The 251477-nt window shown below is 43.8% G+C and overlaps 1 protein-coding gene across 1 annotated transcript; it reads right to left on the bottom strand.

Annotated features, from left to right (window-relative positions):
• Positions 1–10084: 10084 nt before the first annotated feature.
• LOC115462277 (WD repeat-containing protein 41-like) lies at positions 10085–191801 on the bottom strand. Its single transcript, XM_030192289.1, has 13 exons — positions 191601–191801; positions 187935–188050; positions 122887–122935; positions 115886–116017; positions 90957–91019; positions 80374–80485; positions 77817–77879; positions 75688–75798; positions 63272–63453; positions 51647–51768; positions 35790–35878; positions 16931–17064; positions 10085–10339 (listed from the first exon to the last, which is right to left on the bottom strand). Exons 1-13 carry the CDS (start codon positions 191646–191648, stop codon positions 10187–10189), a joined length of 1374 nt encoding a protein of 457 aa, XP_030048149.1. The 5' UTR covers positions 191649–191801; the 3' UTR covers positions 10085–10186.
• Positions 191802–251477: the final 59676 nt, after the last annotated feature.

Below are 251477 nucleotides of genomic sequence, written 5' to 3'. Positions count from 1 at the left end.
GAATCAGTAAGGGAAGGCATGCATCAAGCAATAGGAATGCAAATGAGCTGCTCGTTGTAGCTCACTTGCATTCTGTATTCCATCGATAAACAGTCGGTCCGTGGAGCATGCGCAGAGCACCCAAGCGTTATGCTGGCTGCTCTGCGTATGCCAAGAACGTCCTTTATGGACGTGCTTCACTTTAAAAAACAAAACAAAAAAAACACGAGCGCGTTTAGCTCAGCTCAGCCTCCCCCCCCCCCCCCCCCCCCAGCCACAGCAAGAGAGGGCTCAGCAGTTCCCCTTTCACAGGATTCCTCCCTCCCTCCCTCCATGTGATTGGGATCCAAGAAGAAGGCACAGCTCCCTCCTCCGGATCTATCTCAGCCAATCACAGCACATTAGCTCGGCTAAACGCGTTGTGATTGGCTCAGGGACTTCCAGGTCTCAGCTGAGTGAAGTACTGCCAAAGAAGACGTTTTTATTATTGCAGGGGGGAATGATGGCCAAAATGGACTGTTTTTTTTTTTTGGATGGGCACCCATTTTGGTCGTCATCCCCCCCCCCCCCCCCCCCCCCTCGCAATAACAAATCGTCTTTTTGGCACTGCTTCACTCAGCTGAGACCTGGAAGTCCTTGAGCCAATCACTACATGTTGTAGCCGATAATGTGCGCTGTGATTGGCTGAGATAGACCTGGAGGAGTGGGGCTGTGCCTTCTTCTTGGATCCTGATCACACACAGAGGGAGGGAGGGAGTGTGTGAAAGGGGAACTGCTGAGTCCTCTCTTGCCGTGGCTGTGCAGCTTTTCAGTCCGATTCTCGAGAAACGTGATTTTTCTTTCTGCTCTGCCTCCTCTCACTGCTCCGTTTTATGCTTGTCTTTCTCTTTTAAAGCATTTTTATTTGTCTGGCTTACACGCATACTTAACGAGTATCCTTCTCCACCACCGCCAACTCCAGGCTCCGCCCTTTCTGCCTCGCCTCACTCTATACTTGGAATAAACTCCCTGAGCCCATATGCCAAGCCCCCTCCCTGCCCATCTTCAAATCCTTGCTCAAAGCCCACCTCTTCAATGTCCCTTTCGGCACTAACCATTATTCATCTATTCAGGAAATCTAGAGTGCCCCAGTTTGATTGACTGCACTTTTTGTCCTTTAGATTGTAAGCTCCTTCGAGCAGGGACTGTCCTCTGTGTTAAATTGTACAGCGCTGCGTAACCCTGGTAGCGCTTTATAAATGTTAAGTAGTAGTAGTAGTTACAGACCTCTCGTTAGATTTTCCAGCGTTAAGGCAATCGGAAAAGGTTAGTGAACAATCTAACCAGCTTCTGCAAAGCTCTGAAAACTCACCTCTTTAACAAAGCTTACAAAAGTCACCCTCAATGATACAAATCATCCCAAACCACCCAAACACTCCTAAAACACTTCTCACACAACCGATCCAACATCCGCCCGTCTAAATTCCTCTTTCACCTCAGCTTATGATCAACTGTATTTAAATCATGTACTGTCTTTATCATAACCTTACTCTGTAAGCCACATTGAGCCTGCAAAAAGGTGGGATAATGTGGGGTACAAATGCAATAAATAATAATAATCTCATTACAATAGGGTTTCTACACAATTTGCTTATCTGCGTTCTGTTTTCATTAGCGGCTACCGTCGTCGGAAAAAAGTCTTTAGTGCATGCCAGGGTTTACTACTTGCTTGTTAATGGTTCGTTAAGTTTAGTGCATCTGGCCCCTCATTGCCCTTCAATTTCACTTATTGGGGTGGTACATATTACTCTTCTGTATGGGCCACCCTTGGCATCACTGCACTCTGGTTTAGCATATTCCTTTCCTATTCTTATTGAATGTTTTATATACCACCTACATTCCTATAAGGATTTGTAGAACCTTTTCAGTTAAGGGATATATACTTAAAGAATATACATTTAACAAATCAATTCCAAATTATTATTCAAATAAAAATATTTTCAAAGCTTTTCTAAAAGATAAATAAGATGGCAAACATTTTTCAAGGAAGCACATTCCAGGTTCTTGCCCCTTGAAATGCTCATAGAAATACTTTAAATGTACATCTTTAAGAGTAGGATAACCTATTCATAAAGTACGAAAAAAACAGGTGGTACGTCCAGAAGACAGAATTGTAAGTAATTCCACAAGGCCCTCTGAATTCTGACCGTAGAGTGAAGATTAACAGGCTGTTTTAAATCTAATACACTGTTGGACCGGCAACTAGTGAAAATCTTCATAAATGGAGTTATAGTATCAAATCGTCCTCTACTGAAAATCAATTTTTCAGCTGTATTTTGTAGTAGTTGTTTTCTGCAATTTAGTTGAAATATTGCAGTACAATGAATTGCAGTAATCCAATTGTGGGAGAAGAATTGCATGTATCAGAATCCTGAAATTTCATAAATGTAGTGAAGATCTAATTGCTCGAAGTTGCCTGTGCTTAAAGAAAATGTAGAAGAGGCAATCCAAAGCACACTCCTATTCTTGAAAGCTCCTTGTGCTTTTTGGCATGCTTGCGATCTTAAAGGAAATGTTTTACTTAAAAGTGTTAATTTATTTATCAAAAGTCAAATTCGAATCTAGAATATTCCCCAGTACTTTGAGTGATCATCTATCTTTATTCTTTCTCCTGAAGTCAGCACCAGCTCTTTACATAGCACACTATCAAAATCTCCAAATGATTTTGGTTTTTTTTTTTTTTGCTTATTTAATTTTAAAAATGTTCAGGATGCCCATTTATCTATAGATGAAATATAGTATTTTATAGATATTAAGGTATCTTCATACTTTTCTAAAACTGGGCATAAGAAAAATGTCATCTGTGTAAGATACGACAGTAATTTCTGCATCTAAAAGAAAAGTAACAAGTAACATATATATTAAACAAAAGTGAGGAAAGTGGTGAACCCTGCAGTACCCCACAGCTAGGATTCCAGCACGATGACTATGAGGGGCATAATCGAAAGGGACGCCCAAGTGTTCCTGGGACGGCCTCCAGCAAGGGACGGGGAAACCTGTATTATCGAACAAGATGGGCGTCCATCTTTCGTTTCGATAATACGGTCCATGGACGCCCAAATCAGCAAATTTAGGTCGACCTTTAGAGATGGTCGTCCCCAGGACCTTGGTCGTTTCTGATTTTCAGCGATAAAGGAAAGCGAGGACGCCATCTCAGAAACGACCAAATCAAGCCATTTGGTTGTGGAAGGAGCCAGCTTTCGTAGTGCACTGGTCCCCCTGTCATGCTAGGACACCAACTGGGCACCCTAGGGGGCACTGCAGTGGACTTCACAATTGCTCCCAGGTGCATAGCTCCCTTACCTTCAGCCAGATGCACTAACTGAACGGAAAAAGCCCTTCCCTTACCAATCCTTTAGCGATTCGGAAAGGAACGGGCATGCATGAAGGAAATTGCATGCAAATGAGCTGCTCACTGTTAGCTCATTTGCACACGATTTCCTTCCTAAGGAGGGGGAAGCCAGTGCAGAGCAGCCAAGCATTATGTGTGGCTGCTCTGCGCATGCCAAAGACGGCTTCATACATGCAGACAAGCTGTATGTATAATAGCCATCTACAACCTTAGAAAAACACAAGTCCAGGTGAAAACGTCCAAGTGCTCGTCAGGGACGTCTTCTTTTTTTTTTTTAAGAGTATGGGTGAAGGATGTCCTTCGCTATGGCCTCCATTCTGCGACAACAGTTGAGGACGTCCAAAATATGATGTTTCTGTGAGGACGTCCGTGCCTTTGCTATGCCTCCATCCCCTTTATTTATTTGGATTTTGGATCACAAGCAGCAGCAGTGGGATTTGAACCGGCCACCTCTGGATTGCAAGACCAGTGCTCTAACCACTAGGCCACTCCACTCCCTTGAAATTTGGCCATCCCTGTGGGGGGGGGGGGGGCAGTTCAGGACGTCAGGCCTTCGCTATGCGTCCGCTGACACACACATACCTCCCCCCCCCCCCCAGGGACCTGCATACTGGTGCGATGGACCTGAGTATGACATTTCAGGCTGGCAAAGTTTTTAACGTTGTTTTTTTTTCAGGGTGGGAGGGGGTTAGTGACCACTGGGGGAGTCAGGGGAGCTCATCCGCGATTCCCTCCGGTGGTCATCTGGTCAGTTCGGGCACCTTTTTGAAGCTAGGTCATAAGAAAAAATGGACCAAGTAAAGTTGCCCAAGTGCTCATCAGGGACGCCCTTCTTTTTTCCACTATCGCTCGAGGACGCCCATCCTGTTAGGTACGCCCCAGTCCCGCCTTCGCTACGCCTCCGACACACCCCCGGGAACTTTGGTCATCCCCGCAAGGGGAAGCAGTTGGGGACGCCCAAAATCGGCTTTTGATTATGCCGATTTGGGCGACCCTGAGAGAAGGATGCTCATCTCCCGATTTGTGTTAAAAGATGGGAGCCCTTCTCTTTCGAAAATAAGCCTGTATGTATGCCTTCCCCTTACACAATATGTCCTATTTCTCAAAAAATTTTCAAACCAACATAACACTGTCTCGGTTATTCCTAATTCACTTAATTTGAGCAGGAGCAAAGAATGGTTTATTGCATCAAACACTGCAGATATATCGAATTGTAGAAGACAACCTGTTGTCCCTTATTCAAAAAGTATTTGACCTTAGACTTAAGAATTAAAAGCAATGTTTTGGTACTGTCTAGGTCTAAAACCATGTTGGTTATGTAGTAAAACATTATAGGATCCTTTTACTAAGCCTCACTAAAAAGTGGCCAGCGCTGCGATTAGCACATGGGTTTCCCATGCACTCCAGCCACTATTAGTATGGCAGTAAAATGGCCTTTTTTTGTTATTTTTGTAATGGCCATGAGCTAATTTCCTCATAATGAATGTCCATTACCACCAGGAGCTCTTGCTGCCACCTATTTTGGAGGCTATAAGGGCTCTCAAGCTAATCAGGTAGTGCGTGGGAATGTGCCCGCCCTACCCATTTAGCATGGGCACGCCTACACTCTGCCTCCAGACATACCCTCTGGCGCCAAAAAATATGTTTTTTTTTGCGGGATTAGAATGCACTAAACCCATAACTCGCATGGGACACCTCAGGTGTGATTTCAAAAAAACTTGTAACTGTTCATTTACCAAAAAATCTAGCAGCTTAGTCATCTAGGTAATGCTATCGACCGAGCAATAATTTTCCCTGTACTACACCCATGTCCATCAGTTTTCTTACCCCCTCCACCCCCATGCCTTCCAACTACACTGTGTAGCCAAGGAACTCTCAGACAGCTGGAGCAACCTTAGGTTCACGAAGAACCTTTTGACCTTGTAGTTCCCAATCTCATAAGCCAATAAAATCAACAAGCTCTCTGAATGGAGGAGTGGCCTAATGGTTTGTATAGGTTGGTGTAAGGGGTGAAGACTTGAGTAGTCTGAAACTAAAAGGGGCTTGCCTTGAGAAAGCTTTAAGCGAAACACGTCAGCATATTCTCCCCCCCCCCCCCCCCCCGAGACTTACTTTTAAGTCCCCTGAAACCACTAATTCAGATAAGTACAAATATGTGTATAAAAAAATGGACTGACGAGAAAAGGTAGAGATTTTCATTAAACAACTAACTGAGCTGGGAAGTACCATCTCTGATGGTCTGAAGTTACCTTCTTGTGTGAATTGCTTTTGAATTATTATAACAGCAGTTGTTTCTGATGCTCTTTATTAATCTCTATCTGCTGTATTTAATCTTTAATATTTTTTGGCCTTTTTGATCATTTGTTTACATTAGTGCAAGGCCATTAATACAAAAATAGAAAGGAGGCCATTTTACAGCTGCAGTAAAAAATTGCTTTAGTGTGCAGAAAATATCCTCAGGTCAGTTTTTGCTAGTTTTAATATTTAAGGACCCTTAAATATTCTATTCTATTTTGAAAACTGTTTTTTAGAAACTGTGCTGGTGTATGCTACATTTTAGGAAACTGTTTTCTTCTCTCTCGTAGCATTTGCACATCTGCCTAATCTGATGCAACATTTGGCAGATAACTACAAGTACTGGAAAGCATTAGACGAAATGAAGTGCAAGAGTCTCAGGCTCCCATCCAAGATTACCTAAAAGGAAGAGAAAAAAAATCACCTCTCAACTTACCAAACACACTGTGAATGACTTACCAAGCAGATACTGTATAAGGGGGATCAGCGATTTTCTCCCCCCTGGAAAATAGATCAAACACAAGCATATGGCAAGAAGGAGATGTCTAGTTTCTCTCTTCCAGTAGCCCGTGCTCTAAAATGCTTGTGGTTTTCTTTCACTGCAGTATATAATCAGGATGAATATATGCTTCTCAAAGCAAATTATTCTGTAGCAGAGAAAGAGCTTTTAAGACATACTTAAAATATTTATTTTACATTTACTTGTCAGACCTCATGACCAATGTGCTTTAGTTACTGACTACATCCACCTTGAAAAGACTGAAAATAGCTTTTACACAAGTGTGTAATTTGTTCATCACTAACAACAAAATGAATTAATTACCTTAGAATAATTTCCCCAAGGATATTAAACATTAATTTTATATTTGGTAATTCTTTCCCTCATATTTTGATATGTAAATCTCCATTATATTAAAACCTTTGTAAACAAAAGATGATGGAAAATCCTTAAAAAGAAAAGATGAAAGCTTCAGGAAGAGTCGTGGAAAATTACAGAGAGAAGACTTACTGCCCATTGAATATCAAATCTTGAACATTTTAAAAGAGGCATAGCTGGGGGGGGGGGGGGGGTATAAGGGGAGCAGTCATGTCCCCAAATGGGTTTTGAATGAAATAGCACCTATGTGGATTAACCCTTCAGCCTCGCACCAGTGCCTATTGTAAAAAAAGGTCTGCTCCTCCTGACAACAAAACCTGGCTACACTTCTTTAACATGTAGCATTCTACAGTAATTAAAGGGACCCCTCTACTAAAGCTTACCATGCACTAAATGCTATGCATCCTGTTTTATACCTATGGGCCATGTAGCACTTATCGCATGCAACTGTCTGTTAGCTCATTCTAATCTTTAGTAAAAGGGATCCAAAGAGTCTAAATAAAATGTTAGACTGCTACATTATGAAGAACAAATATAATGTAGTTCTGTCCCTAAATAAATGTACGATATGGAGTAATATATTCAGGTGTGGAGTGTAGAGAAAAATATTTAAGTTCTGTAATCCAGTTACAACTTTCCGAGGTACTACATAAAGCCATCAGGACCAGGATGTTTATTCTGCAAACATTTAAATAAACTATATGATAAATCAAGTTTTTATTAAAGCTAATTTGATTTTTCTATTAAAAAATATAAGGAATTTCCTATTAACCCATGCATTGTTTTCTTAGAAAAGGTCACAAGTTTAAAATGCGTTTTGTTCACTTGCTGTGTATAAAAAAGTTCCATGCAGAGAAATGTACGCAAGCTCCATGTATGTGTGTGTATATATATGTATGGATGTGTATGTATATATATATATATATATATATATATATATATATATATATACACACACACAGTGCCAGTTCCTTTTGATTAAATAATATAAAAAGTTATTGTATAATTTGTAAATATGTTAGAAAGTTACTACAATTGGAATTCTTTCATTACAGTTTTAAAATATGTATGCTAATGAGCCTTCAAAGCACAAATGCATATTTTTGTACATCTCATTTTACCACAGCTTTGTGTATAAAAAATGAAACTTGAAATGTAAGAAATTTCTGTCTATTGTGAGGACCATCCAACTATTTCTGTTCATTTGAACCAGTGCCCCCCCCCCCCCCCCCCAACACTGTTTCCTCAGACTACATTTCAAGCATAATAGAATGTGCTTTGGTACAAATAAAGGACTTTAAACACCTACCACTCCCTTTTGTGCTGGCTCATTAGCCAGGTTAATAAAGGACTTTACTGATGATGTCAGTTTATAGCAAGTATCTACATGTGCCAACCATTTTTCTACATTTTGTACCAAGTAACAAACTAGAACCTTCCTCATACATACAACAGATGTTTTCTGAGGTGTCTGTATACAGCACTGCTGTTGTGTGTAAAAAAAGAAAAACTAAAATCTATTCTTTTTTATATTAGCTGCTGCCATTTTTGTTTTTTTTCTTCATTCGATTAAATATAATTCATTGTATTGGATTTCATGTGTTTTGGCTAGCTGGATCTTGAATGTTGATGATGAATCTAGCACTAAAGACTGTGCCCAAACATATAAACTACATTGCAAGAATTAATGCTTTCATGATGTTACAAAACCTCTATTTTGCCCATCTGCCAAAGAGGAAATAATTGTAATAGTGCTATGTATAACTTTTCATGTATAGAGTGTTTCACTTAACTATGTTATATGTATATATGGTTTATTTTCAACCAATATATTTTAATACTGATTGAACTACTTCTTAAACTAGGATCTTTGTATTAAGGCTTACAATTAGTTATGTTCTTTATTTATTAAAATTTTATGTTTACAAAAAACATGCCTTAGTACAATATTTCATACATAAAAGAAAGTGTATCAATTTTTTCTTGCAAGGAGAAAAATGCTTTAACTGGTAAAGAAGAAATACAGCCTGTTTGAAGACTAAAATTAATACTGAAAGAGCAAACCTGTCTCGAGTAAAACACAAAGGGGCCCTTTTACTAAAGTGTGTTAAGTTTTGGGATTAATGCGCTATAACGCAAGATTTTAATGCATATCAAGGCCAAAAATAGTGCTGCATCATTAAGGGGTGTTCTCAATGTTTTCATATTTTCACCATGCGTTAATATTGCTGTTAACGTGTGGGACCAATGTGCTGTTATCATGTCTTGAATAGGAGATGCTAAGTGGTCCTAAATTAACTGTGCATTTGCCAGTTAGCACATAGTAAGTGTAACATTAACTGGCTAATGCTTCCATGCTAATGCTCTCAGCCTGTCATACCCCCAACCACAAATTTCAGTAGCATATGGTTTAACTAGTAAAAAAAGGCCCGTTTCTGTTTGAAAGGAAACGGGCGCTAGCAAGTTGTTCCTCTGAGTGTGTATGTTTGAGAGAGGAACTGTGAGAGTAACTGTGTGAGAGAGGCTTCTGTTCCTGTTGCTGTGCATTCCCAGTGTTGTGCTGATTCGCTGCTCCCTGTATCGTGGCTCCACCCCTCTCCCTTCTACTGGCCAATCTGGTGTGGGTTGTGTGACGTCACTATTATCTACTACATGAGGGGCACCACCTCCAGCGGAAACAATGGTTTCAGGCAGCCTCAGAATGTTGGAGGTGAGAATTATTATATAGGATGTGCAGAAAGTAGCAAATTGCCACAAAACCCATTAATACTGTTGTATGGTAGCCTGTTTCTTCATGTTAACTACATTAAGAGCTAGATTCTGTATATGGCGACTGAAAATTCCACACATTAAAAAATTATGCCTAGGCATATTCTCTAGAGTACACCTAAATTATATAGAATAGGCTTAAATTTCTATGCGATACATAGAATACACCATTATTAGTATTAAATTACCCTGGAGGAGATTGTTTTCAATGTCTGTTCCCTTTTCAGGGCTCAGTCACAGGGTGAGCACAGCTTTTTTGAGTAAGGCTTTTATAGTAGTGAAGAAATATGTCTTAAACCACTGGGTGCTGGATATGCCACCTACATTATCATATTGCAGAAATAAGCTGCGTGCTTTGATGTTGTGGCAATCTTACGATGCAAACACCATCTGAAGAGTCAAAAATATTTTCTAGCCAAATAGGAACCATATTTGTACTCTATTTCATATAAAGCAAAGTGTTAAACCCCTTACGGGTGGGCTGGGAGACAGCTCAAAGAGAGAAAAGAGGGGAGGGGTTTTTTTCTCCTTATTTTGGGCACGTTCAGGTTTCTCAGAGTACAGATCTTAAACGCTTTGGTCATTTTTGCAGTGTTAGTTTTGTATATTGGGGGGAGGGCTGTTTTGGACTCTTTGTACTGACTGCATGGTTATGTTCTTGTGGTTTCTGAATTTTTAAACTTTCTAATAAACAGATTCTTTAATAATAAAAAAGTTAACAGGAAAAGCACAAAAAAGCCCAACATTTGAAAGCATATTTTATTTACTGTCAATTATATTTTGTAAAATTTAAAACAATGCTCAAAGTTTTCCCAAGGAACATATTTCACAAATACATATATACAAAGAATAAAAATCTTTCTTCAGGAACTAAGTTAGAATCTTGGCAGCAGGTAACCATTTTCCTCTAATTTTTCAAATAGGTTTAAACTGCGTAGCCTGGATTCTCTCTCTCCATCTTTCCACAAAATAATGAGATGGTCTGCAGAGCAGGTTACTAGCCCATGCCCTGGAAAATAAAGGAACATCTGAAAAATAAAAAAGCAGAAATACATCAGCTGTCAGAAAAAATTGTTCTTAAAACATATTTTAACTTCTGTCCAGTACTTCTAATCCAAAACTCATTGGCGATAAAAGCATCTCTACAGATATATCTAGAAGAACCCTGTGTAGTATTATTAACAAAATGGGGGCTGCAAGATTTAGGGGGCTTTTACTAAGGATGCACTAGCATTTTTAGCTTGCACTAAACACTGAGACACCTATAATGGGCGTCTCAGCGTTTGTCAGCTCATTTTTAGCAAGAGATAAAAACACTAGCAAGCCTTAATAAAAGACCCCTTTAGTGAAATTAAAATGCATTAAATTTAAAGGATAATAATATGAATAATGGTCTCACTGCTCTTCATATTGCTTACCCCTTCTCAATCTTCTTCCCCACCACAAATCTTTACAACCATCAAATTTACTATCTACACTTTCCAGCTCACCAACCATTGTCTTCTATCCTATGTACTGCTCCTGTACTCCCAAAATATTCTCTCATCCATCACTTGCCTGTCCCTCTGAGAGCCTACCATGCTCATCACCATCATTAAATTTCCTCATACTCATTTCATAAGAATAGCCATACTGGGTTAGACCGATGGTTCATCTAGCTCAATATCTTGCTTCCAACAGTGACCAATTCAGGTCACAAGTACCTGCCAGAAACCTAATTAGTAGCAACATTCCATGTTACCAATCCCAGGGCAAGCTGTGGTTTCCCCCCTTCCCCCCAATAATACACTATGAATTTGTCCAAACCTTTTTTAGACACAGATATGCTAACTGCTGTTACCACATCCTCCGGCAAAGAGTTCCAGAACTTAACTATTTGTTGAGTGAAAAAATATTTCCTCCTATATGCTATTTCCATGTAATTTCTTTGAGTGTCCCCTGGCCTTTGTACTTTTTGAAAGAGTGAAAAATCGATTCACTTTTACCCATTCTATACCACTCAGGATTTTGTAGAACTCAATCATATCCCCCCTGAGCCATCTCTTTTTCAAGTTGAAGAGCCCTACCCTCTTTCATATGGGAGGAGTTCTATCCTCTTATCATTTTGGTCACTCTTCTTTGTTTGAACCTTTTCTAATTCTGCTATATATATTTTTTGAGATACGGTGACCAGAATTGAATGCAATATTCAAGGTGAGGTCATACCATGGAGTCTTGGTCTTATTTTGCACCCTCTTTCTTGACTGAAAGAACCTTCCACTTCTCCTATGCCTACCCATTCCATCAGCCCCTTCTTCAAATTTTTCCGTATTTTACCAAAATCAGCATGTCTGAAATCCAGTACTTTGAGTTTTGTGCGCCTGTACTCCGCTTTTGCTCTTATATCAAACCATATCGTGTGATGATCACTATTGCCTAGGTGGGCACCCACTCAGATGTTGGAAACACTTCCTCCATTTGTGAGTACTAGATCTAGTGTCAACCCTTTCCTCGTGGGTTCCTTAACCATTTGTCTGAGAAAAGCAGTTTGGCAGGCATCAACAATCTCTCTGCTTCTTTTCGACTCTGCTGATGGGACATTCCAATCCACATCAGGCAAATTTGAAGTCTCCCAGCAACAGTACCTCTCCTTTCATTCCAAGCTTATAGATATCTTCGATCAGATCCTTGTCCAGCTTCTCCATTTGTGCCAGATGTCTGTAGATAACACGCATGTGGATACAGGTTCCATCTTCTCTTTCCAGGACGATCCACATAGCTTCTTCATTTCCCCAAGCTCCCTGCGTTTTACCCGCTCTATTTTTCACATACAGTGCCACTCCTCCACCTCTTCGGCCCTCCCTATGCTTCCTAAAAAGATTATAGCTCGGTATGGTCACATCCCCATTCACAGGAATCACTGAACCTTGTCTCTGTAATAGGAAATGCTAAGTAGTAGTAGTAGTAGCAACAACAATATCCAAGTCTTCCTCAAACATCAGGGCTTGAAATCTTGAACCTTTTGACTTAGACTATGAGCATTTGTGCTCATTGCTTTCCATGTGTTAAGTTAATTTAGATGTTTTCTATATTAACATTACCATGTTTTTCCTGGGGGTGACTTTCTGAATTCCTTTCAATTCAATTCATGCTTCCTTTTGTCACTCCCACCCTCTAGTTTTAATGTCTAGAAATGTACTGTCTGAATTTCTCCCTAAGGATCCTTTTTCCTGTCACAGAAAGATGAAAGGGAATGGGACTTGATATACCAACTTTCTGTGGAGTTTTTTTTTTTAATTGCATTCAAAGCGGTTTACATAGTATATACAGGTACTTATTTGTACCTGGGGCAATGGAGGGTTAAGTGACTTGCCCACAGTCACAAGGAGCTGCAGAGGAAATCGAACCAGTTCCCCAGGATCAAAGTTTGCTGCACTAACCACTAGGCTACTCCTCCACGTGTAGCTCATCATTACAGTACAACCTCTTATTTTTCCATGTACTGTCCCCATCCTCCTATGTACCTAAAACCTTCTTTACACCACGTCTCAAATCACTTATTGAACTCCTCTGTTTTACTTTATCTTTCCTCACCATTCCCATATATAGAAATAACTTCACAAAAAGCTGCAGTTTGAACCAAAGACTTGAGTCCCTCCCCAAGCTTCTGGAACGCTTTCTGTGTTTCAAACTTGTTATTGTTGCCCAGGTCATTTCTGAGTCAGGACTGCATTCCACATATACAAAAAGGTGGTGTTTGCTCCCCATTCAGACATGAAGCCATTCCAACTGAGAGAGAGAAAACTGGGAACGGCATCCTGAGATGGAATCAAACGAGACTAGGACCAGTGAAGCACACATGGAACACACTAGATATGGCAATATGACTACCAGTGTAGTTAGAACTGTGCTTCACAGCCAAATACCAAGCAGAGCAACACGTGTAAAGGAGAAACTGTGCTGTACAGACAGTGATAGAGCCGCACTCCACATGTACCAATGGAAGAAGCTCAACAAACATGAAAGAGCCGAATTTTGCCGATACCATAGAACCACGAGCTGGCCATGCAGCTGTAACCATGCATTGAGATGAGACTGTCACTATGAAGCAAAGGTGATAAGTCATAGGAATTGCTGCAGTTCAACACAGATGAAGCTGCTAACAGTAGAAGCAAAAAGACATAACCACGTCACCTGCCCAGCAGAGACAGGGCACGCATGACAGCAAGAACATAACAGTATGCAGTGGATAGTGAGGCCAGGCAGTCTGTGCAGCCCCCAACAGGAGGGCCCCGGAACAGCAAACACGAAGAGGCCAGTGATGAGGCCACAAACTGTCTTCCGATGATCAACAGCAAAAAAACAGAAGGCTGCAACCTTTCAGGCACCCAGAGAGCATTCCATCCAGCACCTACTCCAAGCTGCAAGGCTACAGCAGCCCGAAGGCCAACAGTGAAAGTGCTAAATAATCTGAACAACAATCACCCATGCCAGAATGGCCCCAAGGTAGCTAAAGGTGCAGAGAGCTGCGGAGTGGAAATGCTGCCATATGCTGAAGTCAAAATCTATGAATGCGGGAGATGAAGGCTGACAACCAGGAGTCTAAGGCTCCCTGGGAACACCGCCTTAGGGAGGCCATGCCAGGATGACAGACATGCACTGAAGGTGGCTGTCTGCAGCAGCGCACCACTAGATGTTCATACAGACACAGGTTGCCAACTGCTCCTGCATCAGAGATGAGAAAAATGGCCATGCCTCAGGAAAGAGAAAAAAAAACAAAAAGTCAAAGCAGCATAGAGCAGCAGCTACCAAAACAATGAACACCACAATCCAGTACCTGGAGTAAACGCAGCAAAGGGCAGCAAACACCCCTGCAAGTGCAGGCACAAGCTGAAGGCTGCCTATGCAGACGGGAAACAGCAGGCCAGGCAACCGTGAAGAGACGTTGCCCTATAGCTCGAGGCAATAAAGCGAAGATACTTACCTCTAGCAGGTATTCTCCGAGGGCAGCAGGCTGATTGTTCTCACATGTGGGTCGACATCCGCATCAGCCCAAGAAACGGCAAATTTTCACCAGCAAAATTAAAAAGTTTTGCTAGAGTCTTCTGGCGTGCGTGCAGCGTGCACCGCACATGACTTCCTGCCTGTCGTGTGAGCGTGCCTCCTCAGTTTAATCAAAAAGCATATAAACAAACAAACAACAACTCCAAAAGAGAGGTGGGCGGGTTTGTGAGAACAAGCAGCAAGCTGTCCTCGGAGAATACCTGCTACAGGTAAGTATCTTTGCTTTCTCCAAGGACAAGCAGGCTGCTTGTTCTCACATGTGGGGTATCCCTAGCACCCAGGCTCACATAAAACAATGAACATTGGTCAATTTGGCCTTGCAACGGCGAGGACATAACATAGATTGACCTGAAACCATAAACAACTAACTTAGAGTGCAGCCTGGAACAGAACAGAAAAATGGGTCTAGGGGGGTGGAGTTGGATTCTAAACCCCAAACAGATTCTGCAGGACCGACTGCCCAAATCGACTGTCCCGTCGGATATTCTGCTGAAGGCAGTAGTGAGATGTGAATGTGTGGACTGATGACCACGTTGCAGCCTTGCAAATCTCTTCAATGGAGGCTGACTTTAAGAGAGCCACTGACGCAGCCATGGCTCTCTTACATTATGAACCATGACATGGCCCTCTAAAGTCAACCCAGCCTGGGCATAAGTGAAGGAAATGCAATCTGCTAGCCAATTGGAGATTGTACGTTTTCCGATGGCGACTCCCCTCCTGTTGGGGTCAAAAGAAACAAACAACTGGGCGGACTGTCTGAAGGGCTTTGTCAGCTCCATGTAAAAAGCCAATGCTCTCTTGCAGTCCAAGGTATGCAAACTGCTTTCGCCAGGGCGGGTATGAGGATGGGGAAAAATATTGGCAAGACAATTGACTGGTTCAGATGGAACTCCGACACCACCTTTGGCTGGAACTTAGGGTGAGTGCGGAGGACTATTCTGTTGTGATGAAACTTAATATAAAGGTGCATGCAATACTAAGGCCTAAAGCTCACTGACCTTACGAGCTGAAGTAACAGCCACCAAGAAAATGACCTTCCAGGTCAAGTACTTCAGATGGCAAGAATTCAGTGGGTCAAAAGGAGCTTTCATCAGCTGGGTGAGAACGACGTTGAGATCCTATGACACTGGTGGAGGTTTAACTGGGGGCTTTGACAAAAAGCAAACCTCTCATGAAGCGAGCTACTAAAGGCTGTCCAGAGATAGGCTTACCCTCTACACGGCGATGATAAGCACTAATCACATTAAGGTGAACTCTTACGGAGTTGGTCTTAAGACCAGACTCTGATAAGTGTAGAAGGTATTCAAGCAGGGACCTTGTAGGACAAGAAAAAGGATCCAGGGCCTTGCTGTCACACCAGACGGCAAACCTCCTCCATTTGAAAGAATAACTCGTGGAATCTTTCCTGGAAGCACTCAAGACTCGGGAGACACCCTCTGAAAGATCTAAAGAGGCAATTTTTAAGCTCTCAACATCCAGGCCGTGAAAGCCAGAGATTGGAGGTTGGGATGTAGAAGCAATCCCTCGTTCTGGGTGATGAGGGTCGGAAAACACTCCAATCTCCACAGTTTCTTGGAGGACAACTCCAGAAGAAGAGGAAACCAAATCTGACGGGGCCAAGAGGGCACAATCAGAATCATGGTTCCGCGGTCTTGCTTGAGTTTCAGCAAAGTCTTCCCTACTAGAGGTATGGGAGGATATGCATACAGAAGGCCTGTTCCCCAATGTAGGAGAAAGGCATCTGACGCTACTCTGTCGTGGGCCTGAAACCTGGAACAGAACTGAAGGACCTTGTGATTGATCTGAGTGGCAAAAAGATCCACCGAGGGGGGTGCCCCACGTTCGGAAGATCTTGCGGATTACTCCCATGTTCAGTGACCACTCATTAGGTTGCATTATCCTGCTCAGTCTGTCGGCCAGACTGTTATTTACGCTTGCCAGATAAGTGGCTTGTAGAAACATGCCATGACGGCGCACCCAAAGCCACATCTCAACGGCTTCCTGACACAGAAGGCGAGATCCAGTGCTCCCCTGCTTGTTGGTGTAATACATAGCAACCTGATTGTCTGAATTAAAATGGTTTGGTTTGACAGCCGATCTCTGAAAGCCTTTAGAGCGTTGCAAATTGCTCGCAGTTCCAGGAGGTTGATCTGAAGATCATTTCCCTAAAAGGACCAAGCCCCTTGAGTATGAAGCCCATCTACATGAGCTCCCCACCCCAGGAGGGATGCATCCGTTGTCAGCACTTTTGTGACTGAAGAATTTGGAAAAAAGCGCCTGCATCAGGGGTTTTCAATGTAAGTCCTTTTTTCCTTCAAAGATCAGTAAGTCTTTCCAATATAAACAACAGCTAAAAAAACTTGGCAGCTTTTTTTTTTTTTAAAGCTGTACAGATTAGCCAAAACTAGCAACAGACCATTCATCTATCCTACTGAGCAATATATTGGCTTGAGCAATATATCATGATAATGATCGCCACCATGGGTGTTATTTCAAGAATGAAATCTACTGAAAAAATCATCATAACTAATGAAAATAAAACAGATGAATGTTTACATCTCCTGTAATAATTTTACCTGTACAGCTGATGAGTGTCCGATCAAATCACCAATAAGCTCTACAGAACTTTGAACAACATTGTCTTGCATCTTTTTAACCGTTTGACTCGGTTGCTTGCTTGCTTTTCCAAATCCCCACATACTGAAGATACCTAACCAAGTAAAAGATAACAAGATCTCACTTAGGTTTCATCCTTTAAGAAAACACGATTAACATACACAGTAGATGATAGCTGAGAAGGATCATCAAGTTCATTCTGTGTCCCTTGCTATTCTGTTCATACCAAAGAAATAGCATAGCTGTGAGCCATGAAGAGCAAACACCAGCTAAGATTTCTTTTATTCTGCACAGTCTGTCTTGTCTTCTTCCCTTCTATTCTATCATGGCTAAATGAGTATACAAGATCCCCACACTTAGTTCCTAGCAGCACCAACACCTCCCATGCTTAACCAAAAGATGTGTAATAATACAAATAGACAGCAATACTAGTTTGGCTATTGTCCAACATAGAGCCTTATAGGCCCCCTGCATAAAATTCAGTAGGTAATACTATTTGGTTCTTTCAACTTAGGATTTGTTCATTTTTTCAGTGCAGTGTTTCTATGTTTTCTTTATAAGAGAGTTTTAAATAAAAAAAAAGAAGTAGACTGATGACAAATTTTGGTTTACATGCATGCTTTGAAGATCAGAAACTCAAGCTAATTATTCTGAATGACAATCATACTTAAGATAGCCCATACAAAAGAGTACTGAGAGTACTGGGGAAGGTGGCAGGAGAACTCCTATTCCAATTAAAATCAAGACTGCAGTATTTACAAGAAAGAATTTTCTCTTACAGAATCCTTCACATTGCTTATAGTTATAGTTTGTCCATTAAAATCACTTGAGAAAATAAAATTGCTTACCTGTAAACATATGTTCTCCGAAGATACTGTAGCAGTTCATCTCACCTGTCATACAAGTGGGCCAATATTCTTCTAGGTCTTTGTGGCAAGGTATAAAGGCCTTTAACTGCTGATTTGCATCAGTCCCAGGGCTGTAGCAGCATGGAGCTTCCTTCAGTTCCATAAAACAGTTCTGTTTGCATGAGGGGGAGGGGGAAAAGAGAGGTGGGGAAGCAACTCCAAAGAGGAATCTGGAGAGAGTTAAATGGGCAACTGATTCTGCCATGGATCTAATCCTATGAGGTTAGACATGTCCCTCTAAGGTCAGATCTGCCCAGACAAAACGTAATTATGCACTTTGTCAACACATTCCCAGCCCTACTGAGGTTAAAATAAAGAGCTAGATGAAATTTTTACAGGTTTAAGTTCATGTTAGGCATAACAGTTCTTTTTTATTCCACAGAATTAAGGTGTTTTAGAACATAACATTAGCCATACTGGGTCAGATCAATGGTCCATCTAGCCCAGTATCCTGTTTTCCAAACAGTGGCCAAGCCAGGTCACAAACACCTGGCAGAAACCCAATTAGCAGCAACATTCCATGCTACCAATCCCGGGGCAAGCAGTTGCTTCTCCATGTTTGTCTCAATAGCAGACTATGGACTTTTCCTCCAGAAATTTGTCCAAACCTTTTTTAAACACAGATACGCTAACCGCTGTTACCACATCCTCTGGCAAAGAGTTCCACAGCTTAATTATTCGTTGAGTGAAAAAATATTTCCTCCTATTAGTTTTTAAAGTATTTCCATGTAACTTCCTCGAGTGTCCCCTAGTCTTTGTACCTTTGGAAGAAGTAAAACATCGATTTACTTCTACTCTTTCTACACCACTCAAGATTTTGTAGACCTCAATCATATCTCCCCTCATCTGTCTCTTTTCCAAGCTGAGGAGCCATAACCTCTCTTTCCTCATATGAGAGGAGTTCCAACTCCTTTATCATTTTGGTCGCTCTTCTTTGAACCTTTTCTAATTCTGCTATATCTTTTTTGAGATATGGCGACCAGACTCACGGTGTGGTTGCACCATGGAGCGAACCAAAGGCATTATAGTATTTTCGGTCTTATTCACCATCCTTTTCCTAATAATTCCAAGCATCCTGTTTGGTTTTTTGGCAGCCACAACACACTGAGCAGAAGATTTCAGCGTATAATCTACAATGACACCTAGATCTTTTTCTTGATTGCTGACCCTCAAGGTGGACCTAGAATCAGGTAACTATGATTCGGATTATTCTTTCCGATGTGCATCACCTTGCATTTTTCCCACATTAAATTTCATCTGCCATTTGGATGCCCAGTCTTCCAATTCCTAAGGTCTTCTTGCAGTATTTCACAGTTTGCATGTGTTTTAACAACCTTGAATAGTTTTGTGTCAGCTGCAAATTTAATCACCTCACTCGTCATTCCGATTTCCATCATTTATAAATATGTTAAGTAGCACCGGTCCCAATACAGATCCCTGCAGCACTCCACTGTTCACCCTCCTCCTTTGAGAGAAATGACCACTTAACCCTACCCTCTGTTTTCTCTCCAATAACCAATTCCTAATCCAGACCACAGCCTTGCCTCCTATCCCATGACGCTTTAATTTTCTCAGGAGTCTCTCAAGAGAAACTTTAACGAAAGCTTTCTGAAAATCTAGATACACTACATTAACCGACTCACCTTTATCCACGCCTTCAAAGAAATGAAGCAAATTGGTGAGGCAAGACTTCCCTTGGCTGAACCCATGCTGACTCTGTCCCATTAAACCATGTTTGTCTATGTGTTCTTTAATTTTATTCTTTATAATAGTTTCCACTATTTTGCCCAGCACTGACATCAGGCTTACTAGTCTGTAATTTCGCAGATCACCCCTAGAACCTTTTTTAAAATCGGCATCACACTGGCCACCCTCCAATCTTCAGGTACTATGGACGATTTTCACGACAGGTTACATATTACTAACAGCAGATCAGCACTTGAGTTCTTTGAGTACCCTTGGATATCTGCCATCCGATCCAAGTGATTTGCTACTCTTTAATTTGTCAATTTGGCTCAGTACATCTTCCAGGTTCACCGAGATTTCTTTCAGTTCCTCCACATCACCACCCTTGAAAACCATTTCCGGTACAGGCAGGTCACATCTTCTTCCGTAAAGACTGAAGCAAAGAATTCATTCAGTTTCTCTGCTATGACCTTGTCCTTCTTTGAGCGCCCCTTTTCCTCCTTCATGATCTAACGGTCCCACGGATTCCCTCGCAGTTTTTCTGCTTCTGATGTACCTAAAAAGTTGTTACTGTGAGTTTTAGCCTCTGTGGCAAGTTTCTCTTCGAGTCTTCTTTATTAATGCTTTGCATCTGAGTTGTCAGTGCCTATATTGCTTCTTATTGTCTTCATTTGGATCCGTCTTTATGGAGACGTGGCCTAAGAAGCAGAACACCACCCTAGTATGACATATCTGGTTTAAGAAACCTCTACAAATTATATAATAGTGGTCTATGAGGGTAATAATACAAAATTTGTCAACTACAACATAAATCCTCCCAAATAAGTATATTGATATGTATCCCAAAAATTTTTAATACATTTTTTATACATTAAACTTCTTACAAAAAGGAAGGAAAAAGCCTCATCTGACTCCTTTATCAGGCAGAATGCCTTAGATTTCCTGGAGTACAAATTATCATCATTGGCTAAAAAACCTTCCCACCTAATGCTGTGTAAATTTCAAATCTTTAAGCAAACAAAATAACGAGCAACGAGCTTTTAATTGTTAGCTTTTAGCTTGTGTCACTTTGCCGGATCTCATTCCCATAATGCTATTCCACTGCTGACAGTGGCCAAGGTTTCGTGACCTTCTTCAGGGCTCGTGGAGCAAACTGTCAAGGCAAAGTAAAAATCTTATTCAAACTGCAAATACATTCCAAAATTTTATACAAAACCTACAATATACTTCTTCTGCTTCTCACAGTTTATCGTGGTAACTGGATCCTTACATTACTAGCACAATATGGTGCCCTTCCTTTTAAAACCTGACGTCAGATGCCAGCTGGAGCTATCCACCAGTCTGCTCATACTAAGGTGATTTTCAAAAAAAGTGACACCATTCTATTATCGCATTTAAGCCTGCTGGCTCCATTATTCTTTTAAGCGAAAAATCCATCTCTGTTCTGCTTGAAGTAAAGTCAATTGTCTATCTCCTCCTCCTTGTATTTTCTCGATCTTTTGTAGCAAAGAGTCAAACTCGTGATTTTCACAATTGCAGTGTAGATCTAATGGGGACGTGGTCTTCTTGGTGTTTATATTACTTTTGTGTTCAGTTAAACATATTGCTAACTTCCTAGATGTTAGTTCAACATAAAGCTTTTGGCAAGGGCATTGAATACAGTATACAACAAAATCTGATTGACAAAGAGGTATTATTATATTGAAATATTATAACTTTGCCTGTTTGTGGATCAATAAAAGTAGGTGTAACCATCATAATCTTGCACATTTGGCATTTGCCACATGTCAAATGTCCCCGTCTTTCTACTGGAGGACCTTGTAAATTCAATGTCCTTAAAGTTGAGTGGCTCAATATTTCTTTAAGGTTTCTTCCCCTGCTAAAGGCACAGCGGAGAAGTTGAAAATGCTGGCATAGTTTGGATAATATCCAAATGTTTTTTAATTCCTGTTGCCATTTTTGAAGCTACAGTCGTGAATCAAAATACACGTTACTAAATTTTTCTCATCAGTTTCTTTAATCTTTGTCATGATTGTGGCCATGCCCTTATGTCCAGACCTACTGTTTCTATGTATCTAGCTCTGCGGCCTCTCCAGTCTGCCTTTTTCCTGCTGTTGTTCTTTCTGTTAGTCAAGCCTTGCTTTGGTGTCTCTGAAGCCCCTGCTTCTGCTTCATTTCCTACTTGTGACATCATCAACCTACTCCTTTATAAGGACCCGGGGAACCTTCCTGCGTTGCCTTTGTAACAGGTTTATTTCCCTTTTCTTGTTGATGTTTGATTCTGAGGGAACTGGTTTTCTTGTTAGTTGTGCCTCTGGGCACAGCCCTGAGCCCTGTGTGTGGTTTTGGTTTGAACCTGTATGGATTACTTGCCTGTTATCTTTGCTTCCAAGCAGTGGCGTTCCTAGCCTCAACGACACCTGGGGCGGATCGCCGATGCGTTCCCCCCCCCGGGTGCAGCACCCTCCCCCCTGGCGAAATGACAATCCCCCGGTGCACACCGCTGGGGGGGGGGGGGGGGTGCCGCAGCGCGCGCCTGTCGGCTGCGAGTTCGCTATGCTAAATTCCCTCGTTCGCTGCAGCTCCCTCCCTCTGCCCCGGAACAGGAAGTAACCTGTTCTGGGGCAGAGGGAGGGAGCTGCAGCGAACGAGAGAATTTAGTGTAGCGAACTCGCAGCCGACAGGCACGCCACGGCACCCCCCAGCGGCGTGCACCCGGGGTGGACCGCCCCCCCCCCCCCCCTTGGTACGCCACTGCTTCCAAGGAAAGCCCTGTTCTGTTTCCCTGTGTGTGTGGTTCTGGTTTGAACCTGAATGGATTACTTTCCTGTTAACTAGGCTCTCCAGCATAGTCTGTTTTGTTTCCCTGTGTGGTTTCCCTTGTTACCTTTCACTGTTCGGACAGCCGGTTGTTGCCAGCTTCTTTCCTTGATTACTTTACTTCCGTGCATCTGTGTCTGCTCTCTCTCCAACTGCCTTCCCTTTTCCTACCCAGCTGTGTGTGCTGGCTGAGTTCTGGTAAGAACATTCTTTATTTGTTTTTCCTTTTGTTTGCTTTAACCCTTTGTCTGCAGTGTTTGTTAGTGTACTCTTGTGAGCCCTGCTTCTTTCTGACTTGTGTATTAGAAGCAGCCCCTCCCTTTAGCCTGTTTAACTCTTTGTCTGTTGTGTTTGTCTTCTGAGCATTGCTCCTTATCTGATTTGTGTATGTAAAGGCAGCTTTCCCTGTTTGCTTTCTTTTCCCTTTGTCTCTAGTGTCTGTTATTCGACTCTGTGGAACTGCCTTGTGTATTCCTATGAGTGGTTTCCCTTTATCCTTGAGTGCCGTGTGGCACAGCCTTGTGTATTCCTATGAGTGGCTTCCCTTTATCCTTGAGAGCCATGTGCCACAGCCTTGTATATTCTTATGAGTGGCTTCCCTTTATCCTTGAGTGCTGTGTGGCACAGCCTTGTGTTTTCTTATGAGGGGCTTCCCTTTACCCTTGAGTGCCATGTGGCACGGCCTTGTGTATTCCTATGAGTGGCTTCCCTTTATCCTTGAGAGCTGTGTGGCACAGCTTTGTGTATTCTTATGAGTGGCTTCCCTTTATCCTTGAGATCCGTGTGGCACAGCCTTGTGTATTCTTTTGAGTGGTTTCACTTTATCCTTGAGTGCTGTGTGACACAGCCTTGTGTATTCTTATGAGGGGCTTCCCTTTTCCCTGAGTGCTGTATGGCACAACCTAAAGTGTTCATATGAGTGGCTTCCCCTTATCCTTGAGTGCTGTGTGGCACAGCCATGAGCGTTCCTTTGTGTGGCCTTGTTCTGAGTTTTCCCTGTGTGCATTTGTTTGAGTCCTCTCTGTGAGGTTTCTGTTTGAATTTGAGTGGGTTGCTCTAGTGCAGCACTGAGTTGTCTCTCTGTGTAGCATGAGTGGGCTGTTCTTTCATTTAGCTGTGTCTACTAGCACAACCCTGAGCTTCCTCTCTGACTGGTTCTGTTTGTGTTTGAGTGAGTTGCTCTACTGTTTAGAAGTGACTACTAGTGCAGCCCTGAGCGGTCTCTCTGTGTGCCACGAATGGGCTGTTCTTTTGTTTAGCTATGTCTACTAGCACAGCCCTAAGCATCCTCTCTGTTTGGTTTCTGTTTGAGTGGGTGGTTCTTCTGTTTAGCTGTGACTGCTAGCTCAACCTTGAGCTGACTCTCTACGTGGCACAAGTAGGCAGCTCTTCCATTTAGCTGGGACTACTAGCTCAGCCCTGAGCTACCTCTCTGTGTGATTTCTGTTTGACTTGACTTCTGTTTATAGCTGTGGTTCTAAGCACAACCCTGAGCTACCTCCCTGTGTGGTTTTCCCTGTTACCTTTCTTGTTGTTTCTACCATGTGAGTCTGAGTGGGGTTGTCCTTTCCCCTTCAGTTTCTTTGTACCTGTGTGTAGGGTCTTTTGACCCCTTGTTTGTGGCTCTGATTAGTGCAGTGTGTGCACTGCTTGAGTAGTACTTGTTCAAGAGATTCCATTCTGTTTCTTTTCCCATCCCTCTGGTATGAGTGGGTTCCAGTTCGGCCTTGTGGCCCGTATGCTTGGACTCTGTTATGGGTGGGTTCCAATTCGGCCTTGCAGCCCATATGAGTCATTCCTTTGTTCTTGGTTTTCGCTTTAGCTAGGCTCTTGTTTCACCTTGTTTTGAGCGTGCTCTATTTGCCATGTCTGGTATCCTGTCTGGATTCAGTGTCTGGTTCACCTCTGCTCTGCGCCTCCCCAGAGGTCTTGTCGAGAGACGAGGCGGCAGACAAGATCGAACCAATTTGACAATTAGACTGAACCGTCCATACACTCGATCACAACAATGAAGGACTCAGTTCTAATCAACCTGTCCAAATACTCACTCACTACTAATGAATATAGAGTACTGTTAAAGGGACTTTCTTTTGTCCTACCATCCTTTATGATGCTTTCCAGTTAAGGATTGATTTGAAAAAAAAAATGTATGTCTTTTGCAGATTAAATCTTTTTTTCATGATAAAGAATTACAGAATACAGACATATCTAGAGTCATGCTGAAATTGAAATGGATTCCACCTTGTCCCCCTGACCCCGCAATTCTAATTTTTAAACAATTGGTGCTGAAGGAAATTGAAACTGTGGAGATATCAAATAAAAAAAATATATGTTAACTGCACCAGAGAAGAAAACATTTGTGATTAAAGCCTTGCAGAAAAACAATGAGATTAGAACGGATAAAGGGGGCTCTATTGTACTTCAAGACAGGTCAGCACATGAGATGGAGATTGATCGACAGTTATAGAATCTCTTGGAATATGAAGAGCTTATCTTCATATTCCAATATGAGATCTGACAGACTCATTGAAAGAACAGATCTATAGAATCACAGGTGAAGGTTTCTCGAAAGGATTTCTGACACAAAAGGCATTTGCTTTCTTGAACACAAAGAATCCTCAGATCCCAGTGTTTTATACACTACCTAAGGTCTATAAAACTTTGGACCATCCACCTGGACGCCCTATCGTATCCAGTAGAGGCTCGATATTAGAACCACTTTCGAAATATGTGGACACCTTTTTGAGACCATTAGTGGAAGTTACGAGATCTTATACAAAAGATTCTACAGATTTTTTGAATCATTTAAATAATAGAATACAGTATCAAGATATCGAGTGGCTAGTTACCTTAGATGTTACAAGCCCACACACAGTGATACCACAAAAATGAGGCTTTAATGGTTATGGCCGATATACTGGGTACTAGACATGATTTAAAAGTCCCAACTCAATTTATCATTTCATTAATATCTCTGGCCATGAAGGAAAACTACTTTCAGTTTAATGGGAAGTTATTCCAACAAAAATCTGGAGTAGAAATGGGTATGACCATGGCTCCCTCTATAGCCAATTTGAAAAAGTTCATGTGTATACTTCCCCATTTCTTGGAAATGTAGATATCTGGGTGAGATTTATTGATGATACTTTTTTTCTTATAGAGGGGTTGTAAGGAAGACTTACTGAAGTTTATATCAGCTCTTAATGAATACAATCCAGCTTTACGGTTCACAGCAACTATGATAGAAAAGTTATATCTAGATATTAGAATCAAAAAGGAAGAATATGGATTCGAGACCACTATTTTCAGGAAAGAAATAGATCGAAATACCTTTACTATAAAAGCTGCCATCCGAAAAAACTAAGGGATAGTTTACCGTTTTCACAGTTCCTAAGATATCGCCGTATCTCCTCAGGTGACGATGATTTCAGCGAAAAATCTAAAGATTTACAAAAACGTTTATTGGAAAGAGAATATCCGAGACAAGTGATAAGAACTGCTTATAGAAGGACGAAATATAACAACCGGGAACATTTACTGCAACAGAAGACTAAAGAAACTGAGGAGAAAGATTTAATAACATGTGTACTGCAAATATTGAGCCACTCAGCTTTAAGGACGTTGAATTTACGAGGTCCTCCAGTAGAAAGACGGGGATATTTGACATGTGGCAAATGCCAAATGTGCAAGATTATGATGGTTACATCTACTTTTACTGATCCACAAACAGGCAAAGTTATAATATTTCGATATAATTATACCTCTTTGTCAATCAGATTTTGTTGCATACTGTATTAAATGCCCTTGCCAAAAGCTTTATATTGAACAAACATCTAGGAAGTTAGCAATACGTTTAACTGAACACAAAACTAATATAAACACCAAAAAAACCACGTCCTCATTTGCTGAACACTGCAATTGTGAAAATCACAAATTTGACTCTTTGCGTTATGTAGTTCTACAAAACATCGAGACAGTACAAAGAGGAGGAGAAAGGCAATTGACTTTACTTCGAGCGGAACAGAGATGGATTTTTCGCTTAAGAACAATGGAGCCGGCAGGCTTAAATGCGAGAATAGAATGGTGTTATTTTTTTTTTTGAAAATCACCTTAGTATAAGCAGATTGGCGGATAGCTCCAGCTGGCATCTGATGTCAGGTTTTAAAAGGAAGGGTGCCATATTGTGCTAGAAATGTAGGGATCCAGTTACCACGATAAACTGTGAGAAGCAGAAGTATATTGTAGGTTTTGTATAAAAGTTTGGACTGTATTTGCAGTTTGAATAAGATTTTTACTTTGCCTTGACAGTTTGCTCCTCAAGCCCTGAAGAAGGTCACGAAACCTTGGCCACTGTCGACAGTGGAATAGCATTATGGAAATGAGATCTGGCAAAGTGACACGAGCTAAAAGCTAACAATTAAAAGCTAAGTAGTTATTTTGTTTGCTTAAAGATTTGAAATAAACACACTATTAAGGAAGGTGGGAAGGTTTTTTAGCCAATGATGATAATTTGTACTCCAGGAAATCTAAGGCGTTCTGCCTGATAAAGGAGTCAGATGAGGCCATTACGCGGCTACATGTCCTCATCCGCCACAACACAAATTTAGAAAACAATGTCGCCAAATCCCTAATCCAAACTGATTTTCGAGACCCCACGATTTTGTTGCTCACAGTCACTCACGCTATTGAGTTCCTCATTTAGTATCCAGAAACCATTTCTATGTATGTGTGTTGGCGTGATGTTTCTGTTTCTATTACATGTGACATAGGTCTGTTAATAACCCTGTTCTTTATTCTATACTTTTAAAGGTTAAAATTGCAAGTGTATATTGATGGTACCATACAAATAGCCTAACTAAGTCAGCAGGTTATTTATTTGCCTTTATACATAGCCTCCCTGGGGATTTCTTATCAGCTGCAGGGATGGGCAATCCCCGGAGGGTGCTCCTTTTATGTTTTTTTATTTCTACACCTTAACCGACTTATGTATGTCATTTAAGTCCATACGGGATCCCTTTTAAATGAAGCTGTATATTGCTTATTTTTGATGTGTTCATATGCTATAATGAACTTCTGTGTTGACTTTGTTTGCATCTGCGGAACTGCTTGAATATAAAGCCTTTTGAAATCTGTTTATGGTGTGTAAGATCTGAAAGTTTCGCCAATTCCTCATTTACAGGAATCAGAAGTACTTAAAAACTATTAGCATGTGTAATGCTCTCCTGGACTGGCCATTCAGGGGAGACCTTTGCACTGCTCACAGATCCACCTTTGTTCTATCATTTTATTCTATTCTTACAAAGAGAGTTGGTGCAGCTTTCAGATAGGGAAAAATTTATGAGCTCTTCTTCCTGATTCCTTTCTATTTAATACAGGAAGTCACAACTGTTGCAATTTCATTCTCTCTCCTCTCCAGGAGAGTGAAATCTAGAAACGCTGGTGCCTGATTTTTCTAAACTGTTTGTATGACTTGCAGCTGTCCTGGAATTTATGCTGCGCGTCTTTGGTTTTCTCCTTGATTCAACTAGCTCTTGTCACGTTGTGGTTGTGTCTTGGAGCAATGTGCTTTTTCCTATTTCTTTGACTGGTTGCAAAGGGTTACTTAAACTCTATGTGAAGGTAAATCAAGGGTGTCTGCACTTTTAAATGTTTTTATCCCTTCCATTTTTCTTTTTCAAGGTACCTTTTTCTTGCATTGCAATCTGAATATGCCCTGCTGCAATTCAGGTGTATAATATTTTTATACATTTAATGATTCAAATCCATTTTGACCTTTCTTATATTTCTTCTCTTAGAGAGACATTGATTTGGAACTTTTGGTTATACATTAGTTTTCCCAGTACATTCTTTTATTTTTAAGCCTATTTTTATCTTAAACACTTCAGGGTGGTTTTCTAAATTTTTATTTTTGTTCTCAATGCTTTGTTCCTTACCCTGCCCCTTACCCTGGCCCCTCTGCTGACACACCCCCATTTATACCCACGGCCCGCCTCCTAACCCTCCCTTGTCTGAATTCTCCCCCTGTACTGCTCATTTTCTGATTCTTGTATTTACGCACTTGTTCTCCATGACTCTCGCAAGACGTTATGACTTCTTTCAATAAATTAACCACATAAGTTGCACTGCTGGTCTGTTTAAGTTTTGCCTTTGCCCAGATGGATACGGGAATCACCTTGACGTCCCTCACTGAGGGGACAGCTGTCAGCGGAGAAGAGCTACCACAAAATGCAGCAGAACTGAGGGCAACGTTCCTGAAACGAATCGCCAGGTTAAAGGACAAATACGCAGATCCCAACTTTACCCGGTGTGAGATGCACGATCTTATGGTGCGAGAGTTTCGACACATGCATCAACTGGTCCATGAGGAAAAGACACCAGCACTCCATGTACTGGAGTTGCAAGAATCTTTTTCCTCTGTCCATATGTCTGAATCATCTAACTCGTAAGTCCTGCAGGCCTCCTGCAGCTAAGGGCCCAACCCTTGGTGAATGGTAGTCATCGCAGGTGAAGATTCCATACCTACTGGCGATAGATTGCAACGCAATGCCTGCGCTTTTTGACTATTTTTGTGCACCATGTATTCCTGACCCTCCATACATCAATCACTTGAACTATCAATATCATCTCCAAATTTTTATTTTTATTGTTGTTTTTTGTACCCTTCCCTTTTGTTCCATATACTTAGCCTCTACTGTTATTTCACCATATATTATTAGCTATCACCAATCTGTTTGCACATTATGCAAGCCAGAAGTGGGGATACATTCTGGAAATCCCAGTTTCCTGAGAATAACAGACTTTGCCTGTTTCAGCCTATTTATGACTCTTGAATCTCCAGATTTCTTTATACTTCAGGACATCCACTTTGAACTTTCAGACCTGCTTGAAAATTGGCACCTTTTCCTTCCCCGACAAGACTAACCAACAGCGACCAGATCTAGTGAACTTGCTGTTGCTGACCTCTACGCCCGTGCAAACATCAAAGATCTATCACCCATGAGGATATTGTCGTGCAACTCCTTGATACCTGTTGAAAACATCTCAGAACTAGAACCTCCGGCAAATACTGTCAAGCAAGATCAGGAGAGAATTAATTTGAGATCTACAGTTGCTATTTATGGACATTACAGACTCATAATTTGTTTTATTTTCAGTTTAGCAATAATCCTGATTGAAAGGTTCAATTTTATTTTGTTTTCTTATTATTCCCTTTCTAGCTAATGACACACTCTCTATTATGAATGGACAGTCAGAATTGGACTCTAATTGTCTTTATTTTCTTTTTGCATTGGTTTTGAACATTTCATGAACCTCTTTTCTGCCATTTCTGTTTATGTAATTTAAATTTAAGTTGATACTGCTCACACAAGGGTAACATCAAACCCTAATACTGGCCAAGATATCACAATGTAGGTGTAAACCCTGTTAGTATCAGCCAGTTATGCCATTATTTAACTGTGGTACAGGCTCACTTAGTTGCATGTCTCTCTGTAGGTTTGACCAAGCTCCAAGTGGGGTTATGTTAAGGGATATATAAAACTCTGGGGTGGGTTCGTACTTATATAAAAGGGAACTTCATGCTCCCCAGTCATTATGCCTATGTCAACGCCTATGTATGGTCCTTCTTAGTATTATTACTGCTATTTTCTTCCCATATGACACAACTTCTTTGTTGTAATTTCCCTGTCTTCTTTCCTGCAGTATTACTTTGATTTATAAATCATCCTCTATAAAAAAAAAAATGTTTTGGGTGTTGTGCAATAAAATAAAAGAAAAAGAAAAAATTATAGCTATAATTCAAGACATTTCTCTAGAAAAATAAAATACAGCATGGAATATTATCTCTATATATAAAAGGCACCACCAACGTTCTAAATGAAGCCTCCAGCCTTAAGTGTGAAGGGGGAGAGATATCCGGTTTCCCCATGAGTGTCTGCCCCGCCCTCGCTCTCTCTGTAACACAAACAGTGAAGGAAAACACAGCAAAGCACAAAATCAAATCGCTCTCTCTGTAACAGTGAAGGACTCAGAGGGGGGGAGGAGAGAGAGGGCAGAAGCCCTCACTATCTCTGTAACATAAACACAGCACAGCAGGAAACTTAACACTGAAGGACTCGACTCTGAGGGGGGAGGGGACAGAGAGGACAGACAGCACAGGGGAAGGGAGAGAGGGCAGAGGGCAGGGACACACACACTCCCACATGCACACAGAAGAAAACCTTGCTAGCTCCCGTTTCATTTGCATCAGAAACGAGGCTTTTTTACTAGTACAAAATAACATCTTAAAAATGAAAGACAATATTTTAAGATGAATCCTGGCAATTACTGGCAGCCAATTCAATTGGCACATAGCATATTATGCAATTTTAGGCCAAGTATAAAATGGGCTGCAGTATTTTAAATATACTAAAGACCATTCATTTGTAATTTTAACAAGTCCATGAAAGGACTCACACTAATTAACACATCCTATCACCAGGACTTGAAATTACTTTGAGCCAGGTAAGGTGCTGGCTCAGGACACAAAATCTCAATGGAATCAAAAGCCTGCCTCAACACTTATCTTTCACAGTGACAAGTGTGTTCTCTCTTCTCTGCATGGCCACTGGCAATGCTACAGGTTTAAATGCAAGAACAGGTATTTCCTGTTTAAGAGTTTAAACCTGTGGCAGTACTGGCTGTTATGCAGGGACATGAGCACACAAAAGCAAGAAAAAACAAGCTCTTACTACTGTTTAAAGGGCTGATGCAGAAGGGCAGCAAAAGCTGGCTCAAAGCACCACAACAAAAAGGACAGTAGCAAGGCTCAAGTTTTGTTCTACAAGGCAGTTATTTTCTGTTCTTTGGCTGCTGGAGAGGTAGCACTGCTACTGACCTGAATTAGGTGTTAATTAAGGAGTAAGGAAGCAGAATATTTGCAAAGGTTATTAAGGACAATCTTATTACTGAGTTAGCTTGAACTTACTGCCACAGCCTACATTAACAGATAACCTCTAAAAGGCACAGCAGGACCTAGTTTAGTCTTCAATTCCACCCACCCCTAGCACAATTCTTCATTTATAGTCAGTTATTCTAATTCGGATAACAAGGGAGAAGTGGTCTTACAGAGTTTTAATTACAGTTCATTACTTTCTAAGAAGAAAACACTAAATAAATAACACAATATACCATATAAGCTAAAGACTTTTTTTTATATATATTAGACTAATATCCTTAATACCTTAGCAAGTTTTAAATTAATGAAAAACTCAAAAATACTAAGATGGAGACAGAAGTCTAGCAGTGAGAGGGGTGCTATCCAATCTTTTGCACTGAATGTCACATGTATGATCATCACCCAGTTGGTGAGCAGCAGGGCCGCCGAGAGACTGGGCCGGGCCCGGGACAAGGCTGCCCCTGGGCGGGCCCCCCCCCCCCCCACTACTGCCGGGCCCTTGCACTATATGTAGATCCTTCAAGAGGTAGTGTGTCATGATTTAGGCTCTACACCTTTTCTGATGTTTTGGTGCCACCTCAGTAAAGCCAAAACACAATCTCTCCACTGCAAAACACTATACACAAACTTGTGCAAAAACCCACTCATAACCTTACCAAACCATAACAGCATAACAGCACTAATTCCAAGGACAGGACGAACTACAACCTTATGCGTGGAAAGGCAGCACTATAATTACACCGGGCTCTAAAACACCAGTACACAACCTAATAAAAAACAAAACAAAAAGGGCTGCAAATACTACACACTAGCAGAATACTGTACCTTGATCACACATGAAAAACACATGGCAACAGATATGACATAAGGAACTAGAAATAAAAAAATATGAAGGCAAAATACTGAACTAGAAAGTTACCTCAAGAAGTCAGACTCAGCATGCAGCAATACTAGAAAAATTGAAACTTGCATGAAAAATATCACAGATACACATTTCCAAAAGCTGACATATTCCAATTAATAAATTCTGAATAAAATACTTTTTTCTACCTTTGTTGTCTGATCATAGTTTTTCTATTCGCTTTGGTCCCATCTTCTGTTTTATGCAGTGTCTTCTTTCCATTTGATATTTTTTCTCTCACCATCCTCCTGTGTCCTTATACGTCCTGTCTACCATCTATAGCCCTGTCCCTATCCTTCCTCAAGTTTCGGCATCTGTCCTGAAAGTGTTCCGATCCAGCCCTTAAATTGAGCATTTCTCCTCACTCTCCTCCCCTCCATCCATGTGCATGTATTTCCTGTCTTCCCTCCCCTCCATCCATATCCAGCATTTCTCCTCTCTTCCTTTTCCCCCCATCTGTGTGCATCTCCTTCCTTTGTCTTTCCTTCCCTTCATCCTTGTCCATCAATTCTTCTCTCTTCCCTGCCCTCCACTCCATCCATCCACGTTCAGCTTTTCTTCTCTCTTCCCTTCCCTCCATCCATGTGCATCTCCTTCCTGACTTCCCTCCCCTCCATCTATCCATGTCCAGCAACTCCTCATTCTCTCCTGGCCTCTCCTCCATCCAACCATATCCAGTAAATTTCCTCTCTCCCCTGCCCCCTCCAATCATCCATCCATGTTCAGCAGTTCTCCTCTCCCCTCTGCCCTGCCCAGCAATCTCTTCTCTCTCCCCCCTGCCCTCTTGTCCAGCGATCTCTTCTCTCTCCCCCCTGCCCTCTTGTCCAGCAATCTCTTCTCTCTCCCCAATGCCCTCTTGTCCAGCAATCTCTTCTCTCTCCCCAATGCCCTCTTGTCCAGCAATCTCTTCTCTCTCCCCCTGCCCTCTTGTCCAGCAATCTCTTCTCTCTTCTCTCTCCCCCCTGCCCTCTTGTCCAGCAATCTCTTCTTTCTCCCCCCCTCTGAGATCCAAGGCCTGCCCCCCCTCCAAGATCCAAGGCCTCCCCCCTCCCTCCAAGATCCAAGGCCCTTCTACTACTGCTTATCATTTCTATAGCGCTACTAAACTCCCTCCCTCCCAGATCCAAGGCCCCCCTCTCCTTCCGTCCATCCGACTGAATTCCAAGGCTCCCCTCCGTCCCTCCCTCCGAATTGCAAAAGCGATCTTGTTCTTACTTCGTTGGGGGTTGGCGAGAGCAGCATGCAGAAGAGAACGCAGGGAAAAGCGTGCAGGCTCCCGCTTCAGCCTTCCCTCGTTGTCTGTGGTCCCGCCCTCAAAGGCGGGACCAGAGCTGAGAGACAGACAATGAAGGAAGGCTGAAGCGGGAGCCTGCACGCTTTTCACTGCGTCTGCGTGCTGCTCTCGCCGTAACCCCCGACGAAGTAAGAACAAGATCGCTTTTGCAATTCGGAGGGAGGGACGGAGGGCGGGCCCCTGGGAGTCAGAGGGAGGGAGGGACCTAGGAGTCGGACGGAGGGGCGAGCACCCACGGACTCGGCGCCGGGCCCCCCTGGAGGCCCGGGCCCGGGGACTTTTGTCCCCCCTGTCCCCCCCTCTCGGCGGCCCTGGTGAGCAGTAATATGTGTGTGCTCGATGCAAAGAGCTCCTAGCTCTCAGAGAATGGCACAGGAACACAGTTTGTCCTCGTCCATATGGGTTCTGTCTCAGTCCCCACTCCATCCCCGCAGGTTTAGTCTCTGTCCCCGCACTGTCCATACGGGCCCTGTCTCTGTCCCCATCCCACCACCGCCCCATCCACATGGGCTTTATCCTTATCTGAAGAAGCCTCGAACACTTACGATTTTATATTTAAATCTTTTTATTATAGTATAAAAAGGAACAATAACTCAGGGTGAGATTTCAGCTTTACTTCTACAGTGGGGAGATCAGACTTGTATTGCTTGTTGACAAAGGCTGGCTTGGATTCAGGGACGTGGTCTATTTAGCGATTGGTTCTCAGGTATATTTCTCAGCACTCACAGAGATATATAAGTAGATACCTATTTTGTGTAATTCTCTGTGTGATATATATATATATATATATATATATATATATATATATATATATCTTTTGTATTATTCTATAGAAATCTATTGTGTAGTAGTACCCATTGTCCCTAGACAAAGCCAAGCTTAGTACCATTCTTGGTGAACACTGCCGGTGGCAGAGTTTTACAAAAAAGCAAACAGGATGCAGGGAATTATTAGGAAAGGGATGGTGAATAAGACCGAAAACACTATCATGCCTTTGTATCACTCCATGGTGCATCTACACCGAGTATTGTGTTCAGTGCTGGTCGCCATATCTCAAAAAATATATAGCGGAATTAGAAAAGGTTCAAAGAAGAGCGACCAAAATGATAAAGGGGATGGAACTCCTCTCGTATGAGGAAAGGCTAAAGAGGTTTGGGCTCTTCAGCTTGGAAAAGAGATGGATGAGGGGAACTATGATTGAGATCTACAAACTTCTGAGTGGTGTAGAAAGAGTAGAAGTAAATCGACTTTTTACTCGTTCCAAAAGTACAAGGACTAGGGGACACTCGAGGAAGTTACATGGAAATATTTTTAAAACAAATAGAAGGAAATATTTTTTCACTCAACGAATAATTACGCCCTGGAACCCTTTGCCGGAGGACGTGGTAACAGTGGTTAGCGTATCTGTGTTTAAAAAAGGTTTGGACAAATTCCTGGAAGAAAAGTCCATAGTCTGCTATTGAGACAGACATGGGGAAGCAACTACTTGCCCTAAGATTTATAGTATGGAATGTTGCCACGATTTGGGTTTCTGCCAGGTACTTGTGACTTGGCTTGGCCACTTTTTGGAAAACAGGATTACTGGGCTACATGGACCATTGGTCTGACCGAGTATGGCTATTCTTATGTTCTTAATGGTGATTAGCTGCTCCGCAAATTCATACTACAGTGACAACCTGTGTAAAAAAGCAACTAAAATTGTTGCCACTCATAAGTGAAGGCTATATATTCTTCCTACTCTTGAAAAATAAACATTTTCTGCTCCTTCAATCATTACAAAGTTACAACTTGATCTTCTTTAACACAAATGAACTTGCAATTCCGAGCCCCATATCTCCAGTACTTTCAGTATTCTCTATCTGTTATGATGGTATATAGGGCAACAAATTAATTTTGAAACTACTGTTCTTTTAACATAACTATAAACAGATACATTGTTATTATTTTTATAAGACCACTATTGATGACATTTCACTGTAAAATCCAAACTATGAAGGAGTGAAGTGTATACACAAATCATAAAATATCCTTCACTCAAGAGTCGTTGGTGAACCGCAGAGCACTTTGCAGAAAAATCCATTTCCCCCTGAGGCTGCAGTTATATGCTGCAAAACGGTGGCCAGGGTAGGTGATAAAATCTGAGGCTTTTCCTTCCTATATTAATTTTTGACATTGCAAGTACTGTTGTCCTGAGAACTGTTTAAATACTGAACACATAGTGAAGAATATTTTGTGATTTGTGATTTTCCTGTTCAATTTGGAAATGATAACAGACCTGTAGGAACAGCTTCAGCTGAGGGGTGCTTCCTTTCTTTTATCTCCCAAATGCGGACACTACCATCTTCTGAACACGAAATTATCTGTCTGTTTGAATATGGACAGAAAACATTCAGAAAAACAAAAGAAAAATAGTTTAACACTTGTTGTATTGGTGATGCAGTGCACACTCATTCTCATATCCCTGTGTGACAGTCTTTTTCATGTTTGCCTTTCTTTTCATTAGTCTTACAAGCAACACAATGGAAGGCTAATGCCAAGTTCTATGTGCATAGAAATTATTTCTCATCACTTGGCACTAATATGTTGTGACAACAAATTCATAAGTACATAAGTACATAAGTAGTGCCATACTGGGAAAGACCAAAGGTCCATCTAGCCCAGCATCCTGTCACCGACAGTGGCCAATCCAGGTCAAGGGCACCTGGCACGCTCCCCAAACGTAAAAACATTCCAGACAAGTTATACCTAAAAATGAGGAATTTTTCCAGTCCATTTAATAGCGGTCTATGGACTTGTCCTTTAGGAATCTATCTAACCCCTTTTTAAACTCCGTCAAGCTAACCGCCCGTACCACGTTCTCCGGCAATGAATTCCAGAGTCTAATTACACGTTGGGTGAAGAAAAATTTTCTCCGATTCGTTTTAAATTTACCACACTGTAGCTTCAACTCATGCCCTCTAGTCCTAGTATTTTTGGATAGCGTGAACAGTCGCTTCACATCCACCCGATCCATTCCACTCATTATTTTATACACATCTATCATATCTCCCCTCAGCCGTCTCTTCTCCAAGCTGAAAAGCCCTAGCCTTCTCAGCCTCTCTTCATAGGAAAGTCGTCCCATCCCCACTATCATTTTCGTCGCCCTTCGCTGTACCTTTTCCAATTCTACTATATCTTTTTTGAGATACGGAGACCAGTACTGAACACAATACTCCAGGTGCGGTCGCACCATGGAGCGATACAACGGCATTATAACATCCGCACACCTGGACTCCATACCCTTCTTAATAACACCCAACATTCTATTCGCTTTCCTAGCCGCAGCAGCACACTGAGCAGAAGGTTTCAGCGTATCATCGACGACGACACCCAGATCCCTTTCTTGATCCGTAACTCCTAACGCGGAACCTTGCAAGACGTAGCTATAATTCGGGTTCCTCTTACCCACATGCATCACTTTGCACTTGTCAACATTGAACTTCATCTGCCACTTGCACGCCCATTCTCCCAGTCTCGCAAGGTCCTCCTGTAATCGTTCACATTCCTCCTGCGACTTGACGACCCTGAATAATTTTGTGTCATCGGCGAATTTAATTACCTCACTAGTTATTCCCATCTCTAGGTCATTTATAAATACATTAAAAAGCAACGGGCCCAGCACAGACCCCTGCGGGACCCCACTAACTACCCTCCTCCACTGAGAATACTGGCCACGCAATCCTACTCTCTGCTTCCTATCTTTCAACCAGTTCTTAATCCATAATAATACCCTACCTCCGATTCCATGACTCTGCAATTTCTTCAGGAGTCTTTCGTGCGGCACTTTGTCAAACGCCTTCTGAAAATCCAGATATACAATATCAACCGGCTCCCCATTGTCCACATGTTTGCTTACCCCCTCAAAAAAAATGCATTAGATTGGTGAGGCAAGACTTCCCTTCACTAAATCCGTGCTGACTTTGTCTCATCAGTCCATGTTTTTGTATATGCTCTGCAATTTTATTCTTAATAATAGCCTCCACCATCTTGCCCGGCACCGACGTCAGACTCACCGGTCTATAATTTCCCGGATCTCCTCTGGAACCTTTCTTAAAAATCGGAGTAACATTGGCTACCCTCCAGTCTTCCGGTATTACACTCGATTTTAGGGACAGATTGCATATTTCTAACAGTAGCTCCGCAAGTTCATTTTTTAGTTCTATTAATACTCTGGGATGAATACCATCAGGTCCCGGTGATTTACTACTCTTCAGCTTGCTGAACTGACCCATTACATCCTCCAAGGTTACAGAGAATTTGTTTAGTTTCTCCGACTCCCCCGCTTCAAATATTCTTTCCGGCACCGGTGTCCCCCCCAAATCCTCCTCGGTGAAGACCGAAGCAAAGAATTCATTTAATTTCTCCGCTACGGCTTTGTCCTCCTTGATCGCCCCTTTAACACCATTTTCGTCCAGCGGCCCAACCGACTCTTTGGCCGGTTTCCTGCTTTTAATGTATCTAAAAAAGTTTTTACTATGTATTTTTGCTTCCAACGCTAATTTCTTCTCAAAGTCCTTTTTTGCCCTCCTTATCTCCGCTTTGCATTTGGCTTGGCATTCCTTATGATCTATCCTGTTACTTTCAGTTGGTTCTCTTCTCCACTTTCTGAAGGATTGTTTTTTGGCTCTAATGATTTCCTTTATCTTACTGTTTAGCCACGCCGGCTGACGTTTAGTCTTTTTTCCCTTTTTTCTAATACGTGGAATATATTTGTCCTGAACCTCCAGGATGGTGTTTTTAAACAGCATCCACGCCTGATGCAAGTTTTTTACTCTGCGAGCTGCTCCTTTCAGTCTTTTTTTCACCATTTTTCTCATTTTGTCGTAATCACCTTTTCTATAGTTAAACGCTAGCGTACTTGATTTCCTAGTTTCACTTCCTTCAATGCCAATATCAAAACCGATCATATTATGATCACTGTTATCAAGCGGCCCTCGTATCGTTACCCCCTGCACTAGATCATGAGCACCACTAAGGACTAAGTCTAGTATTTTTCCTTCTCTTGTCGGCTCCTGAACTAGCTGTTCCATGAAGCTGTCCTTGATTTCATCAAGAAATCTTATGTCCCTTGCGTGTACAGATGTTACATTACCCCAGTCTATATGCGGGTAATTGAAATCCCCCATTATTATTGTGTTGCCCAGTTTGTTTGCGTCCCTGATTTCCTTTAACATTTCCGCATCCGTCTGTTCGTCCTGGCCAGGCGGACGGTAGTACACTCCTATCACTATCCTTTTCCCCTTTGCACATGGAATTTCAATCCACAGTGATTCCAAGGAGTGTTTTGCTTCCTGCAGAATTTTCAATCTATTTGATTCAAGGCTCTCGTTAATATACAATGCTACCCCTCCACCAATCCGATTCACCCTATCACTACGATATAATTTGTACCCCGGTATGACAGTGTCCCACTGGTTATCCTCCTTCCACCAGGTCTCAGAGATGCCTATTATATCTAATTTTTCATTTAGTGCAATATATTCTAACTCTCCCATCTTATTTCTTAGGCTCCTGGCATTCGCATATAGACATTTCAAACTATGTTTGTTGTTCCTAAGTACATCATGCTTAGTAATTCATTCAACATAAACAAGAAGGATTTATTATATACAGGGCTCCATAAAAATACTTTGCAATTGTTTAAACATTTAGTCTAACCTTTGAAAATACATTAGTGTAATGGGGTTTTTTTTATATACATTCACAAAGTCTTTAATGCCACTGAGCTGTTGGTTCAATAAATTCTGGGGTTTCATTAATAGCATAATTGTTTTGTGAACTCGATGCGCTGGAACTCCATCCTGTTGAAAAATAAAGTACTCAGAAATGTCTTGAATTTCAGGAAGACATTTCTGCTGCAGTAGGACATTTTGGGTTAATTGGAAAAATGTTGGTGGTCCCTTTATTTTTCCCTGGACACCGTGTCCTCCTCTCTTATCATTAACTTAATAAATAATACAACAAAGTAGCTGGTGGCACTTTACAGGCTAAAAAAGGTATTGGTGCTAGAGCTAACTTCTCAATATCTTCAATTCTGTAGGAATGAAAAAGCCTCAGTTTTGAACAATTAAATATTGAACTGTTTTAGAGAATATATATTTTTTGGATGGAGGCAGGTTTTTTTTTAGCAAGTGATGAAAGTCTTAGACAAATATATAATTTGCCTGTGCTATAACTGAGGCATTTTCCTTCCTACCAAATGAATGTATACTCAGAAGTAAGATTTACACCACATAGAATTGGTGAAGTTTTCTATTATAGTTGGTGATTTACTTCACTCCTAAGTTATATCTGAAGCTGGAACTTCCAGGATATGTCCACTGCTGTTACACACTATCATTTTTATCCTAGAGAACAGGCTTGTCCAACTTTTTTCTATCAGGGGCCACATTTTATAAGCTATAACATTTGAAGGACCAGCACACTGTTACGTTTTCCACCACATGCTTTGTCAAATAGTAGTACAATACATCAATGCATTGTCCTATTCCCAGCCTTCAACCGGTTTCTCTCTCTCTCCCTTATGTATCCCCCCCCCCCCCCCCCCCCCCCAGCCTTCACCCAGTCTTTCTCTCTCTCTCATCTCTCTCTCTCATGTACTCTCCTTAGCCTTCATCCAATCTCTCTCTCTCAGTCTCTCTCATGTACCCCCCCCCCCCCAGCCTTCACCCAGTCTCTCTCTCTCTTTCATGTACCCCACCTCCTTCCCCAGTCTCTTTACCCTCACCTAGTTTACCGCAGTAAACATCACAAGAATTGCTAAGTTTCCGAAGGCCAGAAAAAAGCACTTGGTGGGCCAGATTCTGGCCCGTGGCCCATAGGTTGGACAAGCCTGCTCTAGAAGTTTTAACAACTAATAGAGAAGTTTATAAACAATTTTTACTTCTGTATTAAGATACTTGGTTGGTCATACTGTCAGTCTATCTTTGTACTATGCAGAGACACTTCTTCCTCATTTTGCACCATCTCTGAGCAATCTAGCACATCTCTTTTTAACACTGTTATTAATAACAGATTATGGCTTAATCAGGATCTTCATTTTCTCCCTCAAGTCTTTATTACACTTATCTGAGATGACTTATAAATGGTAAAATTATGCCTTACCTGCTGATAATTTTCTTTCCTTTAGTAGCAGCAGAAGAATCCAAGAACTGGTGGGTTGTGTCCATCTACCAGCAGGTAGAGATAGAGATTACAAAGCTGAAGGCAGTGATACCAGATGGCTAGCTCCTCCTTCACCTCAGTACATGTCTCATCACCAAGCAGAATCAGACAAGAAACCAGGAAGCCTTCCTCACCAACCATACAAAACAGAAACTTGTCAGTCTGCCTTAAGAGAAATCACAACTGCGATGGCGTCCTCTTCAGTGGCTTCTGTTCTCTTTCATCTTCTCCTTTTTTTTTTTTTGGAAACTAAAGACCAGGACAAGAACAGATAGGCAAAACAAGCACGGCTGACAAAGGGCCGGATCCTGAATTCATCTGCTGCTACTAAAGGAAAGAAAATTATCAGCAGGTAAGGCATAATTTTACCTTCCTTAGCGTATGCAGCAGATGAATCCAAGAACTGGTGGGATGTACCAAAGCAATCCCTAAGAAGGGTGGGAAGTCGCCGCTCCCTGATGGCCACAGTCTGACTCCAAGGCCCACTCTGTCAAGGAAGCAGCCACCGCCTCAGCTTCTCCGATGGCACAAGCACCGCCTAGCCCACAATGTGTCCTGAAGTGCTAGAAGACGAACAGCACCAAAAGAAAGTCCAGACGAGGGAGACGGCACAAGCACCACCTGGCCTGCAATGTGTCCTGAAAGGCTAGAAGACGAACAGCACCAAAAGCAGATCCAGGTGGGAGACCGGTTACACCGTCCCCTGTCCCATCCACCACCCCGGAGACAGAAGGAGGAGGCAAAGGGCTCTCCAGTCCGGGAGACTCGCATCCATGACCACTGTGGAGGCGCCAAGTCATCCCTTCCACAGGAAGGAATTGCAAAACCACCAGTTCATGCACAGGCGTACCAAGAACAGACAACAGAAGACACTGCTGCTGATACTCCTGGAACACAGAAGACGACCCGTCAAGAAGCAACAGCTGTAGATGCCATCTATAAGCACCACCCACAACACTACCTCCAAAGTGTCTGCCACAGAGCCCAAAATATGAATGCATAGCCAGGCCTGAGGACTCAGTGCCCTGAGCAGACTGCACACCCAAGTCTGAACCTAGATCTTCCAGTTCTTGGTCAAGAAAAAAAATCATACCACAGCTGTCTGGAATGGGATGAGGTGGCTCATTTGAAGGGTGACCACCCAGCTCAAGGATTCCGAGAAGACCCGGAAAGATAAACTCTCGAACCTCGTTTAGAACGAGGTGCACTCTGATGCTGTCCTTGCGGAGAATAACGCAAAACTCCCAAACCTAGGAAAAGGTGAATGGAGCCATAGCCATACCGACAGGCAAAGCTTGGAACTGAACATGAGGACTCAGAACGGCCAAAAAGAGAAAATGCAGATGAAGGGAACAAAGAGGAAAAAGGAAATGCTTCCTAAGGGAGAAGTGCAGGGAAAATTGAAGTGCAGGCTAAATTAAAGTAGCTCTGAATATAGCCAGCTGTCTACATTGAACTTTCTTTATATTGAAGAAAAAGTGCAAAAATGCAATAAAAGCCTTAGAGACACTGCAACAAATAGCTAGCTAGAGATGCCACAGATACAGTGGAAGCTGGAACTGGAATGCAATAGTTTGATCAGTGTCAGAGAGCAAAACTAGAAGAGCAGAGCTGCTGTGGGAAACAAACACAGCTAACCTTTGGCACTGTAGCATAGTATAACTACTACTACTACTACTAATACTAAACATTTCTAAAGCGCTACTAGGGTTACGCAGCGCTGTACAATTTAACATAGAGGGACGGTCCCTGCTCAAGGAGCTTACAATCTAAGAGACAAGTGAACGGACAGTCCGATAGGGGCGGTCAAATTGGGGCAGTCTGGATTTACTGAACGGTAAGAGTTAGGTGCCGAATGCAGCATTGAAGAGGTGGGTTTTAAGCAAAGACTTGAAGATGGGCAGGGAGGGGGCTTGGCGTAAGGGCTCAGGAAGGTTGTTCCAAGCATAGGGTGAGGTGAGGCAGAATGAGCGGAGCCTGGAGTTGGCGGTGTTGGAGAAAGGTACAGAGAGGAGGGATTTGTCCTGTGAACGGAGGTTACGGGCGGTAACATAAGGGGAGATGAGGGTAGAGAGGTAGTGAGGGGCAGCAGACTGAATGCATTTGTAGGTAAGAAGGAGAAGCTTGAATTGAATGCGGTATCTGATTGGAAGCCAGTGAAGTGACCTGAGGAGAGGGGTGATATGAGTATATCGGTTCTGGCGGAATATGAGATGTGCAGCAGAGTTCTGAACAGATTGAAGGGGTGATAGATGGCTAAGTGGGAGGCCGGTGAGGAGTAAGTTGCAGTAGTCAAGGCGAGAGGTAATGAGAGCATGGACGAAAGTTTGGGTGGTGTGTTCAGAGAGGAAAGGGCGAATTTTGCTGATGTTAAAGAGGAAGAAGCGGCAGGTCTTGGCAATCTGCTGGATATGCGCAGAGGAGAGGGAGGAGTCAAAGGTGACTCCGAGGTTGCGGGCAGATGAGACGGGGAGGATGAGGGTGTTATCAACTGAGATAGAAAATGGGGGAAGAGGAGACGTGGGTTTTGGTGCTTATCAAGAACTGCTTATCAAGGCAAGCAATATGAGAGAGGGAAGTAAAATATGCCTCATAGAAAGGAGCTGAGGGCCACAATTTCTAATATGATGCACAAACCAGCCTTAAACCTGTGACCTAAAAAACAACAAGGCAAACCATCTGCAAAATCCAATATGGAAAAAGAAGCCAGCAGATCAATATAACATCAGAAAGATTTTATTGAAGATACCGCATGTAAACAAATTATCATTTTATACCTTATACATTATCTATTTGTTCATGAATATATGAGAAACTACGGTGGATGTTGTTTTTATATTTTAAGTATGTTGTTTTTATATTTTAAATTTGATGTTTTATTTATTATAATTCAATCTGTTTGTTTATTGTAGCCCCTGACGCAGCCCTTGGTGGGCGAAACACGGCCTGTGTCGGGCAATTTGTTTACATGCGGTATCTTCAATAAAATCTTTCTGATGTTATATTAAACCTGTGACCTTCAGGCTGAAAGTCAACCATCTTCCAGAAAAATAAAACTATTTTGCTGAAGGTACTGCACCATGACAGCACTGAGGTTCCATGGTTACCATGGAGACCAGAGCACTAGCCCCAGAAAATAACAATATGTAACATTTCCCACAGAAAGGTGGAGCCAAGCCTAGAAACTCCCACTTGTAAAGAAGCAAAAGGTGCAGAAGAAAACCCCAAAAATAAAACCTACTGCACCTGGTATTCCCAGGCAGTCTCCTATCCAAGTACAAACCAGCCAGGCCCAACCCTGTGCTGAGCTTCCAAGACCAGAGATGAGGCACAGTGATGCCCAGATGGTCAAAAGCCCCGCGCTGTTCCAAACAGCGCTCTAAAATAGCGCTGGAACAGCGCAGGGCGCTATTGGACCTATGATCAGAGATAATGCATGCAAATTTAAGCAGCGCAATTATCTCTGATCATGGGGTAGAAGTGTGGGAGAATTGCGCCTGAGCATGCGCTCAGCACAATCCTCCTGCACTTGTTTGACAGGTCTGGGCTGTCAAAAGCCCAAACCTGTCAAACACAGGGGCTGGAGGTCCATGGGACCAGCAGGCCCTGACTACCCCTGCCCCGAGCAATGGGGGCTGGAGGTCTGCGGATCTCCCCGCCAGGTTCAGGGAGGGCTGGAGATCCGGTGGGTCTCCAGCCCCCCCCGGATCTCCAGCCCCCCCAACCCCTCAGCAAATGGTCCCTGGTGGTCCAGTGGGCGCTGACCAAGCCCCCCCCCCCCCCCCCCGCGACAGGGGGGCTGGAGGTCCGCTGGACTGCCGGTCCCCCCTCCCCAAACCAACCCCCAGCATTGACAAGGGTCCCTGTGTGATGGACCTGTCACTTCATCTGCCGCCCGCCCCCGTACCTTGGTAGGAGGAGGGACGCAGCCGGCCTCCCTCCTCTTCCATCGACGCTGCAAAATGGCGGTGCCCAGCCCTGCCCAGTGCAGATCACATAGGGACCCTTGTCAATGCTGGGGGATGGGTTGGGAGGGGGGGACCGGTGGTCCAGCGGACCGCCAGCCCCCCTGTCGCTGGGGGGGGGGGGGGGCTTGGTCGGCGCCCACTGGATCATCAGGGACCATTTGCTGAGGGGTTGGGGGGGCTGGAGACCCACTGGATCTCCAGCCCTCCCTGGACCTGGGGGGGGGGGGTTGGGGGCCTGCCAGCATGCAAATGCATGCTGGACAGGGCTCACCATTCCTCCCCAATAATCTCAAACCCTAACGCCAGCTCGGAGCTGGTGTAGGGTTTGTCGCTGCTAGCGACACAATCTTTGGCGCGCTGGTCGCTGATCATTGGGGATGAATGCGTTAAGCGCTGATTAGAATGCATTTGCATGCTACTTGCGCTAAGTGCCCTCGAGCGCGTTGTTTCAAACGCTCGAGGGCCCTGATCATGGGTCGGTAGCAAACGCTGGCGCTAGTATGGCGCTAACAGCCTCTAGCGCCGGCATTTGCTTTTGATCATCTGCCTGTCAAGGTGGTGTGCTCATAGGCAATGCCTGTACTGCCAGTATAAAAAGAGTTCCACAAAGGAAGAAGGGAAACTTCCAAGCTGTTCAAGCAACTGCCCTCAGAGAAAAACTGAGGGGACAGAAAAGTCTGTAAATAAAAACATTAAATAGGCTCTTTCAGAGGCCCAACATACAAGGAGCCCTGCTCTGATGCTGTTCACTGTTTCCCACACCAGGAACAGACTTTAGCCAACGCAGGAACTATGAGAAAATTTTAACTCACCACAGTCAGGCCTACTCGAGCCTGCTGCCATCATGCATCCACTTAGGCAAACATGGCTTTCCAGCTCAGGTGATTCTTGCTGCCTTTGTACAGAAAGGGTCTGCCCTGAAAAGACTCCCTCTGAATAGAGGAAGACAGGGGAGAAATGGACCCTACTGCTGAGCTGGTGAGAAAACATCCCCTCTTCGAGGCAGCGTCCATCCAAAGAGACTGAGACAGGGAACAAGCCAGAAAACTCCAAAGGATGAACTAAAAAGGAACTGTTAGCTCCTCTACCAGGCTTCTGCAACATATAGGCATACAGAGCAGCAAAGTGAGCTGAGGGGGGGGGGGGGGGGGGGGGCGCGGGAGGTCAGAAATCCCCTGCCCGAGAGAAGCCCCCAGTGGCTGACGTGCATCCTGAAAAAAAAAAAAACAAGGCACATCGCAGGACCATCAGATTCCTTCTGGAAATCTTAGCCCTCTAGAACCCATCTGCCCGAGATGGGCATAAAAACTCCCCCAATCACGAAAAGGGCAACTGAGGTCAAGCTGTCTAAAGAAGAAAGATTGAAATTAAGGGTCCCAGAGCAGAGGAGATCCTGCTCAGATGATATAGAAACAGCTTAAAGTAGTTTTATTCTTCCCTTGCATAGTGGGGGCAGTTTGAGAAGAATTTGTGCCACTGCCCCGGCTACATGCAAAGTTTCTGACTCAACAGTGATTTTGGTAAAGGAAACCAAAGGCTGGAGAAAATAAAGGAGAATCCCCTGTACCAGCAGTCTGTAATGGAACACAAGGTCCTTTAGGAGAAGCCGCCCCTCTCCCCTGCCCACATCAAGGCCAAAGGGCAGGAAAGGATCAGAGCTATCAGGAGAAAAGAGAGGGCCGCACCAGCAAAAGGGAGCGTGTTTGTGCCATTTTAGTGTGGGAAAAGGCTGCTTGGGGAAGGGGAACAAGCACTTCCCTCACCAGCGTTCAAACACGCCACCACACAGAGTCCCGCTGCGTATCATCTGCTACCGCAGCGGGAACAGCTTTCAAATGCCAGCGTCGCCTAAATTAAAGCACGGTACCCCTGTGCCGAAAAGAGAAAGGCAGGGACTCACCGAACAGCAGCTGTCTCCAGAGGAGAAGCAGAGTCCCACAGATGCAGCAGCCTGCTGCCTAACCAGCAAACTGACTGAAAGCACAGCACTAAGACAGGGAAACCCTGTACTACCCGATCCTGTCAGAAATCTTCTGTTTCTTCTGTTTTTGCTTTTTTAAACACCAAATGAAGGCAAAGGAGCTCTCTTGGGTTGTTTTTTGTTTTACTGGTAAGGAAGGCTAGAGCTCTAAAGACCAGGAGGCAAGGGGGGAAAGGGTGAAGCAGGGACCCAGAAGACTGAGTATGCCCCCAAAGTTGGCACCACCAGCCACATGCTCCTAAACTCAACTGGCCCACAGGACCCAGGAGTATCCCCAACAGACAAATCCAGGAGCTGCTGAAGTGCCATCCACCACCTGCTGGAGATAGAGATGTACTGAGGTGAAGGAGGAGCTAGCCATCTGGTATCACTGCCTTCAGCTTTATAATCTCTATCTCCACCTGCTGGTAGATGGACACAACCCACCAGTTCTTGGATTCATCTGCTGCATACGCTAAGGAAATGGAAGGCTATAATGTTAGCAGAGAGGCTATACACAATGAGAATAACAGCAACAGGTGACAATCTGTTAAACTGACAGCAACACAGAAAAAAAAAGAATGTAATTATAAATCTGTTTCTGACATGAAGTCTTCTCAATCAGTTTTACTTCAAGATAAAATCCTGATGTTAAGGAAAATTGAAAATATACAAACTGTAGAAGCCTAAATCTAAGAGTACTAATGTTCCACACCATGGATTTACTTCAGCAAGAGATTTTTAATATATTTTTGCAAACTGTACTGAAATATCCAGAGTCAGTTTATCCACCTCTTCAAAACATTTATTATATGTACTGAAAAGAAAATAGCAGAGCCATCACTAGCTTAAAATATTTCTGCTATTTTGGAATCTTCGGAGACAGAAGTTTCTGTGAGATCTACTTTATTAGTGTCCTTTGTATTACATCAGGATAATCAATATTAAGACTGTTGATATAATGTTCTTGTGAGGCAAAGTACAAGTATTTCCAGATGTCTCTAAATGGACGCAGACTAAGAGAAAGAAGTTTTTGGATTGCACTCAGCAGTTGTTTCTTTAGGAGTCTCCTTCCAACTTAGGTTTCTTGTAAATGTTTTGTAGCATTTCAAAATATTCATTATATAATTTTATAAACATATTCAATTGCGGTCCATTTTGGAAGGAAAAGGTGTTACTCTTAACTTACAACTCAGCACCTATTAGTCAAGGGCCCTTTAACTAAGAGGCGGTAAGCCCACCATGGGCTTATCACACGCCAATCTGGAGCTACCACTGTCCCAACACAGGTGCTGGCAGTAGTTCCACCCCCAGTGTACAGCATTTCCAGCGCTAACGGAAATATTAAAAAAATATTTCTGCAAGGGGCTACCCAGCAGTAATCGGGCAGCGCCATACAGTGGTGGAAATAAGTATTTGATCCCTTGCTGATTTTGTAAGTTTGCCCACTGACAAAGACATGAGCAGCCCATAATTGAAGGGTAGGTTATTAGTAACAGTGAGAGATAGCACATCACAAATTAAATCCGGAAAATCACATTGTGGAAAGTATATGAATTTATTTGCATTCTGCAGAGGGAAATAAGTATTTAATCCCTCTGGCAAACAAGACCTAATACTTGGTGGCAAAACCCTTGTTGGCAAGCACAGCGGTCAGACGTCCTCTGTAGTTGATGATGAGGTTTGCACACATGTCAGGAGGAATTTTGGTCCACTCCTCTTTGCAGATCATCTCTAAATCATTAAGAGTTCTGGGCTGTCGCTTGGCAACTCGCAGCTTCAGCTCCCTCCATAAGTTTTCAATGGGATTAAGGTCTGGTGACTGGCTAGGCCACTCCATGACCCTAATGTGCTTCTTCCTGAGCCACTCCTTTGTTGCCTTGGCTGTATGTTTTGGGTCATTGTCGTGCTGGAAGACCCAGCCACGACCCATTTTTAAGGCCCTGGCGGAGGGAAGGAGGTTGTCACTCAGAATTGTACGGTACATGGCCCCATCCATTCTCCCATTGATGCGGTGAAGTAGTCCTGTGCCCTTAGCAGAGAAACACCCCCAAAACATAACATTTCCACCTCCATGCTTGACAGTGGGGACGGTGTTCTTTGGGTCATAGGCAGCATTTCTCTTCCTCCAAACACGGCGAGTTGAGTTCATGCCAAAGAGCTCAATTTTTGTCTCATCTGACCACAGCACCTTCTCCCAATCACTCTCGGCATCATCCAGGTGTTCACTGGCAAACTTCAGACGGGCCGTCACATGTGCCTTCCGGAGCAGGGGGACCTTGCGGGCACTGCAGGATTGCAATCCGTTATGTCGTAATGTGTTACCAATGGTTTTCGTGGTGACAGTGGTCCCAGCTGCCTTGAGATCATTGACAAGTTCCCCCCTTGTAGTTGTAGGCTGATTTCTAACCTTCCTCATGATCAAGGATACCCCACGAGGTGAGATTTTGCGTGGAGCCCCAGATCTTTGTCGATTGACAGTCATTTTGTACTTCTTCCATTTTCTTACTATGGCACCAACAGTTGTCTCCTTCTCGCCCAGCGTCTTACTGATGGTTTTGTAGCCCATTCCAGCCTTGTGCAGGTGTATGATCTTGTCCCTGACATCCTTAGACAGCTCCTTGCTCTTGGCCATTTTGTAGAGGTTAGAGTCTGACTGATTCACTGAGTCTGTGGACAGGTGTCTTTCATACAGGTGACCATTGCCGACAGCTGTCTGTCATGCAGGTAACGAGTTGATTTGGAGCATCTACCTGGTCTGTAGGGGCCAGATCTCTTACTGGTTGGTGGGGGATCAAATACTTATTTCCCTCTGCAGAATGCAAATAAATTCATATACTTTCCACAATGTGATTTTCCGGATTTAATTTGTGATGTGCTATCTCTCACTGTTACCAATAACCTACCCTTCAATTATGGGCTGCTCATGTCTTTGTCAGTGGGCAAACTTACAAAATCAGCAAGGGATCAAATACTTATTTCCACCACTGTATGCTACAGAACGGCATCGCTTACCACCATCTCAATGGGTGGTGGTATGTGTTCCCCCCACATGGCCATGCGGTAAGAGCAATCATACTGCATGGCCATGTCTTTTTTTGGCCTTTTTACCCACTGTGGTAAAAAGGGCCTCAGCGCGTGGCAAAAACAGTTCCCACCACTAACGCAGGGCCCTTTTTACTGCAGCTTAGTAAAAAGGCCCCTTAGGTCCGTGAATTTATTTTTCTTTGGGGGGGTTATTTACTTATTTTTTTCTTCTTTTATATAATGCTGTTGATATCCCTTATCTCATCCCATGGTTTCCAATATCATCTTTATGCTGACGACACCCAGCTTTATCTCTCCACACCTGACATCACTGCAGAAACCCAGGCCAAAGTATCGGCCTGCTTATCCGACATTGCTGCCTGGATATCCAACCGCCACCTGAAACTGAACATGGCCAAGACCGAGCTTCTTGTCTTCCCACCCAAACCCACTTCTCCTCTCCCGCCACTCTCTCAGTTGACAACACCGTCATCCTTCCCGTCTCATCTGCCCACAACCTCGGTGTCATCTTCGACTCCTCCCTCTCCTTCTCTGCGCACATCCAGCAGATAGCCAAGACCTGACGCTTCTTCCTCTATAACATCAGCAAAATTCGCCCTTTCCTCTCTGAGCATACCACCCGAACTCTCATCCACTCTCTCATTACCTCTCGCCTTGATTACTGCAACCTGCTCCTCACTGGCCTCCCACTTAACCATCTATCCCCTCTTCAGTCCGTTCAGAACTCTGCTGCACGTCTTATCTTCCGCCTGGACCGATATACTCATATCACCCCTCTCCTCAAGTCACTTCACTGGCTTCCGGTCAGGTACCGCATACAGTTCAAGCTTCTCCTGCTCACCTACAAATGCACCCAATGTGCAGCCCCCCCCCCCCCTTATCTCCCCTTACGTTCCTACCCGTAACCTCCGCTCTCAAGACAAATCACTCCTTTCAGTACCCTTCTCCACCACTGCCAAATCCAGGCTCCGCCCTTTCTGCCTCGCCTCACCCCATGCTTGGAATAAACTCCCTGAGCTCATACGCCAGGCCCCCTCCCTGCCCATCTTCAAATCCTTGCTCAAAGCCCACCTCTTCAATGTCGCCTTCGGCACCTAACCACTATACCTCTATTCAGGAAACCTAGACTGCCCCAACTTGACATTTCGACCTTTAGATTGTAAGCTCCACTGAGCAGGGACTGTCCTTTTTTGTTAATTTGTACAGCGCTGCGTAACCCTAGTAGCGCTCTAGAAATGTTAAGTAGTAGTAGTATATCCATCTTCCTATAGATTTTATTTCCATTAGTTCTCTCCCTTCTCTACGTTGTGGGCTAAGATTTATATAATGCTGCCTAATTTTTGTTTCTGTATGTTATAATTTCCTACTATATCTTTTTTGAGATGTGGTGACCAGAACTGCACACAATACTCGAGGTGCAGTTGTACCACAGAGAAAAACAATGGTATTATAACATTCTCAGTTTTGTTCTCCATTCTTTTCCCGATAATTTCTAACATTCTATTTGCTTCTTAACCATGGCTGCACACTGAGCAGAGGGTTTCAATGTATCATCAATGATGACACCTAGATCCTTTTCCTTATGTTGAACCTTGCATTCTTAGTAACTCCCCTACTAATCAACCTATCATTCATTTCTCCTCACACATCTTTTCCCTTTAAAGGGCAGAGAAGCACAGAGGTCCAAAACAAAATTATTTCTGTACAATTGACAGCACCTATATAAAATTAGTGAAACTGACTCAGAACCAATGACTAACACAGGATATGCACCTCTGCCCCAGGTTCTTAACATTTTACAAATTCTGTTCTGTAATACACATGCTGCTGGTTTCACACCCTAAAAATACAATATTATGCTGTAAATCTTTTCTGGTTTTTTGAGAGCACAAGTCTAACATAAAACATACTTCTTGTTAGTAGTTCAATACAAAAAGAAATAGGCTTTAGTACCTGTTTGGAAATTTAGCAATATGCAGCACATTTGAGTCATGAGCAGTCCTCTGGTAAGCAATCACACGTTTCATTTGAAGATTATATACATATATTCCTCTTCCTATAGCTGCAAACACACACTGAGAGAAAAATAATCAATGGGATATCATTCAGAGAAAAAAGGAAGAGGAGGGAGACAAAGTCCTCACAGAACACTGAGCATCAAACAAAAAAGTGAGGTGAATACCAAGAGGATATCCAAAATGCAAGGACCTTTATTGTAGCAATCACATAAAAGGAAGAAGAAGTCTGGACATAGATAGTGACTTACATAGAATTAAACAATATTGCACAAATATCGGTATGGTTAAGAAAATGCGGATTTAAAACAACCCTAATGTATACAATGCTAATGTAAAAAATATATTTCAAATGTCTCCCAAAAGGTGTGCATGCATACGGATTGGGATGTCAATGAAATAGAATGGTGACATAATGATAATACACCAGTGTCAATTTAGCTCTATTTAATTTAGGGGTCCTTTTACTAACCCGCATAAGTGCCTACGCACGCCTAACGTGCGCCAAATTGGAGTTACTGCCCGGTTACCGTGTGGCCCTTGCGGTAATTTCAATTTTGGCACACGTCCGCTACGCACGTCTGAAAAATATTTTTTATTTTCTGGCGCGCACCAGCTACGCGTGTCAAGTGGCATTTGACGCACGTAACCCATTACCACCGTGTTACTGCATGAGACCTTACCACTAGGTCGATGGCTTGCAGTAAGGTGTCAGACCCAAAATGGAGGAGCGGAAATTTTCATTTTGCCGCACGGCCGTTTTCAGCAAAAAAGAAAAAAAAAACATTTTTTGTAGGTGCGCTAAAACATAATTCTGTGCACACCCAAAACACGCATCTACACTACCGCAGGCCATTTTTCAGCGCACCTTAGTAAAAGGGCCCTTTAGAAAAGCTTGCTGCACATTCTAACTGAAAAGTCTTAAAACAGCGGCAGTATCAGAATAGTGATAAAGTGGATTTCCAAGAAGCACTGAAGTTGTTTTCATGACTTTACTTTACTGAGGAAGAGCCAGACTTTTTAGTAGACTGGTCCCCCAGACATCCCAGGAAAGCAATGGGGCACCCTAGAGGGGAGTTCTGTGCATTGGCATTGTATACATTAGTGTTGCTTTAATACCGCGTTTTCTTAACCACACCAATATTTGTGAAGTATTGTTTAATTCTATGTAAGTCTCTATCGACGTTCAGACTGCTTCATAGTGTGCTTTTTCAATTTAGAAGGCACAGTGATTTGCACAGCAAAGGACACTAAAACCTTCGGATTCAAGCTTCCTTTTCACTAACATTAGCCTGACAGGTATTTTGATTCATTGTTACTCTGGGCACTATCTTGTTTAGAAGAACCTCATATCCATCCATATTTTTAAATGATGACACATTTTAGTAGATATTATATGTTATATATGTCATTAAATCATGACACATTTTGATGGAGATCGTTTAATACATTTGTGGAGACTACCTTGAAACAGCGTTTTTTAATGCGAAACATGGATCTGTGTCGGTTGACATCTGGTCTCCAATTTTGCATATACAAAGAAAATTAAAGCTGTAGCTGAAGTTAAAAGCTAAGTATTTGGATATAATAAGAAATTGTTATGTATAATAACTGGGAAAGCTTTATATAACTACTAAAACGCTATTAAGCTTAAAAATATTTCAAAAAAGAAAGATATAAGAAATGGCTGAAGGAAGTACTCTTAAGGATTGATGAGGATTGCAATACACCCCTTTATTGACATATGCTAGGCTCATTTAGCCTTACTAGGGGAGGGTACGCTGATCTGACTGATCCTAAAAAAATATTATGACTTCCTGATTCAGGGGATCCTAGAGAGATATATGGTACACTGGTGAAAAGAAATAGATTGAAGTAGAGCATATATGTAAGAGTTTGATTGTGAGCTCCCTTCTATATAAATAAAATCTGGTGCTTATTAATATCATAACATTTTAATGGATAGCACATGTTATGTTATTATTATCTTTTAGGCACTACTGGCATGAGAATATTTGTTAATACTCTCGTGCTGTGCATGCACTGCCATTTTATGGCTTTGTGGATGAATAAGTTTTCATTATTTTCATATTTTTGATGTATAACACTCTTACATTTTATCATTTTACTTATATTTAATGTAAGCAATCATGTAAGTATATTTTTGTATTTATACTATTCTATTTCATCTTTACTAGGCTTGTTGACCCCTGAGGTAGGCCCATGTGCTGAAACACGGCCTTTTCGGGTCCCTTTATGTGATCGCTACAACAAAGGTCCTTGAATATTGAATATCCTTTGTACTATTGATTGCTTATTAATTATTGTACGCCACATTGAGCCTGCCCATGAGCGGGAATATTGTGGGATATAAATGTCATAAATAAATAAATATCCTCTTGGTATTCACCTCACTTTTTTGTTTGATACATCATTCAGAGAGACACACAAAACCATTATTTAAGGTAATGAATTTCCAGTACTACTGTGGTACTATAAAGCTATGGTCAGCTTCCCTGTGCTTATCCTTTGAACCTATAAAATTCAACTCATCTGTCTTTGAAGATCAAGCATAGCAAATCATCCAAGAAAAGATGACATTTAGGAGACACAATAAAGTACAAGTTTGCAAATAAATAGCTGGTGTTACTAATGTATTCCTCAATAAAATAAATTTTTTTAAACAACCCCGCAGTACTGTATGGCAGCCTGTAAATCACTATACTAAACATCTGGTAAGATATATCAAAGGTAAGTATTTTTATGGAATATTTTGACAACAAAAAAGTAAAATTGAATTTTTGTGGTTTCAGAACAGAACAAACTGCCACAGAACTAAAAACAATGTGCTCTTCTGCACAGCTTTTCTTACATTCAACAAGGCCATCCACATAGGGCAGTCTCTTCCTTTTTGAGAAACTGAGGGGCCCTTTTACTAAGCTGTGTAGGCACCTACGCGCTCCCAATGCGTGTCAATTTGGAGTTACTGCCTGGCTACTGTGTGGCCCGGGTGGTAAATTTTGGTTTTTTACACGCATCCTCTATGCGTGCAAGAAAATAATTTTTATTTTCCGGCGAGTGGTGGAAACCGGGCGGTAATCGTCATTCTACAGGCGTAGACCATTACCACCCGGTTAACAGGCGAGACCTTACTGCAAAGTCAATGGGTGGTGGTAAGGGCTCAGATCCAAAATGGATTCGCACCAATTTTTATTTTGCCACATGTCCATTTTCGGCCCCCCTCCCCCATAAAAAAAGGCCTTTTTTGCAGGTACGCTGAAAAATGTACCTGCATCTATCCAATACATGCGTCTACACCAGCACAGTCCATTTTTCAGCGCACCTTAGTAAAAGGATCCCTGAGGAAGCAAGGGGATACCATTTCATTCCTCTTCTTAAAGTTCTAACTGGAATGTCCAAGAGAATACTTAACCTACAAAGGGCCAGATTCTATATAAGGTGTGACACATAGAACGCATTAAATTGTGCGTGCAGCCAATTTATGTGTGCTATTCAACTGAGTAACGCGCCAGTTAGTCATGATAATTGGCTGATAACAACCAATTATCACTAACTGGCAATAATTGGAGTTCACGCATGCTTGTTTTTAGGCGTATTCTAAGAGGTGGTGTGCATAAATTCCAATGCGTGTAGCTGAAAAGGCGGCACAGCCATGGGATGAGTGTAGGCATGTCAGGTGTGTCAATCAAATTTACACACTTTGATAGAGAATTTGGGGAATGTGTGTACGTTTAGGCTTGGGCATTTCCACAAGGTTTTCAGTGGCGTAAATGGTTGTACCTAAATGCACATACATTCCCTTGGCCTATGTGTTATTCTATAAACTGCGTCTTACTGTAGACAAGGTTTATAGACTAGCGCTACACGAATTATTACAAAGCGCCTACATTTTAGACGCCATGTATAGAATCCAGTCCAAAATGTCTTAAGCAAAAAAGTGACATATTTCCTTCAAGTAAATAAAATACCGTGTCACCTAACTGTAGAGTATTGTAACAAATAAGATGACAGGTTTTCAGCTGTGGTACTGCAGCTAGTAAATAAGCCCCATGACTTTGTTTTTTGGCCTGTCAGTTTTCCTTCTGCTCATCGGACTTCTTTCTCAGTGTAAGCTGATCTCTGTTGAGCTATGCCACCAGTACTCATATAGACTTTAAATTCTTTGGGACATGGTCTCCTCCTCTACCCTGGTGACAGGCTCCATGGAGTCATGGCAGCTCTTTGACTACCTCTGGTCCTTTGGGGAGAGGGTGGAATTAAACCTGCACTGACTTGTCTCCCTCCAGCCTACAGGATAGAAAAATCACTAAATCTTTGTGGACTGAAATCATGGCAACATTGTTGACCTTGCTAATGCTGATACTAATGCCATTTTCACAGCTGTAGGTATAACAACTGTGGCACAGTTAATTAATTCATTTACATTAATTATTAGAGTGCACATAAGATTTGAAAAACAAGGGGGTCAATAATCAAAGTAATTTAAACAGCAAGAAATGGTTCCTTGCCCTTTAAATCATTTGTCCAGGTATAACTGGGCATATTCAGTGGCCCTTACTGGATAGAAAATGCCCAATTAGTGCCCAAGCCGAAACTGGTACTTTGCAAGTGTTCCAAAGGTAGAATTGGCACTTAGCCAGTTTTGCCAATATTTCGCACTTAACCGACTAGGATAACTGCATAAATAGGACTGCATAAAACACCGTTGTATTTTTAGGTGGTGCCCCAAAGACAGTTGTGTTGAATATTGCATTTAACAGACTATGCTTTAGCCGCCTCCGAAAAACCGGAAATTCAATGCTAAACCGGACATGTCTTGGCATTGAATTTTCGGGCATAACACTGGTGGCAATCAGCAAAACACTGAGTACCCATGGATAACTATTGACTCCCACATTTTTTACACTATTTTCAGATCTGATATTTTATAATGCATCCTGAAAACAAGCATCTGCCATGAGTTCCATGGCAATGAAGAATACTATTTGCCGAGAAAGCTGATCAGAAGCTAATCATACAATTGTGTAAAGCATTAACCCCTGGATTCTATATAGGCTGCCTAAATTTGGGAGCGAACAAATTAATTATCTAATTTGGCAATAATCAATTACTGACATTAACACGCACTTAATTGGCAGTAATTAGGGGTTTAAGTGCAGATCTGCCCTAAGCTATAAAATGTGCACCTAAATTTTATATTACATAATTTCAAAGGAAGAACGGCCATGGGAAGGGTGTGGGTGAGTCAGAGGCGTTCACAGAAATTAGGCGCGATATTATAGGATGTCTGCATTTGTCTGGCGTAAATGCTCCTGTCCAAAGTTATCTCCAAACAGTGCGCTATGCTAGAAGTCTGTTAAGGTCATTCTGTATAGAGCACCCTTTACACAATACTAGCATAGTGAGGATCATCCCCGTGCCTAACTTTGGGTGTCATTTATTGAATTTCCCCCTATCTGACCTGCGCAAAATTAAGAACCACCTCATGTATTCTGCTGGTAGATAGGATGATAGTTTCTGGGGAACAAACTTTTAAGGGGTACATTTCATTATTAGTACTCAGCACACAGATAGAACTGGTGTTGAGAATGTATACTACCTCAAATCTCTTACATAAGTAAAATACTCAAATAGAATTCTCTTGTTGGAGACTATGTGGCGAGTGAGGGGATTTTGGACATATGTGGTGGTGGCCACACCATAAGATTCAAGATTTCTGGATGGGAATTAGAGATACTATTTTAAATACCACTGGGGTGAACCTTCCCAACTTCATAGAGGTCCTTCTATTAGGGTTTGGGACCAGGGAAGAGGCATGATCTACATCAAAAGATTAATTTACTCTTTACTATTGGCTGCTAGGTCTGTGGTAGCCAAATACAAACAATGGTCCTAAGTCATGCAGATTACTGCAACGGAATCTATGCGGGATGCAAAGAACAACTCACAAAAAAACTTCAGACCGCCCAAAATACAGCAGCTAGGCTGATATTCAGCAAAACACGCTTCGAAAGTGCCAAACCCCTTCGAGAAAAGCTGCATTGGCTCCCAATAAAAGAACGGATCATCTTCAAAATCTGCACTTTTGTCCACAAAATTATATATGCCGTAGTCCCAGGATACATGATAGACCTTATAGATCTACCAACAAGAAACAGAGTCGAATCATCAAGATCATACCTAAACCTGCACTAGCCAAATTGCAAAGGATTGAAATACAAACCAACTTACACATCCGGCTTCTCCTACATAAGCACACAACTATGGAATGGCCTCCCAAAAGCTGTGAAAACAATCCATGACCACCTGAACTTCAGGAAAACACTAAAAACCAACCTCTTCAAAAAGGCCTACCCCAACGACCCTAAGTAAACCTCTTCAACCAGAAACACAGCATGACTAATGATCGCACTGGACAATACACAATCTTCATCCCTCTGACCCTCCACATTTACCTCATGCGATTACTATACAACCTTGTATTTGTTATCAACCGACTGAGCCTGCAAATAGGTGGGAAAATGTGGAGTACAAATGCAACAAATAAAATAAAAAATAAATGTTTGGAAAAGAAATACCCCACCCTCCAAAGCATAATGTCTGGTAAAAGTATGAGATTTTTCAATTCAATAAACATGGGATGTTTACTGAATAGAGTTGAGGAAAGATATTTAAAGCTTCTGGAATGGGATGTGTCCAATGAGTGAGCTTACTGCCTGCAGCTTTCTGACTGCAAACAAGTTGGATTTTTTTTGTGTGTTCTTTTTTTGAGCCAATGAGAAAAGGGAGAAAGATGGGATTGGGTTTGTATATTTGTTTTACTAATACACTGTGTTCTATATAAGTGGTACCGAGTGGACTTACAAACTTACGACTGTGCTTTAGTTTACCTTTGATTACAGGAAGATGCCGTATCAAGGGGCACATGACCTTTATTCTGTATTGTGATTATGCTTGTTTCTTTTTCTCTTTCCGTGTATTCAATTTAAATAAATTCTTGTATACTGCTAATATTCCCTTTCCAGGGTTCAGTGCAGTTTACATTCTAGGTGAGACAAAGAAAATAGTGCTAGTGTGAAGTTTGAGAAACATTAGGGACCACTGGATAAATGCATGACACTAAAAACATTAGGGAAAGGATAATGGATGATACTAGGGGGTAGAAGTCACGATGGATTGTTATGAAGCAGTTTTTGGGAAGAGAAAGGTTTTTAGCCTCTTCCTGAAGTTGAGGTAGCCGTTTTCTGTTCTGATGGGAATAGTTAGCAAGCTCTATATTTTGACTCCAAGATCGGGGGGAACAGAGAGCTGAAAATCATCAGATTTCAAATTGTTTTTGGAACGGTGATGCTAGCATCAGTTGTTGTTTCAGTCTGTTAGACTGGAACAAACATAGTAAAGTGGTTTTAGTCAGCAGTTCAGAGATAAAGCCCTGTAGGATTTGAAAAACTAAACAAGCAGCTTTGAACCTGAGTCTTTCTGCTATGGGAAGCCAGTGCAGTTTGTTTAGATGAGTTGAAACACTAGTAAATCTATTCAATCTGTATATTAGTCTAGCACCTGTGTTCTGTATGATCTGCATTTTTTTCTGATATTGACACTTAATACCAAGAAATAGAACATTAAAATAATCCAAGTGAGGTTGGACTAACATTTGGACTAGTAGTGCGAAGGCTTTTTGGTCGAAAAATGATCTGACTAGACGTATCTGTCTCATTTTGAATAGTGTTTTCTTCCATAGCTGGTTAATATGGGAAGCAAAGGTGAGTGATGAAGAGTCAAGCAAGACCCCTAGTTCTCTGGTTTCAGATTAGACTGTAAAGATTTGACCACTGGTCAAAGATATTGATGATGGGATCTCGACTCCCTGATTTCGGAACCACAGGACCTTGGTTTTTTTCAACATTCAATTTCAGTTTATTGGTCAGGGCCCAGGTGCTGACAGCAGTCATACCATTTGCTACAGACTGAGTTGGATCTATGTTTGATGCTGTCACTGGTAAGAGAAGCATGAAGTCATCTGCATAGGATAATAGTAGTTCATTAAGTCCCAGGTGTATTGAGGCAAGGGATGACATAAAGAGATTGAACAGGATAGGTGAGGGGGGGGGGATCCCTGCAAGACCCCGCAGTTAGGAGACCAGAAGTTGGAAAGTTGGTTGTTTTGTTTGACAGAATAACTTTGATCTGAAAGGAATTCGCTGAACCATTTGAACACAGTCCCTGTTATGCCTATCTGATCCAGGCGTTTGAGCAGCAACATGTGGTCAACCGCATCAAATGCCGCCAATATATCGAACTGGAGAATTACTTGGTCGCCTTTGCACAGATGACGTTTGACATATGTAGTTAGAACTAGCAACAATGTTTCCCTACTATGTGATGATCTGAAGACAAATTGTGACCAGTGTAAAATAGAAACTTTTCCAGATATAAAGAGAGATGTTTATTAATGTAGGTTTCTAATACTTTAGTAAAAAGGGTTATGCTCGCCACTGGACGGTAGTTTGCAGGTGATGTTACATCTAGCCCAGATCCCTTCAGTAGTGGAGTGAGAACAATTTTGCCCACGCCGGGAAGAAGAGAGTCAGTTTTTAATAGCTCACTGAGATTATTGAATAGCCAGTTTACTGCTTCCAAACAGATGGATTCGAGTAGGTGTTTTGGGCATTGATCCAGGGAGCTGTTAGCACTGGAGCATTTCAACAGCATTGATCTTACATCCTCAGCTGTTAGTGGTTGAAAAGAGTCCCAGTTTTGGTCAGTTTTGAGTGCTTGGTTTGTAGGATCTCCAGCAATTAAGGTTGAGCTACAGGATGGACTATTTTCCTCTGTTGGTATAGCTTTAGATAGTTGGGACCTAATTTGGAGAATCTTATTGGCGAAATGATCAGCTAGGTCTTGGGTGGTGGGACATGTTTTCTGTGAATGTTCATCCTTATTAGTGGAAGCTACTGTTTTAACTAAGAAGAAAAGTTTTTGTTGTAAGGATCATCTTGACCTATTAGGCTGCTATAGTATTGGCGTTTGGAGTCAGCTACCTTCTTTTTCTAGCAATGGAAGGCTGACTTCCATTTGGATTTATCAGTAGTATCTTTATTCTTTCTCCATTGCTTTCAAGGCATCGACATTCCTTTTTTAGGATGGATAGTTCCTCTGTAAACCATGGCAAATTTCTGGATGTCTTGACCTTTTTAGTGGTAAATGAAGCAATTTTGTCTAGTATGGCTTTTACCTTGGAGTCCCAGCATGATTTGATCGAACCATGTGTAGGAGATGCAGTAGTGAGGGACTCTGTTAGCTCAGACCAGAAAATGGCCTCGTTAATTTTACCTCTGGTGGAGATGAGTTTGGATGACTTGTGTCTGGTTAAGCTGAACTGAGTCTGTGCCTGCCTCGGCTCAGTGGAACCATGCCCACGTTCCAGAGCATCGAGGTACAGCCCTACCCTCAGACTCTGGGGAAGCTTCCTCCCCCGACGTCAAGTACAGTACTGTATGTGTTGATGTTGACGTCGACACCCTTTGAAGCACTGGTGCCAAGGATCTCTCCACAGTCATGGATGGAGCCTCAGGAAGAATCTGAGGCTGATCCGCAATTGGTGCAAGTGTCCTCTATACCTGAGCATACTGCAACTGCAGCATCTACGCCAGCTCCTTCCCGAGCATGGCTCAGTACAGCTCATTGAAGGAAGGCATCGGCAAAGGCAGGGCAACTGGGAATGAGACAGGCTGAGAAGGCATCAGTGCCGAACCATAAGCGGGAAGCTGGCTGCTCGGGGACTTGCACAACGGCACCTCTACCAAAGAGGGGGAGCACTCCTCCCAGTGCCAGCATTTCTTGGGTACCGGCAATGCCGATGCCCCAGAGCTCCCGGCACTGTGTGTCAATGAGGACTGATGCTTATGCTTCTTGGGCTTCCCCTGATGCTCAGCACTGCGGTCCTTCAGCGCTGACATGGATGTTGAACCTGTGCACATCCTCAGTGTCAGGTCCGATGCTGACCGGTCCTCATACCTACTTTCAACCTCTGATGTCGAGAGATGGAGACTTCCTCATTGATGGTGCACTCCCACTGGCAGTCAAAGTCTTAGGCAGCTATCAAGGTCAATGCTTCTGGTGCTATTGTCGATGGATCAGCCTTTGAGGAGCCAACAAGTCTCTCCTGCTGGACCTGCTGCCCTCTGTATCCTCATTTGCAAACAGAGAGAACAAGAGTTAGGCTCATGGTCAGGCCCAAACAACCCGATACACCAAGAGTTTGGGGTCATCACAGAAATCCCCCAATTATACTGGGCGCACATTTTGAAGCCACTGAAGTTCTTCTTGTACACCGAGAAAAGAATTGTGGCCAAATTAAACTCCTTAAGTGTGAACTGTAAAAAGAGGCAGCATTCAAACTGAGGTTGGTGCTCCGACCTAAACAGGCTTAGCAACCCGTGAAAAATAAAGAAAACTTGAAGAGCTGAAAACACTACAAAAATTAAAGGGAAACAGAATAAAATAACCAGAAAGGAAAAATAATCATGAAGGGACAAAAAAATACCCATACAGGAAGGCACCAAGAGGAAAATACAATAATGCATCCTCCCTGCTCCATGGAAAAATAAAGACTGAGGGACCCTTTCTCGCAGCACATGCGCAGTGAGATGCTGCTAGAAAATACTGTATTAATCTCTCTAATCAGCATTTGTACCAGGCTCCACTGAATGACATCACCCAGCTGTGAGAATACAACTGCTTGCCCTTGGAGAAATGCGGTTATCCTAGCCGGCTAAGTGCCAACTCCGCCCCTGGAACACCCACACGTGGGCGCTAACTGGACATTTTCAGCAGCTCTATCCAGTGAAAGGCTGCTGAATAATGCCCATTTAGCCCTGGAAAAGTGATTTAAAGAGACCAGGAGCCATTTCTGGCCATTTAAATTTCTTTGAATATTGACCCCCAATGTTGTTCAAATTTCATACACACTCTAATAATTAATATGAGTGAATTTTGGCTGTGCCACAGTTGTTATACCAGCAGTTGTGAAAATGGCATTAGCATCAGCATTAGCAAGGTCAACAATGTTGCCATGACTTCAATCCACAAGGATTCATGGATTCTGATCCCGTAGACTAGAAGGAGAAAAGTCAGTGCAGATTTAATTCCACCCCCTCCCCAAGAGACCAGAGGTATTCAAAGAGCTACCATAACTCCAGGGAACCTGACCCATGCCCCCATGAATTTAAATTCTATACGAGTACGGTGGCATAGCTCAACAGAGATCAGTTCACACTGAGAAAGAAACCCATGAGCAGAAGAAAAACTGACAGGCCAAAAAAAAAGTCATGGGGCTTATTTACTAGCTGCAGTAACACAGCTGAAAACCAGTCATCTTATTTGTTACAATATCCTACAGGTATAAATTTTAAAGTATACACACAACACATCCCCAAATTCTACTTATTTCTTATTTTCAGTGGCCATAATGTGAAGAAAAAGTAAACCTAGACTAATAGGTTTATAAAACTAACATAAATTGACACTTGGCTGGTCTTACTTCTCCATCTGTTGTAAAATGCTGAACTGAAATTTCCTTTTGCTTCTGTAGTTTTATTTCTTGCATTGCCTCGTGAGGTGAAGAGGTATCCCAGAAACTGCGCTCATAAGCTAGCACTGTCCAGTCCAATGCATCCCAGACTATCAGCTCACCCACAAGGGAGCCACTGACAAAGGTCAGCTCTGTACAAATACAAAAATAGAGACATAAAGCAATCTGCTACAACAGAGATATAGGTGAAGAAAATAAATAAATAAAACAAAGAAAAGAAAATAAGAATGCATTTTTATTAGATTAACTTAATACAGTTTTTGACTAGCTTTCACAAGGCAATACCTTCTTCCTCAGTCCAGAAATGAGTAAATGTTGACAAATATCAGAATATATGGTTTATGATTTATTAGGACCTGCTATACCGCTCTAGCTGCCAACTGCCATGGCACAGCAGAGCGTCGTACAATCTAAAAAATTCCAGAAGAGAAAGGAACGCAATTGAAAATAGGAAAGGCACACATTCAAACTAAAAATATAAGAGGTTAGAAGTGAAAAACATTAGAGCAGAGGCAAATTTAGCAGTCCCAGCTATCACATACCAGGGAATCTGATGGGAGTCGCCACTATGAGAGAGCAGTAGTGTGTTCCAAGTGTGAGGACAAAGTGAAACATAAAAGCATTTCAATGACAGTGTCATGGGAAGAATTAGGGGTGGGGGGAGAGGGGGTTGGGTGAAAAACGGAGAGATGGATGGTTTCTCAGAGGGTCACAAAGCAGTATAATTTTATGGTTTCTAATTTAACAGCACCCAAAACAGGAAAAATCAACCTTACATGCGATTGTCCTGCGCTGATTTGTTCAGATGCTATTGCATATTTTGTGTGATACATCTAAAAGTTTTCCAATCATTTAACCTTTTGGGTGCTTGTTTATACAACACTCTGTTGCAGAAGCATTTGTTGATTTTTCATGTGCACCTCGCTGCTTCAACTCTCAGTGGCCATTTTGAATTGGCGCCAGGACCGTCAGCACTCAGCATTGCAAGGGGGACAGGATGCAGGGCAGCGCTCTGGGCAGGAAAGAGGGAGCTCTTAACTGCCCCGAAGAGGTCACTAGACCACCAGGGCAGTAGAGTAAGTAAGGGGAGGGGAGGCTAGGATAGGACACCATTAGGCCAAAAAGAGGACATGTCCGGGTAAAACCGGACATATGGTAACCCTATGTTCCAGTCTAACAGACTGAAACAACAACTGAAGCTAGCATCACCGTTCCAAACGACAATTCGAAATCAGAAGATTTTTCAGCTCTCTATTCCCTGTTCTTGGAGTTAAAATATGGAACTCTCTACCTATTCCCATCAGCAGGGCCGGCCCTAGGGTTTCTAACGCCCTCCTGCAGTCTATTAGTCGGCGCCCCTACCCATCCAGGGATCACTATGGCTCCGCCCCCACAGTAGACACACCCCTTTTACCAGCCATGGCATCATCATTGAAAATATTACACCAGTATAGAAGAAAAATAACTTAGCACACAGACCAGGAATTAGGAGAACAGACAGTCTTGCCAACTCTGAAAAACAATGTGTTATCAAAATTTCAGAATCTAACAAACAAATCCCTATTCAGACACTTGGCCTTGCAGTCACACATGTAGAACAGAGATAGCCCCTCTTCAAATTCTTCAAAAATTAACCTGAAATCCTAAGAAGTTAGACTTTGCATGCAGCACAATAGTCTTCCCATCCAGCACAGCTTAGGATCTAGCTAGGGCAGACTTAATCAGCATAAACTAACATATTCTACAGTCTGATTGGACAGACTAACAGGAGTTACTGAAGTGGGAATGAGAGATAGGAGATTGGTGATGGTTAGGAATTGAAAGCAGCCATCTAGCCCTCCTGTCCTGTGAGTTGCTGTGTTGGGGTGGGGGTGGAAAAGGGTGGGTCAGGTGCAGCACTACACAGCGGTCTCTGACAAAACAAGGGTCCAGGCTGTGCTGTGCTGTCTCTGAGCCCTCTCTAGGCTGGATTCCAGCTCCTGGTTTCACTCTCAATCCCAGTGTGTTTGGAGCAGTGAGGTCCTCTGACAAACACAACAGGAGGATATTTCTCTGCTTGGGAGGGGGGAGGGGACTGGACAGAGAGCTGACAGCTCCTGCTTTGGAGCCAGACTGAGATGAGCAGGAGAGATTAGATAAACAAAAGCCTCAGCAGGCGCCCTTGAAGGCAAACACCCTCCTGCAATGCATAGCCTGCTTACCGGGTTTGACCGGCCCTGCCCATCAGAACAGAAAACAAATACCTCAACTTCAGGATGAGGCTAAAAATCTTTCTCTTCCCAAAGACTGCTTCATAACAATCTATCATGACTTCTACCCTCTAGTATCATCCATTATCCTTTCCTTAAAGTTTTTAGTGTCATGCATTACACCAATGGCCTCTAATGTTTCTCACACCTCACACTAACACTGTTTGCTTTCATTTCATGTAGAATGTAAACCGCACTGAACCCTGGAAAGGGGATATTAGCGGTATACAAGAATTGAATTGAAGCACCGACGGAAAAAAACTTGACACAGAGCTGTGTTTCAGCGTAGAGATGCCTGCTTCAGGAGTCATATAATCTTATTACTTCCTTCTTCGGCTGCTAAAGCAGGAGGGGGCCAGAGCCTGAGGTTGGGGGGGGGGGGGGAGCAATTTTGGTCTACCACCTCCCCCACCGCGCTTTCCTGCCCCGAAGAGGTCACCAGACCACCAGGGTAGTAAAGTAAGGTAAGGGGAAGAAGACACCCTTAGGGGGGGTGTGATGGGGGGGGTGAAAGGGGTGGGTGTGTGAAAGGGGGTGGGGTGTGGTGGGGCAGGGCAGGGCAGGGTGTGGTGGGGCGGGGCATGTGTCCTCTTTTTTGGGGGGGACCAAATATGGTAATTCTACTGGAACAGACATAGCAAAGTGGTCTTAGCATTTCAAAGGTGAAGCCCTATAGGACTTGAAAGACAAAACAAGCAGCTTTGAACCTGAGTCTGTCTGCTACGGGAATCCAGTGCAGTTTGTTTAGATGAGTTGAAACAGTAGTATATCTATTCTATCTGTATAAAAGTCTAGCAGCTGTGTTCTGTATGATTTGCAATTTTTTTCTGATATTGACACATAATACCAAGAAACAAAACATTACAGTAACCCAAGTGAGGTAGAACTAACGTTTGGACTAGTAGTGTGAAGGTTTTTTTTAGTCTAAGAATGATCTGACTAGTAGAAGTAGCTGTCTCATTTTGAATAGTGTTTTCTTCCACAGCTGGTTAATATATATATATTTTTTGTTACATTTGTACCCCGCGCTTTTCCCACTCATGGCAGGCTCAGTGCGGCTTACATGGGGCAATGGAGGGTTAAGTGACTTGCCCAGAGTCACAAGGAGCTGCCTGTGCCTGAAGTGGGAATCGAACTCAGTTCCTCAGTTCCCCAGGACCAAAGTCCACCACCCTAACCACTAGGCCACTCCTCCACTATGGGAAGCGAAAGTGAGTGAAGAATCAAGCAAGACCCCTAGTACTCTGGTTTCAGATTCGACTGTAAAGATTTGACCACTGGTTAAAAATACTGATGATGGGACATCAACTCCCTGATTTTGGAACCAAAGGACATTGGTTTTTTGCACATTTAATTTCAGTTTATTGGTCAGGGCCCAGGTGTTAACAAATAATATTTGTTTCATTTCTTAGATTTTGTTGGAAGGCTATTTGTCCAACCCTACTTTGTCTGTACTTTATAGGAAAAACAGATCTTTGTTTAGTCCTGTCTGGCGAGTGTCAAAATATTTTAGCATTTTGACTTCAAAAGGTCTTCATTCCTGGATTGTTTTAAAATTTCTTTTTAGTATTTTCACCATAAAGTAATTGATGCAGTGCTCTGGCTTTGTAAGGTGCTGTCCCACAGAAGTGGCATCCTGGTTGGCACTGTAGTGTTTAATGTGATATCTGTGTAAGTTGAGTCTTGTTTTTATTATCTGGTTTGTCTTTCCAATACAGTATCCCGCTTCACTCCTTTTGCATTGAATGATATATACCACATTTGAAGATAAGCATGTGTAGAATCCCCTTATGCTGAATTCTTTTCCCATGAGTGACTGTGGGGTCCTGCAATTTCTGCTGGCACAATTTGCAGCTTAGTATATAGCAGGAACACGTGCCATTCTCTTCTTTTTTTTTAGCTTTTGCTGGGAGCTTGCTTTTCACTAATTTTTGCTTCAGATTAGAGTGGTTGTCGAAAGGACAGCTTGGAACTGCGTTTATAGAATTTGCACTTAGCGCACATCATTTTGGCACCATTTACAGAATATATCCCTATATGTAACTGCAAAGAAACTATGGGGTCCTTTTACTAAGTTGTGGTAAAAGAGGCTCTGCGCTAGAAGTGGTGGCCATTTTTGCCACACGCTGTGGTAAAAAGGCCGAAAAAAGAAATGGCCATGTGGTAAGACTGCACTTATCGCGTGGCCACATGGGGGGAGGGGGAGCACTTATCGCCATCTATTAAGATGGCCGTAAGTGCTCCTGCACCAACACGGTGCTGCCTGATTACTGCTGGGTAACTCCTGTGATTAAAAAATAGGACCTATTTTCCCTAACACCGGAAATGCCATGTACTGGGGGTGGAAGTACCACTGGCGTCCGTGTTGGGCCGGCGGCAGTTCCAGATTGCTGCACGATGGGCTTACCACTGCTTAGTAAAAGGGCCGCTATATGAATTTATGTACATGCTTCTACCGTGTCCTAATATTTGTGTTACCATATTGTTATTTCTGTAATGTCAAGATTTTCTTCTCAATAAAATGTTTGGAAATTCATTAATAAAGAAAATTCAGTGGAAGGGTCTGAAGACAGAACTGAAGTATTCAAAAGTATAGTGGGATAATTTTGTGGCAAACATCAAATTAAAATGTTCCTAAGAGTCACTGACTAGAATAAAGAAGGCAAAAGCAGATTTTCATATTCTAAAGTAGTGGTTCTCAGCCAGTGTGTTGGGACACACTGATGTGTCACCAAAAATTTGATAGACAGCACCCTTGTGCTTTTCTTAACATGTGTGTGTGGGCTGGGGAGAGATGAGAACCAGGAGGTTGAATAATTGATCTACATAACTAGTCCGTTCTCCTGTCATCAGCACCAACTGGAAATGTTGCAGGCCTATGGTGCACCCCTCTCCTCCACCCCCGCTGTCACCACCATTGAATCTGTATTACTCTTGCATCATTGTCAGCAGCAGTGAAATGATATATAGGGTTTTTTCTTTGTTCAGCTGTGAATTGTAGTGTATCATGCACGTGAATATTATCTGTTAGCTGTATCAAAACAGAAAAAAGGTTGAGAACCACTGTAAAGGCATACAGGTTCCCTCTTGTGGTCAAAATGTTTTGTTTTCATTGAAGAGAAACTATACATCAAATGGTGTAAGCTGTAGATTACAGCAAGAAAGGCTGAAACTTACATGCTATCTTCCTTAAGTTTATGAAGTTAGAAGCTGTGGATTTTAATATCCGAGGAAATCTTGAGAAGGGGAGTGAGGCAGACTTCAAAAAGATTATTTCTTTCCCTATGGTTAACCAGGTCATAGACTGGAGTTTAGTCTTCAAACTAATGAATGACAGATTAGGCTGGATAATGTGCTTGTGGATGAAGTATCTTGGTCAGATATCTCTTGGTGCAATTTAAGCTGTTGAAATCAAGCATAAGAATACCCCCTCAAAGGACGGAAGTAATTAAGGCTAGAGATGGTAATAATGAGATAATGTGACAAAAGAAATTAAATTTTAGCAAACAGAGCAATTTATGAGGGAGAGAGGTCTGTCTGGAATGGTTATATGGAGAAAAACTCTGAACCAACTGGTCCTAGAAAGACAGGTGGTCTGAAAAAAGCAGAACATCAGCCCCATGGTATCAACAGGACTTATCTCTTCTTAAGTATCAGGTTCGCTATCAACAACACATGATTGAAGGACTGTTCAGCTCTAAATTTCCTGGCACACCAGGCTGTAGTCAAACAATATAAGGAGGCCATACGGAAGGCTAACACAGAATATTTTGCTGCTTGTTTGGAGGGGATGGAAAGTAAGCAGAGGAAACTTTGAGGCAGATGCAGCAACCAAACGTAAAAAAATCTAAATCGTTAAAGTCCCTAACGATTTTAAAATAACGAAAAATGCACCAAAAAAAAAAGTCACACATGCTGGAATCGGTATTGAAACGTACAATGTATCAAAGAATCACAATACACATCGTTAATCGGCCCCCAAATCATGCGCAGAGCAGCCAAGCGTTATGTTAGCTGCTCTGCGCATGCCACAAACAGTCAAATCACAAGCACATGGCAAATTGAATTGACACATAAAAAAATAAAACTAAAAAAAGGATCGGGAGGGGGCAAGGGCGCTCATCAGGAGCGTCCTGTACGGACGGCCTTGCCCCCCCCCCCCCCGCCGCTGCTCCCCCCTTTCCGCCTCTCCCCCCACCCCGAAAAAGCAAAATTGTAGCAGCCCCTGCCCCCCTCCCTTCCTCACTACTCTCAGCTCCGCCTCCCGACATCCTCCGTCTGTGCCCCGCCCCCTTTGGGGGTCGTCGCCGCCATTCCCCTTCTCCATCGGGCCCCCCTCCCTCTTACCGGGCCCGTGCAGCGCCTCTCTCCTCTGTCCGAAGGCGCTGCACGGGCAAGAAGAACGCTGAATCAGCTGATGCCTGCCTTCGCGATGGCGCGTCTTTCTCCTGCTGCGCCCGCCCCTGTCTGACGTCAGTGTTACTGACGTCAGACAGGGGCGGGCCCAGGAGGAGAAAGACGCTCTATCGCGAAGGCAGTCATCAGCTGATTCAGCGTTCTTCTTGCCCGTGCAGCGCCTTCGGACAGAGGAGAGAGGCGCTGCACGGGCCCGGTAAGAGGGAGGGGGGCCCGATGGAGAAGGGGAATGGCGGCGACGACCCCCAAAGGGGGCGGGGCACAGACGGAGGATGTCGGGAGGCGGAGCTGAGAGTAGTGAGGAAGGGAGGGGGGCAGGGGCTGCTACAATTTTGCTTTTTCGGGGTGGGGGGAGCGGCGGAAAGTGGGGAGCAGCGGCGGGGGGGGGGGGGGGGGGGGCAAGGCCGTCCGTACAGGACGCTCCTGATGAGCGCCCTTGCCCCCTCCCGATCCTTTTTTTAGTTTTATTTTTTTATGTGTTTTCTGAGGTCCTTTGGACCAATCACAGCGCTTTTAGCTCTGCTAATGCGCTGGGATTGGCTCAAAGTTTGTTTATTTTTTCACTTAACACTTTTTCCTGGCACAGAGCTGTCCTAACGAGAGGTCCAGACCTCTCGTTAGTTTTCCTGCCTTTTTCCTGCGTAAAGGCAATCGGAAAAGGTTAGTGCATGTCGTTTCAATGGGGTTTTCACACTAATTGCTCATCTCCATTCTGTTTTCGTTAGCTGCTACTGTCGTCGGAAAATAGGCTAAGTGCATGGAAAGGATCGGAAATTCTTCCCCGAGGGCTCATTTAACGATGAAAAACGTTTAGTGCATCTGCCTCTTTGTCTTTTTTTTTTGTTTGTTTTTTTGACAGTCTATCTGTGTATTTGGCTGCATGAGGTTCCCCCTCCCTGAAAAAAAAGGTGAATGATATATTAAGGAGGTTCTAAGAAAGATATGGAGGAAAACATTTGTCTTTATTCAGACATATAGTGGGTGAAGACGATGACTTTTTCTGGACTTGCATAATGGGACATGTATTTGTTTATATGATTTTATGCTTTTACGTTTGTAATTTATAATCCACTTAGATGTTAGATGGAATAGAAATATTAAAGAAGATAGCTGGGGAGGTACAGTCACTGGAGGTTTAATTTCAAATCACTGCTACTTTTGGAGTGAGAGATTTAACTTCTATGTTACATATTGGCCTAACTGATAAGAGATGCAGGGGAATGGATAGTGCTTTGCACAGCAACCTTTGCTATTTCTATTTTTGAGGCCAGCTATGTGCCATTTATACTGAAGGAAGTAGTAGTGAAACTAATCCTGAAGAACCTTTACGTTAGATCCACTGGTATTAAAGAATTATTGATCTACCTCAAACCTACCATTTCTTCCTAAGTTAGGGCATGTGGTAATATATCAGTATTTACTGTCATTTTTAGAAGATACAGGGTTGTTTAATTTTTTTTGAGGGGGGGAAGGTTTGCCAGATAAGTCTGGATTTTAGAATGACCACTTGCAAAGATATAGTTCTGGTTGCTTTATCAGATATAATGTGGAGGTATACAGATAAGGGGGAAAGACTCTTACATGGTCCTCCTGGATCTGTCTTCAACTTTTCACATGGTTTGCCATGGATTACTGACGAATTGTCTCAGTTAGATAGAACTTGAATGGAGAGTTTAGAAGGCTAGTAGAAGAGGGTACTTTGAAGTAAAAAAACAATCAGCGTTAATGTGTTTGTTGTGGGGTCCCTCAAGGTTCAGTGTTATCCCCATAACTTATGCAACATTTATCTAGACCTGCTGTGGGATATTGTAAGGAACTTTGCCATTGACTGTTTACATATGCTGACAATATGCAGTTGTACGTACCAGTTGGGGGTTGGAGACGGACAGTGAGTGACTGGTGAAAATGAATGCTTAGGGGCAGTAGCAGAATGTTTAGCATATGCCAAGCTGAAACTGAACCCCTAGTAAATCAAAGCTTTATGGGTAAGCTGGAGGGAAACGCGCTGCTGTGCTTTCCCATCACTGGAGAGATTTTGGTTCTAAAAGAGGAGGTGGTGAAAGGGATATGTTTGGATGCCTCACTTTCCCTAGATACCCATATTATATTGGTGATTTGCGTCACCTTTCGGAGTCTGCATTTAATTAATCAAGAAACTACTTTGTGGTAGGTAAAGATTAGCCATAGCTATTCATTCTCTGGTTAGTAGTTGAACAGAGTATTGTAATGTGATATATCAAGGCAACTGCAAGCTGCTCCTTTTCTGCTTGTAGTTGATGCAATACACAGTGCCAAAGCTTTTGATTGATAAGAAGTCCAGGGACCATGTGTTTCCATCTTGGAGGCGCTCCTTCAGTGTAAAGTTTTGGCACAATGTCTTCACAACAGACCCTCTTGGCAATTCTTTAGTTTACCTGCAATTTAACTACAAGTAATGTAACAAAAGGTGTTTAGCTAATAGAGGCAGAGCAGCATAGCTATTTGCTGGAAGAGTAGATTCTCAAATATGCTGAATTGACTGTGTTGGGCGATTTCAATATTCATAGGAAGTAACATTTGTAGGTCATTTGTAATCCCAGATCATTCACTCTCCAACACAGAAATTAGGAAAACAAGTTGGATCCAGCTATTAATAGATATAATACCAGTATCTTGCTCAGCCCAGTTTTTAAATACATTGTAAGAAGACTGTGCATGCTAATTTAGTTAGGAGTCATAAAATAATACAGACAGTAACTAGACTGAAAAGTATTTCAATCTCTAAGTATTGTCTAATGTATGACAAATTAGTCAGATTTTGAGGAATTTATAAGCTATGGAACCAACTGTTTAGAGGGCCAGCACAGAAACTGTGTAGGAAAAGAATCTGGTTCATTTCAATCAAGACTGTTGTTTATTCCTACAACAGCTGAAGCAACTTGAGAAGGAAATGGTAGAAGAGCAAGCAGGATGAGGATAAAGAGAAATGTAGGAGAAATACCAATGTGATAAAGTCTAAGATGCATTTTATTAGGAAGAGCTTAAAGGAAATTGAGAATCATCACCAACAGTTGTCAGATTGACTAACAAGCAAAGATAAAGAGAAGTTCTTCAACATTTCAAAGCACTTATCCTTACAAAGTTCCATACATTACTGTGGAACTTTGTAAAGGCTAAGTGCTTTGAAAACGAGCCCCATAGCATTCCTTTTTCTATGGATGATTTTACAGTTTATTAATAAAAACAGAATTAAAAAAAAAAAACTTTATTAACTAGTCTCCCTACCCTTTTACCTATAGTTTTTAAAACTTGAACCATAGCATACAGCATTAACACATAGCCTCTAGAAGGCACAGCAGGGCCTAGTTCAGTTTTCATTCAAAAAAGAAGCAAGCTTTATTAACTAATTTACATAGTGTGCAACTCTTTTCCCCATAATTTTAACAAACTTTCTTCTAGAGGCAGAAACTTAACTGTAACAGCCAAGAGCATTAAAAAGAATAGTAGCAGGGAATAAACTTTGTCTTAAAAAAAAAGTTACTTTCTGTTCTTTGCTTGGAAGAGAGGTAGCAGTGCTCCTGACCTGAATCAGATGTTAATTAAGGTGTGAGGAAGGTAGACTAGCTGCAAAGGTTACTAGGTCAACCTGATTCCTGTGTTAGCTTCAAAGGGTCTGTTTGAAGCATCCCCCTTAGAATCAAACTATTAGAGAGGAAAGGTGACAGGTCCCAGGAAACTTTCTTTCTGAGATGCTCTGAGAGAAGAGGACATTTCTCTGGGTAAATGAACATTTTTTGTACTCTGTCCTTTGGTGATTTAAAGATTGGGGTTTATTGATAGGCAGTTAGAATTTTAAAAAAGCAAACTTTATTAACTAGTCTCCCTATCCTTTTCCCATAGTTTTTAAAACTTGAACCACAGTATACATTAACAGATAGCCTCTAGATGGCACATCAGGGCCTAGTTCAGTCTTCAACAGGCTTCTGCTGGGAAAAAGATCCTTTAATATGTCCAGTTATCCTGGGCTGTCTCTAAAGTTGATGGACTCTCCTACTAGAGACGGGGTTAAGACTGACGGGGTTAGAACTGACTATGTAGTGACATATTTATTTTAATGTTTTAAGATTAATTTGTAAAATTTGTCCATATTTGGAGAAACAGGGTTTTCTCACCACTACTCATTCATTGATGAATGGTTAAGTGAGATTACTGTAATTCATTACAATAGGGACTTTAGCAGGGGTGAAAAGGCAGCAACTGGTGCAGAGACACGAAATGGAACAATAATTACATCTCTCCTGTCTTGTGTAAACTGCTCTGACTGTTGCTGTGCTCTAGAATAAAATTCTGTAGAACTAGAGGATATGAAATGAGGTTGAAGGGGGGCAGACTCAAGAAAAATGTCAGGAAGTATTTTTTTCATGGAGAGAGTGGTGGATACTTGGAATGCCCTCCCGCGAGAGGTGGTGGAGATGAAAACGGTAACGGAATTCAAAAATGCGTGGGATAAACATAACGGAATTCTCTTCAGAAGGCATTGATCCTCAGAAGCTTTGCGGAGATTGGGTGGCAACACTGGTGGTTGGGAGGCGGGGCTAGTACTGGGCAGACTTCTACAGTCTGTGCCCTGAAAATGGTAGATACAAATCAAGGTCAGGTATACATATAAAGTAGCACATATGAATTTATCTTGTTGGGCAGACTGGATGGACCGTACAGGTCTTTTTCTGCCGTTACCTACTATGTGGAGGAGTGGCCTAGTGGTTAGAACACTGGTCTTGACATCCAGAGGTGGCCGGTTCAAATCCCACTGCTGCTCCTTGTGATCTTGGGCAACTCACTTAACCCTCCATTGCCTCAGATTGTGAGACCTCCTGGGACAGAGAAATATCCAATGTACCTGAATGTAACTCACCTTGAGCTACTACTGAAAAAGGTGTGAGCAAAATCCAAATAAATAAATATGTTACTATCTTTGGTTTACAGAGGACAACCTCTTTACTTAGATAAATTTATCAAACATAATCCAATCAGAAGACTATATTCTTTGCAACAGGACTTCTTGAAGTCACCCCCACTGTTAGCTATGTATTGGACATCCACAAAGGAAAAATCTTGTTCCTACATAGGGCTATGGCTTTAGAATAAGTTCTCAAACAAGCCAAAAGGAGAATGTCAACAGTGTATAGTTTAGGGAAAAAAATCAAAAGTTTGTTTTTTGTGCTAGCCTTCGGAAGCAAGTGCTGATAGAGGGGAGGTAGGAAGACAGGAGAGTATTCTGCTACATAAATTGTGTATTTTAAGATGTATTTTGTCATGATATGTTTTGTGATTATCAATATATCACTGGGATCTACCGTAATACTATTGGTGATTTGGAGGAATATTATTTTGATGTATTTACCCCCCATCTTTTCAGTAGGCCAAATGAGAATAAATCAAATCAAGTTATCTTATAAGCATACTTGCTCAAGTTTGTAAATGTACAGAGACTCTACTTTCACAGAGCCAGCAAAACTCTACTAATTCCACAGTGACATAAATCTAGTAGCATTTTATACATTTTTCATTCTAAATTCCACCTTGAAAGTTTAATAACTTAAAAAGAATATTTCCCGTCACTTGTGTACGTGTACTTAAGATAAATTCTGTCTAAAACATAGTTTTGTGTAATGGCTAATATGTTCTCTGTAGATCTATTTACACACTACACACTCTTACCATTGACATTTACCAACGAGCGAATATTATCTTGGTGGGCAGAGAGACATTTCACCTCATGGATATCCCAACTGTCAGAATTATCTGTAGGTATCAGCAGCTTGAAAATGACTAAGAAGAAAGAGAAGTTAAATTAAACTTTGCATAACAGCAGAGTACACAGTATTTCCCTGTTGAAAGCAATTCTTACCTAATAGAGAAGTACAGATAGACCCTCTGGCCAAGTAAAGGGAAGGGAATCCATTAGAATATCTGCAACATCTGCACATCTTTTTTGTGCTCCAAGCACAATCTTTACACTGTAGTTATTTGTATTAAATGTTCTAAAGGACAATAACTCAGTTGGATTAAGATGTGCAAATCAACTTTTTAATTCATCTGTGCTGCAGCTGCATATGAGATTCATAAACCAAAAAATGGTGCCAACTGCTTTTTTTTTAAATATGCTTTTGGAGAGTAGAAGTTTTGCACTATCAGTACCAGTAGGCTGACATGTGTGCCTCAAGTACTACTAATCTCATCTCTTATAGCCAATTAGTCATTACAAACATGCTCACAACAAATAGACAGCAGTAAGAAAAAGAAGCTGTACTTCACAGAAGCATTTTCTACCTCTACCTCTCCATGGTCCAACTGTACCAAACTACACAATGAAAGAAAAGGTAGGGTGAGAGCAAAATAAAGAACAAGCAGCAAAGAAAAGGAGAAAGCAAATGAGTAAGGGAAATGAAAAATGAGGCAGAAGAGAGAAAGAATAAAGGGGTAAGGGGGAAGATAAAGACCACCAATCAACCTCAAAGTCAAGATTAATTGATGAAGGCCCATCAGTAGTCAAAAATGAGGGTAGGTGGGGATGAAAATCTGAGCTAAGCACAGAGGAAGGAGGGAGGTAATGCTACAGAATCAGTCCTGCAGAAAGTATGAGAAGTTGTGCAAGGGAAGGAGGAGGAGAAGGGGAGGAAGGATGGTTAAGAGGGCAGTGGCAAGGGAAAGCAGTGAGACAGGAGAAGACATTTAGGAATGAAAAAAAAAGTATGAACGTAACATAAATTACCTTAAGTATACATAGTGCTACCAGTTTCTTTTCCTTTCCTTTGATGGTCACAAGAATCTGTATATTGGTGTGTACATGGTAATTTGTGGCACTATCAAATGTACCAGAAAATAATTGACAGGAATTCTTACCTACTTCCCAGCTATTCATACAGTGATCAAGTCTGACAACTGTAAATTCTTTTATGAAAATGCAGTCAGATCAGAAATTTCATGCCTACATCTATCAATAGGATGAGAAATACTAAAGAAATGGCAGGGCTAATTTGTTAGACTACTTCTGGTGATCCAGTATATTTGTGTATCGGGTTGACTCAACACATTTAGTGGATGTAAAGTAGAGAGCTCAGACCATTGATGTACCCAAAATGATTACAAACCAGAAGTTACAATTAGGGTTACCAACTACTATGAATGATATAAATGCATAGGAATCCCACATTCTGAAACAAAATGCTTCACAAACAAGAACTTATTAGTCAAGGTGTCTGCTTACCCTAGTAACCTGAGATTTCACTGTGCAAAATAAATAAACTGTGTTTAGAGTTTTTATGAACAATTTATGGCTCATATTACATATAACCTCTGGGTCAAATCTTTCCAGTTCATTGCTACCTGTTGAGTTAGGAACCAAAGCAAATTTTAAGCCTCAGTTCTTCCAACATGGCCAACTACTAAGCAATTCACTCTCCATTCAGTTAGTACTAGTTAAATCATAGACTCATGAGCAATCTGTATGTGTGTGTAGTGTAAAAGCTGGTGGACAATGAGGCTATGAACTTCTGCTGTAATGAACAATGCTGATTTTTATAGTTTACATGGCACCATGAATAACAAACTACCTTTCAGCGTCCCACAGATTTAAAAAAAAAAATGTGTTAATGCTTTTTATTTTAGTAAAATACTATATATGAAAGACACATTTTTCCTTCATTATATAAAATTCCTAATGTATAAAGCTGGAAATATATAACCATTAGTACATAACCACAGTTTGCGTCCTAATCACACAATTTATAGCCAAAGTGGCAGGTTAAATATCAGGACTGCAGCATGGTAAGAGTGAAAATACTCACTTAGATCTTTGCCTATGGCTGCTGCTATGCAGTTTTTAGGTAATTCAATCAAATTGCTGATACCTTCAAAACAAAAATGATAAAAATGAAAACCTAAATCTGTTTTCTTTAGAAAAAAATAATAGAGTTGAATAAGCCACTAAGAACATAATATATACAGAAAGAGAGAACATGATGCCAAATTATAACTACAATGACCATTTTGGCTGCTATTCGTCTTCTTATTGCTATACTGCAGACCTTACTGGGATTCTGAATTTAGCCCTTGCATCTCTATCACCAAGAATCCTCTAAGCTTAACACACGCTTTCTTGTGTTACTGCCCCATATCTCTGCAACTAGGACACTAAGGAAGTAATACTATAAATTGGTGCCTAGACGTAAGTGCCACTTATATACAAATGCTTCTTATCGTTTCCTCCTAGGAATATCACTCCGTTCACTGTGTAAATCTCTCTTACCTGCAACCTTCTCCTCCACTGCCAACTCCAGGCTCCGTTCCTTTTATCTTGCTGCACCATATGCCTGGAATAGACTTCCTGAGCCGGTACGTCAAGCTCCATCTCTGGCTGTCTTCAAATCCAAGCTAAAAGCCCACCTTTTTAATGTTGCTTTTAACTCCTAACCCTTATTCACTTGTTCAGAACCCTTATTTTATCATCCTCACTTTAATACTCCTTATACCTGACTGCTCAATCTACTATATCAATTAAGATCTTTACTGTAATACCACTGTATCTCTCATTCCGGAAGTGGCGATTGTCATGACGGAACAATGTAAGCCACATTGAGCTTGCAAATGGGTGGGAAAATGCGGGATACAAATGCAAGCAATAAATAAATAAATAAATCCCCCTAGAACTACAAAAGCTGTCAAAATTCCAGGTATTATATTTGAAATACCTTCTGATTTCTACTGCTTTAGCGTATCTATCTGCCAGTACCTCTCCATATGGATACACTAAAGCAGTAGCAAATCAGAAGGTGTTTAAAATATGACTGTTTTTGTAGTTCTAGGGGGTTGATGATAATCCTAAGAGGAAATGATAAGAAACGAGAAAGAAAAGGATAACTTTGAAAATGATGTGTAAAAACTGATTATAGCCTTATAAAATCAATCACCTAGAAGCCACTATTGTAAGAAAGACACCAATGTGATTGTAACCAGTGAATCATAATTCAGTGATAATCACTGGGAGCTGAATATACTTATACTCTTTTCAGAATGGACAAGATAAAAAGGGGGAATGATGAGTTTTATAGGGTAGGGACAAAATAAAAGCCACTGAGATTCAATGTGAGCAAGTGGTATGGGTTGCCTTGAACATACCTAAGAGATCTACTATCATTTTGCATCTTTCCTGACTCCATGTACGAATTCTGAATATTTTTACTGCAGTAATTCTTGATTGCCTATGTCCAGGTTACCCTTGCTGTACACTGCCTTGGATGAATTTCTTCAAAAAGGCAGTAAATAAATCCCAATAAATAATAATATAATGTAGGTGTGAAGGGGCATCTTCAATATGTCTAAATCCGATTTTGGACATTTTGTTGAAAACATCCAAAAATCAAGTCCTGAACATGGCCATTTTCAAATCAGAAAAATGTCTTATCTTTTTGTTTCAAAAATGGTCATTTCCTAGAAAATATGTATATTTTTTGTGCTCAGTATGTTTTACTTTTGTGACCATTAAAAAAAATGTCCAAGGGAAAAACGCACAAAAACAAGCCATTGAGACGTCTGGTGTGGATCAACATTTTTAGTAGATTGGCACCACAGACATCCCAGCAGAGCAGTGGGGCACCCTAGGGGGCACTGTGGTGGACCTCACATAAAAGCAATGTACGGCTAACCAGTCTATATGTTCGCTATGGGATGCAAGAAGGGTCCCAGCAATGAAGCTGACTTGTGTATATTAAAATTGATGGTAAGGAGGCTTTTTAGTAAGCCATAGGGTAAAGCTGTAAGCTGATGTGTACCACACCAGTATAACATTAAAAGGTCTGAGGCAGCATAAGGGACCCATGACTGACTGCCTGGTAATTTTCTGCATCAGTCCCCTATCCCCAACTTGACTTGATCTGATTGCCAACCCACCCCAACCCCAACATAACCAGACCCAAAGGTAGCCAAGCTGATAACTCCCTCCCCCTAGACAAAGAGTTAACCACCTCAACCACCCCTCACCTCAACAATACCTGGTGGCCTAGCAGCCATGAAACACTCCACCATGACCCTGACATTAAAAACAAAAAAAGTATCACTGGTAGTCTGGCGTACCCTCCTATCTTCTCAGATATCTCCTCAGACAGGTAGGAGTGATGCCCACTCACTCCTACCTCAGGCGTCAACATGATTCAAAATGGCGGCACCTGATTCCTGTCTATGTGTTGCAATGCACCACTATGGGTCACTCTATCACATAAGGCACTCTTTAATTAAACAAAGAATCACAGGTTTAAAATATTTAAGTAGATATTGTAATATTAATTCTAAAGATCATTTCTAAGAACTAGGATCGTAACTGAGACAGTCAATTACATTTACACTTACCTGAATCTGTAAAGTGACTGGTTTCAGAGACAAGTTCTAACTTCCTGTTCCACATACGCAGCTCACTCCCACCAGACAACCATAAGTCCAGTCTTTGAAGAACAGTCAAACACTAGAGAGAAAGAAATGCAAAACTAAAAATGTACTGTTTGGTCCAGATTTCAGAGATTCTTCTTTAGATAAATTAGTTCAGCTATGGAATAGCTGTTTTACTGAAACACTGGAAGTTATTGCTAGGGTTACCATATGTCCGGATTTACCCGGACATGTCCTCTTTTTGAGGACATGTCCGGGCGTCCGGACGGGTTTTGCCAGTCCGCCCGTTTGTCCGGATTTCTGGACAAACGGGCAGGCGGGCCTATCCTAGCCTTCCCTTACTTACTATCTACTGCCCTGGTGATCTAGTGACCTCTTCGGGGCAGGAAAGAGCCCCCTCTTTCCTGCCCGGAGCGCTGCCCTTGACCTGCATCCTGTTGCTGTGACGGTCTCGAGATTCAAAATGGCCGCCGAGAGTTGAAGCAGCCTCGTGAGACTTCAACTGTCAGCGGCCATTTTGAATCCCGAGACTGTCACAGCAACAGGATGCAGGGCAAGGACAGAGCTCCTGGCAGGAAAGAGGGGGCTCTTTCCTGCCCCGAAGAGGTCACTAGACCACCAGGGCAGTAGATAGTAAGTAAGGGGAGGGGAGGGGGAGGGCAGGGGACTTTGTAACAGGGGGCGGGGTGAGGATGTGAAAGGGGTGGGGTGTGGGCGGGGCAGGGGGCGGGACATGTCCTCTTTTTGAGAGGACAAAATATGGTAACCCTAGTTATTGCACCAGTTAAGAAATTAAGGAGCCCTTTTACTAATCTGTGGCAAAAAATGGCCTTAGCGTGTCCTCATGTGGGTTCTTTCCTGCGAACTAAGGCCATTTTTAGCATAGAGGTACAATGGCTGATTTTCAGAATATTCCATTAATGGCTACAGGCTAATTTTCCCATTAGTGTGTGTGCCCCTACTGCTACCTATTTTGTAGGCAGTAGGGACTCATGTGCTAAACCTACGCTAATCAGTTACTGTGCAGCAATGCCGATGTGCTAACCAATTTGCATAGACACACCTACTCCCCGCCCCAAAACACACCCCATGCCCAATTTGCATAGACACACCCACTCCCCGCCCACAACACACACCCTGCGCCCAAAAATAATTATTTTTTAGCACATGGGTAGCACGTGCATATGGCAAAATTACCTTAAGATGCCATTTTCTGCTGCAGTAAGCATGTGTTAGTGCTTACTGCAGGTAAGTAAAAGGGTCCCTAAAAGTTATGGATAGATTTTAATAACCCCTGGTTTCATCCAGGATTGAATTTATTAAAACAGAAACATCAACTAGACTAATGAGAAAGCTGCAATCTAAGGAAGACAGAGAGTGATGCAAGGATCATATCAAGACTTACAAGACGTTATCGTGGAGACTAACTGTATATTCCAAATCAGCTTGATACCTCCCTAACTAGGCCCAATGAATTAATCCAGCAATTAAGATATGCTACTGGGTTCACAACAGGTTCAGGTGGGCATAAACCTTACTCCATAATTATTCAGTGATCTTTTTACTTTGATACTGTTTATGCTTCTTTTCATGAAGGTTTGTGGGGAAGCTCCAGGGGATCCTAAATCTGAATCTATAATCCTGTGGTCAAGTGAGGATTTTACAACCCACAACCAGGAGGAATGGAGGACTGGTACTCACTCTCAGAGATAATAAAAACTCCGAAAACAAATCTGTAGCAGTGTTTACTTTACTTTACCAAGGAAATATATTCCGCTCACACCTCGAAAGCATCGAAGCAGATTACATTACAAAGAGAATCAGTGACACTAGGATAACAATTACATAGTATGGTAAAAAAACGTTACATAGGGCACTGATAGTGCACTGGAACAACAACATTGTAAGGAAAAACATAGTGTAGTAAAAACATTGTTATGTAGTACAATGGTGGTACACTGAGGTAGTGGGTGGTTGCACAGTAAGGTCATACATCGTTTACTGAATAGAGACATTTTAAGCAATAGCAGTAGTGTGGCATAGGAATGTAGGGTCCAGTTCTTTTAATTAGGGTCCAGTTCTTTTAAATAGCTTATTTAACTAGTTGTATTTGGGGGTCAATTTATAGGACTGTGAAGATACATGTGTTTTAAACAGCACAGATTTTAAGGCTTTACAAAACCAAGAATAGCAGTTAATGATGAGTATGGGTTAACTTCTCATGAGATCAGCTGAAAATTTTGTGAGAGGAAAAAAGCCTCAGAATGTTCGTAAGCACCCCACTTTTTTCTGATATCGTCACATTCAATCATTGGTATAAAAAACTTCCTATTCAATTTTTGATAAATGAACCTGAGGGGGAACCGACAACAGCAGTTAATGAACCTGCTAGATAGCAAGTTTATAAATTATCTAACTTTCCATTTGTAAATCACTTATTTGGCAGACTGACCTCATGCGATTCATCCTAGAAGCGGATGGAGTCAGAATTCACCATTTTCCAAGATGGTGGTGCTGAGACAGGAGCTACTGGGCCTTGCTACTGGCTTTTGAAGGTATGCCGGGGGGTGGGGGGGGGGGGGGTCTGGAGGGTGCCGCTAGACACCCAAGAAATGGTTTTATACCTGGCAAGGCGAGGAGAGGCAGATCAGGGGGAGGGTTATTCAAAGTTGTCAAATCAGAAGAGGATTGTGAAAAATTACAAGAGGACCTTACAGACTGGGCGTCCAAATGGCAGATGACCGTTTTATGTGCGGAAGTGCAAAGTGATGCATGTGCAGGTCTTTTTCTGCCGTCATCTACTATGTTTACTATGTTTACATGTGGAAAGAGGAACTTGAACTATAGTTATGTGATGTAAGGTCCCATATTAGGAGTCACTGACCAGGAAAGGGATCTAGGTATCATCGTCGATGATACGTTGAAATCTCAGCTTAGTGTGCAGCAGCAGCAGCGGCTAAGAAAGCAAATAGAATGTTAGGTATTATTAGGAAAGGAATGGAAAGCGAATGCTACATACCTGTAGAAGGTATTCTCCGAGGACATCAGGCTGATTGTTCTCACTGATGGGTGACGTCCACGGCAGCCCCTCCAATCGGAATCTTCACTAGCAAAGTCCTTTGCTAGCCCTCGCGCGCCCGCGCGCACCGCGCATGCGCGGCCGTCTTCCCGCCCGAAACCGGCTCGAGCCGGCCAGTCTCATATGTAGCAAAAGAGATACAAGGGAAGACACAACTCCAAGGGGAGGCGGGCGGGTTTGTGAGAACAATCAGCCTGCTGTCCTCGGAGAATACCTCTACAGGTATGTAGCATTCGCTTTCTCCGAGGACAAGCAGGCTGCTTGTTCTCACTGATGGGGTATCCCTAGCCCCCAGGCTCACTCAAAACAACAACCACGGTCAATTGGGCCTCGCAACGGCGAGGACATAACTGAGATTGACCTAAAAAATTACCAACTAACTGAGAGTGTAGCCTGGAACAGAACAAACAGGGCCCTCGGGGGGTGGAGTTGGATCCTAAAGCCCAAACAGGTTCTGAAGAACTGACTGCCCGAACCGACTGTCGCGTCGGGAATCCTGCTGCAGGCAGTAATGAGATGTGAATGTGTGGACAGATGACCACATCGCAGCTTTGCAAATTTCTTCAATGGAGGCTGACTTCAAGTGGGCTACCGACGCAGCCATGGCTCTAACATTATGAGCCGTGACATGACCCTCAAGAGCCAGCCCCGCCTGGGCATAAGTGAAGGAAATGCAATCTGCTAGCCAATTGGATATGGTGCGTTTCCCCACAGCCACTCCCCTCCTATTGGGATCAAAAGAAACAAACAATTGGGCGGACTGTCTGTTGGGCTGTGTCCGCTCCAGATAGAAGGCCAATGCTCTCTTGCAGTCCAATGTGTGCAGCTGACGTTCAGCAGGGCAGAGATGAGGATGGGGAAAGAATGTTGGCAAGACAATTGACTGGTTCAGATGGAACTCCGACACAACCTTTGGCAAGAACTTAGGGTGAGTGCGGAGGACTACTCTGTTATGATGAAATTTTGTGTAAGGGGCCTGGGCTACCAGGGCCTGAAGCTCACTGACTCTACGAGCTGAAGTAACTGCCACCAAAGAAATGACCTTCCAGGTCAAGTACTTCAGATGGCAGGAATTCAGTGGCTCAAAGGGAGGTTTCATCAGCTGGGTGAGAACGACATTGAGATCCCATGACACTGTAGGAGGCTTGACAGGGGGCTTTGACAAAAGCAAACCTCTCAAGAAGCGAACAACTAAAGGCTGTCCTGAGATCGGCTTACCTTCCACACGGTAATGGTATGCACTGATTGCGCTAAGGTGAACCCTTACAGAGTTGGTCTTGAGACCAGACTCAGACAAGTGCAGAAGGTATTCAAGCAGGGTCTGTGTAGGACAAGAGCGAGGATCTAGGGCCTTGCTGTCACACCATACGGCAAACCTCCTCCATAAAAAGAAGTAACTCCTCTTAGTGGACTCTTTCCTGGAAGCAAGCAAGATGCGGGAGACACCCTCTGACAGACCCAAAGAGGCAAAGTCTACGCTCTCAACATCCAGGCCGTGAGAGCCAGGGACCGGAGGCTGGGATGCAGAAGAGCCCCTTCGTCCTGCGTGATGAGGGTCGGAAAACACTCCAATCTCCACGGTTCTTCGGAGGATAACTCCAGAAGAAGAGGGAACCAGATCTGACGCGCCAAAAAGGAGCAATCAGAATCATGGTGCCTCGGTCTTGCTTGAGTTCAACAAAGTCTTCCCCACCAGAGGAATGGGAGGATAAGCATACAGCAGGCCCTCCCCCCAATCCAGGAGGAAGGCATCCGATGCCAGTCTGCCGTGGGCTTGAAGCCTGGAACAGAACTGAGGGACTTTGTGGTTTGCTCGAGATGCGAAGAGATCCACCAAGGGGGTGCCCCACGCTTGGAAGATCTGGCGCACCACTCGGGAGTTGAGCGACCACTCGTGAGGTTGCATAATCCTGCTCAGTCTGTCGGTCAGACTGTTGTTTACGCCTGCCAGATATGTGGCTTGGAGCACCATGCCGTGACGGCGAGCCCAGAGCCACATGCTGACGGCTTCCTGACACAGGGGGCGAGATCCGGGTGCCCCCCTGCTTGTTGACGTAGTACATGGCAACCTGGTTGTCTGTCTGAATTGGATAATTTGGTGGGACAGCCGATCATCTGAAAGCCTTCAGAGCGTTCCAGATCGCTCGCAACTCCAGGAGATTGATCTGTAGATCGCGTTCCTGGAGGGACCAGCTTCCTTGGTGTGAAGCCCATCGACATGAGCTCCCAGCCCAGGAGAGACGCATCCGTGGTCAGCACTTTTTGTGGCTGAGGAATTTGGAAAGGACGTCCCAGAGTCAAATTGGACCAAATCGTCCACCAATACAGGGATTTGAGAAAACTCGTGGACAGGTGGATCACGTCTTCTAGATCCCCAGCAGCCTGAAACCACTGGGAAGCTAGGGTCCATTGAGCAGATCTCATGTGAAGGCGGGCCATGGGAGTCACATGAACTGTGAAGGCCATATGGCCCAGCAATCTCAACATCTGCCGAGCTGTGATCTGCTGGGACGCTCGTACCCGCGAGACGAGGGACAACAAGTTGTTGGCCCTCGCCTCTGGGAGATAGGTGCGAGCCGTCCGAGAATCCAGCAGAGCTCCTATGAATTCGAGTCTCTGCACTGGGAGCAGATGGGACTTTGGATAATTTATCACAAACCCCAGTAGCTCCAGGAGGCGAATAGTCATCTGCATGGACTGCAGGGCTCCTGCCTCGGATGTGTTCTTCACCAGCCAATCGTCGAGATATGGGGAACACGTGCACCCCCAGCCTGCGAAGTGCCGCTGCTACTACAGCCAAGCACTTTGTGAACACCCTGGGCGCAGAGGCGAGCCCAAAGGTAGCACACAGTACTGGAAGTGACGTGTGCCCAGCTGAAATCGCAGATACTGTCTGTGAGCTGGCAGTATCGGGATGTGTGTGTAGGCATCCTTCAAGTCAGAGAGCATAGCCAATCGTTTTCCTGAATCATGGGAAGTAGGGTGCCCAGGGAAAGCATCCTGAACTTTTTCTTTGACCAGATATTTGTTCAGGGCCCTTAGGTCTAGGATGGGACGCATCCCCCCTGTTTTCTTTTCCACAAGGAAGTACCTGGAATAGAATCCCAGCCCTTCTTGCCCGGATGGCACGGGCTCGACCGCATTGGCGCTGAGAAGGGCGGAGAGTTCCTCTGCAAGTACCTGCTTGTGCTGGAAGCTGTAAGACTGAGCTCCCGGTGGACAATTTGGAGGTTTTGAGGCCAAATTGAGGGTGTATCCTGCCGGACTATTTGGAGAACCCACTGATCGGAGGTTATGAGAGGCCACCTTTGGTGAAAAACTTTCAATCTCCCCCCGACCGGCAGGTCCGCCCGGCACTGACACTTGGATGTCGGCTATGCTCTGCTGGAGCCAGTCAAAAGCCCGTCCCTTGCTTTTGCTGGGGAGCCGAGGGGCCTTGCTGAGTCGCACGCTGCTGACGAGAGCGAGCGCGCTGGGGCTTAGCCTGGGCCACAGGCTGTCGAGAAGGAGGATTGTACCTACGCTTGCCAGAAAAGTAGGGACCAGTCTTCCTTCCCCCGAAAAATCTTCTACCTGTGGAGGTAGATGCTGAAGCTGCCGGCGGGAGAACTTGTCGAATGCGGTATCCCGCTGGTGGAGATGCTCTACCACCTGCTCGACCTTCTCTCCAAAAATATTGTCCGCACGGCAAGGCGAGTCCGCAATCCCGCTTGGAGTCTATTCTCCAGGTCGGAGGCACGCAGCCATGAGAGCCTGCGCATCACCACACCTTGAGCAGCGGCCCTGGACGCAACATCAAAGGTGTCATACACCCCTCTGGCCAGGAATTTTCTGCACGCCTTCAGCTGCCTGACCACCTCCTGAAAAGGCTTGGCTTGCTCAGGGGGGAGCGCATCAACCAAGCCCCGCCAACTGCTACACCATGTTCCGCATGGTATGCTCGTGTAGAGCTTGGTAAGACTGGATTTTGGCCACGAGCATAGAAGAATGGTAGGCCTTCCTCCCAAAGGAGTCTAAGGTTCTAGAGTCCTTTGCCCGGGGGGCGCCGAAGCATGCTCCCTAGAACTCTTAGCCTTCTTTAGGGCCAGATCCACAACTCCAGAGTCATGAGGCAACTGGGTGCGTATCAGCTCTGGGTCCCCATGGATCCGGTACTGGGACTCGATCTTCTTGGGAATGTGGGGATTACTTAGTGGCTTGGTCCAGTTCGCAAGCAATGTCTTTTTTTTTAGGACATGGTGCAAGGGAACAGTGGACGCTTCCTTAGGTGGAGAAGGATAGTCCAGGAGCTCAAACATTTCAGCCCTGGGCTCGTCCTCCACAACCACCGGGAAGGGGATGGCCGTAGACATCTCCCGGACAAAGGAAGCGAAAGACAGACTCTCAGGAGGAGAAAGCTGTCTTTCAGGAGAGGGAGTGGGATTCGGAAGGAAGACCCTCAGACCTCCTCGTCAGAGAAATATCTGGGGTCTTCTTCCTCTTCCCACGAGGCCTCACCCTCGGTGTCAGACACAAGTTCACAGACCTGTGTCTGCAACCGTCCCGACTCGACCCGTGGAGCCACGTCCACGATGGGGGCGTCGAGAGGTAGACTCCCTCGCCCGCATCGGCGAAGCTCCCTCCGCCGACGTAGTCGGGGGAGCCCTCCTGGGAGGTGGCCGCAGTCGGCACCGCACAGCACGCGGTACCGACGTCGGGGACCTCACCCCCGGGCGATGGGCCAGCCGGCGCCCGCGCTCGACGGTACCCGGGAGGCGCAAGCAACCGCCGGTACCGGAGGGGGTAGGGCGCAACAGCTCTCCCAGGATCTCTGGGAGAACGGCCCGAGGCTCTCGTTCAGAGGCGGCTGCAGAGAAAGGCAGAGAGGTCGATGCAGGCGTCGACGTCAGAACCTGTTCCGGGCGTGGAGGCGTTCCGGGCTGTCCAGAGTGGAGCGCATCGACACCTCCTGAACAGAGGGTGAGCGGTCCTCTCGGTGCCGATGCCTCTGGGTGCCGACTCCCTCGGCGACCCAGAGCTCTCGGTGCCGACGCGGGAGGAGACCGGTGTTGATGCTTCCTCGGGGCCGAGGCCGAAGGAGGTCGATCTCGGGGGGGCTGTACCGCAAGGAGCCCTCAGGGTAGGGGGAGACCCACCCGAAGGCTCACCGCCACCAGCAGGGGAATGGACAGCCCTCACCTGCACTCCAGACGATGCACCACCGTCCGACGACATCAGCAGACGAGGTCCCGGTACCACCGACGTCGATGCAGTCGCCCGATGCCTCAGCGCCGATGCAGAGACTCGATGCCTCGATGCACCCGATACACTAGCAGCCGAGGAAGAAGGTCTGGACGCTGACGACGTCGATGCACTCGATGCCCCCCGGTGCCGATGCCGACGAAGAGCCCGAGAACAAAACGTTCCACTGGGCCAATCTCGCTACCTGAGTCCGCCTTTGTAACAGGGAACACAGACTACAGTTCTGAGGACGGTGCTCGGCCCCCAGACACTGAAGACACGACGAGTGCCTATCAGTGAGCGAGATTACCCGGGCGCACTGGGTGCACTTCTTGAAGCCGCTGGAAGGCTTCGATGTCATGGGCGGAAAAATCACGCCGGCGAAATCAAAATCCGAATGACGAAAGTGGAGCACTAAAACTTTAAGGGAGAAAAATCTCGACCGAGGCCGAAAAGAGGCCTACCACCGACGACGAAAGAAAACTTACCGGGGCAAAATCTGAAAATACGGGAAGGGGCAAACGAAACCCGAGAGGGCTTCCGGAGCACTTCCCAAACAGTTTTTAAAGATTTTCCGAAGAAAAAACACGTCAAAAAAGGACGCGCGAGGTCGACTTTCCGGGGCTCGACACGGCGAAAACACTACCGTACCGAGTGCGGACGAAAGAAGACTGGCCGGCTCGAGCCGGTTTCGGGCGGGGAAGACGGCCGCGCATGCGCGGTGCGCGCGGGCGCGCGAGGGCTAGCAAAGGACTTTGCTAGTGAAGATTCCGATTGGAGGGGCTGCCGTGGACGTCACCCATCAGTGAGAACAAGCAGCCTGCTTGTCCTCGGAGAAAAACAAAAATGAGGATGTTATAATGCCTTTGTGTTGCTCCATGGTGCAACTGCATCTCAAATACTGTGTGCAATTCTGGTCCCCACACCTCAAAAAAAGATATAGAGGCATATTTTCAAAGCACTTAGCCTTCCAAAGTTCCATAGAAACCTATGGAACTTTGGAAGGCTAAGTGCTTTGAAAATATGGATAATAGTGACATTAGAAAAGGTACAGAGAAGGGCGACGAAAATGATAAAGGGGATGGGACGACATCCCTATGAGGAAAGGTTAAAGTGGCTATTGCTCTTCAGCTTGGAGAAAAGATGGCTAAGGGGAGATACGATATAGGTCTATAAAATAATGAGTGGAGTGGAATGGGTAGATGTGAATCACTTGTTTACTCTTTCCGAAAATATAAGGACAAGGGCATGCAATGAAGCTACAAAATAGTAAATTTAAAACGAATCAGAGAAAATATTTCTTCACTCAACATGTGAATAAACTCTGGAATTCTTTGCCAAAGAATGTAGTAAAAGCAGTTAGCTTAGTGGAGTTTAAAAAAAGGTTTGGATAGCTTCCTAAAAGAAAAGTCCATAAGCCATTATTAAGATGGACTTGGGGAAAACCTACTGCTTATGATAAGCAGCATAAAATGTATTGTAATGATTTGGGATCTAGCCAGGTACTTGTAACCTGGATTGGCCACTGTTTGAAACAGGATACCTGGCTTGATGGACCTTTGGTTCTGTCCCAGTATGGCAACACTTATGTTCTTATGAGGGGCCAGAAGACTACCAGTTCATTTTCTTTTTATGTCAGGTGTGTTGACGTTTTTTTTGTTTGTTTGTTTTGCGGGGGGTGGGGTCGGATTGGTTTGGTTTGGGGGTAAGAGGAGGATCCAATAGACTACCAGTGAAAAGGGGCCTTGACCTTGTGACTTCAATTTTCCTACACATTGATTGCTTTACCTTGGCAATAATTTTTGCAGAAAGCTCATGTTAGAAGCCATGTGGAAAGTTCTGCATTGACCCTTTAGTTAGCACTTAATGAGAAGTCTGACATTTATAAGGTATGCAAGCTTTTGATCTACATAGGTCAACAGCTGGCACCCTTACCTATAATGGGTAGCACCAGTACCTATAATCTTATACATTAAAGCTTTCAAAGGAAAATACTAGGTCCACAAAGATTTTACTCTACACCCATCACCTCAAACCTCCCCTTTTAAAGACAATAAAAGGAAAGTGACAATAACTCCAATGTAGTAGAACAGCTGCGATATGGCAGAATCAGAGAATGAAAGACAGGAAAACAGGGACAAAACACAAATGAAATATTTTGAAACATGAAACTGTTATTTTAAAATCCACTGAATAATTTTGTTACCAATGTAGAGCCACACACCAGATACTGCTCTCATATGAATACCTTTACTGTAGAATGGAAGTCTGATATCTTCTTAACTTGCCTTCCACTATCACAGTTCCAAATCTGAATGAACTGATTAAGGATCATTATATTTCAATTCTCTATGTCCTATATAGCCCTAATAAAAGAATTTTGATACAAGGTACAAACAAGCTGTAAGCGATACATTTTTACCAAACTACTTAAATTGGAAGCTACTTACCTGTAGCAGGTGTTCTCTGAGGACAGCAAACGAAGTATTCTCACATGTGGGTGATGTCATCTGACGGAACCCAGTGCGGATGCAGCCTAGCGCATATAGCTTATGAAAGTTCTGATAGTGCCTCATTGCGCATGCTCAGGTGCATTCTCACCTGATGTGCAAGTGCACGTGCCCCAGTAAAATGACATATCTGAAGGAATACACTCCTTGGGGAGATGGGAGGGTGTGTAAGCCTCAGAGAACATCTGCTACAGGTAAGTGACATTGCTTTCTCCGAGGACAAGCAGGCCAAAAGTATTCTCACATGTGGGACTCCTTAGCTACCAGGCTCACTGAAAACAACTCTAGGATAATAGGGACTCGACATACCGAGGACTGAAAGTCAATTAACTAGACTATACACAAATTGGTTAGGAAGGTGCAGCCTGGGATAAATAAAAATTGAGCCTAAGAGGGTGGAGTTGGATTCTAGATTCCAAACAATCCTGTAGTACTGTCTGACCAAATGGCTGTCACATCAGGTATCTTGCTTAAGGCAGTAGTGAGATGGGAATTTGTGGACTGAAGACCACGTTAAAGCTTTGCAAATCTCCTTGATGGAGGCTGATCGCAAATGACTACCAAAGTAGCCATGCTCTGATATTATGTTCCGTGACATAACCTCCAAGAGTCAGCCCAGCCTGGACATAAGCAGGAAATGCAACCTGCTAGCTAATTGGATATTGTGCCTCTAATGATGGCTACCCTAATCTTGTTCGGAGCAAAAGAGACAAAAAGCTAAATGGACCATTTGTGGGTCTTAGTCTGCTCCAGATTGAAGGCCAAGGCCTGCTTGCAGTCTAAGGTATGCAATGCACTTTCACCAGGATGGGCATGAGGCCTTGTAAAAAAATTTTTTTTAAATGTTGGTAGGACAACTGACTGGTTAAGATGGAAGTCTGACATCACCTTAGGAAGGAACTTGGGATGCATACAAAGACTACTCTGTTGTGATGAAACTTTGTATACAGTGGATTAACTGCTAGGGCCTGAAGCTGGTTGACTCTGCGTGCTAAAGAGACCACCACCAAAAATACAGGTCATATACTTCAGATGAAAGGGAAACTAACAGCTCAAAGACTGATGGGATGATGATCCCATGACGCAGTAGGATGTTTGATTGGGGGGGGGGGGGGGGGGGGGGGGGCCTTTGTCAACATTTAACCTCACATGAATCAAATAACTAGAGGCTGTTCCGAGATGGACTTACCTCCTACATAGAGAGGTAAGCACCAATTGCACCAGTGCCTCCTGGGCTGACAATGTCCCCTGGATGAGAAGTCTATCCACACGAGCTCCCCATCCGAGGTTGGATGCATTCGTTGTCAACAACTTCTGAGGCAATGGAACTTGAAAAGTTAGTGCTTTGGGCAAGTTCGGCCAAATTGTTCACCTCAGCCAGACTGAAACAACTCTGGTGTGATATGGATGACATTCGCCAGGCTCCCTGTGGCCTGGGAGCACTGGGAAGCTAGAGTCCATTGAGTGCCTCTCAAATGGAGACAAATCATGGGAATGACATGTACCATGGAGGCCACGTGGCTTAACAATCTTAATATCTGTTGAGCTATGACCTGCTTGCAAATTTGTGATGCAAATGCTACTAAGGCATCTGCTCTTGCCTGGGGCAGAAAAGCCAGAGCTTGCTCCATATTGAGCCGGGTTTCTATGAGAAGATAGGGTAGCTGATGAGAAACCCAAGTAGCTCCAGTGCTCAAATGTTCTTAGCATGGTCTCTTGCTTCCCCCTCCTGCGATGTGCTTGTGACTAATGAAGTATCCCGGTAGGGGAAAATGTACACTCCAAGCCTGCACAGCAATACTGCAACCACCGCTAGACACTTGGGGAAGTGAGGCCAAAAGGAAGAACGCAATACTGGTAGGAATGCTTCCTTACTCAAAACTTGAGAGACGTGGAGGGGCATAATCGAACGGAAACGCCTATCTCCATGGGATTTATCTCCGAGAACGGGTCCGTGAAGGGGCAGGCCGAACCGTATTTTCGAAAAAATAGACGTTTTTGAGCTAGGCGTTTGTTTTTTTTAGCGATAATGGAAACTAAAAACGCCCAGCTCAAAAATGTCCTAATCCGAGCCATTTGGTTGTGGGAGGGGCCACAATTCGTAGTACACTGCCCCCCTGATATGCCAGGACACCAACTGGGCACTCTAGGTCAGTGCGGTGGACTTTAGAAAAAGCTCTCACATGCATAGCTCCCTTACCACGGGTGCTGAGCTACCAACCCCCTCCCCCAAAACCCACTACCCACAAATGTACAACACTACCATAGCTCATAGGGGTGAAGGGGGCACCTACATGTGGGTACAGTGGGTTTTGGAGGTCTCCCATTTACCAGCACAAGTGTTGCAGGTGGGGGGGGGGATGGGCCTGGCTAAAGTGCACTGCGGTACCCACTAAAAGTGCTCCAGGGACCTGCATACACGCAGGCCTCTAGGACTTGTTGCTGCTGTATAACATTGGCACACCAGTTGACACCTGAAGACTAATCTCTCCAAAAAAGTCCTTTATTGGAATAACCGCGTTTACTCACAGTTAATTGCAGATCAGAGGTTGTGCCCCACTGGCAACGAGTCTCCCTGGTACTGAGATTAGCAGTAGGTTAGAGCTGGCAGAATGCTGTACAATGCCCTCTTTCAGCCACATTCAAGGTAAGAACTAAGTTCTCTAACGTGGCTAACACAGGAAAGGGAACTAAAACTGGCTTACAAAAATGGCCACTACCGCAAGGACTACAACAGGAAACACAACAGGGCACACTCTGACCCAGTAGGCAGGGGGAAAAGCACCATGGGAGAAGAGCCTACCAACTACCAACATCGTGAGACTGTAACACAAGCTAATGAAATCACGGAGCCCAATACCCTACACCCACCACAATACAATGCTGATGTGACCCTGTACTGCACCCGAGAGCCACATCTGACCCAGGGAAAGGCTGTGACAGGATCAAACACATTCTGCTGTCATGGAGGTGGGTACGGCATTTGAGGCTGGCATACAGGCTGGAAAAAAAGTTTTTAAAGTGGGGGTTTTTTTTGGTGGGAGGGGGTTAGTGACCACTGGGGGAGTCCGGGGAGGTCATCCCCGATTCCCTCCAGTGGTCATCTGGGCAGTTCGGGCACTTTTTTGGGACTTGTTCGTGAGAAAAAAGGGTCCAAAAAAAGTGACCCAAAATCGCGGTCAAAACGCCTTTTTTTTTCGATTATCAGCTAAAGATGCCCATCTACTACTACTACTAAATATTTCTAAAGCGCTACTAGGGTTACGCAGCGCTGTACAATTTAACATAAAAGGACAGTCCCTGCTCAAAGAGCTTACAATCTAAAAGACAAGTGAACAGTCAGTCCAATAGGGGCAGTCTGGATTTCCTGAAAGGTAAGAGTTAGGTGCCGAAAGCAGCATTGAAGAGGTGGGCTTTAAGCAAAGACTTGAAGATGGGCAGGGAGGGGGCTTGGCGTAAGGGCTCAGGAAGGTTGTTCCAGGCATACGGTGAGGCGAGGCAGAATGAGCGGAGCCTGGAGTTGGCGGTGGTGGAGAAGGATACTGAGAGGAGGGATTTGTCCTGTGAACGGAGGTTTCGGGCGGGAACGTAAGGGGAGATGAGGGTAGAGAGGTAGTGAGGGGCAGCAGACTGAGTGCATTTGTAGGTAAGAAGGAGAAGCTTGAACTGAATGCGGTATCTGATTGGAAGCCAGCTGATAACCACGCCCTAGTCCCGCCTCCACCACGCCTCCGACACGCCCCCATCAACTTTATTCGTTACCGCGACGGAGTGCAGTTGGAAACGCCCAAAATCGGCTTTCGATTATACCGATTTGGGCGCCTTTGCGAGAAAAACGCCCATCTCCCGATTTGGGTCGAAATATAGGCGTTTTTCTTTTTCGATTATAAGCAGGATACCGTCCTATGTGGATACAGACATCCTTCAAAGCTAGAGAACACAGCCAATCTTTCTCTTGAATCAGGGGAAAGGAGGGTGTCCAGGGAAACCATCTTGAACTTTCCCCTGACCGGGAATTTTTTCAAGGCCCTTAGGGCTAGGATGGGATGGAAACCACCGATGAATGGTCCAAGTGAGACTCTCCAGAGAACTCTGGCTGGCATAGGGAATCTGCACCTTTGTGTGTACAGAAGAACTGCATCCATTCTCTGAAGGATGTCGATGAACGGTTCTATAAGCAAATTACGAGGAAACCTCACCCGATGACCAAGCTTGCTCCACATGGGTCGATGTTGACATCAATGCTCAGTAAGTCGCTGGAATCAAAGAGCACTCTACTACTACTACTTAACATTTCTAGAGCGCTACTAGGGTTACGCAGCGCTGTACAATTTAACAAAGAGAGACAGTCCCTGCTCAAAGAGCTTACAATCTAATAGACAAGTGAACGGTCGGTCCGATAGGGGCAGTCAAATTGGGGCAGTCTGGATTCACTGAACAGTAAGGGTTCTTTAGATTGTAAGCTCTCTTGAGCAGGGACTGTCCTTCCCCATGTTTTAACTTGTACAGCGCTGCGTAACCCTAATAGCGCTATAGAAATGCTAAGTAGTAGTAGTAGTAGGTGCCGAACGCAGCATTGAAGAGGTGGGCTTTAAGCAAAGACTTGAAGACGGGCAGGGAGGGGGTTTGGCGTAAGGGCTCAGGAAGGTTGTATACTTAAAAGAAAGACCCGACACGGGCCGTGTTTCGACACACGAGTCTACTTCAGGGGTCATACAGTGAGATCCAAAACAACGTACAGGACAGCAACCCTGCTCTTCTCTGGGGTTTTAGGCCTTACCCAAGTTGTTTGTGTAGTCAAAGCAAACAGACAAGCTTCTTGCAACGACTTTTGCGATTTTTTGCTACTACAGTCGTTGCCATAATAAAGGTAGAGGTACAGGTAGAGCACAGGTCTAAGGATGTTAAGAACATAAAAATAGACATGATGAGTCAGACAAATGGTCCATCTAGCCCAGTATCCAGTTTCCAACAGTGGCCAAGCCACGTCACAAGTACCTGGCAGAAACCCAAATAGTGGCAACATTCCATGCTACTAATCCTAGGACAAGCAGTATCTTCTCCATGTCTCCCTAACTGGGATAATATTTAACCATCTCTCTGACCTCATATGCACCGTTCTTTATTATGCCGTACTTTAAGGGGCTCATTTTCAAAGCACTTAGCCTTACAAAGTTCCATAGTAACCTATGGAACTTTGTAAGGCTAAGTGCTTTGAAAATACTATGTAATACATAGTATTTTCAAAGCACTTAGCCTTACATTTGAATATCTAGCATGTTCATTTGAATATTTTTTACTACTGTAATTGTCTATTGCTCATGTTTGATTTATTCTTACTGTACACCGCCTTGAGTGAATTCCTTCATAAAGGTGGTAAATAAATCCTAATAAATAAATAATACTATGAGGCTTATTTTCAAAGCACTTAGCCTCCCAAAGTTCCATAGAAACCTATGGAACTTAGCCTCCCAAAGTGCTTTGAAAATATGCCTCAATGTCTGTCTGCAGACTATAGAATTTTCCTCAAGGAACTTGTCCAAACTTTTTTTAAACCCAGATACACTAACCACTATTACTACGTCATATGGCAAAGACTTCCAGAGCTTAACTATTTATTGAGTGAAAAAAAAAGATTTCCTCTTATTTGTTTTAAAAGTATTGCCATGTAACTTCCTTGAGTGTCCCCTAGTCTTTGTACTTTTTGGGTCCATCAAGCCCAGCATCCTATTTCCAACAGTGGCCAATTCAGGTCCAAGCACCAGGCAAGATCCCAAAACAGTACAATATATCCTTTGCTGCCCATTCTAGAAATGAGCAGCAGATCTTCTCCAAGTCCATCCTAATAATGGCCTATGGACCTTTCCTTTAGGAAGCCATCCAAACCCTTTTTAAACCTTACTAAGATAACTGCATTACCACATTCTCTGGAAACGAATTCCAGAGTTTAATATTTTCTCTGGTTTGTTTTAAATTCACTACTTTGTAGCTTCATTGCGTGCCTCCTAGTCCTAGTATTTCTGGAAAGAGTAAACAAGTCATTCATGTCAAGTACTAAGCATGATGTAAATAGGAGCAACAAACACAGTTCGAAATGTCTATATGCGAATGCCAGGAGCCTAAGAAATAAGATGGGAGAGTTAGAACATATTGCACTAAATGAAAAATTAGATATAATAGGCATCTCTGAGACCTGGTGGAAGGAGGCTAACCAGTGGGACACTGTCATACCGGGGGACAAATTATATCATAGTGATAGGGTGGATCGAATTGGTGGAGGGGTAGACTGTATATTAATGACAGCCTTGAATCAAATAGATTGAAAATCCTGCAGGAAACAAAACACTTCTTGGAATCACTGTGGATTGAAATTCCATGTGTAAAGGGGAAAAGGATAATGATAGCAGTGTACTACCGCCCTCCTGGCCAGGATGAATAGACGGATGCAGAAATGTTAAAGGAAATTAGGGACGCAAACAAACTGGGCAACACAATAATAATGGGTGATTTCAATTACCCTGATATTGACTGGGTAAATGTAACATCGGGACACGCTAGGGAGGTAAAATTCCTTGATGAAATCAAGGACAGCTTTACGGAGCAGCTGGTACAGGAACCAACGAGAGAAGGAAAAATTCTAGACCTAGTCCTTAGTGGAGCGCATGATCTGGTGCGGGAGGTAATGGTGCTGGGGCCGCTTGATAACAGTGATCATAATATGATCGGATTTGATATTAGCTTTGAAGTAAGTATACATAGGAAATCAAATACGTTAGTGTTTAACTTTAAAAAAGGAGACTATGATAAAATGAGAAGAATGGTGAAAAGAAAACTTAGAGGAGCAACTGCGAGGGTGAAAAATTTACATCAGGCATGGATGCTGTTCAAAAACACCATCCTGGAAGCCCAGGCCAAATATATTCCACGTGTTAAAAAAGGAGGACAGAAGACCAAATGACAGCTGGTGTGGTTAAATAGTGGGGTGAAGAAAGCTATTAGAGCTAAAAGAAAATCCTTCAGAAAATGGAAGAAGGAACCGACTGAAAATAATAATAAACGGCATAAGGAATGTCAAGTCAAATGCAAAGCACTGATAAGGAAAGTTAAGAGGGACTTCGAAAAAAAAAAAGATTGCATTGGAGGCAAAAACACATAGTAAAAATTTTTTTAGGTATATTAAAAGCAGGAAGCCGGCAAAAGAATCGGTTGGACTGCTAGATGACCAAGGAGTAAAAGGGGCGATCAGGGAAGACAAAGCCATAGCGGAGAGATTAAATGAATTCTTTGCTTCGGTCTTCACCGAGGAAAATTTGGGTGGGATACCGATGCCGGAAATGGTATTCGAAGCTGACGAGTCGGAGAAACTTAATGAATTCTCTGTAAACCTGGAGGATGCAATGGGGCAGTTCTACAAACTGAAGAGTAGCAAATCTCCTGGACTGGATGGTATTCATCCCAGAGTACTGATAGAACTGAAAAATGAGCTTGCACAGCTAATGTTAGAAATATGTAATTTATCCTTAAAATCGAGCATGGTACCGGAAGATTGGAGGGTGGCCAATGTAACGCCGATTTTTTAAAAAGGTTCCAGAAGAGATCCTGGAAATTATAGACCGGTGAGTCTGACGTCGGTGCCGGGCAAAATGGTAGAGGCTATTATTAAGAACAAAGTTACAGAGCATATTCAAAAGCATGGATTAATGAGACAAAGTCAACATGGATTTAGTGAAGGGAAATCTTGCCTCACCAATCTACTACATTTCTTTGAAGGGGTGAACATGTGGATAAAGGGGAGCCGATTGATATTGTGTATCTGAATTTTCAGAAGGCGTTTGACAAAGTACCTCATGAAAGACTCCAGAGGAAATTGGAGAGTCATGGGATAGGAGGTAGTGTTCTATTGTGGATTAAAAACTGGTTAAAAGATAGAAAACAAAAAGTAGGGTTAAATGGTCAGTATTCTCAATGGAGAAGGGTAGTTAGTGGGGTTCCCCAGGGCTCTGTGCTGGGACTGCTGCTTTTTAACATATTTATAAATGACCTAGAGATGGGAGTAACTAGTGAGGCAATTAAATTTGCTGATGACTCAAAGTTATTCAAAGTAGTTAAATCGCGGGAGGATTGTGAAGAATTACAAGCGGACCTTATGAGACTGGGAGACCAAATGGCAGATGATGTTTAATGTGAGCAAGTGCAAAGTGATGCATGTGAGAAAGAGAAACCTGAATTATAGCTATGTCATGCAACGTTCCACGTTAGGAGTTACGGACCAAGAAAGGGATCTAGGTGTCGTCGTTGATGATACGTTGAAACCTTCTGCTCAGTGTGCTGCTGCGGCTAAGAAAGCAAATAGAAGGTTAGGTATTATTAGGAAAGGAATGGAAAACAAAAATAAGGATGTTATAATGCCTTTGTATCGCTCCATGGTGCAACCACACCTCGAATATTGTGTTCAATTCTGGTCGCCGCATCTCAAAAAAGATATAGTGGAATTAGAAAAGGTGCAGAGAAGGGTGACGAAAATGATAAAGGGGATGGGATGACTTCCCTATGAGGAAAGGCTAAAGCAGCTAGGGCTCTTCAGCTTGCAGAAAAGGTGGCTGAGGGGAGATATGATAGAGGTCTATAAAATAATGAGTGAAGTTGAATGGGTAGATGTGAAGCATCTGTTCACGCTTTCCAAAAATACTAGGACTAGGGGGCATGCGATGAAGCTACAATGTAGTAAATTTAAAACGAATTGGAGAAAATCTTTCTTCACTCAACGTGTAATTAAACTCTGGAATTCGTTGCCAGAGAATGTGGTAAAGGCGGTTAGCTTAGCAGAGTTTAAAAAAGGTTTGGCTTCCTAAAGGAAAAGTCCATAGACCATTATTAAATGGACTTGGGGGAAATCCACTATTTCTGGGATAAGCGGTATAAAATGTTTTGTATATTTTTGGGATCTTGCCGGGTATAGAAATGATAAGTAGTAGTAGTAGTAGTACTAGTAGTAGTAGTAGTAGTATTTGTGACCTGGATTGGCCACTGTTGGAAACAGGATGCTGGGCTCGATGGACCTTTGGTCTTTCCCAGTATGGCAATACTTATTGTACTTATGATCGGATTTCACCTGGGCGGTTAGAGCCGACATTCAGCAGAACTGCCCAGGTTAAGTGCTACTGAATATTTATTGATAGACAGTTCAGTGGGGTTTAACAGGCAGGAAACCCCAGGAAAGACTATGAGGTAACCCATACAATACAATGTGAGGTGGAATTGAACATGAGGAAGAGTACAGGACATATAAAAAACTACGTGCAGGGAGATATATAAATAATTATGAAAGAACATCGTGGACTTTGTAAAAGGATATTCTATAAAGGTAATGAATGAAATGAATAAAAATTATGAATTAAAAAAATGTATCTATCCAAAAGATAAAAATGTGATGTCCTAATGAATGTGGTCAACAAAATAAATTTGTAAACTGGTTATGAAATAATGTAAACAGTTTATTATAAAGGCTAGACAAAGGAATAGTTTAAAAAAATAATAAAAATAGAATGAAATGGTCTATGTTATAACCTCAGATATATATGGAGAGACTGCTGCATGAAGAGTAAATGTATAATGGAGGACTGTAAAGTATATGTGTTAGGGAAAAGTAACTATTAATTATACATGAAACATTTGATTGGCTATTAATTATACATGGGACATTTGGTTGATGACTAATCTGGAAGCAACATACATTATATTTATTATAGCATAAATAATGTCTAAGGTAATGGTAAGTAAAAATAAAACAATAGCCAAAATGGTTAATGATAAATAAAAAGTTAGAAATAAAAAAATAAAAAATAATGCTACAACTGGTAACCATAAACATGTATCAAAAAATGAGCAATGCATCCCATATAAAATAACAGAAATAAATAATGACATATAATGAGTAGAAATAATGTTGCAAATGGTACATAAAAAAAATCATGATAGGTAATGAATAAATAAATAATGTGCGAGTAGTAACTGAAGACGTATCAAATCTTAAAGAACACTATAAAAATGGAATACAATGTTATATATATATATATATATAAAACATTATAAAATACAATTTATCAAAAACAAGGAATTAATCAAAAAATAATAATGAAAATAAATATAACACACATAAATACACACATTTTGTATATACATTTTAAGAATAATTTACACAATCTATATGTACTATGATTTAATTTGGTTGATGTATAATTTTTAATTGTATTTTGTATGTGTAATTTATAATTTTCTATTTATACACATATATTGGTTGATTTAGTCTTACTTTATAACGTTTAAAAAAAATCTTTTTATAATGAAATGCTGGATATATTTTAACATGGTTTTATATAGGGTATGAATGATACACCATAATGCAATCTATATAATTTATGTGTATTATATTTATTTTCATTATTATTATTTTTTGATTAATTCCTTGTTTTTGATAAATTGTATTTTATCATGTTTTATATATATATATATATATATATATATATATATATATATATACACACACACACACACATATACATATATGTGTGGAACATTGTATTCCATTTTTATAGTATCATTTTATTATCTTTTTATTATCATGTTTATTATCATGGTGTGTTATTGTGCCATCAGCCGAGTCTTTGATGATCATTATTTGTTTTTTATTTTATATTGATTTTATTATTGTTTAATATTGTTTAATTTTATTTATCTGTAGCCCCTGATGCAGCCCTGTTGGGCGAAACATGGCCTGTGTCGGGCATTTTTTAGATGATATTCTATTAATAAAGTTTGTTCTTGCCACTGATTTGCTTTGTTGGTTTCCATCTTCTTTGTCATACTGTTCATTTTTTCTGGCCAATACATTATACTATATATATTTTCTGTCGTTCCATCTGCATTGTCTATTTTTTATTTATCATTTTTTCCTGAAAATTTATTATTTAATTATTCATTGATCTACTTGTATTTCCCCCACTGTTTTTGAATTTTCCATATTTTTCTATACTTAAATTTATATACACACACCAGCCTATTATGATGCTTTGAGCATTTGTGTTCTTATTTCTCTAGACCACCATAATCCATCATCGCTACTTCTGGACTCTCATTTTTTGTTTAAGCATACAGGTTAGTCCCTTTTCAATTATACTTTCCCGTAACAAATACACAGTTTTTTTATTTTTCTCACCATGATATCCCGTTTCATTAAGGTCAGATTTTATATATATATATATATATATATATATATATATATACATATATATATATATATATATACTGAATGATACATACCTGTAGCAGGTGTTCTCCGAGGACAGCAGGCTGATTGTTCTCACGACTGGGTGACGTCCGCGGCAGCCCCCACCAACCGGAAGAAGCTTCGCGGGCGGTCCGCACGCAGGGCACGCCCACCGCGCATGCGCGGCCGTCTTCCCGCCCGTGCGTGACCGTTCCCGCCAGTTGAATGACAAGCAAAAACTATGAAACGCAACTCCAAAGGGGAGGAGGGAGGGTAGGTGAGAACAATCAGCCTGCTGTCCTCGGAGAACACCTGCTACAGGTATGTATCATTCACTTTCTCCGAGGACAAGCAGGCTGCTTGTTCTCACGACTGGGGTATCCCTAGCTCTCAGGCTCACTCAAAACAAGAACCCAGGTCAATTGAACCTCGCAACGGCGAGGATACAACAGAAAATTGACCTACGAAGAACAACTAACTGAGAGTGCAGCCTGACCAGAATAAATGCGGGTCCTGGAGGGTGGAGTTGGATTTACACCCCAAACAGATTCTGCAGCACCGACTGCCCGAACCGACTGTCGCGTCGGGTATCCTGCTGGAGGCAGTAATGTGATGTGAATGTGTGGACAGATGACCACGTCGCAGCCTTGCAAATCTCTTCAATAGTGGCTGACTTCAAGTGGGCCACTGACGCTGCCATGGCTCTAACACTATGAGCCGTGACATGACCCTCAAGAGCCAGCCCAGCCTGGGCGTAAGTGAAGGAAATGCAATCTGCTAGCCAATTGGAGATGGTGCATTTCCCGACAGCGACCCCTAGCCTGTTAGGGTCGAAAGAAACAAACAATTGGGCGGACTGTCTGTGGGGCTGTGTCCGCTCCAAGTAGAAGGCCAATGCTCTCTTGCAGTCCAATGTGTGCAACTGACGTTCAGCAGGGCGGGTATGCGGCCTGGGGAAGAATGTTGGCAAGACAATTGACTGGTTAAGATGGAACTCCGACACCACCTTCGGCAGGAACTTTGGGTGGGTGCGGAGCACTACTCTGTTGTGATGAAATTTGGTATATGGAGCATGAGCTACCAGGGCTTGAAGCTCACTGACCCTACGAGCTGAAGTAACTGCCACCAAGAAAATGACCTTCCAGGTCAAGTACTTCAGATGGCAGGTATTCAGTGGCTCAAAAGGAGGTTTCATCAGCTGGGTGAGGACGACGTTGAGATCCCATGACATTGCAGGAGGCTTGATAGGGGGCTTTGACAGAAGCAAGCCTCTCATGAATCGAACGACTAAAGGCTCTCCAGAGATGGCTTTACCTTCCACACGATAATGGTAAGCACTAATCGCGCTAAGGTGATTCCTTACTGAGTTGGTCATGAGGCCAGACTCTGATAAGTGCAGAAGGTATTCAAGCAGGTTCTGTGCAGGGCAAGAACGAGGTTCTAGGGCCCTGATGGCGAACCTATGACACGCGTGTCAGTACTGACACGCGTAGCCATTTTCAGTGACACGCGGCCGCATGTGGCCGCATACAGAGAAGCAGCGGAGTTCCTTGCTGACACCCGGGGCGGATCGCCGATGCGCCCCCCCTCCCCCCCGGTGCAGCGCGACCTCCCCCCCCCCGGCGAAATCACCCGGTGCATGTTTACCCGCTGGGGGTGTGCCGTGTGCGCTCCTATTGGCTCCCTCCCTGCTGCTCCCTCTGCCCCGGCTCCTCACTTCCGGCCGGCGGAGCAGAGAGCAGCGGAATGCCGTGGGGGACGCATCTCTGAGGGCCCTGTGATCACCATTACCAGCAACCATCATCCAATCTACTGTTCTGGGGTGTCGTGGATTTGTAATTGACCACCATTACTGAGATAGGTGAGGGGGAGGCTGGGAGAGGCGAGGGCATGTGCTATGGGTGCCGTTTCCCGCCATTAGAAATAGCGGCAGCCATCTTAATTTACATAAGGTGGTCAGTTAGGCTAGTTAGGGCTAACAGGCTATCTATAATTCTATCTTCTGTCTCTGCCCCCCTGATGGAGAACTCAAAAAATAAAAAACCAAGGTTAAGTAAAGGAAGTGGTAGTAGCAGTAGCCGACCCTTTCAAGAGACATGGACCGAGATGTATGGCATTATAGAAAAAAATGGCAAATCATTTTGCGTTCTATGTACTGAAACTGTAGTAAGCAGAACGTGGAATATAAATAGACATTTTGAAACTAATCATTCCCAGCTCTTGAAAAAAAGTGAGGATGAACGGAAGGAATACATTTCCAGGCAGCTACACTTTTATAAGAGCCAATCTAAGTCCATCCTTAAATTTGTAAAAGGTTCTACAAATTTAACATCTGCAAGTTTGAGCATTGCTCACTCCATAGCTCAGCATGGAAAAGCACTCAGTGAGGGAGAATTTATTAAAGAAACTCTCCTAAGATGTGCACCAGTTCTATTTCACGATATGCAGAATAAAGATGCAATTATTAAGAGAATATCTGAGTTACCAGGAAATTTGGAGTGCCTGGATCCGATTACCAGACACTTTTAGCACCCTGAAAAATATAGCAATGGCTTTACTCACAATTTTTCCCTCTACGTACTTTTGTGAAACCTTATTCTCAGCGTTAAATAATATCAAAACCAACAAAAGAAACAGATTGACAGATGAAGTTAGTAGCGCTTGCTTGGGCTTGAAGTGTACAAAATACCAACCTTCAATTGAAGATTTAGCCAATGAAATTCAGCAACAAAAAAGTCACTAATAGGCAGATTAGTTAAAGAATTCCCCCTCCCCCTCACTTATCTTAGTTCATGGCACCCCACACAAGTTAAATAATATCAAGACCAACAAAAGAAACCGACTGACAGATGAACAAAGAAGTCACTAAGTAGGTAAGTTAAATAATTAGTTTTTGGTTTATTAAATACAGTTTTATATTACAATTATACATTTTTGTTATTTAAACTATAAATATCGTGAAATTATGGTTTTTTTCTCGAAGTGACACACCACCCGAGTTATGCTCGGTTTTTTGGCGAATTTTGACACACCAAGCTCAAAAGGTTGCCCATCACTGTTCTAGGGCCTTGCTCTCACACCAAACGACAAACCTCCTCCACTTGAAAAAGTAACTCTTTTTAGTGGAATCATTCCTAGAGGCAAGCAAGACGCGGGAGACACCCTCCGACAGACCCAACGCAGCGAAGTCTACGCCCTCAACATCCAGGCCGTGAGAGCCAGAGACTGAAGGTTGGGGTGCAGCAACGCTCCGTCGTTCTGCGAAATGAGAGTCGGAAAACACTCCAATCTCCACGGTTCTTCTGAGGACAACTCCAGAAGAAGAGGGAACCAGATCTGATGGGGCCAAAAGGGCGCTATCAGAATCATGGTGCCGCGGTCTTGCTTGAGCTTCAGTAAGGTCTTCCCCACCAAAGGTATGGGAGGATAAGCATACAGGAGGCCGGTCCCCCAATGAAAGAGAAAGGCATCCGACGCTAGCCTGCCGTGTGCCTGAAGTCTGGAACAGAACAGAGGCAGCTTGTGGTTGGTCTGAGAGGCGAAAAGGTCCACCGAGGGGGTGCCCCACTCTCGGAAGATCTTGCGTACCACTCTGGAATGAAGCGACCACTCGTGCGGTTGCATGACTCTGCTCAGTCTGTCGGCCAGACTGTTGTTTACACCTGCCAGGTATGTGGCTTGGAGGAGCATGCCGAACTGGCAAGCCCAACGCCACATCCCGACGGCTTCCTGACACAAGGGGCGAGATCCGGTGCCCACCTGCTTGTTGGTGTAATACATTGCAACCTGATTGTCTGTCCGAATTTGGATAATTTGGCAGGACAGCCGATCTCTGAAAGCCTTCAGTGCGTTCCAGATCGCTCGGAGCTCCAGGAAGTTGATCTGCAGATCCTTTTCCTGGAGGGACCACAGACCCTGGGTGTGAAGCCCATCGACATGAGCTCCCCACCCCAGGCGAGATGCATCCGTCGTCAGCACTTTCGTGGGCTGAGGAATTTGGAATGGACGTCCCAGGGTCAAATTGGTCCGAATGGTCCACCAGAGCAGTGAAGTGCGGCAACTGGTGGAGAGGCGGATGACATCTTCTAGATTCCCGGTGGCTTGGAACCACTGGGAAGCTAGGGTCCATTGAGCAGATCTCATGTGAAGACGAGCCATGGGAGTCACATGGACTGTGGAGGCCATATAACCAGAAGTCTCAACATCTGCCGAGCTGTGACCTGCTGAGACGCTCTGGTCTGCGAAGCCAGGGACAGGAGGTTGTTGGCCCTCGCTTCGGGAAGGAAGGCCTGAGCCGTCTGGGTATTCAGCAGAGCTCCTATAAATTCCAGAGACTGGGTTGGCTGGAGATGGGACTTTGGGTAATTTATCACAAACCCCAGCAGCTCCAGGAGTTGGATAGTGCACTGCATGGACCGGAGGGCTCCTGCCTCCGAGGTGTTCTTGACCAGCCAATCGTCGAGATATGGGAACACGTGCACTCCCAGCTTGCATAGATACGCCGCTACCACCACGAGGCACTTTGTAAACACCCGTGGGGCAGAGGCGAGCCCAAAGGGCAGCACACAATACTGAAAATGCCGTGCGCCCAGGCGGAATCTGAGATACTGTCTGTGAGCTGGCAGTATCGGGATGTGAGTGTATGCGTCGTTTAAATCCAGGGAACATAGCCAATCGTTTTTCTGAATCATTGGCAGAAGGGTGCCCAAGGAAAGCATCCTGAACTTTTCTTTGACCAGGAATTTGTTCAGGCCTCTCAGGTCTAGGATGGGACGCATCCCCCCTGTTTTCTTTTCCACAAGGAAGTACCTGGAATAGAATCCCTGCCCTTCCTACCCGGGTGGTACGGGCTCGACCGCATTGGCGCTGAGAAGGGCGGAGAGTTCCTCTGCAAGTACCTGCTTGTGATGGGAGCTGAAGGATTGAGCTCCCGGAGGACAATTTGGTGGCAGGGAGGCCAAATTCAGGGCGTATCCGCACCGCACTATTTGGAGAACCCACTGGTCGGAGGTTATGAGAGGCCACCTTTGGTGAAAAAATTTTAACCTCCCTCCGACCGGCAGATCGTCCGGTACGGACACTTTGAGGGCGGCTATGTTCCCATGGATCCAGTCAAAAGCCCATCCCCGGCTTTTGCTGTGGAGGCGCAGGGGGCTGCTTAGGCGCACGCTGACGAGAACAGCGTGCTGGGGCTGTCCCTGTGCCTGACGAGGCCTTCGGGCCGGCTGGGTGTACCTACGCTTGGTAAAAGCATAGGGTGCAGCCTGCCGGGCCCGGGAAAAACGTCCACCTGCTGAGGTGGATGCTGAAGGCGCCCGGTGGGAGAGCTTGTCGAGGGCGGTTTCCCGCTGATGCAGTTGGTCCACCAGCTGCTCGACCTTCTCACCAAAAATATTATCCCCCCGGCAAGGGACGTCAGCCAGTCTCTGCTGGGTGCGGTTGTCCAGGTCAGAGGCACGCAGCCATGAGAGCCTGCGCATCACTATACCTTGGGCCGCAGCACGAGATGCTACGTCACAGGTGTCATATATACCCCTGGACAGGAACTTTCTGCACGCCTTCAGCTGCCTGACCACCTGCTGAAAAGGCCTGGACTGCTCCGGCGGGAGCTTTTCAACCAGGTCCGCCAGTTGCTTCACATTGTTCCGCATGTGGATGCTCGTGTAGAGCTGGTAAGACTGGATGCGGGTCACGAGCATGGAAGATTGGTAGGCCTTCCTCCCAAACGAGTCCAGAGTGCGAGACTCCCGCCCCGGGGGCGCCGAGGCGGTATCCCTCGAACTCCGTGCCCTCTTGAGAGCAGAATCCACGACCGCCGAGTCATGAGGCAATTGGGGCCGCATTAACTCTGGGTCCGAGTGGATTCTGTACTGGGACTCTGCTTTCTTGGGGATGATGGGATTAGATAATGGTCTCATCCAGTTCCGAAGCAGTGTCTCTTTGAGGACATTGTGCAACGGTACCGTGGAGGACTCTCTAGGTGGTGATGGATAATCGAGGACCTCGAGCATCTCAGCCCTCGGCTCATCCACAGAGACCACGGGGAAGGGAATGCATATAGACATATCCCTGACAAAGGAGAGGCTCTCAGGAGGCGAGGGCTTTCTCTCTGGTGAAGGCGTGGGGTCGGAGGGAAGGCCCACAGACTCCTCTGAGGAGAAATATCTGGGGTCCTCTTCCTCCCCCCACGAGGCCTCTTCCTCGGTGTCGGACATAAGCTCATGCAGCTGAGTCCTCAACCGGGCCCGGCTCGACGTCGAGGCATCGAGGCCTCGGTGTCGTCGAGCGGTGGACTCCCGCGCCGGCGGGGACGAAGCTCCCTCCATCGACTTCGACGGGGACTCCACCTGCGTGGCGGTCGAGACCGGCGCCACAAGCGGCGTCGGAGTCGAAGGCCTCGGCACCGGGCTAGAGCTCGCCGAGGGCGCAAGCACCCCTGACGCCGGCACAGTCTGGCGCATCAGCCCTTCCAGGATCCCCGGAAGGATGGCTCGGAGGCACTCGTCCAGGCCCGCTGCCGGGAAAGATGGGGGGGGGCCGGTAGAGGCGTCGGTGCCGGAAGCTGCTCGGGTCCAGGAGACTGCACCGAAGTGCTGGGACCCTGACGCGTCGGTACCTCCACTACCGAGGGGGACCTCTCCTCTCGACGCTGACGCTTACTCGGCGTCGACTCCTCTCCGGCGGCCGGATGTATCGATGGCGACCGATGATGGTGCTTCTTTGTTTTCTTGCGATGCCCGTCATCGGCGCTAGGCGGCATGGAGGAGGAGGAGGTCGATCCCCCTCGGTCTCGAGGGACCGGGTCAGACAGGGTTCGGTCCCGAGGGCCATGGGCAGAGGGAGTGACCGGGGCCGATTGCCCACGCGGCCTCTCACCCCTACTGTCACCGGAGGACCGGCGGGCCGACGGGACCTGTGCTCCTGGGGTCGATGCCATTGGTGCCGATTTCGCAGACATCGATACCGGTACCGAAGAACAGGCTGTCGATACCGATGCCGTCGAGGTCGACGTCGAGGGGCCGGCGCAAGTTCCAAGTTTCCCTACTCCTCCCCTTTCCCTACTCCTCCCCTTCCAACGAATCGCAGTCGCCGAGGACGTGCAAATCACCCCGCCCCTTTCGCGCCATCGCCCCGCCCCTTTGACGCTAACACCCTGCCCCCGGTCACCCCCTCTTCCCGCCCCATCACCTTCCCTCCCCCCTGTCACCACCCCTCCCCTTACGCTACTATCCCTGGTGGTCTAGAGGTACCTGTTCGCTCGGGGCAGGAAAGAAAGAGCTCCCGCTTTCCTGCCCGGAGCGCTGCTGCTAGCTGCCCTGATGCATCCTCTATGAGTCGGGCTCTCGTCGTTTCAAAATGGCCGCTGAGAGTTGAAGCAGCCTCGCGAGACTTCAACTCTCGGCGGCCATTTTGAAATGCCGAGAGCCAGACTCGCACAGGATGCAGCAGGGCAGCTAGCAGCAGCGCTACGGCCAGGAAAGAAGGGGCTCTTTCTTTCCTGCCCCGAGCGAACAGGTACCTCTACACCACCAGGGATACTAGCGTAATGGGAGGGGAATGGAGTCCCGTGCCCGCTAGCGCCTGTTTCATCACAGGCAGAAGAGGGCCTTTTTTACTAATATATATATATATATATATACTAGTAAAAAAGGCCCGTTTCTGACACAAATGAAACGGGCGCTAGCAAGGTTTTCCTCGGAGTGTGTGTGTTTGGGAGAGTGTATGTGAGAGTGAGTGTTTGAGAGTCAGAGTGAAAGTGTGAGTCCAATCCATGCTCCTCTGTCACCTGGCCCCTCCATTTTTCCCTATCCAGCATTTCCCCTCTCTGCCTGAGGCCTGCCCTGCAATCCATATCCATCCATGGCCATCTGTCCCCTCCATTCATCCCTATCCAGCAATTCCCCTCTCCCTGAGTCCTGCCCTTCCAATCCATGCTCCTCTTTCACCTGGCCCCTCCATTCATCCCTATCCAGCAATTCCCCTCTCTGCCTGAGGCCTGCCCTGCAATCCATATGCATCCATGCCCATCTGTGCCCTCCATTCATCCCTATCCAGCAATTCCCCTCTCCCTGAGTCCTGCCCTTCCAATCCATGCCCATCCATGCTCATCTGTCACCTGGCCCCTCCATTTTTCCCTATCCAGCATTTCCCCTCTCTGCCTGAGGCCTGCCCTGCAATCCATATGCATCCATGCCCATCTGTCCCCTCCATTCATCCCTATTCAGCAATTCCCGTCTCCCTGAGTCCTGCCCTTCCAATCCATGCCCATCCATGCTCATCTGTCACCTGGCCCCTCCATTTTTCCCTATCCAGCAATTGCCCTGTCTCCCTGAGGCCTGCCCTGCAATCCATATCCATCCATGCCCATCTGTCCCCTCTATTCATCCCTATCCAGCAATTCCCGTCTCCCTGAGTCCTGCCCTCCCAATCCATATGCATCCATGCCCATCTGTCCCCTCCATTCATCCCTATTCAGCAATTCCCGTCTCCCTGAGTCCTGCCCTTCCAATCCATGCCCATCCATGCTCATCTGTCACCTGGCCCCTCCATTTTTCCCTATCCAGCAATTGCCCTGTCTCCCTGAGGCCTGCCCTGCAATCCATATCCATCCATGCCCATCTGTCCCCTCTATTCATCCCTATCCAGCAATTTCCCTCTCTCCCTGAGTCCTGCCCTCCCAATCCATGCCCATCCATGCTCCTCTGTCCCCTGCCCCCTCCATTCATCCCTTTCCAGCAATTGCCCTCTCTCCCTGAGCCCTGCCCTCCCAATCCATGCCCATCCATGCTCCTCTGTCCCCTGCCGCCTCCATTCATCCTTTTCCAGCAAGTCCCCTGTCTCCCTTCCATGACCCCCCCTTGCATCCATGCTCCTCTCTCTCCCATGTCCCACTCCCAGCCTGGGCCGCCCTCTTCTCCCCCACCCCCCCTTCGCATCCATGGTGTCGTTTCTCCCCTGCCCTCCCGCTCCCATTGTTTTTCTTTTGTGGCCACCCTCTTCGCTCCCCCCAAACATGGTTTTTTTTTTTTCTTGTTTTTAAATGTACCTCCGTGGCGGATCCGGCAGCGAAGCATCAGGGAAGGAGGCGGTGCTCCCGACGTCTAGGTTTCCCTTCGCTGTGTTCCGCCTTCTTTTGACGTCATCCTTGACGTCAGAAGAAGGCGGAACACAGCGAAGGGAAGGCTAGACGTTGAGAGCGCCGCCTCCTTCCCTGACGCTTCGCTGCCGAGCGTTGCGATTGGTTGAGTGTCACTGCTTCGCCCTCGACGTCATCACGTTTGACGCGTGGGCGGGGCAGACACAATGCGATCTCACCCCCTTCACTTTTGGCTAACAGAGGCTTCATTCGAACGTTGGAGGTGCGTTTTATATATATATATATATATATATATATATATATATATATATATTATATATCTTTTTAAGTATTTTTCATTTTTGTCCACCAGTCACAAATACACACATACATACGTATGTTTCCCTTGCACACCATTACTATTCATTATCATATTCATTTTTTTCTGTTGATATAATTGCTCAAGTAAAATCTATATCTCTGTGACATATCTATATTTTATCATTTTATAGCAAGTTTGTTCGATAGTTTACCGTATTTGACTCTAGGTTGTCCAATACGGATAACATATGTGTTATGATTTTGTGTTGCATGTATGTTATACATATAAACGAATATAATCATACCTTTTATTATTATTCAAACCCATATGTATTATTATTTTTTGGTTTACATTTTGTTTTTGTCTGAATTTTATTTTTACATATTGTTTTTAATTCATAGACTCCTGATGTAGGCCTTCTGGCCGAAACACAACGTTGTGTCGAGTCAGTTTGTTTTTCCAATAAACTTCATTATATTGAACTACTTCAGTGGTCCTGTCTCTGGAAAGTCTGGTTGTTACTCCCACTCTTCTCTCTTTGTTGTGTTTTACCGTGAGATTGCTTAAGTTCTCCACGTACGTGGATTCTCAGTGCACCTTTTGCTTTGAAAGGGCTTAGAAAGCAACTTCAGTGGCTGGAACATGAGGACAGTGCTGGACAGACTTTTACGGTCTGTGTCCCACAAATGAGAAAACTAATAGACTGGAGTGGGCTTCGACGGCAACTCCAGCAGTTGGAACATAAGGATAGGGCCAGATAGACTTCTATGTCTATGTCCCAGAAACATCAAAGAAACATCATAATCAAGTATATAATATCACACTCGCTGAATTGATAATGAGTGTGACTAACGGACAGACTGGATGGACCGATCAGGTCTTTATTTGCCGTCACTTACTATGTTTGATCTATTCTCACTGTACACTGTCTTCAGTGAAATCCTTCAAAAAGGCGGTAAATAAATCCTAATAAATAAATATGTTACTATTAATCCTTTTTGCTTCCGGGCTGATGTACAGGCATCAACTCTGACACAGCATCAGATGTCACCTGACCTACTGGTGTGTGCATGCGGCTTGCTCTCAACACACAGTGCCAGTGAATCAGAGACAAATCTTACATGTGCGCACCAGAGTGTTCCAAGTTCCAACTTCCGTTCCTTCCTTGCCTGCAGTGCTGTGGCTCAAATCCAGAGAGAGACTGAGAGAGCTGACCAGAATTTTCTTTTATGTACCATTAAATTCTTGCGGGGATGGGTGGGGACGGGTTAAATTCTTGAAGGGACGGGTGGGGATGAGTTACATAAGTATTGCCATACTGGGACAGACCAAAGGTCCATCAAGCCCAGCATCCTGTTACAACTTTGGCCAATCCAGGTCACAAATACCTGGCAAGATCCCAAAAAAGTACAAAACATTTTATATTGCTTATCCCAGAAATAGTGGATTTTCCCCAAGTACATTAAATTCTCATGGGAATGGGTGGGGATGGGTAAGATTTCAGTGGGGACAGAAACATTTCTGTCCCCGTGCAACTCTCTATTATGATACTCTAGATAGAAACTGGATGGTAGGGTGAAGCTACAAACCTTAGTACTAAGAGGTCAGGCTTATATCAGACAAAAGTGAGGATAGCAGTAATAATTTTTTTAAAATAATGAGTGACAGAACATGAGAAGAAAAAGAAAACTGAGGGCTCCTTTTACTAAACGGCAGTAAGCCCAATGTGGGCTTACCACTCGAAGTACCGCTGAGCTACCGCAGCAGCCCAGCAGTACTTCCCGCACCTAGCGCTCCGTCATTTCCTGCGCTACAAAAATATATTTGTTTTGTAGCGTTGGAGCGTACCCGGCAGTAATCACTGCCCGGTTACTGCCGGGTTAACATGGGAGCCCTTACCGCTTTACTTGCCGCATAGCCATTTCCTGCAAGATGAGACTTCCCTTTTACCAGCTGCGGTAAAAGGGGGCCTCAGCGCACACACACACCGACACCAGCACCAGCCCCCTTTTGCCACAGCTTGGTAAAAGGGGCCCTTATATATAGCATAAATTTAGATAAGAAACACCATCTTGAGGTGAGCTGTGATGACATGCATCCCACCAGCACTGTGGAAAGATGAAGACTGAGGTGGTCCTGCACGATAGCAGTATGCAGAAGTGGCACGCATGGGTGATGGAGTAGCTCAAAAACTTCTGGGACTGGACCAGTACAGAGACAAGATGGCGCCGTGAAGAGAACATGGACAAGCAGCTCTCTCTCTCTCCTACCTCCATCTGTTTTTGAAAGCGTGTTTCCTGCCTTAATGCCTAAGAGGAGGGGTAAGCAGCGTGTGGGCCCCGCAACACCTGCAGCACCGAAGGTCAGACCAATGGACCGCTTTACCGCCCTTGGACACTCCTCGGGGCAAGAATCCTCGCTGCTGGAAGCAGCGGTGGGAGGTGACCCGCTCCTCCAACCTGAGACTGACATCTCGTTTAGCCCCAATTCTCGGAGCCCTCCGCTCATGCCGGCGTTAGACCTGCGATGTGTCTTGGAGGCCCCGTGCGTTGACGCTCAGGGAGTGCTTCCTGCTGTGGGGTCAGGTCATGGTGTAGGAGCGCCGGTTTGTTCCACCCAGGAAGCTGAGGTACGGGCAGGAGTCAGCGTTTTGCTGGACTCCAAAGCTGCAAGGGAGAGACAGTCCTCAGAAGGAATAGAAACAGAATTTGCTTCTCTCAGAATGTCTTAATTGCCTGAGAAACCACAAAAGATCACCCTAGATGTCATTTGGGAAGCTCTTTTGGGACTGGAAACCTCTTTTTCACAAAAACTGCTTTCTGTGAGCCAATACTCTAAGGCTCCCTTAGAAAAAATCTCTAAGTTAGAAACAAAAATAATAACAAATGAAAAAATATTGAAACTAACATTAGTAATATAAGTAATCTTCAACAAGTTCATGCGAGCCTTATTAAAGAAAATAAATTGTTGCAATATAAAATTGAAAATTTGGAAAACCAAAAGAGAGCTAACACTTTACGTTTGATAAATTTTCTCAAAATATCTTCTATTCCTCCTCATTACCTTCAAAAAATATCTATTGGAGATATTGAAGATTCCTGAACAAGCATATCAACCAGTCTCTAAGATATATTATTTGCCACCATATAAAAAGAAAGATACAAATCAACTTACTGTGGAAGGAACCAATGTTTCCTTTGATGTTCTAAATCTTACACAATTGATTGAAGAGGACGAGCTGGGTTCTCAACCAGCAAAATTAATAGTAACATTTGTGTTACAACCTGACCGAGACTGGATATTAAAGCAATTTTTCCAACATAGGGAAGAACTTTTTATGAATCAGATGTTGCTAGAACAACCCAAAAGCGGCGTCAACTTTTTCTTAAACTTCGCCCTAGGATTTTACCAATGGGTGGTTTGTTCTGGCTGAATTTTCCTTGCAAATGTGTACTGAAAGTAAACTCTGTAAAATATGCATTTTATGATCCAGTGCATTTAACCTCTTTCTTAGATTCGAAGGCTGTGGTGACTCCAGTTGCACAATCAGTAATAATATCTTTGTCTACTCCGTAGATAAAAATGTATAGTCTGAGTTTCTCTTCTATTTCCTTTACTTACTAAGTGAAAATTATATTTCCTAAAATTGTACCTTGTTCTCCTTCTTAATTGTGGACTAGAGATCGGAAAGATTATATATTCCTTGTATAACTGAGTAAGATGATGTTAATATTTTCAATCTTCTCGGCGTCTTTTCTTTATCAAGAGTATTCTTGATTAATTTGTGAAAGTATAAAAATAAATTAAAAAAAAACTTCTGGTACTTACTAAGCTGTAAAACCTTTCCCACATGGGCTCAATCAGTGACATAACCCATGCTTTGAGGGCTTACTATCCTGCTTATCCTGGGAAAAAATATCCACTGAAACAAGACAATACTGATATGTTAATTATTACCAAATCACCTGGAAATCTGTTTAGATATTCGAAGACTTAAGGATACAATAACAGTTCTATCAGAAGAAGCTGTCAAGATCAAAGAAGTTGGTTCTCCAGAAGTATCAGATGAAGGAAACACAGTGATTGCTGTAATTTGCTGCGTGTGTCCAAGAAACTCAAACAGTCTTTCCCCTGTCTGGAAAAAAAAAAAAAAAAAGGAGTATAATAACAGAATAGATGGCAGAAAAAGACCAAAAAATTTGACAAGTTATTCCTGCTCGTGCATTAAATAAGCTTAAATTATCGTGTATGAAACATATAGGCACTCATTTTCAAAGCACATACACTTACAAAGTTACGTGGCAGGGCATTTTCGATATAACGTCCAAGTCCAACTTTGGATGTTTTGCAAAAAACGTCCAAAGTCTTTATAGGAAAGAAGTTCATTTTCAAAAAAAGGTAGGGGGAGGTATGGACATGGGTCCACCTGTCTGCAGTGCACTGCACCCACCACTAGACTACTCCAGAGACCTGCATGCTGTTCTAAGGGACCTGAATATAATATCTGAGGCTGGCATACAGGCTGGCAAGTAATGTTTTAAATCACATTTTTTTGGGGGGTGGGAGGGGGTTAGTGACCACAAGGAGAATAAGGAGAGTTCATCCGCTCATTCTCTCCTGTGGTCATTTAAGGCACCTTTTTGCGCCTTATTCGTTATAAAAGGTCTAACTCAAAATATCTTAGTTTTAGTCCTAGATGGTTTTGTTTTGTTCCATTATGGCTGAAAACTTCTAAGTGTTAGGAACACCCAGATTCAGCCCTTAACACGCCCCTGACACGCTCCCTTGTGATTTGAATGCATTTCTGACGGACTTCATAGAAAAACGTCTACTGGTTGTGTGAGAAAAACGTCCAAATGCAGATTTATTACACATTTCGGACTCTTTTCTCTTTTGAAAATTTGCTCCATAGTAACCTATATAACTCTGTAAGTCTATGTGTTTTAAAAATGAGTCTCATAGTGATATTAAAAACAACATAATCTAATGTGTCAAGTGCCATTGGTGTGGTGGATCATGATCTTTTGTTAAATTTACTACACCAATTTGGGATGTAGCGTCCTGGGCTTCCTGAAGTCTAGGTATTACAGAGTAAAAATGCTGGGCGCATTATCATCACCTTGGTCTCCAAATTGTAGTGTGCTGCAAGGCTCACTCCAATCTACAATATTATTTAATGTCATGATGGCTCCACTAGGGGTAAGTCAATGGTATTCCATCCTTTTATCTACGTGGATGATACTATTTACATCCCTTTTCGAGGTGACATCCTGAGAATTCTACATAGGATTAAAACTGGCTTTGATTTAATGGAATCCTGGGCCACTGAATTCAGGCTAAAATTAAATCGGGAGAAGACTAAATTTTTGGTAATAACTAATCTGTTTGACCACGATCCCTGCAGCAAGCATATCGACCGATATCCCTCATACATACAGATGTAAAGATACTAGCTAAGATCATGGCAGACCGTCTCAGCAGGGTGCTTCCCCAGTTGATTCATGTTGATCAGTCCGGCTTCGTCCCTTGGCGACAGGTGGCTGATAATATCAAATGCACGTTGAATATTATTTGGGAGGCGCAAAGACAGGGGGTCCCTTTCGCTTTGCTAACCACAGATGCTGAAAAAGCTTTTGATAGGGTGGACTGGTCTTACTTATGGGAAGTATTGCATTACATGGGTTTTGGCTCTGAATTTCTACAATGGCTGCAGTGTCTTTATAAGGCACCAGTGGCTCGTATTAAGGTGAATGGGGGCTTTTCCCCCTTGTTCTCTATTCAGCGTGGCACTCGACAGGGCTGCCCGCTCTCCCCTCTTTTATTTGCCTTGTCCATTGAACCCATAGCTCAGAGAATTTGTTCCTTAAAAGATGTTAAAGGGATTCGAGTGGGGGAGACTGAGCATAAAATAGCGCTCTTCATGCATGATGTGTTATTTTATGTGAGAGTCCCCAGGACAACATTGCCTATCATTATTCGGGAGCTTAATCATTTTGGACAGTTATCGGGTTTTAAAGTTAATTAAGTCTGAATTCATGGGAATCACTATTACTGATAGGGAGGTAGATCAGTTGTTAGAGTCTTTTGCTTTTCAAAGGGCTCGGGCAAGCTTCCGGTATTTAGGTATTTGGATACCTCGGGACTTGTTGCAACTTTATACACTGAACTATTTTGCTTCAGGAGTTGCGGAAAGATTTAATTAAGTGGAAGGCTGGATGGCTTTCATGGTGGGGCCAAATACTGGCGGTTAAAATGAATTTGCTATCCAGGCTGTTGTTTGTGTAGAGATATACTGAAGTGGTAAGGGGCTGGACGTCCAAGGTCACTGCTTAGTCTTCAGTGTTCTCTATCTCCACCTGCTGGTAGGTGGATACAACCCACCAGTTCCAGAATTCATCTGCTGCTGAGGCTAAGGAAATTTCAAATTTTGTGTGTGTGTGTGTGTGTGTGTGTGGGGGGGGGGGGGGTAGACCAGCGCGGATATCTAGGAAAGTGATGTGGAGTTCTGTAGAGCAGGGGGGGCAGGGGGATACCCAATCTAGCTTGGTACTACTGGGCTGCCCAATTGATCTCAGAGTGGAATAAGGGAGAGTGATCACCTATAACTGTGCTGGAACAATCATTTGTGAAGGGATATTCCCTAGACGGGCCCTGTGGGCCTCTGTCTCTATTACAGTCTATAAGAAGATGACTCGAAATCCATTTATATTACACTGTCACTATGATGTACACTTAAGCACAGGCTACGGGGGACCCACATCCCTTCTTCCTTTGCCCGGCTTACTCAGGAGCCTGGTTTCCCCTCGGATTCGCGAGGGGCAGCTTTTGCAGCATGGGCCCAACGAGGACTAGTTCGGTTTCAAGATTTCTTAGATGTGGGGGAGTTGAGGTCTTTCGAGGGATTGAGGGAGTCTCATGGGCTACCAGCCTCAGATTTGTATGTGTATTAAACACCAGATAGGATAAAGACAATGTTTCCTGGGTCCATGGACCAATGTTGGAGATGTGGAACTGACAAGGGGACCTTTTTCCATGTTTGGTGGACTTGCTCACTGATACAGAACTTTTGGAAAGAAGTGGTTAAAAATCTATCTAACACTTTGGAGGTTTTGTTCCCTTGTGACCCAAAGTGGTGTCTTTTGGGATGGGGCAATTGCAGAGGATTAAAATGGCAGTATCGCATTAAATGGCTCTGTCTAGCTGCCGCAAAGACAAGTATTGCATCATGCTGGAAGCAGAACAGAGGACCCACAATACATAGCTGGTTGGTAAAATTAAAACTAGTAGCTGAATTGGAGAAGTTGACAGATCGCAGAATTGGACACTATGATCCCACTGCGGAAGAATGGACGCATTTGGACCAGTTATTAAGAATTCTTTAAATGGGGGGGGGGGGGGGGGGGGGGGTTATACGAAATAGGGTGGAGGGAGGTAAGAGGGTGGGAGGGAGTTGGGGGAATATGGGAGGGTTATAAAATTGTACATGTGGAATGGTGTGAGTAGAGGAAAGTTTACCTTGAATTTGGGAGATAGTTATTGTTTTGACAGTGTGAAGTCATGTGTTGATCTGTCTCCCTCTTGATAATTCTTGATACGTTTTGTTGTAATTTCCAAAACTGTTCTCAATAAAAATTTAAAATAAAAAAAAAATCCTTTACTGTGCATAAAACTGGCTTTATCAGCTATATGACCGGTCAAGATTACTATCACAATCATTTCTGCCAACCCTCACCCTTCTCCTTTACTGAACTGTAAAAACATATGCATACAATATGCAGACACTGGGCTAGATTTATTAAGTTTCAACTTTCCTCTTTATTTGATATACCTCCCATCAGAATCAATATCAATACACAACTAAACTGTGTTATTATGTTAGTGTGCACCAGTGCTATTAATGCATGTTATTAGTACATAGCATTCAGTAAAATAGTAGTGCATTTTAATAAGTTTAGCCCAATGTACTATATAAACTCAGAGTAAATGTGCTGTTTCTTCATTATTGAAAGCTAGGTCCAGATGTATCAAGCTAGTCAATAACAAGGTGTTGCCCACAAATTCATTCCCAAAGATCCAAGTTTTCAGGCCATTTCTAAGATATCATAGTCAGACTCCATTATCAGTGCATGAGGGAGCTGGAATTGATTTATTTAGGAAAAGAAAAGGTAATTATCTGACCAAGGGAACCAGGGTCTTTTTATTGGTTAAAAATATGAAAATTCAGACCACTAAGTTATTGGCATGTCGGTTTTAAAAACTGCAGGGGGAGGAGAACTTCTTATTAACCCTGATCCTGTTCGAGAGAATTTTGCTAGCCATTAGCAACAATTTTATTCTTTGGAGTTTATAGGGAATTCTGGTGAGGCAGTTAAGTACTTAGAAGAGATTAATTCAGCCTTTCAGAGCAAAAGTGGGCCATATCCACTTTTTGTATTTCTAAGCAGAACGTTACCTTCGTCTTTAGAAAAATCGCAAGATATTTTAAGCACTCATCTTAAGACAAAATTTCAGAAAAAGGAACAAGAAATGCCTGAATTGGTTTTAATATATGTCAGCAATCTAAACACACGTGGATTTCAATTCCACAAGACTTACAACACAAGGACATGGCCCATTCTTGTTCCAAAGACTATGAAGACAGTAACAAGTGCATAAAGTCACTTACCAGATGGCAGAACTGGTTTGGTATGGACTTGGCTTGATTTTTCTTCTAAGTCTTTAAGCCATACAGGTTATTAATCAGTGCACAACCGAAACAATATAAAAAGTGGACATGGCCTGCTTTTATTCTGAAGGACTCAATTTGCCTTTGCTATCATTAGAGGAAAGGGAGAGATTTGATCAGGAAATAGTAAATGAGGAAGTTTTGGGGACAACTGGATGGGATGGGGACAAACTGGGATGGCACCTGGCATGAGCTACTGGGGGAAATGTTACAAACTTTTGCCCCAGTGTTAACAGAAACATTAACAATCCTATTTAATTCAATCCTGAAGGAAGAGGCTCTGGGAGAACCTATAATTATTGCTGGTATCTCGATGCTCCCTAAGGAGGGTCAGGACCTGCTGATGTGCGAGTCTTATCATCCCATATCCTTGCTTAACCTGGATGTGAAGTTGATGGCAAAAATGTTGTCCACACGTTTAAATAAGATTCTGTCACTTGAGGACAGGTGACAGAAACAATGTGAGCAAACTGATTAAAGCAGAAAAGAACCCTGCTAGTGTTAAAGGTAGTGTATGCCAAGAAAGCCTTCAGTAGGGTGGAATGGATCTTTATGACAGGCAGCCTACAAAGGATAGGTTTTGGACCTGCCTGTCATAAAGTGTCAAATTCTATTCATGAAGTATGTGTGGGGGGGAGGAAATGGGAGTGCTGGACTTAGCCAGGTATTATCAAGTTGCTCAAGTAATGGCAATTATAGAATGGAGACCCAGAAACAGTGGGTACAGCAAGTCATGCTAACTCATTACCCGATAGAGGCTCTTTATTTGGCTACATGAACAGCATTTATGGAACATGGAGCCAGGCTCCCTTTGCACAGAAGAAACAAAATAGGTATAGGCTTCAATTTGAAAAAGGGTATTGGGCAAGAAAAGGGTGCCTAGCGCCTAAATATGCTATGGTCCTCACTATACTACCTCCACTTTTAGATGGGGGAAATTCAGGAGATGGGGCTATTTACAGTAGACCAAATGCTTGAGGGAGGTGTATTCCAAACATTCAAAGAACTTCAGGACATTTACCACTTACCAAAACGCGATTTTTGGATTTACCTGTAATTGCGCCATGTACTCACTGGATATCTTTATAGAGGGGAGATTATTGAGAAAGTCTCTCCTTAGAGGGGGAGGCAGGGCAATATCCAAGTTGTATAGAGCTCTGGAGGGTGTGAAGGCTCAAAAACTCAAGCATCTAATACAGTGGGAACTTTTGGGGGAGGAGTTGATGTTAAACCAATGGGATTGCATTTTCTATTCTGCTCATAAAAAAATGATTTCTACAAGTCTGGTAGAGAATGGTTTGAAAATGTTATACAGTTGGCATCCTACTTCCAGCAATTCTCCAAAATGTTTACCTCTATATTGGACCACAGCTGGAGAGGATGTGTACAATAGAGAATCATTAAACATGTCTGGTGAGCTTGTCCACTGGCTTAGAAGTAGTGGAGACTGTATACTAATTTGTTATCTGAAATAATTGGGGTGAGTCTTTCTATAAATCTATAGGTGTTCCTGCTCCAAGCACATCTGGAAGACCTCACCCAATGCCAGCAGCACTTCCCGCAGCCAGTAAAGGCACTGCGAGCTAGCTCAGAGATGGAGAATACCTAACATGCTGGGCTGGAGTGCTCTCTTTAAGAGACTTGGAATGCTCTCTTAGGCTTCCGCGGATGGCATCATGATTGTTGCAGTTGTCTGGGTCTTGCCACATGTAAGTGGAACCGATGATTCAGCCATCATGTTGTGGCTTTCTTTAAGGTATACCCTTACTTACTCAGAAGCAGCAAGACCCAGACAATTGCAGCAATCAAAACTGTGGAAAGTTTATTTTCTTAGTAAATTTATGGAGGTGAAACATGGCAAATTATAGAACTTCAAGAGTTGGGCTCTCTTTGAGAGATGACTCCAGACAAACTCGCCTAATTCGACGCCTTGATTAGTTGTATTTTCCCTTCCCTTTTCTTGCCATTGTTTCCTGTTGGGATTTGTTTTGCTAACGTGCACTTATTGCTAGGGTATAGGTTGTTTACAATTTGGGGGGGGGGGATGAGTGGAGGGACTGGGAGTTAAGATTTTTGAAGGTTATTTGAGTTACTGTTTTGCTGTTATAAGAAAATAATAAAAATAAAGTGAAAACTTTAAAAATGAAGGTCTAGGTAGTGCTGCCATTTTCCAAGCAAGATGTTAATTACTGTCTTGTTTTGGGGTTTTTTTTACCACTTCAGGAAAGATACAGATCTCATAGCTCTTTTAGAAGACAATGGGACATCATTTGTAGTACCTGAACATCCCACAAATACACAATGCCATCATCTCCAGCTGATGCAAACCTAGGGAAAAAAAGAAAAGGAATTTTAAATACATAATTTAAATTTACTGGCCATATCTGGGTACCAACAGTTTTTTCAACCAATCACTATGTAAAAGTATTTGTACTCAATAATTCACAGATAAATTAAATCCATCGTTGTGATCTCAGTATTATACCTGCATTTCTAGAAATCACTGAAGTGCTTCTTTTTCTACTGTAAAAATTAAAATAGGAATTCAAGTAGCACTGGTCAGCCAGCGGCAGTCAGCATTTATGTAAACACTGACGGATGTCAGCTATATTAGACCCAGATATTCAGTGTCAGGCCTTATGCAAGCACCAACACTGAAAATATGGGTTTTTAGCAAAATTCGAAAGCTAACCAGGTACAGCCAATATTCAGTGTTGTACCAGCATAGCTAGCCAAGTGCAGTCAGGATTGCTGTTTATACGGACCAGCAAGTCCAGTTAGTTATGCAGGCACTGGTACTGAATATTGCCAATGAAGGCATCACCTCTGCCCCTGAACCACCCTGGCACTAAATGAAGGCTGCCGAATAAATCAGAGCAGATATTCAGCAGAACTGACTGGTTAAGTGCCAATGAATATCTACTCCTGGGCTGGCCAGTGTGATCTAACTGGAAGAAGCTTCTCCTGCTCAGTTAAATTGCTTTGAAATATCAAAACACACTGCTACCTATAGGTCTCACATCTGCGATCAATCTTGTTTGTATGAAGTGCAAATGAGTCAGTTTCAAAAATGGATTTGCAAGATGCCAATTATCTGTAATCTTAGTTTCAGAGACATCCCTTATTTGACCTGTCTGTCCTGATTAGATTGTAAGCTCTGTCGAGCAGGGGCTGTCACTTTATGTTCAAGTGTACAGCACTGTGTACATCTAGTAGTGCTATAGAAATAAGTAGTTGTAGTAAAATTTACTTTTACTCTCTTGAAAGATTCCTCTCTCTTTTCTCTCAAATATCCTTCAAGCTAAACAAAGGGATTAAATATCTAACCCTCCTGTTTACTAAGCCGCACTAGCGGCTGCCACACGGCAATGCTGCCACAGCTCAAAGTGAATGGGCTGTGTCGGCATTAGTGCGCGGCTTAGTAAACGGGGGGTAAGTTAACTTACAAGCTGCCAGTAAATCTCATTGCAGGTTGCTTGCAGATTTACAATTTGTCCACGTCTGATGGAAAACTCCTCCTCCTGCCTATAGTGCACAGCTATTCCAGCGTTGAATCTACTCCTTCACCCTCTCCTCTTTATCGTCCCACTCAGGTCACTACAGGACTAGCCTGTTAATCGATCTCCCTTTCCCTGCTCTGCCACAGCTTCCCCTAACTTGATCCTGGCTGTTAACTCCTTACTTCCCCCCAGGACGCCACAGGCTCAGCCTATCTGTAAATCCACTATCCTACTCTACCTCAGCTTTATTTAACTTACAGCCCTGTTACAATCATGCTCTCCACTACTTCATTACAGATCTTCTACTTATCCACTCTCATACACTTTACTTTGTCTGCTCAAGAGCAGAATTTTAATTACATTCCAATAATCCACAGGAACGCACAAATTCCTGATGGTCGCCTAACTCGCCACCTCTCCCATTCTGCTCCCATACCACGCCGACACTCTTCTGAGCCTTGTCCTACTAAGCCTAGATACCGTACCCTAATCCCGCTTGTCAAGGACCTTGCTGCCCAGTCCCACCACATCAGAATTGGATACATCAATGCAAGATTAGTAATGAACAAACCAGAAATTATACACGACTGGATTATTTCTGAGAAACTTGACATGCTATTCATCACTGAAACATGGATCAGAGTATCCAAAGTTCCTATTTTTGTTGACCTCTGCCCAGTAGACTACAAAATTGTTCATTGGGAAAGGACCCTTAAAAGAGGTGGTGGTCTAGCCATTATTCACCGCTCAACACTTCAAGTAATTCATTGCTCAGAACTTATATCCGCGTCACTTGAAATTGCTTCAGTTAGCGTTTACCACACATCTCCTCGGCTGAATCTGAACTGTGTTCTGTTTTATAGGCCACCAGCTAATTGGATTACTAGCCAGGTTGACCTTTTGGATTTTATCTCCAACATCTGTATGACCAACTCGAACATCCTCATACTGGGAGACCTTAACCTCCACCTGGACAATCTACACTCGCCAGATACAATCCAATTCCTTGATTTCCTCTGTCAATGGGGCCTAATCTGCCCTTCCGTTGGCCCAACCCACACAAACCCACACATTAGATCTCTTCTCATTTAAATTCCAAGATGACTCCACTTTTCACTTGTCCAACCTCCGATGGCTTGAAATGCCCTGGTCTGACCATTTCAAACTACAATTCTCGCTGACCTGGCCAAATGCAAGACCCCTCCAGTCTGGTAAAATCACCACATATTTCTCGAGAGGCACAATCGACTTGGAACTATTCTGGAAATGAATGTATAACACAAACTGGGCCGAACAAATAGACTCTCCCCTCTTTCTCAAGACCTGGGATGACAAATGCAAGAAAGTGCTTGACCTCATTGCGCCAATGTGTTTCAAAACTTCTTACAATCTCAGCTCCACTCCCTGGTTCTCTACTGAACTGAAAACCTTAAAGACGAAGACAAGGAAGCTAGAGAGAACCTGGCATAAACGGAAAACTGTTGCGGTGCACGAAGCCTGGAAAAACAGCAATCAAGCAAGCTAAACGTACATACTTCTCCAAGAAATTGGAGTCTGTGGGAAAAGACCCCAGGAAACTGAACCAACTCCTCGCATCCTTCCTAGACACTAGAAAGCAGGAAACCTGCAGTGGAGATCACCCTCAAGCCGACCAATTAGCAACTTACTTCGAAGATAAAATTTTAACTCTACGGTCTACTTCAGCAAGCTGTCTATCTGCCGTGGATGACTTCCTTAGCTCATTAGTTCCATCTGATGACCATTGCCCAGCCGACCGCATCTGGACCACCTTTAGTGGAGTCCCGGTTGATACGGTATCCAAAACCCTGCGTAAGTTCTCTAGCAAATACTGTGGCCTGGATGCTTGTCCCAATCACTTGTTGAAAAGTGTACCACACTGCTTTGTAGTTAACTTGATGACCCACATCAATAATCTACTATCAAAGGGCTTGTTCCCACCGGACCATAGATGCATATTTCTCACGCCCATACGCAAAAACACTAAGGTCAAAGCTGATGTAATCGCTAATTACCGCCCAGTGGCTTCAATACCTCTGTTGGTCAAGGTAATGGAAAGTATAGTCAACACTCAACTAAATGAATATCTGACGAAGTATGATATCCTTCACCATTCGCAGGCAGGATTCCGCGCCCAATACAGTACTGAAACAGTACTGGTTACTCTCCTGTCATGCTTTAAACGTGAGATGTCGGTTGGGAAAAAAATTCTTTTACTGCAGTTTGACCTGTCCAGTGCCTTTGATATGGTGGATCACGAACTCCTTTTACACCTCCTTGATACGTTTGGCGTGAGCGGCTTTGTTTTGCACTGAATCAAGGGCTTCCTGTCGTCCAGATCTTACCAGGTCAAAGTGAAATCTGCAATTCCCGCACCCTGGAGAGCCTCCTGTGGGGTGCCTCAGGGCTCACCCCTATCACTTACACTGTTCAATATCATGCTGATCCCACTTGCAACGGCCCTATGTAACCCTTGGCCTAAATCCGTACATTTATGCTGACGATGTCACCATTTCCATCCCTTTCTGTGACACACTAGCCGAAATCTCAGACCTGATTGCTGTATGCTTATCTACAATGGAACAATGGGCGAGGGTGTTTCGGTTCAAGTTAAATAAGGATAAAACTCAGTGCCTTATTCTCCACTCCCCATACTACTCAGTCCCAACAGATATCCTCATTATAAATGACTACGTCCTCCCTCTTTCAAGTAGTCTAAAGCTCCTTGGGGTGACCTTGGATAAGTATTTACATCTGGATGATCAGGTACAAGCTGTCACCAAGAGAATGTTTATTGCAATGTGGAGGCTTCGGCAGGTTAGATATTGCCTAACCAGAGAACTGTTTCGCACCCTTGTTCATTGGTTGGTGCTATCACACCTACATTACTGCAGCGGGATTTACGCTGGCTGCCATGAATATCTTTTGAAAAAATTACAGACTGCACAAAACACAGCGGCGAGACTAATCCTGGGCAAATCACGTTTTGAGCATGCTCAACCTCTGCATTACCTTCTCCACTGGTTGCCCGTGAGGGAACGTATCTCTTTCAAGATTTGCTCACTAACTCATAAAATCATTTACAGACAAGCTTGGGAATATATGCTTCACCTTATCGACCTCCCACCCAGAAATGCAGTAGCCACCTCGAGGTTGTATCTCATCCTGCACTTCCCAAATTGCAGAGGCATCAAATACAAGAAGATCTTTACTTCGTCTTTCCAATACTCCTGTGCCAAGAATTGGAATATCCTGCCGAAATACTTAAAACTGCAAATGGATCACCAACTGTTCAAGAGACTGCTGAAAACCCACCTATTTGGAATGGTCTACTCCCCTCACACTCTTACAGATCAATAGCCCCACTTACTTATCCCTAAAACTGTTATGCCCCCTTCCCCTTCCTTGCCTAATTTTTGTCTCTTACCATTTCTCCTATTGTATTGTCATTTTTACTTATCCTATGTTAGCCACATTGTGCCTGCAAGCGTGGGAAAATGTGGGGTAGAAATGTACTATAAATTAATAAATAGTAAATAAATAAATAAATACCTACTGTACCTGAATGTAACTCGCCTTGAACTACTGAAATAGATGTGACCTAAATCCAAAATCCCTAGTATGGGAGCAATATGAAACCACATACACATTCGCAAAATAATTATGAACCATAACTTGGTCAACTTTCCTTGAAGCTAAATGCATACATAACCATTATCAGGATGTGGCTGATGGAGTTATAATGCCAAGACCTACTCTGTGGGAAAATCTCTGGCCAGTATACAAATCACCAAAAGCCTCAGTCTCATCATTCTCTGAGCTCACTTGTATAGTATAAACCAAATTACTTATCTGTAGTGGCAGTTTTCTGAAAAGTATGACGGAAGTCCTCAGAAATGGAAGACACTGTTCTACAGCGCTCACACAAAGAACCTCTCCTTTAGCTTTTTTTTAACTGCAAAGTCTAAAGCCTTCCTGTATGTGTGTCACAGTTTCTGCACTGTGACATTTTGCAGGGTCACCTCAGTTTCTTTTATATCAAAGAAATGAAACTAGAGGTAGAGATGAGAAGTTAGGTGATGACTTCTAATCTGCTGTTCACAGAGAACATCCATGGCAGATAAGTAATTTGGTTTTCTCCAACGACAGGTGGGGGGTCACAAATGGGACGCCCTAGCTACAGGTTGCTTTTGACAGAGAAAAAGAAACCACCAACCAGCATACAAAGACGTGAGCTAAAACCAAAAACAAATAAATGGATTTTGCTGGCAATAGGCTTTTTTTTTTTGCTTATATAATTATTTTTAAATGGGGAGAAGGTGAAAATTAAAAAATTGTGCCTAGGCAGATGGCATTAGATTCTAAACCTCAAAGATATCTCATAGAACAGATTCACTAAACCCACTGTCTCATTAGTAATCCCTTTCCAAACAATGAGATGTGACAAGTTCATGTCACAGCCCTGCAAATCCCTTCCACAGAGGAAGACAAATTATGCCTACCAACATAGCCATGGCTGATATTGTGAACCTTAGCAAGACTAAGTTCAGGCGTACTCCAGCATAAGTAGAAGGAGATGCAGTCTGCTAGCCAATTAGACTGTGTTTGCTTGGCTACTGCAGACACAGACTTACTGGGGGCAAATGGAAAAACATTAGGTAGACTTTGGCTTTAGTCCACTCAATGCAGAGGCCAAGGCTCTTCTACAATTCAAAATGTGCAAGACACATTCACTATCGTGGGCATGTGGCTTACCAAAAAAACCCTAAGCAGGACAATTGACTGATTAAAAGTTGAAACTCAACACCACCCTATCTAGTAACTTTGGCTGGGTGTGCAAAACCAGCCTGTTGATATAGGAAGGATCAGTCACTAAGCAGATCAGTAATTCTCTATGTCAAAGGGCCTGCCGCCAACAATAAGATTTTTCAGGTCTGGTACTAAAGTTAACAAGAGTATAATAGCTCAAAGGAAGCTAAAGTATTGAAGGCTATACAGAAATATATTTACCTTTTATAAGGTGGTGATATACACTGATTACACTGAAGTGAACCCTTACTTAGTTTTCAAGCCTGACTCAAAAAGATGAAGATATTCACACTTTGGCTATGGGGAAAATGGATCCAAGTCCTTTACATCACAGAAAACAGCAAAACTCCTCCACTTGAAATTTTAACACTTTGCTTCTAAGAAAGCCTTAGACAATCAGAGATATGATTGATAGAATGTCCACCTTATCAACTCCATTCTTAACCTATGCTATTCCTCCAACGTTTGCACAAATGATACTGCCAGGTAGTCCCCAAAAGTATCAAAAAATAACTCTCTGGCAATAGGAGAAAGGGCAAACAGTTGCAAAAGTGGTTTTCTTCAATCCTCCCATTCAAGATAAAGGCTGAAGCAGAGCAGCTTGCATTTTGGAGATGAATGCATGGCTATGTCAACAGCATCAATGAGAGGGGTTTTCATTTCCTGGACCATCAAATGATTTTCCAAAACAAAACACAATGAAAATTTACAACAACAAAATGAAATAAAATGAAAAAGCCTGCAAGGACACTGAACAAAACAAAGACATTTTGCCTGCACAACCCTAATGCTTTTCCCATGATGCTCCCTTCCATGCTTCCACACCCCTATACCTCCTGGGCTGGCTGGTTCTAAGTAATTCAGACATGTATTTCATTTTTGTAAATTCTACTATGAAACCTAGTCAACAAACTTCATGGCTTTCTTAATGGTTGCAATGTATGGTGGCACCTATTGAGAGAGCCATGTAGTTCACTGCTGGTTGTCTTCTAGTGATGGAGAACAGCAATATTTGTCCTTGGAGATTGGCAGCTTGTAGTTAAACTGTAAAATTTATTCTTTACTAGTAAAAAAGGCCCGTTTCTGACAAAAATGAAACGGGCACTAACAAGGTTTTCCTCGGAGTGTGTATGTTTGAGAGAGTGTGTGTGAGAGTGACTGTGTGAGAGTGAGAGAGAGAAAGTGAATGTGCAAGTGTGTGTGTGTGTGACAGAGAGAAAGTGAGACTGGGTGCGAGTGTGTCTGTGTGAGAGAGAGAGAGTGTGTGTGTGTGAGAATGAGAGTGTGTGCCAGGGGCCCCCCCTCCCTTCCCCCCTCCCTTCCCTTCCCCCCTCCCTTCCTCCGACTTTCAGGGTTGTCCACTTCCTCCCTCCCTCCGACTTTCAGAGTCGTCCCCTCCCTCCCTCTCTGCCTCTGACTTTCAGGGTTCCCCCTCCCCCCTCCCTCCGACTTTCAGGGTCCCTCCCTCTGAGTGTCAGCGTCCCCCCTCCCTCCGAGTTTCAGGGTCCCTCCCCCTCCCTCCCTCCGACTTTCAGGGTCCCTCCCTCCCTCTGAGTGTCAGGGTCCCTCTCCCTCCGACTTTCAGGGTCCCTCCCTCCGACTTTCAAGCTCCCTCCCTCCCGAGGAGTCATTGCGGCTGCTCACACACCCTCCCATGGGGCCCTGAGGGGCAGCCGCGGCCTGCTTTCCTCCTCTTTTGCACCGCTCTGACTCCTGAGGTCCCCTCCCCTCCCGCACTCGCGCGCAGGCTCGGCACAGCAGCACGCTCTCCATGGTTCTGCCACCCTCCGCTGATGACCAAGAAGGACTCCAACCTTTCTTTCCCTGCCATTGGTCGGGACGCTGTCGGCTATTCTGCCCCTCAACGTTTCTGTTTCTTTCAAGCTACGCCTCCACCCATCCCCTGCCCCTTTCGCCCCCCCTCCTCCTCCTCCTCCTCCTCCTCCTCCTCCTCCGACTCTGGCATTCTACGTGACATCAGCCTGATCTACGGAGCCTAGCAGACCAACTGCGAAGAAAGTCACGGACACAGGCAGCAAGACAGAACGCTGGAGGTGAGAATTATTATATAGGATAACCTACTGACAGAGATATCTAATGGTTAAGTATATTATCATTAATGGTTTCATTTTACTGTTCTTTCCAAAACAGCAAAACATTTGGGAATTGTTCCAGTCAAACTGCCCTTTTTCTCTTCCATCCAGGTACAGATGCAACACAGACACAACATGTACACACACACAGATGGTAAGGGACAGGAAATAATTCCATTAGCCATGTTCTGAATACTTCCCCACTTAATGGGTTACAGGATCTGGTCTTGAATCTGATCAATTTCTTTGACTAGGTGATAAGTAAGAACTAGATCAGAGGAGAGCACTCAATATGGTATACTTGTGTCTGAGCAAAGCTTTTGACACAGATGCACACAGGTGACTTGTAAGTAAACTGAGTGCCCTTGGTATAGGTCTTAAAGGGACTGGGGGTGGTAGGAGACAGAAATGATTATTATTATTATTTGTTACAGTTGTATCCCACATTTTCCCACTTATTTGCAGGCTCAATGTGGCTTACATAGTACCATATCGGCATTTGCCAATTCCGGTAAGGTGATATTGTGGTAGAATAATAATTGAAGCCACCTATTTAGAATATTTTGGATGGTAGGCAGCTAGCTACTTTTCTTTCTTCTTTGGAGATGTTTTGTCTCATTATTTTCCTTAATTTTTTTCTTTTCTTGGCCTCCTCTTAATAGTGGGCTGGAAAGATGCTTCTGGGAATGCATTTACTATATATTAGTTGTTTCCTTGTATGAATAATTTTCAAAGCATGTTACTGTACAAATGTATTTTGTTTGGTATTATACTTGAAATTCATAAGAATATTAAAAAAAAAAAGATGATATTAATCAGAAAATAAGTGAATCATAAAAAGCATCCCAATAGTTTGGAAAGCAAATGTGGGAGGTAAGGAGTAGAATGACGGGTGGCAGGCAGTAGAATTTTATGACTTGTAATGAGTTAAAAAGCCCAGATATTTTTTTAAGTCCTTTCTTGTCAGTGTCAATGTATCTAACCATTTCTTTTGGCGTTTTCTTTTTTTTTATTTTTTTATTTTACCATTAGATCCACACGTGACCATTTTCCCCCTCATATAAGTTATCCCACATGATGTATAAATTCACTTCCAAGTTATACTGTGGTCAAGATAATTTCACATGGCTTTTTCTACCATATCCTAAATTTTTCACCTTAATAAAAAAAAAAAAAAAAAAAAAAAAATATATATATATATATATATATATATATATATATATAAAAGATCCAGGTTTTCATTTTATTTCTATTTGGTAAATAACCACCCAACAGAACACGTGAAGGAGCCTTATTTGACCATGTGATAAGATTTAGAGAGAAGTGGGTGATGTGGGGCAAATATTCACAGTGACCAAGAAGTAACCTATTTGGGATAACAGTTATATATATATATATATATATATATATATATATATATATATAAACCTGGGAATAAAAGGTGCAATCCCTTTTATCCAGGATGTGCATAAAGGAAAATCCAAAGAGCAGTTCCAGTGTTTCAGGGTGATCAGCACCATTCTCCAATGTTCCTAGCAGAAGACTGCAATCAATAACTAGGAAGATAAAAACGAGTGGGTAGAACTCAAAATCATTCATGCAGTCAACAGTGCTTCTCTTTAAAGAATTACTAGCTGTTATTCAGATAGGTTTGGACATGGAAGGTGATATAGGGTGATTCTATAAAGTGGGCACTAACATTTACATGCGATTACAAGTGTAAATGTTCATAATAATCAACATAAACCAATCCAACGCCTAACTCTAGCTTATAAAGGTTTAATTATTTGTAAAACAAGCAGGCTCATATAGTTTTGTAGAAGATCTCAATGGCAACTCGTGTCAACAAGGGCAACTCTACCCTTGACTTGCCTGCTTCCTCATCAGTCTGCAATATTATTTAAAGTTTTAAGTGATGTATTTATTTGTGTCAAAACTTGTAATCATTTTTTCAAATGTATAACTATATCTCAGAAAACTTTAAATAATATTGAAAACTAATGAGGAGGCAGGGTAGAGTTGCCCAAGTAAAATGAGTCACCACTGAGGTCTTCTATAAAATCTATATGAGCCTGCTTGTTTTACAAATACATAAATCCTTATAAGCTAGAGTTAGGCGTTGGGTTGGTTTATGTTAATTGAATGACTGCCCCCACTTTGAAGAAAAGTTTGGTCAACTAATAACGATTTAATGTTCAGAATAATGGCATTTACTCTCATAAATGCCAAAATTCCACCTAAGCGCTATTCTTAAATAGCGCATATCTTACATAGCTTGTATTTTACAGGTAGGCTTAAATATAGGCAATGTCTGGGTAGGGCTCACATAAGCATAATTTATAGTTACTATAATTGACATGTATATTGCAGATATTTAGGCACAAACACTTATACCATCTTTGTTGCTGAAACCTCAGGTCAATACTTTGGTTAAGGATGTATTTTTAAAACTACATCAACTTTGGGGTATTTGTGTTTTGTTGACAGAGGAACATTACTCCATTTTGGTTCAATTATTCATTCTTCCTTAGATTACTATAATGGTATATACTGTTTGTTATCAGCTTAACTAATTTTAAGATTGCAGGTCTTACAAAATACTACCGCAAGATGGTGTTCAGGACGAAAAGATTTGATCATGCCACCCCATGTCTGGTTAAGTTACATTTGAGCTCATTTTCAAAAGAGAAAAAACATCCAAAACGTAGCATTAATCAGCATTTGGACGCTTTTCTCACAAAAACGTCCAAATAGGTATTTTCAAAACCAATTTCTAGATGTTTTTCTATGAAGTTCGTCAGAAGTGCATTAAAATCACAAGGGTGTGTGTCAGGGATGTGTTAAGGGCGGGATCTAGGTGTTTCTAACACCTGGACGTTTTTCAGCCATAATGGAACAAAACAAAACCATCCAGGACTAAAACTAAGACATTTTGCGCTAGACCTGTTTTTATAATTAATAAGGCACAAAAAGGTGCCCTAAATGACCAGGGATGACCTCTCCTTACTCCCCCAGTGGTCACTAACCGGCCCCACCCCCCAAAAATGTGATTTATAACATTACTTGTCAGCTCTAAGCCAGCCTCAGATGTTATACTCAGGTCCGTTAGAACAGCTTGCAGGTCCCTGGAGTAGTCTAGTAGTGGTGCATTGACCTGCAGATAGGTGGACCCAGGCTTCTACCGCCCCTACCTGTTACACTTGTGGAAGAAACTGTGAGCCCTCCAAAACTCACCAGAAACTCACTGTACCCACATAGAGGTGCCCCCTTCACCTGTAAGAGCTATGGTTGTGGTGTACAGATGGGTGTAGTGGGTTTTGGGGATTCAGCAGACAAGGTAAGGGAAAAATGGTGAGATGTGTACCTGGATGCATTTTATGAAGTCCACTGCAGTGCTCCCTAGGGTGCCCTATTGCTTTCCTGGGATGTCAAGGGGACCAGTCTACTAAAAATGCTGGCTCCTCCTACATCCTAATGGCTTGATTTTGTGCATTTTGCACTTGGAAATTTTATTTTTTTTTAAATGACCAAAAAACAAAACGTCCAAAGAACAAGGAAAAATTAATTCTTACCTGATAATTTTCTTTCCATTAGTCCAAACAGATCAATCCAGAGACTTGTGGGTTGTGTCCCTCTACCAGCAGGTGGAGATAGAACCTCCGAGGTTTGCTGTAAGTGGACCTGTGCAGCCAAGTAAACCTCAGTATGAACGATACCAAAGCAATGGAATGGAAACAATAGAAAACTCTCCTGACATTGTCAGACCAAATGCCCAACATACTTCTACCACTTCCAAATTTATTTGTTTTTATTATTTAATCAAACGAAGGAACATTCAGAACAACGAAACCCGAAAAAACTAACCAACTGAAACAAAACCGCAGACAGTAAATCCTGGGGGGGGGGGGGGGGGGTGGGGGGGGGGGGGGCGGCCTCTGGGTTGATCTGCTGGGACTAATGGAAAGAAAATTATCAGGTAAGAATTAATTTTCTTTCCATAGCGTCCCACAGATCAATCCAGAGACTTGTGGGATGTACCCAAGCAGTCCTCAAGTAAGGCGGGACATTCCCAAACCGGCAGAAATCACCGACGAGCCAAACACCACATCCTGCCGAGCTGCCACATCCACCCGATAATGACGAGTGAACGTATGGACCGAAGCCCATGTAGCGGCTTTGCAGATATCTTCCAGAGAAACCAAACGGGACTCTGCATAGGAGGAAGACTGAGCTCGTGTAGAATGAGCACGAATTTGTGCAGGGGCTTGCTTTCCCAATGTCACGTGGGCCGAAGTGAAGGCCTCCCACACCCAACAGGCTATGGTGGCATTGGAAACCATATGACCCTTCTTACTGCCTCCAAAAAGGACGAAGAGATGGTCAGAAAGACGAAATTCATTCGTCACCTCCAAATACCTGAGAAGACCCCCGTCTCATGTCGAGGCAGCAAAGAGCCCGGAACTGCTTGGGGTAATCTTCCCAGCGAAAAGTCGGCAAATGCAGAGACTGCCCCAAATGGAAACGAGAAACCACCTTGGGCAAAAACGAAGGAACTGCCCTAATCGATACTCCCGCCTCCGCAAAATGCAACTGAGAAAGTCCGCTTGCACATTCTGTGACCCTGCTATATGAGCCGCCGTCAAGAGAGAGAAATGAGTCTCTGCCCAACGGCAGATCAGGGCCGCCTTGCGCACTAGTGGTGCACTCCTGGTGCCCCCTGACAGTTCACGTAGGCGACCACCGTCGCACTGTCCGAGAGAACTCAAACTGGGCAACCACGGAGAAGAAAAGAAACTCAAGAAGGGCCAGACGAATAGCCCGCAACTCCAAGTGGTTGATGGACCAAGACGCCTCCGTCGAGGTCCAAATGCCCTGGGCCGTCTGTTGGAGGCAATGAGCCCCCCCAACCAGACAGCGACGCATCCGTGGTCACGATCTTCCATTCTGGGGTTGCCAAAGGAATGCCCGACACCAGATTCTTTTGAATGAACCACCAGTGCATGATTGTGTGCAGACAGGTCGAACATGGCACCCGAACCTCGTAATCCTCCGAGAGAGGAGACCAACGGCTCAGAAGGTGCCACTGCAGGGGGCGCATGTGAGCTCTGGCCCACTTTACGACGTCCAAGGTGGAGGCCATGGAACCTAGAACTTGTACATAGTCCCAAGCCCGCAGGCTCGGAGTTTGGAACAGAGCTCACAACTGACCCTGCAACCGCTGTGCTCGAGCTGAAGGAAGAGAAACTACCCCTGTTCGGGTATCGAAGCACACTCCCAAGTATTCCAGCGTCTGGGAGGGCGTAAGGCTGCGCTTTGGGAAGCTGATCACCCAATCAAGCGATTGAAGCAACCCAACCACTCCGTCAGTTGCCCGTCGACTCTCCTCAAAAGAAGACACCCGCACAAGCCAGTCATCTAGATAAGGATGAACTTGAATCCCTTTTTTTCTGAGATAGGCTGCCACTACGACAAGGACCTTGGAAAAAGTCCAAGGTGCTGTGGCTAGGCCGAAGGGCATCGATTTGAATTGAAAATGACGACTGAGCACTGCAAAGCGAACAAAAAGTCTATAGGGAGGCCAAATTGGAATGTGTAAATAGGCCTCTTTGAGATCGAGAGACGTCAAAAACTCCCCTGGCTGTACCGCTGCAATCACCAAGCGGAGGGTTTCCATGCGGCAATGCCAAACCCGTAAGGACCTGTTGACACATGAGATCTAGGACGGGTCGCCAAGAACCGCCTTTTTTTGGCACCATAAAATAAATGGAGTAACGACCGCACCCTCTTTCTGCTGGAGGTACAGGCTGGACAGCTCCCAGTCATTGTAAGTTGAGGAGGGAGTGACGAACTGTCTCTGATAACCTCCAAGACCCATCCGTCGGATGTTACCCTGGTCCACTCCACCAGGAATAGGGACAGCTTGCCCCCAATAACCGGCTAGAGATGGACCAGGGCCCCATCATTGGGCGGACCTGGCTGCGGGCTGGTTTCTGTTACCGGAAAGGAAGGCTTGCCTGTCACCTCGAAAGGGCTGAGGTCTCTAAGAAGACCTTGCTCTCTGAAAAGAGGCCCTGCAACCTGGACGGTAACGATGTGTATCCCTAAGCTTAGGTCTAGGTCCCGCCGGTCGCACAAATTTGGACCTGTCCTCCGGGGGGCGCTGGCCCTTAAGAGTCACCGAGGTCCTTCACATTCTGTTCTAGGTCTGTCCCAAAGAAAAGCTTTCCCCTAAAAGGAAGCCTTGCCAGCCATGACTTAGAGGCCACGTCTGTAGCCCAATGTTGCAACCACAGCCAGCGACGCGGGGTGACCGCTAGGGAAACCTCCTTCACCGAAGCCCTCAAAAGATCATAAAGAAGATCCGCAAGAAAGGCTAAACTGGACTCTAAGGCCTTCAAAAACAGCCACGAGGTCCTCCGAAGAGGAGGCTTTCTTTACCCATAAGCATGCCTGCGCTGCATAGGAGCCACAAACTGAAGTTTGCAGGGAAAGGGCCGCTACTTCAAAGGACAGCTTCAAGCAAGTCTCCAGCTTATGATCCTGAGGGTCCTTGAGCGCCGTGCCACCCTCCACAGGGAGAGTGGTTTCCTTAGTGACCGCTGTGATTAATGAATCCACCGTAGGAACTTTCAGCAAGTCTAGTCAGCAGCAGGCAGCGCGTAAAGACACGGCATAGCTCTAGCAACCTTAAGCCCACTGTCCGGTGTATCCCACTGCGCCGAAATACGGATTTTCATGGCTTCATGCACACGAAAGGAATGAGGTGGGAATTTGGTGCCAGGCATAATAGAGGGCACCGGACCTGTTCCCCCGATGATTCAGGGGGTGAAATGGCCAAAACCTCAAAAGCCCTAATAATCAGGAAAGGAAGCTCTTCCCTGCGAAAAAGGCGGCCAGCCATCAGGTCATCCCCCTCCTCAGAAGGCAGGGTGACCTCATCTGCCAAATCCAATGATTCTGAGGGAGAACCCGGAGACAAAACCGGGCCATCTGTGTCAGATAGCTCTTCGGGATCCAAAATCTCCACCCGGGGACGTTTTGGCAGGAAAAACTGAGAGACTGCAGCAACCAAAGTTTGCTGAGGAAGAGACGGGGCTGCCTGAAAAGAAGCTCCTGACTTCTTCAGAAGAAAGGCATTGTGCATTAATAAAACAAAATCCAGGGGAAAAATACTGAAAGGGACTCCCCTGCTCTCTCTACATTGCTTTCCTCCATCGGAGCCTGTGCCACAGAAGTACGCTGTGCCTCCTGTCAACTGCCACGTGCGGAGCTGGTCGCACCTGAGAGGAAAAAATGGTGCCTGCCGACGCGGGCTGCACTAACTGCTCTGAGGAAACTGCCGAGACTATCTCCTCCGCCTCCAACTCACTGGACGCCTAAGGGGAACCCCCGTCACGCTGAACACCCGCTGTGGGCTGACGGCAGCACGACTCACACTCCCCCAACGATGCTCTCCGGCCCCCACACCGGGAGCAGCGCTTAGCCGCCTCAGAAGGCACTGACATGCTCCACAAACGCCTGCCCCTCAAACATACTCGGCAGCCCATCTAGCTCCTCCGTATGATTAAACAAAAACAAAGTCTCTTAGAGAGACGCTTACCTTTTTCTTTTTTTTTTTTTTTTTTTTTACTCAGGAGAGAAAGGCAACACCCGATCAGGCCCACAGCACCGGGCGACGGAGGAAAGGCAGGGGGAGACCAGGAAGGACCTGGCACCACCAGGTGTACACCAGAAGCAATAAACAGCCACTCAAACCCTGACTGTGCTAAACTAGGCCCAAAGGACACCAGTAGCCAGATCAAACCAGAGCTGCACAGAGATGTCCCTCCACCTGCTAGATAGAGAGAATACTGAGGTTTACTTGGCTGCACAGGTCCACATATAGCAAACCTCAGAGGTTCTCTCTATCTCCACCTGCTGGTAGAAGAACACAACCCACAAGTCTCTGGATTGATCTGTGGGACACTATGGAAAACCTTGTTAGAAATAGCATTTTCAAAAACAAAAGACAGACTTTTTCTTTTTTGAAAATGAACTTCTTTCCTGTTCAGAGTTTGGACATTTTTTGCAAAACGTCTAAAGTTGGACTTAGACGTCATATCGAAAATGCCCCTCATTGGATCTCTATGGATGCTAAAATTTTATTTAATTGAGCCCGCTGGGTTTACAAGATGTTTGATGGCCTGTGTCTGGATTATCTGATACCATCATCAGATAATTCAGTGATCATCATCCTCTTTATTTTCCATCATTTGTTGAAGTAAAATATAAAGATCTTTACAACAAACTTTTCCTTATCAAGTTGTTCATTTCTGGTGTTCTTTACCTATTACGTTAAGAACAGTAACTGCATATTCTTCTTTTCAAAATCTTTTGAAGACATTTATTTCTAAAATCTTATTTGTAATGCCCAGTTAATTTTTGCATTTGTATTTGGAATCTGCTTTGAACCTAATTGACAGGAGCTAGCAGAACAGAAATGCTATATCATATCATATATCATGCTATGCTATTATTTTATGAAGGAAAATAGACACCTCCTTTCTTTACAGAACAGGCGCCACAAAAGTGTACTCTGGGTGCTTTGTTACAGAATTAACCTACACATGGCTAAACTTTATCCAAACAAAGATGTAATTTGGGGTGGGATCAAAAATTATCCTGATAGCAGCGATAGTCAGCCACTATTCGTATAACTTATGCAGTGAATGCTGAATACAGAAATGGCAGGAATAACTTTATACAGGCAAGTTATCTATATAAAAATTAAGTCAGCATTTTTACAGTTGAACATATATGGGCTCATTTTCGAAAAAAGAAGAATGCCCATCTTTCGACATAAATCGGGAGATGGACGTCCTTCTCACAGGGTCGTCCAAATCAGTACAATTGAAAGCTGATTTTGGACGTCCCCAACTGCTTTCCGTCGCAGGGACGACCAAAGTTCAAGGCGGCGTGTCGGAGGCGTAACGAAGGCAGGACTTGGGCGTGCCTAACACTCGGTCGTCCTTGACCCATAATCGACAGAAACAAGGATGTCCCTACGAACACTTGGAAGACTTTACCTGGTCGTGTTTTTCTTACAACCAAGGCACAAAAAGATGCCCGAACTGACCAGATGACCACCGGAGAGGATCGGGGATGACCTCCCCTTACTCCCCCTGTGGTCACTAACCACCTCCCTCAAACAACATCTTTAAAAATATTTCGTGCCAGCCTCTGTGCCACCCTCAGATGTCATACTCAGGTCCGTCACAGCAGTATGCAGGTCTCTGGAGCAATTTTAGTGGGTGCAGTGCACTTCAGGCAGGCGGACCCAAGCCCATCCCCCCCTCACCTGTTAAGTTTGTGGAGGAAACAGCGAGCCCTCCAAAACCCACTGTACCCACATCTAGGTGCCCCCCTTCACCCATAAGCTCTATTGTAGTGGTGTACAGTTGGGGGTAGTGGGTTTTGGGAGGGGGTTGGGGGGCTCAGCACACAAAGTAAGGGAGAAATTTAGGAAGTCCACTGCAGTGCCCCCTAGGGTGCCCGGTTGGTGTCCTGGCATATCAGGGTGACCAGTGCACTACAAATGCTGGCTCCTCCCACGAACAAATGGCTTGCATTTGGTCGTTTCTGAGATTGACGTCCTTGGTTTCCATTATCGCCGAAAATCAGAAACGACCAAGTCTAGGGACGACCATCTCTAAGGACGACCAAATTTCAGGATTTCGGCGTCCCTGACCGTATTATTGAAATGAAAGATGGATGTCCATCTTGTTTCGAAAATACGGGTTTCCCCGCCCCTGGATCGGGACATTTTGCGAGGACGTCCTCATCAAAACTTGGACGTCCCTTTCGATTATGCCCCTCATAGACTGGCTCAGTGGTTCCCAAACCTGTCCAGTCAGGTTTTCAGGATATCTACAATGAATATTCATAAGAAATTTGCATGCAGTGGATATCCTGAAAACCTGACTGGACAGGTTTGGGAACCACTAGCTTGGCTGAAATTATGCTTAAAATTCTAAGATAAATGATCTGTATAACTACAATTTAGCATCTGGCTATTTACCCTGATTATTTCTAAGAATAATTACTGCAACTGTTTGATAAATGTAATACAGAGTGACTCAGTTTGGAAACTACTGCTCTGACAATGAACAATCCACTCACAACGTGCCTTTAAATCTGATATGCTACATATACTTTGGCAGGTACCTAAATACAAATGTCGGAAGGTTTTAAATTGGCCTGCTAAGAAGGCATGTCAACTATTGTTTATCTTAACCTGTCTGCATATAAAAGAGTCAATTATGAAATAACTTGATGAAATAAATTCTGTATATGGTGTCTTTCATACAAGCACATTTTAAATCATAGTGAGAGAAAGCAAACAAACCACCTTTCAGCTATGGCATATACAGGAATTACTTTTGCATCGGTGGGACACGTTACAAGAGATGAGGACAGAATGATGAAAACAACAAATGATCTTAAAACAAATATCTGGTTTCTTTAGATAACCTACAGAACAGAAAAACTGGAAACAATCATTTTAAACCCTGTTTCAAACTGCACTTACACCCTTCAGCTGATCGGGCCACTGTCTCCTCCATTTGTTGTCTCTATTACATGATCTCAGCAAACAGGATTATGGTAACAAAGAATTTTGTAAAAAATCCTATGGTGGGGGGAGACCACGTGATGCACTGAGAGAGTGAGATGCAGATTTCATGCTCTCTGAGGCCCCGGCGCTCCAAAACATTACAAAACAGAGCAAAATCAACGAACCGCCTTCAGAAAATACTTGTCGGATGGACAAATATATAGAAGTCAAACCTGGCACGATGGTAGGCAAAGGAACAAAGAAAGAGAAGGAGAAAGATAAAACGTGCGCTGCTGAGAACGGGACAAGAGAAAAGATGGCGCTGAGTGGGCCATCCTTCTCGAATGAACACGTAACTCAGCTAACAATGGCGATTGAAAAAGCACTGGAACCCAAATTCACGCGTTTTATAGACCAAATTTCGCAATTTGAAACATTGCAAGAGGAGGTGACAAGGAGAACAGGAGAATTAGAGCAGCAGGTCTCGGTGCTGGAAGACACATCTCCTTCGACATCAGAGGCCCTGGACAAAATGCAGGCAAATGTGAAGGAATTGTCTGCCAAAGTAGATGACCTAGAGAATCGTTCCAGACGGGCCAATTTGAGGATAGTGGACCTACCAGAGACGCTGGGAGATGGCTGGGTGAAGAATATGCGCTATCAGACTGGGCGGGTCCCCTGTGCCTGGAATGAGCACAAGAGGGCTGCCAGACTTCTCGAATGGTCATAATAAAAATGCACAACTACACGCACAAAGAGGAGATCTTAAGAGGATTCCGACTGAAAAGAGATATCACACAGTTTGAGGGGCACAACATAAAAATTTTTCAAGACTACTCGCCGTCTCTGCAAGAGCGAAGAAGGCTATTCACCCCACTTTATAAACAACTGCATGAGAAAAATATTAAATTCCTTTTCCTCTACCCTGCGGTTCTCAAGGTGCACCATAATGGCTGCTGGAAAGCTTTCAACTCTGTGGAGCAAACCACAGGACTTTATAGTGGGACTTGCCCCAGAGTCACGGAGCAGCCCTTCAGGAGACCGAGATAAGTAAACAGAGTAACCGCTAACAATCACTGCAAAAATGAAAATAGTGAGTTATGTTGGGGTGATAATTTACTGTGTTGATTTTGCATGGTAACTGGAATAGTTGGGGGCGCGGGGCCTCAAGCAGTAAACGTGGTTTCGATCTCCATGTCAGGAATGGGATGGAGCTGTACAAGGGAATGTAAGGGGGGGAATATAAAGGGGGGTAGGAATAACAAGGGTGGGAAACAGAGATACTGTGCAGTTCACTACAGGGAGAGCTATCAAAGGTGCAAGGGTGACTGCATGAACAACAGCATTTACAGTTTTCAGAATCAACATAACTGCTGGTGCGCGCTGTGGGTGGAGATATCCCTGGGGGCAAGAAAATAAGAGTGTCATTATTTTGGTACCCATGTTTTGTTAGGAGCGGTGGCTAAGCCAACGGGACATCATAGTCGAATAGTTTCCTAGAACGTATGCAGGATTACCTCGCCTATTAAAAGGGCTAAAATCCTGTCGGCCCTGAAAAGGCACGGGGCTGATATAGCCTGCCTCCAAGAAACTAGACTTTCTGCAGAAGAGCACATGAAACTAAAACGCCAGTGGGTGGGTGAGATTTATAGTTCAGAGGCAACGGGACGCAGAGGTGGGGTTGCAATTTTATTACATAAATCCTTAGCGTGTCAAGCTAAACTGCTATTCAAAGACAATTTTATTACATAAATCCTTAGCGTGTCAAGCTAAACTTCTATTCAAAGACAGTGCAGGGCGATATGTAGGACTAAAACTTAATCTACAAGGGCGGAATCTCCTATTAGCAGTATACTCCCCAGACCTTTTTTCTGCAATTGCTCGCTAGCTGTCAACAGTATCCTAGTCTGCAGGTAGTCTTGGCAGGAGATATGAATTTGGTATTTGATCAGAGTGTTGGCCACTCCGGCCCTGTACAGGCCCATGGCCCGGCAGGACCTTCGGTGTTGGAGTCGTTTAGCCAGGAGTTGGGTCTGGTAGATATCTGGAGGTTGGTTAAACCCAGGGGTAAAGGATTTCACACATACTTCGAGAGTACATCAGACACAATCTTGTCTTGAGTACATATTGCTGTTCCAGGGCTTGGTCCCGAAAATTCGATCGACCAACATAGGGCCGGACCAACATAGGGCCGGAGGGTGTTGGTGCAAGGCCTACCAGTTTGGGTAGACCTTGCACCAACACCCTATTTTCAACAGACCTGTGGGTGGCGCTTCCCAACCTACCTGTATTCGTCCCCAGAATTTGTAAACTATTTACAAGGGAAGTGGGAAGAATTTGCTACTTCAAATAGCCAGCACATAGATAACCCAACACTTTTTTTGTCCACTGCGAAGGCGGTACTGCGAGGCGATACTATTGCCTATGTGAGCAAACAAAATCATAGAATCATACAGGGTATAGTAGACCTTGAATGCAAACTAAGGGCGCTTAACAGACCTTACAGTAGGAATCCTACACTACCATTACATGACACCCTCACAGCCACAAAGGTGACCTTAAATACTTTGTTGCATGACAGAACGATAAAGTCCCTCACTTACCATAAATGTCGCTTCTGTAAATATGGGGATACAGCAGGGAGATTATTGGCACGTATAGTAAAAAATCATAGAAAATCATACTTTATATCCGCGATAAGCAATAAGAAAGGAAATATTACTACAAAACCGGAAGAGATAGCAAAAATTTTCAGACAGCATTTTGCCGGCCTATATGCAGAGGATAAGACAGGGGGGAATACAGAAGAGGCCATCACATACAATACCTCCGGGCGTCGGGAATGAGTAAGCTCCCAGAAGAGGCAACAGAGACCCTTAATCAACCAGTGAGGGTGCGAGAACTGCAGTTGGCCATTAAGGCGCTAAAACTCTACTCTGTGCCGGGAATAGATGGGTTCACAGGAGAGTTTTATAAGATACTTCGAGACCAGATAATGGGGCCCTTGTTAGACCTTTACACCACAGTAGTGGAGGATGGGGTAATTCCTCAACATGCTAACACGGCATTAATAAGCTTAATCCCCAAGCCCAGAAGAGAGCCAACAGAACTAGATTCGTATAGACACATCTCACTGATTAATGTAGACATACAATTGTTGTCAAGGATCTTGGCAGATCGATTGGCACCTATTCTCCCACAGGTGACAGCAGAGGACCAGGTAGGATTTGTGCATGGGGACAATCAGTGGTTAATGTCCGTAAACTCCTCCTGGCAATGTTACAAGGGAGGGAAACAGGAAATGACTATATGGCAGTCAGTTTAGATGCAGAACGGGCCTTTGATCGGGTCCTGTGGCCTTTTCTGTTTTCCACCTTACGATGGGTGGGGATGAAAGGATGGTTTTTAAGAGCAATAGGAACTTTATACGCCTTTCCCCGGGCAGCTCTTACTAGTAAACGGAATAAGGACGTAGGAATTCAGAATCGGGAAGGGAACTAGGCAAGGGTGCCCCCTATCCCCTTTGTTGTTTCTCCTCACGTTAGAACCGCTCCTAGAGATGATACGGAATCATGGAGGAATTCATGGAGTACAAGTTATTAGAGATTGTACATTTAAAGTACTGGCATATGCTAATGACCTACTATTGATCATGGCAGAACCACAACGTTCTCTTTCATGTCTTCTTCAAGTGCTTGGAGACTATGGGAAGCTTTCTGGTTTCAAGCTGAATGTCACAAAATCAATGGCACTCCCCTTGAATGTAGAGATTAAAAACAATTGGGAAGGGCAATTTCCTCTGCAGTGGGCCTCTGAAAATATAAAATATCTAGGGGTTACAATCCCGAATGAGCTAACTAAATTGTATGATAAGAATGTTTACCCACTGCTGGTAGAAACCCGGCGGAAGCTGCAACTCTGGGGGGCACGCCCGTTTTCGCTTTTAGGACGTATTGCACTGTTCAACATGATGTTGGCTCCCTGCTGGCTCTATATATTTCAAATGCTCCCTCTCTACTTGAGGAGATGGGAGGAGCGGCTGTTGAACAGGGAGATACAACGCTTTCTCTGGAGGGGGAAGCGCCCCAGACTCCTGGTGACGGTTTTGCAGAAGCTGAGAGCACATGGAGGTTGGGCTTTCTTAATGTGAGGTTTCTGACCACATCTAGCTCCATGAGACACATACGAGATTGGCGTCCTTCTTGGCAACACGGGCAGAGGTCTCACTCTCTCCCACAGCGCACATCAGTTGGCTTCTGCATACCATGCCAGGGAAAACTGATATGGCATTACATCGTAATCCTCTGCTCTTGTCAGCGAGGGCAACCTGGAGGTGGTTATGCAGACGTCATCACTTTTCAGCAGCAGTTACACCTTTTCTAGCGTTGTTTTATAACCCCGATTTCCCAGCAGGAACGAGTTCCCCAGTGTTTGCCAGATTGAGGAGACAAGGAATAAGTTATCTAAGCCAGCTTCTTACAGACGAGGGCAAGTTGAAACCCTGGGGGGAACTGCAGCGAGAATTTCAGTTACAGCGGACAGATCATTTTGCATACATGCAATTACATCATTACGCTATGTCTCTGGGATGAAGTAATTTAAGTGAAGATGTACAGGACATTCTGAACACAGCACTGACCTTGGGATCCCAGAACAGGGTACATCATCATCAGTATTTGCGAGATTTCACAGAGGATTTGGATTACAAGAGGCTAGCACAAAACTGGATCAATGACTTCAACGTGCAGATAACAGCAAATTTGGTTCAAAAATATGTGCTGAGCATACAACAGGACTCATTTTTTACAAGCTACTGGGAACTACAATATAAATTCGCGCTGAGACTTCACATATCCCCAAGTCATGCCTATCGGGCAACAATCAGCTCTTCAGGGATGTGCCCAAAATGTAATACGGCACAAGCATCACTGGGCCATATGTTTTGGACCTGCTTGTTTTTTGTCTCATTTACTGAAAGTGATTCATGACTTATGGGGATGTCGAGTTATGTTGAATCCTCTGATCCTGTTCAACAAGTACCAATACTCCTCACGGGCCCTATCGCAGTTCAGTTGCTTTCTTAAGAAAGTGATCCTAATAGGGAAAAAAGTTATCTTGTTGTGCTGGATCGAACCGAGCCCCAAAAAGCTTCTCTCGTTGGGCTTCTCGAGACGCTTGGGTCCGTTTCTTCATGCGAAGACACAGACTGCAAGCGGCTGGGCTACGGTCGGGCCCAAGGCACTGGCTACACCAAGCATGGGTATCGGTACCCGAGATGGTCCGGTTGCACCAAGTACAACGTTTGAAGCCGCTGAGTGTCTTCGATGACATGGAAGAAAAAACGGCGAAATTAAACGACGCGATCATGCCAAAAAAGTAAAGGGCACAAAAGAGGAAAAGGCCGGCTGTGTCGAAAAGAAAGAAACTTAGAAAGTACCAAAAACTAAGAAAAAAATGGGGTGTTTTTAAAAGAAGAACAAATAACGATAGAAATAAAACAAGAAATATAAAAAGAATTGTCAAGACTCTTTCCTGGGCCAGCGAAGCGAACAGGGAAAAACCTCTTCACCTCACCGCGGACAAGAAAAAACTGAGCAGGAACGCTCACGCAACGGGTGGAAAATCGTACGCACATGCGTGCCAGAAGGCTCTGGCAAAACCTTTTTCATTTTGCTGTGGAAAAATTTGCCATTTCCTGGGCCGCCATGGACGCCGACCCACATGTGAGAAGCAGCCTGCTTGTCCTCGGAGAATCTTTGTATTAAAAAAGGAAGACGGAAGACCAAACAACAGCCAGCATGGTTAAAAAGTGAGGTGAAGGAAGCTATTAGAGCTAAAAGAAAATCCTTCAGTAAATGGAAGAAGGAACCAACTGAAAATAATAAGAAACAACATAAGGAATGTCAAGTCAAATGCAAAGTGCTGATAAGGAAGGCAAAGAAGGACTTTGAAAAAAAGATTGCGTTGGAGACAAAAACATATAGTAAATTGTTTTTTAGGTATATATTAAAAGCAGGAAGCCGGTAAAGAATTAGTTGGACCGCTAGATGACCGAGGGGGTAAAAGGGGCAATCAGGGAACACAAAGCCATTTGCTTCGGTCTTCACAGAGAAAGATTTGGAAGAGATACCGGTGCCAGAAATGGTATTCAAAGCTGATGAGTTGGAGAAACTGAATGAAATCCCTATAAACCTAGATGTAATGGGGCAATTTGACAAATTGAAGAGCAGCAAATTTCCAGGACTGGATGGTATTCATCCCAGGGTACTGATAGAATTGAAAAATGAACTAGCGGAACTATTGTTAGTAATATGTAATTTATCTTTAAAAGCAAGCGTGGTACCGGAAGATTGGAGGCTGGCCAATGTAACGCCGATTTTTTTAAAAAGTTCCAGAGGAGATCCGGGAAATTATAGACCGGTGACTTGACATCGGTGCCGGGCAAAATGGTATAGACTATTATAAAGAACAAAATTACAGAACATATTCAAAAGCATGGATTGATGAGACAAAGCCAACATAGATTTAGTGATGGGAAATTTTGCCTCACCAATCTATTACATTTCTTTGAAGGAGTGAACAAACATGTGGATAAAGGTGAGTTGGTTGACACTGTGTGTCTGGATTTTCAAAAGGCGTTTGACAAAGTACCTCATGAAAGACTCCAGAGGAAATTGGAGAGTCATGGAATAGGAGGTAGTGTCTTACTGTGGATTAAAAACTGGTCAAAAGATAGAAAACAGAGAGTAGGGTTAAATGGTCAGTATTCTCAATGGAGAAGGGTAGTTAGTGGGGTTCCCCAGGGGTCTGTGATGAGACCGCTGCTTTTTAACATATTTATAAATGACCTAGAGATGGGAGTGAAGTAATTAAATTTGCTGACGACACAACATTATTCAAAGTTGTTAAATCGCAAGAGGATTGTGAAAAATTACAAGAGGACCTTACGAGACTGAAATACTGGGTGTCTAAATGGCAGATGACGTTTAATGTGAGCAAGTGCAAAGTGATGCAAGTGGGAACATAGTAACATAGTAGATGATGGCAGAAAAAGACCTGCACGGTCCATCCAGTCTGCCCAACAAGACAACTCATGTGTGCTACTTTTTGTGTATACCCTACTTTGATTTGTACCTATGCTCTTCAGGGAACAGACCTTATAAGTCTGCCCAGCACTACCCCCGCCTCCCAACCACCAGCCCCGCCTCCCAACCACCGGCTCTGGCACAGACCGTATAAGTCTGCCCAGCACTATCCCTGCCTCCCAACCTCCAGTCCCGCCTCCCACCATAGACCGTATAAGTCTGCCCCGCACTATCCCCACCTCCCAACCTCCAGCCCCGCCTCCCACTACCGGCTCTGCTATCCAATCTCGATTAAGCTCCTGAGGATCCATTCCTTCTGAACAGGATTCCTTTATGTTTATCCCACGCATGTTTGAATTCCGTTATCATTTTCATCTCCACCACCTCCCGCGGGAGGGCATTCCAAGCATCCACGACCCAAAGTATAGCTACGTAATGCAAGGTTCCACGTTAGGAGTTACCAACCAAGAAAGGGATCTAGGTGTCATCGTTGAAGATACCTTGAAACCTTATGCTCAGTGTGCTGCGGCGGCTAAGAAGCAAATAAAATGTTAGGTATTATTAGAAAAGGACTGAAAAACAAAAATGAGGACGTTATAATGCATTTATATCGCTCTATGGTGCGACCGCACCTCAAATATTGTGTTCAATTCTGGTCACCGCATCTCAAAAAAGATATAGTAGAATTACAAAAGGTGCAGAGAAGGGTGACGAAAATAATAAAGGGAGTGGGATGACTTCCCTATAAGGAAAGGCTAAAGTGGCTAGGGCACTTCAGCTTGGAGAAAAGACGGCTGAGGGGAGATATGATAGAGGTCTATAAAATAATGAGTGGAGTGGAACGGGTAGACGTGACGCGTCTGTTTACTCTTTCCAAAAATACTTTGACTAGGGGGCATGCGATGAAGCTGCAAAGTAGTAAATTTAATATGAATCTGAGAAAATTTTTCTTCACTCAATGTGTAATTAAACTCTGGAATTCATTGCCAGAGAATGTTGTAAAGGCGGTTAGCTTAGCAGGGTTTAAAAAAGGTTTGGATGGCTTCCTAAAAGAAAAGTCCATAGACCATTAATAAAATGGACTGGGGGAAAATCCACTATTTCTGGGATAAGCAGCTTAAAAGGTTTTGTACTTTTTTGGGATCTTGCCAGGTATTTGTGACCTGAATTGGCCACTGTTGGAAACAGAATGGTGGGCTTGATGGACCTATAGAGGTGTATTTTCAAAGTACTTAAGACTTACAAAGTTTCTTAGTAATCTATGGAACTTTGTAAGTCTTAAGTGCTTTGAAAATGAGCCCCTTGGTCTGTCCCAGTATGACAATACTTATGTACTTAAGTAAACATGAGGGTGAACGTTTGGGAAATAAAGCTAAGAAACTTAGTTTAGATCAAACTTTTAAACATTTGCAAAGTGTTCAATCTGCTTTTGTGACAGACCTATTTGCAATCCATTTTAAAATGGCAAAAATTTCAGAAGCTCTAATTCAAGAGCTTAAAATGTTCTGAAAATATTGAAGTCTTTTACTAAGTATATGGTGGAAGTTTTACAAATCTCTATAAAAGATTTGCCGATGGTAATACATTTATTTATTTATTTATAGCATTTGTATTACACATTTTCCCAACAATTTGCAGGCTCAATGTGGCTTACATTTGCCGTAATTTTTCCGGATAACAGAATTACAAATGGTAATGTGTTAAGTTGCATACGTACATGGCAACATACATCTAACATAACATACGTGAACAGATCATGGTATAGATACAGTGGTGGAAATAAGTATTTGATCCCTTGCTGATTTTGTAAGTTTGCCCACTGACAAAGACATGAGCAGCCCATAATTGAAGGGTAGGTTATTGGTAACAGTGAGAGATAGCACATCACAAATTAAATCCGGAAAATCACATTGTGGAAAGTATATGAATTTATTTGCATTCTGCAGAGGGAAATAAGTATTTGATCCCCCACCAACCAGTAAGAGATCTGGCCCCTACAGACCAGGTAGATGCTCCAAATCAACTCGTTACCTGCATGACAGACAGCTGTCGGCAATGGTCTCCTGTATGAAAGACACCTGTCCACAGACTCAGTGAATCAGTCAGACTCTAACCTCTACAAAATGGCCAAGAGCAAGGAGCTGTCTAAGGATGTCAGGGACAAGATCATACACCTGCACAAGGCTGGAATGGGCTACAAAACCATCAGTAAGACGCTGGGCGAGAAGGAGACAACTGTTGGTGCCATAGTAAGAAAATGGAAGAAGTACAAAATGACTGTCAATCGACAAAGATCTGGGGCTCCACGCAAAATCTCACCTCGTGGGGTATCCTTGATCATGAGGAAGGTTAGAAATCAGCCTACAACTACAAGGGGGGAACTTGTCAATGATCTCAAGGCAGCTGGGACCACTGTCACCACGAAAACCATTGGTAACACATTACGACATAACGGATTGCAATCCTGCAGTGCCCGCAAGGTCCCCCTGCTCCGGAAGGCACATGTGACGGCCCGTCTGAAGTTTGCCAGTGAACAACTGGATGATGCCGAGAGTGATTGGGAGAAGGTGCTGTGGTCAGATGAGACAAAAATTGAGCTCTTTGGCATGAACTCAACTCGCCGTGTTTGGAGGAAGAGAAATGCTGCCTATGACCCAAAGAACACCGTCCCCACTGTCAAGCATGGAGGTGGAAATGTTATGTTTTGGGGGTGTTTCTCTGCTAAGGGCACAGGACTACTTCACCGCATCAATGGGAGAATGGATGGGGCCATGTACCGTACAATTCTGAGTGACAACCTCCTTCCCTCCGCCAGGGCCTTAAAAATGGGTCGTGGCTGGGTCTTCCAGCACGACAATGACCCAAAACATACAGCCAAGGCAACAAAGGAGTGGCTCAGGAAGAAGCACATTAGGGTCATGGAGTGGCCTAGCCAGTCACCAGACCTTAATCCCATTGAAAACTTATGGAGGGAGCTGAAGCTGCAAGTTGCCAAGCGACAGCCCAGAACTCTTAATGATTTAGAGATGATCTGCAAAGAGGAGTGGACCAAAATTCCTCCTGACATGTGTGCAAACCTCATCATCAACTACAGAAGACGTCTGACCGCTGTGCTTGCCAACAAGGGTTTTGCCACCAAGTATTAGGTCTTGTTTGCCAGAGGGATTAAATACTTATTTCCCTCTGCAGAATGCAAATAAATTCATATACTTTCCACAATGTGATTTTCCGGATTTAATTTGTGATGTGCTATCTCTCACTGTTACCAATAACCTACCCTTCAATTATGGGCTGCTCATGTCTTTGTCAGTGGGCAAACTTACAAAATCAGCAAGGGATCAAATACTTATTTCCACCACTGTATATATCATGTGCATATATATGTTAACCCTAGAACGCATATTGGGGGCCTTTTAGGCCCCCATGCTTACATTTTTGCTATTATCTGCAAAATTACTTTAGTTAGAATTTTGAAACTCAAGGTATTACTCAAGTATGTCATTGTTGATAATATCCAGTTGTTCATATAATTTTTTTTCATAGGCATTATGGTGTAACAATGCTTGTTTGGTGAAAACTACATCTGTACGAATTGGGGGCCTTTTAGGCCCCCGCTGTTTTTATCATGTTCTCAGAAGTGTTTGTGTCTCAAGTTACTTTATTTGTACTCAGTAATGCTGGTGGAGGGGCCAGGGTGTGGATAATAACATGTGAGGATGTCATGTGATTTTTGGAGGGAGTGATAAGGCCATGACATCACCTCAGGTCCTCTGAACACTGAGGACAGTATACACTGTGAGCTAATTGCTGAAGGACCTGTGATAAGATAAGCTGTTGAGAGGAAATCTGTTTCATTTTCTAACATCTAGTCAGCAATGGCACAGTCTTCCTCCAAGTGTCTGACTGACCAAGAGATTGAAGCGATTATGTTTCAAAACGATGATAAAAGTGAACTATCTTTGTCTGATGAAGAATATCTGCCACCAGCTAATCAAACATCCTCATCCAGTGATTCTTCTGATGATGAAGAAGTGAATCTAGTGGATCCTCAAGAAGTGATAAGTAGAACATCCAAAACGAATGTTTTTTGGGACAGTAATCCTACATTTGTCGGACGTACTCCAATACACAATATTGTGAGACAGGCTCAAGGAGCTGTGGGAAGTCCCAGTTACTTTACCCCTAAAGATGTATTCTGTACTTATTTTTCTGACAATATTGCAGAAGAGGTCCTATTATGTTCAAACCTAGAAGGAAGACGTATCGCTTCAGCAAAAAATAAGTCCTGGAAAAATATCTCAAAAGAGGAACTTTATGCATATATTGGACTTTTCCTGCTGGCAGGGAGTCAAAAATCGTATGATGTCCCAATACGAGAATTATTTCTGGACCCACTTTCTGATCCACACTATAAGGCGACAATGTCAGTGGGCAGATATGAGGAAATTAGAAGGATCATTCGCTTTGATGATAAGCGAACTCGTGCAGCGAGGTTTGAAACAGACAAATTAGCCCCTATCAGTTATATCTGGAACATATTTATCAAAATTGCACAAAACTTTACAATCCTAGTACTAATGTTACTGTAGATGAGCAACTTGTACCGTTCAGAGGACGCTTCAAATTCATACAATACATGCCCAGCAAGCCAGCCAAGTACGGTATAAAAATCTTCTGGATGTGTGATTCTGCAAATTATTATGGCATAAATGGCGTAATCTACTGTGGCAAAGAGGTTGGTGCACCAGTACAGAAAGATCTGGGGTCTGAAATAGTCAAAACTCTTGCTGTTCCAATATTCAATTCAGGTAGAAACATCACCATGGACAATTATTTCACCAATGTTGAACTAGGCAATTTTCTGCTTGCAAAAGCTATTACACTTGTTGGTACTATAAAGCAAAACAGACGAGAAATTCCAGCAGCACTCAAACACAATCGTCAGCGAGCACTTTATGAGAGTGTCTTTGGATTCAATAACAAAGCGACTTTGGTATCTTACAAGGCAAAGAAGGAGAAATCTGTAATTTTACTCAGTACCATGCATCACGATTGCAGTGTTGACAGCAATAACCAAAAATTGAAACCAGAAATCATCCTGCATTACAATGCAACAAAAGGAGGTGTAGATAAAATGGATGAGATGGTGGGAGAATATTCGTGTAAGAGGCAAACAAAACGATGGCCTGTAGTACTATTTTCAAATATGCTTGATGTAGCAGCCCTAAATTCATTCATTATTTATACAGAAACTCATCCTGAATTTCATGCACAGAGGAAGGACAGGAGATGCTTATTCTTGAAGGACCTTTGTCATGAACTTGTAATACCTCACATGATAGAGCGAAGCGACTTGAAATGCTTGCCAAAGAAAACTAAAGAAGCAATGAAACGGTGTGGCGTACAGTTTCAGATTACTCCAGAGCCAGGAGAAAGAAAACGAAAGCGTTGTTTCATGTGTCCAAGAAACATAGAGAGGAAAACTGAGCGATATTGTTCCACTTGTAAGGAAACTGTTTGCAAAGAACACTCTTCTGAAAAAATAACATGTCAGAATTGTTTGGAAGACTAATATAATAGAAAAGAAAGTTAGAATAAAAATGTAGCTGCAGCTAGTTTGCTATAGATTTCTATGCATTTTTGTGTGTTTTCATGTCTTTGCGTGAAATTTGGGAAAAAAAAGATTTTTTTGGTGTTTTCTGTGAAAAATTATAATTAAAATGTTGTCCACTATTCATATTTTATTGAGCAATTTTGAAATAAACTTGTGAAAGTTATTTAAGTGTGTTTTTCTACATTATGTGCATGGGGGCCTAAAAGGCCCCCATGACGTTAATATGTATATTTTTAACGTCATGCGTTCTAGGAAGAATAAATTATGGTAATACATGAAAGTTCTTGAGTAAGAAATTGGAAGAATAAATTATAGTAATACATGAACGTTCCTGACTACGAAACTGGGTTGCTTATTATCTTACAAAAAGAATTGTTTCTGCTGGAAAAGGTGGAATCAGTGGATTCATTAGTCTACCCAGGTTGATGCTGCAGGTTCGACTGAACTCTCTCAGACAACATTGTTGGTCTCTTTTTTGGATTCTGCTAATAAAATAAAGATAAGCTCCTTAAGCTGTAGTTTAGGAACAGAGATAAATATTTTATGAATGGAAAAATTACAGTTTTTCCTGCTATTTCTCTGAGAAACTCAAACACTAGAAGCAATTTTTGTTACTTCATCCGGGAATCTTACAATTGGAAACTACCTTCTTTCTGAAATTTCCTTGTAAATGTACTGTAGTTTCAATATTCTAAAAATGTGGGGGTTTTTATACATAGAAACATAATGAAGGCAGGTCTGCCCATTCATGCCATCTACTCTCCATGTCACTCCTTTAGAGATCCTATGTACTTGTCCCAAGCTCTCCTGAATTCATATACCTTTTTTTTTTTTTTCTCTACCACTTCAACTGGAAGGACATTCCACAAATTCACCATCCTTTCCGCGAAGAAGTATTTCCTCAGGTTACTTCTGAGCAGTGGTGTGCTGGAGTGGGCTCTCACGGGCTCGTGAGAGCCGTTTGTTAAGTTTTTAAGAATTTTGGGAGCCGGTTGTTAAAGTAGGCCTCCCCATGGCTACTTTAACAACTAACTCCCAAAATGTGGGCTTGGGCCCCCTCCTGAATTCTCTTTTACTTTGCTGGCAGTGATGCTGGCCCCACCAGCCAAGTAAATAGACTGCTGCTGCTCCCTGCTCCTTGTTTCTGACTCTGAGCATCAGGCTGGGACTTTTCATGCAAGCGCAAGAAGGTTCCATCATGCTGCTCAGAGCCAGAAACAAGCAACAGAGAATGGTGGCAGTCCATTTATTGGCTGTTGGGGCTCGGCAAAGGTATGCCTAGCGTGCCCACATAAGGGAGGAGAGAGAGAGGCATGTATTCCCCCCCCCCCCCAAATTTCAGGGCCAGCTATGCCCAGAGAGAGAGCCCGTTGTTAAAAATTTACCAGCACACCCCTGCTTCTGAGTCTATCCCCTTTCACTTTTATCCTATGCCCCCTTGTTCCAGAGCTTCCTTTCAAATGAAAGAGACTCACCTCCTGTGCATTTAACTCCCATAGGTATTTATCTCTATCATATCTCCCCCTCCCGCCTTTCTTCCAAAGTATACATATTGAGATCTTTAAGACTGTCCCCATACGTTTATGACAAAGATCACTGACCATTTTAGTAGCCACCCTCTGGTCTGACTCTATCCTGTTTATATCTTTTTGAAGGTGTGGTCTCCAGAACTGTACTAAATGAAGTCTCACCACAGTCTTATACAGGGCTATTATCACCTCCTTTTTCCTACTAGCCATTCCTCTCCCTATGCATCCAAACATCATTCTATCTTTTGCCACTGCCTGTTCTCCTTGTTTGGCCACCTTAAGATCATCACATACGATCACACCCAAGTCCCGCTCTTCTTTTATGTTCTTCACTCCCTCAGGTTTTTGCAGCCCAAATATATGACCCTGCATTTTTCAGCATTAACCTTATCTGCTTTCTTTGTTGCCAGGTGGGGAAGGGTTGTGGTCTCTTCAGGGGAATCCTAGGTAGCGGTTTGAGATAGTATATGCCTTTCTTAATAGACATCTTAATTTTATTTCTTTGTTTTATTCTTTTGTTTTTCTCTTTTACGATTTGGATTGACCACTTTATGGTCTAATTTGTTCTTACCTGCTAATTTCCTTTGCTTGAGTCCTGCTGGGCCAGTCAAGATGAGTGGATTAAGTCCCTGTACCAGCAGATGGAGGCAGTGAACACTGACATTTCATTGACATCACCACCAGTATAAAGAGTGGTGCAACCCTGCAACCTCCCAGTACTATATACTAATCTGAAACATTGGAATAACATTAGAGATAAACCTTATAGAACAACATAATATATAAATAATGTAGTTCAATAGAACTGAACAAGATTACTGAATACTACGGAGCAACATAGCATTACAGACTAGCATAATAAATACACATTATAAACTAATCTCCTTGACCAATACTGCAGCCCAATATTATGGATGTACTTTATGAACCAATCCTATGGAAAACATCATGGATCAACTCCTTGGAATAGCATAACACATATGGATCAACCTTAAGATACAGAATATAAAGTAACATTGTGGATCCAACCTCAAGACCTCCCTGGGTTGGAATTCCATCACCAGAATCACCAAAAAGACAGCCTGCAAGAACTCTTCAAGCGGCAGACAACATCATGAGGGGGGGGGGGGGGGGGACCCAGCAGCAGTCTTCTAGGCTGGTCCTGGACTGGTTTAGCAGGACTCCTACAAAGGAAGTTCACCTTCCTTATCCTTCTAGATGAGTCCATACAAGTAAGATGTACCAAAGCTCTAAGGACTCTGGGTGGGAGAAAAGAAGGCTACAATACAAACTATTTTTGAGCAACATAATACTCATGGGAGCTGAGACAGCTAAGAGAACATATTGCCCAGATTCTCATTCACCACCACTCTGCAAATTCCTAAAAGTGGCCTAGAACAGCTGAGTCCCAAGACTGAGCTGCAGCCAAGACAGCCAGCCTCAAAGCTCACATAACTGATATTTATTTATTTATTTAACACATTTATATCCCACATTATCCCACTTAGTTGCAGGCTCAATGTGGCTTACAGAATATCGTAGTGGTAGACACCGGCTCAATGATACAGGTACATAATACAATATAAGCCTGTAACAGATATCAGTATAAAACAACAAGGAAATAAAGAGGGGGTGGTGATAAAGGTCTAGTACGGTCCATAGTTTGCTGTGTCGCAAAAAGTAGGAAGTTAATTTGGATTGGGGGGGGGGGGGGGGGGGTAGGCCTTCATAAACAAGCTGGTTTTCAATAGCTTCCTGAAGTTAGGATGGTTTTGGGTGGATCTCAGGGTTATGGGTAAAGCGTTCCAAAGTTGTGAACTTCTGTAAGGAAAGCTGGATGCATAAACTGATTTATATCTAAGTCCACTGCAGTTTGGATAATGCAGATTTAAATAAGTTCAGGATCGGCTGATACTATTTCTAGATGGTAGTTTTATAAGGTCCGACATGTATCCAGGAACTTCACCATAAATAATCCTATGGTCACGAGTGCAGACTTTGAAGGCAATACATTCCTTAGTGGGAAGCCAATGCAGTTTTTCACGAAGTGGCTTGGCACTCTCAAATTTTGGTTTTCCGAAAATCAGTCTGGCTGCTGTGTTCTGTGCTGTCTGAAGTTTCTTTGTTAGCTGTTCTTTGCAACCTGCATAGATTCCATTGCAGTAATCCAAATGGCTTAGTACCATAAATTGTACCAGGTTGCGAAATACATCTCGTGGGAAGAAATGTTTTATGCTTTTAAGTTTCCACATTGAATAAAACATTTTCTTTGTATTGGAATTTACTTGACTTTCAAGTGTTAGATTGGAGTCAATTATCACACCAAGCAGTTTTAGGCTATCCGAGATTGGAAGACAGTAGTTTGGGATGTTTAAGGTTGAAGGTTTATACTTATTGTGTTTAGATGAAAAGATAAGAAATGAGTCTTTTCAGAATTTAATTTCAAGTGGAATGAATTTGCCCATGCATTCATTGTATTCAAACCAATCTTAATTATATTGGTAATTCCTATAATCAATAATTATATTGATATGGAGAACCCAATAGGCACAGCCCCACCAAAGGGGCAAACGTGAACTAACCAAGGGAGAAAAACAAGAGAGGAAGGATCTGAATGATTCCTACACAATCGGATCTAGAACAGCCAGTCCCCCATGCTTGTCCTCTTCTCATCTCTAAGAATACCAATATTGCTGAGCTCTGAGAGGCTGGTGGACTGATGCTTATCTCTTTCTCTTTGAACAGTCTCTTCAGCACATCCCCCCACCGATGAGTTTTTCTTCCAACTGTGAATTCACAGATCTATCCTTATCCCTCTGCTCCTGCAGTGTTTCTCTTCTTAAAATCTCTTTTTTGTTCTCTTCTTTCCACTTATTCATGTTCCTCAACTTCTTCAATAACTTCTCCACTGTCTCAGGAGATTGCAGGAACGTATAGACTCTACTAAACAAAACCATTATTCTCACCTGGGTACCAGTATTACTGCTTGAACTACAGCATCTCTGTACCTTATCAGGGTGCTCCTCTTTCTAGTGGTCTCTGCACTTAAGTCCAGGAAGATAGATATTTTACAATACTCATATGTTGTTATTCCACCTTTCATGGCCTCTCTGATGTGGTGCTCTCTTTCCTGGTAACTCAGCAGACATTTTAATTATCAATCTTGGCCATTTGCCTTGCCCCTGCTGTAGTCTAATCTCTCTGTGTGTCTGCTTCACTTCATAGCTAGGAACTGTCAATTTTGAGGGAAAGCATGAATTAAGAAGAGTCCGCACAAACTGATACATCAAACAATTCAGCTCCATCTGGTTCTCCAAAAACCCTCATGTTGGATCTCTGACCTCTGCTTTCCTAATCTTTAACTTCCTCTAGCAACTATCAGACCCCCCCTTTGCAAGCATTTCTTCTCCTCCTTTTCATCTCCTTTTGCATCTTCCAGCACACCACTCTATCCTCAGTTTCTTCTAGTTGGGTGGACATGCAAGTTAACCACTCTAAATACAAATCCACTCCAATTAGCTTCTGATAACCACTATGTAGGGGTTACTCTTCTTTCAAATTCATTCAACTCTCTTCAACCGAGTCATCCACTGGGAGATGAGGGTCTCAGATAAAAACTGCCACCACCCCTTGGACAGGACTTTTAAACGTCCACTATCACTGTACAGTCCTGTCATTCACCCCCGCTGCTGATATCAGAGTCTTATTTCAAGGAGAACAGTGTTCCTGCCAAACTGTGGTCAAATCAAAGTTCCTTATCTTTCCCATTATTCTGGACTTCAGGTAAGTACCTTGTCTTTCTTTAGGAATACTTTCCTTTGGTGTCCAGTCATCAGTTGCTTGGTATCCTTCATTCTTCTTGGAGGCTCCTTCCCTTTCTCCTTCTGCTCTCATCTTGGGGAAAGGTGTTTTAAAAGGGCTGTTTCCTACCAACCCCACCCTTCATGGGCTCCTCCTATATTCTGGAAAAGGTACAGAACCTTATCCAATAAGCTTACCTTCTGAAGGAACTATTCCTACCTTCTGCCACTGGCCCTCCTCCCTTTCCACGTACGTAACACAACGGTAACCTCTGCTCCTCCCCCTCCCCAGCTATCTGTGTCTGGGCTATCGTTGAGGTAGGGCTCCCCTTAGTAGCCTCTACAAAATAACAGAAGGGCCTCCACCATTAGAATGTCCTCTAGTGGTCGCTACCCATCTAAGCAGGCTTCTTGTACTCCTGAGCGCTTTCTAGTGGCTCACTTCAGGTCGTCACAGCAGTCTTCCACCATAAGAGCTCTCTCTGATAGCTAGGTTTTGTCGAGGCATCCTATATAATAATTCTCACCTGGAACATTCTGAAGCTCACTCTGTGGGAGGGAAACACTGAAGGCTAGGCTGTCAGCAACACTCACTCTCACTCATGCACCACTCACTGTCACTCAGGACCCGCCCTCAGCCACGCCCCTTCCGGACATAATTCTCAACCCCAACGTTCTAATTGAAGCCTCAAAACCCCCTCAAAACCGGAACTGTGAGGCACCAGAGATATCCTGTTTGCCCATGCCTGGAAACCGGAAGTCAGAACTGTGACATCTCCCCTGCCCCTAAACCTTGCACTTTTGCCTGTAGTCGTAATCGAACAAGAGGCAGAGAACAGCAGCACAAGAATTTCTAGAGGAAAAAAAACCCGTTTTGTTTGCCTACTACAAAGAGAAGGTTTCAGCTCTTCGTTTGCCAACACACAGCACAGGAAAAGAGTCTCAGCAATCCGCTCACACACACACAAAAAAAAACCCAACAGCTGAGCAGACTGATGTCCTCTCCAGCACACAGCACTAAAAACTTTCTCTTCTTTGCAACACATTGACAATTTTGCCTGCAGTCATATAAGAGGCAGAGAAGAGGAGCACAAGAATTTCTACAGAAAAAAAAAAAAAAGGTTTTGTTTGCCTACTACAAAGGGAACGTTTCAGCTCTTCGTTTGCCAACACACAGCAGAGGAAAAGAGTCTCAGCAATCAGCTCACAGACACAAGAAAACTTTGACACCGTCAACACTTGGACAACGTAAAAAGCAAAACGGCAAAGGGACCTTTTCTTTCACATTCATACATTTGCTTTTCCTGTATGTGCCACATTGCAGCTGCACGACATCGGCATACATTCACATCTGGGGCTGGGGGGGGCAACGACCCTGGAAGGGAGGGAGGGGGCCTGACCCTGGAACTTGGAGGGGGGGCGTGCACACGGACCCTGCAACTGGGAGGGAGAGGTAGAGGGCAGACCCTAGAACTGGCAGGGAGGGGGCCGGGCCACTCTCTTTCTCACACTAACACTCTCGCACCCAGTCTCACTTTCTCTGTCACACACACACACATTCACTCTCTCTCTCTATCACACACTCACTCTCACACACACTCTGTTAAACACACACACTCCGAGGAAATCCTTGCTAGCGCCCGTTTCATTTCTGTCAGAAACGGCCTTTTTCACTAGTGTCCTATATTTATCACACTATATTATATCTTATCTATCTATCTATCTATCTATCTATCTAGATATATCTATATCTATCTATATAGATATAGATATATCTATCTTGTATCTATATATATATATATCTATATCTCTATATCTATATCTATCTATATATATATATATATATATATCTTTGTCCTGGATCTAAAGTTATATTTACCAGTATTTTAGTTCCAGAGCAAAAAATATAAAGCCTAATATCAGTAGAAGTTGAAGTCGGACAGTAGAAAAATAGAGGAGTTGGAGCAAACAGTTCGGTGTACCGATGCCACTGTCCTGGACAGCGGCACAGGACAGGGCATTAGGAAGGCAAGCAGCTCAGGGATAGGTGAGTGAACTGGCAACCTGCTCAGGAAAAGTCATGTTTTCCCATCATTTTGTGGTAGGCCCTTTCAGCTAGTTACAGATAGTAGGCTTTCAGGCAGCATTTTCTTCTGAAATATTTCAATCATAAAAACATTAAAAAAAAATAACATTCTAGCAATTTATCTGATCAAAATGGAAGCCAAGCAACATTATTTCCTATCATTCCCTATAGCACATCATTATCCCACTAATGACCACTTCTAGTTAAACATTGTCTCATTAAGACAGCATTGTGTATGTCTTTTAAACAATTAATGTTCTCCGTTTCCTCTGCTCATTAACTGAAACAGATTAATTTAGCAAGCTGTTTTCAACAAAGCTACAAACACTTAAGCGGTCTTGAGATTTCAAAAAGTCCTAAAGGGAATTATTTGTAGAAATGCGTTTCATTGGGATTTCTATGAAACCAAACAGGTTTTTCTCTGTTTCAGTAAAACCTTATGAAGATAAATTTATAAGAATCATTTAACAGGAATACTAATTATATCTGGCAGGTATATGGACAGAAAAAAATTATGCTTGCAGTTTGAAAGGAGATTTGAAACTCTGCAAACTAAAAACAAAGAAATCTGCCACAGATGACAAACATAATGCTTGCCATTTGATTTACGAAAAATATAAAATCACACACAATCATGCAGATAAGGAAACCAACACCACAGCACGCAAAAACCATCTAGGCTGTCCATTTTTCCTACCAAGCACAACACAATCCCCATGTAGTCTTCATATCTACTCTTGCATTCTCATTGTTTTGAACTAATATCTCTTTTCTCTCAGCTTGAAATGTAGTACAGTGCAGTCTCAATGAGCCGATCATCACATCTGTTATATGTTTATTTGGTTACTTAATATACCATCACTTCTAAATCAAAGGTCGCTGCTGTTCACAAAATCCATAATGCAATAAAATTATATAAAATATAAAAGGAATGCCAAAATCAAAAGGAAAGACTCAATCATCCAAGGGCACCTTGCAGCAGTAAAACTGAAACTGTCTCTGCACAGGAAGACCAAACATCAGCTGTTAACTTGCCGGAGGCGTGAAACCAAAAGCTAAAGTGAGAAAGTGGGTTTTTAAAAGAGTTTTGAAGCCTGGAAATGAGAGTTCTGAGCAAAGCACTGGAGGGAGATGTTCCACAATTTAGGGGTCAAGAAGTAAAAAAGCTAAGTGATGGTTAGTGTCTTAATGTGCCTGTTTAGGGGAAGGAAGGACAAGACAATGGGAATCAAGAGAATGGAGAACGCAATTGGGGGGGGGGGGGGGGGATCTAGGGAATGATAACAGAGGAGAGAGAAGATGGAGAACCGGAATGAAGGACTTTTCCCCAGATTCTATATTTAGGTGTTGAAATCAGCATAGATTCTATAACACTGCTCGTAACTTAATTGGCTTAACAAGCTAATCAGTTCTAATAATAGCATTTAACAATAGTGAGCACTAATTGGCACTGATTAGAATTTAGGCGCACAACTTGCTAAGCATATTCTGTAACGAAGTGCGCCGAACTTCTAACATGTGGAGGCAAAAATGAGCGTGGTTATGGGTGTTTCAAGGGTGTTCCAAAATTTAGGCACCTACTTATAGAATATGGTCCAGTGCACTTAAATCTACGTGCTGAAATTTACACCAGGTTTTCAATGGCATAAATGGATGCGCGCAGATATCAGTGCTGAAATATCAACTAAGCATATTCACTGGCTCCCACTTAAAGAACGCATTGCGTTCAAGATCTGCACGATTGTACACAAAATCATTCACGCAGACTCCCCAATCTACATGCTAAACCTCGTGGACCTACCTCCCAGAAACGCCACAAAGTCATCCCGCAAATTTCTCAATCTGCACTTCCCCAGCTGTAAAGGACTAAAATACAAGCTGATGCACGCCACTACCTTCTCTTACATGAGCACTCAGTTATGGAATGCACTACCAACAGACTTGAAAACAATCAACGAAATAACCAACTTTAGCAAATCTCTGAAGACATATTTCTTCAACAAAGCTTACAAAGAGAACCTACAGTCCTACTAATCCACTTCACTAACCCACCCAACTATGAAAGTCCACCTCTACACTTACCCGCTTAATACTTTCCTTCTTTCTTCCCTTACTTAATCTTTGCACATTATTAATTGTATCTGACACCCTGGAATAACAATGTCATAACAAAACTACGTAAGCCACATTCAGCCTGCAAATAGGTGGGAAAATGTGGGATACAAATGCAAATAAATAAATAAATAATTAGTGCCTAAATCTAGGCGATTATAGAATATGCTTAGTCAGCAATGATTTCAGCGCTTTTTAGGCGCCATATACAGACTCTCCGCCTCCCTTAAGTCATAGGATTTTACACCATGGATGAAAGTTTACAGGTAACCAATGAAGAGAGAATAGACGACCTTACAGAGGAAATGAACAGCTGAGTTCTGGAGAGTCTGCAAACGATAAAGTTGGGAGACGGGAAGACCAGCATAAACAAACTGCAATAGTCTAAATGCAATATGACAAATGTATGAATTAAGGTATGTAACAGAGAAATCCAGAAATTTAGAAACAGACCGGACACACTGAAGAACCAAGAAAACCTGAGAATAGAAGGAAAGAGCAGAATCCAAGACAACCCCAAGATAATGAAATGAATCGCTGCAGGAATTCAGCAGTCAAAAAAAAAAAGGAAATAAGAGAAGGTTTAGAAAAAGGACCCATGACCCAACAAGTGATCATCTTACCTGCATTCAAAACAAGAGGGTGATCAGCCAGCCACCAAGCAACAGCAGCGAGACACGAGTGAACACAACTGAGATTAGGCTAGGATAGTGAAGTGAGAAAGATCAGTAGAATGTAATCTACATAAACAAAAAAAATTCTATTGAAACTTTGAATTAGAGTTGCAAGATGACTAAGGAAAATGTTGAATAAAAGAGGAGAAAGGATAGAACCTTGGGGAATGCCACAAGACAGTGGGAAATCAACTGAAGAAGAAGGGGTGACAACTGCAAAAGAACAGACAGACAGATATGAAATAAACCGAGAAAGGACAGTACCAGAAAATCCAATGGATGCCAAACACGAAAGAAGAAAAGAATGATCCACTAAATCAAAGGCAGCAGAAAGATCTAAAGAGTCAAGAAAGGAAATGAAACCTGTATCTAGGGAAAATTGAAGCTCAATGAGAAGAGCTGCAATTGTGGTCTCTGTACTGTGAGACGACCGGAACCCTGTTTGGCAGGGGTGTAGGATTGAAAGATCTGTTGACTTGAGAAAGCAGTTGAAAAACTACACACTCAGTGATCTTTGAAAGAAGAGTGTGCAGGTTCTCTTCCTGTTTTCAGGCTTTACATGTAAGAAAATATATTTCTATTTTGATTCTATTCTCCACCAATTACCTATAAGGTAATAAGACAAGGATATGTAAGAATACAAATGCAACAAATAAATAAACAGGGGGAATTAAATATATTTGTGAAATTACATTAACCTGCACTGCAAGGCTTAAGGACATGTGCTCTGAACATAAAGACCATATATTTTACTTTAACATAGTAACATAGTAGATGATGGCAGAAAAAGACCTGCACGGTCCATCCAGTCTGCCCAACAAGACAAACTCATACGTGCTAGTTTTTGTGTATATCTTACTTTGATTTGTAACTGTCATTTTCAGGGCACAGACCGTACAAGTCTGCCCAGCACTATCCCCACGTTTATTTACACTACAGGTAATATAATAATGTTACAAGAGAGAGGTAGTTTTTAAGAATCTTATCACAAGCGGAAATGTGCTTCAAGATATCAAGTCTGAATTATAAATTATGCTGGATATAGTAACTCACTTTGATAGCGGTGTCTGGTTGAAGTGATGCAGGGGAAATCCTCTCTGCTATAGAAGTCTTTGCTGCAAAGTTGGTTGCTGGAGCCTGGAGAGAAGTCTTGTCAGGATGTGGGTAATGTCCAGCAGAGAGGCAGGTCCAAAGATAGCGAGACCAGTCGGGAATCCATGAGCCCAGTGTCCAGAGGAAGAGAGCGAGCTAGCCCCAGCAGCAGTTTCAGCTACTTTTCTAGTACCTGGTTCCCATCTATTTTTAGTTCCTCTATTTTTAATAACTGGCTTTTTATATAGGCTGAGGTCAGGTGGGGTGTGCTTGATCCAATGGAAACTCAGGGATAGCTGAAACCTGGTTTCATCTAGTCTTGCGATGGAGCATGGTACAGGTCACATGTTTAATGACATCATAAGACTTTCTGCCTGGACATCTGCTGGTCCATTGTCTGAGGGTGATTGAGCTTAGATGGGATTAGTCTTTGTCTGAAAATAGGTGAGGTGTAGTCTTTTGTTACTGTAGTCTCTGGGATTGCTGTCTTTGGAAAGGAACAACTGCTGGTCCATTGTCTGAAGGTGATTGAGCTTAGATGGGCTTAGTCTTTGTCTGAGAATAGGTGGAGGTATAGTCTTTTGTTAGGTGCAGTCTCTGTGATTGCTGTCTTTGGAAAGGTGTTGATGGCCTTAGGTATCCACCCAGCTAGTTCATGTTCTCAGTAGTTTTCCAGAGGGAAGGGGGGGGGGGGGGGGGGGAGTAAAGTCTTTGCACCTGCATATTTTATATATATATTTGTATCTGATCCAGCAAAATCAATAATTCTGACAATTAACTCGTATCATGCTACATACACACTGCTGGTTAATGTTAATAAACAATACTGTATTTTAAATATAGATACCCGATGCCTGTTCTTCATGCATAAAGTATGTTTTCCATGCATTTTTTAAGAGGTTACCATTGTTTTCCGTATTATCCAACTTTTCACTTATCCAACGTAAACAGGACTGACCCGCTGTTGAATAATCAAGACTATACTATAATACAAACTCTGACCGCACAGATAGGGGGCAATTCTATAACTGGGTACCACAATTTATAATTCTAGATGCCATGTGCTGAGTGCTAATTCTATAAGGAATCTGGGCACCAAGATTCTGTCATAGACTACTAGCATAAACTGGCATCAACGTGCCTACATTTAGGCATGCCAAGTTACATCATGGGCCTTATTCTATAAAGTTTATGCTCCTAAATTTATGAGCATATATTTTTTTTTTTATTTGTACTCCGCACTTTCCCACTCATGGCAGGCTCAATGCAGCTTACATGGGGCAATGGAGGTTTAAGTGACTTGCCCAGAGTCACAAGGAGCTGCCTGTGCCTGCAGTGGGAATCGAACCCAGTTCTCCAGGACCAAAGTCCACCACTCTAACCACTAGGGCACTCCTCCACTCCACTCCATAATTTATGCTCCTAAATTATGAGCCTAATCTATGCTCCAAAACAGATCACACTCATAATTTAGCAACATAAATTATGCTCATACATTTAGGAGCATAAATTTGAGAAGCATAAATTTTAGGAGCATAACCTTTATAGAATAAGAGAATAGCAGGCTTAAGTGGTAAGTGGGCGTGCACAAACAAACACTTTAGAACAGTACTACCTGCTTTTTTTGTAAGGCTAAGCGTCAAAATCATATTACTCACCTCCTCCGTTCCCTTCATTTGTTGTTTGTATGGTTCGTATCTAGTTTAACATTTTGGTCCTAACGTTTAAAGCCTATCGTGAAGGAACTCCACACTATCTAGTTAAATTAATTATACCTTATGTTCCAGCTTGTATCCTATGCTCCCTCAATAACTTGACTGATCCTCCCACACCCTAAAAAAGCTCACTGGGAAACCATAAGTTGTGCCTTTTTCTTTCTGGCCTTGAGTCTGTGGACCAATCTACCCCTGGCCTTGCATTCAGAAAACTTTAATTTAAATCAGATTTGAAAACTCACTTATTCTCTATGGCATTTGAAAATGGTCAATTCTGTGGGATAGACAACAGTAGATAGATGTAAAGGCTTTGAATTTCCTTATGTGTAAATTTTATGTTCTGTGTGAAATGCATTTCTTCCCTATTTGATTATGGAATTCCTTTTCGGACTATATTTAATATACTTATTTAACTTTTGTAACTCACCTAGACTTGGTTTCCACCAAACTGTGCAATAAATCAAATTTAAGAATAAACATAAAAGATAAATATGGCAATTTACCCACAGATTCTATACATCTTGCCCAAATTTCCATGCCCAACTTTGTATGTGCAGAGATGTGCATGCAAATAAACTGACTAATGAGCTTGGAAACATCAATAATTAGGTGTTTGAATGCTAACAACCAATTATTGATGTTAATTGGCAATCTTAAAAATCTGCATGCGCATCAGAAGTCACCCGAAATGCGCCTAAGTTGGGTACTAGCATTTACACCTGCTTTTAGCGGGTGTAAGTACGGCACCCAAAAGTTAGGTGCAAGATCTGCACCAAATGCCATTCTATAAAGGACATGCTCCCTCTACAGAATAGCACTTAGCACTCAAGTTTTTTAGTTCCATTTACTAAAATTCTCTCCTTAGTGTTCTGTAAGTTAGACGATTGTAAATGTTGGTCCTGCCTAGATCCCACATTTAAGCACGTTGCCTGCATCATTTATAAAATAGCACTGAGTTCTTAGATATCCACCAGGATTTACCGGCAATCCCACCCAGTGCCCAACCAGTGCACAAACTCGCCCCCTCATAACAGAGACAGATGGAACACTTTCAACCTAATGACAGAGGACAGCCTTGACAAAATCCTAAGAGACATTCGACCAACTACCTGCTCCCTCGATCCCTGCCCATCAAAGATAGTGCAGCAGGCAAGTATGGGCCTTATAGAAGGCGCCACAAAAATTGTGAACACCTCTCTTTCTAATGGGCAATTACCAACAGCATTAAAAAGGGCAGTGGTTCACCCTCTGCTGAAGAAAAACAACATTGAACAACCTTGACCAGGACAAATTTGAAAGTTACAGGCCAGTATCCAACATCCAGTTTCTAGGGAAACTCACAAACAGTCTGTGTTCAACTTAATGAATTTTTAGAAAACAGTAACTGGCTAGATCCATGTCAATCTGGATTCAGACCTGGTTATGGAACAGAAACAGTCCTCGTATCCTTGCTAGATGATCTTAACAGAAATCGAGACAAGGGATTTGCCTCTATGTTAGTACTGCTAGATTTCTCAGCAGCTTTTGACACTGTGGATCATGATATCTTGCTAGCACGACTGACAGAAACAGGTATCAATGGAACAGTACTTGCCTGGTTCAGATCCTATCTATCAGACAGGCAACAATCCATAATGATTGGCAGCAACTCATCACCACCATGGACACTGACCTGCGGGGTACCACAAGGATCAATACTGTCACCTATTCTGTTCAATATCTACCTCAAGCCGCTAGCTGAGCTGATTCGGTCAATGGACACTCAGTTCTACATCTATGCGGATGATGTGCAGCTACTCATACCCATTGAACCTGACTTACTTACAGCCTTGAATAAACTGATCACTTGTCTAACATCAATTCAAGAAGGGGCTAAACACAACAAACTTTGCCTGAACCCAAGTAAAACTGAGCTTCTCTGGGTCCCTAACACAAGTGGATACATACCTGACATCAAAATCCCTTTTTGGAAGTATGAACTCCCCCTCAAATCACACGTCAGGAACCTTGAAATACAGTTAGATTCAACACTTACTCTGATTCCCCAAATCCAAGCAACCTTCAAGAGCTGCTTCTACTATTTGCAACAGCTACGCTGCCTCTCTCCTTACATCGAGAAGGTAAATCTTATCCCAGTTGTGCATGCCATGATAACATCAAGACTGGATTACTGTAATGCACTGTACAAAGGTCTGACTACAAAGGGCCTGCACCAGCTCCAGTTGATTCAGAATACAGCAGCAAGACTCATAGAAGGTTGCAAGCGAAGTGACCACATCACACCATTTTTGCAAAAACTTCATTGGCTACCAGTACAATACAGGGCTAAATTTAAAACTCTATGTATGATCTTCAAGGCCCTGAGAGGAAATGGCCCCGAGTACACTGGCACTTCAGCAGTACAAGCTTGGTCTGCTCCACAGTGTGCCCTCTGGCCTGTCTCGCCCTTGAGGTAACAGGAAGTTGAAACAGAAGGCGCACTCTGGAGCAAGCCTCAGGCAATGTACTGCTGCAGTACTAATGCTGTGTGCAAGAGAGTTGAGATTAAAGGAACACAGGAGCAGCAGACAGGACATGCTGGATCTGTGTGGTGGGGTGTGAGTGATGCAGAAAGAAGAAGATGCTGGCTGGGAAGGGATGTGTGTGTGTGCGTGCGTGCGTGTACAGGTATGTGCATACACAAATGTGCATGGGTGTGCGCACATAGATGTGTGCTTGTGTATGCGCATGCACAGACACATACATGCGCATGCACAGACACACGCATGCACACATACAGAGATGCGAGTGTCCGTACACATGCACACAGATGTGTGCACATCTGGGTGTGTGTACATGTGCACAAGTGCACACACACCCACATATACCCGTGCATGCACACACAGATACATGCATGTGTCTGTGTGTGCGCACACGCTATTCTGTAAATATGGGCACCGCAATTGGATCATGTGCGACTCAAAAGGGGGCATGGCCATGGAAGGGGCACAGGCAAGTCAGGGGCATTCACAAAAAATGAACACACTGTTGCAGAATAGCAAGGATCCGTGAACAATTTGCATGCCAAGTTTTACACTTGGTTTCAGCTGGCTCAAGTCCTCGAACCGAAAGGTAAAATTATGTATCATACCTGATAATTTTCTTTCCATTAATCATAGCTGATCAATCCATAGACTGGTGGGTTGTGTCCATCTACCAGCAGGTGGAGATAGAGAGCAAACTTTTGCCTCCCTATATGTGGTCATGTGCTGCCGGAAACTCCTCAGTATGTCGATATCAAAGCTCCATCCGCAGGACTCAGCACTTAGAGAATTACACCCACGAAGGGACACTCTGCCCAGCTCACCACCGCCGAAACGGGGGAGGGGAATTAACCCAGCTCATCCCCACACAAGTGGGGGAGGGGAATCCGTCCAGCTCATCCCCGCGGAGCGGGGGAGGGACACCACCCCGCCGATGCGGGGGGATCTGGCTTATCCTGCAACCGCAACCGCAGGAGGAGCTGACTGACCCTAACACCGCCGAAGCGGGAGGGGTACAAAGCTGCCCTACAGCCGCACGAAGCGGGAGGGAGTGCCGGCAGAATTTTAAGTCTCAATCCAGCCCCGTAAAACGGAGGGGAGAGGAATGCAGCAGCTCACTGTAACACAAACTCGTCTCAACTCTTGAAGAATCCAAGTGAAAAAACTGAACACGAAGTCTTACTGAAGTAACTGAAGACTAAACTTGAACCTGAAATGCAACCAGAATAAAAACAGTACAGATATCTGGGAGGGGCTATGGATTGATCAGCTATGATTAATGGAAAGAAAATTATCAGGTATGATACATAATTTTACCTTCCATATCATCAAGCTGATCAATCCATAGACTGGTGGGATGTACCGAAGCAGTACTCACCCAGGGCGGGACATTGAAATCCCTGACCTCAACACTGAAGCTCCAAACCGGGCCTCCGCCCGTGCAGCCACAGTCAAGCGGTAATGTTTGGAGAATGTATGAGCCGAAGCCCAAGTTGCCGCCTTGCATATCTCTTCCAAGGAGACGGATCCGGCCTCTGCCATCGAGGCCGCCTGAGCTCTAGTGGAGTGAGCCTTCAGCTGGATAGGCGGCACCTTCCCCGTGGCCACATAAGCCCCCGCAATGGCTTCCTTGACCCATCTTGCCACTGTAGGCTTAGCAGCCTGCAGACCCCTACGAGGACCTGCAAACAGGACAAACAGATGATCCGATTTCCGGAAATCATTGGTCACTTCCAAGTATCTGATGATAACTCGTCTCACATCCAGATATTTAAGAGCAGAGTACTCCTCTGGGTAGTCCTTCCTACGAAAGGAAGGGAGACAGAGCTGCTGATTCACATGGAAGCGAGAAACAATCTTGGGCAGGAAGGAAGGCACTGTGCGAATAGTCACTCCTGCCTCAGTGAACTGCAGAAAGGGCTCTCGACATGAGAGCGCCTGGAGCTCGGAAACTCTTCTGGCTGAAGTGATAGCCACCAAAAAGACTGCTTTCAACGTCAGGTCTTTCAGAGATGCCCTCGACAAGGGTTCAAAAGGCGGCTTCTGCAATGCTCTTAGCACCAGGTTGAGATTCCACGCAGGCACCACTGAGTGCAGAGGAGGGCGCAGGTGATTAACTCCCTTGAGAAAGCGCACCACATCTGGCTGCAAAGCCAGGGAAGCACCCTTCAGGCGGCCCCTGAAGCAAGCCAGAGCCGCTACCTGGACTTTAAGGAAACTGAGCGACAGGCCTTTTTCCAGACCTTCTTGCAGGAACGCCAACACTGAAGAAATTGGAGCAGTGAAGGGAGAAAGTGAGCCTGCTTCACACCACGCTGCAAAGATACGCCAAACCCTGGCGTAAGCAGTAGAAGTAGAGCGCTTCCTCGCTCTCAGCATAGTGGCGATGACCTTGTCTGAGAAACCCTTCTTTCTCAGACGCTGCCGCTCAATAGCCAGGCCGTAAGACCAAAGGGGGAGGGATCCTCCATCACCACGGGACCCTGATGTAACAGGCCCTGCTCCACTGGCATCCGCAGAGGATCGTCGACTGAGAGCCTGATCAAGTCCGCATACCAGGGACGTCTGGGCCAATCCGGACCCACCAGGATTACCCTGCGGGATGCTTTGCCACCCGGTCTAGCACCCTGCCCAACATGGGCCAGGGCGGGAACACATAGAGAAGCTCTTGTGTCGGCCACTGTTGGAGAAGAGCATCTACTCCCAGGGATCGAGGGTCCCGTCCTCTGCTGAAAAAGCGCGGCACTTGGCAATTGGCCGATGACGCCATCAGATCTAGGCTCGGCTGGCCCCAGCGCTTCGTGATGTCCAAGAACGCCTGAGCAGATAGCTGCCACTCTCCGGGCTCCAAGGTATGGCGACTGAGAAAGTCCGCCTTGACATTCATGACTCCGGCAATGTGGGCCGCTGACAGCTGCTCCAGGTTCGCTTTTGCCCACTGGCAGAGATTCATAGCCTCCTTGGCTAGAGGGGCGCTCTTGGTACCTCCCTGGCGGTTGACATAGGCCACAGCCGTAGCATTGTCCGACAGGACCCGTACAGGCTTCAACACCAGTACCGGGATGAACTCCAAAAGCGCCAACCGAATGGCTCTGAGTTCCAGGAGGTTGATAGACCACTTTGCCTCTGCAGGAGACCAGAGCCCCTGCGCTGTCCTTCCCAAGCAGTGGGCTCCCCAGCCCGACAAAGAGGCGTCCGTCGTGACGACAATCCACTCCGGGGTCACCAGAGGCATTCCCGCAGACAACTTGTCTGTCTGCATCCACCAGCTCAGCGCCTTGCGCACTGCTGGGTCCAAGGGAAGGCGCACAGCATAATCCTCCGACATCGGAGTCCAGCGCTGCAGCAAAGAGTGTTGAAGTGGTCTCATATGAGCCCTGGCCCAGGGCACTACATCCATCGTGGCCGTCATAGAGCCCAACAGCTGCACATAGTCCCAAGCCCGAAGAGGAGAGGCTACTAGGAACTGGTCCACCTGAGCCTGAAGTTTGACAATCCGATTGTCTGGCAGGAACACTCTGCCCACTTGGGTGTCGAATCGAACTCCCAGGTACTCCAGGGACTGAGTCGGGCGCAGCTGGCTCTTCTCCAAGTTGATGATCCATCCCAGGGAGCTCAAAAGAGCAACTACCCGGTCCACAGCTTTGCCGCACTCTGCATAAGAGGGGGCTCGGATCAACCAGTCGTCCAGATAAGGATGGACTTGTACCCCTTCCTTTCGTAGGAAGGCCGCGATGACCACCATTACTTTGGAAAAGGTCCGCGGAGCAGTAGCCAACCCGAACGGGAGGGCTCTGAACTGGAAGTGTCGTCCCAGGACTGCAAAACGCAGAAAGCGTTGATGAGGAGGCCAGATGGGAATATGCAGGTACGCTTCCTTGATGTCCAAGGAAGCCAAGAACTCTCCTGCCTTCACTGCCGCTATAACAGAGCGGAGAGTCTCCATGCGAAAGTGCCGCACTTTCAAGGCCCGATTGACCCCTTTGAGGTCGAGGATAGGCCGGACAGAACCTCCTTTCTTTGGTACCACAAAGTAAATGGAGTAACGCCCCTTGCCAAGCTGACTTTCTGGCACCGGAACGACCGCCCCCAGGCGGATCAGATTGTCCAAGGTCTGCTGCACTGCCACAGCTTTGACCGGAGACTTGCAGGGAGAGAGTACAAACCCGTCTCTTAAGGGTCGGCAGAACTCTAGCTTGTAGCCGTCTCTGATGACTTCCAGCACCCAAGCGTCTGAAGTTATTGTGGTCCACTCGCCCAGAAACGAGGACAGCCGTCCTCCAATCTGCACTGGGGCGTGGACCAAGGCCCCGTCATTGGGTACGAGACCCTGGGGGAGGACCGGAGGGAGCACCTCCGGGACGGCGGTCTCTGCGAAAGGAATGCTGCTTGGGGGAGAAATTCCTCTTAAAGGAAGAGGGGGCAGAGGAACCCGACCTGCCCGGGCGGTACCGACGGGCTTCCTGAAACCGTCCTCTGGAGGTACCAGGACGAGACTAGCCCGAACCCTGACCTCTGGTAACTTCTTGCCCTTAGACGTGCCGAGATCGGTCACGATTTTGTCCAGCTCGACCCCAAAGAGCAGCTTGCCTTTAAAAGGCAATCTAGCCAGGCGGGATTTAGAGGCGTGGTCAGCAGACCAATGTTTCAGCCAAAGCCACCGCCGCGCAGAGATTGTCTGAGCCATGCCTTTCGCTGAGGCCCTCAAGACATCATACAGCAAGTCTGCCAAACAGGCTAAGCCCGATTCCAGGGCCGGCCAATCAGCCCTCAAGGAATGATCCGAGGGGGAAGCCCGCTGCACCATAGTCCGGCACGCCCTGGCCACATAGGAGCCGCAAACTGAGGCCTGCAAACTTAAAGCAGCTGCCTCAAAGGACGACCTTAAGGCCGCCTCCAATCTTCTGTCTTGGGCGTCCTTTAGGGCCGTGCCACCTTCCACCGGCAACGCCGTTTTCTTAGTCACCGCAGTGATTAAAGAATCCACGGTAGGCCACAGATAGGCCTCACGTTCACTTTCAGTCAAAGGATAGAGGCGGGACATAGCCCTAGCCACTTTAAGGCTCGCTTCCGGGACATCCCATTGAGCCGAAATTAAGCTGTGCATGGCATCATGCACGTGGAAGGTTCTAGGCGGGCGCTTCGTCCCCAGCATAATGGCAGAGCCAACAGGGGCTGAGGGAGAGACGTCCTCCGGAGAGGAAATCTTCAAAGTGTCCATGGCCTGTACCAACAGGTTGGGCAAATCCTCTGAGCTAAAAAGCCGCGCTGCAGAGGGGTCATCCGCTCCATCCGAGCGGGGATCCGTCTCCTCCAAGGAATCCGCAAAGGACCGTTGGGAGACCTCAGATACGCTGCCCTCATCTACATCGGAGGAGACAAAGTCCTCCAAGGCCTGGGAATCAACCCGAGGGCGTTTACCTCTGGGAACCTCAACCTCTTTACCAGACGAGGGAGCAGGGGCAGCGTTTTGCATAAGGAAGGCCTGATGCAGCAGCAAAACAAACTCGGGGGAGAAACCCCCCAGACTGTGCACTTCTGCAGCCTGGGCAACAGCCCTAGACGCACCCTCAACCGGCACTCGCAAGAGTGGGGGAGAGACATGCTGCGCATCCAAAATGGCGTCCAGCGCGACACTCCGCGAAGGAGCCGCGCGGGAAGAACGGCGCTTAACTTTAGCCGCTTTTGTGCCGTCGCCCAAATTAAGGGCGTTCATGGCATTAATGTCTCCAACCTCAAGGGCGGCCCAAGAAGAAGCCGTCCGAGCCACGTGGCCGGCCAAGATGGCGGAGGCGAGGAGCGGGGGATGGGCGTTTATGGCGGGAAAAACCGCCACGCCGGAGGAAGGACCGGGACATTCATCGGTCATGAAACTGTCACCCAACAAGGGCGAATCAGGCTTTAAGACCCCCGCATCCCCTCTAGAAGCGCTCAAGCGATTCGGGGAGCGACTCTTTAAGCCCTCGCCCTCCGACGCCATATGCCACGAGGAGAAGAATCGGGGAACCCCCTGCCCGCTATAAAAAAGGTAAAAATTACCTGCTTGCCGCTCCGAGCTGCAACGACCTGGTGTCCCAGTGAGTAGCTGCAATAAACGTTTAAATAAACGTCGAAATAAACGCCTTTAAGGACGTTCAAAAAAATTTTTTTTTCTTTTAACGGAGCCAGCGGGAGGGGGGAGAAAAGGAGGGACCTGGCGCCACCAGGTTTGCACTTGCTCAAGAAGAGCCCTCAACCCCAGGCACTCAACAAAACCTAAGAATTAGGCTTGGAGGCCTAGCCAGAGCTGCTGCTGTGTGTGACCACCACCTGCTGAGATAGAGAACATACTGAGGAGTTTCCGGCAGCACATGACCACATATAGGGAGGCAAAAGTTTGCTCTCTATCTCCACCTGCTGGTAGATGGACACAACCCACCAGTCTATGGATTGATCAGCTTGATGATATGGAACTTGAGTGCTGAATTTGGCACTCAAAATTGAGAGTCAAATTCAGTCATCAACGCTGTTTTATAAGGAGTGTTCATCCCAAAGCACCTTTTATAGAACAACATGGAACACCGAATTTTATCAGCCACGTATGTTCAGCACCATTTATAGAATCTGTCCCACTATAACTGTATGTGTGTGCACAAAAATACATGTCCGACAGATAGCTAGGCTCCCCCTTTCAGCACATCAGGCCTAAGATGCAAGCCTATGACCCAGGAGCTAACTCAGGGCTTCTTTTACAATTCCCACGCGACAAACAGAGGAAGCCCATAGGAACTGAACGGGCTTCTGCTCATTTGTCGCACCGAGAATCAGTAGCGTGGCTTTGTAAAAGAGGCCCTAAGAGATGAGCAAGAAATGTGAATAGACATCTCCTTTATCTAATCGGCTGAATAGGCTGGTTAATTCAACATAGAATGCGAAGTGAAAAAAAAAAAGCTTTTTAGAAGATTCAAGCCTAAGATAAGTGATAAGTTCATTCCATCGTTTTAGAGCTGCTACTGTGAAGCATGTTTGTCTAGTAGAATCAGATCTTATGCACAAAGATAGGATACTGTACAAGGAATTTAAATACTGGCTACGAAGGCAGAATACCAGAATAGTAAATTCTACGAACAAGAATCAGAATTTTTAATGCAGTTCTAAAAGTGATTGGTAACTGATGTTCTCCGACCAACAGAGTTGTTACATGGTCAAAATGTGTTGTCCCAGTGATCAGTTTTACTCTCCTCCTGATTTCAGCTGAGCTACTGAAAAAACAAAATCCTGTACTGAAATATCAGCTTTACAACAAAGAACAGAATCAAAACTTAGGGGGTGTCTTACAGCAGCCTCTTCACTGATGGAAATTCAGACTTTAATATACTGTACATTTAGAATACTGACACAAACAAAACAATTATTTGTATTTTGTACATGAGGGTAATGAAATTATTTTTATCTTATCCCCTTTTTAACAAAGTAAAAGAACAAACTGTGTTAACAGTTTCTAAGAAATAGGCTCTGTGCAGCTCGTCAGCAATAATGCTCACGCTTTTGGTTACTAAACAAGCAAATCTATCCACAACTTGCATTATGTTAGAAAGTGCCTCAAGTACTCATGCTTCAGGATTCTCATATTTAATATTTTAAAATTGCTTCCATCATCCAAAAACACTGAAAACAGAAGGAAGTGATGTCTAGTATGCTGACTATTGGGACTATGAGACAAGAGAATGCCTAGGAAATGAACTACAGTCTCCACCCAACAGTGGCTCATGACTCTAGGCTTCTGTCTTAGCTTTCCAAATTATGCATTATTATTTCTTATCAGTCCTTTTCTGCATTCGCCACAAGGCCTGTTATGAAATTAAAGCACAAGAATGTACTACCAAGGTATCTGTTCTAATGGCGGTCATCTGTAGACATACGGAGTATTAAAATTCTAAACTATGGTATTATTCTATTTGGAAAAGAGATAATATATAAAACACTTTAAATCAACATCTGAACAAAATGATAGATACGCAGAACCGACAAGACTGTGAATAAAGTTTCATGAGCAGTGTAAATCATATCTATGGCTAGAGTTATGAAGTGGAATCCATCATCCTACAGATGTATTTTGCTCTCCACCTTCATCTTTCATGGGTCACTTGATTTTATATCAGTCCTCTCATCCTCCTCCATAACCTTATCTACTGCTTCCTGAAGTAGGAAGCAACGGTCAAATGAGCAACAGAGAAAGCTAGTCGAAAAGTGCATTATCAATTCGGTTTTAGTTTAATGTGTCAGATGTTAGAGCATTACTAGCAATTTTAAGACAGATTTCTCTTCAGTCTTGCTGAGGCTTAGCTTCGTTTATGGTCTTCCAGTCAGAATTACCCTCACTTTATGTTCAAAAACTTCAAAAGAAAAGAGTTAAAGGGGTGCTGCTGTCTGTTAGTAAATAAATCCTGTATCAGTCTATTTTCAAAACCAATCTAAGAAAATGTTCCACTTGCTGATTTTAGCTGAGCTACTGAGAGAACAAGAAAATCCTTCTGTAAAGCTCTCAATAAGATGCTATCCAGAACACTGAAGTGTAAAACCTAGACTGCAGAAACAAAATCACACAAAGGCCTACAGAAACTTAATAAAGACAGCAAAGGAAGTTTAAAATGTTAAGGGGGTTATATGCTAAGGGGGTTATTTACTAAGGGGGGAGTTCTCAAAGCTTACCATGCTTGCAACATTTGATTTAGACTGGTTGTAGCCGGTCTATTCAGCGTCTAATGCACAAAGGGATTCTGCGTGGCTTTTACTGTTCGCGATAGCAGCTATTGATAATCCTATGCAAATGTATCACAACAAGCTCATTCAAATGAGCATTCTGTGCAATTCAGAGATGTTTTCATGCTATGCACAGAAAGAAGCATCTACCTTTGACATTCAAAATGTTCTGGCAGGTCTGGAGCTGTCATTCCATGAGGGTGACTTATCGGTAAAGCAGTCTGCTTGTATTTTTTTTAATAGTATCTGCACATGTGTGTGAAATGTGCCATGAGCGTGTATTGTGTGTGTGTGTGGGGGGGGGGGGGGGGGGGGCACTGTTAAAAAGTTGTAGTGGAACCACAACCATGCTTTTTTTCCCTGGGCATAAGTACATAAGTATTGCCATACTGGGAAAGACCAAAGATCCATCAAATCCAGCATCCTGTTTCCAACAGTGGCCAATCCAGGTCACAAATACCTGGCAAGATCCCAAAAAAGTACAGAACATTTTATACTGCTTATCCCAGAAATAGTGGATTTTCCCCAAGTCCATTTAATAATAGACTATATAACATCGATGTTTACCGTGAAACTGTTCTACAGTAGGTGCTTTCCCTACTCAGCCACTTGCAGAATTTCTGCACATCTCATTTGCACACAATTTCCTTTAAGCATTGATCGCTGTTTCAAAATCAGTAAGTTCAGCTGTAGATATAGACACATTCGGTAGTTAACAGTGACTTTTGAGCATCTGGCCAGAAGAGTTCACAGAAGGCTCTTTTTATGCAATAGGCCTTGCAGAACATAATGTACATTTACAGTGCTAACACATGTTGTTAGTAACTCCTAAGAAGTCACTGGTCAATATTCAGCCAGGGCAGTCAGTGTGTTTTTAAATGTGAACAGCCGCGGGCGGAAATCAGGCCAAGATATTTAATGTGGGCTGTTGGAGCACTGGCATTGAATATCTGGGCATATCCAGGCTTATCCAAGTTCCAGCCGATATTCAGCAGGACCTGATAAAGACATTTATCCAGCCCAACTATTAGACGGGACTAAGAGAAAGGGGTCTGACACATGAGTTGCCTTAAAGCAGCTCATGTGACAAGTCCTTCAACCCCCCCCAATAGAACTCTCCCTCCCCCAATCTCCCCATACAAAGACCCCCTTTGCAAAGATCCCTCTCTCCCTTCCCCCAACCCTCTGATCCAACATAAAGACTCTTCCCCCCACTACAGAACCCTCCCTCACCAGATGCCCTGCAATCACTTTTCCCCTTAATTCTATAACAAGATGCCTAAACTTAATCACCATTTGCATGCTTAAATTTATAGAATACTAACACTTCTGTAGATGAATGTTAAGTACTAGCAGTGCACTCAAAGGTATTCTATAATGTATGTGCACAAATGCCTTTAACATGCAAGTGTAAGGGGCGGGGGGGGGGGGGGCAACATTTACACACAACTTCAAATATTCTGTACATTATGCATGCCTATTTATGCCAGCCATAGGTCTGGTGTAAGCTGTTGCACCTAAAAGTAGGCTCACTGATGCCATTTCACACTAATATTCTAAAAGAACACATATATTCTATAATATTCTATAAGAACACTTGTGTTCTTACACAATAGGTTCACTACTCATGTTAGTTGGGCACCTAAATTGTGGTGCAGTTAAAGAATTGCCCCCTCGTCCTCTAGATTACAGTCCTGTTTAAAATCAAGACATCAATAATGTGACTTACAGGTGAATTTTCGAAAGAGAAGGGCGCCTATCTTCCGACACAAATCGGGAGATGGGCGTCCTTCTCGCAAGGTTGCCCAAATCGGCATAATCAAAAGCCGATTTTGGGTGCCCTCAACTGCTTTCCGTCGCGAGGACGACCAAAGTTCATGGGGGCGTGTCGGCAGTGTAGCGAAGGCGGGACTGGGGCGTGCTTAGGAGATGGGCGTCCTCGGCCGATAATGGAAAAAAGAAGGGCGTCCCTGACGAACATTTGGATGGCTTTACTTGGTCCATTTTTTTCATGACCAAGCATCAAAAAGGTGCCCAAACTGAACAGATGACCACCGGAGGGAATCGGGGATCACCTCCCCTTACTCCCCCAGTGGTCACTAACCCCCTCCCACCATAAAAAAAAAAGTTTAAAAATACTTTTTTGCCAGCCTCTATGCCAGCCTCATATGCCATACTCAGGTCCATCGCAGCAGTATGCAGGTACCTGGAGCAGTTGTAGTGGGTGCAGTGTACTTCAGGCAGGCGGGCCCAGGCCCATTTCCCCCCCCCCCCCCCCCCACCTATTACACATGGTGGTAAATGTGAACCCTCCAAAACCCACTGTACCCACATGTAGGTGCCCCCCTTCATCCTTAAGGGCTATGGTAGTGGCGTACAGTTGTGGGTTTCGGGTTTGCGGGGGATTGGGGGGCTCAGCACCCAAGGTAAGGGAGCTATGCACATGGAACCTTTTTCTGAAGTCCACTGCAGTGCCCCATTGGGTGCCCGGTTGGTGTCCTGGCATGTGAGGGGGACCAGTGCACTATGAATGCTGGCTTCTCCCATGACCAAATGGCCTGGATTTGGTCGCGTTTTGAAGATGGGCGTCCTCGGTTTCCATTATCACCGAAAACCGGGGACGACCATCTCAAAAACGACCTAAGGACGACCATCTCTAAGGTCAACCTAAATTTCATGATTTGGGCGTCCCCGATCGCATTATCGAAACAAAAGATGGACGCCCATCTTGTTTCGATAATACGGGTTGCCCCGCCCCTGTATGGGGCCAACCTGCAAGGACACCCTCATGAAAACTTGGGCGTCCCATTCGATTATGCCCTTCCACGTGAACTGTTTCTAAATCTCTCTAGAAAACCTATGAAGCCTAAACTATCAAGCAACACATATTGTTTGCAACCTTCTCATTTTGTTACCCTTCTTCTTCTAGATGGTACATAGTAAATCTGATCAAAGAGCAACAAATCTTTCAGCCACTAAAAGCCGCAGGTAGGTAACACAACAGGTGATTGGGGAAATTAAGCAGCCATAGAATCAGACTTGTTACAGTTTTCTAGTTTCTCTGTTTTTAATACATAAAGTTACCTACATTAAAGCAGTCCTGACACACTGAAGGTCTCTTTTTTTTTTAAATTTAACAGTCACTAATTTCTCAGATTACCAAGAGATTCTTGTTGCCCCTGAACCTGCACTTGCCATTCAGATGAGTTCTTGCCTTGAACCAATAAGCTTTTATTAATAAACTAGCCATTAAGCCCATAAAAACGGGCGAGTATTGCAGCCCTCCTCTCTCCCCTTGTCCACCGATCCTCCCCCCACCCCCATATCCAGCAACCCTCTCTTTTCCTTGGCCTCCCCCCTTCCCCAGCAACCCTCCTCTCTGCCCTGCTCTCACCCCATGTCCAGCAACCATGCCCTCTCCCCCCTGCCCTCCCCCCATGTCCAGCTACCCTCCTCGCCGCCACTCCCTCGCCCCTCCGTGCCGGGGCCCCTGCACTGACCTGACAGCGCCTCTCACCTCCGTGTGAAAGCTCTGCTGCTGCCTGCAGCACTTCCATACGGAGGTGAGAGGTGCTATCAGGTCAGTGAAGGGGGCCCGATACGGAGGGGGGCGGGAGCGGCGGCGGGGATGGGGGGGGAAGGGTGGAGGTTGTTTCGCGCGATGTTCCTTTCCAGGGGCCAGCGGTGGCGTCCGACAATTCAATTCCGTTTCCCTCTCTGTTCCGCCCTCTGACGTCATGACGTCTTGACGCGAGGGAGGGACAGAGAAGGAAGTCTCTACTGCACATTTGCAAGTGAGTACGGTCACTTGCCATTTATATGTTTGATTCCGCCCTCTGACGTCATGACGTCTTGACGCGAGGGAGGGACAGAGAAGGAAGTCTCTACTGCACATTTGCAAGTGAGTACGGTCACTTGCCGTTTATATGTTTGATGCCTGGTCCTGTCAGAAATCTTCTGTTTTGTTTTTTCACACCGAATTAAAGCAAAGGAGCTCTCTTGGTTTTTTTTTTAATTTACTGGTGAGGCAGGCTAGAGCTCTAAAGACCGGGCGGCAAGGGGGGAAAGGGTGAAGCAGGGACCCAGAAGACTGAGTATGCCCCCAAAGTCGGCACCACCAGCCAGACACCCCTAAACTCAACTGGCCCACAGGACCCAGGAGTATCCCCAACAAACAAATCCAGGAGCTGCTGAAGCACCGTCCACCATCTGCTGAAGATAGAGATGTACTGAGGTGAAGGAGGAGCTGGCCGTCTGGTATCACTGCCTTCAGCTTTGTAATCTCTATCTCCACCTGCTGGTAGATGGACACAACCCACCAGTTCTTGGATTCATCTGCTGCATACGCTAAGGAAAATTGTTTTGGCTACCTCTCTTCATCTTTGACCTTTGACCTTGTTAATCATTCTCTGCTTCTCTCCCATCTTTCATCACTAGGTATCACAGGAGACATCTACAACTGGTTTAAATCATTTCTCTCACAACATTCTTTCCAAGTTCAAACAACATCTTCTATCTCGGAGACTAAGGAGCTTCATTGTGGTGTCCCTCAAGGTTCAATCTTTTCCACCTTCTATTTAATTTATTTTTAAGTCCTCTTGCTACCCTCATCCAGTCATTTGGGATTTCAGCTTATTAAGCAGATGACATTCTTCTCATCTATCCTACCTATCCAAGTTAGTCTTCCCCCCTGTGATTCTTCCCTTTCAGATGTGCCTAGACGCAGTCACTAATTGGTTAAAGGACCACCATTTAGTCCTCAACCCAGATAAAACAGTAGCCTGTTGGTTTACTGGTTTTTCCACACTTCCACCTATGCCTCTCACTCTATTTGGACAAATCACTCCTGTCACTAGCTTCAAATATTTGAGAATTATCTGGGACACTGCCCTCTCCTTCAAGCCTCTAATAGCACAAATATCTAAGATTATCTTTCTTTCTTTTTCGACAGCTTCGAGCTTTTCATCACTATTTCAATCTTAATGACTATCATGCACTACCGTTTTCTTTTTTCAGAGGTGGCCAGTTCAAATCCTGCTGCTGCTCTTTGTGATCTTGGGCAAGTCACTTAACCCTCCATTGCCTCAGGTACAAAGTTAGAGCAAAATCTAAATAAATACATAAATAAAATAAATAAATCCAAGTCACAAACACCTAACAGGATGCCAAAAACCAGATACATTCTCATTTTTCTCACTTTTAGTGATAAGTAGTGGCTTTCCCATATCTACTTGGGCTAATAATGGTTCATAAACTCTTCCTCCAAGAACTCACTCTAAGACTAGCTCACTGCAAGTTGAGGTAATTTATCTAACCTTTTTTTTTTTTTACATCAAATGCTCTGCCTGAAATAATAAATTACCCCCCCCCCCCTTTAAATATATTATATTGCTGAGTTAGATGTTGGGCTATTATTGTAGAAGAGGATTATTTTAAAAGAGTTTATACTTTGCTCTTGGGCTTTTTAGTTCTCTAGATCAAAGAGGATAGCTAAAAATATGGTTTTCAAGCCACAACACTTCTGAGGCGTTTCAGTCAAATAAGCTGTGAAATTTGCTGTTAGAGGATGTGATAAAGGCATAGCTGGATCTGAGAAGTGGGGAAAGCATGCAGAGCATGGCTCAAGGAAATCTTTCCAACCCCTCTGTATGCACACATGTGTCTGTGTGTGTATTAAGAACTTGTTAAAAGATGCAGCAATGTGAAAAATGTTTTCCCCCCTCCTGATTCCCCCTGTTATCGCATATATATGTCACACTGAATGGTTTCTGATCTTTTAAACAAAATGTAATACATAAGACAAAGAGAACCTGAATAAACACATAAAAGTGGTTTCTATTAAAGAAATGACTAGACTACCACTGGCCTCCTTAAATGCACCAAAGAGAACTGGAAGCAGTCAGAAAACAAATACAGGCCTCTGGGGAAAAAATCAACTTATTTTAAATGATATTTCACTGATAAATTAAAATAGAAAGCATAATGAACAGCTGTAGGAATCCAGAATTTCATACCCCCTAATATACCCTGTAATATGCCAAACACAACTTTCTATTTTATGGATTAAAACCAGCACTAACGTTTTTGTACCCTAGAGCATATGTCTCAAATAGATGTACTGCCAAACTGGTCCTGTTTTCAGAAGTCCTTCCCAAAATCTCCAAAAAGCTTATTAAGTCTTATTATTGAAAATGATCTAAATTCTAACTCATAATTGGGTTTAGCAGAGATCTAACAATCATACCAATAAGACCCTATAAAAGCATTATAAATTATGTTTCATGGTTCATTAGCCAGCTTTTGAATAAAAAAAAAGTCCCACATCATGAAGAACTTGTCAATTTCTATACCCTTTCCCAGAGTTGTTGAGATTTCTTTGCCATTTCTATATAATCTGTCATCCACACAGGGCTCTGGGGCCAGCCATCTGGCATGCATACATTTTCTGGCAAGGAGGCTGACTGCTATGAATTGGCTCGAAAACTTAGAAGCATTAATCAATCAGACTATCTCCCAAATCCACCATTACCTTAATTCTGGAAAGGTAGTCTTTGATGAAGAATAAACCTTATCACTTGATCCTAGAATCTATTTATACCTTTACAACAATGGCAAAAAGTATTATAACCAAACTAAAAAAATGTCAGTGAAGACTGTACAAAAATGGACAGAAAAATTCTTCATACAGACTCAAAGATCTGAATAGGTAGTATATATGCTGGGTAGAAGGATGAAAACCATTAAGATTCAGCATTTTGTATTATCAAAGCAGCGATGTAATAAAAATCCATGCATTAATTTAATGCATGAACAAATCTGCGGTAAAAGACCTATCTGCAATGTTCTTTAAGATGCAGAGGAGAAAGATTGTGGCTAAGATAGGAAGGCCCCTTACAGACACATCCGAAGAAACCATAACAGAAATATCAATATACTCTCTAAATTACAATTATCAGTAGACAATATTAAAGAGTGATTTGAGACAAACACAGCAAGGGTGACAGACAATGAAAATAGAAACTCAATTCAAAATTACAATGAGGCAATGTAGAGAAACTGAGTACCAAGAAAAACAGATCATCAAACTAGAAAAAAAGAACTGAAGATCATAATCTGTCCCTCAGAGTCCATAGAAGACAATAACTGGCCTTCTGAAATATGGAGCTGAGTCCTACCTCTGATATCATTTTCATCTGGGTCAACTGCTGAACGTTCTTCACTCCCCCCCCCCCCCCAATTTTCTCTGGTCCCTCCACTTCTGTCTAGCTCTTTCCTACAGTTACACTCCCATCTCCATCCAGCTACAGAGGTGTAGCTAGGTGAGGTGCAAGGGGAGCAGTCGCTCCTCCAAACAGATTTTGAATGAAATAGTGCCTCTGCAGATTGACCCTTCAATCTTGAACCAGCGCCTATTGAACCAGTGGAGGAGTGGCCTAGTGGTTAGGGTGGTGGACTCTGGTCCTGGGGAACTAAGGAACTGAGTTCGATTCCCACTTCAGGCACAGCTCCTTGTGACTCTGGGCAAGTCACTTAACCCTCCATTGCCCCAGGTACAAATAAGTACCTGTATATGTAAGCTGCATTGAGCCTGCCATGAGTGGGAAAGCGCAGGGTACAAATGTAACTAAATAATAAATAAAAATTTTATAAAAGGCCTGCTCCCCCTGACATCAAAACCTGGCCATAACTCTGCCCAGCTGCCCTTTTCTCCCTGTTTTGGTGCTTAAATTTGCATACTCTTCACACTCTTCACTTGCCTCTCTTACATCTGGCACACTCCTCTTGTGCCCATTGGTCCATGCTCTCCCGTGCAGCACCTAAGTATTCCTCTCTACCGTGCCCTGAAACAATGAAAACAGAAACCCTATACAATTTCACACAAGCTTAGGCTATTTTATTTACATTCTGCAATATCTGAACATTCTAAGTGGAGAATACACATACAAAATAAAAAATGACCAACAATATTTTAAATAAAAAAATATAAAATATCCAGCAACATAAATGCACACAAAGGCACCACTCAATTTTCTTTTCCATCTCCAAATGTACAACAAATAATCAGTCTACGTCCATACTTTTTTCAGCAAACTACAGTACAGTCTCAATTATCCAACCTAAACAGGACTACAGAAAGGGCTCAGTTTATAAATAAGTCACTAATGCAGAACTGTGTCAAAGGCTTTGCTGAAATCTAAGTATACTACATCTAGCACTCTCACTCAATTTGCTCCTCTGCTCACCCAACCAACAAAATTAATCAGATTCATCTGCCAAGACCTATCTCTAGTAAAGCCAGCAGTCCAATGGATACCAGAAACCTCACTCTGCTCTGTTCTAGGTAGTTTCACTGATATGTACACACACAACATATTCTTCACTTTCAGTGTAAAAGAACTACAGAAATATCCAAAATTTAAGCACAAATAAAAAGTTGATTGCATAAGTCTTCCTACCCTTTGTCACAGCAAACCCAAATCAGCTCAGTTTCCGAAACTGTCTTACCAACTTAAATAGAGACCACTCATGTCCAGTCATAGTATCTGAGTTAATATGAAACCTCCTGGATGGGTAATCAAACTGTTTCTGTGGTATGAAGAAAATCAGAAGCAAAGGTACATACTAGACACTGAGCTACTGAAAAATGTTTAGGATAAAGTTATTCAAATGTACAGATTCGGGAAATTTATAAGAAAATGTCAATGTGTTTGAATATTCCTTGGAATAGGACGTTAGGTAATCAATCCAAACAAGACTCCAGAGGTTAATGAAGAAAGACGTGTTTATTGGCACAAAAAGATTCAATGGACTCGACACAGTCCCGTGTTTCGGCAGTAATATGACTGCCTCAGGAGTCAAAGTGTGTCCTGCAGTAAGTACTCCATTTATGCTAAGTTAAGCATATGGTAGCACCTAATGCAGCTTAGTAAAAGGAACCCTAAGTGAACCAGGTATTAAAATAGTCCACAAGCCATCTGTAAAAACAAAATACAGTAAATTTTCAGTAATTATAAGGGCACAAACTCATGAATGTACAAAACATTTGGGGCCCTGTTTACAAAGGCGTGCTAGCCTTTTTAGCGCATGTAAACATTGTAGATGCCCACAGGAATATTATGGGCATCTACACGGTTAGTGTGCAAAAAAAAACGCTAGCACACCTTTGTAAACAGGGCCCTTGGTTGGTGTATTAAACTCAGTTATAAACACAACTGAAGATAAAAAATCAAAACCTGATATTCAATGTGTTTCACTCTGGTTATCATACATCTATCCTTTCATTCTAAAATTTGACATATCTGAACCTCTTAAACCGCAGAATTCAAATTTAGAAAAAAAATGTACCTGTAATCATCTATTTGTACCAGAAATCGCACAATGTCATGATGTGCTTTTAGTACTTGAAGCTCCGTATAAGGATTGTGTGTTTGTTCTTCACCTATGGTTAGTACAGGGGATTTCTAAAAGACATAAAACAGAAAACACATCTTTACATTGTTTAGCTTAATTAAATACAAATAATTTTCAAGTATTAGATGTCATATTTACTTTCATGATATGTAACACGCCTCATATAAAAAGAAAAATGACGTACTGTTCAATCTAGCATAAATTTCCAACAGAATAACATCCCTTATTCTTTTTCACTATGGGGTCCTTTTACACTTGTTTGCTTATTGCAGCATAAAAGGGTTTACTGTGGGGCACATTCAGGCATCCTGTGATACTTTTTGGGTTAGCATATGCATACCACAAGCTAAAAAATTATTTTATTTTTTACCACGGGAGAGGGCAAGTCTGGGGATAAAGCGTGGGCATGTCTGAGGTAATCAGTGCAACTACATTGGCTCGTACTAACTGATTAGTATGCAAGCCTTTATCATCTACAAAACAGGTGGTGGTAAGGGCTCACACGATAATCTTTTTTAATAGCTATGCGCTAATGGCAACATTAGCACATAGTCATTAATAAAACATTTAAAAAATCGGCCATTTTACTACTGCACAGGGAAGCCCTGTGTAAGGACAAGCTACGGACACTTTTTAGTGCTGCTTTGTAAAAGGACTCCCATGTAAGGTGACTTTTACTGCAGCAATGATATACTATAGACAAGCAATCAAAATGTTAGCAACAGAACACTTTAGGCCTAAATTGTTAATATCTTGTCAAAACAAGGAAAAATCTTTCTGAAAAGAGAACCCTGTCAGGGTTGCCAGCAAAAAATCTCCCTGCTCAATCTGAACTCGAAAGGAGTACAAAATAGCTCAAGCTATCTGAAGAGTGTGTGTGTTTGTGGGGGGGGTGCCCCCCTTGGTGGTCACTGCCTGCCCAACAAGCTGTCTGAGGAGAGGGGGAAGGGGTCCCCCGTGGTCACTGCCGCGACAAGCTATGCTGCTGTGTGACATGCTTGATCCTACTCCTCCAATCCCACGTGCTCACTGCTTGCTGGACTGATAACCTCATCACCTACCTCACCCTCCTATTGGTCAAATTTGGAGTCAGAATGAGGCTTGAGATGTACCAACAGCCCAAAAAGTATCAACCCACAACTGTTCAAAAGTGCCTGCAATCAACTTATTAAAGCCGTCCAATTCCATGGGAAAACTGTGGAGTTGTCAACCCTGAACCCTGTATGCATACATTTTCCTATGAGTTACACATGCTAGAAAACCAAACTGCTCCAATGTGTGGGATTACATAGGACTTCGTACAGTCTATTTCAAGGGACATCATACAAAATTAAAATATGACCACTCAGTGTTTGTTTCACATGCATGTATTTTAGCTGTTAACGATAAGCAGCGGCTTGTATTACTGAAGGAATTTTTCCCCATAAAAGTGGCAAGAAGACTTTTTCCTGTCGACATTCATAATGATACAATTTGTTTTGTTATTTGTTTAGTTTTATCTTAACAAAAATGTGTCCTGAATATCACAAAAAAGGTCTAATGTGCTAAAGGGTGTTTTTTTTAATCATAAATTCAAAATTGGAAAAGCCCTTCCCTACATCTGACTCAAGAATTTAAATAGTTGCAAAAAAGTAACTATGACAGTATGATTATGGACTAGATTCTATATATGGTGCCTGAAAATCCGGCACCAAAAATATTGCCACTTAAGTGTATTCTTTAAACCACACCTACATTTAGGCGCAGTTTATAGAATATGCCTAGCCGCCTTATAGAATACACTTAGCGGCCATGCCTGCGCCTAACTCTAGGCGCATCCATTTACACCAAGAAAAACTTGGTGGAAATACCGGCACCTAAATTAGGCGCGAAGCAGGTGTAATCTATAAACATGCATGTAGGTTTCTGGAACGCCCATGGCCTGCCCGTGGCAATGCCCCCTTTCTGACAGCACACATTAGAATTTACGCACACCACTTTACAGAATACGCCTAGCAAGCTGTGTGCTTAAATTCTAATTAATGCCAGTTAGTATCAATAATTGCTTAAGTGGCAATTATCAGTGCTGATTGGCTTAATTAAATTGCACACGCAAATCCAGAATACAACCAGATTTATGCACACAATTTTTGTCACATTATATTGAATCCGGGGGTACATGTCTCACCCACCAATCCTAAGTACTCTTGGGTCACTATTTGGGATGGAGAGGGAGTAGTTACCACCTTCTGCTGTTTTACTACCTTTCTACATATATGTTGTCTAAGTCATAAAAGGGACATTCAAGGTCAAGAAGTCCACAATTTAAAGCCCAATTTTACAAAAAGGTTTACTTAAAGTGGAGCCTTCTATAAAATATATATAATGTGGTAAAGTTGTATATTATGGAAGCATGTACAGCTGGAACAGCTGCATAGATGTCGTTACCCAATTCCAGGCTCCAGACTTTTTGGCCAGTCCTGGTTTTGAGTGGACATCCCAAAGCAGTGTGGGATTTGTAGTGCCAGATCCTGTCCATTGAAACCAGTGCTACAAGTTCCATAATACAACAGGATGGGGTTGACAGAAGTCCAGGACTGTCTCAACATCGCCACCCTGGAACTGGGTAACTTGGTATTCCTGTATTTTATGCATTTAAAAAAAATGTCAAAGAGCAGAATCACTCAAGGTTTTGTACATGTCAGCATCTACACACACAAGTATCTTAATTAGCAATGCTGGACATCCAAGGACAGCCAATTAATATAACAAAGATATTTTTATTAAAGCAAACAAAATAAATCTGATTTGTATCAGGTATGTTTAACTTTTTTGGAACAGTATCAACAGGTTGAAGTGTAGTTAATATGCCTCCCTTTCCCTTCCCTCCTCCACTGTACTTACTAGGCCATTATGGTCATCCTAAAGATGCCCCCTCTTGTTCAGGAACATGAAACCCTCCACTCATTCTTCCTGGTGAAACAAATAATAGTCATGCTGCCAGCAAAATATCCACCAGCACATCACAGAAATGCAAGTCTCACACACTAGCACACGCTCTGTGAGAGCCTTCTCTCACTCATTTAGACCCTCAATCATTTTGATCACCATTTTCATGACATGCAAGCTTAAAGAGAAAAAAAAGCTAAGTGGCCCAACCAGAAAGGGAAAATATGAATACAACTTCCTCAATAATTTGCCTCCTGCCCCATCCTTTCAACTGTACCTACATGTGTATGCGCTATGAAACCTATGCACATATTTTAGCCACTGGACAAACTTCTTTGAAAACTGGCTTATATTGTACATGCATCATTTTGAAGAAACAAATACCACTTTACACTGCCTTGTTTTCATTTGCAAAAGACTATCACCTTAAATCTTGATGCACTATCTGAAGAACCTCACTCTTTAGGATGGTTTATCTATGGCATCTATGAAACCACAGAGTATTTAACAGGGGCTTAAAGTCCTATACCAGAAACCTTTAGTACGTAGGACCCTTCATGTTCTATTTTTCACTTCTGTGAGAAAATAACCAAGTCACACAGCCATGAACATGATTTCATGAACCTGTAGTGCTGCAGAAGAAAAGGAAGCGGCCACCTGGTACCTACACACCTCCTGCTGTCCCTGCTGTTCCCGGCTCCCAAGCAGCCATCGTAGCATGAGGGCAACGAACAGCAGCAGCTTCCGCCGCTCGAAGGATAGGCACACAGTGACAGGGTATCCCAGGCAAGCTTCAGACCCAGTTGCCGGCACCCACTACGCACACCACTTCCCAGTTCTCGCTCACTCGAACTCGCTGTATACCAATCACCAAGCAGCTTTCGCGACTGCGCAAGGTCAACAGAACGTCATGCAATAGCTCGCCCTCTAGCGGACGGCGGCCCTAGATGGACAAACGTAGTGTGACGTCACGTAACCTTACCTTTTATGTTTGATTGCAGTCGTCGACTGTGGGTGTTCTGGTTACAGGGAGTTGAGATTATTTGGTGTTCCCCTCAAAAAATAGTGGATTTCCCTTTCTCCTTTTTAGAAACTGAAAACGCGTACCATAATAGATTTTATAATGGACTCTGCTTTTCCAACAATATGTGCTGGACAGTAAAAATTGACTTTATTAGATCAGGGTAGTTCTAATACCGTCAATTTTTGCCGCCCTGCTGGAAATTACCAGGGGTTACAATAACTAAAGTAATAATACAATCATAATACTAATGCAGTATGTACCCTGATGCTGCATTAGTATTATGATTATATTATTACTTTAGTTATTTGTAACTCCTAGACTACTGCAATCTGCTTCTTGCTGGCCTCCCACTTAGTCACCCAGACGGATGCGGGAGAAGGCAGATGTGTTGGCTACGGTGCTGGAAGAACGAATGAGGTCTAGACCAAAGGGGAGGGGCAGGAGAACAAGAGGAACGCGGTCCCCCATAGGGCGTAACCAGTGTGCAAAATTGCCGACAAGAAGGACACTGGTGGGCTGATTGTCCAGAGGAGATACGGGACAACCCGAGAGAAGAGGAATCATGGGACCGGCAGAGAGAGGAGGAGACCGGCGACCGTACGGGGGCCCCTAGGCGAGGCCGTGGGAGGGGCCGAAGAGAGAGAGGACGGGATGACCGGAGGGAATGGCAGATGGCTGTGGACGCTACCCGAGACGGCTCAGCATGAAGAAAACCGGAGGGCAGAGTCCCCACTGACCCTCTGGTGGAAATTCGAGTGGGGACAGAATCTATGAAGGCCTTACTAGACACAGGGGCCCAGCGATCTGTTATCACCACCTGCCATAGCCCCAGCCACGAAAAGAAACTATACCAATTGTGGGAGCCTCCGGGAAATCCCTTGCGGCCCCCCTCCTCAAAGAGCGCCAAGTCCAGATCGGAGGGACGATGGTGTCCCATCAGTTCATACACATCCCTGGATGCCCGGTCCCCTTGATTGGTCGAGACCTACTCTGTAAGCTCCAGGCCACCTTGAAGTTCAAGACTACGGGTGAAGTGGAAGCTCGCTTTGAAGATCGGCCAGTAACACTTATCTGTCCAGTAAGAGAAGAATGGAGACTACATGTTCCCCCATACTGCGGGACCCGGCGACTGCCGGTTACGACCAGAACACCCCTTTCGCCCAGCAGAGGCGGCCATAATGGATGAAGTGCCTGATGTATGGGCAGAATTGAACCCCGGCGGACTGGCCGTAAACGCTATCCCCATCTGGATTGAGCTCAAACCGAATGCTCAAGTTGTTAACCAGGACAATACCACATCCCCTATGCAGCCCGGCATAGTATGCACATACATCTACAGAAACTCCTTCAACAGGGAGTCCTTAAGCCAATCAGATCCGCATGGAACACCCCATTGTTGCCCGTTAAGAAGCCAGGAACATCCGAGTACAGACCCGTCCAGGACCTGAGGAAAGTCAACAACCAGGTAGCCGACATCGTTGCCCTCGTACCGAACCCATACTCCATCCTGGCCCAAGTGCCATCTCAGACCAAGTGGTACAGTGTCATTGATTTGAAGGACGCCTTCTTCTCCATCCCTCTTGCTGTTGACAGCCAAAAGTTGTTTGCCTTCACGTGGGAAGACTTACAGACGGGAACCAAGCAGCAATATACATGGACCCGGCTTCCCAGGGGTTCAAGAACTCCCCCACCCTCTTTGGTGACCAGCTTGCCCAGGACCTGAAACGTACCAAGACGAGTACGGGCCGGTCGTCCAATACGTGGATGACCTGTTGGTGGCCCGTGAGACGTACACGGACTGTGCAGAAGCCACCCTTTACCTCTTGAAAACCCTGGAAGCCCAGGGGTACCGGGCCAGTCGCAAGAAGGCGCAGATATGCGAGATCGAAGTCGAGTATCTGGGGTTTCGCCTCCGAGAAGGAACCCGACGGCTCGGTATCCCCCGAACCCAAGCCATCCGCAACCAACCCACTCCTGCAAATAAGAAGGAACTACGGGCACTCCTCGGAGCCGCTGGATATTGCCGCATTTGGATTATCAATTTTGCCATCCTGACCCACAGGTTGTACGCCAAACTGAAAGGACCTGAACTCGAGGGCCAAAATCTCCAGTGGGAGAAACACGAACTGAAAGCCCTTCAGGACCTTAAGGATGCCCTTGCGGCCCCACCAGCGCTCGGACTGCCAGATGTGACTAAGCCGTTCCACTTGTTCATCGACGAAAAGAAGGGATTGGCACTTGGAGTCCTCACCCAACTGGTCGGCACCTGGCAACGCCCTGTAGCATACCTCTCCAAGAGCATGGACAACGTGGCACGAGGATGGCCGGGCTGTCTCCGAAGCATTGCAGCGGCCTGTCTCCTGATACACGAGGCCAATAAACTCACATTCGGCCAAACACTTTTTGTGACCACACCCCACACCATCCGCGGCCTACTCGAGAGCCACGGACCCAGATGGATGACCAACTCCCGATTGGTCAAATACCAAGCCCTCCTGTGCGAGAATCCGGAGGTGCGGATCCTGGACACGACCAACCTCAATCCTGCCACCCTCCTTCCGGCCCCTGAACCACCACTCCACGACTGTGAAGAGGTAATGGCCACTGTGCACTCGAGCAGACCTGACCTGAAGGATCAACCCTGGCAAGGGGCATCACCCTTTTTAACCGATGGAAGCAGCAGGTGATAGAGGGAATTCGAAGAGCTGGCTATGCGGTGGTATCGGAGGACCATGTGATCGAGGCTATGGCTCTGACAACCCCGGAACATCAGCCCAGAAAGCGGAGCTAATCGCCCTCACCAGAGCCCTCCTGTGGGCTGAAGGGAAAGTTGTCAACATTTACACCGACTCCAAATACGCTTTCCTCACCCTCCAGGTGCACGGAGCCTTGTACAAAGAGAGGGGATTTCTGACAGCTGAAGGGAAAGGACTTGCAAATGCCGCTGAAATCTGCCAATTACTCGAGTCGGTATGGAAGCCGAAGAAGGTGGCTGTGATGCACTGCAGGGCCCACACTGGAAGAACGGACCCTATCGCCCGGGGAAATCAGCGGGCGGACGACGCTGCAAAAGGGCAAGTCAGCTCCCCTACTCCTCTCACCCTCCTGACCCCGTACTCGTCGTCCAGCTCCCTACGGAGACCCCTATTTACACCCCCCAAGAAACGGAATGGGCCCAACAAGAGGGTCTACAGTCACGCAATGGCTGGTGGATACTACAGGATGGGCGTATATGGATACCCGAAGCCTTGGCCTGGACGGTGGCCAAGGAGGCTCACGACCGCACCCACCTGGGAAGGGACGCCCTGGGGCGCTTACTTGAGAAGACCTACTACATCAACAAACTATCCCTGTGGACCAAAACGCTTCCAGCCGATGCGCGACTTGTGCCCGGAACAACCCTCGAACGGGGCCCGGCCCTATGCCAGGACATGTTCTCCGAGGCACCAGCCCTTTCCACGTGTGCCAGATTGACTTCACACACATGCCCCCGGCGCGCGGTTACAAAGCTATCATCGTCGCCGTGTGTACCTACACCGGATGGATTGAAGCCCAGCCCACTAGAACGGAAATGGCTAAAGAAGTTACCTCCCTACTGCTTCATCAAATCCTACCCAGATACGGCCTCCCCAAGCAAATAAATTCTGACAACGGCCCCGCCTTCGCCAGTGAAGTAACACAACAGCTCAGTACCAGACTGGGCCTCGATTGGAAGTTGCATTGTGCCTGGAGACCCCAAAGCAGTGGAGTAGTAGAGAGGGCTAACCGATCCCTGAAGAACCAGCTTGCCAAGCTATGCCAAGAAGCAAAAGCCAAGTGGCCCGACCTGCTCCCCCTGGCCTGCTGCATCTTAGGTGTACCCCCAAGGCTACAGGCCTTACTCCTTACGAGATGATGTACGCTAGGCCACCACCACTGCCCTCCTTCCCGACTCCTTGCAGATACAGGGTGAGAGTTCCTTAGTAAAACAGATGAGAGCCTTACACCAGGTAGTGCAAGACATCCAGCAGTACACTGAAAGAGTAGCTCCCTTGGTCCTCACCAATCCGACGCACAGGTTCAGGGTGGGAGACGAGGTATGGGTAAAAGAGTGGGATGAATCTGACTGCCTAAAGCCAAAATGGAAGGGGCCCTCCCTTGTTCTCCTAACGACCTCCACCGCTGTTAAAATTGCAGGAAGCCCAGTGTGGATACATGGACCCGATTGAAGCCTGCTGCTCCCACTAGCAGCTCCCTGAAGCGTTGGACTGCGCACCAACATCCTGACGCTCCATTACGGCTGACTCTAAGAAAGACGTGAACCACCAGATTCATGCCTGCCCAGCAACAGGAACTCAGTTTCTGGACCCACTGCGTTTTTGGCTCTCTCTTTATCGCAGCCATAATCGTGGGCCTTATCATCTTCTTGCTGCAAAGGCTCGGATACCTTCCACCGCATATATGATGCTGAGCCTACTACTCCTCCTCTGCTCAGTCCCGAGCTATTACCCCTTGAGCCAGAACTGTACTGAATGTTTGCGCCTCGTGCGCCACCGTATAGAGGGAGGATATCACCTAGTCACTACCCTCATTCACCAGACGCAGCCCCCGGAAGGCGGTTGCCAGTTTCTCCCGACTTGTGCCCTCATCACTCCGAATGGCCTCCAACAGTTCCACAGATGCCTCCAAGGAAATCTCACTATCTGTCACAGCCCTACCAAACCAAGATACTACAATGTCACCCTCAGCGTAGGACTCCCTGCGTATGTGGCCGGACCTCCGGGAGTCGAGGGAGATGGCATTCTGTATTACATTAATTCCACTCGTATCCTTGTCGGTGGCATCCAAACTGTAGCAACCCTCACCTTCGACGTCTGTGCCGCCATGGACAGCACCCTTGGTCTCGCAAGTGTGGTAGCCAGAGTTGGCGAGAGGCATACGTTAAGGACCACAAGTATGTCTGCCCCTTCAGTCCAGACATGAGATGCTGCTCCCCGTGGGTGTGGCTCCCATGCGCCGGCGACACTCGAGCCTCGGGCTGGGACCGAGTATGTGCTTATACGGGAGGAGGATACACCGGCTGCGCCGGCCCTGGGTGAATTTCGTCGAGGTTCTGGTAACTATGTGTCCCTCGACTGGCCCATCCGAGGACACGACATGCCCTGGAGAGGAACGTGGGGCCTCGGCATTGACGGCGGAGGAATGGATCCGTTGACATATATTACCATATATCAGAGTCTCGAAACGAAGCCTCCTACGCACTACCAGACTACTGTTGTCGGCTACCAAGACGTATTCGATGAAATTGCTCGTGCCGAGCAGACCGAGACTAAATTCCCCATTTCCCCAGAAGCCCGAAATATGTTCCTCAATTTGGCTGAAAACATCGCCCTCTCCCTCGGAATTGCCAACTGTTTCGTCTGTGGAGGCACCGACATGGGTGAACAATGGCCCTGGGAAGCGAGAGAGATCCGACAACACACATGGGATGCACTCAACACCACTAACATTACCTTTCCCCAACGGCCGAAGCCGTACGAATGGGCCCTGAGAACAAACATCATAGGTACCCTCTGCGCTAGTCGAGCGCCATCGAAGCGTTACTCTGTACCAGTGGGAGACTCTGCTTGTACGGGGGTTCTTCACTACAATGGCAGCCGGACGACCTGGTGGCAAACGGACAACCTGCCCGCCCCGGAGCCTATCTGGACAGAACCCACCTTGAACATGACATGGACCTACGGAGGGAACGCTTCCCTCAAGTGGGTAGCCCCGGCGGGCTACTACTATATCTGCGGACGCAGGGCCTATGAACAGCTCCCGACCCGCTGGTACGGTACCTGCCTCTTGGGCACGGTCCGACCTAGTTTTTTCCTTCTGCCCATACAAGTTGGCGAAACTTTGGGTATCCCCCCTTTACGTGGAAAAGGGGCCTGATAATCCTACCCGACGACGACGGTCTTTCCCACCCGTCAAGCCCAAGGTCCAAATTGGAGACTGGAAAGACAATGAGTGGCCGCCTGAACGCATCATTCATTACTATGGACCGGCCACGTGGGCTGAAGATGGTACATGGGGGTACCGCACCCCTATCTACATGCTAAATCGCATTATTCGCCTACAGGCCGTACTCGAAATCCTCACTAACGATTCTGCCCTGGCCCTCAATATCCTAGCTCGACAGAACACTAAGCTCATTACCGCCGTCTATCAAAATCGCTTGGCTCTTGACTACCTCTTAGCCCAGGAGGGCGGGGTGTGTGGCAAGTTTAACCTCAGTAATTGCTGCTTACAGATTGATGACCAGAGCCATGTCATCAGGGAGATAACTGACCGGATGGTCAAACTAGCCCACGTCCCCGTCCAGACCTGGAACAGTGCGTGGGATTGGACTTCCTCCCTCACCAGCTGGCTCCCAACCTCCGGGAGCCTGCAAGGCCTCCTCGTCATGGGTGGCCTGTTCTTGCTGTCTTGCCTAATAATACCTTTGTCTCTCCCCTTAGTTTTCAGGTGTCTCCGCTCCACCATGGAAAGCATCGCTGACCGCCGTGCTGCTGCTCAACTTATGGCTCTCCAGATGTACTCCCCCATTCCCCAGTCTGATGAAGCGGACGATGAAGCACCTTGTGGCTGATGTGCACTTTGAACCCCCTGAGTCACTCAATGGGCCATCACCCTTGTGCCAGCAAAAGACCGGCTACAAAGGGGGGGGGATTCCACTAGGGGCCCTCCGTCTCAACCCCGGCGAAGCAACCAACGGCTGCGCAAGGGCTTAGGGCTCGCTTGTTGCCTCCCTCGCTAACTATCCTTGTCCTTTCTTTCCTTTTCAGGGTTCATGGAGGTGATACTCTCCACCAGAATGGATGTTCAAGTATCAAAAGGGGGGAATGAAGGAGTGGAACGCCGGTACTACCTGAATACTACTGAGCAACAGGACAACCTCATGTTTTGTGCCTACTGATGGACTTTTACTTATGCACTCTACCTCTGCTTTTGGCTGTTTGGCCACACCTTATTACTGCACTGGACATTTGTGCCTTATCCAGTTTTACTGTTTACTAACAAGACAAGTTTGCTGTTTACTAATGTACAGACAGAATGCAGGGCTATTAGATATATAGCTTGTAACAGTAGTTTGCAAGGCCTATACAAGACCAGCTTGCACGTAGCAACGCCATCTGAATAGGCGGCCTTGGAGGGTGCTGACACCCCCCTGCATTCCTGAGCCGCACCTTATCTCCTGTGCTAGAAAGGAGCATTGTGTGTGTACAGAATAAGCTGCTAAGTTTCGTTTTTCTTGCCAGTATCATTTCAGTGTTATGACGTGTGTACGTACTGGGACTACAATTTTGTACTGTAAGAACTACAAATGTTTACTGCGCATGACAGGTATGACGTGTAAGGGGCCAAATGCGCAGGCCCAGTAGGGAAGTATAAATGTAAGCGTCAGATGATTTATGACACACAGTGTCCCGAGGCTACTCGGTGCTGTTCACTTGCTAGCAATAAAGTTGCCTTGTTTGGAACCAAAAATTTGCCTTTCGTCTCCTGATTTCCCACCTGTTTCAACCTCTCCCCTCTCCAGTCGGTTCAAAACTCTGCTGCCCGTCTCGTCTTCCGCCAGGGTCGCTTTACTCATACTACACCTCTCCTCAAGACCCTTCACTGGCTCCCTATCCGTTTTCGCATCCTGTTCAAACTTCTACTAACCTATAAATGTACTCACTCTGCTGCTCCCCAGTATCTCTCCACACTCGTCCTTCCCTACACCCCTTCCCGTGCTCTCTGCTCCATGGATAAATCCTTCTTATCTGTTCCCTTCTCCACTACTGCCAACTCCAGACTTCGCGCCTTCTGTCTCGCTGCACCCTACGCCTGGAATAAACTTCCTGAGCCCATATGTCTTGCCCCATCCTTGGCCACCTTTAAATCTAGACTGAAAGCCCACCTCTTTAACATTGCTTTTGACTCGTAACCACTTGCCTCCACCTACCCTCCTCTCCTCCTTCCTGTACACTATAATTGATTTGATTTGCTTACTTTATTTTTTGTCTATTAGATTGTAAGCTGTTTGAGCAGGGACTGTCTTTCTTCTATGTTTGTGCAGCGCTGCGTACGCCTTGTAGCGCTATAGAAATGCTAAATAGTAGTAGTAGTAATTTCCAGCTTCTCAGGATTGTACTCCGCTATGCTCTAGCCACGCTGTTCAGGGGAATGGGGTGATTCTGGGTCTGGGAAAACATTGCAAAACACCTTGCATTACTGTGCACTAGAGAAAATGATCACTAATGCGTATGCGCAGTCGATGATTGGTATCCTGAGCGTTTATGACTCGGTTCACTTTCTGCTGAGATAAGAAAACATTCACACTGGTTAATTGTCAAAGCTACTGATGAATAAAACAGAGATGCCTACTGTCCGCCCATGGGCACGCCTATAATAACAAATATTTTCTAGTGCGGAATTAGCGCATGCTGAGCAGAAACTACCGTGGGATGCCTCAGTGTGTCCTGTGGTAGTGTTCTCTTAGCGCACTGTAGGCCCGCCTTAGGCCTACCGCACCTTAGTAAAGGGACCCCTAAGTGTCATATTGTTTTGCAAATGAACACAGCAGAATAAAATGATAGTTGCTTTTCTTGGGTTCCTTTAAAGGGATGTAAACTGAAAGGAGGCAATTAGGATACAATTATAAAAGGAATTTGCCCAGGTAACTAAGCACTTAGGAGGTAATTCTCAATAGGTATTGGATGATGTGCACTGAGGACAAGTTCTATAACAGCAATTCCACGCAGAACTGCTGTCATAGAATACAAGAGAATGCATTTTCGCACCTAACTTTAGGTGCAAGCATTTACTTCTGCACAAAGGCTGATGTAAATGCTAGCGCTTAAGTACTGGCAATTAGGTGTGTAAATGACAGTATTCTTTAACATCATATGTAATTGCTTGGCATGCCACTGACCCGCCCTTTGGAGTTGTGCATCATAAAAATTAGGTGCTTAGTTTGTAGTCAGGAGTGTAAGTCAGTAACACCTGTAATTACAAATTATTGCCAACTAGTGCTTAAGGTCAATTATTGATATCACCAATTAAGTAAGAATTTGGTACTAATCAGCCAATTAGGTTATGAGCATAACTGACCCTATCCCTAAACCATGTACCCAATTATGTACCTAACTTTGGGCACCATTTATAAAATTTGAGGGTTACTGTGTACATTTTCCAGACAGTAAAGTGCACTCCACTCACCCCTGGATTCTATATATGGCGCCTTAATTTCCACATGGAAATCAAAGCGAATTCTATAACAATGCGCATAACAATTTGTTAACTAACTAATCAGCGCTGTTAATTGGATGTTGTGCAATTATCAGCACTAATTGATGTTAATTAAGATTAACGTGCAGAATTCGTTAAGCATATGCTGTAATGTGGTGCGCATAAGCTCCAAGTCACACAGTTGAAAAGGCATGGTTACGAGTGTGGAATGGGTGGGTAGTGGGCATTTCGAAAATCTATGCACATTATTATAGAATACACCCTCTCTGCACCTAGTTTAGGCGTTGGGATTTATGCCAAGTAATACATGGCCTAAATGGATGTGACCAAGTTTGATCACGTGGAGAGGTACACGGTGTTATTCAATATTTTATATTTGTTACATTTGTACCCTGTGGTTTCCTACTCATGGCAGGCTCAATGCAGCTTACATATTGTATACAGGTACTTATTTGTACCTGGGGCAATGGAGGGTTAAGTGACTTGCCCAGAGTCACAAGGAGCTGCCTGTGTCTACAGTGGGAATCGAACTCAGTTCCCCAGGACCAAAGTCCACCACCCTAACCACCAGACCACTCCTCCACACAGAACTTTAAGTGTATTCAATAACATATAAGTGTACTTTAGAGAATACGCCTACCGCATGGATTTTTCAGGTGTCATATATAGAATCTGGCCCTCGGTGGCTAAAAGTAAGTGCACAGATTTTATAGCTCATACACTTGTAAATACAAAGAAAAAGGATATGCAGGAAGGGCCACTTGACTTTTCTTTTCTTAGACTTGCCTTTTATAAAAGTATTGATCAGTGCATTGTCACTGAGGATCTAATATAGTAACATAGTAGATTATTTATTTATTATATTTCTCCAAATTCATTTTGAATGAGATGAAATATCTTGGAGAGATATTTGATGAAATCACTGTTTAAAAGAGTAGTCTAGCAAGTGTATGTAAACCCCCTGGTGGAGAGGGTAATTCAAACAAATAAATGAATAGATGAATATAGATAGGAATGTCATGGTTTCAATTAGAGACTTGCAAGGGAATGGGGTTTGCGGGAATTCCATGGAACCCACGGGATTCCCGCAGGGACGGAAGCAGTCCTGCGGGGATCCCATGGGGACAGAAGCAGTTCCTGTGGGGTTCCTGTGGGGTTCCCGTGGGGACGGAAGCAGTTCCTGTGGGGTTCCCGTGGAAGTATATGCTGCACTTGTGCCAGCCTCTCATCTACCGAGTACAAAGTTCTTTGAGTGCTGTCTCCTCCTCCTCCTCCTCATCCTCCTCCTCATTGCATTAACAGCACAGATGTGGAAAACCTCCATTAAGGAGGTGGTAGAGATACAAATGGAGACGAAATTCAAAAAGGCATGGGATGAACACAGAGGATTTCTATTTAGAAAATGGAAGTTATAAAAAACCTAAACTTAAATGGCTTCATGTGTGTGGATGTGTCGCATGACACTTACATAGTGACTCTGGCTGTGATGAACTAGGGTCGATACTGGGAGACATGTACAGTCTGTGTCTCATATATGGCAATCTGGTTTTGGATGGGCTGGAAAGGGTTTAGACAGCAACTTTAGTGGCTGCAACATGAGGACAGTTCTGGACAGACTTTTACGGTCTGTGTCCCACAAATGAGAAGATGAATAGGCTGGAGTGGGCTTTGAGGGCAACTCCAGCAGTTGGAACATAAGGATAGGGCCAGGCGGACCTCTATGGTCTATGTCCCAGAAACGCCACAGAAAGACCATAATCAAGTATATAATATCACATTCATTGTTGATTTAATCATGAATTGATAATGATTGTGACTATTGGGCAGACTGGATGGACCGATCCGGTTTTTATCTGCTGTCATTTACTATTACTATTAATCCTCTCTGCTGATGCACAGACCTCAGCTCTGACATAAGCATGAGCATCAGATGTCACCTGACCTACTGGCGCATGCATGTGGTGATCTCTTAGCATACAGTGCCAGTGAATCAGAGAAGTCTTATATGTGCGCACCAGAGTGTTCCAACTTCCGTTCCTTCCTTGCCTGCAGTGCTGGAGGAGTGGCCTAGTGGTTAGTGTGGTGGACTTTGGTCCTGGGGAACTGGGTTCAATTCCCACTGCAGGCACAGGCAGCTCCTTGTGACTCTGGACAAGTCACTTAACCCTCCATTGCCCCAGGTACAAATAAGTGCCTGTATATAATATGTAAGCTGCATTGAACCTGCTATGAGTAAGAAAGCACGGGGTGCAAATGTTAACTAAAATAAACTGAGAGAGCTTACAGGAAATTTTTTAATGTACCATTAAATTCTTGTGGGTGAGGACAGGCGGGAATGGGTAAGATTCTTCATGGGGATGGGCTGGTTTGCATGTAAATCTGGGGTGGCAAAGCCATTTGTGCCACCCCACAGTGAGTGACACTTATGGCTGGGTCCCCCTTGGAGGCCGGGCCTAGGGGAATCTTGCCCCCCTCTCTCAGTGACCCTGGCCCTCGGAGGAAAGAAGCTACCCTGTTGTGTAAGGGTTCCCCTGCTGATGTGCAGTGATCGTGACCTAGCTGAGGTAAGCCATTTGTGCTATTTGATTGAGGCTTAAAAGTGGTTTGAGGTCTGGCTGGAGCCAGATCTGGAGAACTAAGAACTTATGGGCTGTATTTGGGGCGTGGCAGCCCCACCAACCACAGACTGTTTGAACTGTCGGCCAGAGACTGTGTTTATTGAATGAAGAAAGATTTTCCAATTTGTGTTCCTGGCCCTGTGAAATAACAGGACTCAGACAAATAAATACTTATTTTTCTTATATCCTATTGTCCGGCTGAGTTCTAACACCGGCCCACCCTCAACTCTTACTCAGGGTACTACAGAGTGCAACTTCTAGGCTGATCTTTAGATGTTCTCAGTTTAAACACATTACACCATTTTTTATGCAGTTGCATTGGATGCCTATATTTTGGAGGATATGTTTTAAAATATTGACTCTAATTTTCATTGCTCCTTTATAAAATCCCTTCTTGTCTTGCTGCCATCTTGAAGGCTTACATTCTTACCCACTATTTGAGATCTAGCAATCGGTATCTTCTTGAGGACCCTTCATATAAGCAATTCAGACTGGAAGATTAAGAACTCTCTGTTTATAGTTGCTCATCCATCATAGTGGAACACCTTGCCATTGGATTTACATTTATGCATCCTCTTGCTTCCATTTCAAAAACATTTAAAATCTATTTTATTTCAACAAGCCTATTCATAAAGCCTTGATTTTGCAGTTGATTATCTACTTTTATATGATGTCTTTTTAAGTTTTAAATAACGTCTGTCAAATACTTTTATGTGTGTGATTTTGTAAGCCGTTCAGATTTTAAGATGAGTGGGATAGAAGACATTTTTTAAATAAATAATGAGTGAAAGAAGGGATTCAAAAAAGGTGAGAGTGAGACAGTGTTGAAATGAGTACAAGAGTCTCTGGCACCCCCCCTGCAACCTATAAATCAACATTATGCTTCCTCTTTCTCTCTTGTTCCCCTTGGTTCAACATCTACATCTCTTTCTCTGCCCCTATTCAGTATCTATCTTGTCTCTTCTCTTCCCTATTCCCCCCCAGTACATTATCTCCCTTTTCTCTCCCCCTCCCATACAGCATCTCCCTTTTCTTTTCCCTCCCTTCCCCCTTCCCCTCGTCCACTATAACCCCTTCTCTCTTCTCTCTCTTTCCACCCACCCATCCGGATTCCTGAAATGCTTAATCTTACCTTTTAATATTCCCTTGAAATTGAGCACAGACAAAGAACACCATCTCACCCTGTTGTCAGCTCACCATATTCTTGTCCAGTCGTATTAAAGTTGCTGTGATATCAACAAGTGCTACAGATCCACAGTATGATTAAAAGTAAGAGCTCTATCTTGTTTGAGAGAAGGAAAGTTTTTTTGGTCTCGGACCTAGCCAAATCTACAGCGTTGAAGCAGAAAAAAATTCTAGCCATGAGATCCCATGTAAATATTTTGTGAAATTTTCTGTAATAATGATCTTTTCTTTGAGCCTTCCCAATTGAATGATTTACTCAATATTAAGGATTAGGGTAGAGTTAGAACTCCTGCTTTGCATCGCTTAGTAGTAGTTGGGGTGTCTATTAATCTAGGTAAGTGTATTTCACATGCTTTCCTTTTTGTAGTATTTCTTTGTATACATTTATGTTTTGGGACTCTTGGCTCCTCAGTTTCATGGACTATGTTAATCACAATTTAGGAGTCCTTTTACTAAGTCGCTTAAGCGTCTATGCGTGCCAAAATGGAATTACTGCCCACCTACCACGTGGCTCTTGTTGTAATTTCATTTTTGGCACATGTCTGATACGCATGTCTGAAAAATCATTTTTATTTTTAGACGCTCGTATTGGGCGCATGCCAAGTAGCATTTGATGCGCATAGGTCATTACTGCCTGGTCACCGCATGAGACTTTACCACTAGGTCAATGGCTGGCAGTAAGGTCTCAGAACCAAAATGGATGTGCGGCATTTTTCATTTTGCCGCACATCCATTTTTGGCAAAAATTTTAAAAAGGCATTTTTTGCAGGTGTGCTGAAAAATGATTCTGTGCACACCCAAAACACACGTCTACACTACTGCAGGCCATTTTTCAGCGCACCTTAGTAAAAGGACTCCTTAATTTCTTCATTGTATAATATTTCATTACTAGTAAAACATGCCCGTTTCTGGAGCAAATGAAACGGGTGCTAGCAAGGTTTTCCTCCCGAACTCCCCCCCTCCCTACCCACCCCTTCGGCGTTGTGAAGCCACCGACCGCCATTGTTCCGGACCTCGTCAACGCACGCCACCTTCATCTCCCAAGTCCTTGTTGGTTGTAAAGCCACTGACACCATTGCTCCGCCCTCGACGTCATCACGTTTGACACGAGGGCGGGGCCCAGACACAGCGATTTCGGTGGCTTCACCACCACGAACCCTTCGAACCGGAAGGAAGTGCCCGCAGGAACTGACAGTGATGTCAGTGTCCTCAGAACGTTGAGGATGAGTTTTATTATATAGGATATGTCCTTGTGTTGGTACCAGGATGTTCTTGATGTTGTATTTCTGCACATTTATTAAATAAATAAAACCCAAATCAGAGAAAATAGGTGAAAAACTTAAAAGTGAATTGAAAATGTATCCTGTTTACAGTCCCAGTTGTGATATATTTATTACTTCTTCTTGTTATATATAGTGGTGGCCCTATATACACCATTTTATAAGATAAATGATATTGTTATAGTGTTGTTTGCTCCAAATATCTTATTGTCTCTGAGATTAATTTGCTAATATACATTAACCAGTTAATGTGTGTTAATGCGATTTAATGCACATTAAATAGTGCAAACCCCATTATTCTCAGTGGGGCCTGTTTACTAACTATGCACTTAACTTGAATTAACCCGCATTAATTAGTTAATGCATATTAGTTAATGAAGCTCTGTGTTTGAATATAGGAGTTAATGGCTTGCTGAAGGTCCCTAGGAAGCAGATACACACCTAGTTCTGCACAATAAGCCGTATCCCCACCTTTCTTAATGACCAAATTACTCCATTTTGAAATTCAAAGATGGTCACAGTTATTTTCCTGATCCTTTCTATTTTCACATGATAGAATAAAGTGGAAAACTTGTCTGTTTCCTGTACCATTATTCATTACCTTGTTGCAGGATTTCAGTTACAAACATGGGCTGATATACCCAGCAGCAGCTCTCAAGCCAAGTCAGATTTGCAGCCCAGACTCTATTCAACAACCATAGTATAGTTTCCCAGACAGGGCTCACTGGGACCAGGGCTGCTGCTTGATTTCGAAGTCAAGTGTCATCCAACTTCATGGTCCAGTCTTTCCATGACTGGAATCGGGGGGGGGGGGGGGGGGGGGGGAGAGAGTAAAGCCTTCCAGACAGAATGAGCTGGCAAGAATTTCATACCGGTGAGGGTATTCTACTGGCATATTTAGCTCTGGCAGAAGCAGCTGCTAGTTTGGCCATCCATATGGCATCAGGAGCAGAACAGGAATCCATCATAGCAGTTTGGGGAAGGTTTCTGCTAGTGTTGATTCATTAATGTCCTGTACCCCGATCACCAGTCAGAATGGCGGCTAATCTAACTATGTGGCAGTCTGTGAGATATTGACTCAGAAAAAATCTACAATACTCTATGTGTAAAGTTATTTTATATCTCTTTCACTGATGGATTTGTTTAAGGGGGAGGAAAAGACTTCAGAAGCTCAGATATTCCTACAAACAATTGCAGATCTGAGCACAACCACCACAAGACATAAAAACCTCCCTTAATCACATACGCTATTTTTATAAAGTTCCACAACATGTCCAATATTACAAATCTGCAAAATTCTCAAAATTTATCAGTGCTTGTTACTCGCTCCATTTTTCGTATATTGACAGCTTGATTTAGTGTTGAAACAGCAACTTAACTGAACTGGCGCTTGCTTGCTCAACAGGACCACTCTGTTTCACTTCACAGCTTCCTCAGGAGCTGCCGATCTGTTGTTGCTAGCTGCCTAATGAGCTGTTATCGCTTAGTGCATAACCTCGTTTATCTTCCAGCCAGCTCAGAAAAAAATCTGCTACTGATACTTTGAAGGAGTCCTTGGCCAATTTTTCACCATAGGTACCCTTGTCTGTGACTTCAGCAGGAGCAGAAGGATAATGTTTCTCCAGTTCAAATTCCACTGCTTGGCCAATTTACTTAACTCTCCATTGCCGTACATATCAACATGAAATGCAATTCTACTAGCTGGCACCTAAAGTTAGGCTCCAGTAGTGTGCCCAGTTTATTGAATAGTAGTGCTTATGCATGTGATTAGCACTAATAATTGGCAGTTACATGCATAAGTGCTAGGTGCTATTCTATAAATGGTGCATCTAAATTGCTTAGGAGGGAATCCTATAGATAGCTCTCAAAAACAAGTGCCAAAAAATTCAGTTCTAAGGGGTGAATTAAGGTGGTGATAAGGGCTCTCGTGCTAACCTAGAGGCGCGCGGCGATGCCTGATTACTGCCAGGTTATCGCTGCGCAAGCCACGTTTTCCTTTTTTCCTCGGAAATGGCACGCATTCAGGGCAGGACTACCACTGGGGGCTGCTTTGGGCTGGTGGTAGCCCCGGAAGACCAAGCGGTAAACCCATGTTGGGCTTACTGCCACTCTGTAAAGGGCCCCTTAGCATGCAGCAATGTAGCTGTGCTAACCAATTAGCGCAGAACATGCCTACTCTCTACCCCCAGACCTGCCCCCAGTGCTAAAAAATAAAAATGATTTTTAGTGCATGGGTAGCGTGCGCACTTGCAAGATCTACTATGGGATGCTAGAGTGCACCCCACGGTAGTGATTTTTAACCTGCAGTAAGCACGCGTTAATGCTTACCGCTGCTTAGTAAAAGGGTCCCTTAGTTCTCTTCCATTTGGAAACAGCTTCTCTGCCGCCTCCCCCACCACCACACATACTCTATTGACGACTTACAAGCAAAGGAAAAATACATTCTAGATAACGTATTAGGGCATCATTTACTAAGGCACGCTCACGTTTTTAGCGCACGCTAAAATTATGGGTGCGCTAAACGTTGGAGATGCCCATAGGAATGCATTGGCATCTCTAATGTTTAGTGCACCCCACAATTTTAGTGCGCGCCAAACACGTGAGCACGCCTTAGTAAAAGACCCCCTTAGTCTTTTGTGATATGCAGTGGTTTCTATGCTATTGTATAAATTACTATCCTGCTTATAATCTAAATAGAAAAACGCCTATATTGTGACCCAAATCGGGAGATAGACGTTTATCTCACAAAAACGAATAAAGCGGTATAATCGAAAGCCGAATTTGGACGTTTTCAACTGCACTCTGTCGCGGATGCGGACAAAGTTGATGGGGGCGTGTCGAAGGCGTGGTGAAGGCGGAACTGGGGCGTGGTTATCGGGCGATCAGAGATGGGCGCCTTTCGCCGATAATGGAAAAAAATATGCGTTTTTAGCGAGAATTTAGGGCACTTTTCCTGGACCCTGTTTTTCCACGAATAAGCCCCAAAAAGTGCCCTAAATGACCAGATGACCACTGAAGGGAATCGGGGATGACCTCCCCTGACTCCCCCAGTGGTCACAAACCCCCTCCCACCACAAAATATGCCGTTTCACAACTTTTTATTTTCACTTCAAATGTCATACCCACCTCCCTGGCAGCAGTATGCAGGTCACTGGAGCAGTTATTAGGGGGTGCAGTGGACTTCAGGCAGGTGGACCCAGGCCCATCCCCCCCCCACCTGTTACACTTGTGCTGGTACATGGGAGCCCTCCAAACCGTCCCCCAAACCCACTGTACCCACATGTAGGTGCCCCCCTTCACCCCTTAGGGCTATAGTAATGGTGTAGACTTGTGGGCAGTGGGTTTTGAGGAGGATTTGGGGGGCTCAACACCCAAGGGAAGGGTGCTATGCACCTGGGAGCTGTTTTACCTTGGTTTTTTTTTTTTTGTAAAAGTGCCCCCTAGGGTGCCCGGTTGGTGTCCTGGCATGTGAGGGGGACCAGTGCACTACGAATCCTGGCCCCTCCCACGAATAAATGTCTTGGAGTTATTCGTTTTTGAGCTGGGCGCTTTCGGTTTCCATTATCGCTGAAAAACAAAAACGCCCAGCTCAAAAAAAGATAAACATCCATGTTTTTCGAAAATACGGTTCGGTCCGCCCCTTCACGGACCCGTTCTCGGAGATAAACGCCCATGGAGATAGACGTTTCCGTTCGATTATGCCCCTTTATGTTATTTTCTCTTTGTTTATTGAAAATAAAAGTATGACGATATGACAAGTATCTCTACTTCAGCAAAAGAAGGGCATTTTCCTGGTTGGAAAGTAGCAAAATCACCCCCAACTGGTGAGCCAGCAGATTGGAAGGTGTACAGGATTGAGGAAGTAACAACACGCACATCTGGCAGTAACAAGTATTTTTGGGAAGTTTATTATACCACTTAGTCACTAGTTCTTTAGTTTATAAAGAGAAAGCCATGATGAAAGTGTTAATTTAGAAGACTAGAGAGTTGTATCTAAAGACATCTGGACTGCTTAATGCATCATTTCTCTTCTGTGACAATCATCAGGAACAATGCCAAACTTTTATAAGTGGTTTCTCCCAGCTGAGGAGAAGGGCTGTAGGACAGTAACATATGGGGACATGTTTCTACTCAGCAAATACAAAGCGATGAGATATTTTCAATAAAAATATAGTGGCTCCTATTTCCAAATCAGTTGTGCTATAGAGACAGATTGGAAAAAATCCTATTAAAACCAGGGCCAGGTGTCTGTTCCTGCGAGTTCACGATACCACCTGGCTAGTCCATAAATAAAGGTTTTATAAAAGTGCTGCAATAAATAAACTAGATGTTGCCTAGATCTGTATAAATTCCATCTGTACAATTAAGTGATAGGTCCTGAAATAGGCAAAACTTAAAAAAACATCAAACTAAATCAACATGTAGGTCATATGCAGAGAAAAGACAAAGAACATAATGGCCATTTTTTATACTCAGGCCAATTTATCAACTGCTCTGCTCCCTTTTTCAAAAATGTTTCCTTTCTGTCACATTAATATAAGGGTCACTATACAAACCTCGCTGGAAAACTTGAACAGTGTAGAATGTTAAGCTGGGATCTGTCTTCTTGTGTAATGTTTTTTTTTTGCTATTATTTTTTATAATACCGTCATTTGAGAGGAATTTATTAGAAATGACACAACCCCCACCTTGACTGTATAGATTAGACGTGGTCTCTAATAAATTGTTAGTCAGCCACCATCAAAGCTGAATTATTTTAATGATCTGTACAACATAAAGCATTTACATTTTCTGTGCAACGCTCCCTAACAATATTGTATTCATATGTTCATTTCATTTCTCGTAATGAAGGTCAGCTAAAGTTAACTTACTGTCAAGACTTAGAAACTTCCATGGAGAGATGAGCATAATTGCTTCACATACACACATATCTCTTCATCTTTTAAATCAAAGTCAAAAATACTTCTGCATGAAGTCAGATTAACATGGTGACGACATTACAGAGCGTGGTCCAGACTCAAAAAGTGCAGGTGGTGCTCTTTGGAGCCAGAATATGCAGCCCAGCAGGAGGACTGGGCCCACACTTGCTCTTCTGGCCAACAGGTGCTGAGTCTTCTGTGAAGATGCTCATTCTCAGCTCCAGGTATAAGGGTAGTGTAGGTATTATTCTCCAATGGCACCTGTCAGCATCTTCCTTGCAGCTTAAATCAAATGTTGTTATTATTATCTGCTACATTTGTATCCCACATTTTCCCACCCTTTGCAGGCTCAATGTGGCTTACATATAACCGTTAACAGTGTTAGCTGATTACGGTCTGAACAAATACATGGTATGAATGAACACAAACCACCTTATAATTGAAAGAGAAAAACGCCTAGATTTCAACCCAAATCGGGAGATAGACGTTTATCTCACAAAAACGAATAAATCGGTATAATGGAAAGCCGATTTTGGACGTTTTCAACTGCACTCCATCGAGGAAGCGTACAAAGTTGACGGGGGCGTGTCGGAGGCGTGGCGAAGGTGGAACTGGGGCGTGGTTATCAGCCGAGGAGAGATGGGCGCCTTTTGCCGATAATGGAAAAAAAGTATGCGTTTGTAGCTAGAATTTAGGGCACTTTTCCTGGACCCTGTTTTTTCACGAATAAGGCCCCAAAAAGTGCCTTAAATGACCAGATTACCACCAGAGGGAATCGGGGATGACCTCCCCTGACTCCCCCAGTGGTCACTAACCCCCTCCCACCACAAAAAAATGATGTTTCACAACTTTTTATTTTCACCCTCAAATGTCATACCCACCTCCCTAGCAGCAGTATGCAGGTCCCTGGAGCAGTTGTTAGGGGGTGCAGTGGACTTCAGGCAGGTGGACCCAAGCCCACCCCCTCTACCTGTTACAATTGTGCTGCTTAATGCTTAGTCGTCCAACCCCCCCCCCCAAACCCATTGTACCCACATGTAGGTGCCCCCCTTCACCCCTTAGGGCTATAGTAATGGTGTAGACTTGTGGGCAGTGGGTTTTGAGGGGGATTTGGGGGGCTCAACACCCAAGGGAAGGGTGCTATGCACCTGGGAGCTGTTTTACCTTGTGTTTTTTTTTTGTAAAAGTGCCCCCTAGGGTGCCCGGTTGGTGTCCTGGCATGTGAGGGGGACCAGTGCACTACGACTCCTGGCCCCTCCCACGAACAAATGCCTTGGATTTATTCGTTTTTGAGCTGGGCGCTTTCATTTTCCATTATCACTGAAAAACAAAAACGCCCAGCTCACAAATTGTCGAATAAAACATGGACGTCTATTTTTTTTTAAAATACGGTTCGGTCCGCCCCTTCACGGACCCGTTCTCGGAGATAAACGCCCATGGAGATAGACGTTTTCGTTCAATTATGCCCCTCAAAGTGATATTGTGGTATAATGGGGTACGTGTATGGTAGGAGCAGTTGGGGGGAACTTAGAGAGGGAAATAGGAAAGAAGAGTCTTGTTAAATGAAATTCTCTTGTGCTAGGGCTCCTTGAGGTCTCTTTTCACAGCTTACTGTGTCATGTCCCCTACCTCAATGCAAGCAGCATCCACGGGCTGTGCAGGGTCCCGTCGACACGCACACTTGACTGGCACAGCCCTGAGCCATGTGTGTGTAGTTCTTCTCTGGTTGCAGACTCCTTGATTGCTTTGCTTCCATGCACCTGGCTCTGCTCTCTCTCTCTCTGCCTGGCTTCCAGGCTCCTTGATTGCTTTGCTTCCACCCACCTGGGTCTGCTATTCCTCTGCCTGACTTCCCTTGCTTCTCTTGTGTCTGCTGCCTGCCTACTGACTCTGCCTGTACCTGGATCACTCTCTTGACTGCTGCCTGTCTGGCCATCACGTTCATCACCCTGTTTTCTGCTCCATCTCGTAAGCCCTGCAGGCCGCCCGCACCTAGGGGCTCAACCTCTGGGGAATGGCGGTCAGCGCAGGTGAAACCCGGGGTTGTCCGGCCACCAAGCAGAACCTGGTCCGAGTACCGGGCTTGGCAGTGCTCTACTTGGTACAAGAACTCCCAGGTCTGACACACTGATAGACCCTTTAATAAGCTACATTAATGTGCTTGTGTTTATTAAAGTGTGCTATTGTAGTGTAAATGCAAATAATGCATGGGATGTGTGATTATCAGAAATTGCCACAAGCTAATTGTCAGTCCCTAAGTCAGGTGCAATGTGGCCATGGTAACTATGTCAAGCAGCTCTTTACTATGGTAGTGAGCAGAGGCTTTGCAAACTGTGCTACTGTGAAGTTAGTGAACTATTCCTGGGAGTTTAGTAAACAACTTGGTGGACCACTTTTTGAATTACAGAGCAAGGTGTTATACAAGAGCATCTCGAGTGTATTAAAATGGAAAGCGTAAAAATGGCAAGAGGCAGGGATGAGAAACCTCCCTAACACAAATATGTAAGGGTTGATAGTAAATGTGATTTAACCTGGTAGGAGGGCTCCTACCTGGTTACTTTTACTTCTTTCCTTTACTTCTTTTATTCTGCAGCTACCCAAAGAGTTCAGTGCGGATCACAAGAAGAAGCAACAGGCAAACCCGCGAATTAACAGCCAGTCAATTAATACATTTTAAAATAACAAAAATTAACATATTCTAATTATAAAACTTCTTAAAAAGAAAAGTTTTTGGAGCTTTCCTAAGAATAGACCAACTCTGCATTTATCTCAATTGTATAGGGAGAAAATTCCGTAACAAAGAGGCCTGATACGTAAGGCTTCCAGAATAAATGGTCTTATTTTTCAACTTACTAGGTAGGACTGGGATAATGAAGTAAAAAATTATCTCAAAGGCCTCTGTCTTTATTAGTCATTTAAACCCAACCAAGCAAATATTCTGGGGTTAGTCCATAAAGAATCTCATGAACTATAATGCAATGGGTAACACTATCATATTTATAAGCGGAAAATTTAATTCTGCAGCCGTATTTTGGGTAGTCTGAATCTTCCTCAAAAGGCCTTTTTGACAGCTTGCATAAATGACATTACTGTAATCTAAAGCAGATAAAAGTACATTTTGAACAACCAATTTAAAAGTATGGGTTCAAAGCAATTACATATTCTTCTAAGTTTTCTCATCAACAAAAATTATTACTTAATAAGTAAATTCACCTGTGAGTCTAAAGACAGAGTTCCTGATAAAGTGACACTAACACCTGTGTTTACTAAGTGGCGCTATGGACGCATTAGTGTTTTTAACATGCGTAGACCATTTCCACGCATTAAACGCTAACTCGCCCATAGAAATGTATAATGCACCTTAGTAAACATACCCGTAAGAATCTTAACGTTCTGTTCAAAAGTAACATGTGTACATGGGGTCTGGCACTGATATTTAGCTGCACTTAACCAGAGAGTTCCACTGGACATCGGTACAGACCTTCATGGCACTCTTCAATTAGTGTTGGGGCAATCTGAGAAAAAGCTAAGGTGGAGCTGAGAGTTCTCTGGGCACTGCCAATATTCATTACTGGATAAAAGGCTATCCTAACACATCCAGATAGCTATCCAGGTACTTGCATTGAATATAACTCTTCACAAGCTCTCCCTAGAGCAGACTGAGTGGCTGGACAGAGAGATCATACTCGAGAAGCTAAATTGGCCAGTTTAGCTATTGTCCACAGAGAAATGTCCAGGCCAAGTTGATTTCTATAAATAATTTTTTAAGGAGCTGTGTCCAGTTTTAATGGAACTCTTTGATGGCTTTACCACTAGGGACTGTAAGAAGATAATATCACTTTCAAACACTCAAAAACGGGAAGGATGGTGTGGGACACAGCTGCTACAAGCTTGATCTCCCTGATTAATGCTTCAGTTGGTGGGTGCAGACTAAACTGGGGGTCCTTTTACAAAGGCTCGCTATTGTGTTGAGCATGCACTAAAAATAAAGATGCGCTAAATGCTAGAGACACCCATAAGAATATATGTGTGTCTCTAGTGTTTAGCACATGCCAAAACTTAGTGAGCACTAAAAACACTAGCGTCCCTTTGTAAAAGACCCCCTGGATTTGTTAAGGGGACAGTGTCAATGTCCAACATTAAACATTTCTTCAACATCATAGATATTTGCTAGGGTTTTCTGCAGACAAGGTCTTCGATAGATTCAGTTAGTCCTATTTGTTTGCCATGTTGAAAGGTTTGGGTTTACAAAGAAGTTTAATAACCATGTCCAGGTTGATGACCATGATCAGACAGAAAGAGAGAGCACTAGCTATTATAGTGGACACTGAAAACAGATGCGATCTCTGTCAGGCAATGTACCTTTCTTGAAGACACATGCTAAAAAAAGTCTGACAGAAACTGCATTTCATCTACTGATATGTTGTATCAGTCTAAAGTAATAAAATGTCAATAAGAAATAAAGTTAAACACATCATTGCCCGCTGCCAATATACATAGAGACACCATGGGCAAAGTCTCCATGTGGTTTCTAAACACACAGAAGTCATTTTCAGCTCTGGGCAGTAAGGGGCCCTTTTACCAAGCTGCGGTAAAAGGGGCCCTGCGCTATTGGTGGCAGCTGCTTTTGCTGTGCGCCAAGGTCCTTTTTACTGCAGCGGGTAAAAAGGCCAAAAAAAGAAATGGCTGTGCAGTAAGTTCGTACTTGCCATTCAGTCATTTTGGGGGCGAGCACTTACCGCCACCCATTGAGCTTCTTGTGACTCTGGGCAAGGCACTTACCCCTCCATTGCTCCAGGTACAAATAAGTACTGTATATACCACATAAACCGCCTTGAATATAGTTGCAAAAACCACAGAAAAATGGTATATCAAGTCCTATTTACCTTCCCCATAGCAGAGAGACTGAATGAATTCTGTACTGGGAATGTTTTTCGAGGGTGATGATGCAGAGGAACTGAAAGAAATCTCAGTGAACCTGGAAGACGTACTGAACCAAATCAACAAATCAAAGAGTAGTAAATCACCTGGACCAGATGGTATGCACTGAAAGAACTCAAACATGGAATTTCTGATCTGCTGTTGGTAATCTGTAACCTGTCATTAAAATCATTTGTAGTACCTGAAGATTGGAGGGTGGCCAATGTAACGCCGATTTTTAAAAAGGGTTCTAGGATGATCCAGGAAATTACAGACCTGTAAGCCCAACTTGAATGCTGGGCAAAAAAGTGGCAACTATTATAAAGAATAAAACTACGGAACACATAGACAAACATGGTTTAATGGGACAGAGTCAGCATGGGTTCAGGCAAGAGAAGTCTTGCCTCACCGGTTGATATAGTATATCTAGATTTTCAGAAAGCTTTTGACAAAGTTCCTCAAGGGAGACTCCTGAGAAAATTAAAAAGTCATGGTATAGGAGGCAATGTCGTTTTGTGGAATAAGAAAACAGAGGGTAGGGTTAAATGGCCATTTTTCTCAATGGAGGAGGGTGAAAAGTAGAGTGCAGTAGAGATCTGTACTTGGACCAGTGCTGTTTAACATATTTATAAATGATCTGGAAATTGGAACGACAAGAGAGGTAATTAAATTTGCAGATAACACAAAATTATTCAAAGTTGTCAAAACACATGCGGACTGTGAAAAATTGCAGGAAGACCTTAGGAAACTGGAAGACTGGGCATCCAAATGGCAGATGAAATTTAATGTAGAGAAATGCAAAGTGATGCACATTGGGAAGAATAATCCAAATCATAGTTACGTGATGCTAAGGTCCACCATAGGAGTCAGCAGCTAGGATAAAGATCTAGATATCATTGTAGGCAATACCCTTAAATCTTGTGCTCAGTGTGCAGCAGTATCCAAAAACACAAACAGGATGTTAGGAATTATTAGGAATGGGATGGAAAATAAGACCAAGAATAATATAATGCCTCTGTATTGCTCCATGGTGCGACCTCACCTTGAGTATTGTGTTCAATTCTGGTTGCCCTATCTCAATAAAAATACAGCAGCAGAATTAGAAAAGATTCAAAGAGTGACCAAAATGATAAAGGGGATGGAATGTCTTTCATATGAGGATAGGCTAAAGAGGTTAGGGTTCTTCAGCTTGAAAAAGAGACGGCTGAGGAGGGATATGCATAACATTGCAGTTACATACTCCACTGAGTATTTACCCCCTGAATCAAACATACAGAAAAGCAACATCAAAAGTGCATTGCTACGTCTTTATCTTACTGCAAGCTTGTTTTTTGACAGGAAGTTTAATCTTCCTAGTTTGGCTAGGGTCACATTTTTTGTCCCCAAGGGGAGTTGGGTTTAATGGCATTAATCCTCAGTAACAGGAGAAAGAACAAGGAGGGACCATTCTCAGACCTTATGTTTGATATTAGCCATAAAGAAGTCAATAAATCTCTACTACCTCACTAAGGTGCACTGAAAAATGGCCTGCGCTGGTGTACACACTGTGTGTATTGGACGCGCGGAGATCCATTTTTCAGCGTGCCTGCAAAAAAGGCCTTTTGTTTTCTGTCCGAAAATGGACGTGTGGCAAAATAAAAATTGACACGCGTCCATTTTGGGCCTGAGACCTTACCGCCATCCATTGACTTAATGGTAAGGTCTCACACGTTAACCAGATGGTAATGGTCTACTCGTGTAGAATGACGATTACTGACCAGTTTCTGCCACGCACCGGAAACTAAAAATTATTTTCCGGCGCGTAGCGGACACATGTAAAAATCGAAATTACCTCCCGGGCCACCTGGTAGCCAGGCAGTAACTCCGAATTGACACGCGTTGGGTGCATGCAGGCACCTACACGACTTAGTAAAATGGCCCCTAAAACAACATCTCTGAACCTTTGGGCTAAGATCTGAATGTTGGGTCAGAGATAATAGTATGAGCTGAGGATAGTCCCTCCTTGGCCTTTTGGGTGGTATTCAGAGCCCTTACAATACAGGGGGTTTAACATCCAGATACTTGACCAGTTCTGGATGCAATGAGTCATGACCATGCTAAAAGGGGAAGCTTGTACCTGCTGCTTTTTTGAAGAAAAAAAAATCTTACTAAAACTCATCCTCAAGCATGTAACATTAGAAACAGGAATCATGCTTACTTTCATTGGCAAATAATCAAAGCAAGCATTAATCAAGTTATTACCATGGGAACCAAGAACAAAATTTTCATATACCACTCCATCAATTAACACTAATTAATTTCAGAAAGGGTCATCAACAATTCAACCTCAGTAAAATTCTTCAAAAACCTTGCTTAATTACATTATACTAATCATGGATATTTAATAAAATGGTGACACAGTTTAAATAAGATTTAAAAGTCATTTTAGAGGCTATCCACTGGAACATGCACAAAACTTTATGTAGCCTACACTATGTGAGGGCCAGCAGGCAGCTTGGATTAACCATCAGCCTCTCTTTCTGTAGGAAGAGTTGTGTCCTCATTCCTCTTGGGATAGATGTGCCCCCTTGTTTCTAGTCATGTCTGTCTCCCTGTGTCTTGTCTGATTGGCTCTTGCTGGACCCATTCCAGAGAGCAGGGGTTTATTTGACCTGCTTCTGGATTGGACCAGCACTGGGTCATTTACTGTGATACTCATGATATTTGTGGTTCCTGTAATTCCTGTGTTCCTTGGTTCTTGTCTCACTTCTCAGTTTCCAATTGGCCATGATTCCTGGTTTCCAGTGCCTGTGCTCCTGTGTTCTGGGTTTGCGATTCCATTCCGGCTGGTCATGTCTCATATATCCCTGGATTACTTATCAATGCTTCATGTTCTGTGCTTAACCATGGACTTCTACAAAGGGGTGAGTAAGGGAGCTTTGCCCACGACAATAGTTCTGTATATATTTAATCTGTTTATTTTGAGGCTAGTGAAGAATAAAGTGCCCTTGAACCTGCTGTAGTGTGCACTTATTATTAGGGAAACAATCCCCTGTGGCTGCCTATGCCCCAGTCAGTTCCCCTCTCACACTTGCCTTGTGGGGGGGGGGGGGGGGGGGGAATGGCGAGCAAGCTGAGTATGCCTTTTGGAAGGGGGGCATAGCAAGGTGAGTTGGCCAAGGTGAGGACAGGAGTGATGGTCAGATCAAGATGACTGTGCCATGGGGAGGGTGAAACGGGATCAGAGCAAGATGACTATGTGGGGGGGGGGGAGGGGGAAGCAAGATGACTGTAGCATGGGGAGGGTGAAGAGGCTAAGTAAAGTGAATTTGCCCTGGGGGAGGGTGGGATGAGGCAGAGAAAGCTGAAAGTGTGCCATTGGGAGAGATAGAATGGTAGCTGGGGAGAGGAGGAGAAAGAATGAGATGTTGGGGTGTATGCCTGGAGGGGAGGAAGAATAAGAGGTGGGGGTATTCCATGCAGGAGAAGACTTTGGGGGCAGAATTAGGGGGTCTTGCTGGGAGTTTGAAGGATTTGAGACAATTTAAAATACTGTGTGCAGAATTTTCAAATATTTTGCACAGAATTCTCCCATGAGTACATAACGCAATCCTAATGCCAAATAAATCAGGTCTAAAATCACACTAAAATAATGAGTTGCATTGCATTAAAATGTATGGAAAGCTTCTCATTATTATGTACATGAAATAATTGGACTTGTGTAAGTATTGGCAATGCAATTTCTTTGCCAGTAAATTAACCTCACATCTGGAGGTATAGTTAACTCACACCTCCACTACCTCAGGAAACATCAGCTAAATAACTCATGAATTGTTCTCCTGAAAGAATCCGTCATTTGTGCCATAAAGAAAATGTGTGTCCTCTCCCCTCTCCCACTCCTCCCTCCCACCATGGTAAAAGAACGCTCCTCCTTATCCCACCTGCTAGTCAGGAATATGACAAGACTTACCATAAGATATTTATATCTATATGAACTAAAGTTGTGCTATATTAGAGGTACACAAAGTGGCATAGCTAGGTGGGGCTACGGGGGCCTGGGCCCCCCTCAAATTTGCTCTGGGCTCCTGATTGGCTGGTGGGGCTCCCCAACCCTCTCCAGCTGAAGACTTCATCCAGCGCTGGTCTGCGGCAACACCGCCGCATTGCCTGCCCTGCTTTCTCTTCCCCTCATGTTGGGCACGCTCCTTTTAGGAGTTGCCAGCAATAGTCAATGAGCACTATGTTGGAATTCTGGCATCAAAATTGAAATAGTAAATGTGAGTTGTGAGGCATTTAGTCCCCTGAAGAGGTTTATGTAGAAGTGAAACAGAAAACCCCATTGGGATCAAGATGCAAAAGCTAAGTGCTCAATCTGTATTTTATTCAATGATATAACTAGAAAAAATATTCATATTAAGAATTTTGGAGTGCGCATCACAGAAGTTAAAATAATAATACAAACTTTTTAGACTGATGAGAAATCTGAAGTCCGATGCCACGTAGGCACAAAGATTATTAACTTGCTGCCACAACCGGGACACTTGAGGTCTTTTTCTCCTTTATATATATATATATATATATATATATATATATATATATATATATATATAAATCGTAGGGTGATACAAATTTTGGTATCTAATCTTTTTATAGTACATTTCTAATGAGACATGTGCACTGTTAGCCAAACTGATCTTGTCTCTAAAGACTCTTAGGATGAAAGTTACGAAGCTGCAGTAAAATATGGCATTTTACCACAGCTTAGTTTACCATGGGAATCACTAAACCTGTAGTAACTCAGTACCACAGGTGGTAAATGAATAGCAGATGTTATCAACCTTGCAAGCTGTGGTAATCAGATTGCTGGAAGCATAGGACTGCTAATGAGCAGGGAGCCTTTCTTAATAGGCCAGAGTTGTTGAAAATAAACATTGTTTCCCCTCCCTACCCCCCCCTCTCCCGAAGACCCCTTCCTCTCCCACAATCCTCCACCGCCCAACCCCCCATAGTCCCACATAGTCTCTCTATAAATCCCTGGTAGTCTAGGGGTTCTGAGGCAGGATAAAATCCCCAGTTGCTCCTGACCCTGTCCATGCCAGGTTCAAAATGGTGTTGGTGACTTCTAGCAGTAGTCTTGCGGTATGACCGCTAGAGTTCAAGTTGCCACATAAAGTGATAAAACCAAGCAAAATATTCAGACAAGGATTGTTAAGGGGAAAAAAGGCCCAGCAGCTTTACCCCTAGCAGTAGTACTGTGAGACTACTGCTAGGGGTCACTGGCATCATTTTGAACTTGATGCCAGTGGGAACAGGAGTAACTGTGGATTGCCCCAGACTCCCTAGGCCACCAGGGATGTTGTTAGTGTCAGCCCAGGGTGTCAGGGTGGAGCTATCAGGTGGTTTAAACTGCATGCTTGCAGGACAGGCTTCATTTTTCACAGGTGACATGATAACCTGAGGATAGGAATAGGGACAACAGTATCTGAAACTTAACACATTATCACATGCAAAATTTCCTTTCCTAGCTTCAAACCTGCTCACTGTAATTATTACATATCAGATTCCCAATGTACAAAAGGCCTGTCTTGCCTGAAAGTGAACACTTCTGTATGCCCACCCCAAAGTACCCTGTAGTGTGGTATGTGCCTGACTGTTCATCTCTCCCTATCAGGAAAGCATAAGTACTGGTGTTTTGTGGCACTATCCCTAGTGGCATAGGCGCCAACTCTGTGGGTGCTCGAGCAGCCCCAGTATTTTGGCGCATGGCAAGTGCAACGCTCCACAAGAGGAACCCCCCCCCCCCCCATTCTATGACATCCCGCTGCCGGCAGCTCTCCCTCTCTCTGTGGCTTACTGGTGGTGCTAACTACCTTGTTCTCTGCCAGTAGATGCATCGCTTGATTGAAAGGAGTGGAGCTGCCTTGGGGCCTCGATCTTCAGTATGACATGTCCTGCCTCCTCTGATGCAACTTCCTGTTCTATGTGGGCAGGATGTGGTACCACAGGGAAGATCAAGGCTCCTAGGCAGCAACTTTCAATGGCCGCAGTTCCTCTACTATTAGTGATCAAGGTAGTTAGCAGCACCAGTAAACCATGGTGGGGGGGGGGGGGCAAAGGGGGAAATCATGGACCTGCAGGCCAGAGGGAGGGAGGGAGAGGGAGGTGCTGATCTGCTGGACCAGGAAAGAGGAAAGGGGAGGGAAGGACAGATAGACAGGAAGAGGTGCTGAATGGAAATGGGAAAGGAAGAGGGATAGATGCTGGACCAGCTGGGGAGGGGGAGAGAGGAAGAGAGAGAGACTGGGGGGAGAAGAAATGGGGAAAGATGCTGAATGGAAGAGAGAGGGAGGGATGCTGAAGATCCATGAGGGAGCCATACTGAACTGTGAGAGGGGTGTGGGTGGGAAGCTACAGGGAGAGATAATGGCCCCAGGGGGAAGAAGGGGTGGACAAGGAGACAGAGAAGAGATGCTGGGCATGGAGGGGGAAGGAATAGGGACACAGAGGGGTAATGGTGGACATGGGGGAGGGGTAATGGTGGACACAGGGGAGCAGGGACACAGAGGAGTAATGGTGAACACGGGGGAGCGGGGACACAGAAACGTAATGCTGGACACGGGGGGTGGGGACACAGAGGAGTAATGCTGGACATAGGGGGGTTAGGGACATAGAGGAGTAATGCTGATCACAGAGGGAGTGGGTTGAATAAGTACAGGGACACAGAGGGGGAAATGCAGGATAGAGCAAGACACATACAGAGGGGAAGTGCTGAATATAAGGGCTGGATTAGGACACTGAGAGGGCAGATGCTGAAAATGGAGGAAAGTAAGCGACAGGGATACAGAGGGGAGATGTTAGGACGGATAAGGATGCAGGAGGAGGAGGATGGTGAACATGGAGAAGAAATGTCAAATGGACAAACTACAGCAAAGAAAAGGAAAAAAAATGCAGAAAGGAGACACTGGGACCAAAGTGAACTGAAAAATAAAATGCTCAGACAACAAACCTAGAAAAAAGTATTTTATTCTGAATTAATTAATTGGAATATATCAGTATTTGAAAATGCACATCTCTGATATTTTCCATTTTAGTTGACTTCTTGAGGTTTTCAGTTCAGTTTTTTTGCTTTCATATTGATCTCTGGCCCCTTGTGATATATTTGTTGTGTCATGTGTTTTTCATGTGTGACCATGGTGTGGTATTCTGTGTAGAGATCTTGTTTGCTTTGTTTTATTTTTTTTCACTAGGTAGTGTATTAGATGTTTTAGGGCCCAGTGTAGTATTTACACTGCTCTTTTTTCACACGTGAAGTTGTAGCTCTTTGTGTTCTGGCAATTAGTGCTATTATGCAATGGTAGTATTCTGAGTGTGTTTTTGCCCAGGTTTGTGTATAGTGTTAAAGATGCCTTAACAAGGTGAGGTTTGGATTTTAAAATGTGAAGGGGACAGTGCTTTGGTGTAGTAATGTCTCAGGAATAACAAATGGTGTGCAAGCTAAACTTTGGGAAATGGAGCCTCATGTTAATCTTTGAATGCAATCTAGGACTTTTTTGGTGGTGGCAGGCGGAGGGAGAACGTTGGGTTGTGTTCAGCACCCCAAATTATTTTGAAAAGTTGGCTCCTATGCCTAGTGGCACTGTCCTGCCTGCCTCTGGCATAGTGTTGTTTCTTTGGCAACATATTGTAACCCTTTCTCACTTTTCTGTAGAGTTATCAATAGAAATCAAACAAAATAAAACATGGAAAAGAAAATAAGATGATACCTTTTTTATTGGACATAACTTAATACATTTCTTGATTAGCTTTCGAAGGTTGCCCTTCTTCATCAGATCGGAAATAAGCAAATGTGTTAGCAGATAGTATATATAAGGGAAACATCAAAGCATTACTTTGACAGTCTCACAGAGTGGGAGGGTGGGGGTATGCATGGGGACATCAAAGCATTTCATTGATATTCTAACAGGATGGGTGTTGGTAGGTGAAAGGAGGGTAATAAACAGAGAAATAAACAGAGAATTACAGCTTTATGGTTTATAATGGGTTAGAAAACTCAGATCCTTATTAAGTCCTGTTTGTTGGGTGTCAAAATATTCAATCATTCTTATTTCAAAGGTCTTACGTTCCTGTATTGTTTTAAAATTACCTTTCAGTATTCTTACTGTGAAATCACTGGTGCAGTGTTCTGGTCATGTAAAGTGTTGGCCCACAGGGGTGGGGGCTTGACTGGCACCGGCTATTTTCATGTGATGTCTGTGCAGATTGAATCTTGTCTTAAGCATCTGGCCTGTTTCTCCAATATAGCATCCTTCATTACATTTTTTACACTGAATGATATATACCACATTGGAAGATGAGCATGTAAAATAGTCCTTTATGTTGAATATTTTTCCTTTGTGAATGACTGTGGGGTCTTGTGAAATGTTTTGGCATAGTTTGCAGCTGGCTGTGTTACAGGGAAACGTGCCCTTTTCTTTTTCCGTCTGTGTTGGGAGTTTACTTCTGATCAGCTTGTGTTTTAAGTTTGGTGGCTGTCAGAAGGCCAGCACTGGTGGGGATGGGAATATCTCTTTCAGTAATTCATCGTCCTGAAGTAGTGGCTGTAGGTCTCTTATGATTTTCCTCAGTTTCTCCAGCTCTGGGTTGTATGTCACTACAAGGGGAATTCTGTCTGTGGCTTTTTTTTTCTTTGTACTGTAGCAGATTTTCCCTGGGTGTTTTGAGGGAGGAGGCAATATTCTTGGAGATTATTTGGGGGTTGTAGCCTTTCTGTTTGAAGGATGCAGTCAGGGTTTCAAGGTGTCTGCCTCTATCCTCTGGGTCCGAGCAGATACGGTGGTATCATGTGGCTTGGCTGTAAATAATGGATCTTTTTGTATGTGAAGGGTGGAAGCTGGAGTTGTGGAGGTAGCTGCATCTGTCTGTGGGTTTCTTGTATATAGATGTTTGTATACAGCCATCACTGATTGAGACTGTGGTGTCCAAAAAATTGACTTTTTCTGGGGAGTAGTCAATTTTGAATCTGATTGTAGGATGGTATGTATTGAAGGAATAGTAAAATTATTTCAGAGTTTCTTCCCCCTCCATCCAAATCATAAAAATGTCATAGATGTACCGGTAGTATTTTAGAGGTTTGGTCTGGTATGCATTCAGAAATGTCTCGTCCAGCTCAGCCATAAAAAGGTTGGCATATTGGGGTGCTGTCCTGGTGCCCATTGCATTGCCCATTATTTGTAGATAGACATCATTGTTAAAGCGGAAGTAGTTGTGAGTTAAAATGAATTTGATTAATTTTGTAATTTTTTTGTTCTTAAGACAGATAACCCATATGTTTCAAATATGGTGTGGCTCATGCAAGTGGACAATTGACAACCACTTGTGTAATTGTCTCATCCTAGCCTTTCAGAGTTTGAGAGGGCATGTTCTGTCATGTGCCATCTGCTGACTCTTCTTATACATTCAGTCAGTTCTGCAGCCCTTAACTGGCAGGCAATGTAGAAGATCCAAGTGATCTCAAGATCAGTGGCCTATTGATGTGCAGTCTTTTCAGTGATGCAACTTCCATCATCCTTGTTTGAGTCAGGGCCGCTGAGAGGGTGGGCAGGGGGGACAAAATTCCCCAGGCCCGGCGCCGGGGTCTCTCTCTTGCTCTCAGACCGCCGGCGCTGCAGTCCCCGGTTTCACCTGCCTGCCCTCGGCTCTGTCGATAGCCCCCCTCCGTGTCTGCTACCATGACCGGGCCCCCTGCATTCAAATCGGCAGTGCCTCGGACATCTCTGTGTGAAATCGGCAGATCGCCTCCCTTCGGGCCCTCCCTCACTGTGTCCCGCCCTCGCGGAAACAGGAAGTGAAGAAGCGGATGGCGGCGGGGGCCCCGAGGGTGGCCTTGCCCCGGCTCAGTCTCTCGGCAGCCCTGGTTGGAGTGAATTTTTCTTGGCACTCCACACATCATGGTTAGCTTTGTCAGGGCTTCCACTGTGCTCTTCTGGTCATGTGTGACCAATGGAAGCATTGCAATGATCCCTAGAATGGATCTATGGCTGTTGCATCACATGGCTTCTTCTTGTCTGCTGGCAGAGACCTAGAGGCATATTTTCAAAGCACTTAGCCTTCCAAAGTTCCATAGGTTTCTATGGAACTTTGGAAGGCTAAGTGCTTTGAAAATATACCTCCTAGTGTAGTCTATCTGCCGGACTTCAGTCATTTGTGTGCCTCACTGAGTGTGACCATTTGGTTCAGGAGTTACTGGCCACCTCTCCACTGTGGCACAGATAATAGTCTTGCATTGCTGCTTCTTTGGTGCAAGTTCTGGTGATGGACATGCCTTGTTACAGGGTAGGTCTTATCTTTTTCCACTTGCCTAGATCTTGCACTAGTCCATTCGGATATCACATGTAGTTCCTTCTCATCCACTAGAGATGAGATCAATGGACGCACTTTTGTCATTTGGTCAAGTTGACTGAAAGGGTGGTCACTGCAGTGTAGGCATCTTTATGCTCTGTGGCAATGGTTCTTGGTGCTCTCAGTTGCCAGAGTTCCAGAAGTCTTGCCCACTCCAAGGGGGTTTATAGTGGATGTCCAAAGGGGTTTTCACCTTTTGGCTGTCTAGTCTGGGAGCCATTGTATTAGGCCTTCATCAGTGTAGATGATTGTCTTGTCTTCCAGTATAGTGTGCTGGATGACCATCACTTGCTGGTATAGACAGACCTGCCAAATCTTCTGCTTTCAGCAGAAAACTCCTGTTTTTGTGGGCCACATCCTCCACTCCCACTGAGGAGCTGAGATCTCCCGCTGAGCAGCCTCCTCTTCCAGCGGCAGCAGAAGAGGCCTTCCTAAAACATCATCTCCTGCTGCCACTGGTCCCATGGCAGCAGGAAATGATATTTTAGGAAGGCCTCTTCTGCTGCCGCTGGAAGGAGAGGTTACTGCTGGTGACACTCTGGGCGGGGCAGAGTTGTGGGCATGGCAGGGCAGAGTTGTGGGCGGGGTAGGGCAGGCCCTAAACCTCATGCATAGGAGGTTGGCCCCTTTGACAGCTCTGTAGAGGACTGCTCCTTCAGCTGGTTGAAAAGTTGCAGCTACCCATATGCAGTCTTCTTTGGTAGTTGTTGCTAAGTTGTGGCAAACTGCTTTGCAGCTTGCAATTCTGCAAGTAATTCTTCACATGGTGGGAACCTCTGAGTATAGAAAGGCCTCGGTTGCCACAGGTCCCTGTAGCACAGTCTCTGTTTCAGTAAAGGCTATGTTGGAGCCATCTCATCTTGTAATTTGGATGGCTCTTTAGCTTGTAAGGGTGCCCCCTTCTGGAGGTACCACTTCATCAAAAGTTGGTTCTGGGCACTTCCTGTCTCGCTGCCTAGGACTATGTCACTTACCCATTTGACCGCAGAGATAGGCCTGTCATCACTTTAATTGGCTGGCAGCCAGTTTCATGCTTTGTTTTGAGGAGGGTCCAGTCAGTGGCTGGCAGTTGCTTCTCCAGAGATGGATATATGCTGTGTATTTCAGAGAGTTGTCTGGACTCAAATTCCATAGAAATGCATCTGTGATTCTTTTCTTTCCACACACTCCAGGCCCTAACTCATTGCATATCTATCGAAAATAGCCCTATGTAAAAATCCAAGCATGCTCTTTTTAAGCCCCCTCTGATGTGGGCACACTGATCCTATAGGCAAACCCTCAACCCAGGCTTACATCTGCCCTTATTAACATGGATCACTGCAGTGCAAAGGTGACAAGGAATCAAAAATGAGTCAACCCTCTGCTGCAGGTTCAGGCCTTGCCCTTGGGTGTCTTATATAGAAGCTTTTAAACCATGGTTTTAAATTCATATATGTTCAGTGCAGTTTGCAAAAATAGATCATATTTATAAAAATAAAATAAAAAACATCAAAAGTATAGTCTTCATTTAGCACACACCTACCCTCATATAAGCTCTATATCCCCCCCCCCCCGCTTCCCCAGTTCCCTTCAAGTGTTTTTTTTTAATCTTACATTTTCCTCAGCTCATAGCCCTAACAGTAGCTCATTCCACCATTGTACAGCTGTAACAGCTGTAATGTTTTCTCCAAAAACATTCTTTCTGAACCTCTGTAACACTAGGTACAGCTAATCTGTGGTTATTGGCTGATCTTAGTGGGCCTGCTGGGATGATATTGTCAAACTGTAGTCAACAAATACATAGGGTTATTCTCTCTCAATATCTTGAAACATACAGATTCTGGAAAGAAATGAAGGGAATTTAGCAGAGGAGTTGTTCTAGCCCTCCGTCGCCTGCCCTCAATTAACCTGGCAGCTGCTTTCTGCACTAGGTGAAGCTTTTTGCAGCAAGCGAGCAGGCAGTTCTACCAAAACTCCTTTCCAGTAATCAAGCTATGATAGTACTAATGCCATAACCAAGACCTTCCATGTAGGCTGTCCAGGATATCCATAATGAATGTGCATGAACTTGATTTGCATGCAGTGCCTTCATTATATGCAAATCTTTCATGCAGTATTCATTGGGGATATCCTGAAAACCTGACTGGCAAGGGGTACTCCAGGACCGGACATAGAAAACACTGACCTAGGACATGCGGAGGGGCATAATCGAAAGGGGCGCCCAAGTTTTCCTGAGTACGTCCTCGCAGGACATCCCCACGAAGGGGTGGGGAAACCCATATTATCAAAACAAGATGGGCGGCCATCTTTTGTTTCTATAATACGGTCGGGGACACCCAAATCTCAACATTTAGGTCGACTTTAGAGTTGGTTGTCCTTAGAGATGGTCATCCCCGATTTTCGGCGATAATGGAAACAGAGGACGCCCATCTCAGAAACGACCAAATCCAAGCCATTTGGCCGTGGGAGGAGCCAGCATTTGTAGTGCACTGGTCCCCCTGACATGCCAGGACACCAACCAAGCACCCTAGGAGGCACTGCAGTGGACTTCAGAAATTGCGTTTTTCACTTGGAATTTTTTTTTTAATGGTCCAAAAAGATAGGTGTACTAAGCATAATAGCATATAGGAAATGGTCATTTTCAAAGAAAAAAGAGAGACGTTTTTCTGGTTTCACTACTTGATTTTTGGACGTTTTCAGCAAAACATCCGAAGTCGAATTTAGAAGTCATAATGAAAATGCCCCTCCACAAGCACCAATTTAAATTAAATTAAATTGTAAATAAAGAAAAGAGAAAAAGAGAAAAGTAGAAAAGTTAATTTGTTGCAAATTATAAAAAGAAACTCACTGATCCTGTTCAATTATTGCTTAATTTAATTTAAAGTATGTCCCTTCATTCTGGATAGAAATTAAATATGTAATTTCTCAGTTCATTTCTCACATAATAAACTGAAATTGTCAAAGATTTCATATGATTCTTGGATGATGAACTGGTGACTAGACACTTGGAGAAGCATAATGACATCTGTTTTGCCATTGACCAGGAGATCAACTTGACTTCCAGAAAAACAGCTTACTCTCACCACAAAAATATTTAAAACTTTTCTGTTCCACAATTTGGTTAAATCATATGTGCAAATTCTCTCTCCAATTTCTGTTGTCCTTGGATAAGACATGATACAAGCAGGTGATGCCATCATGTGTTTTGGTATCCCCCAAATTAGTAGATGTACTGACAGATTCCACTTATGATTTGATGATCCAACCTCAGCCAGTGTTATCCATTATTTATAACTAGTACTAGGTCGGAAAAGTTACATGTTGCTGTGAGCAACACCAAAGACATATTCAGGGAGCTGCTTGGATCCCCGTCTCCAATTGATTTCTTTTTGCTGCCTCCTGTGACATTTTGAATTTTCCTGCAATTGATTCTTATCCTGGTGCATGGACAAATATATTACTAGAGTTGCGATAGAGACAACTTCAAAACCCCAGTGGAGAAAGGAAGAAAAGAGTTGAGTGTCCGAAACCAACATGGTGGTTTCTGTGGCTTCCTAGCAATCATTGCTCTGCTCAGATTCTTTAATATACAGAGCTCAAGGAGTCTGTGGTGCATGCTTTGGACCCTTGATTTTCCCAGCTCTCTGAACAACGCTCAGGACTAAAAGTACTTACCTCAGAGCTAACACACTGTACTGGTGAGCTTGAGGCATGGGTCTCAGAGGCAGAGGACATTCAATAAGTACAGGTCTCGACTCTGTCCTGACTGGAATAACTTACCCAGGAGCAGCAGCAAAAGCTTGACAATTTAGAAAATTGCTCTCGGAGGGATGATCTTCCGTTTGTAGACCTACCTGAGTCCATGCTTGACCATAAGCTTTCCCAAGCCTTGGAAATGTGGCTTTTGGCTAACTTCCCCGATGCAGGGGAGGATGGCATCATTTGCCTAGACCAGGCCCACCGTCTTGGCACTAATTGCACCCATGATTTCTGACCTTGGATTGTGATTACCAAATTTCACAGGTATACCCATAAGTCTACAGTGCTCCATCTCAACAAAGCTTGCAAAGGGGAAATTAAATATAACGGGGAAAATGTGAAATTGTTTCAGGACTATTCGGCTGCCTTGACTACACGACAGTGTGCTTTCTTGCCTGTATGAACCATGTTGGTGGATAAACAACTATGTTTCATGTTGCAATATCCAGCCTCTCTGAAATATACAACAATGGCCAATGGTCTTACTATTCTATACCAAAAGAGGCCCTACCTAGCGTGGATGAATTGTCCCGACTCTATCTGATCTATTTGGGATGTTACTTATTTGTTCTGTTTGCTTAATAATCATTGGCTGCAGCTTGTAACTAATCTTTATCAAAGCCTGTCAGTCCATTTTCAGAACTAGTTCCTGCCACAAGTTGGACTTATGTTGCTCCACTAAGAGACACAGAGGGGCATAATCGAACGGGGGCGGCCATCTATAATGACGGCCCCATCAAGCGGCGTACCCGACTGTATTATCGAAACAAGATGGCCGGCCATCTTTCGTTTCGATAATACGGTCAGGGCCGGCCAAATCTCAACATTTGGGCCGCCCTTAGAGATGGCCGGCATTGGTTTTCGCCGATAATGGAAACTAATGGTGGCCATCTCAAACCCGGACAAATCCAAGCCATTTAGTCATGTAAGGAGCCAGCATTTATAGTGCACTGGTCCTCCTCACATGCCAGGACACCAACCGGGCACCCTAGGGGGCACTGCAGTGGACTTCACAAATTGATCCCAGGTGCATAGCTCCCTTACCTTGGGTGCTGAGCCCCCCCAACCCCCCCCCCCCAAACCCACTACCCACAACTGTACAACACTACCATAGCAGTTAAAGGGTAATGGGGGGCACCTAGATGTGGGTACAGTGGGTTTCTGGTGGGTTTTGGAGGGCTCCCTGTCACGATTGTGGTCGTGACCCCTCTCAGACTCACCTTATTTCCGGCGGTCAGCTTCTGAGCTGGCTTCTGTCTGTTCTTCCTGAGTTAGTTCTGTCTCTGTCTCTGTGTGCAGGCTGCTTCCAGCATGGCTCTGATTACTCCACTATACTGCACCTGTGTGTGTTAAGCCTCTCTGTGCTTCAGTATGCTTTCTGCCTGTGTCTTGGTTTGTGTTCCTCTTGCCCTCTGGTGGCCAGAACCGGTGGCTGCCATAGACATTCCAGACTTTCTTTGTGGTCCGTTCCAGATATTCCAGCCCTCCAGACTTGGTTTGAAGTTTGGCAGCTAGCCTCACCCGTAGCTGCCTCATGATTGCTGCAGTGAGTTTCAGCTGCTGATGGGTTTAACCACCTGGAAACCTTCTGAGTTGGCCTTTGCATCGTCTAAGGTCCCTGGTTTGTTGGTGCTTTGGTGCACTTCTGCCTAGTCCAGTTTATTGTCTGAAAGTCTTGCCTGTTTCTAGTCTGTGTAGTTTATCTTGTACTGTATTGCTTGTTTCCCAGTCTTGTTTCTTGTTTGTATTTATTTGTCTAAGTTCTTGGTGGTCTGTGTTTCTTGTTTAGTGGCTGCCTGGCAGCTTTCAGTTCTGTCTCTTACCTGTATGTGTTTCCTTTCTTAGTGGCTGCTTTGCAGCTTTTAGTTCTTGCTCTCAAGCCTGTCCATTTCCTGCTTTGTGTAGTATTGTCTGTCTGTGAGTCCTAGCCCAGTTTCCTGCCTTGCTGCCCATGTATATTCCTTTCCCCTCTGACCATCAGTCCCTGTTCAGCCTAGTTGGTATCCAGTGCCTGCCCTGTCCGGTAAGTCCGGTCGGCCGCCTGCACCCAGGGGCTCAACTCCTGGGGAAGGGCAGTCAAGCGCAGGTGAAGTCTAGCTGTTTCTGCCAGAGTTCTGCCTTGTCTCTGGTGTGGGGTGGTTTTGCCTGCTACTGCTTCTTCACGGCAGTGGCCCAAGGGCTCACGAACCTAGTTTCTGCCTTGAAAGCCTGACACTCCCATTTACCACCACAAGTGTAACAGGTGGGGGGGGGGGGGGGGGCTGGTTTTGCCTGCCTGAAGTGCACTGCACCCACTAAAAACTGTTCCAGGGTCCTGCATACTGCTGTGATGGAGCTAGGTATGACATTTGAGGCTGGCATAGAGGCTGGCAAAAAATGTTTTTTAATTTGTTTTTGGGTGGGAGGGGGTTGGTGACCACTGGGAGAGTAAGGGGAGGTGATCCCCCATTCCCTCTGGTGGTCATCTGGTCAGTTCGGGCACCTTTTTGAGGCTTGGTCTTGAACAAAAAGGGACCAAGTAAAGTCGGCCAAATGCTCGTCAGGGCCGGCCTTCTTTTTTCCATTATCGGCCGAGGCCGGCCATCTCTTAACCACGCCCCCGCCCCGCCTTCAGTACACTGCTGACATGCCCCCTTGAACTTTGGCCGGCCCTGCGATGGAAAGCAGTTGAAGCCGGCCAAAATTGGCTTTCGATTATACCGATTTGGCCGGCCTTAGGAGAAGGCCGACCATCTCCTGAATTGTGTCGGAAGATGGCCACCCTTCTCCTTCGAAAATAAACAGTACAGTCATCTATTTAACTACATTTTTTACTTCTCTTTTGGGGATGGGGTATATTAGCACAATAGTGACCTACTGCTTTACCCATCTTAGATGAGTGAGGTTCAGTGGTATGTGAATGTGTGGGGGTGGTGTGTAAAGGGGGGAAGGAGACTGTGAGTGCCAGTGGTATTGGGGAGGGAGGGATTTTGAGTTTTCTTACTGGAGGGATACTTCCCTCGATATGGGTATTAGAGTGTGTTGCTGGTGAGTCACAAATGGTTATAAGTATATAAGTGTTGCCATCAAGCCCAGCATCCTGTTTTCAACAGTGGCCAATCCAGGTCACAAAGCTGTCTGTTCATTGGTAAGTGTGTCCTTTCTTTCAGGTTTTGTGTTTTGGCTGTGTGCGCTTGTAACCTGGGCTGAGGCTGGGTGGCCTGGGGTCTCTGTTTATGGGTCAGCTCTTGGGTCTCATTTTTTGGCTATCTACTATGGCTAATTTCCTTGTTCCACGTATTATATTTTGGAACATTTCTGGAATTACTTCCCCAGTGAAGTGATCCAAGATCCTCTCCCTCCTTAAACATCATAAGGCCTCTATATCATTCCTACTAGAAACTAGGCTCTCTGATGAGGAACATGGCAAATTGTGCCATCAGTGGGTGGGAGAGTATTACTTTTCATCCTTCACAGGACGGGGGTGTGTGTAGCCATTTTATTGAAGAGAGGACAGCCTTGTTCCTCCCGGTTAATTGAGAGAGATGTGGAGGGCCACTTCCTATTGATTCACATAAATTATATGGGTTGTGAATATTATTCCTGTGTAGTATATAGCCCCAATTTAAATGATACATCTTTTTTTCATGCCACTGTGATATGATGACATCCCTTGGATCCTACTGGGTGACTTTAACCAAGTTCTGGATCCGCTTCTAGATCATTCCTCACCTCACATTTGTTGTGCTCTTGGTGGAGGTACGGGTCTACATTATATTTGTAAAACTCTTGACCTTGTGGATCCTTGGCAACTCTTGAACCCCACCCAGTGTGCTTACACCCATCTCTCCTGAGTTCACCAGTCTTGGTTGCGGATAGACTACATTTTTATCTCTACTTCTCTTTTTTCTAATGTAGCTGGTGTGGTGATAGGTCCCACGGAGGTCTCTAACCATGCTTTAATTTGGGTTGACATTGACCTGGGTGTCCGGTCAGGTGTTTCAGGTCATTGGAAATTTCCTTCTTATTTAACTACTGACCCACATTTTCGTACCTTTTTAACCCAGAAATGGACCTCTTTTGCTGAGCTGAATAGCAATCATATTGACACCCCTATTTTATTTTGGGAAATATCTAAGGCAGTTCTCTGTGAAGAGGACACTAGTTGTATGTGTGCTCGTGCTAAAAGGCTCAATCAAGGCATTTTTCATTTAGAGTGTTGTTATCGGACAGCCAAGCAAGACCATATATTAAATGTCCCTTGACTTTTAAGTATGAACACATGATGGTCACCTTGGCCACTCTAAATTCACTAATCCATGAGCGTTCCAGGAAACTTTTGTTTTCTCAACGGTTTCAGGATTACTGCTATGGTAATAAATCGGGCCGATTGTTGGCTTGAATTGCAAAAGCCTGGTCGCCTTCCAAATTTGTATCATATTTTCTGGCCTCAAATGGTTCACATTGCTCATCATCCAACCAACATCACCAGCATCTTTTTTGCCTATTTTTGGTGAATGTATATCACTGACCTATATACTTCTGGTCCATCTTTGCTTGATAATTTGGAGGACTCGAGCCTTCTGGTTTTGTCCCTCAAAATGCAAACTCAATTGAGTGTAGCTCTTCATGTGAGGAAAGTCCAACAAGTGATAAAATCTCTTTCTGTGAGTAAAGCACCTGGACCCAACGATTTTACTTCAGAATATTTTACGCTTCTCATACCACAGATTTGTGCACCTCTTACTGCTTATTTTGATAAGTGGAGGAGTGGCCTAGTGGTTAGGGTGGTGGACTTTGGTCCTGAGAAACTGAGTTCAATTCCCAGCACAGGCAGCTCCTTGTGACTCTGGGCAAGTCACTTAACCCTCCATTGCCTGCCACATTGAGCCTGCCATGAGTGGGAAAGTGCGGGGTACAAATGTAACAAAAAAAACCAAAAAAAAATTCCTTGGTCTCTCAGGAGACTCCCCCACCCACGGGCCAATCAAGCACTTATCACTATAATCCCCAAGTCAGGCAAGGACCATGATAGACCTGAGTCATTTTGCCCCATTTCGTTATTAAACGTTGATATCAAAATATTGGCAAGGATTCTAGGGAATCATTTAGCCCCTTTTATTTCCCATCTTGTGGGTGATCACCAGGTGGGATTTGTTTGGGGCTGTTATTCTGTCCTTACTGTTAGAAGGGCATTGCTGGCAGTAGCCCAGAGCAAACACATAGCAGAACCTTTACGTTTAGTCAGCCTGGATGCTGAGAAGGCCTTTGACCATGTGTGCTGGGATTATCTCTTTCAAGTGTTGCGGTATGTGGGAATCCAGGGCTGGTTCCTACAGGCAGTGCTAACTCTATATGCTTCTCCTACAGCCGCTATCATGGGCAACGGTGTACTTTATGTCTTCTCAGTTACCAAGGGTATGTACCAAGGGGATGACCTCTTTCTCCATGACTATTTCTTCTATACTGGAAGCCCCTGTTGCATACTGTTATTTGCACCTGTGTAACTGAATATTTAAAAAAAATGTTCATAGGTGCCAATTTTGCCCCTGCTCTGCCTGTTCTCCATTCCGTCCAGAATGCCTACTTGTATACTGAGTAAGAATAGCTGCTGAGGTTTCTCAGTGCCTAGTTTTACACACATATATACTGGATAATTTCATAACTATCTATTTGAATACATAAGCCGTTCTTTGTGTATTCATCACTTATGAAATTACCCTCATATGTTCTGCATACACCTCACAACACTACACAAATAACAAATAAACACTAATAACTGAATAATCAATATGGCCTCAAATTGCTATGCAGCCTAACACCAGGGATCTTAAAGTTCAAACCAATGCAAGAATCTAGTCTGCAGTACTAGTCATTCACCATTCATAAATACATTAAATAAATAGATTAAAAAAAAACCAAACAAACCAGCGCATAGCCCAAGAACATGCTCCTTACAGAGAGAATATAGTTACTATCTACAAGGCACAATTTAAATTTAATCACCAATAAAATTGACTCCCAAATAGTGTAATCACCTCTCAACAAATATAATTTCATTTAAAATTTCCTATCACGTAACTGTAATTTGATTAGATGAGTGGATGGATTGGATTGGCAAATATAAAGATCAGGTACTTTACTTGTGCTGTTACAAACACCTGATATAATTATCATTTTGATTTCAAGTAAATAAAGTGAATTACAGGAAATTAACCCCAAAGGCACATAAGAATAGGTTCACCGATGTCAACCCAATTCTATTTGTAAATAATTGACTGTGGTGATATTTTGTGAGTGTTGGGCTTCCTTTCCAAACCACGCCTGTAAGCTTGATGCTCCTTCAAGGAAGCAGCACAGATTTGTTTTAGAATGTAATTTTATTATACATCATTACATTATACACAACCATTTCTTCCTGCAGTGTGATACCTAATTACCTGTCTTACGGTTCATGTGGATAGTTAGTTAGCTAATTTAAAAAAGAAAAAAAACAATTCTTCTCTGCTATTACGATCCAATAACTCTGACTTACATCTTATATTCCAAGCAATGGTTGCAACAGATTAGCAAATCTTGTGGGTTTCAGTGTTTGTAATAGTTTATCTGAGGCAGAAACTTCAGAAAGCTGATGTGTATATGCTAAAACTTTTCTTTTGTGTCTGTGCTTTTTCTTCTCTTCCACAGCTAAGGCTAGGGTACCATATAGATGAATATTAAAGGTATATATCACTGTGCAGAAGGAAGAACAAATTGTGTGGTAATGCCAACAAAGTCTATTTACTTCGAATGGGCTCCGGTTGCATTGTCGCGTGGGAACCGCTGGCCTGGCTTGATAAAAGAGGCCATATTTAGGCACTGCCATTTGCCCCAGCGAAAATGTGGTGCTAATGCCCGCGTCTAAATTTATGTGTATAGCCCCAATTACACATGTAAATGAAAACCACGCCCCCAATCTGCCCCGAAACACTCATGACTCTCCCATTTCCGTACTCCCTTTTTTGGACTGCGCATAAGATTTAGGTGCCGATTCTGTTCCTAAATTTATATTCATGGATGCCAATTAAATCTAATTAGTGTCAATAATTGCTTGCTACAAAGCTAGTTATTGTACTAATTGGCTCATTATTCAAATTAAAATGTGTGTGCAAATTGGGTGCATCTCAAATTTGCACACCCAATTTTTGGTGACTGTTATAAAATTAGGGGGTTAATGCACATTGAGGTTGATATTCAGACCATGGGAGTTAGACCGGCTAACTCCCGCGATTGGCGCTAAACCTAGATATTCAATGCCGGGCCGTTTCCAGTGATCAGCATTGAATATCCAGTTTATTTTTGAAGATAACTGGCTGTTGATATTTAGATTTAGCCAGTTATCTTCAAACCGGCTAAAGATATTCCATTATTTGACTTGACCAAATACGGCCGCTAAACCCAGATTAAAAATCGGTGGATAGCTGGTTATATCACGCAATATAACCAGCTATCCGCTAGCTACTAACTGGGGATATTCAACAGGGGATAGCCAATTATCCCCCACTGAATATCGGTGGATAGCCGGTTAAGCGTTATTTAATCGGTGAGCAGCCATTCTGACCACGTAAGTAGCACTGAATATCGGGGTGATTATTTATTGCAATATTCATTGCATAAATGATCCTTGTGGTAAATAATGCATGTGAATGGCATTAGGGTGCGCTAAGGAAGTAATTCTATAACTGTGCTCCTATAGGAACATGTGTACCTACTTTCCCTTATAGAATATTAGTTAAACAGCAAAACTTTGCACCTGTAATTTAGGTGTGAGCACTTCCATCAGCCATGGAGCTGGCATAAGCATGTGCACCTAAGTTCCAGTGATGTGTGCATAGCTTACAGAGTTCTGCCCATGTTCCTACCCAGACACCACCCCTGTGTATGCCCACTTGCTATGTAAGATATATGTTGTTGGTCCTTGCGACTAATGAACAAATTTGCTTATGCAAGTTGTACAATAAGTTCAGTTGAATGCATAACTTGATTTGATAATGAGCTGATAATTGGTATTAACAAGCAATAATAGACTATACTTGGCCTTCATTGGTGCTAATTGGCATGTGCATAACTGCCCTTAGTATTCCATAAGTTGTGTGCTCAAATTTGATAGCACATAATTTCAAGGGGGACGTGATTTATGCATTAGTGTGCCCTTGTGATAAAATCTACGTAGGGCGCTCTAGTAGACCTATCAAGTTACGATTAAATGAACATAAATCCCGCATAAAAGGCAATGTAGTGACACCACCCCATTGTTCAACATTGGTTAGACTTTAAACATACTCTGTCAGATTTGAGCTGGCCAATAATTGATCAGATCATACTGGGGTGGGAGGGTGGTGACATAACAAAACTACTAAATTACAAAGAACAACCCTAGATTTATAGTCGCTCTTGCAGCAGTGGAATGAGACTGGAATTGTTGGGAATGTGTGGCAATGGGTCAGTTCAGACCTTGTGGGTAGGAATCAACAGGTTTCCTGGGGTGGTAGAAAATAGAAATGGCAATACCTGAATAGAGGAGTTCTGCAAGATCAGTTCTCTTTTTTAATTTGTGCCCTTGTATGAATTATTGACACATGGTTGAATATAGGGTAAAGGGTCATGGATTTGATATGCCAACTTTCTGTGGGTTCAGCCAAATTGGTTTACATTTATCATATGCAGGTACTTTTTCTGATCCTAGTGGGCTCACAATCTAACCCCCCCCCCCCCCCCCCCTCTGTTTACTAAGCCATGCTAGTGGCTGCTGGGTGTTAATGCTAACACAGCCCATTCACTTTGAATGGGCTATGTTGACATTGCCACATGGTAGCTGCTAGTCCGGCTTAGTAAACAGGGAGGCAAGTTTGTACCTGGAGCAACGGAGGGTTAAGTGACTTGTCCTGGGTCACAAGGAGCTGCAGTGGGAATTGAACCCAATTCCCCAGGTTCTTAGCCCACTGTACTAAATATTAGGCTACTCCTTCTGATGTAGATATTAATGAAGCATTGAGAAGCATAAGCTTGGAAGTGCAGTTGGTTATCTCATACATTAGTGATTCCCAAACCTGGTCCTGGAGGCACCCCAGCCAGTCAGGTTTTCAGGATATCCACAAGGAATTTTCATGACAGATATTTGTATGCACTTAAGAGTCACAATCCAGTTGGGTTTTCAGGATTTCCGCAGTGAATATGCATGAAATCTATTTGCATGCACTGCCTCCATTGTATACAAATAGATTTCATGGATATTCATTGGGAAAATCCTGAAAACCTGACCTGGCGAGGGCCAAGGTTGGACACCCCAGTTCTACGAGATGGTCTTAAATCTACATAACATGCAGCTTTTGGTGGTTTGTGGGAAAAAAAACTGCTATATGCAGTTCTGGTCGCCGCATCTCAAAAAAGATATAGTGGAATTAGAAAAGGTACAGAGAAGGGTGGCAAAAATGATAAAGGGGATAGGAAGACTTCCCTATGAGGAAAGACTAACAGCTAGGGCTCTTCTTCTTGGAAAAAAGATGGCTGAGGGGAGATATGATAGAAGTCTATAAAATAATGAGTGAAGCGGTACTGGTGGAATTGCTTGTTTACTCTTTCCAAAAATACTACCGTAGGACTAGGGGGCATGCAATGAAGCTACAAAGTAGTAAATTTAAAACAAATCTGAGAAAATATTTCTTCACTTAGGGGTCCTTTTACAAAGGCACACTGAAAAATGATTTGCGGTAGTGTAGGGGTGAGTTTTGGGTGCGCACCAATCCATTTTTCAGCGTGCCTGTAAAAAAGGACTCTTTTTTTTTGCCGAAAATGGATGTGTGACAAAATTAAAATTGCTGCACATCCATTTTGGGTCTGAGACCTTACCGCCAGCCATTGATCTAGCGGTAAAGAATCTTCGCAGTAATGACCTACACGCGTCAAATGACATTTGGCATGTGTCTGCTACGCGTATTCGAAAAAAAATATATATTTTTCAGACGTGCATATCAGACACGCACCAAAAATGAAATTACCGCAAGAGCCATGTGGTAGTCGGGCAGTAACTCCATTTTGGTGCCTGTTGGGCAAACGTAGATGCATACGCGGCTTAGTAAACAGCGCCCTCAATGTGGTAAAAGTGGTTAGCTTACATCCTAAAAGAAAAGTCCATAAGTCATTATTATGATGGAGTTGGGGGAAATCCACTGCTTGTTTCTAGGATAAACAGTATAAAATATTTTGTACTGCTTTGGGATCTTGCCAGGTACTTGTAACTTGGATTGACCACTGTTGGAAACAGGATGGTGGGCTTGATGGACCTTGGGTCTGTCCCAGTATGGCAACACTTATGCTCTTATATTCATACTTGCCAAGAATGGCTTTTGATAATGTTGATGTTCCAGTAACAGAGGAGGTGTGTTACCTGGAGATGATTATTGACAAGGGCAGAAAAACATTTTTTTTGGTTGAAGGGACAAAAAGAAACAAATCTCTACCCCTGCCAACAAGCTCACTAATTACTCATGCTATGTTGGACAAAATATTAGTGAGGCCATAGTTCCAGTGGTACACCCAATTCTGCTATAATTATTGATACAGTACATTCTTCTGGTTCCTAAACATTCTTTTTTTTTCCAAGTTGTGGTTGCTATGGAGATTGCAAACTTGTTTTTATCTACTTCTGATTTCTGGATGGTTCTTCAGTAATTGGTTCTGGCTCTGGTACATTACTGCAATGCCATTCCAGTAGTTCTGCCAGACACATCAGTCAGTGTACTTTAGGGATTCAAGTAGCATGGTTGATAACTGGAGTGAAGTATCGCAAGAACATTTCTCCCTTGATGATGCAGTTACAATGGCTTCCAAGAATTTGGAGGCCAAAATTTAAGATGCTGGTACGTTGGGTTAAAACCTTGTGGCTTTCTGTGCATTTTCCCCTGTTAGTTCCACCTCCTTTTTATGAACTAATAAGGGTTTTCAGTCCCAGAATCTAGGGCTGCTCGTGAATCTTTCATTGAGGGTTGTACATATAACTTGAGATGAGAGCAGACTTATTCAGTAGTTGATCCCCATTTGTTTAATTTATTTCTTTCAAATGTTAAATTGGAAATGGAATGTATAAAATTAAGGAAGCTGATGAATTTTTTTCAGGAAAGCATTTGGCCATGGGTTGAATACAACATAAGTAGAGGTGGTTGGTTTGATGTATTTTGATTTTGATGAAATTATGTGAAAATGGGATTGGTGAGGGTGGCACAGGGAGATAGATTGTTCAGGGGTTAGAGTTGGGGAGCATTATTTGATTTGGATTTTAGACTGTTTTATGGTTGGTTTTATTATATTTCTTTGATTGACACATGTGTTTTGTAATCCACCTAGAAATGTTAGATGGCAGAATAAAATGTATGTGAAATAAATAAATACATGATAAAAAGAGACAGACAGAATTCTTCATTTAAATGTGCTTTGACTGATATTCCTGCTAATGTTGCAGAAGTTGAAGTGACTTGAAACAGATGTCCTAGATAGACCTTTAAAGTCAATGGTTGTAGCTGTGCTTATACTTGGAGAACAGGTATGTTCCGGGCATAAGATTTTTGCTGCACCCTTCTCCATTCTCTGACCTTACCACCTCTTCTTAACACTGTAAACACATAAACCAAGTGATCTGCCATTCTGATTTTACACACATTACCATGAGTTTATATCCTCTGTCATCACTGTCCTTCTACATAGTTGTAAGACTTCCCTCTTTTGCATGCATTCACCTTTCTTGGTTCCTTGGGTCTTCATTCCATTGTTGCTGGTGCTGCTTTACCATTTATATCAGGATTGTTTAACCTAGGGATCATGGGCCAGAACCCAGCCTGCCAAGTACCTTTGCTTGGCCCACAGAAACCTCAGAAATTTTAGGAGGGGGGGCATGGATTGTTACCACGAGAACCCTGCTTCTCTGCCACAACTCAGCCATCTTGAACCACATGGTACTAGAAGTTCAGATTGGTCTCATGATTTCATGAGATTTGAAACTGCTAGACCAACCCAAATTTCTGGAACTGCATAGTTCAAGCTTATGGATGGATGAGTCACGGCGGGCAAGCAGGGATCCAGTGGTAAGAATCTGCAGCTGAAGGCAGGTGAGGGGAAAGAAACTGGGTGAAGCAGGGGAGGGGGATACATGAGAAAAAGAGAGAGAGAGAGCGAGAGAGAGATTGGGGCATGCTGAGGGGGACATAACAGAGACTGAGTGGGGTATATGAGAGAGAGAGATAGAGATTGGGGACAGGCTGAGGGGGACATGGGAGAGACAGAGTGAAGGCTGGGAGGGGCATGGGAGAGAGAAAAGGGGTGAGTAAAGGCTGGGAGGGGGCATGGGAGAGAGAGAAAGAGATTGGGGGAAGGCTGGTGGGAGGGTACATAAGAAAGAGAGACTAGGTGAAGGCCTGGGGGGGGGGTATATTAGATAGGGAAAGGCTGGGATGAGGCATGGGAGAGAGATAAAGAGAGAGAAAGAGAGAGAGCGAGAGAGTGAGTGTGCTTACGCACACATGTCTTAGCCCTCCAAGAGGGGCATAATCGAAAGGGACGCCCAAGTTTTCCTGAGGACGTCCTTGCAGGACATCCCCAGACAGGGGCGGGGAAACCCGTATTATTGAAACAAGATGGACGCCCATCTTTTGTTTCGTTAATACGGTTAGGGACGTCCAAATCTGGAAATTTAGGTCAACCTTAGAGATGGTTGTCCTTATAGATGGTCGTCCCCGATTTCCAGCGATAATGGAAACCGAAGATGACCATCTCAGAAATGACCAAATCCAAACCATTTGGTGATGGGAGGAGCCAGCATTCATAGTGCACTGGTCCCTCTGACATGCCAGGACACCAACCGGGCACTCTAGGGGACACTGCAGTGTACATCAGAAATTGCTCCCAGGTGCATAGCTCCCTTACCTTGTGTGCTGAGCCCTCCAACCCCCCCCCCCAAAAAAAAACCACTCCCCACAACTGTACACCACTACTATAGCCCTTACGGATGAAGGGGGGCACCTACATGTGGATACAGTGGGTTTCTGGTGGGTTTTGGAGGGCTCACATTTACCACCACAAGTGTAACAGGTAGGGGGGATGGGCCTGGGTCTGCCTGCCTGAAGTGCACTGCACCCACTAAAACTGCTCCAGGGACCTGCATACTGCTGTCATGGAGTTGGGTATGATATTTGAGGCTGGCATAGAGGCTGGAAAAAATATTTTTAAAACAAGTTTGAGGCTGGGAGGGGGTTAATGACCACTGGGGGAGTAAGGGGAGGTTATCCCCGATTCCCTCCGGTGGTCATCTGGTCATTTAAGGCATATTTTTGTGGCTTGGTCGTAAAAAAAAGGACCAAGTAAAGTCATCCAAGTGTTCATCAGGGACACCCTTCTTTTTTCCATTATCGGTCGAGGACACCCATGTGTTAAGCATATCCCAGTCCCACCTTCGCTACGCCTCTGACACGCCCCCGTGAACTTTGGTCATCCCCGCGACGGAAAGCAGTTGAGGACGCCCAAAATCGGCTTTTGATTATGCTGATTTGGGCGACCCTGTGACAAGGACGCCCATCTTGCAATTTGTGACGAAAGATGGGCGTGCTTCTCTTTCGAAAATAAGCCTGCAAATGTTACAAAATATTAAATGTGGTGCCTTGGCGTCTTCTTCCCTTTTTGGTAAATAGAGAAAATGCTTGCTGCTCCTCCTAACCTTAAATGACCAAGTATTCACCTGTTAAGATTATCTAGGCTAACAAATTTTGTGTAGCCAAGTTCCTCTGGAGACCTTGAGTATTGGTGGCACTTGAATGCTGACCTACCCACTGAAGCCTAATGGCCAAATCTCTGGAGATAATGCTACTACTCCTACTACTCCTACTTATTATTTCCATAGTACTACTAGACAAGGTCCTTCCAAATACAGTTGCCAAAATTTTCTTCTTCATTGTCTTCTGGTCTCTATGCCTTTGTTGGTGCTTTATTCATTCATTTATTTTTTTAGTGCTTTGGAGTCTTCTTGCCAGTCTTAGTGTTACTTTATTCCTGTACTGGTGCTCCGAGGTGCTCCTGCCAATGTTTGTACCACTTTAACCTTCTCCTGGTGTCTTCATGCCAGTGATGGTGCTGCTTTGATCTTCTCCTTGTGCTTTGGGGGTTTTGTGCCAATTTTGGTGCGGCCTCTCTTCACATCTTTTGGGGTCTTCATTCCATTGTTTTGTGCTGCTTTGCCCTTTTCATGGTGGCTGGATATGTCTAGCTTCTTTTATTGTGATCCGCTTTGAACTGTAAGATATAGGTGGAATATAAGTAAAAAAAAAAAAAAGATAGAATGCTTATGCCACCATTAAAGGTGTGCTAGTGTTTCTAGTGCATGCTAAAAATAAGCGTGCGCTAAATGCTAGCACGCTAAAAATGCTACCATGCTTTTGTAAAAGACCCCCTTAGTGCTGTGGGGTCTACATGGAACTCTTGATGCCTTGGAGTGTTGATGCCTTTGGGGCAGATGCCTGATGGCAAGTTTTAAGCAAGTTAGGAGAGCAACACACACTATTAGAGTGCAAAATTGTTTATCCCACTAACCTTAAGGACCTGAATAATCCTAATCATATGGAATCTGAAAATGAAACAGATGAGTGATTCAAGCAGTTATGGTACAAACCAAAAATGTTTTCGCCATACTCATTCCTAGTAGGCACTAATGTGTACTTCCTCTATACATAGGTGCCACCAAAAAGCCAGGTCTGTTCCTGCTTCTATTGACTTACCTTGTAAGTGGGACCTATCTCCAGGAAAGTTATAACAGTGCCTAGGCAATGATTTAGAGCACTAGCATGTGTATGCAAATGCATATCATTTTTTAATACTCACAGAGAAAACTAATTACTATGCAGTGTCACATTTTTGCCATGTACAGGTTTGTGTGGGTGTGTATATATATTTCAAACATATATAATTTTCAGCGCATCAGATGATTCTTACTTCATCGTTATGCATGATCATTTTCAAACGAGAAGCCCCTTGATAAGAAATTGACAGCCCATCACTGCAAATAAATTAATTAAAAAATACTTCTTCATTTGATAGAAAAGTATTAAAATGCAAGCTGTCTTTTGCCATTGCAGGATATCTTTGTAACATTTTCTTCCATTCTTGCTCTAGGAATCACTGTTCTCCCAGCATTCATGTCAGCATATTGGAGCTCATTAAATCAGGCATTCGAGGAGAAGAAAGTCTAGCTTGGAAAAATGATTAATGGAGTGTCTGCCAACTAGAGACAGAGGCAAACATTTTTGGGGGATGATGATAGGGGAGAGGAGTTTTTCCAAATATATGAAAAGAAATAAGGTGGAAGAGCTGAGGAGATATAGGGCAAGGTGTACTCAGCATAGTTCTCGTGGGCACTGAGAGGTAATTTTATAAGAAATTTGATCATATAGAACAACAGTATTTTAAGTGCTCAATAGATGCTTAAAAAATTGCCCCAGAGGTATAGGCACATAAAATAGGCAATGGGATTGGTACTTAAAATATGTATTTTATAAAATAACATAACAAAAGAAAAAAAGTGATTCAAGCTCTTAGCATAGATGACAATATTGTCATAAAACCAGCAGATACGGGAGGGGCAATAGTAAGTATGGATAAAGACAAAAATGTTTCTGAAATTTTGAGACAACTGAATAACACCAATATTTACAAAAATATTAAAAAATGATTCTACCGCTATAATTAAGGAGATCCTGTCACTTTTGGAGACAGCTAGATCTCATGACTTTACGACCAGTAAAGAAAGAGACTTTCTTACATTAATCAACCTGCTTATTTTCGAAAGAGAAGGGCACCCATCTTCCGATACAAATCGGGAGAAGGGCGCCCTTCTCTCAGATGCGGCCAAATTGGCATAATCAAAAGCTGATTTTGGCCGCCCTCAACTGCAGTCCATCGCAGGAGCAGCAAAAGTTTAAAGGGGCGTGTCGGAGGCGTAGTGAAGGCGGGACGGGGCGTGGTTAATACATGGGCGCCCTCAGCCGATAATGGAAAAAGAAGGGTGTCCCTGATGAGCATTTGGCTGACTTTACTTGGTCCATTTATTTTCTGGACCAAGCCTCAAAAAGATGCCCAAACTGACCAGATGACCACCGGAGGGAATGGGGGATGACCTCCCTGTACTCCCCCAAGTGTTCACCAACCCCCTCCCACCCAAAAAAAAATTTTAAACATTTTTTGCCAGCCTCTATGCCAGCCTGAAATGTCATACCCAGCTCCATGACAGCAGTATGCAGGTCCCTGGAGCAGTTTTAGTGGGTGCAGTGCACTTCAGGTAGGCGGACCCAGGCCCATCCCCCCTACCTGTTACACTTGTGGTGGTAAATGTGAGCCCTCCAAAACCCACTCAAAACCCACTATACCCACATGTAAGTGCCCCCCTTCACCCATAAGAGCTATGGTAGTGGTGTACAGTTGTGGGGAGTGGGTTTTGGGGGGATTTGGGGGGCTCAGCACCCAAGGGAAGGGAGCTATGCACCTAGGAGCAATTAATGAAGTCCACTGCAGTGCCCCCTAGGGTGCTCAGTTGGTGTCCTGGCATGTGAGGGGGCCCAGTGCACTACAAATGCTGGCTCCTTCCAAGACCAAATGGCTTGGATTTGGCCGGATTTGAGATGGGCGTCCTCGGTTTCCATTATCGGCGAAAACCAAGGCCGGCCATCTCTAAGTCCGGCCATCTCAACATTTAGGTTGACCATCTCTAAGGTTGACCTAAATGTTGAGATTTGGCCGGCCCCGACCATATTATCGAAACGAAAGATGGGCGCCCATCTTGTTCGATAATATGGTTGGCTCCACCCCTTCCCTGGGCCGTCCCCGGAGATGGCCGCCCCTAAAGATGGTCGCTCCTGTTCGATTATGCCCCTCCAAGTTAGTAACAACCACAATCTATACTCTTCCAAAAATGCGTAACTCACCTCCCAGAAGACCAATAATGCCAGCCACTGGCTCTTTGTTAGAACCATTATCAGTTCTCACAGATCAATTCCTTAAGCCATTTATTCCATCTTATGTCAGAGATTCAACAGATGTTATCAAAAAATTAGACCAGATACAATGCCATGGGGGATATCATTTTAGTCACACTTGATATTAATTCCCTGTATACCAATGTTCCACAACAGGAGGCATAAGATATTATAGCTAAGAATTAGTTCAAAGAGTTTTTACACTGATGGTTCCCTCCCACTTTGTTTTAGAACTAACTAGGATGGCTTTAACACTGCATTTTTTCTGTTTCCAAATCACATGATCAGCAGATCAAAGGAACAATGAGAGGTGCAGCCATGGCCACATCCATAGCCAGTTTGTACGTGGCAAGATTTGAGAAACTTTTTCTAACTAATCACAAATTTGAAAACCCCATTGTATTATGGAAATGTTATATTGATGACATCCTGTTGATATGAGATGCTTTTAATTTTAACGCTTTTCATTTAACTACTATTGACAGTGTCCATTTCCATGATTTCTTTTCTGTGTTTTATAAAATACATGTATATGCATCGATGCTACTGACACATGCATACACAGTTATTCCTACCTTGGAGCAAGGATAACCTTGTGTAGCAACTCAGAAAGATATTTTTATAAAGGCACATAAGCACATATGTTGCCTTTATAAATGAGTGTACCATGGGGTAATTTCTTTAAGGTATCACCTAATTCCAGGGGGCAAAAAGGCATGCAAATGGCTGTATGACTTCTTTTAAGAATAAGGACTAGTGGAAAAGTAGGTGCCATGGTTTGATGGCATATACTTTGCCAGAGCATTGGGCAGAGTTTATGAGCAGCACAGAAGGCACACCCAGATACATGCGTATATAATAGAATTCTATAATTTATGCATGCACATGCTAATATCAAGATGCTGCATTTACACCAGCTATAGGGTTGGTGTGACTATGAATTGATATACAAACAATGTCAGCCATTTGCACTAATATTCTATAAAGAAAATTAGGTATCTACTTTTATAGAAAAGCTTAAAATAGCACCATAACCAGTATCTACAGAGAGCACCTATACTTTTTCTTTTTGTACCTTTTCTGCCTAGATATTCTGTTAGTGCTGGATTTTCTGAACGCCCTGCTAACTTAGTAAATATTAAAATTAGTCAAGTTCAATTTGATACAAGTCAGAATGATCCAATTACCGCTTATATTCTAATGCTAGATCCAATTGTAGTAAGACAATTTTATTGAGAGATATGATGTGATTCAGATTCAGGCTTTGTTTTTATAATGGAAACTTGAGTACCGACAACGCACAGTCCTCACTTGTTAGAAGTGTGTCCACCAGGCTATGATACTTTTTATATTGTCCTAGACTTGATAAAAAGAGGGGTAGTTTAGCATAATCTAGAAGAATTAAAAAAAAAATCTACTCTTACTGCAATCTTTTCAAAGGAAGATTTAGAATTCTTGATAGGTTACAAGATAAACCTTCAGATGTACCTATTGGCTTTGTTGAGGTATATAGAATCCCTGGAGATTGGGGCTCAGTTCAGCCAGAATTATGCCATGCTCTAGCCAAGTATCAATTGATTACCCAAATCTGGTTATTTGGGGCGATTTTAATCTTCATCTAGAAAATCATTGTGAGCCTAAAACACCAGACTTTCAAACATTTTTAGAGTCACTGCAAGCAGAACTATTTCCCATAGAATCGACTCATGAAAAAAGTCATGCTTTGGATTTTATTAGTTATATTTTGAAGTCAGATTTGAGTCCATTAATCATTGACTGTCACTGGTTAAAAGTTCTCTGGTCAGATCATTTTCTCCCAGATTCTATGTAGCGCGACCAAAATTGTGCGCACAATTCCAGTCATATTCTGGGTTTGTGCACATAATTTAATTACTTAAGCCAATCAGCACTGATAATTGCCACTTAACAAGCAATTATTGACACTAATTGGCATTAATTAGAATTTACACGCACAACTTGCTAGGCATATTCTGTAAAGTGGTACGCATAGATTCTAATGCGTGCTGCCAAAAAGGGGGTGTGGCCATGGGCATGGAATAGGTGAACCATGGGCATTCTGAAAATCTACACGCACGATTTTAGAATACACCTGCTCCTTGTTTAATTTAGGCGCTGGTATTTACACCATGTTTTACTTGTTGTAAATGGATGTGCCTAGAGTTAGGCACAGCCATGGCTGCTAGGCATATTCTATAAACCAGCTAGGCATATTCTATAAACTGTGCCTAAATCTACGCATAGTTTACAGAATACGCCTAGGCGGAAATATTTTCAGCGCCGATTTTTCAGATGCCATATATAGAGTCTAGTTGTTTATGTCTAATTTATTTTAGATTTGTCTTCTCAATGTAATAATTGGAAAACTGATTCCAATTTAGCTCTGATTAGGCCAAAAATTGATCATAAATTATTTTGGGACTCAGTACAGTTAAAATTAAAGATACAATCATTTTCCTCAAGTCGTACTAGCTAGTTGGAACAGCTGTTTCCAGATCCTTGGATGATTTAGCTCCCCTATCCTCAAAAAGGCTATGTAGTTCAAAAACTTCTCCTTGGTTTGATTCCCATCTACTTTCTTTATTTAAATCATTTATTTATAATTTTTCATTTTACAAGGGTCACTTGCAAACAGTAATACAGAGATGATTGCACATTAATACAATATAAGAAGAAAACAATCCCAACTAGATATATGGATTATATACAATCTTTCTCTTAGACCACAAAATGAAGAAACATGGGGAGAGTCAAATAAGACAAGGAGATCAATTAAACAATAAACAGGAAAAAAAAAAAGAAAACATGGTATTAACCTGATTATCCCCAGATATTACTCATCTAATACATTATTCCACATTGATCATTGGGTTGGCTTCCTCAAGACCAAATACGACGTATAGTCAATTCATTTAATTGAGAACATACTTATTGTCCAGGTTTTAGTTAGAAATAATACATCTGATTACATTCTCAAGTCTCTAATTCAAATCCCACTGATTAAAGCAATCCCAGTTTTCAGAGGCTTCACTCCTTTCGAAGTAATAATTAAGGAGATATTTCTGAGGAAAACTTTAGGAGTCATACCTGGAACTCTGGGAAAAACAATAATCTCGGCATTAATCATTCAAAGTTTCTGGTCCATTATCATTTTCAAGATCATAACCACTTCTTGCTTGTACAGAACTTCATCTGTCATATCAATTTTTTCACTCTCAGAGGGTTCAGTCAAATTGTCCATGCAACTCTCCAATAAGATCATATCTGAAACAAAGTTATTTACTACTGCCGTTAGGTCCCGAAGCGCCTTCCAGATGGTATTCAATGTAACCTCCACGGAAGCCAAAAACTCCAAGATGATTTCTCTTGAGGTGTTTAGGAGTGGTTCCGATGATTCGGGTTCTGCTGTAAACATCCTCCATTTCAACATATGCCTCTAACTCACTCCTTTGGACATGGTGGTTGAATAATTCGGGAGCGATGGAGTTGTTTTTCAGGTCCAAGAGCGTTGGCGCTCCTTTGCCGGTGCTAATCAAAGGACTCGCCAACCCTTTCATCTGTGGGCAGTTCGATGCGCAGCGGTCCCGCACTTGCTGCTCAGGGAACAATATGCTGGCCATCAGCGGCTGACCACCGGTTGTTCCCTTCCTCTCAGTTAAGGAAAATGCAATTGCAGAGAGGAAATTTACATAAAGAAGACAGAACCTCAGAGGGCAGCTAGGCCGTTGGGCATACGAACTCCAGGTCACCATCTCACCACTCTCCCAGTTTGGGACACTCTTTGTCTGGTTTCTCCTCAGAGGCCTGTCTGACATGGGTAGCCCTTCAGCATAGCCCTCTGAGTCATTGAAACACGGAAGGCCCTCCACCACTACAAGGTGGTGTCCCTTCGGAGGGGCCATCTACTTTCTTTAAAATAGGAATGCCACTGCATAGAGAAGTGTTGGCACTGGCTCGCAAAGACCCCAGAGGTGGGGGAGGGCGAGAGACCTGGTGCCACCAGGTGTACCCCAACAGACTGGCATAGCCACGCCATGACCCCCAGCTCAACTAAACCTGAGGGAACAGGCTAGGAGCAAGCACCAATCCAGAGCTGCACAGATGTTCATCCACCTGCTGAGATAGAATAATGAGTGAGGCTGTTGCACAGTATCCTTTATGGCAGAGCTCTGGTATTCTTTCTATATC

Source organism: Microcaecilia unicolor, chromosome 2, assembly GCF_901765095.1.
Source record: "Microcaecilia unicolor chromosome 2, aMicUni1.1, whole genome shotgun sequence".
NCBI lineage: Eukaryota > Metazoa > Chordata > Amphibia > Gymnophiona > Siphonopidae > Microcaecilia > Microcaecilia unicolor.
The sequence above is the reverse complement of the archived record's forward strand: the minus strand, read 5'-3'. Positions and strand labels throughout refer to the sequence as shown.

Bases quoted from the DNA above. Each gene is read 5' to 3' on its own strand.
- LOC115462277 (XM_030192289.1), bottom strand. From the start codon at position 191,648: ATGCTACGATGGCTGCTTGGGAGCCGGGAACAGCAGGGACAGCAGGAG. The intron at 91,020-115,885 runs GTATCCTTAAGT...CAGTTCATTCAG, and splicing joins CTTCTGATAGAACTGTTATT to ATTTGGAACTGTGATAGTGG. The intron at 80,486-90,956 runs GTATTCATATGA...CTTTCTCTCTAG, and splicing joins ACTTCCATTCTACAGTAAAG to TGTTTGACTGTTCTTCAAAG.